Below are 243793 nucleotides of genomic sequence, written 5' to 3'. Positions count from 1 at the left end.
AAGGCGGTGGTTGCGGGGGTAGGTTCAGAGAAAGAGGAAGAAGCAGACACCCTGCCGAGCGGGGAGCCCCACACCGGGCTCCATCCTAGGACCCCTAGGATCTTGGCCTGAGCCGAAGGCAGATGCTTAACCCACTGAGCCACCCAGGCGCCCCGAGATTTTGAAACTTTAAGAAAAACTTTAAGTGAATTATGTTAAAAACAATACAACTACAAAGACAAAAAGCTAAATACCACAGACCAGAGAAAGCAGTGATTATTGTGGGACTTTCAGATATGGCGGAGACCAGCATCCTGACAGACAGGACATGTGGGTCCTGAGGGTGCCTCTGCTCCCAGCTCTCCTTACCCGCCCCCACTCCAGTGCCCACAGAGAAAGCCCATATCTGCTTGAAGTCAGATGGCACACATAGTAAGACTTTATCAGCCTGGTCCCCACTGCATTTCTTCCCTGTCAGGGTTATGTATGGTAGAGAAGTCCCAGGTCCCTGGGAGCAGAGCCTGGGCCCCCAAGTCCCTGTCTGAGCAGCACCTCAGGTCATGAGTTCCAGCGGCTGGCAAGGGAGGTGGCAGGAAAGATGGAGGGTGAGGGTAGGGGTGTCTGCTGCTCTGATCAGGGCTGGATTATTAGAAATCTGATAACTGCTTGTTTTTCTCAAGTGCCTGGAGATAGAGGTGCCCCCCAAAGTACCTGACCTACTGGGGCCTTTCCTCACTTTGCCTGGTAGGTGGTTATTGGGCAGCTCAGGGACATAATTTAGGAGAGATACAAAAAGTATGTGTTTTGGACTCAGACAAATTAGCCTCAGTTTCTTCCTCTGTAAAATGGGGATGGTGGATGCACTGGTGTGGCTGTGGGGAGGATAGTGAAATCATGTAGATAAGATAGTTTTTAGCATTATGTAATTATCAAGGAACCTCTCCACCCAAAGTGGGACTCCAACTCATAACCCCGAGATCAAGAGTCACATGCTCCACGGACTGAGCCAGCCAGGCACCGGGGAAAGGTGTAGTGATTTTTCAAAATTTTTTATTTATTTTTAAAATATTTTATTTATTTATGTGCCAGAGAGAGAGAGAGAGCACAAGCAGGAGGAGCAGCAGGCAGAGGGAGAAGCAGGCTTCCCGCCGAGCAAGGAGCCCCATGCGGGGCTCGATCCTAGGACTCTGACATCATGACTTGAGCTGAAGGCAGACACTTAACTGACTGAGCCATCCAGACATCCTGGTAGTGATTTTTTTTTTTTTAAAGACTTTTTCCCCACATTCCTAATCTTAAAAGAAAAGTAAGTTCTTCCTCACACCCAACTCTCAGGAAGAAAAAAAAAAAAAGAAAGAAACTTCTGCATGATAATTAAGACTTCAGTGGTCCAAACCTGTTTACTGGTGACCAAGTTTCACTTCCTGTGGTTTAGCAGCTCGAGGCTTCGGCTTCGAAAGGCCGCCCTCCTCCCGTGGCCAGCCCTGGGCCTGGGGCATTGGCATGTGTTAACTAGAATCAAATTCGTGCCTCACACTTCTGTCTCCTACAATACTCAGCATGATGAGAAAGGAAGAAAAAGGAGAATGGTTTACCTTGAGGTACGATGCTCTTAAAATCCATTGAAATGGTCCATAAACCCAGCTATGTGTGACCTCCTCACACCTCCCACCCCAAAGCTCTTGTCCCAACCCCTCTGTGACTGGTCCGGGCATTTTCCATCTGTTTGTTCATAAATTCATGCACTAAAGTGTTCTAAGTGCTTTGATAGCTGGGGGAGGAGGGTGTAGGCAGAGAGAGGGGGCCTGGCGATTGGAGTCAGTTCTGTAAAGTGGCTGAAAGGCAGCAGGCAGGATCCAGGCAGGATCCTGAAGCGAACTTTAGCTGGGTGTTCCTGATGGGCAAATGCCCCCTAGGTTGAAATCAGGGAGGAGAAGCCGCTCAGTTTGCCCAAGAACCTTCAAATATGTGTTGGATGCTGGCAAGTGGGCGATGTCTACTTTCTGTCCTTGCCCAGTGCTAAGAGCTGGGATTCCAGCAGGTGCAGCTAAGAAATTGAAAAATAATCTCTAAACACCCAAATGCTAATGGTATTTACTTCTGGGGCGGGGGCTGACCTAGGGACTGGGGGACGAAGAGGAATTGAGCTTTGTTTATCATTTCCGCGTGGACTTGTTGCTGTGAAAGTGTATTCTTTATTCATATGCAATTCCTACAATTTAAAATGAATAGTTAACATTAATAGTTTAAAACTTTTTTTTTTTTAAAGATTTTATTTATTTATTTGTCAGAGAGAGAGGGAGAGAGAGCAAGCACAGGCAGACAGAATGGCAGGCAGAGGCAGAGGGAGAAGCAGGCTCCCTGATGAGCAAGGAGCCCGATGTGGGACTCGATCCCAGGACGCTGGGATCATGACCTGAGCTGAAGGCAGCTGCTTAACCAACTGAGCCACCCAGGTGTCCCAATAGTTTAAAACTTTTTATTATGAATACTCTCCAACATAAATGAGAGAGTCTAGTATAATGAACCCTCATTTATCTGTCACCTAGACTTAGTGATTATCAACATTTCCCTCTTTCCTTAGTTTATTTTTTAGCAAAATATTTTTTTGGATTATTTAGCAAATAATTTTTTAGCAAAATATTTTAAAGAAAGTCCCAGACATGGCGACGTATCACTTCGAAATGTTTCAGAGGTAATCTCTGAAAAAAAAAAAAAACAAAAAACTGGACGCTTTTCTTATAAAATCATTTGATCATTATCACAATAGCCCTTTAATATTACCTAATACCAAGTCCCGTTCAAAGTTCCCCAGTTGTCCTACCATTGTCTTTTTTTTTTTTTTTACAATTTTATTTATTTATTTGACAGAGATCACAAGTAGGCACAGAGGCAGGCAGAGAGAGGGGAAGGGAAGCAGGCTCCCTGCTGAGCAGAGAGCCCAATGCAGGGCTGTTCCCAGGACCCTGGGATCATGACCTGAGCCTAAGGCAGAGGCTCCAACCCACTGAGCTACCCAGGCGCGTCCCCCCCACCATTGTCTTTTAAAGGTGGTCTGTGTCTATCGGATCCAAGGAAGGTCTACACATTGAAATTGGCTCTTTTTTCTTGTGTGATGGGTCCCCTTTCCTCACCTGATTTTTTTTTTTTAATCAAGTCTTATTGAAATCAGGTCAGCCATCTCATGAAACGACCTACATTCTGTGTTTTATCTGCTTGCCTCCTCGCATTGTCCCTGAACTTGCTCCTGACCCTTGTATTTGTCACATTGTGTTTTCTCCCTTCTCACTGGGAACTCGTCCCTGAGGCAATAGGGGAGCATCTTGTAATGGTCCAGCTCCCGCCCCGTGGCTTTAGCATCCACTAGTGACCTTTGCCTGAATCAATTATTTTCTTTGAGGTTGTAAAAGGTGATTTTTTTGTTTCTATTTAAAATAATTTTTTCTTGGGGACACGTGGGTGGCTCAGTGGGTTAAAGCCTCTGCTTTCGGCTCAGGTCATGGTCTCAGGGTCCTGGGGTTGAGCCCTGCATCGGGCTCTCTGCTCAGCGGGGAGCCTGCTTCCTCCTCTCTCTCTGCCTGCCTCTCTTCCTACTTGTGATCTCTGTCTGTCAAATAAATAATAAAATCTTTAAAAAAAAAAGAAAATAATTTTTTCTTAAAAAGCAGTAAACTTCATAGGATGTGGGCAATCGCTTTCTTACTAACCTACCTTCCAGATTCAGGTTATGATATAAGAAAACACCCTAAAAGATGTCCCTGTTGATTTATTATATTTTAAAAATAACTTCCCTGTTTACAGAGCCTGCTGGGGTTCCCCGACAGGCTCTGCTCAGGTGTCTTTCGAGACTTGAACCGCCGAGAGTACCCAGACCCTGTATGCGTGGGTCTCTCTTGATACTGGGCCACAGACAGATTCTGAAATGTCAAAAAGCATTTATTAAGTAGGCTGAGAAATGAATTTTGCTTTCCGACTTCTTATTTGTTTGTCTTGCCTTGTTTGTGGTAATGGGTAGCGTGGTTAAGTTGTTGCCTTTGCGTGTGTGCGGATTGTTTTGCCTTGATTGCTTGATTTTTAATTGATGGCTATATGCTTCCAGCCTTTTGGTGGAAATATTTAAAGTATTTTTTAAAGCAAGATGTGAGATAAGTCTCTGAAGAAGAGGTTGGGCCTATAATCGTGGGACTGTGGACCAGAGGAGTCCCCTCATCCCGCCCCCACCCAGGGCTGGGCCCTTATGGGCAGCAGCCCGGCCACCCACTGCTGGGCACGGCCCCTCAGCCGAGCGGCTGTGTGTGGACGGCTGCCTGCCCCACTCGTGTCAGGGAGTGCTCTGGGCTCGGCAAGGCAGTGTCCCCCCGAGAGACAGAACAGCCAGGGTCTACTCCCAGACTTTCACTCAAGGGGCACCGTGATCAACCAGTTCTCTGGAAATCAATGATTCCAAAAGTGATTTATTCACACAGTACAGAGTTCTTTGTATAATTCTGAGTTTCAAAAAAGAGGAAAAGAAAAATAGCATTTTACCCCAAATCTGTGTGGCTTTTATTTCTTTTATGCCCGTGAGCCCACACTTTCCGTCTTTTGTGTGTGTGTGGGACGGAGACTCAAGCTGTCAGTGGTTGTTCCTCAGGCAAACGGGGAGTCTTTTTAATTTCTGTAGCCCCACGGCCCTGCTGACTAAGTGACACATAGCAAATGCAAAATAAAAATGTGGTGAATCAGGGAATCAGAGAAGAGAAATCACAAGCCGTGGTATAATTCAATTCCGCTTAACAAAGAGTTTGTATTGTTTATTGTACTCGCGAGGATTATAGCAAACATAGCAAACATCGAATGCTTGATACGTGTCAGGTAGTTGTAAGCACCTGATATGGTGTCACATTTAACTTTTTCATGTACCCACTGAGGTAAAAAGCATTATTCCCATTTTACGGATGAGGATTTTGAAGTGGAAAAAGAAAGTGAGAAGCAGAGCTGGGACTTGAACCAGGCACAGCCCCAGCTTATGCACTAAGGTCCTTCCTGTGTTACAGTGGTTTTCACAGTCCATCCATTAGGGTCTAAAATAATAATAATTACGGACATTCACAGGTGCTGTGCTACTTTTCAAACGGCTTCCAAAATGCATTGTTTATGAGTCCACAGCTCCTGCTTTTGAGGTGGGGGGGGTTCCGTGTTTCGAAGGAGACAGCATCAGAGGTGATAGAATGACGCAGGGCCACGAAGGAGAAGAGCCCACAGGAGGGGAAGCAGGTGGCAGGGGTTCTCTTCGGTTTGGAACGGGCATCCCAAATCAGTCCTGCGGGGAAGAACGCTTACTGCTGTGTGTTTATCACAGCAAAATCTCCGGAGCAAGCTGAGTGTCTAACAGGGAGATGGCTTAGCTACATTCTGGTTTATCCACAGGGAGAGGGAAGCCTTCAGAAGTGACCGTTAGGAAATCTATATAGTGGCATAGAAAAATGTTTCTGGTATATTCCAGAAAACAGAACAAGACAAAACAGAACATCTCCTGATGACAGCGGTGTAAGATGTGACCATGATAAAGAAGGGTTGGAAAGAGAATGTGCCAACGTGACAATCAGTGCTATTAGGGTGCGGGGTCTGGAGTTATTTTACTCTTAATGTGACATTTTTCTCTCTTTATGGTAATCAGAATTTTAAAAAATGAAACCTGTGAAGATTTGGAACAATTTGTTAGAAAGAAAGAAAGAAAGGAAGGAAGGGAGGAAGGAAGGAAGGGGAAAAGAAAAGAAAAGAGAAAAAAGAAAAAAGGAAAGGAAAGGAAAGGACCCAAGATTTTGCTTAAAAAGATAGAAAGAATTCAGCAAGCCTTGTGTCCTCTACTATACTGTGGCTTCTTGTGCATAGGATCCAGTATGGGGACAGCACAAACCTTGTTTTTGGCTGGCTGGGGGCTGAGGCAAAGAGACATACTGGATTAGAGACGCGATGCGAGTGTGCGCATCATGAAGACAGTCATTTTCAGAGCGGGGTGCGCGATATTAATCACCCTGTGTCTAGCACATCTCCCTGGGGCAAACCACAGCCTCCTCCCAGACATGAGCAGCCGTTGTCTCAGATCTGTACTTCAGGCTTTGCTGCACACCAAAGCCAAGCTCCTCTGCTTTCACTGCCTAAGTTGCCAGTTAGGACTACCCAGGCAGTGTGGGGGAGGGGAAGTGGTTTGCACCGTTTCTCCCCATTTTGATCCCTTAGCTTAACACACCTGCAGTGTCCCATTCATCGTCTCATTCTGATGCCCAAGCTCTCCTCAGTAAGGGGACCCTGATTGTATTAGTCTGGGTTCTCCAATGAAACAGAACCAATAGAAGAGAGATAAATATATCTATTTTATAAATATAAATATATATTATATAGATTATTATATATTTATATACCCATCTAAATCCAACCATCTCTCTATCTAAAGACATATATTATAAGAAATTGGCCCACACCATTATGGAGGCTGAAAAATCCCCAAATCCCCAGTTGGTAAGCTGGAGACTCAGGGGAGAGTTGAAGTTGGAAATTCCAGTCCCAGTCCGAGTCCAAAGGAAGAAGACTGATGTCACAGCTCAGACAGGTTGAGAGCGGATTCCCTCTTACATGGCCTTTGATTGTGTTTAGGCCACTGATGGGTTAGATGAGCCCCCTGCCTCCCACCTCTCCTGCCCCCTATCCGCCACGTGAGTTCTTTCCTCAGTCTACTGATTCACATGTGAATCTCGTGCGCGCCTATGCACACACTCAGAATAACGTCTGACCAAATATTTAGGCACCCTGTGCCCCCACCCCCGTCAAGTGGACACAAAAAATTAATCATTTAACTATTGATCTTTTGAGAACAGAAGTACAGTAATTCTATGCAGGGCCAGTAATGGTCTTGATCTCAGTGTGCGACTGGGTTTAGTACTAATGAGTGATACCCAGGGTAAGGCAGGTGCTAGGAACCGGTGGGAGATGGAAGCTGGCTTGAGCTATGGGCCAGGGTGCGCAGGTTTTAAATTCTGCCACGTGTGTGTGTGACCCCTGGCAAGTCAGTAGAGCTTTTGGCAGGTATGTCAGCTCCTTCATCTGTAAAATGGGGATAATAATACAAGTTCTTTAGGGAATATCCTTGCACGAGTTACAAGTCTTTGGAATAATATAATAAGACGGTAATCTTGTGTTCTTTTTAAGTTGGGCAGATACCAAATTGACAAATACTTTTAAAAATAATAATGGCCTGGTGGTGTTTGTTAAGGGTGTGGTGAGTGGGCACTCACATACACCTCTAGAGAGAATACAGATTTCCCAACAATTTGGCACAATGTTCCAAAAGTCTTCAACCGTTTATAATCTTTGATGAATACTTTTGCTACTAGAAATTTGCCCTGAAAATGAATTAGAAATGGTTACAAAAATCTTTGTACAAGGATGTTCATCATAGAATTGTTTACAAGGGTGAAAAATTGAAAAAGGTTAGAGACTCTGGCTATGTTGGAAGAGCGCACAATTCTTGATCTCGGGGTCAAGTTCACATCCCAAGTTGCGTATAAAGACTACTTTTAAAAAATAAATAAGCTTTGGGACGCCTGGGTGGCTCAGTTGGTTAAGCAGCTGCCTTCGGCTCAGGTCATGATCCCAGCATCCTGGGATCGAGTCCCACATCGGGCTCCTTGCTCGGCGGGGAGCCTGCTTCTCCCTCTGCCTCTGCTGCCACTCTGTCTGCCTGTGCTCGCTCTCTCTCCCTCTCTTTCTGATAAATAAATAAAAAATCTTTAAAAAAATAATAAATAAGCTTTAAAAAAAAGATTAGGGGGGGCGCCTGGGTGGCTCAGTGGGTTAAGCCTCTGCCTTCAGCTCAGGTCATGATCTCAGGATCCTGGGATTGAGCCCTTCATAGGGCTCTCTGCTCAGCAGGGAGCCTGCTTCCCCCTCTCTCTCTGCCTGCCTCTCTGCCTACTTGTGATCTCTCTCTCTCTGTCAAATAAATAAAGTCTTTTAAAAAAAGAAGATTAGGGGCTTTGTTACATAAATGAGATTGTATTTCATATAATGATGTATTGTAACCTTAAAAACATGTTTTAGAAAAGTATCTAATGATATGATAAAACATGGCATATTGCTTAATGAAGAAAGCAGGCTACAAAATGATGTATATGGGGCACCTGGCTGGCTCAGTTGGTAGAGCATGGGACACTTGATCTTGGGTCACGGGTTCAAGCCTCATGTTGGGTGCAGAGCCTACTTAATTAAAGAAAAAAGTGAGTGCCAAAATAATGTATATAATGTATATAATATTCAACATATAGCTATTGAGTACCAATTTTGTGCCGGGCACTGGGTATACAATTGGGAACACAACAGACTCAGTCTGTGGTCTCAGGTAGGTTATTCCCAATTTAGTGGGGGAAAAAATGTACACGTTTATTGTTCTATACACAGAAAAATATTTTAAAGTATCTTTTCATGGTGGAATGGTGGGTGTTTTCCATATTTTTCTTTTGTATTTTCCTCTAATTTCACTTTTTATTAATAAAGAACCAGTGTTGTTTTAATAATCAGAAGAAAACTCTTATTAAAATTTTTTTTTAAATTTGAGTATAGTTGACACACAGTGTGACATTAGTTTCAGGTGTACAACATAGTGATTCAACAACTCTATGTTATGCTGTGCCCAGCACAGGTGTAGCTGCCATCTGTCACCAGACAGATTCCCTGTACTGTACGTTTTATTCACATGACTTATTCGCATATTCATTCCATAACTGGAGGCCTGGATCTCCCCCATTTTGCCCATCCCCCGCCTTTCCCTCAGGCACCCACCAGTTCTCTGTACTTCTTGGTCTGAGTCCGCTTTTCGTCTGTTTATTCATTTGTCTTGTTTTTTTTTAGATTCCACATATAAGCGAGATTATATAGTTTGTGCCTTAGAAATTCTTAACATTTTTAAGAGAGAGCCTGAGTCAGGGAGTTGCTGAGTGTGAGCTGAGTGAGAGCGAGCACCTCTTCGGGTATCACATGGGAAGGGGTAACAGGAGAAGAGAGGGCAGGAGGGTTCCACCAAGGTTTGATCAGCATTGTCTGCTTCTCCGTGACCTTGACCAAGCCTCTTGTCAGTTTCAATGTCCCTAAAATGAAGCTAATCGTTCCTGCCTACTGTAGGGTCATGAGAATTGATGAAATTCTGTGTGTGTGCTCTTTAAATATTTGTGGTGTGTTACACTGACATAAGTGGTGTTATTATTGCCTTAAACAAGTGACTTCCCATCTCTGATGCTCGGGGTCCTCTTAGAACCCTCAGAATGGGTTTCTAGCTCTCACAAGTACTGTGAGGTAGTGAATCTCGGGTGGTGTCTGCTTTTACGCAAGATACCATCACACACCCAGGACACACTTTTGACTTTGGTGATCATGAAGAGGAAGAGCGATGGCATATCTTTGCTTCGTCTTTTCCTCTCCCTTTCCAAGCATCCCCTGGTCTGTTGGCTGTGGGTCTTTCTGTCATTTGTCCTCTTCTCCAGGGGCTGGGGTCTCGAACCAGGCAGGGGCTGGTCAGGAGCTTCCTTCGGGTCTCTCCGCCCCAGTAAGGGAGGGATTTAGACTTGATAAGGTCTGCCACATCAGAAGCCCTCACGAGTGTCCACAGTCCTCACTTTACCCCCAGAGCGGCACGGGGACTGAGTCATATCATCAAGGGCAACTTTGCCAGCTCTGCCATTCTTCTGAACTCCTCAGATCACTCATCACCCTGGAGGGGGGCCTGGGTTCCCACACTGTGCCCTGAGAAAGAACCCTGGAGGTCAAGGGAGGTGAGAAAAAAGGCCCAGAATTAGTCACAAGAATGAAGTCAGAGTCACACATGGCAAATGTGCCCAGCCTTTGACCAGGCGCTGACCTCTTTTTCTTTTCTTTTTTTTAATCTATTTTTTTAATTTGAGTAGAGTGGATGCTGACCTTTTCAAACCCCAGAGCAGCTCCACCCTTCTCACCGCCACAGCCCACAGCGAGGGCAGGACGGTGAGGGCACATGGAAGGCCAGGGCAGGGAGGGGAGGAGGTGGGGATGGGGATGATGGGGCGGGGGCAGCCAGGCCTGGAACCAGATAATCCCAAGGCGGGGCTCCTGTGGTTTGTTTGTCTAAAACACCACAGCTCACAAAGTACTTTCAAGAACATGATTTGCTTTGATCTACCAGGCAGCCCAAGCAGACATAATCATCTCCATCCTTCAAGATGAAGAAAGTGAGGCCCACAGGCAGGGAGACACCCCAGGACAGGCAGCTCATTGTGGCAGTGGGAGGCAGGACCCAGGACGATGTTAGCCGCCCTCCACCCCGAGTTTGGCAGTTTCACAGCCCTTGGAGAACTCCCCTTAAAAGAAAAGTTATACAAATTTCAGGAATAAAGAGATGGAGGGAGGGATCTGTAATCCCCCTACTCTAACACAATCACTGCTAACATTTATTGAGTTTCCTCTAGACTTTCTTCTGTGCCCTTTTATCAAACATACATAAAATGACTTACATTCCTCCTACTCCTCACAATATATACTATTATTTCATATTGTGGTGTGGTTCGGATGATCATTCCTTCGACAGGTGGTTCATGAGTGCCCCAGCCATGCCAGGCAGTGTTCCCGGCAATGGGGACACGTGGGGACACGGCACTGAATAAAGCAAACTCCCTTCACTTAGGGAGCCCTTATTCTGATGGGAGAGACAAACAAGGAACAAAGAAGTAAGACAGATGGCATTTCCTTCCTTAGCACCACGAGAAAAGCAACATACCTGGGATGCTTCAAACTTGTGGGAAAGAAAGCAAAGAGCAAAAGATAGTTTTTGTCCACGTGACTTTGATTTCGTGGCATGTAATGTTTTGCTTTACCCAAACCCCTTGAACAGTTATCGAGCTTGAAGTGAGTGGGTGTTCAACACACGAAACCTTGTTGCCTTCTTTTCTTTTATGGTCCACATTTTCCGATCTCTCCTTTAAGCAACATCTTAAGAATCTGCATAACAGTTATGTTAAGGAGGGCCTCCCTTTCAGGCTCAGTCTTTAAGAATGTTTTAGAACTTAGTGCATCAAATTTTCTTATTTAGTATTATTGTCTTAGTAGAGAATGGTGAACATGAAATCACAGGGTCACAGAGAATGAAGAATTTGGAGGGATGGGATATGAATATTTTTTAAAGCTCTGCATATTGATTGACAAATTGCTTTCTTTTTTTTTAAAAAATATTTTATTTTTTATTTGACAGAGAGATCACAAGTAGGCAGAGAGGCAGGCAGAGAGAGAGGAGGAAGCAGTCTCCCTGATAAGCAGAGAGCCTGATGTGGGGCTCAATCCCAGGACCCTGGGATCATAACCTGAGCTGAAGGCAGAGTCTTTAACCCACTGAGCCACCCAGGTGCCACAACAAATTGCTTTCTAAAAGAATCTGCCCTTTGGGTGCCCGACTGGCTCAGTCCATTAAGTGTCTGCCTGGGGCTCAGGTCTTGGGATCGAGCCCCGCATCAGGCTCCCTGCTCAGCGGGGAGCCTGCTTCTTCCTCTCCCTTTGCCTGCAGCTCTGCCTGCTTGTGCACACACACTCTCTCTCTCTGTCAAATAAATAAATAAAATCTTAAAAAAAATAAAGAAAATAAAAGAATCCGCCCTTTGGCAATACATAGGGGAGTGCTCATTGAACCAGCTCTTTCCTGAACCTGCATCTTGTCTTCTTCTGTGAAAACTGGAAGTTTGCTGGTCCTCTTTCACTCTCGTGTGAGTATAAAAGAAAATTTCCAAGGACCCCCAAGGCAGGCTAATTAGGTGACTTTCGCAAACAAAGGGAGGGAACTTTCTCTCCATGTCGTGTCTGTATCGTGTGTGTCTGTGTACGCGTGTGTCTGTGTACGCGTGCTCACACTTCCCCAGCCCCCCAACCCTCACCCCCATCAGCTGGAATTCTGCATTGGGAGGGAAATGTTGAGGGAGCTCAATGAGTCCTGGAAGTCAGGAGAAGTAAATTGGTAGGGGTAGAAGTGGAACCTTAGCCAGAACAGCCAAGAGAAGCAAGCGCTTCGCTTGTGAGCTGAGGTTTCGTTCGCCACATCCCAACCCACATGAGAGCTACCTTCCCTATCTTGCAAGCCTACCATATGGCATAGAATAATTTCTTTCTTTCTTTTGAAGATTTATATATTTACTTAAGTAATCTCTACACCCAGCGCGGGGCTCTAGCCCATGACCCTGAGAACAGGAGTCCCATGCTTCTTGGACTGAGCCAGCCAGACACCCTGACGAACAATAATTTCTTGCCTCCGAGAGCAATGGTGAGCATAGAATAGCCATCCATGGGAGACTTGAGCTCTTAAACTGTAAGAGTGTCTGAATTTGTCCTACTGGCACCAGGGACGCCACAGACTCCAAGTCTTTCCTCGATCTGGGTGTGTGGGAGGAATGTGCTTAATCTTTCTTAACAGCCTCACCTACTGAGAAGCAGCTGACAGGTGGGGTCACAGTGGGCTGTGACATTCAATTCATTTTAACCCAACACCCCCAAATGCTAAAGACAAATGCTGTGGTATTAGGTAGGGGGTTAAGCAGCTTGAGAATGAATGCCCTAGATTCAGATGCAACCTAGCACGGACCTCACGCCCAAGCCTGCAGCTTTATGATCGGCCTGATGGAGAGCTGGCTGGGAGGCGGTTCTCAAGGAGAATTACCTTCCTTTCCTTGCACTGACATTCCTTTAGGCCAAATCCTCTTAAATCAAAAGTATAAACACCGAATTCCCAAACCCTCCAGAAACCTCAAAGGGTAAGTCAGAGTCAGAAAATGGATAGACGGTCTCAAAAAGGATAGGGAAAAATGCCCAGTACACATTCAAAAAAATCACAGTGACTCATTTCCTCTTTGAAGTGACACCTGGCTAGCAGATGCCCTTACGTCTTTTTTTTTTTTTTTTGTAACCTTCAAAATGTGAAACGTCCTTTAAAATAATAAAAGCAAAGGATTTGCTGCCTTTCTGTAGGATTACTGCACCCGCAATGGTGCCGCTAACTGTCTAGGTTTCTGACATTGCACTAAATCCTGATCATCTGAGGTTAAACTCAACTACTGGATTGATTTTGTCTGACCCAGGATTGGATTTTCCTCCCAACATTCATTTCACTCCCACTGCTCAAGTAAAGAAAGACATGATTGTCAAGCTCAGGCTAGCAAGGTTTTATTGAGAACGGTAACTGACACGGACGATTCTGGTGTCCCCGGCGAGTGATAGAGAATTTGAATGTCTGGCGAAAGATTTCAGAATCTTCTGTCCAGAGGGAAGGGCCAAGATAATTTCCAGGGTAGGTCCATCTGCTTCATGGGGATGGGGAGAGGATACAAAAACTAGGGTAGTCCTAGCACTTTCGGGGAAATTGTCAGGAGGAATTAAGTGGACAGTGCACCCTGAGGCTAGTCCCCACAGCTTTGGTGAGCTTTGAAAATGCAAACCTGAACTGATAGTGACTAATGATACAGCATAGACAGCTACAAAGATGACCAAAGGCAAAAGGGCTGTCAATTCCCATATTCTATAGAATTTTTTGGAGAGTGAGAGGGCCAGAGGGTCTGACTTCGATAAGGTATTTCTCAGAAGGCAGTGGCTATTGTAGGGATTCAGAGAAAGCACAGCCGGGGATAGCATAGCTTTTGGGGCGTGGTGGGCTGTGTTTGATATTCTGACCAGCGCCATTCCCAATGGGGCAGAGAAGGAAACCATTTCCCTTCCTTCTACTTGGTGAACCTGTGGGTGTCCAGACTGCTGTCTGCTTCATCTCCTTAGACCTTTATTGGACTGAAGAAATCAGCCCTATTGCCCACTGGGCTGAGAGAACGGCTGCTCTCAGCAGGCTGGTTTGGGGGCGGGAGTTCCAAAAGCGCTGAGGTTCCTGAGAAAGTGATGGAGGCGGCCCTGGGAGTCCAGGCAGTGCCGGCCCGAGCGCGCTGCCGGCAGCAGAGAAGGCACGTCTGGGGAGTCTCTCCCCCTCGGTCCCCCGGGCCTCCCTCCCCTGCGGGCTCCGGGGCCGCCACCTCCGCCAGGCGGGGGACAAGCTAGAGCAGGGCCGGGCCAGCGCTAGCCGTCCGCGCTCGCTCCCAGCTGCCGGCGGGGCTCCGGAACACGGAGCTGTCGTCCCTGGAGAGCGAGGACGCCGAGCTGCCCCCGCGCGCCGGGCGGTCGGGGCGTCCGCAGACCCCGCGCCAGGCTCGGGCGCGGAACGAGCGGTCCAGCAGCAGGTAGATGAGCGGGTTGGCGCAGCTGTTGACGAAGGCCAGGCAGGTGGCGATGCTGAGGCCCCAGCGCAGCGCCAGCAGCAGGCCGCAGGGCAGCGGCAGCGCCCCCAGCCGCGCCAGGTGGAAGACGGCCCGCAGGGCGCCGAAGGGCAGCCAGGAGCCCACGAACGCGCCCTCGACGGCGAAGATGATGCGCAGCGAGTTCCTCCGGGCCCGGCCCAGGTGCGGCGGCCGGCGTAGGCGGCGCGAGATGAGGCAGTAGCAGACCAGGCTGACGCCCAGGGGCAGCGCGCAGGTGAGCAGCAGCAGCAGCAGGCTCAGCGCCTGGAAGGCGTCGGAGGGCTCCTCCCCGCACTGGCTGCCCCGGCCGCCGGGGAGGGGCTGCAGCTCCCGGTAGGCTAGGGAGGGCAGGCCGGCCAGGAGCGCCGTGGCCCAGACGCCGCAGCAGGCGGCCAGCGCGCATCGCGGGGTGCGCAGCGGCCGCGCGTCGAGCAGCTTCACCACCGCCAGGTAGCGGTCCACGCTGAGCCCAGCCAGCAGCAGCGCGCCTGCGCAGCGCGTGCCGGCCAGCGCGAAGCCGCTGAGCTTGCACAGGCCCTCGCCGAAGGGCCAGCGGCCGCCGCGCGCCGTCGCCACGGCCCACAGCGGCAGCGTGAGCACGAGGCCCAGGTCGGCGGCGGCCAGGTGCAGCACGAAGGTGTCCACGAGCCGCCGCGGGCCGCGCCGCCCGGCCAGTAGCCACACCACGAAGGAGTTGCCCAGCAGGCCCACCACGAAGGCCGCCAGGTAGAGCACGGGCACGTAGGCGTAGCTGTAGGGCAGGTCCCGGACCAGGCACGGCTCCAGGTCCTCCAGGTCGCCGGACCCTGAGTAGTCCCAGGACGGCGTCCACGGGCTGGGGATCCAGGGATCAGTGAGAGGCATGGCGGGGGAGGACCGCGAGGCCCGTGGGTGACACAGCCTGGGTGTGGGCAGCGGCAGCTCTGAGCGCGAGGTTGTGTGTGTGTGTGGGGGGGGGGTTGCTCTTCACGGCCGGTGCCCAGCACCTCCCTTCCTGCCACCCAGACCGAGGCAGGTGGGTGGGCAGGAAGGTGAGGGAGGAGGGGGGTGGCGTGGGAGGGGCAGGCTCCTGGGTAGAGGCCTACGATTTGGGGCTGGCCCCAGGGGAAGTGCGGGGAACCCGGCAGAAGAGACTTCGAGAGGGTTCTTGGAGGGAAGGTCCCTCCCAGTGGGAGCCGTCTGGTCGGACGTCAGGTTGCAAGAGTTGGCGGGTGCCCGACAGCCCCCATCTGTTTTCATCTCCCACTTGGTTCCCGTCGGTGCTCGGCTCTGTGGTTTCCTCTAGTTTTTATTAGAGGTGAGGGGCTAGAACCCCCGCTGACGGTTTTGTAAGGGGGCGGTGTTGCGGCAGCCTGCTGCGTGCGGGTTCTGCTGTCTGGTGCACAATGGGGCCGGGGTGAAGGGGGTCTCCACTTGGGAGCCCACTTCCTAATCAGGAATTGGCCACCAGAGCTCTCCAGGTGTTTTTAGCCAACAGGCTAAATGTCCTAACTCAAAGAGTGGCTTTTTCTGACCAAATCAGCTCCTTATGGAGCCACATGGGAAGGTTTTAAGCTAGAAAGAAAGAGGTATATCCAGACAGAAAAGGTGAGGGGCCTGGGATTTAATCCCAGCCCTTGTTTATCTGCCCTCATCTGGTCAAACACAGATATAAATTTAGGAGGAAAGATGACTCAAGATGGTACCTAATTGAGAGCAGATTAGGAGTCAGAAGTTTAGAGGAGGGTGAGAGCCCTTATGGTCGGAGTCAGGGGAGGACTGATGAAATGGTGAGAATGATGCCTGACCTTGACTAGGGTGGTGGCCCCCGTGAGGAGAAGATGGGAGGTGAAGGAAAGCTTGCCCTTTCTCCAGGAGGTACCCTTTCTTCTCGCATTCAGTAGGTTGCCTTTTCATTGTGTGGATGGTTTCCATTGCTGTGCAAAAGCCTTTTAGTTTGGCGTGCTGTTTCTACAGCAAGGATTCTGGGCAACTCTAGTTAGGTCCAGATCTTTTTTTAAGAAAAATTTTAAAAATGTTATATATTGAAGTACCGACATACAATATTATATTAGTTTCAGGTGTATTAAATAGGGATTTGACAATTCTATACGTTACGCGGTGCTTACCACCGTACGTGTATTTACCGTCTGCATGATACTGTACAATGTTGCTACAGTATTAGTGACTATATTCCGTACGCTGTACTTTCCATTCCTGGGAATTACTTATTTTATAGCGGGAAGTCGGTACCTCTTAATCCCCTACACCTATTTTGCCCACCCTCCAACTCTCCTCATCTCTGGCAACTACCAGGTCTCTGTATTTATGAGTCTATTTTTGTTGCTTATTTGTTCATTTTTTTTAGGTTTTTTTTTTTTTAAAGATTTTATTTATGTATTTGACAGACAGAGATCACAAGTAGTCAGAGCAGCAGGTGGCGGGGGTGGAGGGGAGGGGGCTTGTGTGTGGAAGCAGGCTCCGGGCTGAGCAGAGAGCCCTAGGAGGGGCTCAATCCTTTGACCTTGAGATCATGACCTGAGCCGAAGGCAGAGGCTCAACCCACTGAACCACCCAGGTGCCCCATTTTTAGGTTTTATGTATATGAGTGAAATCAAATGGCATTTGCCATTCTCTGAAAATTTCATTTGGCAGGATCTCGGTCCTTTTTTATGACTGATTAATATTTCATTTCATATATATATATATATAATTAGAGCATATATAGAATATGTAGAGAACACATAGACACACCACATTTCCTTTATGTTTGTCTATCAGTGAACACAGGTTTCGTCCATATCTTGGCTATTGTAAATAATGATGTAATGGGGGCACCTGGGTGGCACAGTCAGTTAAGCACCTGCCTTCAGCTAAGGTCATGACCCCAGGATCCTGGAATCGGGCTCCCTGTTCGGTGGGGAGCCTGCTTCTCTCTCTCCTCCCAACTCCTGCTCTCTCTTGCTATTTTTGTCTTTCTCTCAAATAAATAAAATCTTTTAAAAAAATGATTCTGTAATGAACATGGGGTGTAGGTGTATTTTCGAATTAGTGTTTTTCTTTGGGTAGATACCCAAATGTATGATATTTCTGTTTTTTTTTTTTTTTAAATTTTATTTATTTATTTATTTATTTGGTAGACAGAGATCACAATTAGAGAGACAGGCAGAGAGAGAGGGAAGCAGGCTCCCTGCTGAGCAGGGAGCCCGATGCGGGGCTCCATCCCAGGACCCTGAGATCATGACCTGAGCTGAAGGCAGAGGCTTAACCCACTGAGCCACCCAGGCGCCCCAATATTTCTGTTTTTATTGAGAAACCTCCATACTGCTTTCCAAAATGGTTGTGTCTATTTCTGTTCCCACCAGCAGAACCCAGAGGTTGCCTCTCTACCACATCCTCACCAACGCTTGTTATTTCTTGTGTTGTTGATACTAGCTGTTCTGACTGGTGTGAGGGATCGCCCATTGTGGTTTTGATTTGCAATTCCTTGATGACGAGCGATGTCGAGCACCTTTTTAGGGTCTGTTGGCCATCTGGGTGTCTTCTTGGGAAAAATGTCTACTCAGGTCCTCTCCCCATTTTCTAAATTGGGTTATTTGTGGTTTTTTTTGATGTTGAGCTGTTCTTTGTATATTTTGAATATTAACTCCTTATGGAATAGGTCATTTGCCAGTATCTTCTCCCATCCCGTAGGTTGCCTTTTCATTTTGTTGATGGTTTCCTTTGCTGTGCAAAACTCTTTGTTTTGGTGTGGTCCTGATTGTTAATTTTTGCTTTTGTTCTGGGTCTGAATTCTTAGCAGACATCACTCCCAGGAGACACTGTGTTGGGACCAATGGTTCTGTGTCTGTGCCCACTCAGAGCCCACCACACTGTCACCAGGAATGAGTGACTGACTGACCTGTTGGGCACTCTGGTGTTGAAAATTTGAGGCGGATTAGCGATTTTGGTTCGATTCACTTAACAGTGAGCGCTGTCGTGGGGCAGGCAGCATTTCAGGCATTGAGAGAGCTGCTGTTCTTGACCTCAGAGGCTTGCTGTTGGGGCAGGTGACAGATACAGATGCCCGGGCAGTGGCCGGCATACCAGACGTCAAACTGAGAAAGGCGGAAGTCCTCTTGGAGGTTAGAGGAAAGAGCAATTACTTCTTCTTCTTTTTTTTTTTTAGATTTTATTTATTTATTTGATGGACAGAGATCACAAATAGGCAGAGAGAGAGGAGGAAGCAGGCTCCCCGCTGAGCAGAGAGCCCGATGTGGGGCTCGATCCCAGAACCCTGGGATCATGACCTGAGCCAAAGACAGAGGCTTTAACCCTTTGAGCCACCCAGGTACCGCAAGAGCAGTTACTTCTGATGGAAGAGACGTCAGAAAAGGCCTTCCAGGAGATGACCCTGAAGTGCAGGTCTGGGAAGGAGCTGGAAGGTGAAATAGAGCAGCAGGACATGGGCCCAGTGTGACCAGAGCCCAGGGTGGGAAGCGGGTGGCAGGAGAGGAAACAGGAAAGGTAGCAGCGAGCAGGTCACAGGACGATCTTGATTTCATTGTGTAGGTAGTGGACAGTCACTGGACATTTGTGAGTAGGGTATGACCTCTTTCTGTTTTGAAAAGATCACTGGCAGAACTGTGGGTTGGACATCGGAGAGGGGAGGCTCAGGCCAGGGAGAACCCAGAGTGGGCTGTTGTCATTCTTTGGGTGGCGGGGGAGATAGCACCTGAAATAGATTACCGGTGGTGGGGACAGAAGGGCGAGCATCAAGAGATCATTATAGCGTTGTGGGTCTCAGCAGAGAGGAGTCAACTATGGGCCTGGGGTGGCTGTGTTTTGGAACTATATGGATGCCGTCCCATATGCTGGGCTCAGGGAACACTGAGGGGCCCGTGCGTGTAGGTGTCCTGTTTCCTATTGGTTCGAGGTTGGGTCATGAAATAATGTATGATCCAAACCGGGGCATTTCTGAGAGCGAGAGGCTCTATGGTAATTAACCCGGGCCATAAACCAGGACTGTTCTGGGCAAACTGAGACATAAAGTCATTCTAGCCTGATGTCCCTGTGGTCCATGGGGATCCTCAGGGAGTGGGACAGCTTAAGGAGCCTTGGCCGTGCCCATATCCAGGCCATTCTTGTCAAGATTGTCTCTCCCTGGCCAATTACAAGAGATGGAGAGACACTCGAGAGGAGAGGCCGGGGAATGAATGGTTTTGGTTCTGCCCTCCATGGGCATCCCAGTCCTCAAGCTTGAGTTTCCTCTGAAGACCCGCCCAGAGGGTGGGAACCTGTGGGGGCTGCTGGAGATTCAGAACAGTTTTGCTCATCCCTAGAAGGATTTTCTTTTCTTTTTTTTTTTTTTTTTTTTTTCCACATTCCATTTTGGAAGTCCTCCACATACTTTTTTTTAACACAACAGTTTAAGAATCGTTAGTCATTAGAATGCACGCAGTTTCATCGTCTGCTTGTCTCATGTCTGATTGTGTGTCTGATGCCCACAATCCTGGGGGGCCTCGGGGGCTGCAGCCTCCTTCCCTAGAAGGCTAGCAGGGGCAGTGCTTACTTGCCAGAGCCCGTAGGTGATCGGGGACAGGCCCGGTGCCACTGGGCCTCACTTCCCGTGGGGCACACGGCAGTGTGGAGCAGGGAGCCCATGAGTGATTGTGAAAGCTAGAGGTGACAGCCAGGAAACCGCCAGGTGATAAAGAAGAATGGGGCAAGGGACCGAGAGGGAAGCCTGGGGAGGGGAGTGAGGGAAGGAGAAGTAGGTTGTTTATTAAAAACACAGATTCTGCTTCCTGGAGCTGTGGTCTCATACCCAAGGGAAGTGTGTGGCCCAGAGCACATGGCAGATTCTCTGTGCTACTGCTGAGCCCTGCGGGTCTTTGTGAACCTGTCTGGATGGGAGGAAGCAGCAAAGGCCAGAGCTGGAGAGAAGAGATTTCTATCCAACTTTCAGTGACCAGGGCCAACTCCACGATTCTGCTCTCTCTCCTCCTGGGGTGGGGGCTGTTGGTGGTGGATGTTCCCCCGCAGGATTAGAAGAAGTCAGCTACTAACACTCATCCTGCGCAGTGGAGGATCTTGGCCCTCTCTGGCAGGTGTCAACAGAGCAAAGCAGAGGTGGTCTTCCCTCTCCTACTCCCTCCATCTCACCCCCAGGAGTCTTCTCTGACCTCCATCCCTTAAAGACCTTCCTCTCTCTGGACCAGCTTTGTTATGTGGGTCAGCCCTGCCTTGCCCGTAGAGCTCCTCTCTGTCCCTCACCGTGACCGACAGCAGAAGAGACAATAAATATCTAATGTTTTGAACTAGGTCGCCTTCAGGAATAGGTTTATTTTTGTTCCTTTATGAGCTATATATGTAAGCTTTCACAACTTCTTCCCCCAGTTTGAATTTTTCTGTACACATAATCTTAACCCTGCAGGAAAAATTTTGAACATTATATTTGCCTTTTTCATCATAAAGGCCAAACAGGCAGATGGTAGACTTGAGAGTGAGGCATGTCCACCCAGACCCAGCGCTGAGTGACCGGCCATATGTAGCATTTTGGTGAATTTGTTCCTGACCAGAGGAGAGAATCTATTTGTAATCCCATCATTCTTGGATTTTCTATTTTTTTCACATTCCATTTCACATGTTCTCCACATACTTTTTTAACACAACAGTTTAAGAATCATTAGTCATTAGGATGCGCCGTTTCATCGACTGCTCATTTCAATGTCATATAAACCTACATTTTTCTTTTTTTTTTTTAAGATTTTATTTATTTATTTGACAGACAGAGATCACAAGCAGGCAGAGAGGCAGGCAGAGAGAGAGAGAGAGAGAGGGGAGAAGCAGGCTCCCTGCTGAGCAGAGAGCCCGATGCGGGGCTCGATCCCAGGACCCTGAGATCACGACCTGAGCCGAAGGCAGCGGCTTAACCCACTGAGCCACCCAGGCGCCCCTAAACCTACATTTTTCTATGTTGTTTAATATTTACGTTTAATACAGTGTTTCTAATAATTTGACTTGGGATATTTTGGATTTCTCCAGTATTTTTTGCTGTTACAGAAATTCGTAACAAATAACTGCACTTGCGAACTTTCTTTTTCACATTTTTCTCATAGTGTAAGTGCCTTTGTGAAGGTCACAGGCTGTGAAAATGGCTCAGTGCAGATGCTTATAAAGACCAGGAATCGTACGTATGGCATCATATGCGGGTTTTGGGTTCAACACAATCTTGTCAAAAATATTCATCAATACGATTTTTTTCCACTTTAATAAATAGGGAGGTAAAAATGGTTCCTGGTTCCTTCATTTTAATGTACATTTCTTTGAATGTAAGATTAAAAGTCTTTCTGTACTTAATTCTTCTTATGTGAACTGTCTAATCATGTCCTTCATATATTTATCTACTATTTTTTTATATGAACTATTTAGGATTAAACATTGTCCCATTTAATTCAAATATTCTTTCAGATTTTTTTTCTTGGCTATTTTCCTTTATTTTTAATTTTACATTTTCATTAGTAAAATTTATTGCTCTTAGCAGTTCCAGAGTTTAGAATGTTACTTTTTCTTTGGTCTAAAAACAGTCAACAGTATTATTATTATTAAATAACTTTCTAGCATCTTTTTTTAATCTACCTACAGTGTAAATTTTTTTTTTTTTTTTTTTTTAGATTTCTATCCAACTTTCCCAACACTATTACATTAAAAATATATTTTTAGGGACGTCTGGGTGGCTCAGTTGGTTGAGCAGCTGCCTTCAGCTCGGGTCATGATCCTGGCGTCCTGGGATTGAGTCCCACATCGGGCTCCTTGCTTGGCGGGGAGCCTGCTTCTCCCTCTGCCTCTGCCTGCCATTCTGTCTGCCTGTGCTCTCTCTCTCTCTCTCTCTCCGACAAATAAAATCTTAAAAAAAAAAAAAAAATATATATATATATATATATATATATATATATATATATATTTAAAAACCCTGTTCTCCCGGTTGTGATGTCGAATTTATTGAATACGTATTTTATGTCATTTTGTCTGCCTGTGGTCAGTGAACAAACAGAACGGGGCCGATTAGATCAGTGGCAGGAGTCTGGCTTCTGTACCAGCTTTATGACTTGGCAGTGGCGCGATCTTGGGCTCCAGACTCCACGTCTTAAAATGGGTGTGATTGCATCCACCTGATTGGGGCTTGTGAAGATGTGAGCCAGTGCAGCTCTCACCCGCGTGGGGTGTGAGCAGGCATCCAGTAGACGCCCTCCCCTCTCTCTGGGCTCTGCGCCCGCACCCCCAGTGCCCCGCACTCCCGGCCTGGGCTGCGTGGTGGAGGACCTCTGGTTTCCCCTGCTTGGCCGCCCCTCCTCCCCTCCAGGACACGAGGCTCTGCACATAGTGGGTGATCAGTAAATGCTTTTGGAATTGCATTGGGAATCCAGAGATATCATCTCCATCTAGGAGGGTGGTCTTAAGCCTTGGACAACCAGAGTTCACTGGACCTGGTGTCACTGATGGTGAGTTTCCCAGGGTGACAGAAGGCTGCCAACTGCTGACAAGGCCGAAGCACAGCTAGATGGCAGGATGCCAGTGCAGTTGCGATTCACAGGGAGGTTAGCAGTGACGGGGACTGAGTGGGAGGAAAACCCCACAAAGCCATGTGTCCTTGTGTGTCCATACCCTCTCTGGATAAGTACTGAGTGGGGAGTCCTCTGTTTTATTCACTATTACTGACTGGTTGCCAAGATGAGGTTTCCCATAGACCCCAACCCCTGCGCCCCAGAGAGGATCCTCCGGGTGCGTGGGAGGGTAGGCGGGCAGGGAGCCGCAGGTTAACGAAGACCACGTTCCTGCCTCTGCCCTGCAGCCTCACCCCCAAGGGGAGGCACACACTGGGGAAGGGGCCCCACCCGGGATGCCAGAGGCCACACAGAATGTTTCAGATGGTTGATCATTTCCGAAACTTCCAGGTGCTAAATATGGGGTGGCTGGGAAAGGGCAGCATCTGAGTTGGCCACGGGCCTTTGGGCTTCAGCCCACACTGCTGAGGGGTGACTCAGTGTGAAAGCCCACGGCCCGCAGCTGTGCGTCTGTCTTGGGATGTACCCCAGACTTCGTTGTTGGCCTTTAGGAGCCCTGGGGGAGGAATTAGGATGGACGTGGAGGGTGAGGGCAGGAGTATGGCTTTCAAGGAAAGTAAGGCTCCACTCTGTCCTCCCCTGCAGGTTTCCGCACCTCAGAGGTTCAAGGCCGAAACAAAACCATCAGAAATTTAAAAGACAGGCAGTAGGGAAGTCCCTTAATATAAAAATGGCCCCAGAATTTGTTTGGAAAGGAAGTAACATTTTTCTCTTTGTTCTGCCCACAGAAGCTTCTAAACTAGGACTTGCAATGACTTTTCAGTGATTTTACAGAAAGTTGGTTATGGGAAAGTTAGTGTGAATTTTCAGTTACTTGCAGCAGGAATTAGGCAATGTTCCCTGTGGGTTGACAGGGACTCCCCCACATGGTGCCGTGGTTCTGCCACAGATCAGTGAAACCCGTTTCTAAGGTCACCTTCAATTCAGACTGACACTGGAAACGGCCCCTTCCTACCACGGGGCGAGCACTCAATGAGGCAACATTATGGACACAGTGTTGCCTCTCCGGCAGCCAACACAGTATTAGAGAAAATGAACTGCAACGTACAAATATCTTTGGTGTGAGGCTGACTGTGATAGCTCACATTATATCAAGATCAAGGCAGGTCAGCCTCTCTGAAGAAGAGGTCTATGTTATAGGAAGGAGCGACATGAAAGACAGGAGTGAGACCTTTTGTGGTCCCAAGCAGCAAAAGGTTACAAATCACCTCAACACCCCAGCCCCATCCTCTCTGCAACCGAAAACCCAAACAGTAAACTGTAAAATAAATATAAGAAAGTCCTTACAGTTTGATTTTTTTCACGATAACTTTGATGAGTTATTTTGAAATGTCGAATTTTTCTGAGTTTTGGTGCCTGTTGGATATTTGAGTATCAGATATTCTGATGCTGAAAAGCCAACTTGCGGCAAGCCTGGGAGGGCTAAAATGCTGAGCTCAGGAGCTTGAGTTTTATACGGTGAGGATAAGGCCCCTTGGGAGTTTTTGACTAGTGGGGAGGACACGGTGAAAGCCCTGCTTTAGGAAAACCCAGGACTGATTGGAGCACTGTTTGTGGGGGAGAAATGGAATCAGGGAAGGATGAGTCGGAGGGTCTTACAGAGTTTAAGCAGGAACTGTTGGCACCTAACATGAGGCTAGTCCAGAAAGATGAGGAACAGACTGACAGTGTGAACACGGACAGGATCTGGTGGTTGTTCAGGTACGAGGAGGTGCCCTCCGTGGACAGAGGAAGCAGACAGACAAGACTGTGAAGGTTTCAGCCATGGTGGCTGGACATATACCAGGAAGGCGTTGGTTTTACTAGGAGGTTGACAGTGTTTTTAAACCGGTTGAGTTGGGAAAAATCTTAAAGGAAAGAGGGGCGCCTGGCTGGCTCAGTCCATTAAGCATCTGCCTTCGGTTCAGGTCACGATCCGGGGTTCTGGGATCGAGTCTTGCTGTGCAGGGAGCCTGCTTCTCCTCTCCCTTTGCCTGCTGCTCCCCCTGCTTGTGCTGTCAAATAAATAAAAATCTGTAAAAATAACAGAAAAAAGAAACTGGTTGAGTTGGGGACAGTGGAACTTCCAGGCGAGAGGCGGAGCTGGCAGTCAGGTGCCTGAGTGGGGCCGCAGGGAGCTTTCGGGCTGGAGATGGAGAAGCTGTGCAGAAGGGCCAGTCGGAGCCGGTACTGAAGGCCTTCTTAGAAGGGAAGTAGAGGTTGAGCAGGGCATGAGGAGAACTGAGCCTTGGGATTGCCTGTAATTTGCGGGGGTGGGGGGGAGGGTGCATATGAGGGGCTAAGAGAGGAGGTAGGGGAACCGAACACCACTATGTCACGGTCACTGACGGTTTGAATTTCCAAGCTGCACCCGGGTCCCCTGGAATGGTCTATATAAAGCAGAGGGAGTCAGACCAGGTTAGTCAACGTGGGGCTGATATTTTTAGGCAAAAATATCTATAGTAGGAAATCAGTTGTAGCCTGGCAGAAACCCGACTAAGTTTTGGGTGTGATTTTGAATCTGGACTAGATAGTCCTCCTTACATTTATTCATTAGACAAATCTTTTTTTTTTTAAGATTTTATTTTTATTTTATTTGACAGATCACAAGTAGGCAGAGAGGCAGGCAGAGAGGCAGGCAGAGAGAGAGGGAGGAGGAAGCAGGCTCCCTGCTGAGCAGAGAGCCCGATGTGGGGCTCGATTCCAGGACCCTGGGATCATGACCTGAGCAAAAGGCAGAGGCTTTAACCCACTGAGCCACCCAGGCGCCCCTTGACAAATCATTTTTGAATACCTATTGTATTTAGGCACCGAATGTAAAGGTAAAGAACCCAAGCATGACCCACCTGATATGTACAGAGGTATCCATGGTCCTCCCGAGTGTTCCAGAGCAGCCCCCTGATGAGACTGCGAACTTGGGTTTTTTCCGTCTGGTAGGAGGGGACAACAGAGCAGCAAAAAGCAGTGCAATACAGCGGTCTCTGGCTACGAACGTGAAGAGGAAGCAGTGTACGGTCAGCTAGCTTTGTCAGATGCTGACGATCTCAGAAAGTAGGCCTTTAAGGTCTGTCACCAGAACGATGCCTCTGCAACTCAGAACTCAAGTCTGAAGAAGACTGGGCTAGGACAGGCCCCTTATTGGCTGGTGATGCAACTTAAGTCTTACATTCTTTATATAAAGTCAGTTTTGGTAAGAGTGAACTTGCTTATGAACAAGAACCTTTTAACTCTTCATAAGAAGGGGGCTTATCTGTCCCACGCTTCGGGTCCACACCTCTCTTAGAGCATAGAGTTTATCAGATGCTTGTAAAGGTCTAACCGCATCTGCCTCAAGACGGGGGCTCCTTGATGGAAGAGCCCCCGTGTCTTTGTGACCCAGTCTCTCGCACCTCATTACTGTTTCCTGGATAAATTTGATCAACCTGTCAGCAGAATCCTTTTCTTTCCACTCCATCCATACTTTCTCCATTCCTCTCTTCTTAGGAATCTAGATGTTTAAGAGTGTGGGGACCCACCAGTCTGATTTCAGCCATTGTTGTGTTGATGCTGGCTACAGTTATCAGGCAAGAGAACAAAATCCACTGTAACAAGTTCTTAGCGTTCCCTCAGTGGTGAATATATTACTAACTAGTACAGTTATCAGACCTCACGTAGTTTTTCTTCCACCACATCCACAGCAGTGGAAGTCGTGCACCGTGAGGCACAGTGAAGGGGAGGGGAAATCAGGTTTAGACTAGAGCTGTGAGGCGGCCACTTACTAGCTTTGTGTCCCTGGCCGTTACTGACCTCTGAAGCTTGATCATCCCCATCTGTGAAATGGAGATCTTGGTATCTCTTCACAGAAAGAAAAGAAGTACTTTCACATCATAAAGCAGTATTATAGTGAAGAGTTTCTGCTTGCTTGAGGGTTGAGAGCCACATTGCCTTTCTCATATAAACCATGAATATGGGTAACTGGGTGGGGTCAGGAATCAGGGCCGCCGAACAGAGCTGGAAACCAGTGGCGCCACCAACGACACAGGCCGTGCTGCACGTCGTCCAGCCCTGGGGTGCTTCTGACACCAGCAGGTGCTCCTGACACCAGCGGGTGCTCCTGAAGGAAGAGCAGATCAGCCACCTAAAACAACAGACTGCGGTGAAGCAGAATGAAGGACAGCTGTATTTTAAGTACCATAGCAGCTTCCTTACCACGGTAAAAAAAAAAAAAAACAAACACAAAAGCCTGAGTGGGCCTTCAAACATTTTTTTTTAAACTTGTTTGCTTTTATCTTCTTCAATGGAAAGTGTAAGAACTCTTTTTTCTTTTTCTGACACAACTATAAGCCACTGTGGATAGAGGTAACGAGTTACCACAGTGACATTAAACACATACGCAAGCTAACTCTCGCTGTCTGCGCATCTTGGACATGGAATGCCGAGCCGCCAGAAGGCCTGTGCCCCAGATGCCAACAGCAGACGACCAGAAGATTCTAGATAGCCTTATGTGAGGAGCAGCTGGGAAGTACCAACCCAGGCGCACACCACCCTCCCTGAAATGATAGAGCATTGTTCATTTGTTTCTTTTAAAGGCAAAACTGCCATTAGAAGAAGATACAGATCTTTATATATTTCTTGAAGATTTTATTTATTTGAGACCATGAGCTCGTGAGCAGAGAGAGGGGCAGAGGGACAAGCAGACTCTGCACTGAGGACAGAGCTTCACACCAGGCTGGGTCTCAGGACCCTGAGATCAGGACCTGACCTGAAAGCAGGAGTGGGATGCTAACCAACTGAGCCACCCAGCTGCCCCAGGTTAAGATGTCTTTTTCCAATGCCTGATTCCTAGGTCAGAGTATTATAACTCCGTTTCTTTCGCTGGTTATTATTATTTTGCTGTGTGCACAGGTTACAAAATAAAAATGTTCCTGTTCACTATAGAACATTTCCCTTTACCTAGGTTTTGTTTGTTTTAAGATTTTTATTTAGTAGAGGGAGAAGAAGGCTCCCTGCTAAGCAAGGAGCCAATGCGGGACTCAGTCCCAGAATCCTGGGATCATGATCTAAGGCAAAGGCCGATACTTAACAGACTAAGCCACGCAGACATCCTTCCCTCTGCCTTGTTAAGAACTGTCAAGCAGCCAAATCAGGGAACACGCTCTAGGGTGCCATGGTCTGTGTAGACTTCTCTAATGTTGCATGAGTCTTCAGGTTAAATATTTTTATTTCTGAAAATCAAGGCACTGCAAAATACTATGTAAGTTACAGCTGGGTTCTGAAGCTATCAGAGGATCTAAAGGTAGAGAACCGCACTTACGGTTAGCAACAGCAGATATTTCTTCAGGTATATAGTTGTGTATGAAGACTTTGTTGTTGTTTAGTTATTAGATCTTTTTTTCTTAATTGCTCTGGACTGAATGAATATAATCCGCAAAATCAAAGTGAAACTTAGAGAATAAATCAAGAACTGTTCATTAGCCGTTCAATTTCAGGCGTATAAAGTGTTAATTCTGGCACATTTTAATCATTCACCAAAAGAAAGGGATTTAACATGGACAGAAAGATGTATCATGAGCACAAGCATTTAAACACCACTATGTAGATGGTCTGAGCTAAGCACAGAAAGTTACAGACTTTTTAACATTGCCTTAAGTCAGTATTCAGACAGTGTCTAATACTACCAAAAGTTGCCTCTTGTGAATATTCAAACTGTTACATTTAAACATAGGCTAAGAGGTAGGAAAGCTATACGAGGAGTTTACCCAAGTTCAAATATTAGGGAAAAAACACACTTTATTCAAGAAACAGAAAAGGAGTCATTTGGTGCCATGCTTTTATTCAAATGAAAGGGGAAAAACTACACTGTACCAGGAAATAGCAAATATGACAGTATTTTACAGCACAGCATCTTAAAAAAACCTGTAAGCAGTGCTCTAGAGTGGATAGGTAAGCACACCATACACTGTACATTGCCCCACAGTGTCCATGAAACCATAATTAAAAAGTTGAATTTGGCTTTAAACAGCCAAATAAAAACTGTAACAGTCATCCTAAAACAAAATCGAAAAGTCAAGAGGAATTAAAAGCTTTCCAAAGCTGCGTCAAATAGAATTTGACAGGTTGCGCTGGAAACCATGACAGGTGTTTGGCAAACTTAACTGAATCATCATCATCATCATCATCATCATTATCATCATCATCATTTGACCTCTAATGATGAAAGCACCAGTGTGTTTCAATAAGGTTGATGGAAATCTCCAGACTTTATGCAATGCCATAATTTTCATTTGTATAATTTTTAAAACATAATTTTTTTAAAAAGCTGCACCATAATAAAAAAAATCTGCAGACTTAAATACATCCATATTCCTTCTGTATTAATAAAATAAAATATACTGAGAGCAATGAACTTTTGTGGCAATGTTCACATTCTACCTTTAGACATTATGGACATTCATTGTTGGACACACATAAATTTAAGAAGGGTGGTCCTACTTAGCTTTAAATAATTCCTCTACTGTCTCGCATCCAATTTTTAAAAATTTAATGGCCAAGTAGTATCACAAAGATGACTGATTTGATAAGGGAAATTTGATTGAAAAGAACAAATTTAGTAATGTAAAGTGCTTATTCTCCTTTTGACTATTACCATATTTTGATTAGATTTGCTTTTCTTTTTTTTAAACTAGGCTTAATCTAAACATGTATCTGACAGTCATTTCCTTCTGTGATAGAAACTGTTGTCTGAAAGGTTAAATGTGCAAGTCCCCATTCTTAATATTCATATATTATATACACAATATGTATACACTTAAAATATAAGAGTTACATATCCTGGTCTCTTACATGCAAACAGTAGATCACAAATAGTTTTGAGCTACACATATATCTTGCACAGGTATTGGAAAAAAATCTGTGAAAATTTTTTTTACAGTTTTAACAAATATACATAAATATAAGAACATAAATTACAGTAAAATATTGACAGCATTTGAGAAAATGTTGATAACCCAGATGCACTGATGCCTAAAGGCCTTATAATAATAGAAAAGTACAGTTCAGGGACATCTCATTCCTATTCTCTTTTAAAATAAGTAAATACATCATATGAAATATTAGTTATTTCTCTAAACAACTCAATTAGAGAAATGTATATATGTATATATTTTAGTCTCCACTTCCCACACAAAAGAAAACCAACCCCACATCTCATTTATGATACAATACTGTCTCTCCCCTCTACGTTTACACAGTTGTCACAACACTGAAACATAACAGGGTCACATAATCATTCAAGTCTTTTCCTGAGAATGAAGTTTTTCCCCAACGAACCCTCTGATATACATTGTTAAAGGAACAAAGATCATGTAGAGAAGATTTCAAGTGTGTACTTTAACCTAAGCTGTTCCACTTGAAAATAATAAAAAAAGAAACTCAATAGAAGTAAAATAATGTGAAGCTATTTTAAAATTAAAATGTAGCCCTTTGTACATGTTTAAAAATTCTAAATATAATTTTTATATCAGTTATAAATATAATGTAAAGACCTCTTGAGAACTTGTGGCAGGAAGTCTTACATCTTCAGATTGAAAGACTACTTACTCTCAAAGTGTCCTTCACTTCTGCCAGCTTATAAAGTGACTTACTTTAAAAGAGATAGAAAGCCTTTTTTGTTAAAAGAACAATCTAAATTATTCTGAGTTGGCCAGAAGTGGTGTAAAAACAGCACTGATTTAATCAGCAACTTCTTGTAACATATTCTTGGTTAAGCTCATGTGGTTTAAAGCGAACCTACTAGCAGCTCTTTACAATACCTCCTCTTATTTAATAGAGAAATGTTAATACTTGAGTGAATAATAAATACAGAATTGTAAATACTTAGAATAATTCTTGCAAATGCTCTAACACCATTAAAACATGAGGGTTATTGTAAAACTAAACACTAGTGTTTCTCTTAGCTTCGTAAGAATGGTGCGAGTTACCTCTGAAGGGGCATTTCCTATGCTTGCGGTCCCCATCAAACGAAATACAAAGGTATCTTAGATTAAACCCCCAAGAGAGAAAAACAGCAAAATAAACCATCTGAAGACAAGCATGTACATCAAAAAGGAAAAAAAACAAAAACACATAATTTGTCATCTTAGCCTTATTTCAGTCATAAGTCCAACTAGTGTCCATGAGAATTCAGTGCTTCAGTGTGTCTCACATCAAGCAGGTGAACCCGATGACACAAATCTCCATTTGTGAATCCGAACGTTTCCTTCATCACTTGGACTCACCACCTACGTGCGACTCTTCCGCAGTCCAAAATGCTGTGGCTCACGTTCCAGTTGTTCGGGACAACAGAGCTTAATGTTCAGGTGCAATTAATAAAAGTCTTGGTTGGCAATTAGAAAGATTTTCTATAGGCAGGAAAGATGAAGTGCAAATTTACCACGAATGTTCTGAAGCAAGTATTTCCCAACTCCTATGCTTTAGTGGGTAGAAGTTTTTTGGGTGTTACTGGTCTCTTGGTCTGCCATAAATGACTATGAATGGTAATCGCATCAACACTGGCAGATAAAGTTTTAGCAGGTATGTGGCTAAACTGTTTCCTGTCAGAATTATATTTGTAAAGTCCCTCAATCATTTTTTTAGTGATAGATTTAGGGCCTATCCCAGTCAGTTTATTAATTTCTTCAGTTTCTGGGCAGTAAGTATACAAAGACCTGAATTGGCAGCCTGAATCCCGGAACAAGATTAAAAAGTTGTTGGCATCTGACTTCTCCATTTCCTTCAAAATAAAAACAAAACAAAACAATAAAAACTCTTAAACATTTCACTGTATAAAATTTACATAATTGTTTTACACCTATTTTGGTCAAATATTATGACAAGATTCAAAATATAAAATCTGAAGAACAAAAATAAAATGTGCATTATAAAAGCAAAGTACACTTTCATTTACAATGTATGCAAAACTTCACTTCTGAGGTGCTGTTGGCTCTGTGTGGATATTATTATCCTGCAGGAAGATATGAAATGCCTGCTAAATCTTGACCTTAGTCAAATGACCACTAACAAACCAGGCACTGATTAGCAATTTTGCAATACAGCCTCATTTTTAAAAATGAAAACTACCTTACTTACATTTATGAAACATTTATGAAAGTAGCTCTGGGCAAGAAAAGAACTTACAATTTTATATTATTATCTGAGTCTATCCTAGGCTTAATTAAGTCTGCAGTCTTCTAAAATCCCATTTGAGAGTGAACTAACTCAATCTAAAGTTAAAACATAGCTACAGATCTTCTATATGCTGTTGAAATCCTAGGAGAGGATGGTACTTTCAAGAGTACCAAGAAAGGGTACTCTCTTTTGAACTGGTAGCAGAGAAGACTCCTACAATTTTAGAATGTTGCCAAATTTAGTTTTCATGCAAACATGCTTACCTCCAGTATCTTTTTCTTCTGACCTTCATTTACTTTTCCAGCCAAACAGCAATGAGCTAAAGCATTCTGTATTATGTGCTTATTGGATTTTGCACTGGGTTCTTTGTAGAGCTTTGGTCCTGTGATAAGAATTTAGCAGCAAAATAAAAATACCATTCCTAAGTCAGAAATACTACTATGTTTAAATGATATAATTGTTCCTATGTTGAGGAAACAATAACAAAAAAATCAAAATCTGTGCCTGAAGGCTGCTGAGTGCTGTATTCCAATCAGAACATTGTTTTATCCACACAGGGAAGCATCTTAAGGATGTTGCCAAGAAATCTCTGAGACAGTAGTGCTGTTAATCAGATGGGGCTATAATTGCCACACTGTCTGCTTCACCCTCTTTCTCAAGTCTGCTAAGGTTACTGGTGAACTTAAAGCAGAACAGATCGATGAGTAATTACAGCTTTTAAAACGACTGGAAAAGGCTTCATCTTTTTCTTCATCCACATATCTGAGATTTTTAAGCATTTTTCTTTAAACCAATTCTACTCCTTGGTCTGCCAAGCAACAGAAGCACTTTGTGCCATTTTCCTGGAACATTCCTAATAGGAAGTACAGTACAACCTCCCTACTTCATACTAACTAAACTCTGTCCTGGAAGGCAAGGATTGTCCTTATCCTCCATAGTGAGCCAAGAAACCAGTTTTCTGGGCGGGTGGTAGAAATTAGCCCTGATGGGCAGGCAGCATTTACCTCTTTTTGTGATACCAATCACTCCTACCCTGGCTAATATCAAACTACCAATGATTCTGCAGTTTGCGTAATTCCTGAAAATTTACAAGTTCCAAGAGCCCTATGGTATGAGCTAGCACAGCACACCACAACTGTGTAGCTCTAGGTTTGAAACAGTGCGTGACAAATATGCTTGTTAAGTGAGTTTACATAGAGAAGCAGAGGGAAAAACAAGGAATTACCATCTAATCCCTGGCATTAAAGGCTGTCCAACTGGCTAAAGGAGGAGTGAAGTACATGGGCAAAGTCAGCAAGTTCTAACCTCCTTACGCCTTCATGGGGCTTCCATTTCCAGTGGGTCACTCGTGGATGGAGGCAGTCGCCACTGCCCTGCACGTTCTCCTATGCCTTTCCACTTTAGATCCCAATGGCTGCTCACATTTCTTTCATTTTCTCTCCGGCCTCATTTCTTTACAAGCGTCTTACATTCTGTTCTTAAATTTGCTTTTGTTTCAGTAATGCCTACCCAAACAAAGGCTGGAAAAGGATCTGATGTGGGGCTGGTACCTTCCTGCATCCAATGCATTCCCCTCAGCTTTTAGAGTCCCTTCATACTTTGTTGTTGTTGTTTAGTAGGCTATACATGGGGCTCAAACCATAGGCCCTAGATCAGGAGTTACTTGCTCCACTGATGGAGCCTGCCAGGTGCCCCCCACCACTCACATTAATGCGTTTTAGAGATGCACAACTCTAGATACCCGAAATCCCAATGTTAGAGAGGCCTTTGTGGATTTCTAGCCTTTTCTCAGTGCTCAGGACCAGTGTATAGCTGACAGAACCTCTCTAAAACTTCTTCAGACCCAAACCACAGCACAGACATGGTCAGCGTCTTCAAGTAGATGGATGCAGTGTAAGTGATACTGCTAATTTTGTTTAGAAACTGATCTCAATTCACCTGGGACAAGTCACTACCTCCCTAAGTGCAACCGTATCACTGAAACTGACCTCCCTGAAGGGACCATCTGCACTCAATGTTCTTGTTCAGATTCCCCAGTGTCTAGACCGAGAGAAGAGCCCATGAAACTTTCATTAGATTAGCCTGTATTTGTTCTCATGACTGTGTTAAATTAAAACACCTCCCTAAAAATACGGACCCTGACCTGTGTATTCTGTTCCAGAAGCCACTGAAGAAGTTGTTGATGCATTTTCCCAGTCCTTCTCCCCATTTCGACTGCCGCAACGACTTGGAGACAAGAAGCCTTCTACAGACTCGGATCTAAATGGTAAATAAAGTATTTTTTAAGTTTCGAACAGAAGAATACTTGGGGGTCAGAAGGGATATTTGTTAAAGTACCAACCAAAATCAACGTAGAAGCTTAAAAAAATCAAAAGACGGTTTAACTGCCTTGTTCAAGCTGGACACCCATGTGCCTGGACACCACAGGCACTCCTTACCCACTTGCTCACGGAAAGGACGGATGTTTTGCTATAGGAAAACTGGCCATTACCGCAACAGGATGTTGATGCAAAAATCAGAACTCAAAACGCAAGCCTGTCACTGTACGCGTTCCCTTTCCACGTGGGCATTACCCGCGACGGGACCAAATAGGGCTTTCAGTTTCTAATCTCCATCTGAGAGAGACCGTACAGAAGGGATCTTTCCCAAGTTAGGCAGCCTACTTGGGAATCATTCTAGGAGAAAAAAGTAGAGAGGCTGGCACTTATAGAGATGATGTGCTGCATCTGCACACTATGATTTTACCAAAACCCTATCAGCAATTACTGTTAATGTTTTATATTTTATAAAAAGTACCTTATCAATGTCAGTAACCCTAAAATCCTAAAAGATAAAAAAGTCAAATATGAATAGCCTCTTTATATTTAAATTTATTTAAACAGAAACACAAACAGTTCCAGTCAGCAAAACTATAAAAATGTGTGTTATGATTCATTCATTATAAAATACAAGATAATTGTTGGAAACATTCTTTTCTGTGGAAAATATTCACGTTATGGATTTACCTTGGAGTCCTCTTGCCTGAATGCACACTCTCGTTATCACCTGTGTTCAGTGATGCCAAAGAAAGGCTAGAGACTGAAAAAACACGATAAATTCGTGATCCTGAATGAAAACAAAATTAGAAATTTAAAAGGAGCAACTAGAAAAGAGTCTGTTCATTACATAACACCAGCATATGAACACTGAGCTTTTGTAGTTTGTTTTTTTTTTTACTTTTAATCTAAACACATAATATGCTTGCATGCATATATGCACAATTTATTTAAAATTAGCAGTGGTACCTACTTTTAAGAAATAATGATAAAACTAATTGCTGTTAGGATTTATCCCAAAAGGAAAGTGGTAATATGAGACATTGATATTATAACTGTAAGAAAAAAGTTAACAAAAGAAGTTAAGAATAAAATATAGTTAGAGATATCCAGTTCCTACATGGGAAATTAATTTATTAATTTTAGCCAGTACTGGGTATCAAAAAGTTTTGTTGGCTAGAAAAGGCAGAGTTCTCTTTAAACGGTCAATGTTATATTATTTTTTCTCAGTTTTAGAGTTAACTATGGGAATTCTCTAAAACTTCCCGCAGGGTTTAGTTTTAATAAAATATATATATTTTTAAAAGTGAGTATGTGTGCTAAATTTTAGAATACATTCTCTCAACTCCAAAAATTACAGATTTGGACGTTTGACCATTTCTGTCTTAAAAAAGGGATTCATGAACTCTTGTTTCTATATTACTTATTATACCAATGTGTTTCTTATGTATTTCTGTGCACACAGTGTTTATCCTTAAATGGACAAGTATGGAAAGGGTACTAGCAATTCCAAGAGATTATACCCGAGGGCAGAGTCCCTGATAGGTTAGGATGCATCCTGGACACTTCGGCACTCACACTGGCTATACTGAATATATGCATGCACACATAACACAGAAGTCATAAACAAAACTACATTTGCTCATTTTGGTTTTCCAAATTAGGAGCATGCGCCATCTCAAATTGTGGATCCAATTTAGCATACCAAAGCACAGTCGAGTTAGTATGACAAACCAGGCTGGTGTTTTTTTATGAACAGACTCTTCATAATAAGCTGTGTTACCTGGAGGACCTTTTATTGGTGTTTTGGGAGACTCGATATGATCTCTGTGAATGGATTTTGGGCGCTGTTTTTTTTGTTTTGCTATTTGAGGACGGGGTTTAATTACTGTATCCATGTCTTCCATTAGTTTCAGTTGTTTTCGCCTCATATACTCCTGTCTGATAAATTCTCTGCGCGCTCTCTCATCTTCCTTCTTCTGACGCTCTTCCTCAGTTTTACGCCTGGGAAACCAAATGGTTGAATTTCTTACTCTGCACACTAAAGAAACCAGATACTGGGAGTATGGCTTTGATGCGAGAAGGGAAAATTATTACGTTTCAGCACCTTGGGAAAAAATGGTTTAAAATTCGCTTGAGATAATTTAGATCATTAAAATATACATAAACATACCATTAGTAAATAATTGCTTTTTAAAAATATGTTTATGTGTAAAAACCCGTGAAGCTATCTTAATGTTTCTGGAGAACGTTACTTTGAAATGCCTCAAACTCAGGATAAAAATGTACAAGCAACCAATACTTTGGGAAAATAAAGCAACTTGCATAAGCACCAGAAATCAGCATTATGTCAGTTGTCTCCAGACGCTGCAAACATCTGAACAAGCTGGTGGGGGCCCTGAGGAAGCAGAGCCTCCAGTACTGCCGCCCGTTGGCTCTCGGATCCAGGGCCCGCATGGCCAGAGCCTTTACCTTGTTTCCTCTTTCTTATGTTCCATCTCTGCTTCCAGCTGCTGTTTCCGAAGCTGAGTCTCCTTCTCCCTCCGCAGTCGTTTCTCCAGCAAAGCTGCTCGTTTCATTGCCATGTCATTCTCTGCTTTTTGATCATCCTAAGTATGGATTTCACAGAAAAACGTGAAATGTTGTGCTCACACTGTCTAGTCATTCTTATTCCAGCCCCACCCTATGCGGACACGTTCCAGAAATGAAGAAGGAAGAAGTGAATCAGGGGCGCCTCGGTGGGCCAGTTGGTTAAGCAGCTGCCTTGGGCTCAGGTCACTAAGCAGGGAGTCTGCCTGTCCTTCTGACCCATCCCCTCATGCTCGCTTGCCCTCATAAAGCAGTAACAGTTCTATCAACTACCAAACGACACTTACTTAATTGCATGTTTCAAAATCTAGGAAGTTTGCAAAGAACAACCATAAAAAGGAAAAAAAAAAAGGGCAGCGGTTTTTCTGGACCCTAATAAATTAGAAGTAGGGAGTTTTCTCTTAGTTTTAAAAATTGCGTTCAAACTAGGGCACCGAGCTGGCTCCGTCAGAAAAGCAGGCAACTCTTGGTCTTAGTGTCGTGAACTTGAACCCCACGTTGGGTGTAGAGATTACTTAAAAATAAAATCTTTTTAAAAATTGCATTAAAATTATATTTAACATACATGCTCAATAAAGGAAATTCAAGTGAAAGTACCCAGAAATTAGCTCTATGGTTATATAGCACATAAACCACTGCCACGTGACAGAACGGACACCAACGTACAGATGTGCGCCCTGTTTCACCCTGAAGGATTCTCTCCCTTCCGTTTGCCCTTCTCTGCAAGGAACAGGGGTACCTGGGGTCTCTAAAATTAGTAAACTGTATCTATTCTTGTTTACAGTAGCATTCTATTAAAAATTAGTCAGTTTATACGGTTAAGAGACAAAATATGACTTATATTCAAATTCTCAACTTTAAAAGGGGCTAACAGGCAATCACCCTCAGATCAACTTTAAGTTACAAATTTCCAACATTAAATGACCAAAAGTAAAACTAGTGATGGTAATCACTTCAATGTTCTTGGGTTCTTATTCCTGTAAGACTGTTCTTTCAACTTAAAATCTTAAATTATAAACATAAAATCTTATAAATTATATTTATAAATTACAAATAAATTGTAAATTATAAATTATAAGTGATAAATGCTATTGAGTACTGTCTTTTTTTTCCTCTGTATTCAAAATTGTGGAGCTAGACAGGATCAGAGATTATCTTACTTTAGTTCCTTAATTAAAAAAGAAACATGAGTAACAGATCCACATGTTTCTGATTATTAAAAAAAAATTCTTTCCTATAGGTAATCTGGAAAATACAGGAAAACATAAAGATGAAGAAAATGGATAATTAGAAAAATTTAAAAATATTAAGCTTTTTTTGTTTTTCTAGTACCTATGATAAAATTTAAGAGCTTGACCACCAAGAGGTGATATTGTTCAGTATTTGTTGGCTGGCTACAGTTTCCAATATCAATATTGAGATTAGGAGTCCTATGCTAGACCTTTATCCAGTGCTTTCAAAGGAGCTATTACTGTTCAAACTATATATGTTATTTTTAAATGTTTCACCTTACTAGATTATCTGGTCAATTTTTTTAAAAGTTCTTTTAAAGATTTTTATTTTTATCTGTCAGAACAAGCAGGGGGAGCAGCAGGCAGAGGGAGAAGGCGGCTCCCCACTGAGCAGCGAGCCAGATGCAGGACTCGATTCCAGGACCCAGGAATCACGGCCTGAGCTGAAGGCAGAAGCTTAACCAACTGAGCCACCCAGGCATCCCTTAAAAACTTTTTTCAAGAAACAAAACATATAAGGAAAGAAAATTTAAAAAAAACTAAAGTATACTTACAATGCCAAATTATTTGCTTTTTACAAACTGACAGCTCTTTGAAGAGATCCAAATAGCTTCACATTTTTTTTTAAAGGCTTTTATAAAAGGAAGCAAGAGAGGCAGAGGAGTAAGAACAGCATATCTAAACGTGTACCACGACCTTGGTGAAGGGAAGATCGTTCAGTGTGCTTGGATGTTAGTACAGTCCACCAAGGGGAGCTCCTGATGTACGTGAGGGTTAGTGGCAGGCTCGTAACAAAAGGGACTACTACTAAAAGAGGCAAGCACATCGGCTAAAACCAAACCCATTGAATGATGATGCCCCCAAACAATGAAGATTATTAATATTACCTTAAAGAAGAATCCACAGCATACTTTCTGGTCATCATCAAATTGTTCTTTATCACTTTCTCCATCGTATTTTTCAACAGCTGCATCAGCCTTTTCAGGAGGTTTCAGATCTGAGAGGGAAACTTCAATCAGATTTACATTTTTAGGAGCAGCCGGAGGGAAAACAGGTTTAGGAGGAGGCTCTGCAGGCTGGTTCAGCTGGTCCTCATTTGGCGTCAGTCGGACCGTCTCTGTGATAGGCTGGGACAGGACTTCGGAAACCGTTGACTCAAGAGGCTTAAGCTCCTTTTCTTCCAGGTTATGCACATGCTGCCCTGCGGGCCCTTTGGATTCCAGTTCCTCCTTTTTAATTTCTTCCTTAGGTTTGGATTCCTTTAACTGAGGCTCTCCATCATCCCCAAAACATACAAATGACCGAGTCTGAATAGGAACTTGACTTGGTGAAAACCTCCGTAACCGAGGAAGACTATCCACAGACCGAGGGGGAGTCAGGGTTCGATTCAAAGGCGTTATTTTTAATTCATTTGGCCTAGGAGTCCTCTGATTTTTAACAGAAAAAGATGTGCTCTTCCTGTTGGAAGACTGTGGGGATGGATGGATAGGACGGGGGGCGTCTGACGAGAAGGGCGCAACAGCTGACGACAGGCCTGCCTGCCGGGAAGGTTTAAAATCTCGGATCTGTTTTTGTGGAGAGGGCTGAGGAGGTGAAATCACCCAGGACTGCTGCTCCCTCATCTGCATCAACATCTCCTGCTGAAGTGACAAGCGCTGCATTTCTTGTTGTAGAAAATGGAGAGATGAATTTAACTTCTCAATGGACTTTGTATATTCTAAGATCTCTCCCTCGTTTAAAGTGTCCTCCGAGGGGCTTGCCAGGTTCCACTGCTTCTCTGGGTCAATGGGTGTGGTTGGAGACTTCAGCCATTTGGCCTGAGGGTTCTCCAGGCTTTCCTTCAGATCTGCCAGAGACTTACTCCTCTGTCCATTCGCCTTCTGGGAATCCTTTTCTTTGGCTCGATCGGTGTACACTTTCTCATCTTCTGCCCCGGCTGCTTCCTCGCGAAGAGGGGAAATGCCGTCCCCTCTCTTTTTCACCACGGTAAGAAATGCCGTCCTTCCCATCTTCTGCCTCTGCTTAGTGAAAGCGGCCTCCACCTTCTTCTTCTGGGCTTCTATCGCACGCCTCTTTTCTTCCAACTTCATCCTTAAATGCACCATTTCAGAGGCCAACAGCTGGGTGGTGTCCCGGCCTTGTGGAAGGCCTGCTTCTTCTGGAATTTGTCCCCAAGCAACCACGTGTGGAATATTAAGTTCAGAACCTTCTGGTGTAGTTTTCTGAGAACTGCTCCCGCTACTTTTCCCATCAGTATGATTCAGTTTCCTGAATTTCTGTTCGGCAAAGCTGGTCATTTTAACTCCAGAACTAGAAGAAGCACTGCTACCTGGCTGAGACTTAGTACTTACAGTACTTGGACAAGGACTCAAAGCGTCTCTGGGGTTGCTGGTTCGAATATCATAATCCTGAAGAAATTTGGAAGCATCATCCATGTCAGAGTCTAAGCTTACAGTATAATCTCTCAAAGAAGAATCTTCATCCATAGTTTCAGGGATGTCTTCTGAAGGAACGTGAATTCCAGTGTCTACTTCAGTATTGTCAGTTATGGGACTCAAGGCACCTTTTGTATCAGTTATGTTATCAGGACTAGACTGATTTAGCTTGATGTTTGAATTTAGGATACTCATTTCCTGGTTATGAAGAAAGAAGCCATTAGCAATGTGGTCTGGCTGAGATGTATGGGGAGATTTTTCAGTATCATGAATTATTTGTAATGCTTCTTCAATGCTTGGTGTCTCAATCTGATTGCCAAACTCATCTAGAAGTACTCTATTTTGTAAAGCTCCATTTGGAAGCTTATAATGAATATTCTCGTTGGAATTCAGTTCATTTGTATTAAGGGGCGTGTACGACTTGAGGCCACTGTGAGAGTCTATATTAAGTTCTTCTTCAATGCTTTCTGCTTCTTCTTCTCCATTTACTGGCTTAAAGGACAAATTTTTCCTAATATTTTTAGATACACGATTAGTGTTCAATGTAAGTCCTTCATTACTAATAGAACGAGTGATTCCTCGGTTTGGAGTGGATTTGTGTACAGTATTTTCTTTATCAAAAGAAATATCAAATGAAACTCCATGCACTGATGATCTAAAAAACATTTGAAGAGAAAATCCTTAAACACGCCCAGAAAAAGAAATGATTTGATACCTTTTAACAATTATTTAAATTTGTATTTCCTTTCTTTTCCCATTTTGCATAATCCTGTTGTACTCAAGGTAAGCACAGGGCTACTGGGCTACCTTTAACATTTAGCCCCTCTGAACGCTCAGTCATCTGCCTACATTGCCCTTTTCAAAGTGAGGTACTAATTGCAACTTGGCTGTCAACAAAATAGAATTAGCATTTCTTTCTCTTTTTTTAATTACTGAAGTATAGTTGACAATGTTATATTAGTTACAGGTGTACAATACAGCGATTCAATAAATAGCATTTATTGATAATGTGAATATACTAAAAATAATTCCCTTTGTTTACCTTTTCTCTTTGGGCCATGTCCCTATGAAACCATCAACATAGGACATAGATGAAGACCTTCTAATTCCTCCTTCAAATGTGAAAAAGAAATAGTCATTGAAAGTATATAAAAAATTTTAACTTACAGCTTAACAGATTTCAAATATTTCAGGAGTCATTAAGAGCATTAAAAAGTAGGTATATATGGAGAAACAGATAATTCTATTAAGAAAAACAAGCACAGAGAAACCAATCAAACTTTTAGTGTATATACAATACTTTAAAAAAAAAAAAAACAACAAAAAACCCCTGCATATTTTTATTTACATTTATTCTCAATCATTTCCCAGTTAACCTAGGTTTTTTCAAAAATATTACCTGAAGCTGAAGAATGAGCTTGGGGGCGTGAATGTCTAGAAGGCAAATGATGAGAGTGCATAAAGGCAGCTCCTTCCCCACTGCAAGGTAAAATAAAAACATTTTAACACGTTTTTCTTTAATATAAACTTTACACAGAATGGCTGAAATTAGAAACATTATCACCTCTGACTCTATCAGTATATGTATCTCTATGTATTTTATGTCTCTTAGTCAAAAGGCCTGAAATATTTTCATACACATCTCAGCATCCTTGTGAGATAAGATATAGCAATTATTTTCATTTTACAAATAGAAAAACTGAGAAATGAGTAAGTTAAATGAAAGTCATCAGCTGGAAATACTTAAATCTCCAGAAACTACAGGTAAAATAAACCCTTGTAAAAGATCCTGACAGCTTCCCTGCTCACGGACTTGTGTCTGTACATCTCTAATAGTTACATCAAAGTTAATGTTAATATGTTGAGCTGCACCTTAAAGACCTCAATGCCTATAACAATGTGAAGCTTTCCTATTTCTTAATTCCACCCCATTCGAATTAATGCAAGGGATTAGGTAGTCTCTTTCTCAAATTATCATAACATTTGGCCCAAATTTAATTTTTCTCCAACTTTCAAGTCTGTTGTAGCCTAACTCATAGTCAAGTGCAGAAGTTACACATCCCCACCCCCAATCAGTTGAGCATAAACTGGGGAACAGGAGTATGTAGTGACTTTTGTAGTCCCCCTACAGACCACATTATCTTTTGGCTACTGTAAACTGAGAACATGAACAAGTCAACCAAAAGATTCAAATGAAACAACAATCTATTTAATGAAAGCTTAACCAGTGAGCTTTTCTAAAGGAAACAATACCTGAAGAACTTGCATAACCTTGTTGTCTCCAAAGCAAATGCTTATCTGCTTCCATGTGCCTTTCCCCCCTAATCTGCTCATATTTTCAGAGAACTATCAGGGAGTACTCACCTGCCCCCGTCATGTCTGTTTACGTTAACCCTCCCTCTAAAATCACTGCCCCTGTTCTACTCTCCCGTTACAGCTATGAGAGGAGGCTAATCCTGAAGATACACAAGTTAATAATAAAGATATACTCACTCTTCTCCAGATAATGGCTAAAGTGTTTTAAAATCCTATTAATTGCCACACTTTTACATTTGCATAGAAAATTTTGATCTGGTGTAACTGCTGAGCAGGTTAGTAGTCAAGTATGTGGATTAGCTGCTACAAATGTTTCTTGCTTTGCCTGTCTTCTTCATTTGTTTTCCCCTCATAACTTCATTAGTTAGGGACACTCACATTTGTACATGTGACTGCAGTTTTCTCAGTAAGAGTGGAAGCTTTTGACTCCTTCCTGGAAAGTTCTACAGTGGGAGAACTCCAGTGGACCACATGGAGACTTACAGAAATGGGAGGATTAGTAGGATCCTAGAATGACAGCTACACAGTGTCTCTTCAAGGAAAAGAATTTAGACTTCCATCTGCTAGGAAAAATGAGTAAGAGCAGCCACTGAGATATCTGAGAAACAGAAAAGAGAGGAGGCTTCCAGAGGGCCTGAAGACATTTTCCAGTGTCAGAAATGTGAAGAGTGTCCAACTAAGGTTCCTAGAAATAGTAACTGTGGGATGATCTAGCCTTGAAGCAAAAAGTTTCAGAGATTTTAAAGATTTAATAGTACAGTAGTCATAACCTAAATTTTCAAGGAAGGAAATGTCACTATGTAACCAACCCAGGAAAACACCAAGAAAATTAATATAGAAAAAAGTTTCCCATAGGAAAAAATACAGAGAAGCTCCTAGATCAGCAATATCCTAACTTAACCTCTTTTTGTAAAATCTGAGGCATAGATACAGAATAGAAAAGTTAATGGAAGTAGTAAGAAAAGCCACAGTAATAAATCAAAGGGTAAGTGAAGGAAAATGCTTTCTTAATCAGTAGGAAGTACTTTACAGACATCAGCCAGTCCAGAGTTGAGAAGCCCTACAAAGGCAGTGAGAGTACCGTAAGGGTTCCATCAGTGTTCCAGTTTCACACCCATTAGCACCCACTTGAGAGAGAAAATTCTTAAATGTGTGAGGTGGGTGACAGCTCAGAACAAGTTCCTATTTTTATGTTAAGCCAAGAATTTATAAAGAAAGTACTTTGAGTTGCCTGTTCAACAATTTAAAAATGTATTTTTAATGGATCTGCTTGGATTTCTAAAACGCCACAAAATACAACAATTTTAAACTTTAAAAAAAAATTAGCGAGTCCAAAGTCAATATAAATTTTAGGTTCTAATAAATATACCTAAAATGCTACTTACAGGATCTGCTGAAAAACATTTTTAAACAAACTAATGGGTCTATCATATGTTTGGGTCAGAAGTCAGGATTATCCTGATATTAAATTTTTATTTTCAGTTCAGTTCCTGATATTAAGAACTAAAGCATCACATATAAAGATTCAGTATTACAATAAACATTCTATTGTGATCTTTGGTTAGCTACAGTAACCAGCAAATAAAATAGCAGGGGAAACTACCTCATGGATTAAAAAAATTTAAAAAAAAATTAAAAACCCAGATAGAAATTTAAAATTCCCCCCACCCTATCATTTAAGCAGTTCTCAATGATAAACAAGTTCTACAGCAAAAGTTTGGTTTTAAGCTGATTATCTGAACCTCAGAACATATTCTCCCACTTTTGAGTATGATTCATAAAAGCCTACGTATGAAACATCTTTTCTGTGTAAATTCAATTACATTTATATTAAAACAAGCTGTAATACTGTAAGATAGTTAAAAACTAATGAGATTTTATTTTGATTTCATTAGCAAATGGGATGGAAAAGTGAAAATGAAGTCATTCTGGACTCTACCTTGAAGTGAAGTCAGAACTACACGAACTATCCAAGATGTTTGTTTTGGCCGCATTCAAGACTGGAATTGAAGGCATATCATTCACAGGTTCAGCTACAATAAAAGATGCAAGCCTCAAAATGATGTATTTAGCATGTTTCCACCATTTCAAGAATTTCCATTTTCCTTTATTATAGCATATGCAAAATTTTCTTCTTAAATTTTCAAAGGCAAAATTTAAAACTCTTCTTGAAGTTCTGGTTGAAAAATTTCACTTGATTAAGGCTAATTAGGGAGAAGGTAAGGGGGAAGCCTAACATAAATATAAATATTTAAAAATAAATCCGAGTGTCTGATTTTGCTAAAGCTTTCACAGAACTTCAGTTACGTATGGTAATTTTTGTTTCTTTATGAAATAGTTGATATTTTGGTAATCAATTAAGAAAGAATTTCACTGGTCAGTAATTAACCCCCCCTCCCCCCCGTAGAGTTCTTATTTTTGTAAATGACTCTGGGGAAGACTCCATTTACATTTTGCTTTTGAGACCTAATGTAATAGCTGTTGAATATTTTGAATAGTGGGTTTCACAGATAAAAATCACAGAACACAATGTAAGTGAAAATTCTATATTAATTGTAAAAAGTACAAATATGGTTTATGATAATTACTGAAGACACCTGACTTTATGACATGGCCTTAGGGAATGATCTTAACTTCTTTGCAGGTATACTTTGAAACACAATGGTTCAATAATCAGAATCTGCCCTAAGCAGTTTAGAGATGGAACAGATGAAATACTCTTTATTACAGAGTTCACAGAATTTTGCCTGAGATACAGTGGGCACACTGGAAGCAAGCTCATTCTACTCACTACAGTGACATGCCTTTCCCTTGACTATATATTTTTTCCTCCTTCCTGATCTTTTTCTTTAATTTTTTGTTTTGTTTTGTTTTGTGAGGGTGAGGAGATAGAGGAGAAATAAGGGCAACGGTGAGGAACAATACAAAAATCTGGAGCCAAGGAGAGCGGCTAAGTGGTTGGGATGCACAATAGCTGTTTTTGTTCATAGGACGGCCACGGGCAGCAGAAGCAGGGGTCCTGTAGTTACGCTGGGAGAAAAGTTCTTTAGTGGAGCTAAACTTGTATTTAGAAGCCTTTTCCCCCAATAGAAATAAATCTCTCGTTTCATAATGGAAGCCAAAGGAAAATCTGTTTTAGGGAAAAAACAGGAAGATTTTTTGTTCTTTATTTCTAGGGATCTTTACGGTAACCCCTTTGTTTTGTAATTTAGTTTTCTTATTATGTGCAATCAATAAATCATGCTGTGTAATGATCATAAAACATACCAGGCTTAAAAATATGTATATAAACCTTTTTATGGTTTAAAGGTAAATTCAAATTGTAGATTAAAGCCAAGCCATCATTTAAATGGAATCTGGGTAACAATATTAAAATCTAACAGGGAATAAAAGCTAGAGATGGGGGTAAGAGAGGCAAAAAGAAGAAAGCAGGCAAGGAATTGAAGCTAAAAATTCCACAACATAAAGCTTCAAATTCAAAGCTGTTTTCTCCTATATCATCCGTCTCACAGACAACTTAGTAGCTTTAAATATTAAAATATTCAGAATTTATAAGGGAATAAAAGCTAGAGCATCTAACAGGGAATCTAACAGGGAATAAAAGCTAGAGATGGGGGTAAGAGAGGCAAAAAGAAGAAAGCAGGCAAGGAGTTGAAGCTAAAAATTCCACAACATAAAGCTTCAAATTCAAAGCTGTTTTCTCCTATATCATCCATCTCACAGACAACTTAGTAGCTTTAAATATTAAAATATTCAGAATTTATAAGGCTAACAGCTGTTTTATAACAATAATAAGATTCCCTCAAACAGAATAACCAGGGGAGATTAGATAAACTCTCCATTTTGTTTGTTTCGAGGAACACCTACTACCTCCTTGTGGACGAACGACACGAGGCTGCACAAACGAGGGCTTCACAACTTCGAACCACCAGAACAGCTCGGCCATGAACACCAAATAATTACTCTGCGTAAGAGAGTTAAGAAAAAGAAAAATCAGGTAAGACTTGACCAGAAAGTAATGATAAATACAATTTTATTCTGTTTTACCTATTAAAACATAGGTTTAAATCTCATTCCTTCATCACTGGAGTGTATCTACTCTAGGCTATTAAATCTGGGATACAATATTCACACTTATAGGTAAAATTTATAACAGCCATTCAAAACTTCTTTCCTGCTTTTCTCTATATATCCAGAACAGTAGTCCAATTTACGTGGCAGGCATGGGTACTTCTAACCAGAGAACCTGAGATTATGTATAAGGCACTCTTCATCCAAAGTCAATACAAACAATTTAAACAGCCTTTGACACTCTGAAGAGTGGCTATCATTTAAAAAAAAAAAAAAAGCTCTTTCCAGATCCCTAGAAATTTCTCCAAAACTTTATCAGGTATCTACATGCTTGATGATGCTAGCCTCAACCAGGCATGAAATAACTGAAAGACTAGATCGTTATGGCTAATTATTCATAATTTTGAAATGTATATACAGAAACATTATACAATATGTCAACCTAACTTTGAAAAGTTATTAGTAAGTTAACAATGTCATTTGCCTTTTATGATTTATATTTGAAAATGTGAGTAATTTTTAAAATAGCTTAAAATTGTAAGAAAAGACTGAGGGTCCTCAAAAGCACATTTCCAAAACAAGATTATATTTTAGGATGCATACATCATAAAAGCTATAAGCATGAAGAATTACTTTAATTGTAGGCATCTAGCAAGTTTAAAAATTAGCACTATACAAAATCTGTTTTATAGTTACTTAAAATAATATGCCTTTAAATTTGGCATCAATAAAATTATCAAATTAGTATTTAATAAGTGAGGTTTTATTTCATATTAAACTTTAGTTTTCTTTTTTTTTTTTTTTTAAGATTTTGTTTATTTATTTGACAGAGAGAGATCACAAGTAGGCAGAGAGGCAGGCAGAGAGAGAGAGAGAGATAGAGAGAGAGAGGAAGCAGGCTCCCTCCTGAGCAGAGAGCCCGATGCAGGGCTCGATCCCAAGACCCTGGAATCACGACCTGAGCTGAAGGCAGAGGCTTTAACCCACTGAGCCACCCAGGCGCCCCTTAAATTTTAGTTTTCACCAAAACTATCATTGGAAAGATGGGTGTTTTCCAATGCCATGCCTTCCTCCTACCTGTTTTTTTTGTTTTTTGTTTTTTAAGATTTATCTATCTATTTTAGAGAAAGTGAGACAGGAGTGGGGGGAGGGCAGAGGGAAAGAATCTCAAAGCTGACTCCCTGCTGAACGAGGAGCCCGCCCAGCGGCTTGATTTCACAATCCTGAGATCATGCATGATCTGAGCCAAAATCAAGAGCTGAGCCACCCAGGTACCCCAGTCCTACCTGTTAATTATGAATAATCCTCAAAGCTCTATACACTCTCATTTAGAGTTCATGTACTCTCTGTTTTCTCATATTTAAGCTGGTGACTTTCAAATATTTATCTTTTACCCGATAGTTCCAGAAGGCTATTGTGTATGTAGAAAGTGAAGCAAAGAGAAGCATCAAGGGTAAGTCAGGTTTTTGTCTTCAGCAACGGGTAGTACCATCGAATGAAAAAGGAAAGACTGGGATAAATAGGTAGTGGAAGGAATGCTGAGTTAATAGCTTTGAGATAGTCATTAGACATTTAAATGGACTTGTCAGATAGGTGTTTGAATGTAGGGAGTCTGGAATGTTACAGAAGACAAGGCATAATGGTGAACAGAATTTGGTAGGTTTCCTAATTTCAGCATTTGCTTTTAACTATAAATTCCCAGAATACGCAAACATTTATAGACAATACATACTATTTTAAGCAGTTGTTGTAATTTGTGACTTTTTAGAAAGGAAATGAGAATGCTTACTATCCCAAAGGCTGTGTTGGATTCCATCCCTGCTAACCTTCAGAAACTTTACATTCTTTTTTTTTTTTAAGATTTTATTTATTTATCTGACAGACAGAGATCATAAGCAGACAGAGAGGCAGGCAGAGAGAGAGAGGAAAGCAGGCTCCCTGCTGAGCAGAGAGCCCGATGTGGGACTCGATCCCAGGACCCTGAGATCATGACCTGAGCCGAAGGCAGCGGCTTAACCCACTGAGCCACCCAGGCGCCCCTACATTCTTAATTATATGCTTTTCTCCTATATATTCTTCCCTTCAATTGAATCCTTCCTACTTAGCTTTTTAAAATGCTCAAATCTCTCGTATGAAAAACAAAATGAAACCTTCACTCAGTAAGTTTCTTCTCACTTCCACCTTCTTACCTCTTCTTAAACTCTCTAAGGTAGACCTATGCTAACAATCTCCTTTCAGCCTTCTGGCTCCCTGATCCACTCCAGTCTGGCATCCAGGCGCATCATTCCTCCAAAACAGCACTGGCTCAAATCACCAGTGACTTACATTTGTTGCTAAATCAAACAGATTTTTCAGTCTTCATCTTACTTGACCTCCCAGCAGCATTTGCTACTCCTGATGTCTCCCCTCATTGGAAACTGCCATTCATGCCCACCAGCTACCAAATGACTCCCAAATGTATTAACTGTACTTACATATGAAGTGGCCTAGATAGCATTTTCTCTTGGATATCTCAAAGGCACCTCAAATGTCTGGAATTGAACTAGGGATCTTCCCCACAAATCTGACCTTATTCCAGTTTTACCTGAACGAATGGCATCACTATCCCAGTGTGCACACCAGAAGCCTAGGAGTCACCCTGATGTCTCCTACTTTCTCCCTCCCCCTATCCAGTTCATCACCAAAGCCTGCAAATTTTGCATCCTAAATATTTCTGGAATCCACCCACTTCTCTCCATCTTCATCATAATCACTCTGATTCAAACTGTTTTCAGCTCTTATTTAGAACACAATAGCTTTTTATTTGACTATTAGGCCAAACAAACTTTTGAAAATGCAACACCCCTCCCCCCACTTCCACAGCTTTTGGGAAACTGACTATAGGCTACAGAAGGGTAGAGGGTACATGATTCGGTCTCTTTAATTTCTCCAGCTTCATTTAATACCACATTCTCCAGAGTTCCTCATTTTACCCATCAGACTATTAAGTCTGGAAGGACAAAGATCATGCTCATCATTGTATCTTCAGGTTTTTAAAAATTATTTAAGATTTATTTATCAGAGAGAGAGGGTAAAGAGTGCATAAGCAGGGGAAGCAGCAGGCAGAGGGGAAGCAGGCTGCCCACTGAGCAGGAGGCCTGTTTGCTGGACCCAATCCCAGGACCCTGGGACCGTGACCTGAGCTGAAGGCAGACACTTAACTGACTGAACCACCTAGGCATCCCATATATCTTCAGTTTTTAAAACAGTACATAATAAATGGCCAATACATACTTATTGAATGAATGTATAAATGAATGAATAAATACATAACAAAAAAGATCAGTTGGCAAAATACCAAACTGTTGACAGGACAGGGAATATCTCTGGTAGTAAGATCATCATGATTTATAATTTTTCTTTATATTTATCTCCATCGGATAATTTCTAAACTCAAAGTATACCATTATATTTAAAGTATTGGCCCTAGGTTCCATTCTATTTGTATAGTTAACTGAAAACTGTCTATATCTTTTGGAAAAATATTAACACTCAACTAAACTGTCAACTGATACATTAATATTTTAAGGACCTTGGTGTTTGATATCCCTAAACATGAAAGAAATGGCAATCAAAACCTCAATGAGATATCACCTCACACCTGTTAGAATGGCTATCATCAAAAAGATAAGAGTAACCCTTGTACGTTTTTGGTGGGAATATTAACTAGTACAGCCACTATGGAAAAGAGTATGGCAATTCTTCAAAAAATTAAAAATAGGACTACTATATAAGGGGTACTTGGGGGTTGGGGCCTCTGCCTTCAACTCAGGTCATGATCCCAGTGTCCTGGGATTGAGCCCCGTATCCGGCTCTCTGCTTAGCGGGGAGCCTGCTTCCTCCTCTCTCTCTGCCTGCCCGTCTGCCTACTTGTGATCTCTGTCAAATAAATAAATAAATCTTTAAAAAAATATAATAAAAATAAAAATAGGACTACTATATGGATCCAGCAATTCCACTTTTGAGTATTTATATGAAGAACTGAAAACAGGATTGAAGAGAAATCTGCATTTGTGTTCACTGCAGCATTATTCCCAACAGCCAAGATACATATGGAGACAGCCCAAATGTCTGTCAATAGATGAATGGATAGAGATGATGTGGTCCATAAATACAGTGGAATATTATTCAGCCATGAGAAAGAAGGAAATCCTGCTATTTGCAACAACACTGATGGACCCTGAGGGCATTATGCTAAGTAAAGTAAGTCAGAGAAGACAAATTCTGTATGATTTCACTTATACATGGAATCTAAAAAAGCTGACTTAAAGAAACAGAGTATAGAGTGGTATTCACCAGGGACTGGGAGGCTGAGGAAATGGGGAGATTTTGGTTAAGGGGTAAAAACCTCCACTTATAAGTGGAACTATAATCTAATGATTATAGTTAACGAGATATGTATTGTATACTTAAAAGTTGCTGAAGGCGTAGATCACTACAAAAAAGAAATGGTAAATATGTGATATGATACAGGTGTCAGCTAATCCCTGGTGGTAATCATTTTGCATACTTTAAACTTATACAGTGTTGTATGTCAATTATGTCCAATAAAGCTGGGAAAAAAAATACTTCAGTAAGATACTGTGTTTGGCCACAAGATGTCAGCATAGTGAGAGAGTTTTCCCAAGTAACCAAATGATCATTTCTTTCTGAATTTATGATGATGAAACAGCAATAAATCTGTTACCATATTCCAGGTATAATACCAAATAAATTTCATTTAAAAGCTTTCTTTCCTTTTGGTTAAAACAGTCATCCAACTATATATTAACATTCTTAAACAATTAATGCAGAAGAATATAGATATACAGAACATGGAAAACAGATAATCAAGTCAAAAGACGGGTAGAAGACATGTACAGACATTTCTCCAAAGAAGACTTACAAATGGCTAACAGACACATGAAAAAATGTTCATCATCACTAGCCATCAGGGAAATTCAAATCAAAACCACATTGAGATACTACCTTACACCAGTTAGAATGGCAAAAAGTAACAAGGCAAGAAACAAATGTTGGAGAGGATGTGGAGAAAGGGGAACCCTCTTATACTGTTGGTAGGAATACAAGTTGATGTAGCCACTTTGGAAAACAGTGTGGAGATTCCTCAAAAAATTAAAAATAGAGCTACTCTATGACCTGGCAATTGCACTACTGGGTATTTATCCCAACGACACAGATGTAGTGAAAAGAAGGGCGATATGCACCCCAATGTTCATAACAGCAATGTCCATAATCGCCCAACTGTGGAAAGAGCCGAGATGACCTCCAACAGACAAATGGATAAAGAAGATGAGGTCCATATACACAATGGAGTATTACTCAGCCATCAGAAAGGATGAACACCCAATTTTTGTATCAACATGGATGGGACTGGAGGAGATTATGCTGAGTGAAATAAGTCAAGCACAGAAAGTCAATTATCATATGGTTTCACTTACTTGTGGGGCATAAGGAATAACATGAAAGATATTAGGAGAGGGAAAGGAAAGGTGAAGGGGGGGATCGAAGGGGGAGACAAACCATGAGAGACTATGGACTCCAAGAAACAAACTGAGGGTTTAGAGGGGAAGGGTGAGCCTAGTAGTGGGTATTAAGGAGGGCATGTATTGCATGGAGCACTGGGTGTTATATGTAAACAATGAATCTTGGAACGCTGCATCAAACTAATGAGGTACTGTATGGTGACTAACTAACATAATAAAAATAAAGTATGCTTTAACTACTCTCCCCCAAATCCTAATATCTCACTCAGAATAAACCACTGTTAACAATTTTGTGTTTATCCTTCTAATCAACCTTCTTCTATGCATAGATCTGCATACAAATAGAAAAAAACTTTTTTTTTTTTTTAAAGATTTTATTTATTTATTTGACAGAGAGACAGAGATCACAAGTAGGCAGGGAGGCAGGCAGAGAAAGGAGGAAGCAGGCTCTCCACAGAGCAGAGAGCCCGATGCGGGGCTCGATCCCAGGACCCTGGGATCATGACCTGAGCTGAAGGCAGAGGCTTTAACCCACTGAGCCACCGAGGCGCCCCAGAAAAAACCTTTTTACTATATAAATTACATCATGCTATAATGTTGCTACCCACTTTATTCACTTAATAACATCTTGGAGAGCTTTCTGGATCAACTCAACTTTTTTTTTTTAATTAATTTTTTATTTTTTCAGCATAACAGTATTCATTATTTTTGCACCACACCCAGTGCTCCATGCAATCTGTGCCCTCTACAATACCCACCACCTGGTGCCCCCAACCTCCCACCCCCCACCCCTTCAAAATTCTCAGATCGTTTTTCAGAGTCCATAGTCTCTCATGGTTCACCTCCCCTTCCAATTTCCCTCAACTCCCTTCTCCTCTCCCTCTCCCCTTGTCCTCCATGCTATTTGTTATGCTCCACAAATAAGTGAAACCATATGATAATTGACTCTCTCTGCTTGACTTATTTCACTCAGCATAATCTCTTCCAGTCCCGTCCATGTTGCTACAAAACTTGGGTATTCATCCTTTCTTTTTTCTTTTTCTTTTTTTTTTTTTTTTTACAGCTTTATAAACATATATTTTTATCCCCAGGGGTACAGGTCTGTGAATCGCCAGGTTTACACACTTCACAGCACTCACCATAGCACATACCCTCCCCAATATCCATAACCCCACCCCCCTCTCCCAACCCCCTCCCCCCATCAACCCTGTTTGTTTTGTGAGATTAAGAGTCACTTATGGTTTGTCTCCCTCCCAATCCCATCTTGTTTCATTTACTCTTCTCCTACCCCCTCGACCCCCCATGTTGCATCTCCTCTCCCTCATATCAGGGAGATCATATGATAGTTGTCTTTCTCCGATTGACTTATTTCGCTAAGCATGATACCCTCTAGTTCCATCCATGTCGTCGCAAATGGCAAGATTTCATTTCTTTTGATGGCTGCATAGTATTCCATTGTGTATATATACCACATCTTCTTTATCCATTCGTCTGTAGATGGACATCTAGGTTCTTTCCATAGTTTGGCTATTGTAGACATTGCTGCTATAAACATTCGGGTGCATGTGCCCCTTCGGATCACTACGTTTGTATCTTTAGGGTAAATACCCAGCAGTGCAATTGCAGGGTCATAGAGTAGTTCTATTTTCAACATTTTGAGGAACCTCCATGCTGTTTTCCAGAGTGGTTGCACCAGCTTGCATTCCCACCAACAGTGTAGGAGGGTTCCCCTTTCTCCGCACCCTCGCCAGCATCTGTCATTTCCTGACTTGTTAATTTTAGCCATTCTGACTGGTGTGAGGTGATATCTCATGGTGGTTTTGATTTGTATTTCCCTGATGCTGAGTGATATGGAGCACTTTTTCATGTGTCTGTTGGCCATCTGGATGTCTTCTTTGCAGAAATGTCTGTTCATGTCCTCTGCCCATTTCTTGATTGGATTATTTGTTCTTTGGGTGTTGAGTTTCCTAAGTTCTTTTTTTTTTTTTTTTAGATTTTTATTTATTTATTTGACAGAGAGAAATCACAAGTAAGCAGAGAGGCAGGCAGAGAGAGAGGAGGAAGCAGGCTCCCCGCTGAGCAGAAAGCCCAATGTGGGGCTCGAACCCAGGACCTGGGATCATGACCTGAGCCGAAGGCAGCGGCTTAACCCACTGAGCCACCCAGGCGCCCCTTTCCTAAGTTCTTTATAGATTTTGGACACTAGCCCTTTATCTGATAATGTCATTTGCAAATATCTTCTCCCATTCTGTCAGTTGTCTTTTGGTTTTGTTCACTGTTTCCTTTGCTGTGCAAAAGCTTTTGATCTTGATAAAATCCCAAAAGTTCATTTTTGCCCTTGCTTCCCTTGCCTTTGGTGATGTTCCTAGGAAGATGTTGCTGCGGCTGACGTCGAAGAGGTTGCTGCCTGTGTTCTCCTCGAGGATTTTGATGGATTCCTTTCTCACATTGAGATCCTTCATCCATTTTGAGCCTATTTTCGTGTGTGGTGTAAGGAGATGATCCAATTTCATTTTTCTGCATGTGGCTGTCCAATTTTCCCAACACCATTTATTGAAGAGGCTATCTTTTTTCCATTGGACATTCTTTCCTGCTTTGTCGAAGATGAGTTGACCATAGAGTTGAGGGTCCATTTCTGGGCTCTCTATTCTGTTCCATTGATCTATGTGTCTGTTTTTGTGCCAGTACCATGCTGTCTTGATGATGACAGCTTTGTAATAGAGCTTGAAGTCCGGAATTGTGATGCCACCAACTTTGGCTTTCTTTTTCAATATTCCTTTGGCTATTCGAGGTCTTTTCTGGTTCCATATAAATTTTAGGATTATTTGTTCCATTTCTTTGAAAAAAATGGATGGTACTTTGATAGGAATTGCATTAAATGTGTAGATTGCTTTAGGTAGCATAGACATCTTCACAATATTTATTCTTCCAATCCAGGAGCATGGAACATTTTTCCATTTCTTTGTGTCTTCCTCAATTTCTTTCATGAGTACTTTATAGTTTTCTGAGTATAGATTCTTAGTCTCTTTGGCTAGGTTTATTCCTAGGTATCTTATAGTTTTGGGTGCAATTGTAAATGGGATGGACTCCTTAATTTCTCTTTCTTCTGTCTTGTTGTTGGTGTAGAGAAATGCAACTGATTTCTGTGCATTGATTTTATATCCTGACACTTTACTGAATTCCTGTACAAGTTCTAGCAGTTTTGGAGTGGAGTCTTTTGGGTTTTCCACATATGATATCATATCATCTGCAAAGAGTGATAGTTTGACTTCTTCTTTGCCGATTTGGATGCCTTTAATTTCCTTTTGTTGTCTGATTGCTGAGGCTAGGACTTCTAGTACTATGTTGAATAGCAGTGGTGATAACGGACATCCCTGCCGTGTTCCTGACCTTAGCGGAAAAGCTTTCAGTTTTTCTCCATTGAGAATGATATTTGCGGTGGGTTTTTCATAGATGGCTTTGATAATATTGAGGTATGTACCGTCTATCCCTACACTTTGAAGAGTTTTGATCAGGAAGGGATGCTGTACTTTGTCAAATGCTTTTTCAGCATCTATGGAGAGTATCATATGGTTCTTGTTCTTTCTTTTATATTAATGTGTTGTATCACATTGATTGATTTGTGGATGTTGAACCAACCTTGCAGCTCTGGAATAAATCCCACTTGGTCGTGGTGAATAATCCTTTTAATGTACTGTTGAATCCTATTGGCTAGTATTTTGGCGAGAATTTTTGCATCTGTGTTCATCAAGGATATGGGTCTGTAGTTCTCTTTTTTGATGGGATCCTTGTCTGGTTTTGGGATCAAGGTGATGCTGGCCTCATAAAATGAGTTTGGAAGTTTTCCTTCTATTTCTATTTTTTGGAACAGTTTCAGGAGAATAGGAATTAGTTCTTCTTTAAATGTTTGGTAGAATTCCCCCGGGAAGCCGTCTGGCCCCGGGCTTTTGTTTGTTTGGAGATTTTTGATGACTGTTTCAATCTCCTTACTGGTTATGGGTCTGTTCAGGCTTTCTATTTCTTCCTGGTTCAGTTGTGGTAGTTTATATGTCTCTAAGAATGCATCCATTTCTTCCAGATTGTCAAATTTGTTGGCGTAGAGTTGCTCATAGTATGTTCTTATAATTGTCTGTATTTCTTTGGTGTTCGTTGTGATCTCTCCTCTTTCATTCATGATTTTATTTATTTGGGTCCTTTCTCTTTTCTTTTTGATAAGTCTGGCCAGGGGTTTATCAATCTTATTAATTCTTTCAAAGAACCAGCTCCTGGTTTCGTTGATTTGTTCTATTGTTTTTTTGGTTTCTATTTCATTGATTTCTGCTCTGATCTTTATGATTTCTCTTCTCCTGCTGGGTTTAGGGTTTCTTTCTTGTTCTTTCTCCAGCTCCTTTAGGTGTAGGGTTAGGTTGTGTACCTGAGACCTTTCTTGTTTCTTGAGAAAGGCTTGTACCGCTATATATTTTCCTCTCAGGACTGCCTTTGTTGTGTCCCACAGATTCTGAACCGTCATGTTTTCATTATCATTTGTTTCCATAAATTTTTTCAATTCTTCTTTAATTTCCTGGTTGACCCATTCATTCTTTAGAAGGATGCTGTTTAGTCTCCATGTATTTGGGTTCTTTCCAAATTTCCTCTTGTTATTGAGTTCTAGCTTCAGAGCATTGTGGTCTGAAAATATGCAGGGAATGATCCCAATCTTTTGATACCGGTTGAGACTTGATTTAGGACCAAGAATGTGATCTATTCTGGAGAATGTTCCATGTGCACTAGAGAAGAATGTGTATTCTGTTGCTTTGGGATGAAATGTTCTGAATATATCTGTGATGTCCATCTGGTCCAGTGTGTCATTTAAGGCCTTGATTTCCTTGTTGATCTTTTGCTTGGATGATCTGTCCATTTCAGTGAGGGGAGTGTTAAAATCCCCTACTATTATTGTATTCTTGTCGATGTGTTTCTTTGATTTTGTTATTAATTGGTTTATATAGTTGGCTGCTCCCACGTTAGGGGCATAGATATTTAAAATTGTTAGATCTTCTTGTTGGACAGATCCTTTGAGTATGATATAGTGTCCTTCCTCATCTCTTATTATAGTCTTTGGCTTAAAATCTAATTGATCTGATATAAGGATTGCCACTCCTGCTTTCTTTTGATGTCCATTAGCATGGTAAATTCTTTTCCACCCCCGCACTTTAAACCTGGAGGTGTCTTCGGGTTTAAGATGAGTTTCTTGTAGGCAACAAATAGATGGGTTTTGTTTTTTTATCCATTCTGATACCCTGTGTCTTTTGATTGGGGCATTTAGCCCATTAACATTCAGGGTAAGTATTGAGAGATATGAATTTAGTGCCATTGTATTGCCTGTAAGGTGACTGTTATTGTATATTGTCTCTGTTTCTTTCTGATCTACTACTTTTAGGGTCTCTCTTTGCTTAGAGGACCCTTTCAATATTTCCTGTAGAGCTGGTTTGGTATTTGCAAATTCTTTCAGTTTTTGTTTGTCCTGGAAGCTTTTAATCTCTCCGTCTATTTTCAATGATAGCCTAGCTGGATATAGTATTCTTGGCTGCATGTTTTTCTCATTTAGTACTCTGAATATATGATGCCAGCTCTTTCTGGCCTGCCAGGTCTCTGTGGATAAGTCTGCTGCCAATCTAATATTTTTACCATTGTACGTTACAGACTTCTTTTCCCGGGCTGCTTTCAGGATCTTTTCTTTGTCACTAAGACTTGTCAATTTTACTATTAGGTGACGGGGTGTGGACCTAGATCAACTCAACTTTAAACAGTAAACAGTACAAGTTTAAAAGTTTAAACAGCTCAACTATATTAAACATTTTGTATCCCTCCTAAGATGAATTATTTCCAACTATTAGTCTTAAAATATTCAATGGAGGGGCGCCTGGGTGGCTCAGTGGTTAAAGCCTCTGCCTTCAACTCAGGTCATGATCCCAGGGTCCTGGGATCGAGCCCCACATTGGGCTCTCTGGGCAGCGGGGAGCCTGCTTCCACTTCTCTCTCTCTCTGCCTGCCTCTCTGCCTACTTGTGATCTCTGTCTGTCAAATAAATAAATAAAATCTTTAAAAAAAAATATTCAATGGAAGTCTAACTCATGGTTCTAATAATTTAGTATATAATACAGAAAGTGACCAAAGCCTTTTCTGTAGACAGTTACCTATTTTTTTTCCTTCTTAATCCCCTTTACTTCAACAATCCTTCTACCCACCTCCCGTCTGGCAATGTACTAGTTTGTTCTCTGTATTTAAGAGTCTTTTTTTTTTTTTTTAAATTTGTCTTTTTGTTCATTCATCTGTTTTGTTTGAATAAAGTTATATAGTATTTGTCTTTCTCTGGCTGATTTCACTTAGCACTATACCCTCTAGGTCTATCCATGTTGTTACAAATGTCAAGATCTCATTCCTTTTTTATGGCTGAGTAATATTTGTGTGTGTATATACACAACAACATCTTTATCCATTCATCTGTGGATGGAAACTTGGGTTGCTTCCATATCTTGGCTATTATAAATAATGCTGCAATAAACATAGGGGTGCATATATCTTTTCAAACTGCTGTTCTCATTTTCTTTGGGTAAATACCCAGTAGTAGAATTACTAAATTCTATTTTTAATTTTTTTGAGGACTCTCTATACTATTTTCCATAGTGGCTGTACCAGTTTGCACTTCCACCAACAGTGCACAAGGCTTCCTTTTTCTCCACAGCCTCACCAACACTTCTTTTCTTTTTGATTCTAGCTATTTTGACAGATATATCTGTCAGTTAAATATGCCTGATTTAAGAAAATGTCTTTATATCTAGACCATGCCCAGACTAAGTCAATTTAAACATCAGGGCTATATATTATTTAATGGAATTCAAAGGTAAGCAACTTAAATTTACTCAATCTTATGTCTCAATGTAATTAATGAAATGAGTTCTTTGAGTCTACAGAAATAGTATTTAATTTTCTTAACAGGTGAGTGCCAGAAAAGGCATTAACAAGATATATATGGAAAGAGTTATTTCCTATCTTCCATTTTGATAAAAATGGCAAGGTAGAAGCCTTCAAAATAAATCAGTGTTTTTCTTCTGATGTGTCAGACAGTGGGGAGTGGGCCCATTCGGGATCAATAAGAATAGTGGCTTATTTTAGAAAGGCCTTTACCTTTGGCTTTGTCTTCTACCTGTGGTGATCCATGGGTGAAGGAAAGAGAGATCAAAGAGTAAGAATGACAAGAACCATGAGGTATTAGTATCATGGTAAGAGGGGTGCATTAGCAGTTTCAATTAAAGTTGACATTGAAACTATGAGGAGAACGATACAAAGTTGTTCGTCTCAGCCAGACTTAAAAAAAAAAAAATCTATTGTAAGATTATCCTTGAAACTCTAAAGCGGAACTGGTAAACTTTAGGCAGGTCCGTAAGATATGAAGGAACTTCATAGCTATGAGCTGCTGAGAATACCGAGGTACTAGGTCACATCACAAAATTTTGAACAAGTGACTGCCTTTTAACTTGCAGCTCAGAAGCAGTTATGCGTGACACATCTCTCTTCACCGCTACAAAGTAAGTTCCATCAGAACAGGGAGGATCTTGGTTTTGTTCACTTAGCTATCCCAACCACCCCAAACACTAGGTGCTCAATAACTGTTTCCTATCAGAACGCAGTAAGCAGTGGCCTACAGCTAACAGTGTGTGATATTCTGAAGCAAGGGGACAAATTCATAAAACTGAATTCCTTTTTAAGAAGGTTCATTTCCAGACTATTTTAATATTTTCCTTTCCCTCTTTCTTTCTCTAGGTTTTATCTCAATTCCTGGGACCTTAAGGATTCCTTCTTCCCATATTCCACAGTCCTGCTGAATGCTAAAAGTGACTGGAACTTCCTTCATGCTCCCAGCATACCATAATAGCATCTGTCTAAGATTCATGTAGTGACTTATCCTCTATTTTACTAACTTTAGGACAACAGGTCAGTTTTGTACCACAACTTTTCAGTTTAGCTTTGTATTATAAAAGAAACCCATAGTGAACAGTGTATTAAAACCTAAAATAAGCAGAAAAATAAAACTTTTTTCAAAAGCTTATTTGACTGATATTATAGTTAATTTGTAAACTTATAGTGACTATGCCATTTATAGATCTAGTTACATATATATTTTTTCAAAATCTGAAAGCAAAACAAAACAAAAACACCAAGAATTATTTAATTTACCTTGATGGATGAAGCAGCATACAGCATATCTTCCAGGGTGAAATGGCAACACTGGTTCAAATATTCTTGGCAAAATTCTTGAATCAGCTGCAGATTATACAGGCTATCAGCCAAAGACATGGTTTCTTTCAAACAAATATCTTTAAATAGGAAAAGAGTGAGGTGATGACTGTGGGTTAATTTGATAACATACATTTCATATCATTTTATAATTAGTGGCTTAGTACAAACACATATTTATGTGGAATCTGTTTTACACACACTTACAAATAAAGGGGCCTCTACACAAAGACTTAGCACTGTTTTATTCAACTACCTTCCTCAGGATTATATGTAAACTTTTTTTTTTTTTAAGCCTTCATTACTTATTAAATACTGTTTTCTCAATATTTGTCACCATCTATCTACAGCCCACAAATATTTCACTGGGACACTTACCCTCTATTCTGACGACACCAGGACAGTAAAAGTGAATAAGAGCAGCTAGCGCACAGCCATCTGTACCATCTTTCAACAAATTTTCTACCAATGGAATGCAAGGCAGTTGCTTGAGCAGTGTTTGCTCCTTTCTGTAACGAGCCTATAATATAAAAAAAAAAGAGAGATAAATAAATACTAAACATAAGGAAAAAACTAGCACTGTAGATTCTAATGTACCAGTAATATACATCAAGAGAAATGAGAACTATTCAAGCAACATCCTTCTTTTCTAAATAATACTAGACATTACCAAAGTCAAATACAGAGCAACAGCTTTATAGTTTCAAAGTACTTAGTACAACATTATATTGCCAATTTACATGAAATGACCTTTAGGCTAAATATTTAAATATAAAAGCATCATAAAATGGGTTCTGAACATTTTATATCCAAATCATCATTCTGTTCTTTTGTAGATAATAAAATTCATTTATTTTAATGTTGGCCTTAACTTAGACCACAAGTTCTTATATGCAAAGAGCAAGAGTACTATGTGAGCATAAAGAATTATAAGAATTCTCAAAATTGGGAAGCAGGTATAAGAATACAATACTATTCTTACAGAAAATAATAAGAATAATAAGAAACATCACTTTGAGTAACTAGAATATCACCAAAATATTCTGGTTTGGCATAAAGATAATGTAAATAAAATGTAACAACTTTGAAACCAAAAAAACAACCCAACGAGGGTTAGGTTTAGGGTTAACAGAGCAAATACAAGGATTTCTGCTCCCCCTCAGAAAAACAGAAGATTCCTTGGTGTGACTGGATACAAATTTGTAAGACCGTTCTCTAGAAATGAGACATGCTCTTAAATCAGACTACCTAGGTTCAAATCCTGGTTCTGACACTTACTAGCTCTGTAATCTTGGACAAATTACTTAAACTCTCACTTCTCAGTTTCCCCATCTGTAAAATGGGGATAATAATAGTACCTACTTGATAGAACCACTGAAGGATGAAGTAAGGAGATGCCCATAAAATGCTAATAAGCACACTGCTGGGAACACAGCAAGGGATAGCTAAAGGCTGGTCAGTTACTAGCTGTCAGCTCTCCTAAAGCCAAGAAAATAATGCTAAAGACTTAATGAAAATGCATATTGAAGTATTTTATTAGAAAAATTTATGATTATATGGTTTACTGATATTTCAAGGTTTTTAATCAAAACTAATTTTTCTTCTAACTCCATCTGGTTATATATATTTTAATAACTATAATTATGAAATAAAATACTTTTGTGAGAATAAAAATAAAAATAATTTACTGAAAGAGAACATTTACTATCTGGTGGTGAAGTTAAACTTCCTTTAAATGCTATCCCTCAGAAAAGTACATGCATTAATGAAGAAATAAATATTTATTCCTACTTCTCTCTGGCTACCCAAGAACAAGACGCATGGAACATTTTTTCCTCTTGAAGATATCAGAGAGCTTGTTCTTCTTCATCAGTGCACACTAGACATCTCTATTTAATGGTATGTTCCAAACTCAAGAGTACCTACATTCAGAAAAAAATTATGTATATGCACTATATAAATTCCTTGATTACTGATTTTAGTATCTTTAGAAACCTGTCTCACTTTGCTGCTAATAGAGTTTAAAATTCAACCATGAAAAAAGAGCAGAGAAGAAGTAAAGGGGAGGGTGAGAAAGAAGAAATCAACCACTAGCATCTTCTAGCTTTAAGTTACCCTTCTCACATTTGGTAAGCCACAGTTCTAGATCCTTACATTCCTTTCCCTGGCCAGCTAGAAACAAAACAGTCTCCGTCTTAGAAATCCTCTAAATTGGCTGGGTGGGCTCATTCCCAAACTTCCCAGCTCCCTAGGAGCAGCCTGTTTTCAACCAATAATCTGAACTGGACTGAGTTGAGTGCTCAGGGTCATGGAATAAAGAACCGAATTGTGATTTGTCCTGCTGCTCTCTGCCAAGCAGCACTTCTATTCAAGGCACACATGCACACAGACTAATGAGGCTTTAGCAATAAACGTAGATGATTTAGAACAGACTATCAGGGATTTCTGAGTGGGATACTAAAAACTTTTCCTGAAGATTATATCCTAAAAGATGTACCAGGTAAATAAACTTTTGAAGTCATGTACAACTCCTATTTGCAGTTCATAAAAGTTGTCATCTTTTATACTTGATCTTCTATGGTTTTATAAACCTGCTATATGGAAACATTCCCTGTTCCTTCTTTAAACTGAGAAATCTGGTATTTAAAAGGGGCATCGTATTTTCTATCTTCCAAAACGACAGTGTATTTCTAAGTTATATACTTATTTCTGAGGGTATAAAATACTTAAGTGGTCTAACCACCCAGATTTAATTTTTAAGGAACAGACCTTCAGGTCAAATCAGAACTGAATACAGTTTAGGTCTAATACTGGTATGGCCGCTAAGAAAATGTCACTTTTAATCACACAAAAAGTATACCCTTAAAAAAGGGTACAGATAGTTTACATATGTAATTCAGATCTACTTTTCCTAAAGTTATTAAAACTAGTAAGAATCTCTATCCATACATGTTTTTAACCTAGTTACTAACAGTCTGTAAATATCAATAGGACTAATGACAGAATGCTTATGCTTTAAACTATTTTTAAAGCTTCTAATCCAAACTTTGGCTAGATTTTTTTTTATTTTTTTACTTTATATTATGATCAAATACCTTAAAATCCAATCTCAATGCAGCAACTAACAGAATTATATGAAATGACTATACCAGGGAGACACAAACAATACCATTCTACAATTACAATTCTGGAGGGCAAACTGAAGTAGCCGGGCAAACTTACTGGAACCAGTTTCCAAAACCATTTGGAAGGAGACTTCAGAGGAAGCAGCAGGGGGAAAAAAGGGAAAGCAAAAGGTAAAGGGAAAATTCATCAGAATGATTTTCAATTAAAAAGTGACAATAAAGCTTCTCTCATAGTGGAGTTCCAAGTTTATAGTTCTCATAATACTTTTTGATGTTAATTAAGGTTTAAAAATATATAGGTTCCTAATGATAAAGACTTCCACCTTCTCCTCCCCTCATCTCCTCTCCCAACACAATTCATTTTTCAGATACTCAGGATAGTCTGTATACTTTGGCAGCAAAGAATTTTATTTCCAGTTCTAGAATCACACATCATATTAAAAAGTAAATCTATATCACAAAAGGGAAGTAGAAAGATCAGGGCTGGATATGCAGTCACTATAATGCCTAGACTTTAGTAAACCAAGTCTGATATGGCTGTGTTTCTTTCCAAAGAGAAAAGAAGAAAGATTCTATCAATAAGTGTACGAATAAAGCAAACAGCATTGTAGACCTGAACAAAATAATCATTTCTTTCCACTATATGAAGAATTTCTTTTAATTAATGGGGTAATTGACAATTCTTACTAAGATTTTTACAGTCTCTAAAGCAAGTAGCTACTTACATAAAGAGAATATAAGTGTTATTAATTTTACTATCTAGAGGTATACCAAAAAATATAATTTTACTTCTTTAAAATAATGAATAAACTCATAATTTCAGTTAATATGAACTAATAATTTGATTATCTTTGTACTTTCTAGCACAATTTCTAAGGCCCTGAATAAACATTTATTGAATGAACCAAACTAAATGGGGTCTGAGTTAAAATTCATATTCAACTTTTAGATAGAAAGTTTATTCTGCAGGGGTGCCTGGCTGGCTCAGTAGGTAGAGCATGTAACTCCTGATCTTGGGGTTTTGAGTTCAAGCTCCACATTAGGTGTAGGAATTACTTAAAAATAAAATCTTTAAAGACAAGTTTTTCCTATATAAAATTAACTGTAAAAATAAGATTTTTTGGAAAATAACATAAATATTTTCAAGAACTTTAAGAATCAGAAAAAAGTCACCTCAAGAATCAGAAAAATACCAACTTTCCATAGAGATAACATGTCCAGTAAGTTTTCCTTATTGCATCAGGAAAAAATAACCTTAATAATTTTGTTGTATGTATTTTAGTCTCTCATTTAACCAGAAGTTTTGGGCAGTTGCAGTTATGATAACCATAAAAAGTACAAAAGAACAGGAGCAAAGGAAGCCACTGAGAATGTGTCAGGATCCCGATGTATAACCGAAATTTCAAAAATAGGGGTTTTGTTTTTGAGACTAAAAAATTTCATTATACACAAACTGATAACAAGAAATTTATTGTGAACTATTAAAACAGGAAATATGCAAAGCAGTCTCTGATGGTTCTATATATATCTCCCTATATATATATATATCTTGTAAAATATTCAATAGGACTTTTTACTAATTCAGATGCTCTGGCCTTCCTCCCACCTCTCCACTGACCTAACTTAGTGATAGCAATCCTACTAAGGAAAAAGGAAAACCATTTGGATTGCCTAGCTGAAGGAAATGGGACTAAAAAAAGTAGATATACTAAAAGAACAAATACATATCTGTGCTATTCATTCTTAGAAACGCATGCTTTCGTAAGCTCAAATATACGCAGAACCTCCTTGTTGAAGAAGGATAACTGTATTTCTGAAGTGAACAGCAATTGCCCCCTCCTTTTAATTTTCAGAGAACAACTAGGCAAACTGCAACCTCAAATCTTGTTTTAAGATAAAATTATGAGACTGAAATGTTTTTAAAAGGCCACAGACAACTGGTGAATTTTTTTTTATTAAGTTCTTACTGATGACAAAGACCAAACTGGGCAGTTCAGATTTTCTGGAATAATTCTAATTTCCAGCAATCCTATCTACTGTCTTCATCACACATTTGGCTCATCCTAAATTTTGGTTAGTTGTTTTAGGTCTTGCCATTAATACTCCCCAAACAGTTCTAGGTCTTCCCCTGGGTATCCACAATCACTCTGGGATTTGGGATAATTCCTGAACTACTTCTGGGTGCTCTCGAGACACTTTGGGAGGATGCTGGTTTGACCTGGCTATTACTGGAAACCTCATGAAGCTGGAATTTATTAAGGAATTAATCATAGTGTGACCTGTCACCTCATAAGCCATTAGACTTAAGAATCTCTTTACTGCTGTAGGTCCAAAAGTTGTGCTGAATTGCTGATAGGAATGTAAAATGGTACAAACTCCTTTGGAGAAGATTCTGGCACTAGCTACCAAAATGATACAGGTATTTATTTACCCTCCAATCTAGCAATCCAATTTCTATGGAATTTACCCTGAAAATCCAAGAATACAAAAGGATATTATTCTTCGTAGCGTTATTTGTGTTTGCAAGATACTGGAAATTACTTAAATTCCCAAAGGAAAGTGGTTAAAGAAACTATGGTACATACACATAACAGAGTACTGTGCTGCTTCAAAAATATGAGGAAGATATCTAGGGACTACATGCAGTAATATGCAGGATATACCATCACTGAAAAACACAAATTGTGAAAGATTAAATATGTTTTGTTAGAGGAGAAAAAAACATATATATATACACATACGTATATGTATATATATATATATGTGTGTGTGTATATATATGCTTACTTCTATAAAAACAAAAACAAGGATAAACCAACTTGTTACCTATAAGTGTTGGCGGGGAGTGAGGGATAAGAAAGAGGCAGAAGAGATAAGGGGAGAGGCTGATACCTCTTTGAGTATAACTTTTGCATAGTTTTGACTTTGGGAATTATATTAATGTTTTACATATTCAAAAAATGAAATTAAATTAACAAGGATGGAGCAAAAAAGCCCACAAAAACTAAATGAAAGCAGAAACCAATAAAACCAAATACATTTCAAAGGAATAACAGAACTAAAATGAAGTGGTGGTGATGGGGGAACCCAAGTAATTTCAGAACACAGCATTTTGACCATATATTATCAATCTAAAGAAAAAGAATTACATTCTATCTATATGAGATGATGGTTAACTAAACTTATTGTGGTAATCATTTCACAGTATGTATAAATCAAATAATTATGCTGTATACCTTAAACTTATACAGTGTTGTATGTCAATTGTATCTCAATAAAACTGGAAAACATATAAAAGCATTAAAAGGATAAAATAAACCCAAAAAACTCAAAAAGAAAAAGGAATTGCAAACAAATCTTAAGCTCTTTAGTGGGTTTCTTTTTCATATTGGTTTACACATAGCAACTCTGAAGCTATTTTATTTGTATTCTAAGATTGGGCAAGTAAGTACAGTTAACACCATTAAACAATACAGGCTTGAACTGCACAGGTCATTTACATATAGGTTTTTGTTTTCTTTTGTTTTGTTTGATAAATATAGTACAGTCTTGGAAACATATTATCTCTTCCTTATGATTTTAATGCCATTTTCTCTAGCTTTACTGTAAGAAAACAGTATAAAATACATATAACACACAAAATGTGTGTTAATTAACCATTTATGTTATTGGTGAGGCTTCCAGTCAACAACAAGTTATTAGGAGTTAAGTTTCTGCGGAGTCAAAAGTTATGACCAGATTTCCAACTGCACGGCACCCTTAATCCTAGGTCAACTGTAACTATCAATATCCTCTCAAATTACTTATTATAGAAGTAAAAATAATAACCATGAAGTTAAGAAGCCAGACAATATCTTAACCAAGTGATCAAATTTAACATCACCTAGTAGGGAGGCAAATGGATAACATGTGCCTCTGGATAGAATACGGTCAGAAGGACACAATGCCAGTCTAAAAACCACAACCTTAATTTAATTGTAAGGAAATACCAGAAAAAAACAAATTGAGGGATGAAAATGACCTGTATTCTTTAAAAATGTCAAGGTCATGAACAAAAAAGAAAAGCTAAGGAACTATTCCAGTTTAAAGAAGACTAGAGATATGAAACTAAAGATATCACATGACCTTGGACTGGATCTTGTACTGAAAAAAATATTATAATGTATAACTGAGTACAACTCAAAACTGAAACACAGACTATAAGACTGATCAACATATTATACTGACATTAAATCACAGGTACTTTGGTTATACAAACAGCTTTGTTTTTTGGAAATACACACTGAAGTATTAAGGGATAAAGGGATTTGATGTATGCAGCCCTCTTTCAAATGTTTCAGAAACATTTACATATATATGTATTTGTGTGTGATGTATATACATGCATACACACACACACACACACACACACACAGAAAGTTAATGTGGCAAATGTTAAATTGATGAATCTGGGTAAGGAGTATATAGAGCTCTTTTTCTATCTTGAAACTTTTTGTAAGTCTACAATATTTCAAAATAAATATTCTTAAAGCAGTATATTAAGTCTATACCAATCCAAATCTTTGTAGAATCTGTATCCAATTGCATAAGATCTATAGAGCTATTAAAGAAATCTGATTTTTACAGCCCTCTCAAGCAAAGATGAAAATCATAGTACTGGGACATTTAACTAATATATAAGTCTCTCCAGGGCAAGTAATTTTTTTTTTTTTAGGGCAAGTCCTCTTTATAAAATATTGCTTGGAGAAAAAAAATCATGGTACCATCTCTGAATTCTAAAAACGCTTAAAATGGGGGCGCCTGGGTGGCTCAGTGGGTTAAGGCCTCTGCCTTCGGCTCAGGTCATTATCTCAGGGTCCTGGGATAGAGCCCCGTGTCGGGCTCTCTGCTCAGCGGGGAGTCTGCTTCCTCCTCTCTCTGCCTGCTTGCGATCTCTGTCAAATAAATAAAATCTTTTAAAAAAAATTAAAAAAATAAAAGAAATACCACTTTGTTAAAAAAAAAAATGCTTAAAATGTCAAGTTCCTCTAAATGAGTTGATAATACAACAGGGGTATATTCTATTTTTTTTTTTTTTTTACAACAGGGGTATATTCTAGACTGGGAAGTTACTTCACCAGTAAGTGAGTAAACAACTATGGAAGGCAGCTATGCTCACCACTATACCACCAACGCAAGTGAGTAAACAACTATGAAAAGAAAAGGCATACTGGCAATAGGTATAAAGAAATAAATGAATCAGCACTGACCACAAAAGTCCACATAAGAATAAACTGTAATTACAGAATAGGATCTTAGGGGTAGAATTCCTTAGAAATGATCTAATTTCAGCAGGTCAAGTCTTCACAACTATTTGAGTGAAACAATGGTATGAAAAAGAAACCAGATAAATCTAAAAGTCAATGCAAATGATGTATCTGAAAATGATGTCCTATATTAGGATATATGTGTGTGTGTGTGTGTGTATATATATATATATATATATGAATGAATGAAACAGACTATTACAAAATTGTAAGCTATAAGTCAATGTTTCCCAAAGCATGCTCCAAATAACATTAATTTTACAGGATGTTAGTAGACATCATTCACAAAAGAAGTCCAAGATTAAACATGTTTGAGAAAGAGCTAGACAGGCTTCTTAACTGGGCCTTCAATGTACTAAAATGGGCTGTATCATTTTTAAAGGGTCATAGACAAGGCAGCATTTCCCAAATGTATTTGACTTCAGAATCTTTCTTTTGGGGCACCTGGCTGGCTAAGTTGGTAGAGCATGCAACTCTTGATCTTGGGGTCAGGAGTTCAAGCCCTACATTGGGCACAGACCTTACTAAAAAATAAACAAAACTAGATTCAATAAAAACTTTTCAAAAACTGATGTTTCTTCATTGGGGAGGGTATGTGCTATGGTGAGTGCTGTGAAGTGTGTAAACCTGGGGATTCACAGACCTGTACCCCTGGGGATAAAAATATATGTTTATAAAAAATAAAATTTTTAAAAAATGATGTTTCTTTAAAAAAAGAATCTTTTAATTATTATCTCAGGTACTGTTTGAAGAAACAGAAATTTATTTATCTATTTTTTTTAAAGATTTTATTTATTTATTTGACAGAGAGAGATCACAAGTAGGCAGAGAGGCAGGCAGAGAGAGAGAGAGGAGGAAGCAGGCTCCCTGCCGAGCAGAGAGCCTGATTCGGGACTCGATCCCAGGACCATGAGATCATGACCTGAGCTGAAGGAAGAGGCTTAACCCACTAAGCCACCCAGGCACCCAAGAAAAAGCATTTAAAACAAAAAAAGTTGGTCATAGTTTTTAATTGCTAAGGAACTTTGGTAAAAATAGAAATTCGCAGGGGCTGAGGTAATCAAGCAAAGATGTGTAAGTGTTCACCTACTGTCTCACTGGGAAAAGTGTAGTCTACTTTGAGACTGTACCTTTAAATGAAAAGCAATTAGAGCTCAGTTAATATCCTTTCTCCACAGGTTATTCCCTCAATCAATTCCCAACCCTCTGTAAAATACCTCACCAGTATTTCCATTTTAAAAGTGGCAAGTGTTACGCTGAAAAGACAGGTATCTTTAATATTGTGAGAAACAAACTTTACTCTCTATATAGTGAGTACTGTAAATTTAAGAATAGAAACCCATGAATTGCAGCTATTTCAAAAATTATCTAAATGGTCTATTTACTAATGCCCAAATATGTCTTTTACTTGTAACTTCATGTCTCCACTCATGTTAGTCCCTATGACCTAGTGCCCTACTTTGCAAATACCATAAAACCATAAAACCTACTAAGGCCCTATTCAAGTCCCATATTTTCTAGAAAACCTTCTTAGATATTTTACTCCCACAGTTACCATAACTCTACAATTTACATATATATACTTACACATATAAAAATTTATAATAACTACTTACTATTTTCACTAACCATTTGCTTTGAATCCCTTACTTTTACTAATATATTAAGAAAGGAAAATTTGAGAGTCATTTTAGTCATAGAATTTAGAAGCCATTTAATTCAACTTTTAAATTTTTACAGATAAAAGAAAATGAGGCCCAAGAGGTTAAGTGCCTTGGTAAAAGTCATGAAGTTAGCGAGTGGCAGAACTATTCTGACTTTAAGTTCATACTCATTTTTCCGTAGCACTTTGTACAAACTCCTTAAAAGAATGAATGTTGGACTCAATGTCATTAGCTATAAACTTTAGAGATCTTTTAAGTAGGGCTGCCAGATTCAACAAATAAAAATACGAGATCCTCGTGTATCTCACTGTGAATTTCTCTGAAATTCACATTTAACTGGGCATCCTACTTTAGAATAAAAAGGAGTATTAGAGGAAAAAGAGCAACTTGAAGGAAAAACAGAAAATAACACTAGTAAACTGCTTAAACAAAACATTTCTCTAGGACATGGTACTATTTAAAATGCCTTCCTTTTAGGACACCAACCAACTCAACAATCAGAAATACATCATCAACAGAGCTAATAACATCTAAAGAAATACATGTGGAATTCTAATTTTGGTCCAGCACTAATAATATACAGTCCAAGTAAAAAGGGCCAGTCTCCAAAATCTATAAAGAACTTATCAAACTCAAAACCCAAAAAACAAATAATCCAATCAAGAAATGGGCAGAAGACACGAAGACATTCCTCCAAAGAAGACATCCAAATGACCAACACACACACCAAAAAGTGCTCAAAATCACTTGGCATCAGGGAAATAGAAATCAAAACCACGTCAAGAAAATCAAAACCAAGTCAGGAAATGACAGGTGTTGGTGAGGATGTGGAGAAAGGGGAACATTCCTACACTGTTGGTGGGAATGCAAGCCGGTGCAGCCACCCTAGAAAACAGTATGGCAGTTCCTCAAAAAGTTTAAAATGGAGCCACCCTATAACCCAGCAACTGCACTACTGGGTATTTACCCCAAAGATAGAAATGTAGTATCTGAAGGAACACCTGCACCCCAATATTTATAGCAGCAATGCCCACAATAGCCAAACTATGGAAAGAGCCCAGACGTCTATCAACAGATAAATGGATACAGATGTATATTGTACACACACACACATACACACATACACACAGGAATATTATGCAGCCATCAAAAATTGAAATCTTGCCATTTGCAACGAAGTGGATGAAACCAGAGGGTATTACACTAAGCGAAATAAGTCAGTCAGAGGAAGACAATTATCATATGATCTCACTGATATGAGGATTTGAGAAACAAGACACAGGATCATAGAGGAAGGGAGGGAAAAATGAAACAAGATGAAACCAGAGACAGAGACAAACCATAAGACACTCTTAATCTTAGGAAACAAACTGAGGGTTGCTGGAGAGGAGGAGGGTAAGGGAATAGGGTGGCTGGGTGATGGACCCTGAGGAGGGTATGTGCTATGGTGAGTACTGTGAATTGAGTAAGACTGATGAATCACAGACCTGTTCCTCTGAAGCAAATAATACATTATATGTTAATTTAAAAAATGAATAGGAATAAACCTGTAGGGGCGCCTGGGTGGCTCAGTGGGTTAAAGCCTCTGCCTTCAGCTCGGGTCATGATCCCAAGATCCTGGGATCGAACCCTGCATCGGGCTCTCTGCTCAGCGGGGAGCCTGCTTCCTCCTCTCTCCCTCCTGCCTCTCTGCCTACTTGTGATCTCTGTCTGTCAAATAAATAAATAAAATCTTTAAAAAAAAAAAAAAGGAATAAACCTGTAGTTCAAAAAGAAAGAAAGAAAGAAAGAAATTATATGTACAATAATGCAGCATTTTTGGTAATGAGGAAATGTTAACTCAATAAATTAAAGTTTGAAGAAGTTAAAAAAAATACAGTGCAAGTATCCCTCAAAATATGAATATATTTTACCAAGAAGATGGTTTAAAAAGAAGTTTCATAAAATAGATTTTATTGGACATCTAAGTTGAGAATAGGTAGATAAGGACAAAAGGTAAGAAATGTTATCATCCAAACAATGGGCTCTGGCTATAGCTGGATAAATCACAGACAACAAGGCTAATCTGGGTTAGGAGGCCAGCAAGCTTGAGTAGGTGGGTGGCGTGGCAACTTCTTTCCAATTATATAGCAATAAGAAAGAACAAGTCATTCTACCTCTCATCCCTAAAAGGAGAAAAGAATCAAGAATTTTGCTTTTATGGGAATAAAAATCAAGAATGAAGTGACTGAATTTCCAGCCAAACCAACCAGTTTAAATGCCAAAAATCTCATCATTAGGTAATAGAGATTTCTTTCCCTAGTTTACGCTGTCACAAAGTGGTTCTTCATAATGATGAGACACCGCACTTTGCAGTAAGACTCTGTAAAATTAACACAGTCTATGTGAAATTTGCACAAAGATTCTAACAATTGGAAAAAAAATCATTTGAAAATAAAAATATGTATTGTGCTAAAATATGTATTAATCCAAATATTTAAAAATGAGTCATATTTACTTCTTCATTTACTCAATGACTCACTAAACAAATATTGGTTGTGAGGTTAATATGTGCAATTGCATAAGACTAAGCACTATTAAAACATCAAAATGTTATGAGTAGTGCCCAGATTCCACTTCCATTAAGCTTTTCTTAAAAGCCACTTGCTCTGTTTGGAATATAAATGGCATTTTTTTATTCCATAAAATTATGTTTATTGGGTCCTATGTCAGCAAACAATCCCCACGTGCTTCATGATGTGTATGCAATACTACAGAATTTAATCATTATATTTAACAAACAAGATTTCTATGGAAAAAGGTCATCAGTGTTATAACTTAGGATGATACCATCTTAGCTTATTCCTGATTAGGGCCAGGAGCAAAACTGGGGGCAAGGTTTTAACCCCTACAGGATGAGAAAGAGAAAAGAAGGTAAATTAACAGGAAAGGACTCGGGTAAGAAAGAGGAAATAGACAGGGACAGAAGCTGCTGGAAGTCAGGAAAATGGAACATGTGATCAGGGGTGACAGAAAACAAAGATTTCCATTCTGATGTACCTAATTTAGGAGAAAGGATGTCAACAAGGTTAGGATGAAGAATCAAGTATGCACAGTATTTTCAGCAGCTAGTCAGTAAACTAAATGAGGGAAATCATTGTGATCCCAAAATAACAAATTTAGACACAATTTCAGGTGGTCTCCTACAAAAGTTTTCTACTGAAGTTGGTAATACACAAAACACCTTTCCTTTTCTTTCCTTTTTTCTTTCTCTTCTTATAGAGGTATCAATGACCAGGAGCATTAGACCAAAATGAATAGAAAAACTGTATAATAATAAAGAAACTTTAAATAATTCAACTGGAAAATAAGATCTCTGAATACTTATAATTTCTTTCACCCCAATTCAAATGCTACAGAACATGTTTAAAGAGCTCTCACTGTTTTAAAAAATGTGATATACTATAGTGCAGGAAATATACTTCTGGTCTTAGTATATGATAAAAATACAAATTTTCAAAGAAGGAAACTCTAAAAGCCACAAGAATTTTGAAAGCATGAAAAAAATGAATCCATATTCATGTTTCTTCTTTCTTCATAGAATAACCATATATACAACTTAACAATTCCTGGAATATATTTTAAAGGCCAGTCTTACTACAAGTCATTGTAAGGCTGATACACTGAAAATGTTTTGTTGTTTCATACATTTTACCAAAGGCAAAACCATTATTTTTGCCAAAGTATTCAAGAAATTGAGTTCTAATCATTAAAAGTTTTTCCTAAACACCTTCATCCAATTAACCCTCATTTTGTACTTCTACTTAATTGGCATTTATGACATGCTTTCTTAGGGCACAGTTAACACCACCAAAAAAATAATTTAATGAATATATCTATTTATTAATATCTGTATTTCCCAAATAATACATGTATGTGAACATAGTCTATTTATAAAGGCACCTTATTTTCTTTCAAACATATACCTTTTGACCTCCCGGAGCTTCAACTGTGTGATGTTCTTTCAATTTCTGTTCTTGTTCCATAATGTCTTTCAAATGTTCATTTACCTTAAAATATAAAAACACTAATTTGAATTTATATTCAAATATGACAGTAAAATAACATGCACCATAAAATGTCTGTGGTCAGATCTCCGATGTCAAATACTGGTATCACTTAAATGAGAAAATTTCATTTTCCCAACCAGAAAAAAGTGGTATTTTACAGGTGTTTTATTTGATATTCTTAAATTAATTTATTTAAAAATTTGCTGAATATCTACTATATGTCAGGAGCTGGTTAGAGTTCTAGAGAAAAAAGGTACTCAATTTCCAATTTTAATGCTTACAAAACAAACTTTCAAAATTTTTATTTTCTTTAAAGATTTATTAATTTGAGAGAGAGAGAGAATGAGCAGTGGGGAGGGGCAAAGGGAGAGAGAAGCAGACTCCCTGTGGAGCAGGAAGCCCGACTCAGGGCTTGATCCCAAGACCCGGAGATGATGACCTGATCCAAAGGCAGACACTTAACTGACTGAGCCACCCAGGACCCCAACAAACTTTTTATTTAAAGATCTTATTTATTTATTTATTTACTTGAGAGAGAGGGAGACTGCAAGAGGGCACAAGCAGGGTGAGCAGCAGCAGCAGAGGGAGAGGGAGAAGCCAGATCCCTGATGAGCAGGGAGCCCACTGTGGGGCTTGATTCCAGGACCCTGAAATCATGATCTGAGCTTGAAGGTAGACGCTTAACCAACTAAGCCATCCAGGCGCCCCAACAAACTTTTTCATAAAAAATTTTATTATCTCTTTAAGGACTAGTAAATGGAAATTATTTTCCTTAAAATTAATGTTTTCATTTTCAATAAAAACACTGTAGGTTTTTTTTTTAATGGCATGAAGCATTTATTATTTTTTCAATTTCAGTATAGTTAACATTACGATACTAAATTAGTTTCAGGTGTACAATGTGGTGATTCAACAATTCTGTGTATGATTCTTGCGCTCATCAAGGTAAGTGTCCTCTTCATCCCCTTCACCTATTTCAACTATCCCCACAACCCTTCTCCCCTCTGATAATCATCTGTTCTCTATAGTTAAGAGTCTGTTTTCTGGGGGCACCTGGGTGGCTCAGTGGGTTAAAGCCTCTGCCTTCAGCTCCGGTCATGATCCTGGGGTCCTGGGATCGAGCCCCGCATCGGGCTCTCTGCTAAGCAGGGAGCCTGCTTCCTCCTCTCTCTCTCTCTCTCTGCCTGCCTCTCTGCCTACTTGTGATCTCTCTCTGTCAAATAAATAAATAAAATCTTTAAAAAAAAAAAGTCTGTTTTCTGGTTTGTGTCCTTTTTTTCCTTTATTCTGTTTCTTAAATTCCACAAGTGAGTGAAATCATATGGTATTTGTCTTTCTCTGACTTATTTCACTTAACATTATACTCTCTAGATCTATCCATGTTGTTGCAAAGGACAAGATTTCCTTCTTTTCTAATGGCTAAATAACATTCCTGTGTGTGTGTGTGTGTGTGTGTGTGTGTGTGTGTGTGTGTGACAATAGAAAACACTTGGAATCAAGTACTTAATCTGTGATTTCATAGACCTGTCCCTGAATCATGAGTGGGTTTTATTGCCATCATAAGGCCACAGCTAAAATAGATGTAAAAATCTTGGGAGATTTTTAAAAAGTTCTTGGGAGAAGGTCTAATTTATCTCTTACTACATTACTCAAACATCCATAATCTAGAAAGGTTAAGAAACAGTCTATATAGTACATAAAATATTTCTTAAGAATACTTTAAACAATTCTGGATTTTGAGCTAATGATTTTAAGGTCACTCTAGTAATGAAAAATAAATGTTCCATTGTTTAATTATGGCACTCTGGAAAACATTAATGTCATTATCAACCACCATAACTCTAAACCCATAATTTTCTGAACTCTTCTACTGCCCAGAATTCAGTTCAGTGGCTAAAAACAAATGGAGAGAGAGGGGGCCTGGGTGGCTCAGATGGTTAAGCATCTGCCCTTGGCTCAGGTCATGATCCCGGGGTCCTGGGATAGAGTCCCATATCGGGCTCCCTGCTCTTTGGGGAGACTGCTTCTCCCTTTGCCTCTGCCTCTCTCTCTCATGAATAAATAAAATCTCTTAAAAAAATAAAAATAAAAACAAATGGGGAATTTTAATTTATGATAAATTTTTTATAAGATTTTATTTATTTATTCATGGGAGATGGAAAGAGAGGCAAAAGGAGAAGCAAGCTCAAGGGAGGGAGATGTGGGACTGGATCCCAGATGATGGGATCATGACCTGAGCCGAAGGCGAGCCACCCAGGCACCTAATTTATGATAAATTTAATTAACAATAATCACTAAGAGTTTTTTCTATTCATGATATTTCTAAGGGGTTATAAGGGATTTAATCAACAGATTTATTTTAGTATATGAATATACCATGCTGTAAGATTTTCTAGTTAATCTGTTAGATCATCAATTTGGTTGTATAAAATACTCTAAGAGACAACAGAATTAGGAAAGACTTGGGTCTGAATCAAAACCTGTCTTACAAGCTATGACCTTAATAATTCCTTGATGCCTCTTAGACTCAGATGCTAGTTTGAATAAAAGCTACCTCATAAAGGGGTTTGGGGTAGTATGGCTCTAAAATGGTCTCCACTAATCCCCTTGAATGCGGGAAGGACCTAATTTGCTTCTAACCAACGGAATACAACTAAGGTATCACATTAGTGATCATGTTACATAACATTCTAATTTCAATCTTGCTAGTCAACTCTCTTGCTGGCTTTGACGATGCAAGCTACCATGCTGGGAGCTATCCTATGGAGAGGCTCACATGGCAGGGAATTGCTAGCCTTGCCTCCATCCCAGAGACAAAAAGAAACTGAGGCCTTCAGTCCAACTGCCTGCACTGAACCCTGCCAACAACTGTATGAACTTGGAAGTAGATCCTACCCATTAATTTTAAAATATACTAGCTTTTATTTATTTATTTATTTATTTTTCATTTAAAAATATAAAATAGTAGGGCTTCCAGCAGGCTCAGTCAGTAGAGTACATGACTCAATCTCAGGGTTTTGAGTTTCTTCCTTTGAAAGAAAGGAACACGCTGAGTGAAATCTATGTTTCTACGGCTTTCTCCTCAATCCACACAATGCACAGTGGCTAGAACTCAAGCAGAAAACCAGTCTTGTTGGAAGGAGGAACTGAGGGAGAAATCTGAGACTGTCAGAATGGCTAGACTTTGAGGAAGAGTATCCTGGGAAAGAAGGAATCACTATGAGGGAGACCCCAGCTCCATGTATAAACTGACATCAAATCCTCGGCTGAGCCCTGAACTATGCACGTGTAGGAAAGACTCCAAGGAGCACAGAGGGAAACAAGTGCTGGCAGGCTGAAGAAGCCACCTGCTACAGAGGAGACCCGTGCGGCACTTGAGTCCTACCAACACCTTGGGTTCTCCATTCAAACTTTAGAAGGGTCACACATGATTTAGAAGTAAAGACTGAATTTAAGGTAAGTACAGAGAAGTATTACCGGATTTGTCAAAATGGACGCCATCTTCCAAACCAACTCAGGAGCAATCTCAGGATAGTAATGGAGATGGGAGAGAGAGCAGAGAAGACTAGGGAATGAGTAAACAACTCTTTGGAGAGGTTCTGTGTATGGAAGAATGGGGTTTTATCTGGATGGGGAAGTTTTATTTTCCTCCTTGTGGTTTATCTGATAAAACCCTAGATGAGCTTGGTTACCCACCTTCTCTCTAGGGTGCATCTATGGAGATAAGCATTACTGGAGAAATTTACACAAGGAAATCAGTTTCACTTTAAATTTAGAAGTACACACTTCAAATGGACACTCAGGGCTTACTGCCAGGCCAAGAAGTGTGTCCCTAAGAAGTTCACTTTTCCACATTTCAAGATGATTTCATCCTTTCTTCTCTAGTCCTCAAACTTTCCATAACCCATCCCTTCTTACTGTTAGTTGAGGACCTTGCCTCTCCTTTTTTGAGACTAGAGATGGGGAGACATCAGGTGGGAATTTTTTCTTCTTGCCACCAAATCTGTAAACCTTTCTGCATCAGTACTCCTCTTTCTTTCTTCCCTGCTGTTAAAGTGGAGAAAGTCTGCCCTCCAACATCCTATCAGAGGGCAGTTTTTCTTCACTTATTGCTCTAGAACTCTTTCTTTCTTTGTCATGGTCACTGATCCTCTGCTTCGGTTCTTGTCAAGCTTTCATGTGCTTGTCAAGTTTCCATGTGTGTATGAGTCGTGGGAACTTGTTAAAATGCAGGATCTGATTTGATGGGTCTGGGGTTTGGAGAGTGGACATTTCTAAGAAGCTTCAGGTGCTGCTAATGCTACTGGTGTATGGACCACACTGTTACTCCCTCGTTCTCCTGCATCATTCAGTTCTCCCTCCCTATTGGATCATTCTCACAGGAATATAGACATTCTGTAGTGTTTCCCATCCTGATGAATAAAACTTCATTCTTGGATTCAAAAAATATTTACTCAACACTCACAGTGTATAATACCCTACTCTGAGTGCTGGGAATTTTATATTTCTCTGATATGAAATAATTATTGTTAAATGTAATTATAGAAATTGCAGAATATACAGAAATCTATTTTAATCATTTTAACAGAAATTTTTTCTTAGTCAAAAGGTAATGGGAAATTTTAAGTAACTTAAACAACTTTAGCTTTCATTTTGATTTAAAACAAAAACAGTAATGGAGTGTGCCTTAGTCTGTTCAGGCTGCTGTAACAGAAATAACACAGAATACGTAGCTTATAAACAACAGAAATTTCTTTTTTTTATTTTTTTGAAAAAATTTTTAAAAGATTTTATTTATTTATTTGACAGAGATTACAAGTAGGCAGAGAGGCAGGCAGAGAGAGGGGGGGAAGCAGGCTCCCTGCTGAGCAGAGAGCTCCATGTGGGGCTCGAGCCCAGGACCCTGAGATCATGACCTGAGCCGAAGGCAGACACTTAACCCACTAAGCCACCCAGGTCCCCCTTTTTAAAAATTTTTTGTTTAAATTCAATTTAGCTAACATATAGTGTAATATTAGTTTCAGGACTAGAACTTAGTGATTCATCCATTGCATATAACACCAAGTGCCCTCCTTAATGTCCTTCACCCAATGTCCCCCTCCCTCTCCTCCAGCAACCCTCAGGCGGTTTCCCATAGTCAAGAGTCTCTTACAGTTTGCCTCCTTCTGTTTTTATCTTATTTTTCCTTCCCTTCCCCATGCTCATCTATTTTGTTTCTTAAATTCCACATTATGAGTGAAATCATATATTTGTCTTTCTATGACTGACTTATTTCGCATAGCATAATACCCTCTAGTTCCATCCAGAAATTTATTTCTCATAGATCTGGATGCAGGACATTCCAAGATCAAGGGACCAGCAGATTCGGTGTCTGGTGAGGGCCTGCTTCCTGTCCATCTCTTTGCTGTGACATCACAGGGCAGAAGGAGCAAGGGAGCTCCCAAGGGCCTCTTTTATATGAGCCATAATCCCATTATAACTTAATCACTTCCCAAAGGCCTCACTTCCCAACATCATCACCTTGGGGGTTAGGATTTCAACATAAGAATTTTGGGCAGAGAAAACCAGTAATGTGTGGCAGAGTCGCAGTGCATAATTGAGGATTTTAATTGAGGATTTTCTGGTTATGAAACTCATTTTTACTACAGTGAGCATATTCCTACCTTATTAATCCAGTACATGACGGCATCCTCAATATCATATGGCAGATCCGTGGCTTGAAAAAAAGCTGAATACTGTTGAGCACACGCAATTACTTTCTCTATACTGACCATTTCTACGGTATAAGCCATCATTAGCGTATCTATCATGGCCAAATGAGCACTCTGCAAATACAAAAGAACACAGAGTTTTAAAATTACACTTAGAAACTGTTGTTTATATATTTTAAAATGTTAATAATAATTTTTAACAAACAGTAACAGAACTAAAGACTGCAGAAGACAAGCCTTAATAAGAAAGCACAAAATGAGAGATGAGCTAACTGAACCAAACTAATTTATCATTGAAATAATTATTGAGGATCTTTAAGACATTCATTATCTTCTACTCAGAGAATGTTCCTTTTCCCATTTTTCCTATTTTTAATAATGTTGTAATCATTTATTCAGCAATACAACTTAACAAACTTCAAGATACTATGTCTGGTGTGCCGATTATTAATGGTACTAGTCAATTTCCAATCTTTGACTATGCTTTTGCCCCAGGCTTCACATCCACATAGTAGAAGTTCCTAGATTCTACTTCCAAAATGTCTGCCAATCTACTGATTGCCACAGTTCCAGTGCAGACCATCAACATTTCCCACCCTTGAAGGAGACAAAGACCTCTGATTCTCCTGGCTCCATCTTCTTCCTCATCCTATTCACCCAGCAGCCCAGGACTTCCAATATTTCCTTTGCCTTTTTTATTTGTTGGTGTTGTACATGTTTTCTTATTTTTAAACGCAAAAGTATTATTACATGGTGATTCTTAAAAGTTCCAAACATTACAAAGTATATAAAGTAGAAATTACCTCTCTCCTAGTCCTCCTCCCCTAGCAACAGGTATAGTCTGGTATATATTCTTACGAAGACATTTAATGCACATCAAATAGGTAAATATTCACGTTGTGTCCTCTTCTCTGGCATTACAAACAATGGTACAACATTATATTTCTCCAGAGGCAATTTTTAATTGTGGGGCTATTGGGTCCAAGAGCAACCACATTTTAAATTTCCATAAATAACCACTAATCTGCTTCCTAGAAAGCTTGTGGCAACAGTTTATCTCCTGCCAAGCATGTTATCACTCCGCCTGTTTCCCCACATTTTTGGTCAACATATGACATCATTCACTTTTTATCATATGTATCAGTCTGAAAGGTTACAAAAACCCCACTCTTGACTTTGCAGTTCTCTGAAAGAGGATGAGCATCTTTTTACATGCTAAACAAAAAATTTGTATTTTTTCCTTGGAAAACTGCCTGCTTATATCTTTCGCCTATTTTTCTTTTGGGGATGTCCATCTATCTTTATTTCTTGATTTGTGAGAGTTCTTTATATATTAGGAAGATTAGATCTGTGTCATTCTGATAGCAAATACATTTTCCTAGTTTGCCTTTGGATTTTCAACTTTATTTATAGTAAGCTATAGGGAAGATCTAAACATATTCTTGGTAAAATCTATTGATCTCAATATTATGGCTTCAGAATTTACCCCATGTTTACAAAAGGCTTTCTCAACCCAAGAATATGGAAATATTGTCCTCTATTTTTTCTATTAACTTTAAATCTATCTAGAATTTGTTTCTGAAGACGTTCTAAACTAGGGCTAGTCATTTTTCCAAGTCAGAGATTTCATCATATCATTCTCTCATGAAGTCTATCTCATTTACTTTATAGAAGTCTAAACTCCTTAACAGAGGTAAAGTTCTTTAATCATTGCCCTATCAGTCTAGCCTTATATTTTACCATTTCTTTCCCCTAATCCACACTCCTTTCAAAAGAGCCACAGAAGACTGCTGTTTCCCAAATTTGTCACCAACTTTCAGGTTTCTATGCCCTCGCTGTTGTCATCTTCTTTACAAATATATACCAAGTCCTGACATTGGCCTGACTGCCATCTTAATTCTAAAGGTTTTTTTCCAATTCATTTTCCAATCAAAATGACTCATTCTTCCTACAGAATGAGTAGAGGTTCCTACAAAATAGTGTTTGTACTTGCAGTAAATTTTGACTTATGTGAAGAAGGGCATGGGCACTGGTATTTTTAAAAAGCTCCCCAGAAGCCAGGGTTGAGAATCACTGACTATCTCACCGTGGTACAGTCACCTATACACAACACTATTCTCCTAGTGAACAAGTAAGAGTTTTGAGGGCCACGAGATATTTGTCCTCATATTTCCTAACCCTAACATGGTACCTGGCAACCAGTAAGAGCTGGAAAGAAGGAAAGAAGCAGGGCGTCTGGGTGGTTTAGTTGGTTAAGCGACCAACTCTTGATTTTGGCTCGGATCATGATCTCCGTTCATGATCTCAGGGTCATGAGATTGGAGTGTGCTTAAGATTCTCTCTTCTCCCCTTCTAGCCTTCCCCGTTCGCATGCTCTCTCCAAAAATCTAAATAAAATTTAAAAAGAAAGAAAGAAAGAAGCTAGTCTGTGTGTCACTGTAAGGAAGGAAGAACTAACTTTACACTGGAGCTTAAAAAAGAGGGTTTTGACTAGGAGGTGATAGACTAGCCTACCAAAAAGTTAGCACTATTTATAGAAAGTCAGCTACTTTATCTTAATAATGGCAATCATAAAACCAATGGTGATTCCTACTTAATAAGTCTAATTCATGTGCCAGATGCCATTCTAAGACTTCATTAATATATTAGTTCTTCCATTTCAAATCTTTTCTGAAATAAGGCTGGAAATAATATACATTTTCTATAACACAACTCTCTAAAGGAAGTATCATATACATTTTGCATGTGAGGAAGCTGAAGTTCAGACAATTAAATATTTTGTCCAAACTTTATGTGCTCTTTCTACTTTTGTGCAGTTGGTAGAAATTAAATCATTTAGTTAGGCAAGAAATATTTTTAGAAATGATAAATAAACACCATCTGCAAGAAAGAAAAATAAACATCAATAATTGTTTCAAATTCAGATATTTTCATATTCTACCTTATCCGAGAAGTCTTTTCCGGAATGCTATGCCCAGACAGACCAGTTATTCCTTCAGACCCTAAGTGGCACACTGAATCAATTTCCTTTCACTCAAGTCATTTATCTGTATGTGTCCTTTCTATTAAACTCTGGCCCTAGAGAGTAGAGATCCTGTCTTTTTAATCTTTTTTCCTGGCACAAAATTTTAAGGAGGAAAGCTCTTAAAAATTAGTATTTAATTGGTATTAAATTAATAATTAGTATTTAAGGGAATTAAAAGTTTTAGCATAACTCTTTTGAACAAAAATGTGGGAAAACATTTCAAGAGCCATAAAACTATTTGCATACTCTTTATCAAGATTCTTTCTCTTGGCAATTTATTCTACAGATATAATTTGAGAGGAAAAAATAACTATGTGAATGAAAGTGACCATTATATTATACACAACAAAAAGTAAGGAAACAATGTTACAACCATAATAAGTAATTTATAGTACCTTAAAATATTTAACAACAGGTGAAAATATGCACAATATTGAGTAGAAAAAAAACAACACTGTTTATAATAATGTTCAGGATATATATACACACACCCATATACACATGCATACATATATGTATATACATACATGTATGGATATACACATATAACATATATAAAACAGGAAGGGATAAGCTGTTAAAAAAAAACTTACTTAGAAACTACCTTGTCACAGTATGCAAAAAAATGCATATAAAATCTATCATTTAATTCAAAAAATTAGGAAACAGTAGAACTAATTAGTAATATTTTTTAAAAGATTTATTTATTTATTTATTTGACACACAGAGAGAGATCACAAGTAGGCAGAAAGGCAGGCAGAGAGAGAGAGGGAAGCAGGCTCCCTGCTAAGCAGAGAGCCCAATGCGGCACTGGATCCCAGGACCCTGAGATCATGACCTGAGCTGAAGGCAGCTGGTTAACCCACTGAGCCATCCAGGCACCCAGTAATACATTTTCAAAACAAAAACATTTTCTCATTTCACTAATTACTTAACTTCTACAAATTGAAAAATAAATTTTTATAAATACCACTCTTGTCCTTATGGTTATTTCTATATGATATTCAGCCACTTTTAAACTAAAAACTTCCAAAATAAATATTAAATAAATTCTAGTATTTTTTTACCCTTTAACGTCACTATATGAGATAGAGCTAAATTAAAAATTATGTAAAACAGAAAGAGGAAAGTTGCAAATAAAAAACTTAATACATAATATAAATAAAGCTGCAAACAGAAAAGTATATACATAACGTATCTAGAAAAGATCAATAAAAACAAAATAAACTCTAGGCTACAACCAGTATAGAGTAATTTATATCTCTAAATAAAACATACATCTATAATGTCTTACCTAAAACATTAAGATCAGAATAACAATGATATATCTAACACAGAGTACCAGGTGCCATGTAATGTTTTCAGAATTTGTATTAAACTCATTTAATACAACCACCCTGTGAGAGGGACTATTATTACGCTTATTTTACAGATGAGGAAACTGTGTAACCTGTTCAAGGTGACTCAGCAAGGAGGTAGTGATGCAGGGACTCAAACCTAGAAGTCTGGCTCCAGGGCCCATACCACCTGACACCCACAGGCGGACTCATCCCAATGCTACCCTCTCTGAGTCTGCATATCAGGAGGCGAGGCAGCAGTGGCAGAAGCACTAACTGCCACCACCAGGTGGCAGAGCAGAACGTCTATGGGCCGTCTAAGAGCAGCAGTATAAAGACTGCTTACAGAATAAAAAGTTGCGATGAAAAAGGAAAGGTACAGAATCCCAATGAATTTAACTTGACAGAGCTTAAAGTATCACACAAGGGCCAATAGTAGGTTCTATATCTGTGTTACACAAGTTATATTTTTTTTCTGTCCAATCAGTGGAGACTAGATAAAATAAGTTGCATTTACATATTAGAAATTAAAGTTAAAGCTATGACATAAGGAAGAGTGCTTAATTGTCATATATTAGTAAGACAGAAGTTCTAGTATTGCATTCCTCTTATTATTCTTGTATCAGATTTAGACACAGAACTTAAAAAAAAAAAATTCCTAAAAAGAAGCCAGGCTTTGGGACGCCTGGGTGGCTCAGTTGGTTGGACAACTGCCTTCGGCTCAGGTCATGATCCTGGAGTCCTGGGATCGAGTCCCGCATCGGACTCCCGGCTCCACGGGGAGTCTGCTTCTCTCTCTGACCTTCTCCTCGCTCATGCTATCTTTCAAATAAATAAATAAAATCTTAAAAAAAAAAAAAAAAAGAAGCCAGGCTTTGCTTGGCCTACTGTGATATAGTGGCTCTAATACCTACCATGCCCAAGCAGTCCTAGAGGGAGATGGGAGGGAGCAAAGACGTGACAAATCAATCACGAACATTAAGTATTTGAATTATTCTGCTAAAATGATATGCACAGCATCTACATATCTGACCACAGTTTCTCAAAATTAATTCCAATTCAGAAAATTATACCTTGCATATTATTTATTTTTAAAACAGGTTTACTGTGTGTTTCATTTATCTTTAGTTTACATGAAGATAAAAGTAAAATAGCACTAAACCTACTGAAATATCACTACACATCCATTAGGAAGGCTATAATTAAAAAGTCACATAGTAACAACTGTTGGCAAAAATGTAGGGAAATCAGAACCCTTATACCCTGCTAGTGAAAACATAAAATGATACAGCTGTTGTGCAAAACACTTTGGCAGTTCCTCAAAAAATTAAAGAATTACCATTTGGTCAATTCTACCATTAGGTGTATATATATTCAAGAGAAATAAAACCACAAAATCTCGGGGCGCCTGGGTGGCTCAGTGGGTTAAGCCGCTGCCTTCGGCTCAGGTCATGATCCCAGGTCCTGGGTTCGAGCCCCACATCGGGCTTTCTGCTCAGCAGGGAGCCTGCTTCCCTGCTTCCTCCTCTCTCTCTGCCTGCCTCTCTGCTTACTTGTGATTTCTCTCTGTCAAATAAATAAATAAAATCTTAAAAAAAAAAAAAAACCACAAAATCTGTTCACAAACATTCATAATAGCCAAAAAGGTAGAAACAACCCAAATGTCCATCAACTGATGAATGGATAAACAAAATATAGATATTCCATACAATGGAATACAACTCAGCAATAAAATAGTGATATATACAACACAGATGAACCTTGAAAACAATATGCTAAGTAAAAGATGCCAATCTCGGGCGCCTGGGTGGCTCAGTGGGTTAAGCCACTGCCTTTGGCTTAGGTCATGATCTCAGGGTCCTGGAATTGAGTCCCACATCGGGCTCTCTGCTCGGCGGGGAGCCTGCTTCCCGCACCTCCCCCCACCTGCCTCTCTGCCTACTTGCGATCTCTCTCTCTGTCAAATAAATAAATCTTAAAAAAAAAAAAAAGATGCCAATCTCTCTCTCACACACACACACAAATATGTATTATTCCATTTATAGGAAATGTCCAAAATGGGCAATATATATATAGATAGAAAATAGAAAAGCAGTTGCTCAGGGTTGGGGGTGGGAGATGGGGAGATAGGATGATGATAGTAAAGGGTGCAGGGTCTCTTTTCAGTGTGATAAAAATTTTCTAAAATTGTGGAGATGCCTGTATAATTCCGAATATACTAAAAACCATTACACTGTATAGTTCAAATGGGTGAATTATATGCTACATCAACTTTATCTCAAGCTCGTACTCAGAAAAACCAGGTTAATTTGTGATGTTCTTCTCCCACTTTTCCAGTATAAATATCTCATATATCACCATTTCTGGCTCTAAGTGAGCCATTATTCATAGGTTTGCCAAGTATCTTTATAAATACTTCAAGGTAAAGGGTGATTTATTTTTCTAGATAGTAGGCTATTTTAGTATTTTAAGTAATATCTAAGAAAGATCATAAATGATGATCTTTAAAAATATCTTTTATCCAGATTAGTTGAAGCCATAAGAGATTAGAAATAAAAATCTGTGGAAGGAAAACAGAATTTTGCATATTTATTTTTTTATCATCAATATATAGATATCTCCTGCTTAAAGGTATGCAGAATGCAAACTTATAGAAATAAGCAAATGTTATTTTTAATAATATCTAAAATACCCACTATCTAGAAAAATAAATCACCCTTCACCTTAAAGTATCTAGAATCTTAGATATTTCTTTTTTTTTTTTTTAAAGACTTTTATTTATTTATTTGACAGAGATCACAAGTAGGCAGAGAGGTAGGCAGGAGGGGATGGGGACCAGGCTCCCTGCTCAACAGAGAGCCCGATTCGGGCCTCAATCTCAGGACCCTGAGATCATGATCTGAGCCGAAGGCAGAGGTTTAACCCACTAAGCCACCCAGGCGCCCTTAAAGATTTCTATAGTTGGCATGAAAACAGAAATTTTCCAGAAGAAAAAGAAACTTTTAATCATAATGTCTGTCCTCTGGTATAAGGAATTCATAGCACATCAAAAATCCAGCCTATCAAAAGTGGGTTGACCCAAGGAACAAAAAGCACTGGCCTTAGAAACAAAGTCAGGAGTATACACTGACCAACAAAGATTTTAGTTGTAACCTACAGGAGAATTATGGCACTGCTATTTATGACCTACTGATGTTGTACCCAACCTTTATTAAACAGAGGACCAAAGAGAGCCACTGTTGCTCTGCTCTCACCAGACAGAATGGTGAAAATGGCAACACTGACCAGGGAGGTGATGGCCACAGGATTCAAAATACCCTTCTCCTGAGATTCAATATTAATTTTGCCTAAATTTAACAAATATAACACACAACAAAACAGCTGAGAGTTCTCTTTAATCTGTTTCTATAAGGGTTGCAGGGACATCTGGTTTATATTCTGTCATTTGCATTTGGTGAATCTGACAATCATACTACCCAATGGAGAACCATTTTCAAGATAATGTTGAATCAAATGGATACTAAGCCTTATTCCAAAATGAGTCTATACAAAATATAGTATAGCTCAAATGTCTATTAAAAGATCCTGACCAATGAAAGATACTAGGTCTCCTGGGCAGTTCCATCAACTTCATCTGGAATATGTCTAACCTTTAACAGCAAGTGTACTTAAATGAGGATCTACTAGATAGACACATACAGGAACAGCATAACAGTAACCAAACACATATGGTAAACAAAGAAAACAGTCTACCACAGGTGTTCTCAATCCAACTGAGCATCAAATCACAAATTCCCTAGCCCTAAACCTTAAGAGATGGTGATTCTTTATTTCCCCAGAGAGAGGCCCAAGAATAGCATCCTAACAGGAATCTTGCCTCCAATAGTCCCCAGAGCCACAAGAAATTAACCTTCTACAGCACATCTCTAATCACAACATTCTACAAGCAAAAGCCTTCTGTGACTTCCCAGGGCCTACCAAATAAGTCCAAAGTTATTTGATTAATGAAGTTCTTCATTATCTTAAAATAATCACTCTTGTCAGGCCACATCTTCCCCTACTTTTTCTTTAAACCCTATGGACTAGTAGTGTAGATTAAGACCAAGGACTATTTAAGTAGAGAGCCTAGGTTCAACCTTGACTGTGTCACCTACTATGTAGTTTTGAGCAAAGTCTCAATTTCTCTGTGCTTCAATATCCTCATCTGTAAAATGACGACAGTAATAGTACAAGGCATTTTGTGCTCTAAAAATAACATTGTTTATGTCCAGAATAGGGTAGGGGTAAACCACTCAAAAGCTATGCCACTTTGTAACCAGGAGGTAACCTGGACTATTCAAGCAGACAGCTCAACCTGACTGGAAGCTGCCTCAGCAGACATTGGAAAATACACAAAAACCACTGTGAAAGTGCTGCCAGTGCTCTAACTAGAGCAATGCTGAGATATGGCTGACAGAGGTGGAGCTCAGCCAGTAGAGCCATATTAAGATGGGCACAGGAGGCAAAGCAACTGTCCCTAGCCAAGAGCTGCATCAGGATGGGGACGCCCATCTCTGGGAAGGAGTCCTGGGGGCAATGTTTACCTTATGATTCAAATATGGAAAAACTCTATGGTTCCAGTTTTGAATTACATGTAATCAATAAGAACTTGTGATTATATACATGTATTTTTCCTACCCCTAAGGTGAAGAAAGGGCCTAGAAGCAGTAACTAAAGTAGCGATAAATACACCCGTGCCCAGATCTTGGTATCTAAATACTATTTCCCGCATTTATATAAAACCAAGGCTCTTTAGAAAATGACTGAATCCAAGTCAGAAACAGAAAAAGTACAAATTGAGCCTGGAATATACAGTTGTGTCAGAAAGAAAAAAAATATTCAAAGACTGATGGGGAGATGTCAAAAAGTTACAGAAGCCAGCTTACATGGGGGCTCCTTCTGACAAATATGGACCCATTTTTTGAATATAAAAAAGATTAATGACAACAATGAGTTATAGTAAAAGGAATTAAAAAAAAAATCCATGAGTCCATGGTGATAATCATTACGAGGGAACGAAAGAGAATGCTTTTCTTTACATTACAATGCCAAATTAGAAATGTAAAATTAGAGAGGAGGAGTCAAGATGGCGGAGGAGTAGCACACTGAGATGACATCAGGACACAGGAGTTCAGCTAGATAGTTATCAAACTATTCTGAACACCTATAAACCCAATAGGAGATTGAAGAGAAGAAGAGCAGCAATTCTAGAAACAGAAAATCGACCACTTTCTGAAAGGTAGGACATGTGGAGAAATGAATCGGAAGCAATGGGAAGATAGACTGCTGGAGGAGGGGCCGGCTCCTGGCAAGCAGTGGAGCAGTGGAGCACAAAATCAGAACTTTTAGAAATCTGCTCCACTGGGGGACATCACTCCAGAGGCTAAGCGGGGGTGGAGCCCTCGCAGGGACAGTGTGGTCTCAGGTCCCATGGGGTCACAGAAGGATCGGGGGTGTCTGAGTGTAGCAGAGCTCACAGGTATCAGAGCAGGGAAGCTGGCTACAGAGACAAAGCCAAGGAATGAGCTCTCAGCTCTGGGTTACCTCAAACTGTGATCTGCGGCATAGTCAGACCATTACTCTTAGAGCAGGGACCCCACAAGTGGCAGATCCTGGGAGACCCACCTTCATCCGCCAGAAGAGCAGAGCAGGAGGGATCTGCTAGGTCTGGAGACTCCAAACGGGGCTGTGTGCCAGAGAGAGAAACGCTAAGTCACAGGCTGGGTGAGCCTGGGGCACAGCCGGAAACCAGGGAGACAGGAGTAATTGACTGTTTTTCTCCGAGGGCACACTGAGGAGTGGGGCCACGAGCTCTCAACTCCTCTGGGCCGGAGATTGGGAAGCCGCCATTTTCATTCCCATCCTCCAGAGCTCTACGGAAAGCATTCAGGGAACAAAAGCTCCCAAGAGTGAACCGAGCAGATTACTTAGCCTGGCCCCTGGCAAGGGTGGCCCAATTTCACCTCTTGGGCAAAGAAATTTGAGAATCACTATAACAGGCCCCTTCCCCAGAAGATCATCAAGAACATCCAGCCAAGACCAAGCTCACTGAACAAGGAGAATAGTGGAATTTCAGAGGAGGGGAAAGCAAAGCATGAAATTCATGGCTTTCTCCCCATGATTCTTTAGTCTTGCAAAGTTAATTAAATGTTCTTAATTTTATTTTTTTCTTATTCTAATTTTTTTAAACTTTTCCTCTTTTAACATCTTTTAAGTAGTTTATCTCAACAATACCTTTCTTTAAAAAAAAATCTTTTTAAACCTTCATTATTATAGTCATTTTATCCTTCATTGTCTCTAATTTTATTTTTTGTATACATACAGGGTTTTCTCTTCTAAAAAATTTTTGGGATACAATTTCTTCTAATAGATCAAAATATACCCTAAATCTAGCACACGGCTTTGTTCTAATCTCCAGCCTGAGCAAATTCTCTCCACTTTTTTTCTTTCTTTTCCCAACCAATTACCAATTCATTTTTTAGAACTTTTTTCAATTTTCATCTTTACAGTTATATTCTATCCCTTCATCATGTTTACCCCTATTTTTGTATATATATGTTTTTCTTTCTTTAAAATTTTGGGAGGTAGTTTCTTCTAACAGATCAAAATACACCCAAAATTAAGTGGGTGCTTCTGTTCTATTCACCATCTAATATACATATATTTTCTTAATTTTTAATTTTGTTTAAACTTCTTTTTACCCCCTTTCTTCTCTTCTGATTTGGTTAGCGTACATTTTTCTGGGGTCTCTGCCACCCTTCTAGTATTTTATTCTCTCGTTCGTATATTCTTATCTGGATAAAATGACAAGGCGGAAAAACTCACCACAAAAAAAAGAATAAGAGGTGGTACCAAAGGCTAGTGATCTAATCAATACGGACATTGGTAATATGTCAGATCTAGAGTTCAGAATGACAATTCTCAAGGTGCTAGTGCACTTGAAAAAGGCATGGAAGGTATTAGAAAAATCTGTCTAGAGAAATAAAAGCCCTTTCTGGAGAAATGAAAGAAATAAAATCTAACCAAGCTGAAATAAAAAAAGCTATTAATGAGGTGCAAAAAATGGAGGTTCTTACTGCTAGGGTAAATGAGGCAGAAGAGAGAATTAGTGATAGAGAAGACCAAATGACAGGAAATAAAGAAGCTGAGCAAAAGAGAGACAAACAACTACTGGACCACGAGGGGAGTATTCAAGAGATAAGTGATATCATAAGACGAAACAATATTAGAATAATTGGGATTCCAGAAGAAGAAAGAGAGAGGGAGCAGAAGGTATATTGGAGCAAATTATAATAGAGAATTTCGCTAATATGGTAAAGGGAACAGGCATCAAAATCCAGGAGGCACAGAGAATCCACCTCAAAATCAATAAAAATAGGTCCACACCCATCATCTAATAGTAAACCTTATAAGTCTTAGTGACAAAGAGAAAATCCCAAAAGCAGCTCGGGACAAGAAATCTGTAACATACAATGGTATAAATATTAGATTGGCAGCAGACTTATCCACAGAGACCTAGCAGGCCAGAAAGAACTGGCATGGTATAGTCAGAGCACTAAATGAGAAAAATATGCAGCCAAGAATACTATATCCAGTTGGGCTATCATTGAAGAGAGGAGGAGAGATAAAAAGCTTCCAGGACAAACAAAAACTAAAAGAATCTGTAAAAACCAAACGAAAAAAGCCCTACAAGAAAAATTGAAAGGGGAACTCAAAGCAAAGAGAAAGCCTAAAAGTAGTAGACCAGAAAGGAACAGAGTCAATATACAGTAATAGTCACCTTACAGGCAATACAGTGGCACTAAATTCATATCTTTCAATAGTTACCCTGAATGTAAATGGGCCAAATGCCCCAATCAAAAGACACAGGGTATAAGAATGGATAAAAAAACAAAACCCATCAATATGTTATCTACAAGAAACTCATTTCAGACCCAAAGATACTTCCAGATTTAAAGTGAGGGGGTGGGAAACAATTTATCATGCTAATGGACATCAAAAGAAAGCTGGGTTGGCAATCCTTGTATCAGATAAATTAGATTTTAAGCCAAAGACTATAATAAGAGATTAGGAAGGAGACTATGTCATACTCAAAAGATCTGTCCAACAAGAAGATCTAACAATTTTAATATCTATGCCCTAACATGGGAGCAGCCAACTATATAAACCAACTAATAACAAAATCAAAGAAACACATCGACAATAATACAATAATAGTAGGGCACTTTAACACCCTCCCTCACTGAAATGCTCAGATCATCCAGGCAAAACATCAACAAGGAAATAAAGGCCTTAAATGATACACTGGACCAGATGGACATCACAGATATATTCAAAACATTCCATCCCAAAGCAACAGAATACACATTCTTCTCTAGTGCACATGGAACATTCTCCAGAATAGATCACATCCTGGGTCACAAATCAGGTCTCAACTGGTACCAAAAGATTGGGATCATTCCCTGGATATTTTCAGACCACAATGCTGTGAAGCTAGAACTCAACTGCAAGAGGAAAGTTGGACAGAACTCAAATACATGGAGGCTAAAGAGCATCCTACTAAAGAATGAATGGGTCAACCAGGAAATTAAAGAAGAATTGAAAAATTCATGGAAACAAATGATAATGAAGACACAACTGTTCAAAATCTGTGGGACACAGCAAAGGCAGTCCTGAGAGGAAAGTATATAGCCATAGAAGCCTTTCTCAAGAAACAAGAAAGGTCTCAAATACACAACCTAACCCTACACCTAAAGGAGCTAGAGAAAGAACAACAAAGAAAGCCTAAACTCAGCAGGAGAAGGGAAATTATAATAAAGATCAGAGCAGAAATCAATGAAATAGAAACCAAAAGAACAGTAGAACAAATCAACAAAACTAGGAGCTGGTTCTTTGAAAGAATAAATAAGACTGATAACCCCTGGCCAGACTTAACAAAAAGAAAAGAGAAAGGACCCCAATCAATAAAATAATGAATGAAAGAGGAGAGATTACAACCAACACCAAAGAAATACAAACAATTCTAAGAACATATTACGAGCAAATATACACCAGCAAATTTGACAATCTGGAAGAAATGGATGCATTCCTAGAGACGTATAAACTACCAAAACTGAACCAGGAAGAAACAGAAAACCTGAACAGCCCCATAACCAATAAGGTGATTGAAGCAGTCATCAAAAATCTCCCAACAAACAAGAGCCCAGGGCCAGACGGCTTCTGGGGAAGTTAGAAGGGGAATTCTACCAAGCATTTAAGAAGAATTAATACCTATTCTCCTGAAACTGTTCCAAAAAATAGAAATGGAAGGAAACCTGCCAAACTCATTTTATGAGGCCAGCATTACTTTGATGCCAAAACCAGACAAAGACCCCATCAAAAAAGATAATTATAGACCAATATCCTTGATGAACACAGATGCGAAAATTCTCACCAAAATACTAGCCAATAGGATCCAACAGTACATTAAAAGGATTATTCACCACGACCAAGTGGGATTTATTCCAGGGCTGCAAGGTTGGTTCAACATCCGCAAACCAATCAATGTGATATAATACATTAATAAAAGAAAGAACAAGAACCATATGATACTCTCAACAGTTGCTGAAAAAGCATTTGACAGAATATAGCATCCTCTCTTTATCAAAAAAAGTATAGGGATAGATGGTACATACCTCAATATCATCAAAGCCATCTATGAAAAACCCACAGTGAATATCATTCTCAATGCAGAAAAACTGAGAGCTTTTCCACTAAGGTCAGGAACATGGCAGAGATGTCCATTATCACCACTGCTATTCAACATAGTACTAGAAGTCTTAGCTTCAGCAATCAGACAACAAAAAGAAATTAAAGGCATGCAAATTGGCAAAGAAGAAGTCAAACTGTCACTCTTTGCAGATGATATTAATACTTTATGTGGAAAACCCAAAAGACTCCACTCCAAAAGGCTAGAACTTGTACAGGAATTCAGTAAAGTGTCAGGATATAAAATCAATGCACAGAAATCAGTTGCATTTCTCTACACCAACAAGACAGAAGAAAGAGAAATTAAGGAGTCCATCCCATTTACAATTGCACCCAAAACTATAAGATACCTAGGAATAAACCTAACCAAAGAGGCAAAGAATCTGTACTCAGAAAACTATAAAGTACTCATGAAAGAAATTGAGGAAGACACAAAGAAATGGAAAAATGTCCATGCTCATGGATTAGAAGAACAAATATTGTGAAAATGTCTCTGCTACCTAAAGCAATGTACACGTTTAATGCAATCCCTATCAAAATATCCATTTTTTTTCAAAGAAATGGAACAAATAATCCTAAAATTTATACGGAACTAGAGAAGACCTCAAATAGCCAGAGGAATGTTGAAAAAGAAAGCCAAAGTTGGTGGCATCACAATTCCAGACTTAAGCTATATTATAAAGCTGCCATCATCAAGACAGTATGGTACAGTGATGGCACATAAACAGACACATAGATCAATGGAACAGAATAGAAAGCCCAGAAATAGACCCTCAACTCTATGGTCAACTGATCTTCGACAAAGCAGGAAAGAATGTCCAATGGAAAAAAGACAGTTTTTTCAACAAATGGTGTTGAGAAAATTGGACAGCCACATGCAGAAAAATGAAACCGGACCATTTCCTTATACCACACACAAAAATAGACTCAAAATGGATGAAAGACCTCAATGTGAGAAAGGAATCCATCAAAATCCTTGAGGAGAACACAAGCAGCAACCTCTTTGATCTCAGCTGCAGCAACTTCTTCCTAGAAACATCGACAAAGGCAAGGGAAGCAAGGGCAAAAATGAACTATTGGGACTTCATCAAGATCAAAAGCCTTTGCACAGTCAAGGAAAACAGTCAACAAAACCGAAAGACAACTGACAGAATGGGAGAAGATATCTGCAAACAACATATCAGATAAAGGGCTAGTATCCAAAAGCTATAAAGAACTTATCATACTCAACACCCAAAAAACAAATAATCTAATCAAGAAATGGGCAGAGGACATGAACAGACGTTTCTGCAAAGAAGACATCCAGATGGCCAACAGACACATGAAAAAGTGCTCAACATCACTCGGCATCAGGGAAATACAAATCAAAACCACAATGAGATACCACTCCACACCAGTCAGAATGGCTAAAACCAACAAGTCAGGAAACAACAGATGCTGGCGAGGATGCAGAGAAAGGGGAACCCTCCTACACTGCTGGTAGGAATGCAAGCTGGTGCAGCCATTCTGGAAAACAGCATGGAGGTTTCTCAGAAAGTTGAAAATAGAACTACCCTACGACCCAGCAATCGCACTACTGGGTATTTACCCTAAAGATACAAATTAGTGATCCGAAGGAGCACGTGCACCCGGATGTTTATAGCAGCAATGTCCACAATAGCCAACTATAGAAAGAACCTAGATGTCCATCAACAGATGAATGGATAAAGAAGATGTGGTATATATATATATATATATATATATATATATATATATATACACACACACAATGGAAAACTATGCAGCTATTAAAAGAAATGAAATCTTGCCATTTGCAACAATGTGGATGGAACTAGAGGGTATTATGCTGAGTGAAATAAGTCAATCAGAGAAAGACAATTATCACATGATCTCCCTGATATGAGGAATTTGAGAGGCAGAGTGGGGGGTTTGGAAGTAGGGAAGGAAAAAATGAAACAAGATGGGATCGGAAGGGAGACAAACCATAAGAGACTCTTAATCTCACAAAACAAACTGAGGGTTGCCGGGGGAAGGGGGATAGGGAGAAGGTAGTTGGGTTATGGACACTGAGGAGGATAAGTGCTATGGTGAGTGCTGTGAGGTGTGTAAGCCTGACGATTCACAAACCTGTAGCTCTGGGGCTAATAATACATTATATGTTAATTTAAAAAAAGAAATATAAAATTAATCAAAGCATTTTAAAAATCACCATATTCCAACTCCAAATCTGTAATTAGTTCACAGATCATCAACAGATGCTGAAACCACTAGGTGGAGCATTACTGGGAAATAACATGTAATCAATGTCAAGGCTATCATTCCACACAATGCTTCCTAATTACAAAAGAAAATATGGTCAAACTTAGTATCACCAACAATGGGATGAACTAACATGGTATGCCTCCTGATGAGATTCAATGGAAAGTATATAACATCACCTATGTAGGAGTCATGTCAAATTTTAATTTGAATCTAATTAGGAAGAAACAATCAGACAAGAGGGGGCTAGGGTATAGTCTACAAGCTAAGTTGTTTGCATTCTTCAGAAATGTCTATGTTATGAAATAATAAAATAAGGTAGGGGGAGACAACTGTTCTAGACTTAATGAGAACAAAAACACATGGCTAGCAAAAAGTAGTAAATGATCTCTGATTGGTTCCTCGTTTGAGAAAAGAAAAAACTATAAAGAACATTTTAGGCACAATAATTGCAGAAATATAAATATGGACTGAGTGTTAGATAGTATTATTATAACCATATTTAATTTCTTGGTGTGACCATGGTACTGTAGTTATTCAGAGAAATGTTCTTGTCTTCATAAGATTCTGAAATGATTTTATGTGTGCACATGCACATCTGCGCACATGTGCCAGCAAAGAGACTGGGGAGGGGGTAAAAAGAGAAGATAAAAGCAAACGTGGCAGAACGTTAGTATCAAATATTTTTTAACTTTTTAGCAGAACAAAAAGTTTAGAAGATTAATTTAGAAACAATGCTCATATTCATTTTCCACAGAAATAGGTAAGTACATTTTATACACACACCCTTATATATGCCATACCTAAGTCAGCTTAAGTCTAAAGATGAATTTACAGATCTTGTATTGATATTCTTATCCCCCAAAATTATGTTATCAAGCAAACTCTGAGTGATGGCTGGTTAAAACTGCTGCTAATACATACATAGAATAAGACGTTTCTGTTTACCTTTTTGATTCCTATGTTACTGGTGGCTTTCTTCCCAAGCCATACCTTGTAAGGAACGTACTTCAAATGTTTATTTGTTCAGTAAAGAAGTCATTAGATGGGTAGAGAAAAATACACAGCTTTAATGTAGTTCTAATTAAGCAATACTTGTCAGTCCTGTTACTACAATCAGATACAGCACCTGAGAAAGTTTCAATAAACCACAAAGAAAAAAAAAGAAAGAAAGAAAATCAAGAAAAAAAGCTTTAAGAATGAAGTGCCTTCAACTGGGGTTTCAAAGTAAATATAAGCCACTTTACTGATACCATAAATATAGAAAGCAAGACACAAGTGTTTTTAGGTCAGAATACTGTCCTAAAGTATCATCAGTAACATCAGTAACACCCAAATGAAGCAAGTTTCTTTGCTGCAACCCTTCCAAGTTTTTTTTTTTTAAGATTTTATTTATTTATTTGACAGACAGAGATCACAAGTAGGCAGAGAGGTAGGCAGAGAGGGTGAGGGGAAGCAGGCTCCCTGCTGAGCAGAGAGCCCGATGCGGGGCTCGATCCCAGAACCCTGGGATCATGACCTGAGCTGAAAGCAGAGGCTTTAACGCACTGAGCCACCCAGGCACCCCCCAAATATTTAAGAAATTTTTAGGATCGGGATGCTTGGGTGTCTGCCTCCAGCTCAGGTGATGATCCCAGGGTTCTAGGATGGAGTCCCGCATCAGTCTCCTTGCTCAGCAGGGAGCCTTCTACTGCTTCTGCCTTCCGCTTCCCCTGCTTGTGTTCTCTCCCTCTCTCCCTCTGACAGACAGACAGACAGGAAGAAAGAAAGAAATTTTAGAATCAAGTGAAAATATATTATATCCCTTTTATTTATCATTTTGTATTATACTAGTAACCACTTTTCGGTAAGAACTTCTAAGATTTACTCTCTCAGCAAAATCCAAATGTATAATACAATTTTTTAAGTAAAGTATAGCTGACATACAGTATTAAATTAGTGTAATGTTAGCTACAAGTCTATCATACATGGTCTTTATTATGTTAAGGTATGTTCCTTCTATGCCCACTTTGTTTAGAGTTTTTATCATGAATGGATGTTTAATTCTGTCAAATGCTTTTTCTGCATCTACTAAAATAATCATGCTATTTATCCTTCATTTTGTTAATGTGATGTATCACATTAGTTGATTTGCATTTATTGAGCCATCCTTGCTTCCCTGGAATAAATCCCACTTGGTCATGGTGAATGAACCTTTTAATATATTTTTTAATTCATTGTGCCAATATTTTGTTGAGAATTTTAGCATCTACATTCAAATCAAGGATATTCATTTGTAATTCTCATTTTAGTGGGGTGTTTGTCTGGTTTGGGTGTTAGAATAATGCTGGCCGGCTGGAGTGGCTCAGCGGGATTAAGCCTCTGCTTTCTGCTTTCTGCTTTCGGCTCAGGTCATGATCACAGCAGGGAGCCTGCTTCCCCCCTCTCTTTCTGCCTGCTTCTCTGCCTACTTGTGATCTGTCAAATAAATAAATAAAATCTTAAAAAAAAAAAAAAGAATAATGCTGGCCTCACAAAATGAATCTGGAAGCATTACTTTCACTTTCATTTTTTGGGAACAATTTGAGAAGAATAGATAATGACTCCTCTTTAAATGTTTGATAGAACTCACCTGTAAACCCGCCTCATCCTGAACTTTTAAGTAACCATTTTTTATGTAACAATACATAGTTAAGTAAATTATTTTGAATTTATATACTAATATTTAACTTTTAAAAACCCTAGGAATAAAAGTTGGGCAATAAAAACCAATCATATTTATTAAGGTTTACTGATCTCTTACTATACGTCAAGTACTACATTAGATGCTTCATAGGCACTATTCTATTTAATTCTCATAATCATAGAAGGTGGAGAGTATTTTCATTCCTTACTACCAATAAGAAACTGTAGCTTAGAGTTTCAGAAGGAGTCCAATGTCAAACACCTAATTGTTGCAAACCCCATCTGCCCTAATCTAGAGACAAAGTACTCAATCACTACAATTCTGCCTCATCGACAAGCATTCACCAAAAGACAATGAAACAATTTCTGCTCCAAATTGTAGCATTCCCTTTTAATCTCAAACATCAATTCTTCATAAACATTTTTGTAATTAAACCTTTTGAGAAAGGGTAGGTTCACATGCAATTGTAAGAAACAACAGAGATTCCATGTAACCTTTACCCAGTTTTCCCCAAAGGGTAATATCTTGCAAACCTACTGCACAGTATCACCAGTCAGGATACTGACACTGATAACAATGAAACTATAGAATTTTCCATCACTAGGATCTCACCCCACCGCCCTTTGCTAGCCATATATATTTCCCTCCTGCCCTTCCTTCTCCTTAAACCCTAGCAACCACTAATTTGTTCTCCATTTTTATAATTTTGTCATTTAAAGAATGTTATACAAATAGAATCATACAGTATGAAACCTTTTGGGTAGCTTTTTAAGTTCAGCTTTTAAATCTATGGCTTTTCCAAAGACTATAATAAGAGATGAGGAAGGACACTATGTCATACTCAAAGGAACTGTCCAACAAGAAGATCTAACAATTTTAAATATCTATGCCCCTAACGTGGGAGCAGCCAACTATATAAACCAATTAATAACAAAATCAAAGAAACACATCGACAAGAATACAATAATAGTAGGGGATTTTAACACTCCCCTCACTGAAATGGACAGATCATCCAAGCAAAAGATCAACAAGGAAATAAAGGCCTTAAATGATACACTGGACCAGAAGGACATCACAGATATATTCAGAACATTTCATCCCAAAGCAACAGAATACACATTCTTCTCTAGTGCACATGGAACATTCTCCAGAATAGATCAGAATTCTTGGTCCTAAATCAAATCTCAACCGGTATCAAAAGATTGGGATCATTCCCTGCATATTTTCAGACCACAATGCTCTGAAGCTAGAACTCAATCACAAGAGGAAATTTGGAAAGAACCCAAATACATGGAGACTAAACAGCATCCTTCTAAAGAATGAATGGGTCAACCAGGAAATTAAAGAAGAATTGAAAAAATTTATGGAAACAAATGATAATGAAAACACAACGGTTCAGAATCTGTGGGACACAACAAAGGCAGTCCTGAAAGGAAAATATATAGCGGTACAAGCCTTTCTCAAGAAACAAGAAAGGTCTCAGGTACACAACCTAACCCTACACCTAAAGGAGCTGGAGAAAGAACAAGAAAGAAACCCTAAACCCAGCAGGAGAAGAGAAATCATAAAGATCAGAGCAGAAATCAATGAAATAGAAACCAAAAAAACAATAGAACAAATCAACGAAACCAGGAGCTGGTTCTTTGAAAGAATTAATAAGATTGATAAACCCCTGGCCAGACTTATCAAAAAGAAAAGAGAAAGGACCCAAATAAATAAAATCATGAATGAAAGAGGAGAGATCACAACGAACACCAAAGAAATACAGACAATTATAAGAACATACTATGAGCAACTCTACGCCAACAAATTTGACAATCTGGAAGAAATGGATGCATTCTTAGAGACATATAAACTACCACAACTGAACCAGGAAGAAATAGAAAGCCTGAACAGACCCATAACCAGTAAGGAGATTGAAACAGTCATCAAAAATCTCCAAACAAACAAAAGCCCGGGGCCAGACGGCTTCCCGGGGGAATTCTACCAAACATTTAAAGAAGAACTAATTCCTATTCTCCTGAAACTGTTCCAAAAAATAGAAATAGAAGGAAAACTTCCAAACTCATTTTATGAGGCCAGCATCACCTTGATCCCAAAACCAGACAAGGATCCCATCAAAAAAGAGAACTACAGACCCATATCCTTGATGAACACAGATGCAAAAATTCTCGCCAAAATACTAGCCAATAGGATTCAACAGTACATTAAAAGGATTATTCACCACGACCAAGTGGGATTTATTCCAGAGCTGCAAGGTTGGTTCAACATCCACAAATCAATCAATGTGATACAACACATTAATAAAAGAAAGAACAAGAACCATATGATATTCTCCATAGATGCTGAAAAAGCATTTGACAAAGTACAGCATCCCTTCCTGATCAAAACTCTTCAAAGTGTAGGGATAGACGGCACATACCTCAATATTATCAAAGCCATCTATGAAAAACCCACCGCAAATATCATTCTCAATGGAGAAAAACTGAAAGCTTTTCCGCTAAGGTCAGGAACACGGCAGGGATGTCCGTTATCACCACTGCTATTCAACATAGTACTAGAAGTCCTAGCCTCAGCAATCAGACAACAAAAGGAAATTAAAGGCATCCAAATCGGCAAAGAAGAAGTCAAACTATCACTCTTTGCAGATGATATGATATCATATGTGGAAAACCCAAAAGACTCCACTCCAAAACTGCTAGAACTTGTACAGGAATTCAGTAAAGTGTCAGGATATAAAATCAATGCACAGAAATCAGTTGCATTTCTCTACACCAACAACAAGACAGAAGAAAGAGAAATTAAGGAGTCCATCCCATTTACAATTGCACCCAAAACTATAAGATACCTAGGAATAAACCTAGCCAAAGAGACTAAGAATCTATACTCAGAAAACTATAAAGTACTCATGAAAGAAATTGAGGAAGACACAAAGAAATGGAAAAATGTTCCATGCTCCTGGATTGGAAGAATAAATATTGTGAAGATGTCTATGCTACCTAAAGCAATCTACACATTTAATGCAGTTCCTATCAAAGTACCATCCATTTTTTTCAAAGAAATGGAACAAAGAATCCTAAAATTTATATGGAACCAGAAAAGACCTCGAATAGCCAAAGGAATATTGAAAAAGAAAGCCAAAGTTGGTGGCATCACAATTCCGGACTTCAAGCTCTATTACAAAGCTGTCATCATCAAGACAGCATGGTACTGGCACAAAAACAGACACATAGATCAATGGAACAGAATAGAGAGCCCAGAAATAGACCCTCAACTCTATGGTAAACTCATCTTCAACAAAGCAGGAAAGAATGTCCAATGGAAAAAAGACAGCCTCTTCAATAAATGGTGTTGGGAAAATTGGACAGCCACATGCAGAAAAATGAAACTGGATCATCTCCTTACACCACACACGAAAATAGACTCAAAATGGATGAAGGATCTCAATGTGAGAAAGGAATCCATCAAAATCCTTGAGGAGAACACAGGCAGCAACCTCTTCGACCTCAGCTGCAGCAACATCTTCCTAGGAACATCACCAAAGGCAAGGGAAGCAAGGGCAAAAATGAACTTTTGGGATTTTATCAAGATCAAAAGCTTTTGCACAGCAAAGGAAACAGTGAACAAAACCAAAAGACAACTGACAGAATGGGAGAAGATATTTGCAAACGACATATCAGATAAAGGGCTAGTGTCCAAAATCTATAAAGAACTTAGCAAACTCAACACCCAAAGAATAATCCAATCAAGAAATGGGCAGAGGACATGAACAGACATTTCTGCAAAGAAGACATCCAGATGGCCAACAGACACATGAAAAAGTGCTCCATATCACTCGGCATCAGGGAAATACAAATCAAAACCACAATGAGATATCACCTCACACCAGTCAGAACGGCTAAAATTAACAAGTCAGGAAATGACAGATGCTGGCGAGGATGCGGAGAAAGGGGAACCCTCCTACACTGTTGGTGGGAATGCAAGCTGGTGCAACCACTCTGGAAAACAGCATGGAGGTTCCTCAAAATGTTGAAAATAGAACTACCCTATGACCCAGCAATTGCACTGCTGGGTATTTACCCTAAAGATACAAACGTAGTGATCCGAAGGGGCACGTGCACCCGAATGTTTTTAGCAGCAATGTCTACAATAGCCAAACTATGGAAAGAACCTAGATGTCCATCAACAGACGAATGGATAAAGAAGATGTAGTATATATACACAATGGAATACTATGCAGCCATCAAAAGAAATGAAATCTTGCCATTTGCGACGACATGGATGGAACTAGAGGGTATCATGCTTAGCGAAATAAGTCAATCGGAGAAAGACAACTATCATATGATCTCCCTGATATGAGGGAGAGGAGATGCAACATGGGGGGTTAAGGAAGTAGGAGAAGAATAAATGTAACAAGATGGGATTGGGAGGGAGACAAACCATAAGTGACTCTTAATCTCACAAAACAAACTGAGGGTTGATGGGGGGAGGGGGGTTGGGAGAGGGGGGGTGGGGTTATGGATATTGGGGAGGGTATGTGCTATGGTGAGTGCTGTGAAGTGTGTAAGCCTGGCAATTCGCAGACCTGTACCCCTGGGGATAAAAATATATGTTTATAAAAAAATAAAATTAAAAAAAAGTCAAAAAAAAAATCTATGGCTTTTAAATCTATGGAGATTCAGGTAAACTGTTTTAGGTAGCAATAGTTTTGTTCTTTTTTTACTGCTGAGTCTTATTTCAATAAACCTCTTAAGACACTGATTATGGCAATCAACACTTTTATAAATGTAAATACATCCGTTTGACCTACACATTAAAAATGGAACACCAACTATCTCACTTATACTTGCAGAAGACTGCTAAATATATTAAACTGAGGTACTAAATTATTTAATATAATGGGTGGCTGAATTTTCCAATTTACCTTTCTTATGAATGTTTAAAGTTCTAACTAAATTAAAGTTTTCACTTTTAAAGAGAAGAACCCAGATTATATGGCACCGTTAGAGTAAAAAATTAGTGGGGTGCCTGGCTGGCTCAGTTGCTAGAATGTTTAACTCCTGATCTCAGGTTCATGAGTTCAAGCCCCATATTGGGCATGGAGCCTACTTAAAAATTAAAATAGATAAGTAATAAAATAAAATTAAAAATAGCTTATTTTTGGTCAGTTTTAATTCATTTTTTTACCTAACTAGCTCATATAAAAACTGAATGCCTGTGTGGGTCTTGCAGGAAAGGAAATAATCACAGAAGGCACCTGCCCTAAATACATCTTTGAAGGAAAACATAGGAATAAGACCAAAAATTTAGGACTTCCCCGTTTTCAACTTGTAATTATATTTCAAATTACCAAAGAAGTGGTAATATGAGGCAGCCTATTCAGAGATACTTACACATAGTTTTTACTCATCTCCTTCACAAGTGGTCAGTATTCTAGTGCTTATTTACTATGCACACATACACAGGCATGCATGCATGTACACACAAACACACAGAAACAAACCAAACCATAAAAGTTGAAAAACGTTATTTAAAAATTTCACAAGTACTTGTCTGGCAATGAATGAAATTCACATCTTCTTTTCTGTGCTTTTACATGTAATCATCAGCTAACTATTTCTTTTATTCATGAAAAAAGTTTAAGCTAATTTCCATGCATTTCTTTAGGTTTTAGATGAAGTATCACAGCATCCAGAAAGTTCTCCTTGACCATGAATCCCTATCTCTGACTAGATTAGGATTAGGTGCCCTTCTGATAGGTTCCATGACACTTAAGAGTAGCAGTTAACATGAAGTAACTGCACAGTTTCTTGCCTGCCTCTCCTTCCAGACTATAACTATTTTAAGAGAGGAATGTGTCCCCATGATGTAATTCCATATTTAACACACATTAATGATCAACAGACAAATTTGCTGAATGAATATGCATGAAATACATATTAGCAATGACCAGAAGACCTAGAAACTGGTCCTTCCATGATATTGTATTCAATGTCAAAAGAATTATCCTACTATGCTTTTCCATGGTACCATTCTGATGGAGGCTATTATTAGTTATTTTTAAATCAGGCACTTCAAGATATAATGCCATGCTTTTAAAAATAATTACTATTATTAAAAAAGAGTAAAGCATCACTCTACCTAAATCTTCTAGAACCAAGTTATTTTTCAGTCTAAAATTCACTTACCATGTAGAATGCCACTTTAAGAATTTCAGAGGGTTTAGATAATTCTTTAGATAAATACTTTAGAGTCATCTTGCTAAAAGTATTCTTTTTTAACTATATCCATAGGTAGCTAAAAGTAGCTCAGTTTAATATTTATTTGTAATAATATGTGATATGGTGAATTCCACCCATTTCGTCTTCATTGCTACTATGCTAGCACCATCCCTTGCTAAGACTTCTGTAATAGTTTACTAGTCTTTCCACTCTTTCTTATTACATTCTCTTCAGAGCGGCGTGGGTGATCTTTTTAAAACACAAATCAGATCACATCACTCTGTATTTTAAAGAACCTTCTGGGGAACCTGGGTGGCTCAGTTGGTTAAGCATCTGCCTTTGGCTTGGGTCATGGTCCTGGGGTCCTGAGATCGAGCCCTCCATATTGGGCTCCCTGCTGAGCAGGGAGTCTGCTTCTCTCTTTCCCTCTGCCCTCCACCCATTTACATGCTCTCTCTGTCTCTCTCAAATAAATAAATAAAATCTTTGGGAAAAAAAATAAACTTCCAATGATTTCCCACTGTACTTGGAATAAAAATCTGATCACAATTCATTAGATGCAACACAATTGGTCCATGAGTACCTCTCAGATATCATTTATTAGAGCCATGCTGATTTTTTTTGAGAAGCCTATTCTGGCCTAGGGATTCTGTACTTGCTCACTCTTCTGACTACATGGCTCTGCCCTCCAATCTTTTCATGTCTAATTCGTCTGTTTCTTTTTTCTTCAGATGACAGCCAAAATATCATCTCTTCATAGAGGTCTTCCCTAAAGATTCTGCCTGCATCCCAATTAAATTATTCTTTATCAAATCATGCTGCTTTATTTTCATGGCAGTTGGCACTAGCTGATGTTATCTAAGTCAATCATATTTGCTTTCTATTTGTCTACCATATTGTCCCCCTCTTCAACTACCTCTGCTGTCTTCTGCTGCTTCTACTCTCCTTCCTACCCTCTACTTCTCCTACCTTTACCACTCCAGAATTAATACTTGATGTATACAGGGGCCTTGTCTAGTTTACAAAGGGCCTAACATACAGCAGGATTGAATGAAGGAATACATTTTAACCCCAAAGAAACCCACATCTTGTTCTGAACTATTCTGTCTCATCCTGCTTTGTACCGGGCATTGATCCTTGATCTTGCTTTGTCTCCCACTAATAGTCTTATCCTTATCTTCTCAAGCCTTATATCTGATATTACTCTAATATTTGGTTCCCTTTCTCAATGACAACTCATATTCACCTCTTAGATCATGTCTCTTCTGACTAGTTTCTTTTAAATAACCCACTTGATTTAGTTAGCTCCCAGAACTCTACTCAGAGATGGATCCTCCAGGTCTAGAGCTCCAAAGCAGGGAGGGAACACAAAGCACTGATTAAGTATGTAGACTCTGGAGTCAAGCTCCCTGGGGAAAATCTTCACTCCACCAATTCTGTGACTCAGAATAGTGTACTTAACACCTCTGTACCCCATTTTCTTCATTTACAAAATAGGGGATAATAACACTATCAACCTCAAAAGAACTGTTAGAGATTAAATGGATCAATAAATATAAAGGGCACAGAGCAATATCCATATCCATACCTAATACTGTATAAATATTACCTATTGCTATCTAAATACAATCACTTCTGACTATGAAGGTGTAAATGGTACCAGATTTGCCCTCCTGCCACAAACAACTCAAAAACTGGACAAAATATATATAAAACAACTATTCTCAGACATTGGACTACAGACAACATAGAGCTGTGAACCTTGAGTGAAAGGAAACAATGAGAGCTCTACAGTCATCTCACCTTTATGCCTAAAAGCACTTTCTGGAACACTGAGAAGAAAAATGAAACCCACCCGTCCCATGGTGTTCTCACTTAGTTGAAGACACAAGACTGCAGTTTGGGAGAGAGGGGGGTTAGGTTGCTAAAACTTGTGGGGAAGAGTACCAGAGAGAAAGAAGCTACACAGGGAAATATGTATGAGGTCCCATTTGGTTGAATACTGCACAAGAACAAGGTAAGACAAAAATCATTTATCACAGAAAAAACTACAAAAGAGCTATAAGTAAAATAATCCCCGCAGTTCACATATACTTGAAATAATCCAAATTGCAACCAGCAAGAACAGAGAGACCACACCAAATATCCAGGGTTTCATAAGACACCCTGGAGGGTCACATTTGAGTAGCAGGTGTAAAACAGCCCTAGAATAAGGCTGCTGTAGACCCACCCTAACAAAGCTCCAAAACAAGTCCCAAAAGAATCCATGTTGATTTGCAAGTAACTTAACTGTCTACAAAAACAAAGTTTAAAACTTTTATTTTTTAAAAAGATTTTATTTATTTATTTGACAGAGAGAGAGAGAGGTCACAAGTAGGCAGAGGCAGGCAGAGAGAGAGGAGGAAACAGGCTCCCTGCTGAGCAGAGAGCCTGATCCCAGGACCCTGAGACCATGACCTGAGCCGAAGGCAGAGGCTTAACCTACTGAGCCACCCAGGTGCCCCGAAAACTTTTTTTTAATCTTAAAATAATTATAGGTCCACAAGAAACTTACCAAAATTCAAAACTATAAAGGGGGGGGGGGGGGTCAGACACTCAAAAATGTGATAGTTGCAATTTATTTACCATATTTACCAATTTATTTACCATTAAATAAAAAAAAAAACTACTAGACATATCAGCAAGAATCATCTCATAATTAGGAGGAATCAGACAGAAATGACAAAGATAACAGAAGTACCAAAGACTTTAGAAAAAATATCATAAAACACAAAGACAGGAAAGAAATGTAAGTTATAAAAAAAGAAACAAATGGAATCTTTATAGCTTAAAAATGTAGTATGAGAAATGAAAGATTGACTGGATGAACTTAACAACAAAAGAAGCACTGAAGTAAACTTAAAGGCATAGTAAGAGAACAATCCAAACTAACGCACCAAAAGAAAGAAGCATAAAATAACAACAAAAAAGAATAGAGCCTTAGTGACCTATGGGACAACAGCAAGCAGTTATATAATGTAATCCAAAAAAGGTGGTAGGGAACAGATATATTCAAGGAAATAACAGCTGAAATTCTTCCAATTTTGGTAAAAGCTACAAAACTCAGATTCAAGCAGTTCAAAAAAATCCCAAACAGAAAAGCTCACTAAGGTACATCATAACCAAACTGCATAATAATAAAAAAAGAACTCTCAAAACTAATGAAAATGACACAGTACATACAGAGGAACACTGATAAGAATAACATCTGACTTCTCCAGAAACAAGGCAAGCCAGGAGTTGGAATGTCATCTTTATTGCTCTGAAAGAAAAAGTTGTCAATCTAAAATTCTGTAACTAGCAAAAATACCCTTCAAAAATGGAGGCAGAATAAGACATCTTTAGATATGTAAGGGAACATTGAGAAAAGTTGACATAAGCAGATAGGCATTACAAAAAATGTTAAAGGAAGTTCTTCAAGCTAAAGGAAGATAATACCAAATGGAAACTAAAATTTCATCAAAGAACTGAAGAGCACCAAAAAGTTTGTATGTGTACAAAATGAAACAATTTGAGTCTCTCGTTTTTTAAAACATCCCCCCAAAAAAGATTCTAGGGTTTATAAAACACGTTCTAGTACAAAGGATAAACGGGAGAAATAATGGTGATGATGTTTACAATATCCATGAATTGGTAAGCATAAAATACACACTCGGTTTTAAAGACTTATTACAAAAATAAGAATTAAAATACTCATTAATAATTTTTAAATGGAATAACTGTTGAAATAACACTTTCATATGTTGGGTTAAACTAAATATAGTCTTAAAATCAATTTCACCTGTTTTTATTTTTTTTACTGTGGCTACCAAACTACTAGATAGTTTAAAATTACATGTGTGGCTCACATTATATTTCTACTGTACACTACTGGTTTAAGTCTAAACTACACGCAACACAAGTACCAGAAAGAGAAGAGACAGAAAGCACAGTAAATACTTTAAGAGACAGTAGCCAAAACAAAGACTTTGCTAAAATTAATGAAAGCTATCAGCCCACAAACCAAACATTTCAGAACGCTTAGCAAAATATATATATATAAAGAAAACCACACATAGGTGTCTCAAACCCTAACTTCTTTAAAGAGAGAGAGAGAGAGAGATCACAAGTAGGCAGAGATGCAAGCAGGGTGAGAGGGGTAGAAAGCAGGCTCCCTGCTGAGCAGAGAGCCGGATGCGGGGCTTGATCCCAGGACCCTGGAATCATGACCTGAGGTGAAGGCAGAGGTTTGACCCACAGAGCTACCCAGGCACCCCAAGAGAGAGAATCTTAAAAGATGCCAAAACACAAGAAGAAAAATTGACTGAATTAAAAAGAGAAACAAAGAAATCCACAAGTATTTGGAGCTTTCAATACTCTTTTTTCAAGAATTATTAGAGTAAGGGGACAAAAAGTCAGAAGGGGATAGAGAAGACCTGAAAAACATTATTATTAATCAAAATGACCTGATATTTATTTATAGGACACTACAGCCAAGAACTGCACAATACACATTCCTTTCAAGTGCACATGAACGCTCATTAAGATAGATCAAATGGCTGCGCCAAAAACAGTCTCAGGATATGTGAAAGGGCTGAAATCTCCAAAGTTCTAACTCTAACCACAACAAACGTAAATTTGAAATCAGTAACAAAAAGAGATATCTACCTAGAAAATATCCAGGTATTTGGAAATTAAAGAAGACGCTTCCAAATAATCAATGAGTAAGGAAGAAACCACAAGAAAATCTAGAGAATATTTTGAACTGAACAGTAATGAAACACCATTCACTGGTGTTTGGCACCATGTCAAAATCTATAGAACTGAGAGGGCAATTCATGACTTTAACTGTTTATATTAGAAAAGAAGAACAGCTTAAAATCAATTACATAAGATTCCATTCCTAAGAATTTAGAGAAAGAGGAGCAAACTAAATCAAAATAAGAACATAAGAAAAAAAAAACCAAGAAGGAAGGAAATAAAGAGCAATAATCAGCAATATAGAAAACAAGCAAACAACAATAAAAAATAATAAAATGAGAAGCCAGTACTTGAAAAAGAGTAATAGAACTGATAAACTTCCACACAAATTAATGTCAGGAAAGAATGAGGGGACGTTACTACAGGTTCTATAGATATTAAAAGGATAATTAGGGAACAGTATTAACAACCTAGTGCCAATAAATTTGACAAATTTATTTATTTATTTTTAAAGATTTTATTTATTTATTTGTCAGAGAGAGGGAGGGGGAGCCTGCTTCTCCCCCTGCATCTCTCCCCAGCAGGGAGAGAAGGAGGCTCCCCAGTGAGCAGGAAGCCCCATATGTGTCTCCATCCCAGGACCTTGGGATCAGGACCTGAGCTGAAGGCAGATGCTTTAATTAACTGAGCCACCCAGGTGCCCCAAATCTGACAAATTTGAATGAAACAAACAAATTCCTTGAAAGACTACAAAACATCCTAAATTGACACAAGAAACAAAAAATCTTTATAGCTGTAAATCTATTGTTAAAAATAAATGTGTAATTTAAAAACAAAGAAAGCATGTAACCCTGATGGCTTCACTGGCGAATTCTATATCTAACATTTAAGGAAGAAATGATACCAAACCTAAAGTTTTCAGAAAATAGAAGAGGAAGGAACACTTCGTAACTCATATAAAGAGTCAGTATTACCTTGATACTGAAATCAAAGAAATTAGAAGGAAAGGAAAGACATCTTTCATGAATATGGCTGTAAATATCCTTGAGAAAATATTAGCAAAGTAAATCCACCAATATATAAAATAATACATCATGGCCAAATGAGTTTAATTCCAGTTATTTAAGATGAGTTTAATATTTGAAAATCAATCAATGTAATTCACATATTAACAAGATAAATAAGGAAAGCCATATGATCATCTCAAGAGAGGCAAAAAAAAAAAAAGCATGTGGCAACATACAGCACTTATTCATGATTTAAAACACATACATTCATACAATTCTTAGCAAATTAGGAATAAAATGGAACTTCTAAACTTGATAAAGGGAATCTTCAAAATCCTATAGCTAACACCATACTCAATGAGAACCAAATACGTCCCCCATAAAATCAGAAAACAGGTGAGGATGTCTGGTCGTACCATGTTTAGTTAACATTGTTTGGAAGTCTTAGGCAGTACAATAAGGGAAGGGGAGAAAAGACATACTAGAAAGGAAAAAGTAAAACTTGTTTTTTCACAAGTAACATGACTGTGTATGTAAAGATTTGGACACATCCACAAAAACCTAGTAGGGAATGTGCACGTAGCAAGGTTATAAGATATAAAAATCAATGTTCAAAATTCAATTGTATTTCTCCATACGAGCAATGAACAACTGGAAATTAAATTTAAAACCAATTCCATTTACAGTCAAAATAAAAATATGAAATAGAGTAAAATTTAATAAAATATGTATGAGACTCATATACTAAAAACTAAAACACTATTGAAAAAATTTAAAGAAAAATAATGGGAACAGATACCATGTTTACACTGGAAAACTCAATATTGCTAAAATATCAATTCTTTCCAAAATGACCCAGATTCAACACAATTCCAATCTCAATCACAGCAAGCTTTTTTGTAGAAAATGAGATTCTAAAATTTATATGTAAACACAAAGAACCTAAAATGACTAAACCAATTTTTGATAAAGAATAACAAATTTGGATGACTTACACTAACAGATTTTAAGACTTATTATGAAACTACAACAATGAAGTAGTACTGTGTGGTACTGGCCTAATAAACATATAAATGAGTGGCACAGACACACATATCAAAGTCAGTGAAGAACAGCCTTCAACCACTAGATATCCTTGTTTTTTTAAAAAAAAAAAAAAAAGGATAAAATAAGTCTTGACTCTTCCCTCCCATTATACAAAATAAAAACAAAAATAAATAAAATACAAAATGAATCACACCTAAATGTAAAAGCTAAAACTTTAAACATTTAGAAGAAAAAAAAAGAGAACAAATTCTTCGCAACCACAATGGAACAAAGATTTTTTTAGGACATAAAAAGTACTAACTATCAAAGAAAAAAAATTAATTGACCTCCATCAAAATGTAAAATTCTTTGAAAGACACCATTAAGAAAATGAAAGGTAAACCACAGACTAGAAGAAAATATTTGCAATATATGTATTTGACAAAGGACTTGTAATCAGAATATACAAAGAATTCTTAAAGTAATAAGAAAATAAAAAACCCAATAAGAAAATGAGAAAAAGATTTAGAGACACTTTACAAAAGATGTATGAATGACCCAATAAGCATATGAGAAAAAAACTAAGTTACATGAGTTATCAGGGAAATACCAATTAAAACCACAAGGTGTTATTAATTCACACCAGAATGGCTAAAACTAAAAAGATTTATGATACCAAAACTGTTGGCAAGGATACGGAGCAATTAGAACTTTCATACATTGCTCATGGCAAAATAAAAAGTACAACCACCACTTTGTGAAACTGCTTCACATCTACTTAAAAGTTAAACATGCACATATAAATATGGCCCTCCAATTCAACTCCTAGGTATTAACCCAAGGAAAATGAAAATATATGAACTCACAAAAATGTACACAAATGTTCGATCATAGTGCTTTATTTATAATAGGCCAAAACCTGGAAACATCGATGTCCAACAATAGGTTAATGAATAAACAAACTGTGGTATTCATATAATCAAATAATATGAAGCAATAAAAAGGAACAAACTACACATAACAATAGGCATGAATCTCAAAATAAGAGCAAAGGAATCCAATCCAAAAAGAGTTCATGTGGGCACCTGGGTGGCTTAGTTGGTTAAGCATCCAACTCTTGGTTTCAGCTCAGGTCATGATCTAAAGGTCCTGGGATCAAGCCCCATATCAGGCTCCGTGCTGGGCGTAAAGCCTGCTTAAGATTCTCTCTCTCCCTCTGCCTCTGCCCCTCCTCCCCTCTCACCAGCCCCCCCCCCCAAATAATAATAATAATAAATAAAAAGAGTTCATGCATTATGCTTTCATCTATATGAAACTCTAGAACAGGAAAAACTAGTCTACAGTGAAAGAAAGAAGATTAATGGATGCCTGCAGTGGGGTGAGGGGCTGACAGCAAAGAGGCACAAAGGAATTTTGGGGGATGATAAAAACATTTTATGTCTTACCTGGAGTAGTACTTACATGAATACATATTATTTGTCAAAACTGAAAAATATTTATTTCAAATAGGTGTATATTATTTTATTTAAATTATGCCTCAACAAAGTTGATTTTTAAAAAGAAAGATTTGGCCTTAGGAAGTCACTCAGACTTCACTGAGTTTCATCTTCCTCTATTAAACATGGATAATACCTGATTTCTCACCTCACAAGGCATCATATAAGGTGTACACCAAAGTACTCTTAAAAATTCTAAGTGATAGAAAGTTTTACAGTGTTTTTAATTACTGAAGGTGTTATATAGTCAGTGTATGACTATGGGATTAACTTACAGAACTATTTTTTAAAGATAATCTTCAAACTTCATTATTATCATTTATTTTTATGCTTTCCCAAACAAATGTTATATCAATCAATTCTTTAAGGAACTAAATTAGGAGATTTCTGTATCATCACCTTCATGTGTCCAGTCCATTAAGAAAGGAGGTGCTAATGAGCCATCAAAGACACATAAGCAGGAAAAAGACAATAACCACCAAGACAATAAAGCCAGGTTTTTATGAAAAAAAAAAAAAAATTAAAATAGAGCATTTCCATCCAACAAATCAAGATTTAAGTAAAGAACATACATATCTTCCAAATGTCCTAACCATAGTGACCTGGGTAAGATTTATTTTTATGATAGTTTATATATGGCAGCTCAGGCTTGTCCACCACCACTCAACCTAATTGCTGCTACTTTATGCCAACAATGTAAAAAGACAGCTATGTTCTTTCATTTGCTAACCAATATGACAGTCCTAGTATATTTTAACCAGTCACATATGGGGTACTTCAAAGTATGTTTGTGCTTTACAGCTTTCCAGATTTGCAATTTTCCCAAGCATATGTGATGCTGAGTCAAAAACTGCTTCAAATCTCAAAATCTAAAACAAGCTACATAAAATAAACTGAAATATGCTTTATCGTATAAAAATAAGCATCAGTAAAGGCTCCACTGAACAATGAAAAAATTGCCTGAAAGGAAGTTTGTCAGCAGATTTCTTTCAGCTGGGTGTGTATGAAAAATGCTCCTGACAGTACTCACTTTACCAGAAAAAAAAGAAACATACGGTTGTGACAAAATCATAGCTTTTCTCTAATTTGGCTCTACCACCCAGTCAGGCTTCATTTCCCAAGAGAAAAAGGAAGGTCATGATGTCTCCCTTGGTAGCTACCCATCCTAGGTTTGTAGAAAATACAAAGACAATTTAAGATTGAGAAACAACAGGAAAAGTTTCAAAACAGCTGAACACAGCTATGGCAGAAACTCAAACAGCATAGTAAGAAGTATGAATACCTTTTCTCCAACCTACCAAGTATCTGGAGGCCACCCACCACCTTCTAGATGAATGCTTATAGGCAAGCAGTGCCCAAATTAACATGCCACTGTGGTGTAACTAAAAGATCGCTACCACACTTTCCCTAAGCTGGTCTCATGGCCTCTAAACACAGACACTGACACAAAGCTGCAGTTATCAGAAGAAGTTATCTCTAGGTAGCACAGCCTCATTATTTCTATATTTTTAAAATGTAACTCTGATCATGTCATTGTTTTGCTTAAAACCCCTTTGGTGCAAAGAGGTCCAAAATATCCATCAACTAAGGATAGGCAAATAGACTGTGGTATTTTCATGCCACAGAGTATTATGAAGCCTTCCAAAATGACTATATGTACCTATACTCATTAATATGGAAAGATGGTTATGAAGCCTTATGAAAAGCTAGGCACTCTCCCCATCCCTAACAACATGGTTTGCCATGGCTCCCCCAGCCCTAGATCTACCTCAGGATTCTGCTTAATTTCCTAATTTGCTAACAAGTAAATTCTTCCCATGATTTGTTCAGATTTTGGAGACAAAGAATCTGATTGGCATCATTTGTCACTTTGTGTAGGGCAACTGAGCAGAAGCCGTAGGTCACTTGCTACTCTTTAAATTTTATCTACTCTTCCAAAAAATGGCTCTGACCAAATGCATAAAACTCTGAAGCAACGTTTATAACTGAAATACTTCTAGGTCAATTCAGTGCAATTACATAGTGACAGAATATGAGCAAAAATGTAAAATCTATTGCAACTGGATTTAGTTTCTAAACTACAACTTTAGTATTAATAGGCTTATCCCATGCATGCCTCACTTCAAGAAAACAAACTGGTAAAAATCAGGTATAAATATGAAACAGAATTGTTAAACTTTTTTTTTTAATTTCAGCTTTACTGAAGTATAATTGACATATAAAAGTGTAAGAAACTTAAAGTGTACCTTGCGGTGATTAGATATACATATATTAATTGTTATATTTTAATACCACAGCTGAACATAAAATGCAAAGGTAGAGAGGGGAGTCAGCAAGTGAGCTAACAAACCAAAAATCTATACTCTTTTCCCCATGATTATCTGAAAGCAGAGACACTTATTATGTTAAAATGATAAAGTAGAAAGCTAACAATTTAATCACTTAATCAGATTCTACTATAAATTCCATGAGTTCATGAGCCTCCTCCAGAATACTTAATACTGGCAGCTTAATAAATATGTACTATATGAATAATGAAAGCTCTATTCAAATCTGTAGGAAAACAAAAATCAAAACCTGCTTCCTCCTCTCTCTCTGCCTGCCTCTCTGCCTGCTTGTGATCTCTCTCTGTCAAATAAATAAATAAAAAATCTTTAAAAAAAAAAAAAAAAACAAATATTCACTACTCTCTTAGTAGTAATTCTAAATGACTTCTCTTTCAATACAAATTTTTTTTAAGATTTTATTTATTTAATTGACAGAGAGAGATCACAAGTAGACAGAGAGGCAGGCAGAGAGAGAGAGAGAGAGAGAGAAGCAGGCTCCCTGCTGAGCAGAGAGCCCGATGCGGGACTCGATCTTAGGACCCTGAGATCATGACCTGAGCCGAAGGCAGCGGCTTAACCCACTGAGCCACCCAGGCACCCATGACTTCTCTTTCAAAAGATACTTAATTCTTAATTTAAATATTCACTAACATCTCTTAATCCTTCACTGATTCAGAATCTTCTCTGGGTCAGATGCTGGAAATATAACAAAAATGATCAACATGGCCCTGTATTTGTTAAGCGGATTCTGTAATAAAAAGCACACTTTCAGGGCACCTGGGTGGCTCAGTTGGTTAAGCAACTACCTTCAGCTCAGGTCATGATCCCAGAGTCCCATCATCGATCCCTTGATCAAGTCCCATCATCGGGCTCCCGGCTCTGCAGGGAGTCTGCTTCTCCCTCTAATCTTCTTCCCTCTCATGCTCTCTCTCGCTCGCTCGCTCTCTCTCTCAAATAAATAAATAAACAAAATCTTAAAAAAAAAAAAAAGGCACACTTTCCGCTAGCCTTGCTTGGGTGGAACAACTGTAAAGTAGTAGGCATTTTCTTCCCTATTAAGAATTTGATTTGAGAACTTCTACCTTGACTCTAACATATATAAATAAACTAAAATCTATAAGCTACCTTTTCTAAAAAATGACTTCTAAAATTTCCAAAAATAGGCTTAACAGGTAAAGCTATTTGGTACTTGTAGTGTATCAGTACCATTTTTCTTCACTTTTCAGAGAAACAGAAGTCTCAATAATGGAGATGTAATTAAATGTGGTAATCAGTTCACAATATATACATATATCACATCATTATGATGTACAACACCTAAAATGTGTGAGTGTGTGTGTGTGTGTGTGTGTGTGTGTTATCAATTATATGTCAATAAAAATTAAACACTAAAAGAAAAAGCAGAGACTGGGCACCTGGGTGGTTTAGTCGGTGAAGAGTCTGCCTTGGGCTCAGGTCATGATCTCATGGTTCTGGGATCAAGCCCCACGTTGGGCTCCCTGTTCAGTGAGGAGTCTGCTTCTCCCACCACTCATGTTCTCCACCCCCTACCGTCTCTCTCTCAAAATAAAAAAATAAAATCTTTTTAAAAAAGGAAAAAAGTAGAGGGGCACCTGGGTGGCTCAGTCAGTTAAGCATTTGCCTTCGGCTCAGGTCATGATCCCAGGGTCCTAGGAATCAAGCTTCACGTTGGGCTCCCTGCTTTCCCTCTCCCTTTGCTATTCTAATAAATAAATAAAATCTTTTTTAAAAAGTGGAGATAAATGCAATATTCTATTTCCTTTCAAATTATTTCACCATGTCTATTCCAACTAATTTTTAGTAATTTTTTTGAAGTAGCTTCATCACATAGACAAAAAACTGAAAATCTGAATCCTTTTGACCATAAAGTTTTGGCTTAAGGAAAAGGAAATACTCTTCCTCTTTGAGCAACTCCATCCTTCCCTTTACTCCATACCCGAGAAAGAAATAGTGGTTAGAAATAGACTCTGAAACACTGACTGGGCCCCCACATTTTGTAGGGATGGTGTCTTTAAATATCAAGGTCAGTACCAAGTCACACGTGGCCTCTGTCATCTGTCCATGTGGCTGCAGCATTCATGAGCCCAGGACCTGCTCCCTCAAGAGGAAAGGCCAGTCATCCTTCTCTTGTTCGCTCTTCCCTATGACCAGAAAGATTTCATGATGTCTATAAGAAATCCAAGCTCTTTCTCCTCTTCTTGAAAGGTATTCCAAGTTAACAGGGCTACAGAGGCAACACCTACCTGGACCTGGTCTTCTCCTCACTCCAGCTCCTGCTTTCCCCACCTTTAGTTCTCACTGCCTCCTCCTGTTTCTCACCCAACTTCTCCCATTCTTCCAGTCACTGACCAGTTCTCCATTTTCTCCTGCCCTCCCTACATGCTCACCCAGGCTTCTCTCTCCTACTCTCAGGTTCTTTTTCTTCTGAAACAGGCAGGATAGCCATGGACCCTACTGGAATAGTAAGTTCCACATTTGGCTATTATAGGAACATAAAGAACATCTTATTACTACTTGGTTCTAGGCCAGTGTAAAGGAGGACAGAAAGAACCTTTTACCTGGTTCCGTGTGGCTCACCAAAATTCTGCACTGGGGTCTGGAACCAAACCTGAGCTAACACTAAAATGTTTTGTCTTGCTTTGCTTTTTCTGCATTTTCTTTCAAGTATTTCTCTACAAAGCAACCTGAAGTCTTAGTCAAAGAACAAGACAAATGTTCCTGAGCTCTATGACCAAATACTATGATAAGAGCACCCAACTTCTTGATTTTCAACACCAAAAAGAATAAGTTTAGTAGAACTTTTTGATATAAGGAAGAAGCTTTTGAATGTCCTTACCTATTAATTTACTGCTTCACCATGCAAGAAATACTGGTTTTATATTAATATATAGCACTCTGTACTTACTAAAGTTATCTCATACATGTTATCCAGTCTTTTTTCAAATTATTTTGTCTTACTATGACGTTACTAAACAAAAACACTGACAATCCTAAGGGAAGCTCCTTTGCAACACTATAATTACTATAATGGCTTTTAATGATTATCTACCCAACTTCTTTTCCTACGTGCTTTTGTTCAGGCCCATGGACTTCAAATGCTGATGACTCTCAAATTTAAATCTCTACACAGGATTTCTGAACTTCAGACTCATATATTCAATGACTGGACAGCTAGAAGGCATTAAAAACTTAGCAGGTCTAAAATACAATTCCTGATTCTCCAGCTGTCTCCCCACATTCCCCACCTACGTTCTACAACCACTATCTATAAAGCAACCTGAGAGCACTTTTTTTTTTTTTTTTTTTTTTTTTTTTTTTCCGAGACTCACGGCAGGCCGAAACCCTAGTTTTATTTCAGCATCAGCAACGTCTTAGCCATCACAAAAATAAACTCTACCAAGGGCGACAGAAGTCTCTACAGCGAGGCTAAGGGCTCAGCCGCCAAGTGGCGAACATCAGGGGTGCACGGCGGGCACTGCCCGGGTAATAAGTTAGGAAGCGGCAGGGCTGGTGGTGGTGGCGGTGGGGGCTGGGCCTCACTTCTGGGCCGGCACGAGGTCGTCGATGGCCTGGCCTTGCTCCAGCCGCTGCTCCATCTCGATGAGCAGCTTCACGCCGTCCACCACCATCTGCACCAGCTCCACCTCCGAGAAGCCCAGGCGGTCCGCGTTGGAGACGTCGAAGACGCCCCCCACAGCAGCTGTGTCCACGCCACCGGTGCCTCGTTTCTGAAGCCGCAGCCGCTTGAGCACCTCCGGGAACTTCTCATGCTTGCCCAGGTGGGGCAGCTTGATGTGCACACCTGCTCGCAGGCCTGTGCCCAGATTGGATGGGCAGGTGAGGATGTACCCCAGGTGAGGGTTCCACATGAATTCGTAATTCTTAGACTTGAAGAGTGTTTCAATCTGGGTGAGGCCATTGCAGAAGCGAGTGAACACCTCCTTCATGTTGCCCCCTTTCTGCATGGAGATGACCCGCAGGTGGTCTTCCTCGTTGATCCACACCAGGAAGGTCTTATTGTCATTGTGCCAAATACCGCGGGCGTCTGGCCAGTCACGGGCCATGCCCGAGGCCAGCAGCAGGGGCGACACGGGCTTATCGAAGAGGAAGTGGTCGTCGATGAGCTGCTGCTGCTCCGCCTCGGTCATGCTCTTGAGAGCGTAGTAGCGGCCGGCCAGGTCCCCGTCCAGGCTGGACAAAGCTTCCACGGCGAGCTTCTCGATGGCGCGGCGCTCCCCGCGGCTGCAGTGCGGGGGAAGGCAGAAGCCGCGGATGCTGCGACCCGTGCGCACCCGCGAGCTCAGCACGTAGTTGGGGTCCAGGTCGTCGCCGCCCTGCAGGTTGTCGGGGTTGAGGTCGGTCTTGTGCTCGTCGCTGGGCTTGTAGCCGCCGTGCCGATCCTCAATGATGGGGTCAAAGAGCTCCTTGAACACGTCATAGGACTCCTCGTCGCCTGCCACGCAGCCCACGGTCATGATGTAGGGGTGGCCCGGGTTGTCCACGCCAGTCTGGATGACGTCGTCCAGCGTGAAGCCGCTTGGCGTGCTCTTGGCGCGCAGGTCCGCGTACAGCTCGGGGGTCAGCACCTTGGCCATGTGGTTGTTGTGGCCGCTGAGGTCGGGGAACTCGTCCTCGGCCGGGAAGCGCAGCTTCAACGTGTTGTGGCTGTTGGAGAAGGGCATGGCGGCGGCGACGAGCGGGTGGCCGGGCGGGGCAGGGGCTCTCCGTCCGTCGGCAGCTCCGTGCGCGGCGCAGGCGAACCGAGAGCACTTTTTAAAAAGTAAACCAGGGTGCCTGGGTGGCTCAGTTGGTTGGGCGACTGCCTTCGGCTCAGGTCATGATCCCGGACTTCCAGGATCGAGTCCCGCATCAGGCTCCCAGCTCTTTGGGGAGTCTGCTTCTCCCTTTGACCTTCTCCTCTCTCATGCTCTCTCTCACTCATTCTCTCTCAAATAAATAAATAAAATCTTTAAAAAAAAATAAAATAAAAAGTAAACCAGATCAAACTCCTTGCCCTACTTAAAATCCTCCAATAATTTCCATGCACACTCAGAATAAAATTCAAACTTCTTATCATGGTCTACAGGGTTCTACCTGCTTTGGCTACAATCTTTATCTCTATCTACTCTCCCTATCCAACTTGTTCATGGCTAACCTCAGTGGCCTTCAGTTCCTGAAACATACCAAACTCACTCCTACATCAAGGCCATTAACCTTACTGTTCTTTTTGCCTGGAATATTCTTTTCCCAGATTTCACATTCTTGTCCTTCTGGTGTTTGGGTCTCATTTCAAATGTCGACTCTCTAGACGGGACTTCCCTAACCATCTCCTATGAAAATAGCACATTCTACTTCCTCTAGCTCCTTCTTCTTGATTTATTTTCTTAACAGCATTTGCCACTGTTTGAAATTGTTATGATTTGTTTAGCTTTTTACTGCTTGTCTTTGCTACTAAAATATTACCTCTATGAAAGCAAGGGATTACTGCATCCCACTTCTCAGGCCCAGAAAAATTTCCAAAAAATATTTACTGAAAGAAAATTATACAATTTTCATATTGTATAAATTATATAATTTTATGGTAAATAAATGTAACCCTAAAACTTCAATTCCTGAAAATGTTCCCTCCAGGAAATTCTTAGTTAGGAATCGTATCATCCAGACATGAAGTTTATTTATTTTGTAGATGACCTACCAATTCAGGGCCTTTGAATTTGTTCCTTCTGTCAGCTATTTTCTTTCCCTTTATTTTTGCCTAACTGGCTCCTCATCATGTAGATCTCTGCTCAAATACATTCCATGTAAGGATGCCCCTAGCCATTCTAACTAAAGAGAAGAGCACACAATTGCCTCAGATCACTCAATCACATTATCTTGCTTTTACTTTCTTCATAGTCCTTACCATTCTCTAAAATTACCTTTTTAAAATTCTTTTGTTTATTTGTCTGACTGCGTACCAACAAAGTAAAATGTATAAATTCAGGGACACAATAATCAACATTCTTACATTCCTGCGAGTTTATTAAAAGAATTTCCTACAAAGAAAGATGGACCCCTGGGACAGCTTTGTAACGCATCTCAACTTTGTAACGTATCTCAACTTTGTAACATGGCTCATCATAACCCTCTTTTCAACCACAGAACAATACAGGTTCAGAAGGAATCTGAATAACATAAAGATTTTTTTTTCTTCCTTTTTTTTTTTAAGATTTTATTTATTTATTTGACAGACAGAGATCACAAGTAGGCAGAGAAGCAGATAGAGAGAGAGGAAGAAGCAGGCTCCCCGCTAAGCAGAGAGCCCGATGTGGGGCTCAATCCCAGGACACTGAGATCATGACCTGAGCCAAAGGCAGAGGCTTTAACCCACTGAGCCACCCAGGCGCCCCAAAGATTTTTTTCTTCTTATTACAGAAGCTCATTTATCCAGGTGTATGAACACAAGCAAGCATCCAAATGGAACACTTTTTAAAGTTTTTAATGATCATCTATTATCTTTCTTTAAATCACATCACTGACATGAGTTAAAAACAATTTCTTAAACTGCTATAACCTACAAGCTGCAAAAGTGGGTTGGTATCACGGGACTGAGGTGGGAGCTCAATCTGTTCAAACACACTGGGGAATAGATGGCTGCGGACAACTGCGATGACCACCCGCTGCTCTAGAGCAATGGATTGGAAGTCTGCAAATTAGAAAAATCTACATTTTGGTATCCAACCTGCTGCAATATCTCATTCTTTCTGCTCTAATTATGTATGTGTGCATATATAATTATATACCAATAATTATGTATCATATATAAATATAAAACACCTTCTACTGTACCACCTACTGAAGAAGTTTAGTAACCTATAATGAATAGTTATCTTTCTCATTGTTTTAAAAGATGAAAAGCCTTAGTTAATATATGTTTAATTCATCACCAGTAAACAACAAAAATTATTGCTGGCAGGTCTGTAGTATCAGACAACTTCTTAAGTATCTTAGCTTTTGTTACTTTGAATGAGTTATGAAGATAAGATCACAAACTTTCATTATTCCAAAGTGAACTATCAAAACACTAACTGGAAAAGATATATGCATGCCCACATTCACTACAGCACTAATACTGTAAATATTATAATAACCAAGATATGGAGACGACCTAAGTGTCCATCAATGGATAAGGAAAGTGTGAAAACACACACACATACACACACACAGAATATTATTCAACCATAAAAAAGGAATGAAATCTTGCCAACTGTGACAACATGGATGGACTTTGAGGGCATACACTAAGTGAAATCAGTCAGTCAGAGAAGGACAAATATCATACAATCTTATTCATATGTGACACCTAAAACACAACAATAACAAAAAAACAAGCTCACAGATATAGATAACAGATTGGTTGTTGCCAGAGGTGGAGGGTAGGGATTAGGCCAAAATGGGTGAAGGGGGTCAAAAAGTATAAACTTACATGACTTAAGTCATGGGGATATAATGTGCAGCATGATGACTAGAGTTGATAGTACTATACATATTTACAAGTTTTAAGAGAGTACATCTTAAAAGCCCTCATCACAAGAAAAACAAAACTTTGTAAATATATACAGTGACATGTGTTAATTATACTTACTGTGATTATTTCACAATATATACAAATCATTATGCTGTTCAACTGAAACTAATCTGATGTTATATATCAATTATACCTCATAAAAAATCTGGAAAAATAAATTATCTATTTTACATATAAAGTTTGAAGCAAATTTAGATGCTTCATCATCATCATTACATGCTAACTCTGAAAAGCCAAAAGAAAAAAAAAAAAAAGAATTGCATGTGCAACTGTAAACTACATTACATTTCAAGTCAAATAAAATGGTTAAAATTTTCTGAATTGGAAACTAAGACAGATATCAGTTTCATTTCAGGAAAATTAACCTAACAGCAATATACCATAGAAATTAGATAAAATAAATCTTAAGGAGGCAAATCCACATACATCTCTATTTCCATAGTTCTTTTTATTAAAACAGATAGAAGCTATTGGTAATTGAATATTAAAATACATTTTTAAGAAAAACATGGTGGTATACTTAGTTTTTAATACCAACACTGTCATTTACTGCTCTTCTCTAGAAAATAAAGTAGTTTAATTAAATTGGTTTTTAATGTGGGCTTCTAAGCCATTCACAGGTCATACATGAAGTCAATTCAGTTATAACTAATTTTTTCTAACTAGAATAGAACAAAAATCAAGTTAAAAGCATAAATACTGGGGCGCCTGGGTGGCTCAGTGGGTTAAGCCGCTGCCTTCGGCTCAGGTCATGATCCCAGGTCCTGGGTTCGAGCCCCACATCGGGCTTTCTGCTCAGCAGGGAGCCTGCTTCCTCCTCTCTCTCTGCCTGCCTCTCTGCTTACTTGTGATTTCTCTCTGTCAAATAAATAAATAAAATCTTTAAAAAAAAATATTAAAAAAAAAAGCATAAATACTTTTGTTTCTATAATATATGCGTAACTAAGTAAACCAGGTGTGGCAAATAACATCTGCAGTAAAATGTACTTCTGTGAGTCACAGTGAAAAGAATGTCAGTACTCCAGACCAAATGACTGCCAGGGTCTTTCAGCTCTGAAGCTTCATAGCTAAAATGTGTCCTCGATTGGGGAAAAAGAAAATAAACAGCGGATGGCTTTTTCTTTATTTAGTATTTAGCTACAGTTCTTTTAATAGCAAGCAACAGAATATAAACGTTGAATTAACTGTGCTAATTTGAACAAAAACTGGGGCTTCTTGGGAGGGCACTGGATTGGTTGGCAGCATCTGTGGAGGAGTTTACCCGCTAAACTCAGAAGGACAGAAGCTGAGCCGCGCCAGCGATCTCAGCAGCGGGAGTTCACAGACTTCCATCTGTAGGGCAAAGCCTTGGTAAGATGGGGCTCCAACTGCCTACTATCACTGTGCTGGGATTCTCTCTCCATTTGGGTTTGCGGATTCTCGATAAAGAATCCAATCAGCCCACCATATATCAGGTATCTCAACCCTTAGATAAATCAGCAATAGCCAGGATCAGGGTAAGATGCATACACATGGTCTCTAGGGAAATAAGAAACTGTCCACCATCTCAATTTGTCCAAAATATCTGATTTTTGTGGCCTGAAATTAACACTTCATTTATTGAGCCCTTACTGTTCAAGACCTAATACTTGGGCCAATATGATAAATATATACAGTGAATATGTACACTAAAACATTGGTGTACCTTAAATACATGCAATTTTTGTCAATAAAGCTAGAAAAAAGAAATATAAAATATGCTTAACAAATAAAGAACCTAAATTTTATGTAAGAACAAAACTTTTAATACAACAAACATACACAACATTATAATAAACATTTTTCATTTCACATGTGTTCTTTTTTTTTTTAAGATTGTATGTATTTATTTATTTGACAGAGATAGATAGAGAGAGGGGAACACAAGCAGGAGGAATGGAAGAGGGAGAAGCAGGCTTCCCAGTGAGCAGGGAGCCCAATGCAGGGCTCGATCTTATGACCCCAGGATCATGACCTGAGCCGAAGGCAGAAGCCTAACAACTGAGCCACCGAGGCGCCCCTTCACATGTGTTTTTAAAAACTCAGTTATTTTAAGTCCTGTTTTTCTAAACCACGATTGTTTTTAAACCAGGGAAATTGTGAAAATGAAACTTAAAATATTTTTTAAATTACAATACTATTTTGCAAAGTGAGTCACTCTATTTCTTAAAATCTGTAACTTTAGGGGCGCCTGAGTGGCTCAGTCCTTAAGCGTCTGCCTTCGGCTCAGGTCATGATCCCAGTGTCCTGGGATCAAGCCCCACATGGGGCTCCCTGCTCAGCGGAAAGCCTGCTTTCCCTCTACCACTCCCCCTGCTTGTATTCCTTCTCTCTGTGTCAAGTAAATATTTTTTTTAAAAATCTGTAACTTTATATATCAGCGGTCACTAAATGAGATGCATCCCTTACCTAAGAAAAGAATACCTGCTATGGTCCGGATGTTCATGTTTCCCCAGAATTCATATGTTAGAATTCTAATGCCCAAGGTGGTGGGATCAGGAGACAGGGCCTCTGGCAGACAATTAGGTCATGAGGCCCATGCCCTCGTGAATGGGATGAATGCCCTTACAAATGAGGTTCCAGAGAAATCCTGCCCTTTCCAGCATGTGAGGACACAATGAGAAATTTGTAGTTTACAATCCAGAAGGAGGCCTTCACCAGAACCCAACCATGCCAATCCTTGATCTTGGACTTTCTAGCTTCCAAAACTACAAAAAATAAGTTTATTTATAAATTACTCAGTCTGTGGTATTTTGTTACTGCAGCCTGAACAGACTAAGACAGTGACCAAAACAATTCCCTTTCCTTCCTACAATTCTTGGGATTCCCTGTCATTGCTGAACACTCTGTGTGTGACATTCCACTTCATGCTAACATTCTCTGTGGGTCTTCCCAGAATCAATGCAGATTATAATCCACAAGGACGGGAAAAAGGATGGTAGTGCAATGTATTTGTAGAATAAGCATTGGGTTAGGAGTCAGAAAGATCTGGGAACTACCTCTGCTTTGTCACTAACGAGCTATTTGATCATGATCTACTCACTGCCTCTTTCTACACCTGTCAGAAGAAACCAAATAAGTATCTTAGTAAATAAATCCATCCACAAGGTTTCCTCACTTGTCAAAAGGAGATGATAATAACTACCCTATTTATCTTTTCTGAGTGTTACAAAAAAAAAAAGTGAAAATGCATCATCAACTTAAATTAAGCACCATAGAAATGGTAGTTTTTTTAACTGAGGTATAATTGACATATTAGTTTCAGGTGTATAACATAATGACTCAATATTTATATATATTGTGAAATGATCACATTTAGTTTAGTCAACATCTGTCACAATACATAGTAACAGAATTTTTTTCTTGTGAGAACTTTTAAGATTTATTATCTTAGCAAGTTTCAAATATGCACTACAATATTATTAACTTAGTCACCACATTGTACATTACATCCCCATGACTTACTTAAAACTCTAAGTTTCTACCTTTTGACCCTCTTAACCCTTTTGCCCACACCCTACCTGCTGCCCGTGGCAACCACAAATCTGCCCTCTGCATCTCTGAGCTTGTTTGTTGGTTTTAGATTCCACATACAACCTCACTTTTTTTTCTATTAGTTTGCTTGGCTGGATTTTTTGAAAGGCCATCTGGTGTAAATGGATAAACATGGCTTTGGAGGCAGCAGATACAAGTTTAAATCCTCGCATCATGTTTTATCACCTGCTTGGCCTTGGGCAAATTAATGCACCTTTTGTGGGTGTCAGTTTCCTCACCTATATAACAAGAATACTACAACCTCTCTCATATATTGCATTAGAAACTAACATTTGTCAAGTATGCTCAATTCTGTTTATTCCTCGTTTCATCCCCACAAGCCTGCACAAGTCTAGACAAGTCTCCACACTGCAGCTCTTTGAAAATCCCACATAACCCCTAATGTCTTCCAAGAGCATCTTTAAGGCAGAGATCATCTACTTCATCACGAACCTCACTTAGTGTACAAAGTAGAACTGAGTAAGTTTTTTACATCCAGGAATTCCCATCCATCTTTGTGGTAAATATATAAGAATAACATAAACTAAAAACCAGGATACACTAACAAAATAAATATCAATCTTACTTCATTTCTCTGTACACAGAAAAATCCACTTTCACTTATATACAGCTCCTTTTTTCCAACAGGTACTAAGAAGAAAAAAGAAAGTAAGACAAGCCAGAGTCACCTTTATCGTTCTCATCAAAAATAAGAGATTTAAGAATATCAGTTCAACTGATATTTATATTAAATGTTTACTTATTTAATATATTAAATATATATTCAAACTATAAAACTGACCCTTTACTTATTTTTTTGTGGGTTTTTTGTTTTTTTTGTTTTGGTTTTTTATCATTATTGAATAAAAATATCAGGGTTCTAAAGCACCAGGAGCAACAGAGGATGGGGAAGCTAACATCTAGACCTTGAGCCTCCCAGAAGAACAGAGTGAAACCAAGAAGCTATTTTCCCCAACTTCTAGTAGTTAACCACCTATTAATCAGAGTTGGCATAAGGGATAAAATCTTTTTGCCAGTCCTATTCTAGCTTCGCTTCATCCATCCAGCTGTGAGGATTCAAAAATCACCTTAATTCTACTTCAAAAATGCTTCCTCCAATCAAACTCTCTTCTGCATCTCAACATCCTCTACTTCAGGTCCCAGCTGTTTTAACAGCTTCCTAAGTGCTATCACTTTCACAATACCACTAAAGTGACTTTCTGTAACACAATTCTGAAGGTATCCCCTCTGGTTTAAAACCCTATACTAGGTGGATCCCTATCATTTCAGGATGAAGTACACACTTGGCATGGCATAAAAGGTTATTTATGTCCTGTCCCCATCTAACTCTGGTCTCATTTCTCATGGTTCCTTAACATGTACCTAATTCTAAAGCTACAACCAAACTCCTTTGTTTTTCCCTAAGCATGTAACGATGCTCTTCACACTCCCTTTTAACATCCTGTTATACTTTCATATACACTACTTCATTACATGCCCATCTTTACCTCCCTGGTAAATTCCTTCAAAACTCAGCATAAGAGTAGGACTAAGTTTGGTGCCTCTGTACACCTAAAAGATATATAATTTGGTCATTTTTCTATAATCCTCAGTAGCAAGCAAGACTCTGAAGGATAGAAACTCTTTTTAATCACAGTAGAAAATACACAGTACATAGCAGAAGCTCCATAAATAAACTAAATAAGTTAATAAAGGGTCTAACTGATTTCAGTTTTAGTATAAATACAAAGGTTTTTTGTGAGATCCTCTGGCAAAATAAACACCAGTCATCAGGTTATTCCTATAGACAGTAAACCTGGAGTTCTAAATAAATTATTACAAATTAACACTAACTCAAACATAATAAACATGGTTGTAAAATATCAAAAGATAATGTGAATTGTTAACTAAGGTGTACATAATATGTTACCTAGAAATAATGGAATAAATGAGGTACATGATTACTGGGAAAGAGAAAACTGAGATCCAGCACTATGGATGAATTTTAAAAACCCTCTTCACAGACAAGTTCCGCTCGTAACTTTGCAAGTCATTATTATACAAGAGTGACCAGAAATTAATCTCTCAACTACTACTGCAATGTTTACATTTATATAATTCTCTTCCTCTAACATGTAATTTTTAATCTTCTTAAGTAGGGGAAAAAATTTTTAAGCTTCTAAAAACATGAGTAAATTACATGGAGTTCCAACAGATGATGGCACCATGGAAATCCATAAGAAGAGCTGCCGAACAAGACCAACATGTTGAAAAAGGGCAGGAAGGAAGATAAAGAAAAAAGGAACAGCACATGTTCCTGAGATCAGCTTCTCTGTCCTCAACACCTTTCATACATCCAGCAAAGATAATGGTAACAAGGGAATTACCTTGTACGTTCTTAAAATCAAGAAACTCATATCCACCCAGAAAGGCTCTGTCATAACTCTGCCTCATCATCTATTAACAGTCAAACAAGTCAAAGCTTACAGTTATTTGCTAGTACATGAAATTAACATAACCTTCAAGACAGGAACTAATGGTAAATTACTTTGAAAAGCAGCATGGACAAATTACCCAAGATTTCAAACCACCAGGCAGATTTCCTGGTAGCCTACCATTTTACTTCCTCCTACCTCTCCACTTCCCACTTTCCTATTACTTAGTCCTGTTATCCTATTCCAACTACCTTCCTCTTACTCAGGCACAGACAAAAACAAAAAACAAAAACAAACACAACAACATAGTGGTTAAGAACATAGGGTTTTTTTTTTTAAAGATTTTATTTTTAAGTAATCTCTACACCCAACATGGGGCTCAAACTTACAACCCCAAGATCAAGAGTGACATGTGTGCGGCTCCTGGGTGGCTCAGTCAGTTAAGCATCCGAATCATGGTTTCAGCTCAGGTCACGATCTCAAGATTATGGGATCGAGCCCTGTGTCAGGTACTATGTTCAGCAAAGAGTCTGCTTTGGATTCTCTCTCTCTCCTTCTCACTCCTGCTCTCTCTCAAATAAAAAAATTAAAATCTTAAAAAAAGGGGCGCCTGGGTCGCTCAGTGGGTTAAACCTCTGCCTTCGGCTCAGGTCATGATCTCAGGGTCCGGGGATCAAGCCCCACATCGGGTTCTCTGCTCAGCGGGGAGCCTGCTTCCTCCCCCACCCCTCCGCCTGCCTCTCTGCCTACTTGTGATCTCTCTCTGTCAAATAAATAAAATATTTTTAAAAAAATCTTAAAAAAAAAAAGTCAAATTCTCTACCAGCTGAGCCAGCAAGACACCCCAAGAGCATGGGACTTATAGCTAAAATAGAGATGGTATGAATCCTGCCTTCACTAGTTGCCCTGCAACCTAACTTAGGTTCTCAAAGCCTCAGCTCCTCATCTGTAGAACAGAGACAATATATTTTCCTGTTAGGGTTGTCCTAAGAATTAAGTTATGTGAGATACAATATATAAAGTGCAATCCCATGCCTGGCACAGTAAACTAAATAAAAAGAGCCACTAGAGAATCTGAGAAATGAACAAGTATAAAGATAGATGTAAGCAAATCAGAAAAATCTGAGAATAAACTATTGTATTTTACACTAAGCTGACAGTATAAGAGCTCACCAAGTATTTCACAGTGTTTTACAATGTTTTGTTTACTATAGGTAGGGAAAGAATAAATCAACAAAGCACCACCACCATCACCAAAAGCCAAAGAATATAATATGAAAACTTATTCCATGATCTTATATCCCACAAAAAAAGTTTTAAAATCCTTATTCAGTTTACAGCCTCTTCATGATCTAACCCCAACCTATTTTTTAGCCTCATCTCACTTCTATGCTTCCATGCAGTCAACACTGTCACTTGTAATACATAACCTACTTTTACCGTTCAAACTTGACTCAACTCCTTCAACCTGGTTGCCATTCTCGTCACATTCCTTTTCCTCTCCACTGAAACCTCAGTCATTCTGTCCCATTCTGTCCCTCCCTAGAAGAAATCATTACATCCACCTCTCTATTCCCTGTGCTTAAACTTACATTTAAAGCACCTATTTCATATTACCTAATTAGTGTTTTTCTGCAGGCCTCTTCCTCACTAGATCCTAAGCTCAATGTCATTCAAGGGGAGGCATTAATGGTCAGCTTAATGCAGACCATGAAATGTGATAAAATGAAGTAACTCTTCTTCACATAGAGTATCCTTCTTGAGAGTAAAAAAATATCTCCATCATCTTTCTATGTTTTAACCACAGCTTCACTGGCTTTCTATTATAACAAAGCAGTTTACTGGCCAGTAACACATATGTACAACAACTTTTTAGCTTTTATTTTCTGAATACCCAGAAACATCCATAAAGTAATACTGACCCTTCATGAGAGAACATTTTATGCCTTACTTATCAAATGACCTAACAGCCCACTTTAATTTCCATTAAACAAACAAGATATTCAATCTTTTATGGGTAGTCATTAAAAGAAAGTGCATCAAAATAAATTTTTTGTTTTTATAATAATGATTGTCCCAAAACAAGATTTGATTTTAAAGTGTTATTTTGCAATCATATGAAAATCAATCTTATTATTTCATACCACACATACTACATACATACCTACACACATACATATATACACATTTACTTAAATAATTGACTTTTACAAACATCAACTCTTATTTCCCATATATGCAAACATGGTTGGAAAGCTGATTCACAACCAAAGAGTTTAATTTGTAACCAGACTACAGTTTAGACAGCTAAGTAAACATAACTTGACACATTTAAGTGCATAAATTTGATACAGATAATAGCACTATCAATTAGAAAGTAACAATTCTAGCTTATTCAAATTCTAATTTTAGTTTTGCTAGTGCATAACACTTCTACCTTGGGCAAATCACTTAGCCTCTCTAAATAAGTATCACATATATAAAATGACCCTGGATCAGACAAAATTTCTCATACATTCTTGATCATAAAATTCATCCAAAACGCCTGTTTAATAATACATATCCAAACCCCTCTTCTAAGGTACTAATGTCACAGTTCTGACAAGAGAACTGGGAATCTATTCAAAGTTCCCTGGTACTCATGTTCCTCATCATTGGAAAGTTTTATACATACTGGTTTCTGATTTCTAAAGTTCTTCCTGGCTATAAAATTCTATGAATTTAAGATTTTATGACCCTAATCAAATTCCCCAGCCTAACCTAGTGATACTGAATGTAATACACATGCAAATTCATTTTGCTATGGAAGGAAGTTTGAAATCTGCTCTGTATGCTTAAGCTATCTTTTTCAGCATCTGAGTCCATTTGCTACAAGTCCCTAAATTTTCACATTATCCTAGATATCAGTATTATTTTCACAAATAATTTAATAGATAATGTGATTCGGGCTACAGCATACTTTCAGTTGAAAGATGCTCCTGAATGCTTGTCACAGCTTAGAGCTCTTCATTCACAAGAATAAACTAATAGTTATTAAATAAACTAAAACATATGATATGCAGAAATTTAACAAGAGGTCATTCTAGCATGTAAATGAACACAAAAGTCTCATCTTTTTCCTAATGAGGATAAAATCAAGGATACACTTCCTATCTCTTCTAGATAGTGTCTATGATAGAAAAAATTAAGTTTTTAAATTAAGTAAAAATCACTTTAAAGGAGCTAGAAAGAATGTAATTGTTTCTCCTGGGTATTAGAACGGCACCAAGCATTCCAAAATAGTTTATTAAAATCTTCCTTCATGTGGAAACGAGGTTTATAAGAAAATGACAGTCTTTAAACTCTAGGCAGAGATGACAATCCAATTTCAAAACATATTTCCCTCCGTTTTATAATACAATTCACACTCAAAAGTATGCACTTCAAACAAAGTACTGTTGAATAAATAAAGACTCACCATCTGTATGGGTTTCTTGTGGAGATCTCGTTCAGTTACCAGTTTTTCTTGGTCAGTGACATAAAGACCTTTCTGTGCTAAAGCCTGAATTACAGCATCATGGCCCAAAAGGGGTTTTGCAGCATCACTCTTGAGAATGAGACTCCCAGCACGACAGTATAGTTCAGCTGATAGAAGCAAATTAACAACAGGAGGTTTGATGTGTTCCTGATCATACTGATCAGTGTAAAATGGTTCTCGAAGTTCCTCTGGCACATTTTCTATAAAGATTAAGATGAAAAAAATTCTTAGGATATGTTTATAAAAGAAACACAATTTATTTAATAATTATTATGTCACAGAAGATTCCTTTTAAAAATAACAATAACCCTTTAGCTAAAAAGATAATTTATTAGAGCTTGGCAGATAATCTAGAATAAAGGAGATAGAAATCTCCTTTACAGAAGATACTGTTCCAAGTATAATCTAAAAAGGGACTACAAAGGAAATAAAGAGAAAAGTTTTCTAAGTCCAGTGCCTCTGAGGAAAGTTTTCTCACATGCATACTCAAATCCATAGAATGTGCTAAAAGATTCCTAAAAACTAATTTCAGTGAATGCTCTCACATTCAAGTAGTCGACCAGAAAATGCACTATAACAGATACTACAGGGGAAACGCATGCCCTTGCCAAATGGCAGCATAAGATCATTTGCCCAAAGTTGTACAGCTAAGCACTTGCAAAACAAAAAGTGCCTAACTTAGTCTGTCCCTCTGTCTCAGGGTCTCTGGTCTCTTGCCCTTCTTGCTTAGCCTGCTGAAGGTATTGACAGACCGTTACAGCTATAGTTTAGGGAAGAACTACTCTTAAAAATCCCTTCACCTAGTAAATCACTACTACCTTCACCTTACCACTCACCATCCTACCCCAACAAGCCCTCCAGAACATCCAACTGACACAGAAATGGAGATACAGAAAGGAGAGTTTATAAATGGGACATGTGAAAGAAAATAAATTCTTTTGAGTTTCTTTTCTGCCAGCGATTTCCCTTGAAGAATGTCAAGCCCCACTCTCTCAAGGTCTACTTCTAGAACACCCTTAGGAGCTGCTTTTATATCTGATGGCAGCCAGATTACCAAAAAAGCAACAAACAAAACACTTCTCACTGTTTTACAAGTTTTCTTCTTTTCTACCTTGAATCTCTTCCTCTTCCTCCCACTCCTTAGCTGGGCTCTGTGCTCTTAACCAAAGCCAACGTAAGAATGAGGTTTGTCTTCCAAAAGGAAAGGCAGGCATCTAAGTTACAAGCTACCGTGGAGCTACAACCAGAGGACCTGATAGCTCTGGCGTGACACCTAGCCAGTCCCTTGCCTGCCTTCTCTTTGAAAAGTGAGGTTTCAAAGCCAGACAACCCCAATCACTGGTATTAGGAGGCTTCTGAATAGATAGCTTTAATACAAGCTCAAAATAAGTCATAGTACTAATCCAAGGGAGCATTTTAAAAATATATTCACAAAATAGGGACGCCTGGGTGGCTCAGTTGGTTAAGCAGCTGCCTTCGGCTCAGGTCATGATCCCAGCGTCTTGGGATCGAGTCCCACATCGGGCTCCTTGCTTGGCAGCCAGCCTGCTTCTCCCTCTGCCTCTGCCTGCCACTCTGTCTGCCTGTGCTCACTCTCGCTTCTCTCTCTATGACAAATAAATAAATAAAATCTTTAAAAATATATATATATTCACAAAATATTAATATACTCCTCAGCAATTCTCACCCTGAAGTTTTTAAAGAGCTCTTATTATTTAGAAAAATATTTTCACCGGGGTGCCTGGTTGGCTCAGCGGGTTAACTGTCTGACTTTTGGTTTTGGCTCAGGTCATGACCTCATGGGTCATGAGACTGAGCCCCACCTCAGTGGGGAGTCTGCGTAAAGATTTTCTCCCTCTGCCCCTACTCCCACACACATGCATACATGCACCCTCTCTCTAAAATAAATAAATAAATCTTTAAAAAATATTTTTTCATCAAACATTATTACAGTAATGATCGCATTGTTCATTTTATATACCATCATGGTTCTGGAGAAATTCAAGGAGTTAGAAATAATTCCCACCTTCAAGAAGTCAATAATCTACAAGAAGACTAGACAGACAAATGAAGTTAAGCAATTCAGAAACAATGAATGAGTAGGCATCAAATGAAAGAAATTAATTGCTAAATGAACAATCGTTCTAATAATCGACTTTTAAGTGCTTAAAAGTCAAAGCAAGCAGCATCATAGTGGGCTGAGATTACTTCTATGTTGAGAAAAAGGATAGGAAGAATAGGCAGAATTTATTTAGCCAAAAAAATAAAAAATAAAGAGTATCTAAACAGAAGGGGAAAGCCAGGGAGAGAAAGAAAAGATGTGAAGAGACACCAAATTCAACAATTTGGGTGGAGGAAAGGGTTCATGTAAGATAAGAGTAAGCAGTAAAGCTGGAATGGGAGGCAGGGGATAAGACAAAAGTAGTATCTCTTTTAAAGATGAAGGCTTTATGTGGTGACAAGGAATTGCTTACTGTTTAAAAGGAGAAGAGTGACACATTAAGAATGATGTTGGGGAGGGGGGTCGCCTGGGTGGCTCAGTTGGTTGAGCACCTGACTTTGGCTCAGGTCATGACTTCAAGGTCCTGGGATGGAGCCCCATGTCAGGCTCATCATTCAGAGGGGAGTCTGCCTCTCCCTCCGTTCCTCTCCCTGATCAAATACTCACTCTCACTCTCTCTCTTTCTCAAACAAATAAATAAAATTTAAAAAAAAATAGAATGATTTTTGGGGATAATTAATCTGGTCTTCAATACTGATAGTGGTGAAAATCAGACATAGACTATAAAGGTAAGGAAATGAAGTGTGAAAACCAAGAAGTAAAAGACATGAAGAATTACTTAATACAAACACAAAAAGACCCAGGAATAAAGCAAAGGGAGGGGGTGAAGATGGCAAAGACCATTAGGCCTGGGTTACCTGGGAAACAGTGATAACATTAATAGAAAAAAGAAAATCAGAGGAAGCACTAATTCTGGAAGCAAGATCATAAACTCAGTTTTAGAAATGCTGATTTAAAATGACAGCAAAAATATCCAAAAAGCAGCTGGGGATATAGGACTCTGGAAAGAGGTCAAGAGTAGATATATCAATTTGGAATTCTGGTGAAATCTAAAAATATCATCCTCATTTAATAATTAAAAACACTTTTCCTCCTTCATAGCTACTTTAACCAATAGTGAGCCAGCCTTAAACTTAAAAAGCTACCTCACCCCAGGTATAAACTACAGAATAGAGTGTTGCTGAATTAAATTCAGTATCATAGGAACTATATAGAAGTTATTTAGTAGAACAACTCTAAAAGAGAAATTATTTGATTTTAAGATTATTATAAGATATAGGCCTAATGGAGTTTAATTTCCTGTAACAATAAAAAAATGACTAATACAGGTGACTTGGTATCTGAACATAAGCCATGCAAAGAAAAGTGACTGCTAATTTCCAGGATTACAGACTTCTCTACCATACCTGTACATCCACCTAACATTCATTTATTGCTTTTATATCCATTCTCACACTGATCTTTTTAACAGCTTGGTAAAAGTGTTGGACAATCAGACAAAATGCAAATATATATTGGGAATTAGGAATATACTAACACTTACTAAGGACATTTATGTGTCAAGACACTGTCCTAAACGTGCCTTCTATCATTCAATATTAACAATTCTCTTGTCCCCATTTTAAAGATAAGGAACCTAAGAAAGGTTATCTTGCCAAGGGCACATATTTGATAAATGCAGAGTCCTAGCTCAAAATCATCTAGCTAAATATCTTAAAAAGTAACAATGGTTTGCCAAGATCACTAGGTTAGAAGGTGGAAGACATACAGCTGAGGGGCTATTTCCATTTTATTATGGCATACCTACAAACCTAAGATATGAAAGTGCACGTTTTAAAAAGATCCTAAAGAAAAAAAAAAAAAAGGGAAGGATCCATAACAAGCCAAAGAATGTTTACAAATATGACCAAAAAAAAGGGCCTAAAACAGTTTTTTCCACCCCCTAAAGAATGCAAAACTGCAGAGTAAGTATTACAAATTAGGTCACTTTCAAAAACAAGTCTTCAAGCACTAAACATGGCTTAAAACAAGACTTCATTTTGCCAACTATCCAAAACTCTTTTAAGTTTGAAATTGTATCATGTTGTGAAACAAATAAGCTGAAAGAGCATTTTAGAAAACAGACAAAAATCAAAGATAAGAGGTTTCACCCTCTCCTTCACCTCCAGAACACAAAAGTTAAGAAATTAATGCGTAAGGAATGGATGAGTGAAACTCCACTCCTAAAATTGCAAAGGATAAGAGACAAGTTTTTCTTGTGTACCAGGACTTAAGCAGAACCTACCTTAATCATGTTATTATAAATCCTGACTAGATCTAAGTTTTGAAATTAACAATCACCTGAAATGCTTGAAGTACAAGTAAAGGGAGTAGACAGTGAATCGCTCAAGGCAATTTTCTATAAAGATGGGTTAGTTAGTAGTTGCATATGTATAGCAGCAAATGATATACATTTCTTAAAAACAATGAAGGGTAGAGAGGTAAGAGGGGAATGCATTTCAGAAATATCACCATGCTTGGTCATGGGAACATTGCCTTATTTTCTAAATCTAAAAAAAAAATTATCTCTAAAACAATTACTGAGAGAGAACTAGTGAGTCTGAAAAACTCCAACTGAAAATAAGACATAAATCTTGAACTTGAAATTAACCAAGACATGAAATGGTCAATAACATGGAAAAAAACAATAGTACCAGTATCAGAGAAAGTTAGGAGTCATTTTTTACCTCTGAAAATGGAAATATTTTTTAAAACCCACTGTTGACAAAGTGTATCCTTATACATGACCAAAAGGCAAGGACCATGTCTGTCTTATTCACCAGGATATAAATTCCCAATTCCTAACTTAATGCCTAGTACATGGTAAACACTCAATACATACCTAATAAATGAATGAAAATGTTTTTTATTTTTTTAATTAACATATAATGCATTATTTATTTCAGGGATACAGGTCTGTGATTCATCAGTCTTACACAATTCACAGCGCTCACCATAGCATATATGCTCCCCAATGTCCATCACCCAGCCACCCCATCGTCCCATCCCCCTCCCCTCCAACAAACTTTAGTTTTTTTAAAAAATATTTTTCTTTAGCACTGTCCTAAAAGGACTCTAATATTTCAAACCTCCCCTGAACTCCCAGATTCTGTGCTAGTCATCAAAATTTATTCCTTGCACCTGTCTTTAAAAACTTTAGGGGCACCTGGGTGGCTCAGTGGGTTAAGCCTCTGGCTTCGGCTCAGGTCATGATCTCAGGGTCCTGAGATCAAGCCCTGCAAAAGGCTCTCTGCTCAGCAGGGAGCCTGCTTCCCCCTTCTAACTGCCTGCTGCTCTACCTACTTGTGATCTTTCTCTCTCTCTCTGTCAAATAAATAAATAAAATCTTAAAATAAATACATACATACATACTTTAGAGTTATCTCCCTAGGCCACACTTCTGCAAAGAAGTAAAACCTTCAAAACCAAACCTCTTTTCAGTTAACCTACATTCACTACCTTTAGGAGGCAGCACGATATAGTGGGGAAAACTGGGGCTTTTTGAAAGTACGGGCTTTGGATTTAAAAAGAGGAGTCTGAATTTTACCAGTTACTTGCTACAGGATTTTGAGTATAGTAATTAATTTCTCTGAGTTCAAGTTTCTCCATATTCTGCAGATGTGACTCAGCCTCCTCCTTCTTCTACCCTGTCTCCCCTCCCCCAATGGCCCACTATGCTCCAGACATCCAAGTCTTTCTGTTGCTACAGCATGTCTAGTTTGTGCCTTTTGGCCTGTACACCAGCTCTTCCTTCTGCTTCTAATGTTCCTCCCTCTAACCTTCACATAGCTCATTCCATTCTGATCTCAGCTAAACATTACCTCCTCAGATATACCTTCCCTGACCACCCAATCAGTCATCTTATTTTAATCCTCTAACAGTTAATACTATTCTGTAATATGTATGTTTATTTCTACCTCTTTCCACTATAATGTAACCTCAAGCAGAGCAGGGTATTTCTCCATCCTGTGTCACTGGCACCTAAAACAGTGCCTGGAACATAGCAGGCACTCAAATGTTTACTAAAACAACATGAAGTACCTAACCATAGGGCTTTGCCTTCAAATGAGATGCCAATTAAAAGTGAACTCCCTCTACCCTTCTGCTTACAAAATGATGTATTAAGTGCTGTTCAGCATTCCTGAGCTTAAATTATCTCCTCCACTCCTCCCACTACCCTGTGAGACTAAAGCACCTCTTCTGAGTCCCAGATCCTTGTAAGCCAGCTAGCCTACTCAACTCTTCACTTGGATGTCACAAAGAAACCCCAAATTCAAAATGCGTGCCAAGCTTTTCACTGACAAGGGGAGTTACAAATATAGGAAGGGACTAGAAATGAACTAGAAAGACTAGAATGAACTCTGGTGTTGGACTAAAATGCAAAGCATCATTATGAACACATGGTATTTTATATCTGTCTATATACAGAGAAAGAAATAGATGTACTTTATGTTATGTGTGTCTTCCCTAGCTCTGTCTGCGAACCCCCAGAAGGAATAAACCTAGCATCTATATCTTGGTTTCTCACTAAAAGGAAAGAAACAGCGATTTCCAGAGCTGGAGAAGACAAAGTACAAGATGAGCTAAGAGTAAGAGTGTCTTTGTATGTATGGGGCAGGGGGGTGGTGGGGGGGTAGGTTTGTGCATGTGTGCCAAAAAGAAAAAAAATGCCACCAAATGATGGGGCCATGTCAGAAGGACACAGGATCCAGATGAAAGGCGATTCCACTGGCCAAATCTGGGACAATATGAACATCAAAATACATAATGATAATAAAGGATTATAACCCACTGAATAAAACAAGAATCAATGAGTCCATCCTGATATAAATGAAAAAGTAGCAAAAGAAAAACCTATTTCTTGTTGTAGAACATCAATTAATAAATGGGAAAAAATAATAGTAATAATCAATAGTAAAAACTGACAAGCAAGAATCATTACTGTATGCTAAAATGGCAGATAAAAGTTTGATGAACAGGATATTTCAATTCATCTCCCCATAAATTATCAACTCAAAATGGAATAATAATTTTATGGTGCAGAATCATGGCAGATACTTTAACCAACTGATCAAAGTTAACATCACCAACACCAAAACAAACATTATCTGTCTCCTGATACAATTTACTGAGGTTATAGCATCTCTTCTGAGGTAATTCTGCCAGATTTGCCTAACTTTAATCTGGAAGACTCTTTAGACAAATCCAAATTGACATTCTATAAAATAACTGGTCTACTGTATTTATAAAACAAAAACTTTAATTTTTTTTTTTTTAATTCATTTGAGAGAGATACAGAGACAGAGAGCACAGGCAGGGGCAGAGACAGAGGGAGAAGCAGACCCTGGCTGAGCTGGGAACCTGACTTGGAGCTCGATCCCAGGATCTGAAGATCATGACCTGAGCCGAAAGCAGACCCTTAGCCATCTGAGCCACCCAGGTGCTCCTGAAAGCAGACCCTTAGCCATCTGAGCCACCCAGGTGCTCCTGTAAGACAAAAATTTTAATGAAAGAAAAAATCAAATTGTGGGCTCATACCTTATGGAGTAATAAGAGGAGAAATTTCCTACTTCTTTCCTCTCCCTCTGCCCCACCAACCTCCCTAGCATCAGTATATATTAGGGAGGATGTCAAGCTGTTCCATCTTAGGAAGAATGGAGGGTAAGGAAATCCCCTCTGGCTAAACATCTCTCCTCTGTGGCTGCCTAGATGCCAACTGTTTTGTCTCTAGGTGCCTCCCAGGCACTCTTGCCCAAGTCCCTGAGCAATGCAGGTATGGAGCTCTATAAGGGGGTGACAAGGGTATGTCTGTTGGTGGAAACAGGTGGTGATTACAGCAGAGATGAGAGAGGGTGCAAGGGTGGGTCAGATGCCAAGGAAGGGAAGAAAGGGAAAGGAAAAGGACAAGAAAAAAGAAAGCCAAAGAAGATGGCAGGAGGAGGAGTGGGCTAGGAAATGGTCTCCAGTGTCTGGATTGCCATCAATCCTTGTCTGGGAGCAGGTAGGTCTCTGCGCACTTTGTTTTTCTTCATAGTGTCTGGGTATTCTTTTTTTTTTTTTTTTAAGATTTTATTTATTTATTTGACAGACAGAGATCACAAGTAGGCAGAGAGGCAGGCAGAGAGAGGAGGAAGCAGGCTCCCCATTGAGCAGAGAGCCCGATGTGGGCCTCGATCCCAAGGACCCCAGGACCATGACCTGAGCTGAAGGCAGAGGCTTTAACCCACTGAGCCACCCGGGCGCCCCATGTCTGGGTATTCTTGTTGGGACACTTTCAGCGCGAGCACCCATCCCAGGATCTCATCATCATCCCAGTCATTTGGGCCAAAGATAGAGGGGACAGCTGCTATATAAGAGCCCACACTCCAGAGCAGGGTATAAGAACACAAGAGGGGAGGCAGCCCAGTCAGCCCCTGCAGAGAACTGGCTGGTTGTACCACAGAGTGAAGGAAATTTGGCAAGAGCTAAGACAATGCCTAGGGAAGAATCCAGAGGGCCAGCTCAGCATGCAGCTCGGGGTGCTCAATCTTTAAAAGTAGCAATATCATGAACAACAAAGACAGACCAAAGAACTATTCCAGTTTAAGGAGACTAAAGAGACAAGTCAACTAACTGCAACGCGTTGATCCTGGACTGGATCTTGGAATGGGAAAAAAAAAAAAAGGCAATAATGTCATTAAGACAATTGGCAAAGTGGAATTTGGACTGTGGATTAGATAATATCATAGCAAAGTTAAGTTTCCTGATTTTTATAATTTTATTGATATTATATAGAAGAAATGGATCCTTCATTTTAGGACACAGACTGGAGTATTTAGGGGTAGGGAACACAATGTCTCTCATACATTCTCAAACAGTTCAGAAAATATTATGTACACATGCATGTACATATACATATATACACACGTGTTTATGTGGGAGGGTGGGAAAGAGAAAATGACAAATGGGGCAAAATGTTAACAATTGGTAAATCTGGCTAAAGGGTACTCAGGAGTTCTTTGTACTACTGTTACATATTTGAAATTACACTGAAAGTTATGAACCCTAAAAATGCCCCAAATCAGTCTTTTCCCCTAAACCGGACCATCTTCCAGCATTCCCCACATCGATGAACGACACCACCATCCATCTAGTTGCACAAGCCAGAAACCTAGCAGTCATCATTAATGCCACCTTCCTCCTCAGCCCAGATAAAATCCATCCCCTTCCCACAGTGTCAACTCATATCTCCCGGGTCCAGGCTATCGGTGCTTCTCATGTGAATTACCTTATTTACTCCTCCTCATCGTCTTCACACATCCACTCCTGTCCCTATTTCAAACCATACTTTCCTACAGCCAGAATTTGCTTATTTGCCATAGCAAATTTGATGTTACACACCACCATGGAACATTTGGGTTTTCAATGACCTTCAGCACCTTCAAGGATTAAAATCCTCAGGGCACCTGGGTGGCTCAGCTGGTTAAGTGCCTGCCTTCAGCTCAGATCATGATCCCAGGGTCCTGGGATCCAGCCCCATATCAGGCTGCAAGGAGCCTGCTTCTCCCTCTCTCACTGCCCCTCCCCTGCTTCTGCACTCTCTCTCTAATAAATCCTTTTTAAAAAATGGATTAAAATCCTCCCTCGGACCTTAGAAGGAAGAAGTAATCCTGTCCCTACCCACTACTTTGTATTAGGCATCCCTGCTAGCCGCATTCAGTTCCTAACTATCACACACCCTTTCAATACAGAACCTTTGCCTTTGTACATTCTGGTCACTACTGAGAATGTTTTTCTCCCCATTCTTTACCCTTTCAGTTTCTGGGGGGGGCAGTGATCAACTCAGTTTCATGCAATTCCCATCCCCAGTGAAAGGAAGAACATACTATTTGTCCTTCCTTCCCTGTATCTCAGTGTAATGTACTGTTACTTTCTATTCTATTCAACTATAAAAGAGTAAGTTTGGGGGCGCCTGGGCGGCTCAGTGGGTTAAGCCGCTGCCTTCGGCTCAGGTCATGATCCCAGGTCCTGGGTTCGGGCCCCGAATCGGGCTTTCTGCTCAGCGGGGAGCCTGCTTCCTCCTCTCTCTCTGCCTGCCTCTCTGCCTACTTGTGATTTCTCTCTGTCAAATAAATAAATAAAAACTTAAAAAAAAAAAAGAGTAAGTTTGTGGTTTTTAAAATATAGGTGAAAGTATAGATAAGCACTAGTAAGCAAGAAGTCTGTTAAACACAGAATCCAAAGAATGTGTTAAATAAAAGGAAGTGGTTAATGTGTATGTTAAACATAAAGGGATGAAAAACCCCCCAAAAGATACCTAATATTCATGAGGTACCTAGGCACTTAATATTCATGACATATTGAATATGCATGAGACTAAACAAACAAGAGGCAATGAACACTAAATATACATGAATACTTAGTATCTGTTGAGTCCTTAATTTGGCCACCCACTGGTGACACCCATTCTGGCCTATGTGTCCCCTGACCAAGCAACACAAAACCCATGGCTATTCATCAGGCTTATGCGTAAGCTACAGCTGGGGCAGACATGCTTGTTCCTGGTGTCTCTCTGATACAAGTGTGTATCACTGGCCTATGTGTCACTATGGGCCTCCTTGTTCAAACTTCAACTCCGGTCCTTGTGACCATACCATCATCATTAGGGAAGGCTAATGTAGCAGAAAGAGATGGACATAAAAACAATGTACACTGCAGGATTCAGGGAGCACAGTTCTTTCTCCCTGCTTGCGTTCTATCTTAAATATGTTAACTTACCTCATCTCTTTCTCCTTGCTTCTCACTGTAAATTGATTTAACAAACCATATGATTTAAGCACTTTAAATCATATGAGCCCTTTTATATGTGAGCCCTTCTTTTCTGTGACCTCTGGAGTAGTTTGCCTGGTAGTATACTTGAAGGCTACCATTCATTAAGGTAATTTCCCACATAGGATAACCATACACTTGACAAAGAAAAGTTTCTTTTTAAAGGAGCTTTCCAGCTAATAAATGAAATCATGACAGTCAGAGAGTTAACTAGACATTAAGGGCCTCCTGGTAGAAATATGCACCACGTGTGAAGTATGCCAAAAAATAAATAAATAAACTTCAATCTGTATAATCTTATAGACTTAACTGCCAATTTATAAGAAACCTGCTAAATAATACCACAGAGATCCAGACTACAAGAAATTTTAAAGGACAAACACTCTGTAAATACTCTCTCCAGTAAATAAAGGCAAGCAAGACAAAATGAGATGTAGGAGAAGCCTATATATTTAAAAAAAAAAACAAAAACAAAAAACAACCACACTTAAACATATCAACCAATTATAAAACATGACCCTTATTTGGATACTGACTGGAACAAATGAACTATAAAACAAAATAAATAAATAAAAACAAAGATTCATGCGACAATCCGAGAAATCCTAACACTGATGATAGAGTGCTGTGACAGACAGTGCTGTGATGATGGCAGTACCGTGGTTATGTTTAAAAAAAAAAAGAGTTCCTGACTTTGAAGATATATACTAATATATTTATAGATGAAATGATACAATGTCTGGATACAACGTTTGCTTCAAATAATCAGTGTGGCTAGAAAAAAATCAGTGTAACTAATAAATCAAGATTGGCTATGAGTTGATAGTCATGGAGGTTGGATGAAGAGTACATAAAAGTTTGTCACTGCACATATTTGGTATCTTCCAAAATCAAATGGCTCTGTTTAAAGAGAAAGAAAAAAGAGAATACAGAACGTCCATTCAATGATTAGGAAAGAGCTCTGAATACTGTGATATGTGGATGTGAGGCCTACACCTACCACAGCCATTTGCTTCCACAGAGAGAGGACTGTGGGAGAATGAAACTCACACAAGAAGGGCAGTGCTAAGGGAATCACTAAGAAATAGAACTGGATCCTTGATCAAATCAGATCAAAAGCTCATCCTGCCTCAGAACTTTTTCAGTTATGTAAGCCAATAAATCCTCTGTACTATAAGCCAATTTGAGAGGGATTTTCTGCTACTACAAGTGAAGATACTTTGACACGGTCTCCCATTAACTCTCAACCTACTCTGGTCATGGTTCTGCCTCTACATTCCCCTCAATATATTCTCAGCCACGTCATCAATAATTTCATCATTGCTAAATCCGATAATTTTATGAGACTTCCTGCTCAGCTGTACCTTATTCTCCTCCATCTCAATGTTCTCTTCCTTGTGCTTGAGATTCTACACTTGCCTGGCTTGCTTTTGTCCTCTCTGGCTTCTCTCAGTCTGGCTCCTTTGATGGTTCTCCTGTCTTGGGTCCCCTTCTCTCTCCTCCATACTTTCCCTCAAAGTGACTGGCAGTTACTCGCTTTTTTTTTTTTATAACCGCTTATGTGTATCATCCCAGAGGTCTTCTAAATTCAACCTATGAATTTTCAAGGGCCTAATGCACACACCACCATTTTAGATATTCCTCAATTCAATGCTGTCCTCTCACACATACATACACACAACTCTCTTCCATACACACAACTCTCTTCTACATGGCTCTCTTCTACTGTGCCCTTTCTCAGTAAACAGAAGCAATCTCAACACTCCCCCACTCTCATCTTTGCTTCCACATGTCCAATCAGTCACCAAGTCTTAACTTTTACATTCATCCCCTTTTTCCATATCCACTGCCACCATCCAAATTCAAGGTGTTACCATCTCCCACCTGGACTATAGCTTCCTAATTATTTCCTTCTTTGTAACTCTTGGTCTCCCTCCAGTACATTTTCTACTTCCAAGAAATACTTTTTTTTTTTAATGTGGTAAAATATACATAACATAAAATTTACCTTTTTAATTTTTTTTAAGAGTGACAGAGAGAAGGCTGCCTGCCTGGCTCAGTCGGTTAAGCATCTGCCTTCAGCTCAGGTTATGATCCCAGTCCCACACCGCCTCGGGCTCCTTGCTGGGCAGGAAGCCTGCATCTCCCTCTGCCTGCCACTCCCCCTGCTTGTGCTTTCTCTCTCTCTCTCCCGCTATGACAAATGAATAAAATCTTTTTGTTTGTTTGTTTTTAAGATTTTATTTATTTGACGGACAGAGATTACAAGTAGGCAGAGAGGCAGGCAGAGAGAGAGGAAGGGAAGGAGGCTCCCGGCCGAGCAGAGAGCCCAATGTGGGGTTCAATCCCAAGACCCCGGGATCATGACCTGAGCCGAAGGCAGAGGCTTTAACCCACTGAGCCACCCAGGCGCCCCCAAATGAATAAAATCTTTTAAAAAAAGGTTGAAAGAGACAGTGTTGGGGGTAGGGGGAGCAGAGGAAGAGGGACAGAGAGAATCTTATGCTTGATCTCATCTCACAACCCTGAGCCAAAACCAAGAGTTAGACGCTTCACCAACTGAGTCACCCAGATCCCCCCCGCCACCAAATTTAATCATTTTTAATGTACTCCAAGAGTTCTTTTAAAAAACAGGTTTCAGATGATGTCACCTAACTTAAAACAATCTGAGTAGCTCTGGGTCCAGATGGGAAGATTTTTCCTAGATCAATCCTCATATACCTTTTGAGTTTTCAATCTGTGCCTGTCTCACCTATTCAAAAAATATTTTTGTATCAAAAAGTAAATTTTCAAGATCTTATAATCAAAATTTCTAGTATCTATATTAAAAAAAAGGAGGTCGCTAGAAAAAGAATTATTTCTGCTGTTTCAAAATTTGTTACATTACAAAGTTCTACAAAACTATGAATTAGAGAAAAATTAACAAGGTCACCAATTCCTTTATTAGAATATCATCAAAAAAGAGAAGGGAAAACAAGAAGACAGCTGAAAAAGAGAATCTTGAGAGTAGTAGAAAATGCCAGCAGAAAAAAATAAAGCTATCTACAGTTGACTGTCAAACAAACCAGGGGGTTAGGAGTGCCAACTCCATGCCCCAAGCAGTCAAAAACCCGCATATAACTTCTGCCTCCCCAAAAACCTGACTCTTAATAGCCTGGTGTCAACCAGACGCCTTACTGATAACACAGACAGTTGATAACACATTTTGCATGTTATATTTATTATATACTGTATTCTCACAATAATACCTAACTTTCCTTAATTTTTTTCACCACTTCCAGGCTACACGGTTCATCTACAAGCTTTTTCAAATGATCACATACTTCAAAAAAACAATTCAATATATTTCTTGGGAAAAAAAAAGTGTATACATGGATCCATGCAGTTCAAATTCATGTTGTTCACGGGTCAACTGTACTTTGAAACTTACATTTGTTAAGGACAAATGTCTTTTAAAATATTTCAAAAGTTTTATCAAATGTCTTTTATTCCAAGGCCTAAAGTACTTAGAATCTGCATGCAATTCCTAATTTAGAGACAGAAAATGGTGTGAAGGAAAGAGCACATTCAAAATAACTTTTTAAGATCAAACACATACATTCCCAGGAGCCTATGTTTGTGAAATATGGAGCAGGGAGATTAAAGGATATTTCTATTAACTGAAATTCCATCTCTTTATCTAAAGAAAATAGGACAGAGATACTTCATAAACCTTACTAGGCATAACACAGCAAAGTACAGCTGTAAGGATTACAGAAAGAGCTCAGTGGCCTCTCTATTACTATATGCCTAGTCTCTTATGTTGTCTAGTTTGTAGTGAAAAATATTTTTAATAAAAAGAAGTCTTTAAAATTTTGTAAGAAATATAATCCCATTCTACAAAGGTAAACAGAATATCTAAAGGTAGCCAAAGTGTGAGACTGATAAATTCTAACGCTCTGCAATTTATTTTTCTTCTACAGAACTCAAAGCAGTGTGTATAAATGTTTATTATCATGACGCTTCAGCAAGTAGGGGAACGAAGAGTACTTCAGGAAAATACCCCAGAAAATAAAAAGAAGCAAATAGTAATAGGAGAACTGGAAAGATACTATTGTATAGGACTTAAATCTAAAATATTATATTGACGAAGAGTCAACATTTAAGAAGGGAAAACTGTGCAAAGCTTAGGATGGAAAGTGCTAAGTGTCATAAATGAAAACAACTGTTATCTGAGCTAAAGCACCAAGCCTGTCACTATTAATAAATGTGTAATTATTTAAGTATTAGTATTTGTAATTTACCTATCAAAAAGGTCCAATAGCTAGTCTACATGGAAAACTAGATTCGCTGGGAATGGGGGGAGACTCTGAAATCACACACCAATGTTAAATATATTTTCTATCCCTGTACTAATTTATCAAATAAAAGAAAGATTAAATATACTTTCAAATTCTGCAAAACAAATTTAAGACTTATATTTGAAAGGTTTCCATGTGTTCTTTATGCCTTCACTTTCAGTACTATACTACAACTGTAATGAACTACAGAAAGCATATAATATAAAGGTTAAAATACAAATTTTAGTATCATAAAGGATTAGACTCCAATTGTGGTTCCACCACTTAGAATCACTTACAAGCTGGATGATAAAGGCAAGTTATTTAAACCCTCTGTTTCCTCATTAACAAAAAGAGCAAACTACCCAATTTCCTGAATTCTTATCTTCCATTTGAATAGGTCTGAAATCAGAATGTGTTCTTACAATTAACTTGGACTTTAATGTACAAAAACCTTTTTTAAATCGCAGGTGAATCTTACAATCTTCAGAGCAATGGTTCTCAAGCTGGGGTCATTTTGCCCCCCAGGAGACATAGGCAAGGTCCAGAGACATTCTTGGTTGTCACAGCTGGAGTGGAAGTGAGGGTGGAGAATACTGTCAACCAGTGAGTAGAGGCCAGGGATGCTGACAAAATCCGACAATGTAGAGCATGGCCCTCCACAACAAATTGGCCAGCCAATTGTTCTGTGGTTGGAAATCTTGCTTTAGAGTTATAATGGAAGAAATAAAATGGTATCCACTTTAATAGGATGTTCTTGGAATTAAAAAAAACCTAACAATTAAAAAATGTTCAAAACTGTACTTAGCACAAAGTATGTGTTCAACAAATTCCACATAGCAGGTACTTTTTTTAATCCAATGTGCTTAGAATAATTTATCTACAAAATAACTGCCAAATTCCTTAAACTGGCTCTTCAAATAACAGTGTTCCAATTTAGCTTTCAAGCTGGATCCCCCAATATTTCATTACATAAGCCTTCTTTAAACCTACTAGTCTATTGCTCCAGTAACACTACCTTGGTTTCAAAACTCCATGCCTGCACACATACTATCTCCTCTGCCTACAATGTCTACTTCCCATTCAGCTGGATTCCCTTCAGGGTCATCTAACTACCACCTCCACTTCAGAGGTCTTCCTTCACAGTTCACTTAGGCTGAGAGTGTCCTCTCTCCATCTGCTACTTCTCCCTCCCTCTGCATGTCACTGTCCCAGTTACATGGCTTTTATACATTTCCTGAACTCTACTATAGTTACACATGTATCACATCTCCCTTACTAGAGCATAAATTTTTAAAAGAATGGCATGGTTTAAACACCTGTAGGGGTGCCTGGCTGGCTCAATCAGAAGAGCCTGCAACTCTTGATCTTAGGGTTGAGAGTGTGAACCCGTGTTGGGTGTAGAGATTACTTAAAAAATAAATAAATAAATAAATAAAATCTTTTAAAAAATAAAAATAAAATAAAACCCTGTAGTGTTTGACACTGTTAATAAGACCACCCCCTTGAAATTTTTCCTTCCAGGGCCTCAGTATTATTAAACTTTCTTAATTCCCTTCCTAAGTCTCTGACCACTTTTAATTCTGCCTCCTTTCTCCCCAGGGCTCCCCCCAAAACATTGTTAAGTATTCACTACCCTAAATTCTGGCACCCTCACATCTACTACAATTTCAGTTGCATTTGATGCACAGAAGACTCTCTGCATATTATTTCTAGCCTCAACTTCCCAACTATACTATATACCTACATTTTTTAGCTATCAACATCATTAAGTTTCTCAGATTAGATATTTGGTCAATACATCATATTCAAGGCTTCAAAAACAAAGCTGACTTCCCATTACAAAGTGCTGCTTTCTCTATCTCTGCCAATGGCATAATGATTCATCCTCCCAGTCACTAAGTCTCAAAACATCAGGTAACCTCATCCTACTTAAAACCTCAGGTGACCTCATCCTTTTATATATTACCTTTTTATTTCAACTATTTCCCATGTACCCCAAATTCAGTCATTTAGAAACGCGAGGGATTATAACTCTGCAACATTTTTTCTACCTTTAGCCTGTTTTCCATTAATTTCACTTCTCCTCATATAGTACAATGGTTAACAGAATAGACTGAAGTCAGATTTCCCAAGTTCAGATCCCAGCTCCATAAACTGAGTGGCTTTGGATGCGTTCCTAAACCTCTGAGCTTCATTCTCCTCATCAGTAAAATAGGAATGATTAATAGTTTCTACCTCTTAAGCCTGTCACAAGAATTAAAATCATATGACAGGCAAAGTGCTTGATACACAGCAAGTACTTAATAAATATTAGCAGCTTTATTCTCATTTCCACTCTACAATAAGCTTTCTTGATATCTTGCTTGAACTCCTGCAATAACTTCCCAAACTTGCCTCTCTGCTATTGGTCTTTCTTACCCACAATGCTACCCATTGTCATCACAACTTTCCCACATGCCTAAGTCAGAGCTAACACAGGATTTTGACAGCAAAATGTGTTCAGACCTACAAAGAAATGTTACAAGGTATATTTATAATAGAAAATGGTATGAAGAGGAGAATGATGTAAAGAAAAAAAAAGGAGAATAATAGTTGATAAAGTTGAAATGATATACTAACACTGGGAAGTTGGCCTTAAATTCCATGTTAAGAACTCTAAATTCAAGAAATTCATAGAGGTTTTGTACCCACCATTTTCCCTACAAGATTTAAAGGAACAGAACACTGAAAGCAAACTCAGCAATATCATTGCTTAAATGGGTTAAGCTGTTCAAATACAGTAGAGACAGCATAGCTTAACTTCCTCTTTTGCAATGTGCTTCAAGTAATGAGCATCTGTTTATTAAAATTCATCTAAACAAACTTATTCTTCATTTGATCAAAACTGTATCTGCATTCTTCTACAAAATAAGCTATTAAGATTTGGGCTATTTGGAATATTTTTAGTGTAATGAGAAGAACATGGCTCAAAGCTTCCGACGCAAGACTGAATAAAGTAAACATTTTATCTGCTTTCTAGGTATTGCAATATTAGTGTTTTATTTCTTTTGTATGGTTCAATAACTTCATTCTACACCCATCATTAATTTCTAGCTATCTTTTTTTTTTTTTTAAAGGATTATTATTTAGGAGAAAGATAAAGAGCAACTGCACCACAAGCAGGGGGAGGAACAGAGGAAGAGGGAGACAAGCAGACTGCCTGCTGAGTGGGGAGCCCTAGATGCAGGACTTTGTCCCAGGATCCTGAGATCATGATCCAAGCTGAAATCAGGATTCAGAAGCCCAACTGAATGAGCCACTCAGGCGCCCCACTAAAATCACTTCTTTAATGATGATATATAGGGCCTTCGGGTATTGATTTAGTCCTTTTTCTATGAGAATCTTCCTAATTTTTGATATTTTGGAAAGTAGTAAACTTTAGAAGTGTATGTGTTGGAAAAGTTATTTAAAGTGATAGGTAGAGAGGCGCAGTCAACTGGGCTTCTGACTTGTGATTTTGGTTCAGGACATGATCTCAGAGTCCTGGGATCGAGCCTTTCATGGAACCCTGCACCCAGCAAGGAGTCTGCTTGGGTTCTCTCTCTCACTCTGCCCCTCCCCCTGCTTCATGAGCTCTCCAACTCTCTCAAATACATAAATAAATCTTTTAAGTGATTTTAGTAAATCAAAACTTAAAGTTGGGCTATTTTTTTTTAATTATTAACTGAATACCATTAGGTAATACCTTTGAAATATGCTGTTATTTACACTATTAACACTTGCTGCTTAAGTGTCTACAGCAAATGAAGAATATTTACATCAAAAGAAACGAAACCTTACTTTTTCTCTATTCACTCCATATAAATGTAGAGTGAACAGAACAACCTTTGAAAGGTTGTTGATTAAAAAATAAAACGCACAAACATAACATTCTCAATAATGTATTGAGTTTTGTTACTAAGTTACCCTCTTAAGATCTTCTAAGTTTGGTTCTCATAGCATTTTTTTTTTTTAAAGATTTTATTTATTTATTTGGCAGACAGAGATCACAAGTAGGCAGAGAGGCAGGCAGAGAGAGAGAGGAAGGGAAGCAGGCTCCCGGCTGAGCAGAGAGCCCGATGCGGGGCTCGATCCCAGGACCCTGGGATCACGACCTGAGCCGAAGGCAGAGGCTTTAACCCACTGAGCCACCCAGGCGCCCCTCTCATAGCATTTTGAATATGATCTTTTTATCCATTCCAACTGTTGCCAAAGCAAACGTAACCAAGTGCCAACAATACTCATCTAAACCATCTGAGAGCGTGTTAAGATCTGCCCACTCGGGGCGCCTGGGTGGCTCAGCGGGTTAAAGCCTCTGCCTTCGGCTCAGGTCATGACCCCAGGGTCCTGGGATCGAGCCCCACATGGGCCTCTCTGCTCAGCAAGAAACCTGCTTCCCCCTCTCTCTCTGCCTGCCTCTCTGCCTACTTGTGATCTCTGCCTGTCAAATAAATAACTAAAAAAAAAAAAAAAAAAAAAAAAAGATCTGCCCACTTTTTAAAGAAAATAAATAAATAAATAAGACTTCTAACAGTACTATGTGCACATTTTTCACACTCTGCAGAGTGGTGTAAAGAGCAAAGGCCTCAGAGTCATAAAGACCTGATCTGGCATGCAGAATTCACCCCCTGCCAGATGTTTCACCTTAAACAAATTAAAAGCTCTGAACCTGTTCACTCATCTGCAAAATGAGAACAGTATCTTCCTCGAGGGTTGTTGTAGGAATAAATGAAGCAATGTATTTAAAGAACTGAGTATATAGCAGGTGTGCCCTGCCTCCACCAACACCATACCTCTGGGAGTCAGTCAATGAAAACAGATCTCTGCCCTTACTAAAAGTGTGATAGTAGGAAAGTTGTTTAACCTCTCTGTGCCTGGGGGAAATGGGGAACAAACTACGAATATCACAAAGTTGCTGTGAATCTCTAACGTACAATATAATGCCAAGCATCTAGCACAGCGCCCAGCACACGACAGATTCCACTGACACTAGATTCCTTTCACTTCCTTTCTTCTTCAGTGGCGTTCAATATGTGTTCCTCACCAAGTGGTCCGGAATCTAGCGAACTTGCCTAACACAAATCCAGAAAGTAGGCCATTTTCTGGTTAGTAGCCTTTGTGAATCAAGGGCAACATTTTGACATCTTGTACTATAAGCATCCTCTCAGTTTCAGAAGGAAAGAAAATATTTCTGTTGTTCCCTCTTCCTTCCATTTTGTACACATTGCTTTTCCATGTAGGTCATTACATAAATTTCCCTCTATCTTTTCTAAATACTTAAACAGCTTCATTTCTCCTCCAAATGGATATTAGCTTCAGTATGCTGCTTATGTTAAAACCAAAATACATCTCTTACTCTCACTGCTGATATCAGTGCTACCAGAAAATAAAAACACACTGACACTTCATGCTTCCTCCTATGTGTTACTCCACACATTTAGTTCCAAATAAATCTTTAAAATGTAAAGTATCTCAAAATGAGTTTTTAATTATACTTACTCCTAATGCCGGTTTTAAGACCTTAACATCTACTTCAATATCAAAGTACAAGAATTTAAATAAAACAAAAGTTGTCATAAACATAAAATCATGTTAAAGTTTCCCTCAAACTAATGCAAATAGTCTTCCAAACACTGAGATTCATTTGCTAGTTAACGTGTGCAGCTCTGAAAACATTGTTATGGTGTTTAAGAATCAATTAAACCATAACTCCCATATTTTCAGTCTTCAAGGTGGAAAGAAGCCATTCTCCTCCCACAAACAACAATATAAAAAAAACAAAAACAAAAAAACCTTACATTTAACATCTGGAGAAAAGTCTGCAAATACTAAGAAACTTTTTTACAAATAGTTTACATATCTAAAATTTATTATCCAGGGCACAGAAATCTTACAAAATGATTCTTAAAGTTACCAGACAAAATTTCCTTACACCAGCATCTTCCTACGAAAAGCTAATTTTTTCAGAGCTCTACAACATGGGCTCCGAAAGCAAACGCTAAGGAATTACAACAGGAGGCCCTTTTCCTGTTATTTTGCAAAGACTGGGTAACGGAGAGAATGTTTAATTGCCACTGCACTGTACAATCTGTGTCAACAGCACATGCCCTCAAAAAAACTCTATTAAAAAAAAAAATCCCATAGTAGGCACTGTTTGTTTCTCTTAATTTCTGAGGCTAAAATACGTCTGGCAAAAGGAAAATGTCTCACTGATAATAGGAAATGAAAATGGCACCCCACAATCAGCAAGCTAAATATTAGTTTTAAATAAATGGTTTATTAGAGCCTGGAACGTGTATGGAAGGATAAGAATGACAACCAAAATTAACACTGTACTTCGACATAGGCCACCTTACATTCTACGGAGTCTGAACAGCAGCCATCATTACAAATGTCAAAATCAATACAGTACTATGAGCCATCCACCGTCTCCCAATAATAAAGAAACCAACTCAAATTTCTTGGTGGTGTAATCACAATTATGACTGAAGGGGAAATGTATGAGGAAAATACCACAAAATGAAACCACCCTATGTAAAAACATGGTAAAACAGCTCACTGAAAAAAAGAAAACACGTTTGCTATCCAATGAAAGAAATCTGGGTAAATCCCACCTAACCAAGGGCACTTGAATTAAGACCAAAGCTGCTTTATTTCTCTCTTCTTCCTTATCCCCCCAGCCCCCCCATTATCTTCCTGAACCTGTTCGAGAAGACACGGAGGGGGATCCGATGATCGGAAACAAAAAACCGGCATGTGTACATCCTGAGGAAGAAGAGGGAAGGGAAGACACCACTTACCTGTTCCAAAGGCTTTGGCCACCAGCCAGGCCAGATTGCAGGCGATTTTGGCCCTGGAGAAATCATAGTGGTCAAAGGGCTTGATGGCTGGAACAATGAAAGTCTTTCTCGTCTCCCGGGGGTCTGCAGCATCCCCCATCTTTCACGGCGGCTCCTCGGGATGTCCGGGCTCTAACCTTCACATGGTGTGGCCTCGCCGCCGCGGGGGTCGGGAGGGGAGGAGGGAAGAGCTCAAACCATCGGGGTCGGGGCGAGGCCCGCCCGGGCGGCGACCGGGGAGGAGAAGCTCAGCTGTCCGCGCCGCGAGCCTGCCGCCTCCCGCGGGAGCCGCCGCCGCTCTTCCCGGGCATAGGAATGTGACGGCGCAGCGTCCGTCCGTCCGTCCGTCCGCCCCGCGCCGGCGCCCCGCGGAGCCACCCGCCCCGCGAGCGCGCGTGTGAGCAAGGCCGCCTCCCCTTTGTCTCCGTTTAGTCACACGGGCTTGGGGGGAGGGGGAGGCTGGAAGGGCCCGGAATTTTAAGGGGGGGGAGGCTTTAACAATCACGTTGTGGAAAATGTCCCCGCCATCGCGGTGCCCGCACGCCCCCGCCTCCCGCTTCCCTTCCCTCGGAGCGGGGAGACCCCCTCAGGCCCCGGCGAGTCAAGGGACAAGACAGGCGCGCGGGACGGGGGCGCCCTCGGTCCCCGGCGCAGCCTGGTCTGGGGCCGCCGGAGACCGAGCGCAGGAAAACGTCAAAATCACTGCGGCTTCCAGGCCGCCGGCGGCCCGGCCCCTCCTCCGCACTCCCCTCCCGTCGCCGTCGCCTCCTTCTCCGGCCGCCGTCGCTGCCACCGCCTCCCGGACCTTCCTCCCAGCGGACGTTGAAGGCAGCGGCCCGCCAAAGGCCGTAAATCCCACGCTCTCGGTCCTGCCCTTATCAGTCCTGCCCTTGTATTTTTCCCCCTTTGCACCACCCGGCTCGGTCGCTCCCCGTCAGCCGCCGCCGCCGCCGCTGCGGTTTTCCGGCTGCCGCACTGGAGGGAGTGAGCAGATGCGGGCACTGAGCATGCGCGCCGGCGCCGCTCGGGCCTGCGCCGCCGCCCGGCTTCCCTCCGGCCGCCGAGATCGCGGCCGCCCGCCAGGCCCTCTGAGCATGCCCAGCCTCGCTCCCCGCCCGCGCCCGGGCTTCATGCGGCTGTTTTTTAATCATCACTTAGGCATACTCGCCTGAGTGGACATCCTCCTCGTCCCTGGCGTTTGGCGGCTGTTGCTCACACTGCTGAAAGGGGAAAGGGAAGGAAGGGAGCGGAGGGAAGGGCCTAGCAATAGCTCGCGTATTTCAGCGACCCAGTGGTTAAGCAGAGAGAACGGATATTTATTAAAATGCTTTGCTATGGGACACACACTTTGCTGCGAGGCTGGTGTGCATAAAGCCTACTTAGAACTCCGAAGTAGCTGTAAGGGTTAGGTGTTATCGCTGATTGACCACAAAATTAGAGGAATTGAGTTGATTGAGTCATAGCGAGAGCCTCAACCCGGACTGAGAACCTGCGAAGCCCCAAACCTGTATTAATTTCATTACATCAAGATACTTTTTTTTGACTCAATGCTCTCCATTTAAGCGTTCTCACTAAGTGAGGGAGCGTATCCACCAATGCCTCTCCGTTTCCTCCAAATAAAGCATGAATTCTTTCACACAGCAAACCACCCCTCACCATGATCCTGTATCTACAGACCTACATGGCTTCATTTTATCAGAGCAGCTCTCCATTTGTCCAAAAAGATCTATTTGTCCTTGCTTAGTATGGTACCTCCGCCTGGCTTACTCCTACTTCATAGAAATCACTTCCTCCAAGAAGCCTTCGCAGGCAGCTCCTGACGCACCCCAGTCAGTGCTGTCATATAGATTCCCCTGCTGTTCCCGGAGCACCCTGTTCTTATTTTGCCACACTGTATCATCAAGTAATCGTCTTTCCTACTGGTGACATTGTTTATCTCCCACACCTGTTTACTTCTCGGCCCCATAGTAGTTGCTCACTTAACTTTTAAGGGCTAAAAATGGATGTCATTGTAGTCAACACCTAAGGTGATGTATGTAACTCATTAATTCCTCACAATTTCTCATTTAAAACATGACCTAATTTTAATTATTGAAAAATCATGTGTTATATTCATTTTTCAGATGAGAAAACAAAAGCTCAGCAAAATTTTAAAATTACACTATATCACACCACTGATAAACTGGCAGATCCAAGATTTGAACCTAGGATGATCTTACTCCAAAGCCCGTCTTTTAACTAAGAGGGCCGCCCTGATATTATCTGCCCTTAGGTAGAAGCAAGACAAATGAAGTGTGAGGGGAAGGGTGTTGGACTCTAGCTCCACCAGCAAGCAAGCCCTTTTTTTTTTTTAAAGATTTTATTTATTTATTTGACAGAGAGATCAAAAGTAGGCAGAGAGGCAGGCAGAGAAAGAAGGGGAAGCAGGCTTCCTGCTGGGCAGAGAGCCCAATGCGGGGCTTGATCCCAGGACCCTGAGATCATGACCTGAGCTGAAGGCAGAGGCTTTAACTCACTGAGCCACCCAGGTCCCCCAAGCAGGCCCTTTTGATCCTATTTAATCCCTACAATTACTCCAACTTACTAGGGCACTGCAGATATAAGCCTTGCTAACAATGTGGGCTAGGAAAAGAATGTGAGTGAGAAGAATACACAAGGTGGTTGATGTCATTTTTCAGTAATTTAATGAATATTTAAAAAGTATTCCTCAGAGGCAAGGCCTTTCGCTAGGTCACATAGGGGATAATAAAATTAACATATGGATAATAGTTTACAAAGCACATTCACATGACTATCTAATTTTCATATCCATTCTATGAAATAGACATTATTATCTTGCAAATCTAGATTTAGGACTGAGGGTAATAGAGATTAAGTTGCATGGCCAAGATTTCATGGTTGATTACTATCCTGGGTCTGCCTACATAAACAAGGACAAGTCTTCTGGCTCCAATCCTCAGGCACCTTTCCCTGTGCCTGTTCCCTCTCTTGATTATGGAGGCTGTCATGTTCATAAATAAATACAATCCAGTGTAAAAGAGGTAAGTGCTGTAAGAGTTACAAAGTGCAGAAAGAACATCTAGGTGGAGGGATCAGAAGGTGTTTTCAGGACTTCTGTTAAATCCAACATATTCAAATTCACCTTCAACTGAATTCTAGAGCAACAAGTTAAATTAAGAGAAACCCATAGCCTGGACAGGTTGAAGAGAGATCCTGAAACATTTCACCAGTCATTACGATAACCTGCAAGCGAGTACAAGATTCTTGAGGCCAGAAATCATGCCTAATTGACTCCATGTTCCATGTGTGACCTAGCAGAGTGCTTTTTTCACAATGGGTGCCAGGTAAATGCTTGTTGAATTTTATTGATAACCATTTCACCCTGAATAAACATGATGTGGAAGAAAAGGAAACAAAGACAGTTGCTCTGACTTGTCCTTTGATTCCGTAGTGATGCATTTCGTGCAATGGCATTACTATGACACCAGTTGGGGAGGAGTGTATTTAGGAATGGGAAAAAAAAAAATGCCTACACAAAGAGCAGCTTTTACTTTCAGGGATGCTGTGAAACTGAGGGTCATAGTAGGAGGCTATTATTAACAGAGAAACACCCTGAGTACAAAGAAGGATTCATTTTCAGAGAGACAGATACTCTAATAGGGTGTTCTTTGTGACACCTTGAGAATGATCTCTTTTAAAAATGATTCTCTGTAGAATACCACTGTCAAAAAGAAATGCTCTCCACTACCTTCTTAAGATATCTGACTTCACTAAAAACAAAAACAAAACCCAGTGATTCTCTGGGCCAGCTTGTCCAACCATATGGCTATTTCTCTATTTTTTTTATCTTCAGGCATAGACTCACTAACCATCATCCAACAGTTACACGATTCTTACATACGTAGTTCTCCTTCTATTTTCTTTCTCCTGGAAAGCCTACAATGTAACCCAGACTTTCTTGTTTGTGGGTGTCCTCCATTTCTCTGTCTTTGGATTGATTCATAAATATAGTCATTCATTAGCTAATATTGATTGAGCACCTGGGTGCTGAGGATACAACATTGAACAGGACAGCCGAGGAAGCAAATTTTTAACGAGAAAACTTGGGGATCCGAGGGCCTGGGCGACCCAGTTCTTCATTGTTGTCTCTATCTCCATAGCCTAGAAGTCTCTTGTTACTTCACCTATAGAAATCTTCAGTGTGTCCCTTAAAACAGAGAAACAAAGAAACCATTGAGCATTGAGCGTTGCTGTTATTTTTTTAATTGAACACATGCTTACATATGCTATCATCCACTTTTTTTTTTTAAGATTTTATTTAACAGAGAGAGAGATCACAAGTAGGCAGAGAGGCAGACAGAGGAGGTGGGGGGGAAGCAGGCTCCCAGCTGAGCAGAAAGCCCGATGAGATCAGGACCTGAGATCAAAGACCCTGAGATCATGATCTGAACCAAAGGCAGAGGCTTAACCCACCGAGCCACCCAGGCACCCCTCATCCACTTTCAAAAGGTTACATTAATAGTACTGAACCGTTACTGAGCACTGTATGTATCAGGCCCTATTTTACATGTATATAATCCTCACCACAACAGCCCCCCACATCTTCATTTGGCAAATGGAGAAACTGAGGCACAGAGAATTTAAGTAAATGGTGAAGACCTTGTGTTATTTTGAAACTCAAGGAACTAGAATAAGTAAACTTTGAATCAACCAGGTTAAGAATGACCAAGGAGAGGGCAGGGGGAAAAGGCTTAGCTGGTGATGATAAGATGTTTGGTTGGCTAAAATTTCACAGCATCTGATAAACCAATAAGGGATAGAAGAGTGTGTACTGCATATCCAACATTCCATCAGTTCTAGACACAGTTGTGGCTTTCATAGCTAAGAGAAGTTTTTAAGGATTACCTCATCAACATTCACAATAATTTCTGCAAGGCCTGTGTGGAAGGAGGTCAAATGCGTAGCTGGAACAACTAAAACCCAGGGAGAACACATGACTTTCCACAGTCATACTGTGAATCAGTCTAAACTGAAAAGTGAAACCTGGTTCTCATGTTCCCAGGTACAGCATTATATTTTTCCCAGATCCCCAATACATTTTTCCTTTATTTATTCCCTACTCAATCCAAGGTCTTATTTGAAGTCAAACACTGGTTTGGGAGTAAAGACCCTGGATTCCATGACTGTTTTGTCACATCATTTGAGGGAGCATATATCATTGCTCTCTGGTTTCCACTGCTACTAAACAAAGGGGTGGAATTGGACAACTTTTAAGATACTTCCAACACTAACAGTCCTCAATGGGAGGCTCATATCTATATACTTTATGAGATCATAACTAAAGGCTAAATCAGTCAGATGCCTAGTGTTGAGGATTTAAATCTTTTGAGTAGGAGTTACTTTTTTATTTCCAGAAAGCTTTCTGATGGGATTATGTGGAAAGGCTATGGAAGGTTACATAGCAGGAAATGGAACCCTCCCACGAAGGCAGGCACCAAATCAAAACTGGGATGAGAGAAGGGGATAGATGTAGTTGTTTACTGGTAAATATAGGAGTCCTACCTCTTAAGTCAACCAGGTCTAGAGTTTGGGAGTGTCACGTAGTCAACCAGGAAGATTTTGTCCTTTTTTATCAACTCTTCATTGGAAAAAAAAAAAAAGCCTACATGTCCATCAGTAGAGGAAAAGACCAATAAGTTATGCTTCTTCACATAGAGATCACATAGGAATTGAATGGAGAGATCTCTGAGACATCATGTGGCCAAGGGAAAAAGAGGAAGCTGCAAAGCAGTATGTTTTAGTGTGGTGTTTAAAAATCATATATATTCATGGCATATCCCTGGATATTCCCAGAAGGATGCACAAGAAACTGGAGGTGTAGTCAAGAGACCTCATTTTCTCCTTTTAAGCTTTGGTGGCTCTTGATTCAGAAGCATCTTTACTTATTCAAAATATAAATTAATATATATACTTTAATGAACTTCTTCACTCCTTTCCACCAATGAGATTTCTGCACCTACCACACTACTGAAACTGTTCTCATAACAGCCCTTAATGAGCTCCTTGTTTTGACTCTTCTGCTCTTGTGTGTTTGGCCTCTGGGGCATGTGGCACTTATGAGTGCCCCTTTGTTCTTGAAACTACCTTGACCCTCCTGGAAACACCTGGTTTTTCTCACTTTTGAATCCCCTCTCTGCTGCCCTTCCAACCTCCTTTGTTTGCTCCCCCACCTAGTAGAGGAGCTACTCAAAACTCAGCCTTTGGCCCCCTCCTGCTTCGATACTCCTGCTCTTGGACTGACAACAGTCTTATGGCTTCAGTTCTCATCCCTATACAGGTCGTTCCCTAATGTTTATCTCAGCTTCTGACTCCTCTCCTAATTTCTGAAAACTGCTGGCCATTTCCACTCAGATGTAGCCCTAGGATCTCAAATTCAATAATCAAAAGCAAACTCCTCACACTGACCTCTCACTGGGCTTCTAATCACAGTATCCAGGATTCTACAAATGACACCATTCCGTGCTTAAATGTGTCATCATCCTTGAGCACACCGCTAATCCCATCCTTGCAAGCAGTCCACATATCTCTCACTTCCGTTTACTCATTTCTATTCCCATGAATTTCTCATTTCCTCATTTCCTCTCTTTCTCTTCCACTCAGTTTCTGGCTCTCTTTATTCTTTTTTTTTTTTTTTAATTGAAGCATTGTTGACACACCATGTTACATTAGTTTCAGGTATATACCAGCTAGTGATTCAGTAAGTCTGTAAGTTATGCTGTGCTTATTATAGTATAGCTACCATCTGTCACCATAGGTCGCTATTATAATAGCATTGACTATATTCCCTCTGCTGTACCTTTCAACCCTGTGACTTACTCACTTCCATAACTGGAAGCTCGTACCTCCCACTCCATTTCTCCTATTTTGCCCATCCCCCACCTACCTCCCCACTGGCAACCATCAGTTTGTTCTCTAGTTTCTCTCGCGCTCTCTCTCTCTCTCTCTCTTTTTTAAGATTTTATTTATTTACTGGGCAGAGAGAGACCACAAGTAGGCAGAGCAGCAGGCAGAGAGAGGAGGGGGAAGCAGGCTCCCCGCTGAGTGGAGAGCCCGATGCCGGGCTCGATCCCAGGACCCCAAGATCATGACCTGAGCCATAGGCAGAGGTTTAACCCACTGAGCCACCCAGGCGCCCCTCTAGTTTCTCTTTTTGAACCCACAGGTTAACACAATAATCTTCCTAAACCTGAATTTTGATAATTTAATAATATTCACAGTCAACAAACTTTAATGATTTCAGACTGTATGTCCAAGACCGTACTAGACTTTTCACATACTGCACCTTACTTAATTATAAAATAGCATGTAACATAGAAATGAATCTCATTTTACAGATGGAAAAAGGAGGCTCAGAGAGATTAAGATAATTTCTCAAGCTTTCATGGGAAGAATAGAGTTGATACTCAAACTCATGGCTCCTCATTTCAAGTTCAGGAGTTTTTCCATCTCTATTCACCTGGTTGGTGGTGATGCCTTGCTTCCTAGATGTGGTCTAAACATTTGCCTTGACTTTGAAGATCCTCTGCACAATGGCCTATTCATATTTCCCCAGTACTCTCCTATTCATATCAAGCCAAATTACTCTCAAGATTGCCAACATAGCTAATGCTTCACGAGGTTTATTGGTTTCGGTAATTTTATTTTATTAAAAAATTTTTTAAAATATTTTATTTATTTATTTGACAGAGGGAGAGGTCACAAGTAGGCAGAGAGGCAGGCGGAGAGACAGGGGAAGCAGGCTCCCCGCAGAGCAGAGAGCCCAATGTGGGGCTTGATCCCAGGACCCTGAAATCATGACCTGAGATCATGACCTGAGCCAAAGGCAGAGGCTTAACCCACTGAGCCATCCAGGTGCCCTGGTTTCAGTAATTTTATTAACCATCCTTCATAATGCCCTCCACCAGACCAGCATAAACCATTGAAATGTCATCTTATAATAAACCTCAAATGCCACTTGTACCTGCCCACTGCCCCCTTCCTCTAGGTTTCCCTGATCCATTTGAACCCTCTTATGGTATGTTTTGTCTTGAATTATAATTTCTGTGTACCATAAGAAAAGAGACAATCTTATTTTGCTTATTTTGTTTTATAATCTCTGTCAGTGTCTAATATATATGATATAATATGATATAATCTGCTATGATATATCATATATACTGTTATATATATAATATTAATAGACCACATGAAGTATTTGTTCAATAGTTGAAAGAATCAGTGAATTAACAGGCAACAAAAAATGTACATTAACATACATTCTAGCGCCTTGCAACAGATCAATAACTTAACTAGCTTATATGGGAATTAAAAGTGAAAATTTGATCTCCTTAATACTATAGTGGTTCCCAGTGGTTCCTAAATACTAGTCTATTTTAGTTTATTGGAAATTATACATAGAAAATATAGTGATTTTTTCATAAAACCAATTTTTTCCTCTTAAGGGTTATTTTTTTATTATAAGATTATTCCCTTCTTGCTTTCTTTTTCTGTTAAAATGTCTTTTCTCTTGTGAAGTAATGGTGATCATTGATGACAACTGAGTTTTTATATATACTCATTGGTAAAATAAGAAGTTAATAACCCTATGTTCTTTACTCCCCAGTTTATTTATTTATTCATTCATTTGAGAAACTTGGCTGCTTTGTGAAATCCAAGAGTCTGGAGACCACTGTTCTCACCAACTGAACTAAGTAAGTTAGTCTGGATTAACTTCTCAAACAAAACTGGCTCCAAATAGCATTCAGAAAAAGCCAAAATCTGTTGTTTTTGTGTATCACATTTGCTATGGAAACAGTTATTATTGTAATTTCAAATATGTTGGTATTTGAAAAGTCATGGCATATGGGCTAAGTTGTTGGTGTTTGTTTGGTTGTTTTTTTTTTTGGGGGGGGGGTCACTAAGTATATAAATCAAATCTTCTTTAAAGCATTAGTTAGGAGCTCTGCTTAAACTTTTGTGGACCTCTTTCTAAATAGATTTGGAACTATCAGTAGACATAGGAAATGATCATTCCTTTGATTATGACCTGTAGACAGCTGGAAAAAATCTAGTGTACTTCTTTCTGATGTTTAATCTTTTCAGTCAGGATACTAGGAGAATTTTGAATATATAATTTTGATTAATGGAACCAAAATGTGGTGGCTTCCTTCTCCCAATTAGTTTTTTCATCTGTTCCTCATCTTCCTCCTAACTTTATAGATCAGAGAAATGTAACTTCCTGTTTAGTTTCTTACATTGTTAATTTAAAGGTTCTGGATAAAGCTAGAAGAGGAAAAATTACAGCTTGATGTTGGGAATTAGAGAAAGGCAAAAGCTTGTGGCATCCAAAATGATTTTCTTTATGGAACTTAGATAACTCAGAACATTATTTTTGCCATACGAAACACTACTTTTAGGTGACTCAAAATGAAAGCTGAAATTAGAAAGGAAAGAAAAGCAACAAATAACCTAGTGAGTGAAAAATGTGCTGAGATAGTCCTCCACAATTCCAAAATAAAAGAGGTTTCTTTAAAAATGGAAGCAATACTCTGGTGCTTTTACTAATCCTAACTTAAAATTTGCTTAAACCAATTTCTTATTATATTTTAAAACATCTTTTTGTTACATTACATTAGTGGACATAATTCAGAATAATAACCATTTGTAAATAAAAAAGGATATTTTATTTGTTTGTAAACAAAGCTGGAAATGCTAGGAGCCACCTGGATGTGTGCAGAGAGAAACGATTATCTCTCCATCAAGTCTTGTATGTTTATGTTAGTAATCACATGGAGGGTTCAAGCAAGTATATCATTTAAGTTTTTATTTCCCTGGAAATAAATTTTATTGTTTATCTTCCATGGGCCACTTAGCTAGTTTGGTTAACTTTATAGAGTGGGAGTGGAAAATGGGAACAAAGATGTGGGGGGCGGGGATCAGAAGAAGGGGGTTGTAACTACAGCCTGTTCCCAAATCCTGGCCTGTACTTTTTTTTTTAAGTATGTGATTTTTTTCATTAAAAAGCAGGAATATATTAAGATATTTTAATGATTATTTTAATATATTTAATAATTATATTTTATATAAATATATTATATATTTATATTATATATTTATTTTTAAATTTATATTTATAATATAAATATAAATATTATTTTATATTATATTTTATATTTATATAAATATATGTTTATATAATATATTTTATATTATTATTAATATTAATAATTATTAATATTAACAATTATATAATTATGTATTGATAGTATATATTTAATATACTTAATAATTTATATTTATAAATAAGTATTTTAATAATTTTAATATTAAGATAAGTTAAGGAAACCTGCATCAATACAAAAAAAACGGGGCGCCTGGATGGCTCAGTAGGTTAAGTATCTTCCTTCTGCTCAGGTCATGATCCCGGAGTCCTACCATGATGGTGCTCCCTGTTCAGCGGGGAGTCTACTTCTCCCTCTCCATTTGCCCATTCCCCCTGCTTGTGCTTCCTCTCTCTCTCTCTCAATTAAATAAAATCTTTTAAAAAATTAGGAAACATTCTTCTAATTGCAATTGAGTGCATCTTTATACTTAAAACTCACAATTTTTCTCTTGTGATAAAAACAATCCGTATTCATTTCTTTAATTTAAAAAATAAATACAAAAAAGCAAATGAAAAAATAAACACCGGGACACCTGGGTGGCACTGTTGGTTAAAGGGTCTGCCTTTGGCTCAGGTCATGCTCCCATGGTCCTGCTCAACCAGGAGTCTGCTTCTCCCTCCCCCTGCAGCCTCCCCACCTCCCAACCCCTGCTCAAGCTCTCTCTTTCTCACTCTGCTCTCTCCCTCTCTCAAACAAATAAAATCATAAAAAAAAAACACCTATAATTTCACCACCCAGAGCTATGCTTTGTATAGCCTTTCGTTCATTTTGTACCAAAATGAGCTTATATTATACATCCCATTTATAACTTCTTTTATATAATACTATTATTAATATCCCTTGATATTAATAAATGTTCCTCTAAAACATTAGATTAATGCACAATAGAATTTCATCGTATGGATGTATTTTTTAAATTTTAACCAAGCCCCCTATTATAGGACATTTTTGCTATTTCTATATTTTTTGTTTTTATGAATACTGCTGTCAGGAATACTCTAGAACATGTATCTTTGCCTACTTCGCTAATTATTCTTAGATATGGATAAGTGGTTTTTTTTAAGTGAGAGAGAGAGAGAGAGCGCTCACGTAAGTGGAAGAAGGGGCAGAGGGAGAGACAGAGAGAGAGAGAATCTGAAGAGGCTCCTTGCTGGGCACAGAGCCCAGTGCAGGGCTCCATCTCAGGACCCTGAGGTCATGAGCTGAGCTGGTATCAAAAGTTCGATGCTTGGGGCGCCTGGGTGGCTCAGTGGGTTAAGTCTCTGCCTTCGGCTCAGGTCATGATCCCAGGGTCCTGGGATTGAGCCCCATATCGGGCTCTCTGCTCGGCAGGGAGCCTGCTTCCCTTCCTATCTCTCTGCCTGCCGCTCTGCCTACTTATGATCTCTGTCAAATAAATAAATAAAATCTTTAAAAAAAAAAAAAAAGTTCGATGTTTAACCTGACTGAGCCACCCAGGAGCCCCAGATATTTATAAATTCTTAACTGTGAATTGCCAAGTCATTTTTGTCAGTCTTTTTATACGTATGGGACACTGCCCTTGAGAAAGGTTGTACCCATTTTTATTCATACTAGCAATGTATGAGAGTATACATTGTTTTTTACTTTTTATTTCTCTAATTACTCTTTTAATTAAACTTTCTGTCTAATTTCATTTGCTTTTTTTTCTCTTATGAGACTAATTTCCCATTTATTATGAGGGTATCTTCTCCTTGATTTGCGAGAGGTATATATTAAATATATAAACTGTTTCTCTCTCAAACACAATCATTTTCCCAAGTTATCATATCCCTTTTAATGTTAATTATAGCATTTTTTGGATGTACTTGTTTTTCTCTAGTGAATTCTGTCAGTCTTTTCATTTTTCGTTTCTGCCTTAGGTGTTAAACTTTAAAGGAGCGCCTGGGTGGCTCCGTCCTTAAGTGTCTGCCTTTTACTCAGGTCATGATCCCAGGGTCTTGGGATGGGGTCCCTGCTCAGTAGGAAGCCTGCTTCTCCCTCTCCCACTCCCCCTACCTGTGTTCCCTCTCTCACTGTCTCTCTCTATATATCAAATAAATAAAATCTTTAAAAAAAAAAAAAGCTATTACTCCAAGGCCACTCTACCCAAAAGTTATTTACTATATACATGAAGTAACAGATAAATTGTCACAGGCATGTTGTTGTTGTTGTTTTTTTTAAATAAGATCTACACCCAACATAGAGCTCAAACCCATGACCCTGAGATCGAAAGTCACAGAACTGAGCCAACCAGGTGCCCCTGTCACAGGCATTTTGTCTGCAAAGTTACTGAGCTCCCACTATTTTGACTTCAAGAACATTTTTATTCTATGTACTAACACAAGCATCTTAATCAGAATTACAACAATGCTGATTGTGAAGACGCTGTTCTCAGAGAGAGTGTCATTAGGCTAATTTCATTCTTTGATCAACTTTCTCTACTGTGTAGTTAAACTATTGCTGGTTTTGTTTTGTTTTGTTTTTTCGTTTTCTTTTGCTGTTCTACTAAGATTATTTTCACTGGAATTGGTTCTTTTCCATGTAAATTTACAACCAAGATTTAATTTTTTTTATGACTCTTTTGTTCATATCAAGTTCTAACAGCAGCCTGCTACTACAAATTTTCTTTTGTGGCCACTATTTTTAACAAGTTCAATTTCCCCGAGTCATATTTTTTTACCTCCAGTTTTGTTAAAAAGACGTGACTCTCCAAGCAGCTTTTTATTTATTATAACTTTGTATGCCGTCCAGCCCATTGTCTCTGTGTATGTGTGTGCATTTGTGTGTGCATGTTATTTCTACTAGTGATTTTCATTATGAATCAAATAAAACAATGATGGAGCCACCAGTGCTGTAAATGCAGTGGCTACCATACCGCACAAGAGAGCAGAGCGTAGGACCCCTTTGCCCGCCCAGGGAGAGTAAGAGGTATGGTTGTTTAAACTATGTTCACAAATTCTTTGAGTTTCCATTCAAAAGACAGAGCCTGAGTCCCCTTCCCTTGAGTGTGGGCTAGAAAAAAGGACTCAATTGTAAGGAATAAGGATAAAACCACAAAGGACATTGCCTATAACCTAGTCATTGGAGACAAAGCCATAAAAGGCATTGTGACTTTCTGCTTATTCTCTCTTGGATCTCTCCTTCTGGGGAAATCCTGCTGCCATGTCAGAAGGACACTCAAGCAGCTTACAAAGAGGTCCACTTGGTGAACAACAGAGGCTGCCCGCTTGCAGTCATGTGGGTGAGCCATTTTGGAAGCTGATCCTCTAGTCCCTGGCGGGCCATCAGAAGAAGCCGATAGCCTCCTGGCAGGCTGAGCCATAGTGACTTCTAGACAGGCCCTAGACTCCTCACTCTTAGAAACTATGTGAGATAGTTTTGCATTAATTCATTATGCATCAAAGTAAAGAGGATATGACAGTGCATTGGGGGAAGGGGTCACAAAAGACTTCCTGGAGATAGTAACTTGGCCATGATTTGCTCTCCTTAATGACATTATAGCAAATGTTCCTCTCTGTATTGCTTCTTCAACCCCTTGGACACACTCTTTCTTTTCAATGTCACCTCTCTACTCTCCTGTCCTTATCCTTCTTCCCCTCCTCATTCTCTCTCCCTCCTTCTCTCTTCCCAATCAGATAGCAATGGGAAGGGTTGTATAAACCACTCTGGATCGGGACGCCTGGGTGGCTCAGTGGGTTAAACCTCTGCCTTCAGCTCGGGTCATGATCTCAGGGTCCTGGGATTGAGCCCTGCATCGGGCTGTCTTCTCAGCGGGGAGCCTGCTTCTCTCTCTCTCTCTTTGCCTGCCTCTCTGCCTACTTGTGATCTCTCTCTGTCAAATAAATAAATAAAAATCTTAAAAAAAAAAAAGCCACTCTGGATCTTCAGTAAGAAGAAAACAGCTTTGATGATTACATATTACCCCCTCTAAGAAATATTCATTTCCATGGTGCAGATTTGTACGTGATAGACCCTCCCTCCTCCCAATCCTCCTAAAATGTATACTCATTTTGTGCCCATTGTGGATAGGCACCACAAGATTTCAGGTGGACTGTTTAGGAAACAGCTATTTTATTTATAGCTTAGGGAATATTTAAAATGAACTACATTATAAAAACAGTGATTCTAAATAATCTAAATAGATACTTGGTTTTTATTAGTAAACAGAACTAGGACAATGGATTCACAGCTCTAAATGTCTTTTGCCAAGAAACAAATTTGCTGGCAGAGACGGGTTGAACAGCTGAAAACACAGAAGTAAAATCTATTTGTTCCATTTTTCAGAAAGTTTGCATTCTGAGATCTTGGTAAAATTGCTTACAGAATTATCCATTCTACTTAGAATTCCTCTGGCCTCAGTTGTTCACCAAGTGGGCCTCTCCACAGGCTGATTGGGTGTCCTCACAACATGGTGGCAGGGTTCACAGGGAGGATTCTCTCTCCAAGAAAGAACAGTAATCATAAAAGACAAGATGTAGTTTAGAGTTTAAGTAATAATCAGATTTTCAATTTGTTTATTTGCTCCTATCACTCACACAAATAAAGCATTTTAATTGCCTCTTACTTTTTTTTTGTATATGGGGGCGTGTGGGTTGGATGTTTGTTTCTTTTAGTAACTAGAATCATGCTATATGCATTATTCTTTGTTATGCTTGTTGGAGATGTTCCCAGCCCAACACACTCTTTTTATCCACTACAGAACATTCTACAGAATTAGTGTCACCTTCTTGATGAACATTTGGGTTGCTTTATTAGCGATTAAAATTATTCCTACAAATTTGAGTACAGGGGCTGGAATCTGAGGGGGGTAGGGAGTCTCAGTTTGAGTCCCTGCTGATCTGAGGTCCAGGCACCGCTTTTTTTATGTTTTTTAAATTTTATTTTATTATTACTATTTTTTTCCCACCCAGGCACTACTTTTTTTAAAAAGCTCTCTTGGCAAAAACTCTCTGGGATCCATCAGCCATAATACATTTTTGTCTTGATTTCCTTCCTTTAATAAACTGTTTTCCACCAGATGCTTCGAACTGAACATCTAAATGGATAGTATATTATTCTATGGAATAATTATATGTCATAAAGAAATAAAAACTCAAAATATGATAACCTCATGATAGCATGACTCTACCCAGAACTCTCTCTTCTGAAACATAGTAACTAATCACAGTAAATGTCTCAACTAATGCTTAGTCTATGAGTTGCATACCAGGCTAACACCCATCCCACCCAGGGGAACAGAATTCCAATATTATAGAAGAGTGCCACAGCCTTCAATTTAAATCTAAAGATTAGAAACAGCATTTAGTTTAGAAAAAGTCATTACTCAGTGTTGCTCCCCTTGGTGAAATGCTAAAATAACAATTGTAATTGAAAGGACTGTGCTGTTACTTTAGACATTCCAGAGGGACTAGAGAAAGTGCTGAATAAAAGAATAAAAGGGATGGTCCTGCCTAGAAGTAAGATGGGCCAAGTGAACTCTGAGGCTTTGTTCAATCTTTAGTTCTGTGACACTTCGTGGCTATGCACGGTTTCATGGGGCTTATAAAAAATTATTTTGCTGTCACCTTTTAAAAATATATATTAATTGTAGTTTAGAACAACATTATGTGGTTTTCACTACGAGGTGTTTTTTTAACTGATTGAGTAGGATTCCAGGTCCTTTCTCTTAGAGAACATTCTCTAAAAGAAAACACATTACTACACTTTTTCCAAGTGAATGCCTTAGCTCTTTCTAGATTCCAAATTCTAGAACTGAAACTACGCCATATAACAAATATTTGCCAGAGTATGACTGGTTTTTGATCCAAGCCCTTACTGAAATACCCATTCTTCTCATTGCAGGCTTTCCCCAAACATCTTAAAATAAAAGGTGAGAACATAATTCATGAAGGAAGAAAATCGGTTTCTACATAACATGGGTGGTTTGTTTTAGTTGGTGTGTGGTGTTTTCAGAAATTGTAAAAAAGGGGCACCTGGGTGGCTCAGTTGGTTAAGCAACTGCCTTCGACTCATGATCTTGGAGTCCTGGATGGAGTCCCACATTGGCCTCCCTGCTCAGCGGGGAGTCTGCTTCTCCCTCTGACCCTCTCCCCTCCCCTACTCTCTCTCTCTCTCAAATAAATAAATAAAATCTAAAAAAAAAAAAAACACCCAAAAAACAAAAAACAAATCAAGACAAAAAACAAAACTTAATCCCTTGACACAAAGTTGTACAATGAATAAAGTGCTCCAGTCAAGTTATAAGTCTCAGCAAAGGGAAGTTTAAATGGCAAGTGCGGGGCAGGACAGTGTTCTCACTACAGCACAACTCTATGAACAAAGAAGCATTTATCAGTCTCGTCAGTCACTTAATGCTCCGGTCTGCCACCAGCTAAACATGAGGTTCCTCAAGCTGTTAGTGAAGTCTCTCCGGAAAGCTCAAATATTACTTTGGCCCATTTATCTCATTAGGTAATAATGTGCATTGACAGCTCAGCAAAACTGAGAAACTTCAAGCTCAATGTATCACACAACCAATTTGACTTTTGTTTGTTGCTTTTCTTTAACTACCTCCGTACTAGAAAAGTCAAACAACCATTAAAAATCACAGTTTATTATTTTTTTTTAATTTTTATTTATTTATTTGACAGAGAGAGAGATCACAAGTAGGCAAAGGAGGCAGGCAGAGAGAGAGGAGGAAGCAGGCTCCATGCTGAGCAGAGACCCCAATTCGGGGCTTGATCCCAGGACCCTGAGATCATGACCCGAGTCAAAGGCAGAGGCTTTAACCCACTAAGCCACCCAGGTGCTCCAAAAACCACATTTTATGGGGCGCCTGGCTGGCTCAGTCAATTAACTGTCTGCCTTCAGCTCATGTCATGATCTCCGGGTCCTGGGATCGAGTCCCACTTCCTGGAGATAGGGACCAGCATGGGGCTTCCTGCTCAACAGGGAGTCTGCTTCTCTCTCTCTCTCTCCCAACACTGCCTACCCTCCCCACCGCCTACCCTACCCCTGGCATCTGCCCCTCCTCACCACTCGTTCTCTCTCTCAAATAAATAAATAAATAAAATCTAAAAAAAAAACACAGCACCCCCACAGATTACTATTTAAATTTGATATGGTTCACTTTAAATTTTAAAAAGAAAAAAAAAAAAGGAAATCACAGTAATTGCCGTGGAGCTGTGTGTAGGCCAGTTCTTCCTTTGTGGGTTGCAGTCTTATTTTAGGGCCTAATTAGAGAAGATCCTTCTTCGATACTTTCTCTACTTGATTTTAAGGAATGTGTTACAGAGAATGTTCTGCTGGGAAAGCAGAAATAAAAATAGTATAAGAATGGATTCATACAACAGTTCTCAACTCCCCGTTTTTATATTCCCCATATCACCTATTAAAATACCTAAAGCAGAAGTTGTATGCCCCATTTAAACAGGCTTGGAACAGGGCGCCTGAGTGGCTCAGTCTTCGGCTCAGGTCATGACCTCAGGATCCTGGGATCGAGCCCCACATCAGGCTCCCCACTCAGCAGAGAGTCTGCTTCTCCCTCTGACCCTGCTTCCTGCGTCTTCTCTCTCTCTCTCTCTCCTCTCTGTCTCTCTCTCAAATAAATAAATAAATAATCTTTTTAAAAGTTAAAAAAAAAAAAAGGGCCACCTGGGTGGCTCAGTGGGTTAAAGCCTCTGCCTTCAGCTCAGGTCATGATCTCAGGGTCCTGGGATGGAGCCCCACGCCGGCCTTTCTGTTCAGCGGGGAGCCTGCTTCCTCTTCCCTCTCTCTCTGCCTGACTCTGCCTACTTGTGATCTCTGTCAAATAAATAAACAAAATCTTAAAAAAAAAAAGTTAAAAAAAAATAAAAGTCTTAAAACACAAGAGGAGGATCATAGAGGCATAAAAAGCTAACTAACTGAATATGTCACTTGCTTGCCATCATTGTTTTTCCTTCCCTGGGTGACATCCCTGTGGGGCTCTCTCATAGCCCCGTTCCCACCCATCCCTGACCTCCAGCTCAAGCCATGGGGGGCCCCAGGTGAGAGGAGGCAATGCAGTGAAATGGGAGAATCTCCACGTCGAGGTGTCCTCAGGGCATGGGTCCTACTTCCGGCTCTGCAGTGAACCACAGGCCAATTTACTTAACTGGGACTCAGTTTCTCCATTTTGAAATAAGGGTGTAGAAGAAGACTTTAGTAACTATAAAATTCCAAAACCTAAGTGAAATTAAATCACACCTGGCATCTACATTTGTCTTTTAAAGTAGTTTCTCTAATCACATGAAGAATTATCCCCTCTATTACTTTTAATTTTACTTCCTCTATTGTTGGTCTTGGGCATGCTTTCTTTTACATTCTTTTCCTTTTTCCTCTGATTCCTGTCTCCTCCTGTTCCCTCAGCAGATCCCTTTTTCTCTTTTCCCATTCTCCCCACCAGGCTGTTTGAATTTCCTTCATCTTTCTTTCATTTTCATTAGATACTACTCTGTCTTCCTTTTTACCCTAGTGAAGCAATTTCAGAAAGCACTGCTTTATTTTATTTATTTTATTTCCTTAAAGATTTGATTTATTTGTTTGAGAGAGAGAGCACACACATAAGCACACATCAGTGGGAGGGGCAGAAGGAGAGAGAATCTCAAGCAGATTCTGTGTTGCTTGGGGAGTCCCCCACGGGCTCCTTCTCATGACCCTGGGATCATGACCTGAGCCAAAGGCAGCGGCTTAACCAACTGAGCCATCCAGGTGTCCCTTAATGTGACATTTAAGGCTATAAACTTTCTCCTAAGAACACCTTAGTGTTTGGCCCACAAATTCTTATGTGTAATACATTCATTAATTTTTAGTTACAAGAATTGTCTATCAAGGGACACTGGAATTATTTAAGAGTGTGTTTTTATTAAGAAACATTTTAAACACCCAATGAACAATGACATCCAAAAATCTATCACAATAGATGTGTGTTTTTACATTTCCAAACGTATGAGGTTTCTACTGCCCTTTTTTGTTAGTTTTGTTGATGATATGTACTTAACTGCATTATGTTCAGAGAGTACATCCTATGTCTGATGTTGATTATTTGATATTTGTTCAGATTTTTATTGTGGGCTCCTACGCGATGTATTTCATATATGTTCCATGTATGCTCGGAAAGAATGAAATTTATCTAGTTATGGTAGAGACCACCTTTAGGAAACAGGCTCAAGCAATGGAAACTTGACCAAGGCACAAGGACCCAGAGAGACCACCAACCTGAATGCAAATAGGCTCCGTAAGCAACTTACCTCAAAATAACCATAGGCCCTAACTGGCCAATTACAACCAGACACAGTCCCTAAGATTACCGAGAAAGAAAATTTTATACGTCCTTGTACTTCCTCACTTCACCCTGTAGCTGTCACCCCCATAACAGTCTCTCCTTTGCTGCCCTGCCCACAGTGGTGTATTCAGGAAACTTCTCTCTCTTTTGTTCAGCCTTGGGTCAATTTTTTCACCTTCCATACCAACAGTCTCCACCTGCACAGGGTGCCTCACAAGTATTGCTGCAAGGTTATTTTTATGTCCATTTGATTAATAGTAAAGTTTGTTACATGTGTTTTTCAAATAGCTGTATTTTTCTAATTTTTCTCAGTTTAAGTATCAATTAGGGAGAGAGGAATTTTAAAATTTCCCCATTTGTGATTTCTCAGTTTCTCTTGTAGTTTGGACAATTTTGCTTTGTATAATCTGAGATTATGATACTAGGTGTGCACACGCTTAGAGTTATTATATCTTTCTGGAAAATTGTTTCTTTTAATCATTGGGTAATTATTTTCCTTGCCCCTAATAATGCTTTTGGCTTGATTATAGAGCTTTCTCTTTGTTACCATTTACCTTTTAGCATATCTTTTCCCATCTCACCTTTTCAAACTTCTGGTGTCCTTATATTTTAAGTTTCTTGTTTATTGTTAAAGAGACAAATAGGTTATCCTTGAGGTTCATTCCCTCCCCACATTTGGCAGCTTAATGTGAAGACAGTTCAGTGAAACAACTCAATGGAAGGACAGGCTGATACCAGCATCTCAGGAATGCCGGCTTCTCTTCCTAATACATCCATTTCTTCAATCGAGAAGCCCCCAGCGGGGCACTTGTGTGGCTCAATCAGTTAGGTGTCTGCCTTTGGCTCAGATCGTGATCTCAGAGTCCTGGGATTGACCCCCGAGTCTAGTTCCTTGCTCATCAGACACTCTGCTTCTTCCTCCCTCCTCTCCCTCTACCCCTCCCCCCCAGTCAGGCGCATGCACTCTCTCTCTCAAATGAGTAAAACCTTTAAAAAAAAGAAGACTCCCAGGACACCAGGCTGGCTGTCAGTAAAGCATGCAACTCTTTTCTTTCTTTCTTTCTTTTTTTAAGATCTTATTTATTTATTTGCCAGAGGGGGAAAGAGAGGGAGAGAGAGAGAGAACACAAGCAGGGGAAGTGGAGGGCAGAGGGAGAAGCAGACTCCCTGCTGAGCAAGGAGCTCAATGTGGGACTTGATCCCAGGACCCTGGGATCATGACCTGAGCTGAAGGCAGCCTCTTAACCAACTGAGCCACCCAGGTGTCCGGAGCATGCAACTGTTGATCTAGGGATTGAGTTTGAGCCTCACATTGGGTGTAAAGATTTCTTTTAAAAAATTTTTTTTAAATAAGGAAAAAAACTCCCACTGTTATATGGTCAACTAGCTGTTCCTTGTCTCTCCTTCTAGCTTCCCTGGAAACATGTAGAATGATAAAGAGGTAGTTCCTCTCTTTGCATTTTTTAAGTGACACCTACAATACCCCTACTTACGCACATCTCCCTGTGGGATAATGAAAGACAGGAAGGTCATGCACCATCCACTGTTCTCTGCCTCTAAGTTTCCCTAAAGAACAGTACTTTAATTTTTCATCACATGCAGCTGCCAGCAGTATAATTAGTCTGTTCGGGCTGCCATACTAAAACACTATTGACCAGCCTAAACAACAAAAATTTATTTTTTTCACAGTTTTGGAGGCTACAAGTCCATGATCAAGGCTCCCACTGATTCAGTGTCTGGTGAGAGCCCCCTTCCTTGCTTGTGGACAGCAGCTTTCTTGCTGTCCCTTCACATGGCGTTTCCCTGGTGTGTACACACAAGCACACGAATGCATAGAGAGAGAATAAGCTCTCTGGTATCTCTTCTTAAAAGGATACTAATCCTATCACGTTAGAGCCCCACCTTTATGACCACATCTAACTTTATTCTTTCTACCGGAGGTTGGACTTCAACATGTGAATTCTGGGTGGGGGGACACACCATTTGGTTTACAACATGATGTATGTCTCCATGTCACCTTGCCCAACACTTACAAGCTATATCAAGTTGTTCTCTGAAGTCTCATTTGACAATCCGTGTCTTCTAAATTGAAGTTCATTTCCATTTCCATTTAGATTTATTTCTACCATCTTATTTCGTGACTCCTCTTTACTCAGCTTAATCTATGTGTTTTCCTCCTCCTTTTATGTTTTATTTTGAATTGGCTGGATTATACTGTTTCCTTTCCACCTCTCTCCTGTTCTGAGACCTCCATCTTTTTCTTCCATTTTAGTGGTTAAAGTTAAAATTTCAACATACATACTTTACATCACAAAGTCTAAGGGTCACCATGTTTTTACGACCCTCTTGAGTATGGGCACCCTAGAATGTATTAACCATGATCGCTCTTTTCCATCTGATAAGCTAGTGTCGTCCAAGACTTCATTTGCACCTTGTTTTATCCTCCCATTACTATTATTACTATTGCTGTTGATTATAAAACACCATTTATTTAGATTTAACCACTGTTTACCCAATGTCTTTGCTCACCATTCCTTTTTTTCTGCATGGTAGATCTTCTTTCTGGGATTATTTTCCTTTAGCCCGAAGGACATCCCTTAATAATAGATTTTTCAATGAGTTTCTCAGATTGATAAATTCCATCTGTTTTTGTTTGGAAAAAAAATCTTGATTTCATCCTCACACTCCAACAGTAGTTACCTGGATAGAGGATTTTAGGTAACTGTTCTTTGCAGCAGCTTGAATATACTGTTCTACTGCATGGTGATTTCTACTGTTGGTGAGATGTTTGCTGTTAGTCTACTTGTCATCCTTGCGTGTAATTTCCTTTGGCTACTTTTCTACGATATGGTATGCTGTCATTACACTCCTGTGTGTCTCTATGGATTTTTATTTAACCTTCTTAGCACTCCTTTGGGATGCCCAAATCTGAGGATTCATGTCTTTCATTATTTGGTAGTGACTGTTCTCATCCATTATCTCTGAATGTTAGAGACAATTTGAACAGCGTCATTGTGTACTTCTTCTAGGTTGTCGTGCATATCTTGCAGGAGACTCTTGGTAAATGCATATATGTGTATAAAACAGAACACTCATTCGTTTTCCTCTGGTGTAAAAGCTTTAATACTTGGCACCTGAGCACCAGGTTTATAATTTCTGATGTCCGTGATAGGCAGGCTACCATGGTCTGCCTGCTTTAGCCTCCTTGTAAGCAACGATATCCATGAAATCATGGTTTTGATGTGCTAGTTTTATTTCCCTAGCAAACGTTATTAATCCTAGCACATGGTTATTGAAATGAAATAATTCATCCATGTGACAAATAATTAAAATAACCTAATGTCTTCTGCATGCACTTGGGAAATCTTGGCTTTAGCTGAAACACATCACCATTTGGAAGAGCGGCCACTGAAGTGGGCCCGTGGGTAACGGGAGCCACTGAACATATTTAAGCAAAAGAGTAGGAAAACCAGATGTTGCTTCCAGAAAGATCATGTTAGACACAGATATTAGAAGATGGAGTACCAAGTATTGATTCTAAAAATAAGGAGATACATGTTGTGGCACTGGAAAACTGATGAGCTCTTGAATCAGCTCTGACTATTGCTGGCCCAAGCAGGGTCCATAGATTTCAGAGCAAATTTAAGGCTTTTGCTAAATCTAAGTACACATTCCAATTCCTCATCCAATTCAGAGGCTCCTTTCTTGTTCTCAGCTCGGGCCAGACCCATGGTTTGGTAACCACCAATGGGTGAAGGTCTGGTCTGTTCTTATTCTACGTCCTCCCCCGCCACTGCTCTTGGCTTCTTTAGAGTTGGAGACAGTGGTGCAGAGGGATTAGAGGAAAAGAAGAAATGGCTATTTCTCACATCTGATGTTTATAATTCTCTTTGGGCTACTTTATTCGTGGCAGGCCTCCAATGGCTGGCTCTTCCACAGAGCATATTAGTGAGGTCTTTGGAACTCCCAATGGATATCCTGACACAGCACTGCTGCCCAGCCTGTATCAGCTCCATCCTCTGGTATATCCCCTATAGCCTTTCTCTGGTGGGATCTTCTGACCCAACCAAACAGTTCTCTTAGATGAGGTTCTTTCAAGGAAATCCTTCCCCAGCTACTTGCCATGGTATCCACTTGGTCCATAGGAAACATTGCAAATCCTTACTCTAGAAGGAATGCCTGTCCCCCAGAATAGCAGAACGTTCTCACTGCTGCCTCTTCTCTTTGTCCCGGCTCCATGGGCAGCTCTAGCTAGGCTCTCCACCCTATGAGTTTTCCAGGGGGGAGTTAGACACTAGTCAGTACTTTCACCCTGTATGACCCAATTTCCTAGGGATATTTTCTCCCCAAAATGTCGTGTTCCATTATGGTAGCAAAACTTGCAACTGGAAAATCAGATACCAATCTTCCCTCTTGTAGATAATATTAAGCTTTATAAGGGGTCCACTGGGATCCCTTCTTCTGGTTTGGAGGTAGGAGGGCAAGCATGTTATAACACTTTCTACTCACATGGATCCTCTCACTACCAAGAGTTTCATTAATGAATCTCCTATCAACGTTGGAAACAGGAGGGTGGTATTGATTATTACAGATCAGATTGGTTGCCTATTAGTCCTGTATGGATCTGTCTAGTATGTCTCTTAAATATAGGTACAATTGTCACCCATTGTCCACAGCTTTGAGACTCTGGTTGAAATTTTGAGCAGAATCTCACTCCATATCCTGTGAGATGGGCAATAGGCACCCAAGGAAGAGGAGACATGGGAAAAGAGAACACAGTTACATTTTTCAGCATTACAGTTTTTCTAAGACTAATGGCTTGCCTATGAGCCTCAGCAAACCACCTTAAATAGTAACTTTGGCTTGTTGACTCTTTTGAGCTGTGGCTGCCCGAACTTTACTCTAGCTAGTGCTCATATCAGTTTAATGATTGCAGTTTTATCTCTTTGCTACATTGGTAGCATATTTGTAGCCACATGGAGTCAGTCTACATATTTCCCGCTTTGCATTAGGGATCACCGGGATGTTCAATTTCCTGTCAGTTACTATCTAATGTTCTTTCAAAATGAGCTTAGATAAATAGTCATGCACCTACATTTGGGTGTTGTTTTCTCTTCTATGTTGTGTTCCTTACAGCAAATCCATTTTAAGCCAATAATGCCTGTCTACTCTCTCCAAATTGAATGTTGAGTGTTTTTCTCTTTGCTATGTGCTCTCCATGCAAATTGTAGCATACAATTGAGATGCAATGTGGGAAAACTTGGGTTTTACATTCTTTAAAAAAAAAATCCTTATTTGATTTTTTTTGGACATTACAACAGTAGCCCATGGTTCTAATAACAAATGAAATAACATGAAACAAACACATATAAAAGATAAAGCTGTGGAGCCTGGCTGGCTCATTCGATAGAGCATGGAACTCTTGATCTCAGGGTTATAAATTTGAGCACCATGTTGGATGTACAGATTAGTTAAAAAAATAAAATCCTAACAAAACTGGGAAAGCTAATTATCCCATCTGTTTCCATCTCTGCACCCACTACCATTTATTCACTGATGCTCCCCTGGGATAATCAACTTTAATATTTTGTTAACAAATACACAAATATATGTTCAATACACTGGGATTTCTTTATCTGTTATCATAGAAATATAACCAAACTCCAAACAGTTCAAGCTTTTAGATGATTTAATATTGTGTCCCGATTTTTTTTAAGGACCCTCAGTCTGTGTATTCCAATTTGCTTTTTTCATTTGACAGTGTAACATAGATTTCTCTGCAAATTAGTAGATATACATCTACAACGCTCTCTCTCTCTCTCTCTCTCTCTCTATATATATATATATATATATATATATATATATTCATATTCTATCTTGTGAGTATTCCAGGAATACTTGAAAACATAATGAATTCTGTTATTACTGGGTGAAATTTTCTATACATTTCAATTAGCTCCATTGATTGACTATGTCATTCAGATCTCCAATATCCTTGCTGCTTTTTTGTCTAGTAATCCTTTCAGTTACTGAGAGCGAGCACGCCTTTCTTTTAAGTTCATTACTGGTTATTTTATGTAGATGCTATTGTGAAAGAAATTTTTTCCTTTTTCCATTTTCTGGCACTTACTGGCAATATTGAGCAAAGTTACTGATTCTTGGGGCGCCTGGGTGGCTCAGTGGGTTAAGCCGCTGCCTTCGGCTCAGGTCATGATCTCAGGGTCCTGGGATCGAGTCCCGCATCGGGCTCTCTGCTCAGCAGGGAGCCTGCTTCCCTTCCTCTCTCTCTGCCTGCCTCTCTACCTACTTGTGATCTCTGTCTGTCAAATAAATAAATAAAATCTTAAAAAAAAAAAGTTACTGCTTCTTTTTTTTAAGATTTTGTTTGCGAGAGTACATGCATGCAAATCAAGCCAATAGCAAAAACTTTACCTTGTCTTTTCCAATTTTTTTTAAGATTTTTTTATTTATTTGACAGAGAGAGATCACAAGCAGGCAGAGAAAGAGGGGGAAGCAGGCTCCCTGCCTGAGCAGAGAGCCGGATGCGAGGCTCCATTCCAGGACACTGGGATCATGACCTGAGCCGAAGGCAGAGGCTTAACCCACTGAGCCACCCAGGCGCCCCTTTTCCAATGTTTATATCATTTTTTTCGTCGAATAGAACCTTAAAGAAAACATTGAGTGATAATTGAGATTGTGAAAATCCCTGCTGGGTTCTAATTGTAATCGACATGATTTTAGTATTTAACAGTTTACAATAAATGCTAGTTTGGGGGCACCTGGGTGGTTCAGTGGGTTAAAGCCTCTGCCTTCAGCTTGGGTCATAGTCTCAGGGTCCTGGGATCAAGCCCCACATCTGGCTCTCTGCTCAGCGGGGAGCCTGCTTCCCCCTTTCTCTCTGCCTGCCTCTCTGCCTACTTGTGATCTCTGTCTGTCAAATAAATAAAATTTAAAAATATTTGCTAGTTTGGGGTAGTCTTTTGTTATGTAGTCAATTCTTTTTTTTTTTAAAGATTTTATTTATTTATTTGACAGACAGAGATCACAAGTAGGCAGAGCAGCAGGCAGAGAGAGAGGGGGAAGCAGGCTCCCTGCCGAGCAGAGAGCCCGATATGGGGCTCGATCCCATGACCCTGGGATCATGACTGAGCCGAAGGCAGAGGCTTAACCCACTGAGCCACCCAGGCGCCCCTATGTAGTCAATTCTTTTGCAATTCTACCTTCCTTAAAGTTTTATTACCCCTCAAAAAATACCTTTGCTCTGAGTCACTCTCTTAAAAACATGGATAAAAGGATTTATGTCTTTTTTTTTTTTGAGGAATGTAAGGGTCTATGTATGTTTGTTAAATCTAGAGCATTGATTTATTTCCTCTAATTTCCTTACCTATTTTTGTTTGTTTTGTCTAATTCTAAAAAGGGGATGTTAAAATTTTTCAATATAATTTAATTTTTATGAGGTTTTCCTCGTGTTTCCCTTAGTTTTTATTTTATCTACGTGGTGGTTTTAAAATACATTCACAGATATTTTTTGACACTTCTAATTCCCGTACCTTTGAATGTAGACTGGATTTAGTTACCAGTTTCTAGTAAACAGAAAGATACTACGTGACCTGTGAGGTTCCACCTGGCTCTCTCGAGGCTGTTTAGCTCTGGGGGAAGCCAGCAACAGTATTTGACTCCAGCAGTCCTAGGAGAGCTGACGTGCAAAGGAACTGAGGCTTCCGGCCAATAGCCAACCAACTTGCTGGCCAGGTGAGTGACCCAGTTTGGATGCAGATTCTCAGTCCCAGTTCAACCTTCAGAAAACTGCAGCCCTGGCCCACATCATGAGTTCATCTTTAAGAGACTCCAGGCCAGAGCCTCTTAGCTAAGTCACTCTTGACCCACACACACTATGAGAGATAATAAATGCTTAGTGTTGTTTCAAGCCACTAAACTTTGGGACAATTTGTTACACAGTCACAGATAACTAATGCATAGATAACAGATGCGCTAGAAGACCTAATGCTGTGTATATTAAGTTCTATTCAGATTAATTTGCTATTTGATGCTCTTTCTTAAGTCTTTTCCTCAAGTGGTGGTATGTCTATGATATCTTTTCTGAATCCGTGTGTAGTTATAAATGTCTTTCCACACTAGCAGGCTTGTTTGGGTCTAGAATTCTTGGATTTCTGTACTTTCTCTTCAGTACTTTGTAGTTTGCTCTACAGTCTTTTAGCCTCTGAAGTTGAAAATAAATCACCTGCCTGTCTGATTCTTTTTCTTTATAATTTGCCCTTTCCCCTTCCCCCTCCAGAACCTTTTAAGATTTTCCCTTTCTCTTGAAGTTCAAGAATGTTACCAGTATATGCCTGGATATATTTCTTATTGATTATGCCTGGAACTTAGAAAGCCTCTTGAATTTGCAGACACTGGTCTTTCTTTAACACAAAAAAATTTCAAAACATTTTCACTTTCTTCTACATTCTTCTATTACCTCTCCTCCACCTGCTCCTTTTCCTCCTTCTAGAACCAGTCCTTTAGGGTCTATATTCCAAATCTCTTGTCTTTTTTGTTTGTTTGCCTGTTTATTATGATTTCTATCTCTTTGCATTTTTGCCCTATTATCTGAGATCTTTCTTCCACTGAATTTCCAATTAACTTGAGTCTCAAAAATGACCTTCATTTTATTAAATTTTTAGTCTGAACATCATGGTTTGGTTTGATTTATCTTCAGAGTATCTCTTTTGTGCTGCACAGAGATCTGCTTAGGGTTCTTATTTAATTTTTTCTTGGTGTGCAATTGCTATCTGTCTCTTCCAGCAGCTCTAGTTCATAAGGGAACTCAGTCTGATTGTGGGATTTGTGCTCTCTCTTTCTGGTTGTAGCTATAGTATCAGTGGCCCTCGGAAGGTGGAAAGGAAGTGGTCTCTGAGGGTGTGATGGTATAGTGGCAGACATGTCCTCATGGAGGAAGGAAGCCTTTCTGTTCCCTGATCTCTTCAACTTCTCCTGGTTTCAGTTTGGTTCCTCCCCAGTTCCTTGGGGTCAAGGAGAATATGCATACTTACACAGGGCAGAAAACAACCTGCTGGTAGGCCAAACATAACAGGATACCATCAAGAGGTCCAAGTACCAGGAACCACCATTCTCAGGACTTTATATCAGGACTACCCTATTCTGACCTCCAGCTTCTGTCCTGCCCACAGTTGAGAAAGCATCACCGTAGACCTCTGACTCCCCACTGCCCAGGTCCCTCCTGCCTCCTGAGTGGGTTGGCCAATGGAATCAAAATGTGCTTAAAGTTGGAAGCAGAGGGAATGTGAGAGACATTAAGTGCCATCTTCTCCATGCATAAATTTGAAATTAATTACTTTTTCATATTCTTCCAGGTCATTTTTCATGCTCAATGGATAATGTGCAAATAAAGTCTTTGTGAGTCCTATAACATAAAAACATACTTTGAACTAAAATTTTAAGGAATATTTTATGTGTTCTTTACAGAACTCAAACCAACCAAATGATTTTTATTTAGACTCTCCAATATGAATATGTGTATGTAGACATCAAACATGAGAAATGTCAAACCTGGCACGAAATCTCAACAAATGGCAGAATCTATGGTTTCAGAATGGAATGGTTATTTGATCTCTCTGCAAACCTCAGCATATTTCTTCTTGTTGTTTTTGTACCCTCTGGAAAGCTATAATTTGAATTTAAGAGCAGTAGTTAGGAGAAAATGCTAATCAAAATCAGAAAACCATGTATTACGTGAGTGAAGCTCTATGTAAAACAGAACTCAGCGTCCATCTTTGAAGGCTCGAAGCACTTTTTCCAACCCCAGCATTAGCCTTTCATACATCCCAAATTTCTTCTTGCAGACCTCAGGACTTCCCCACATTGCTTCTTGTCTTAGCCATGAGCAGTCTAATTTTTCTTCCAGAAATCTTTTTTTCCCAAGGCTGGCCTCAGAGGGGGTTACTCCAGTTAAAGCAAGCACTCAAACCTTTTGATTTTAAGGGTTTTCACGGCTCCACAATGACAAACAGGAGATTACAAATAAACGAACAGTGGGAAAGTTACAGAAGTTTAAGAATTTACCGAAAGTTATCTTAAGTACATGTCCTTAGGCCACAGTAAAATGTATCTGTGGCTAGGAGGCCTTACTCAGCCTCTCTCTCTGGTTGCCTACATTGGGAGTTGCAAGAGCAAGCCCCAGGGACCTCCTTCTTCCATCTCACATCACTCTGTTACTGCTCTGGCCATAGCTCAGGAAGACCTTCCTTCCCCTGCCCACACTCTCAGCCCATCTCCGTTTCCACCGGGCTGAGATGTTCCCATAATCTTATTAGAGTAGAACTTTGTGTGGCCCTTGTAGTTCATATAAATGCCTACAGATATTTGAGGTGGGTTGTTTACATGCCCAGTGAAGGTGCGTGTTTATAATCTTCGCTCAGGACTCACCACTTCAGGTTATCAAATATCACAGACTGAAGGAACCATGAAGCAATCTGTCCTTACTTCTCAGGAATAGGCCTGCATGTAATTCACAGCTCCAAACCTAAGTGGAATCATGTAAGTTTGAGTAGAGGTTGAAAGAAAATTGAAACGATTATTCTAAAGGTCTGGAAAATAAGACAATGTTAAGGTAGGTAAAGGGTTACCTGGGTAGCTCAGTCGGTTAAGCTTCTGCCTTCTGCTCAGATCATGATCTCAGGGTTCTGGGATGTAGCCCGGCTCTGGCTTCAGGCTCCCAGCTCAGCAGGGAGTCTGCTTCTCCCTCTCCCCCTGTTTCTCCCCCTGCTTGTGCTCGCTCTCTCTCACTCTCTCAAATAAATAAATAATCTTAAAAAAAAAAAAAAAAACTTCTCCCTCTCCCTCCTCTCCTCGTCCCTAAAATAAATAAATAAATCTTAAAAAAAAAAAAAAAGAAAAGTAAAGTTTATCATTCTTGATACTATTAACATTTTACGATAATTCTTTAGGGTGTAGTGTGTGTGTGTGCATGTGTGTGTGTGTTTGTGTAGAGCCATCCCGTCCCTTGCAAGGTGTTTAGCAGTGTGCCATGCCTCTACCCATTAGATGCCAGTAGGTAGCACTTCCCCTCCAGTGACAACCAAGAAAGTCTTCGGACATTGCCAAACATCCCTTAGGGGTAAAATCACCTCCTCACCCTGTTGAAAATGACTGGATTAAAGGAGTAAAATAATCCGCATAAAGAAGAACTTTAATTACAGTGTCCAAATATATGAAGGGCTCTCACACTGATGACAGTCATCAGCAGCTTTTTGTTTCTAGAACCGAAGAATTTCAGCCTAAAGGATTTGGATAAAACAGTTGATTAATTTCTTGTGAAGCTTGTTATGTACTGACGTGGGTTACTAAAAAGGAATGGAGTTCCCTCTTCTGCCAGTTTTAAGATGAGATAAAATCCCTTATTTCTAGGCTAATTCTGATGCAATCGATCCTTAGAGGAGATGTGCTAGAAGACCTTTCAGCCTGTCTTCTTTGATCTGGCTCCCGGCAGGAGCCGCCAGGTAACACGGAACGTGACCCAACACCAGCACTACCCTGTTGATCAGATGGGACTTTTCCAAACAGACAACATGACGTGTGAGTGACAGTTATTATTTTACATTATTAGAAATGATACAGGGATCCATAAAATTGTCCTTCAATATTTTCCTTTGAAGAGATTTCTTAAGGGATTTGGAAGGAATGTGATTAGTTCTAGGTTACATTTGGTATTATTCTGAATTATTTATTCACTCTAAGTGGTAAGAAGAAATATTGCCGGTACTTTTTAAGAGCCGTAAGATGAGAATGTGGAGTCTGTGTAAAAGGAGAGTTGACTGCCTAGAAAAGAAGCTAGAAAGAGAAAGAAATTGCTTGATACCTTTTACAACTTATTTATACTCCTACCTCACTCCGGAAAGATTTAAGGCTGATTTCTAGATAATTAGCAAGTTTTTAAGCTTTTGAGTCCAGAAAGATATAAGGTTGATTTCTTTTTTTTTTTTTTAAGATTCTATTTATTTATTTGTCAGAAAGAGAGAGAGAGAAAGCACACAAGCAGGCAGAGAGGCAGGCAGAGGCGGAGAGAGAGGCAGGCTCCCTGCTGAGCAAGGAGCCCGATGTGGAACTCGATCCCAGGACCCTGGGATCATGACCTGAGCCGAAGGCAGCGGCTTAACCCACTGAGCCACCCAGGCGTCCCATAAGGTTGATTTCTAAATAATCACCAAATTTTTAAGCTCACGAATCCACAGTAATATCAGTATTTAATACTGTATGAGAAAGAATTCTTGAAGCCTGTAATCAAGCTAGTGCTTCCAAATTCTGGAACTACAGTGTAGAACAATGATGTTTTGTGTCTATCTTTGCCATATGATAATAGCTCATTCATTTAAATATATGAACTAGCCAGATATCTTACTTGTTTTTTTCAGAATTCTTTTAATTCCTTATTGTATAATTTTGGAGTATCAGTTAGGATTCTTTTTATTCTTTTTATCTCAAGTTACAGAAAACCCACTATAAACTAGTATTAGGATAAAAAGAATGCAAAACAAAAATGGAGAAGAGGATTTACTGGATCTTTTGCTTGGAAGCCCCAGGGTAGAGTAGACTTCAAACATGGCTGGGACCTGGGCTTAAATTAAAAAAAAAAAAAGAATGGTTTTACTATCAGATTCTATGTAGCAAGATGGCTGCAGAATTAAAGGACAGTCTACCTTTCTAGTGGCTGAAATGAAATCATGCGCCCATCCCTGAAACAGTCATCATTGTCTAAGGAATGTGATAACCTAACTAGCTAGGCTAGTTAGGTCACAAGTCACCTCTGGATTCAAGAATGGATCCACACCCACAGAACCACATGGACTGAGAGGAAGAATGGATGTCCACATAAAAACCAGAACTGTTATTGCAAGGACAGAGAATGGATGTTAGGCTTCAGGAACAAATGTCAATCACATGTATATTACTTGTATTTGGGTTTTTTACTAAAACTCTTAGTTTAGGACACCTGTCATTGTGATATATGGTGATAGCTTTTATTCAGAGTTATTGGAGCATAGACTGTCCATAGTCTCCTTCTATACATCCTCCGCTTTTTCTGGAGTAAAGGCGTTTTTATCTGGGCACATGGCTACCCAGAATAAAAACTGCATTTCCCAGCTCCCTTGCTCTGTGTGTAGCCATGTGACAAAGCTCTAACCAATGAGACGTGAGTAGAAGTGTTATGTACAATTTTCATGTCAAATCCTAAAAGGGAAAGTGGGCTGGGCTACTCTTTTATATCAATATATATTTATTACACACATAGATATTTATATTAATAATATGTATATTCTAATTACTATATTTTTAAATAATATACTTCAGTATATATTATATTAAATATATATATGTGTGTGTGTATATATATATATATATATAAATACATATAACCAACATTTCAAAGAGCAAGAAATATTTAGCCAGGGAAAGACTTAAGATAATGGCTCTACAGTAAGTTTTAAAGGGTTTTGGCATGTATTCTCTTTTTAACCACTGAAATTACTTTTTAACCGCAGTGGGGCATCACATTACTTAACAAAAACTACTCGTCCTTCCTGCTTTAAGGTGCCGATATTGCCCAAGAGGAGGGCATTCTCATTCTGCTTTCACATTCGCTACACGAGTCACTAACTTAGCAGGGATAAGAAAGCTGGTCTTCAAGAATTAAAGTGTTGTCACAGGAGATGGGCAGGCTTGTTCTTATGCAACAATAATAAAACTTCACAACAAACCTCACCAAATACGAAATATGGCTGAGAGTTCCTGTTTTGGGAGGTGTTTAAAGAGAAAGTGGATGATTATTTATTAGAGATGCTATGGAAGGGACTGATGTCTTTCCACCTCTAATTTGGATTTCCAGATTCACATTCATTTGAAAAGTGATTCGGGGGTATATGAAGCTGGGAGGCCAGGAGGCTCTCTTGTTACTTTGAAGTCAAAACAGTACAAAATGATTTCATTGTTTGGTTTGAAATATTTGGTTTTGAAACTCTCAGTCATTCATATTAAAATATACTGGAAAAAAAAAACCCAAGGACAAACCAAAAACACAAATGTCAGTCACCATCTCGGTCCAAGCTGTGCTACAGTCCACCTCCACTAGCCTATGATCTGGAATTGACCTTATAAAAACCTAAATGTCTTGGGGTGCCTGCATGGCTCATTGGGTTGAGCCTCTGCCTTTGGCTCAGATCATGATCTCAGGGTCCTGGGATCAAGGGGTCTCTGCTCAGCAGAGAGCCTGCTTCCCCCTCTCTGTCTGTCTGCCTCTCTGCCTACTTGTGATCTCTGTTTGTCCAATAAATAAATAAATAAATCTTAAAAAACAACAACAACAAAAACTAAATGTCTAAAGCCCAGGGATGTCAGTAAATTTGTAAGGTAGGTGATATTTGATTTCGGAGTTTTCCCTTTCTTCATATTATTTCCCCTTTTCCGGGCACTTTAAAAAAACCATTGTTTCTAAGATTTAGGTCCTTTGCTGATGCCTGTCCTTGGGACAGGCTGTAAATTGAAACACTTGGAGGCTCAATCAGATTTAATTCAACTTGTTGGCATGAGTACTTTGTGACCATTTGTATACTTGCATCAGGAGGCACAAAATATTTGATTGCCTCTTTCTGTAATGTTAAGATTAATCAGTGGATTCAGGCAAAGCATGAACACTATCAAGTTCTCTGTCAATTTTTCACCTAATGCTTTTAAGAGCCATTGATGATCTTTGCTTACGTCCATTATTTCAATTAGAGGTCCCCAACTGGCAATACTCTAATTCTATTATGCCGGCTTCATTTATCGGCTAGAATATCTCTATAAAGGGAAACTTCAACGACTAATGGTTGCCTTCATGTATGGTTTGTACAGGAAAGACAGACAATTGTTTGATGCTTTCTTATTTATAAGGCTTTTAGAATTACAAGTTGGTTCCTAAAAGAAAAATACTAGAATTTCTCTTTACTCTCAACAAGGCCAAATGTGTGGGGGAAAATTCTGTCACAAACTACCCAGAGTTAGCCCAGAAAGGTTGGGGGCTCAGCCCCACAAGACTGCCCCCAACCTCAGATGTTCATTGCAAATTTCAGGTACGTCACCAGCTAAATCCTAAGACTCAACCTTTATTGCTCACTTTCATGTACCTACCAACCTTTGTCCCTCATTCTTCCTTAAGCTCTTCTTTCCCCCTTATCTCTTAACTCAGAGAAAGGACCCTATGGGCATAACATCCTATGACGGAAAGTGAAACTATCCCTCATGCAGTAATGACAGCCAGGAGGAAGGACTCTAGTGGCCCGGACTTCCCAGACGAGTTTGAACTAACCCCCAACTCGTGCCTGTGTGGATGGACCAGGAGTGACCCCTGGAATGATCTACAATTTCTTTTTACTTATTATAGTACAAAAATCTCTGCCCAAAGAGGAGAACAAACCTCATTTACATAACATACAATGCATGTAACAGGCATGTTTCCTTAAGGCTCAGGTGTAACCTTATGCCTGCTTCTACATACAATGACAAGGCTCCCCTATCTAAAGGTTCATCCTAACCCCAAATAAAAGGAACCCCTCTATCTCTGGAGAGTCACAGCTTTGCAAGTTATTCTCGGTGATCTCATTTGCTGCCAACTGTTTCCTTTGTGCAATAAGTCACCAGGTATAGCTGCCATCTGTGACTCCCCAAGGAGAGAATTCACATTCCTTTGGTTAGAGTACCTGCGCTTCTAACCAACTGGTTACAAATCAGGGGTTCCCACAATCTCCTCTAAGGTCTGATAGTTTGCCAGAATGACTCACAGACCTCGGGGGAGCATTTACCGGTACAGTTTCATTATAAAGGATGTGACCGAGGAAGAGATAATTGGAAGAGCTGCAAAGCCAAGGTGTGGGCAGGGAGCCTGCACCTTCCATGGACCCATCACGTTCCCAGCATTCTGCTGGGTTCACCAGCCCAGGAGCGCTCTGAACCCTGTTGTTTAGGTTTTGAATGGCGGCTGCATTCTGTGAGCAGACTTGATTAAGTGGCCACTGATGAGTAAGTCCATCTCCAGCCTCTCTCTCATCCCCAGAGGCTGGAGGTGGTGCTGAATGCTCCGACCCTCTAATCAAGTGGTTGGTTCCCCTGACAACCAGTCCTCCTAAATCCCATAGGTAGGGGGTTTGTCAAAGCCACGTCATTAACATCCATTTAGGTGTGGCTGAAAAGGACTTGTTATAAATAGCAAAAGATACTTCTTTTGCTCCTATCGCTTAGGAAATTTCTAGGGTTTTAGGAGCTCTGTGCCAGGAACCTGGCGTAGAGACCAAATACATTTTTCTTTCTTTCTTTCTTTCTTTCTTCCTTTCTTTCTTTCTTTCTTTTTTTTAAAAGATTGTATTTATTTATGGGAGAGAGAATGTGTGCGTGCACAAGTGAGAGCAAGGCAGAAGGAGAGAGACAAGCAGACTCCCAGCTAAGCAGGGAGCCCCATGTGGGGTTCGTTCCCAGGACCCGAGATATGACCCTAGCCAAAGTCAGACGCTTAACTAACTGAGCCACCCAGCTGCCCCCAAATACATATTTCTTATTATATCACAGTTTCCTAACATCTACCAAAGGTGACTTATGGGGGTTTCTTTTCTTTTCTTTTCTTTTTTTTTTGGTCTCTTCTTTTTTTTTTTTCTATCATCATGAAATCTATCTACCAGTAAGATGAACATAAGTAAGGCTAGGTAAAGTTATTATTAATATACCTTTTATTTTCAATTTTGACATTGTAAAAGGAAATCAATTTTACATTCTCTTGTCTAACACATTTAAGATACTATGGCGTCCATAATCTGAAGATCCTGAGTCAGTCTCGTAAGACACTATGGTGTGTTAGTAGTCCAAACTGGCTGCTATAACAAAATACCACAATCCGGTAGACTATGAACAACAGAAATTTATTTCTTACAGTTCTGGGGATGAGAAGTCCAAGGTTATTATCATGCCAGCAGATTCAGTGCCTGGTGAGGGTCTCCTTCTTGGTTCATAGGTTGTGCCCTCTCGCTGTATCCTTATTTCCTGAAAAGGGTAAGGGATCTCTGTAGAGTCTCTCTTTTTTTTTTTTTTTTAAAGATTTTATTTATTTGACAGACAAAGATCACAAGTAGGCAGAGAGGCAGGCAGAGAGAGAGGAGGAAGCAGGCTCCCCGCTGAGCAGAGAGCCCGACGTGGGGCTCAATCCCAGGACTCCGAGATCATGACCTGAGCTGAAGGCAGAGGCTTTAACCCACTGAGCCACCCAGGCGCCCCTAGAGTCTCTTTTTTAAGAATATTAATCCCACTCGTAGGGGCACCTGGGTGGCTCAGTAGGTTAAGCCTCTGTCTTCGGCTCGGGTCATGACCCTGGGGTCCTGGGATCGAGCCCCACATCGGGCTCTCTGCTCAGCAGGGAGCCTGCTTCCCTTCCTCTCTCTGTGCCTGCCTCTCTGCCTACTTGTGATCTCTGTCAAATAAATAAATAAAAATCTTTAAAAAAAAAAGAATATTAATCCCACTCATGAGGACTCAGGAAATGTAGCATCTTCTCATTTCTCAAAATCTAATCTTAATCCAGAAATATTTGTAAAGTTGCAATTGATCAAGTAATATTGAAAAGATTAAACACTTGTGTATGTGGTCACTAGAAATTCACTTGGTTTCCAGTGTCTTTTTTTTTTCCATTTAAAAATATTTATTCCACCTGAAACACCTGCTTCTTCTATTTAGGTCTATTTGGTATAGAACAATTTTGCCTTTTATTGCCTTCCATGTATATCTCTTTTTTCCCATCCTCTCCTGATTCTTTTTTTTAACATCTTAATCTTATTTTTTTCAGTGTTCCAAGATTCGTTGTTTATGCACCACACCCAGAGCTCCATGCAATACATGCCCTCCTTAATACCCACCACTAGGCTGATCTATCCCCCTACCCCCCTTCCAAAAACCTCAGTTTGTTTCTCAGAGTCCACAGCCTCTCATGGTTTGTCTCCCACTTGATTTCCTCCAATTCACTTTTCCTTTCCTTCTCCTAATATCCTCCTTGTTGTTCCTTATGCTCCACAAGTAAGTGAAACCATATGATAATTGACTTTTCTCTGCTTGACTTATTTCACTCAGCATAATCTCCTCCAATCCCATCTATGCTGATACAAAAGTTGGGTATTCGTCCTTTTTGATGGCTGCATAATATTCCGTTGTACATATAGACCACATATTCTTTATCCATTCATCTGCTGAAGGGCATCTCAGCTCTTTCCACAGTTTGGTGATTGTGGAATTGCTGCTATGAACATTGGGGTACATATGGCCCTTCTTTTCACTCCAGTTTCTTTTTTTAAAATTTTACTTTCTTTAGCTCCAGACCCTGTGTTTAAATGAAATCAACCCTTGGCATAAAAATGCTATTCCCAATTTACAGGCAACTCTGTAGAACTCCGGTGGGTTTTTTTTTTCTTTTTTTTTTTAAGCATTGACTACAACATAACTAAAACATAAGCAAAAATCTTAAACCTGAAGTTTTTTGCAAGGGCTTATGTTCATGCTCCTCAAGAATATACATCATCAAGATGGCGGAGGAGTAGTGGACTGAAATGACATCAGGTCACAGGAGTTCAGCTAGATAGTTATCAAACCATTCCAAACATCTACAAATCAACAGGAGATCAAAGAGAAGAGCACCAATTCTAGGAACAGAAAATTGACCACTTTCTGAAAGGTAGGACGTGCGAAGTGAATCTGAAGCACCGGGAAGATAGACCGTGGGGGAAGGGTCTGGCTCCCAGCAAGTGGTGGAACAATAGAGCACAAAATCAGAACTTTTTAGAAGTCTGCTCCACTGAGGGACATCGCTCTAGAGGCTAAGTGGGGGTGGAACCCTTGCAGAGACAGTGTAGACTCAGGTCCCATGGGGTCACAGAAAGACTGGGGGTGTCTGAGTGTGGCAGAGCTTCCAGGTATCAGGGCAGAGAAGCAAACTATAGAGACAGAGCCAAGGAGTGACCTCTCAGCTTGGGTTACCTTAAACCACAATCCACAACACAGTCGGACCACTGCTCTTTGAGGAGGGACCCCACAAGTGGCGGATCCAGGGAAACTCACCTTCCTCCTCTGGAGGCAGAAATGTGCTGGGTTTGGAGACTCCAAACAGGGCTGTGTGCCAGAGAAAGAAACACTCAGTCACATGCCGGTTGAGCCCAGAGTGCAGATGGAGACCAGGGAGATAGGAGTGATTGACCCCTTTTCTCTGAGGGTGCACTGAGGAGTCAGGCACCGAGCTCTTGGCTTCTCCGGGCTGGAGATTGGGAGGCGCCATCTTCATTCCCCTGCTCCAGAGCTCTACGGAAAGCATTCAGGGAACAAAAACTCCCAAGAGCAAACTAGAGCAGATTTCTTAGCCTGGCCCCTGGCAAGGGCAGCGCAATTCTGCCTCGGGCAAAGACATTTGAGAATCACTACAACAGGCCCCTCCCCCAGAAGATCAGCAAGAATATCCAGCCAAGACCACGCTCACTGATCAAGGAGAACAGCAGAACTCCAGACATAGGGGGAAGCAATGCATGGAATGCATGGCTTTCTCCCCATGATCCTTTGGTCTTGCAAAGTTAAATTACATTTTCAAAATTTTATTTATTTTCTTATTCTAATTTTTAACTTTTCCTCTTTCTTCTTTTAACGTTTTTTAACCAGTTTATCTTAACAATACCTTTCTAAAAAAATCTTTTTAAACCTTTATTATTATAGTCATATTTTATCCTTCATTGTATTTAACCTTATTTTTTGTATACATATAGGTTGTTTTTTTTTTTTTTCTAAAAAATTTTGGGATGCAACTTCTTCTAATTGATCAAAATATACCCTAAATCTAGCACAGGGCTTTGTTCTAATCTTCAGCCTGAGCACATTCTCTCTCCCCCTTTTATTTTTCTTCTTTCTTTTTCCAAACAACTTATCTTATCAATTGCTTTTTTAGATTTATTAAAAATTTTCATCTTTACAGTCATATTCCATCCCTTCATCGTATTTACCCTTATTTTTGTACATAAATAAGTTTTTCTTTCTTTAAAATTTTGGGGGGTAGTTTATTCTAAGAGACCAAAATACACCAAAAATCAAGTGGGTGGCTCTGTTCTATTCACCAGTTTTATATATATATATAATATATATTATATATATACACACACACACATATATATATATATATTTTTTTAATTTCTTTTTATGCCCTTTCTTCTCCCCCCAGTTTGGGGTCTCCTCTGATTTGGTTACTGTGCATTTTTCTACCGTCTTTGCCACTCTTTTAGTATTTTATTCTCTCATTCTTATATTCTTAACTGGATAAAATGACAAAGTGGAAAAACTCACCCCAAAAAGAGAACAAGACGCAGTACTGATAGCTAGGGACCTAATCAATACAGACATTGGTATATGTCAGATCTAGAGTTCAGAATGATGATTCACAAGGTGCTAGCTGGGCTCAAAAAAGGCATGGAACATACTAGAGTAACCCTGTTTGGAGAAATAAAAACCCTTTCTGGAGAAATGAAAGAAATAAAATCTAACCAAACTAAAATAAAAAAAACAAATTAATGAGGTCCAATCAAGAATGGAGGCTCTTACTGCTAGGATAAATGAGGCAGAAGAGAGAATTAGCAATATAGAAGCCCAAATGATGGGAAATAAAGAAGCCGAGCAAAAGAGAGACAAACAACTACTGGACCACGAGGGGAGTATTTGAGAGATAAGTGATATCATAAGACAAAACAATATTAGAATAATTGGGATTCCAGAAGAAGAAGAAAGAGAGAGAGGGGCAGAAGGTATATTGGAGAAAATTATAATAGAGAATTTCCCTAATATGGTAAAGGGAACAGGCATCAAAATCCAGGAGGCACAGAGAATCCACCTCAAAATCAATAAAAATAGGTCCACACCCATCATTTAATAGTAAAACTTATAAGTATTAGTGACAAAGAAAAAATCCCAAAAGCAGCTTGGGACAAGAATTCTATAACATACAATGGTAAAAGTATTAGATTGACAGACTTATCCACAGAGACCTGGCAGGCCAAAAGAACTGGCATGATATATGCAGAACAATAAATGAGAAAAATATGCAGCCAAGAATACTATATCCAGCTAGGCTATCACTGAAAATAGAAGGAGAGATAAAAAGCTTCCAGGACAAACAAAAACTAAAAGAATTTGCAAACACCAAACCAGTCCTAGAGGAAATATTGAAAGGGGTCCTCTAAGCAAAGAGAGAGCCTAAAAGTGGTAGAACAGAAAGGAACAGAGACAATATACAGTAACAGTCACCTTACAGGCAATACAGTGGCACTAAATTCACATCTTTCAATAGTTACCCTGAATGTAAATGGGCTAAATGCCCCCAATCAAAAGACACAGGGTATCAGAATGGATAAAAACAAACAAACAAACAAACAAAGAAAAAAACCCCATCAATATGCTGTCTACAAGAAACTCATTTTAGACCCAAAGATTTTAAAGTGAGGGGGTGGAAAACAATTTACCATGCTAATGGACATCAAAAGAAAGTTGGGGTGGCAATCCTTATATCAAATAAATTAGATTTAAGCCAAAGACTATAATAAGAGATTAGGAAGGACACAATATCATACTCATAGGGTCTGTCCAACAAGAAGATCAAACAATTTTAAATATCTATGCCCCTAACATGGGAGCAGCCCAGTATATAAACCAACTAATAACAAAATCAAAGAAACACATCCACAATAATACGATAACAGTAGGACACTTTAACACCCCCCTCACTGAAATGGACAGATAATCCAGGCAAAACATCAACAAGGAAATAAAGGCCTTAAATGACACACTGGACCACATGGACATCACAGATATATTCAGAACATTCTATCCCAAAGCAACAGAATACACATTCTTCTCTAGTGCACATGGAACATTCTCCAGAATAGATCACATCCTGGGTCACAAATCAGGTCTCAACCAGTACCAAAGGCTGGGATCATTCCCTGGATATTTTCAGACCCCAGTGCTGTGAAGCTAGAACTCAATCACAAGAGGAAACTTGGAAAGAACTCAAATACATGTAGGCTGAAGAGCATCCTACTAAAGAATAAATGGGTCAACCAGGAAATTAAAAATTTCATGGAAACAAATGATAACGAAAACACAACTGTTTAAAATCTGTGGGACACAACGAAGGCAGTCCTGAGAGGAAAGTATATAGCCATGGAAGCCTCTCTCAAGAAACAAGAAATGTCTCAAATACACAACCTAACCCTACACCTGAAGGAGCTAGAGAAAGAAGAGCAAAGAAAGCCTAAACTCAGCAGAAGAAGGGAAATAATAAAGATCAGAGCAGAAATCAATGAACTAGAAACCAAAAGAACAGTAGAACAAATCAACAAAACTAGGAGCTGGTTCTTTGAAAGAATTAATAAGATTGATAACCCCTGGCCAGACTTATCAAAAAGAAAAGAGAAAGGACCCAAATCAATAAAATCATAAATGAAAGAGGAGAGATTACAACCAACACCAAAGAAATAAACAAACAATTCTAAGAACATATTATGAGCAACTATACACCTGCAAATTTAACAATCTGGAAGAAATGGATGCATTCCTAGAGACATATAAATTACCAAAACTGAACCAGGAAGAAACAGAAATCCTGAACAGCCTCATAACCAGTAAGGAGATTGAAGCAGTCATCAAAAATCTCCCAACAAACAAGAGCCCAGGGCCAGAAAGCTTTCCAGGGGAATTCTACCAAACATTTAAAAGAATTAATACCTATTCTCCTGAAACTGTTCCAAAAAATAGAAATGGAAGGAAAGCTATCAAACTCATTTTATGAAGCCAACATTACTTTGATGCCAAAACCAAACACAGACCCCATCAAAAAAGAGAATTACAGACCAACATCCTTGATGAACACAGATGAGAGAAAATTCTCACCAAAATACTAGCCAATAGGATCCAACAGTACATTAAAAGGATTATTCACCACGACCAAGTGGGACTTATTCCTGGGCTGCAAGCTTGGTTCAACATCTGCAAACCTATCAATGTGATACAATACATCAATAAAAGAAAAAACAAGAACCATATGATACTCTCAATAAATGCTGAAAAAATATTTGACAAAGTACAGCATCCTTTCTTGATCACAAGTCTTCAAGTGTAGGGATAGAAGGTACATACCTCAATAACATCAAAGGCATCTGTGAAAAACCCACAGCAATTACCATTCTCAATGGGGAAAAACTGAGAGCTTTTCCACTAAGGTTAGGAACACAGCAGAGATGTCCACTATCACCACTTCTATTCAACATAGTACTAAAAGGCCTAGCATCAGCAATCAGACAACAAAAAGAAACTAAAGACATCCAAATCGGCAAAGATGACATCAAACTCTCACTCTTTGCAGATGATGATACTTTATGTGGAAAACCCAAAAGACTCCACTCCAAATCTGCTAGAACTTGTACAGGAATTCAGTCAAGTGTCAGGATATAAAATCAATGCACAGAAATCAGTTGCATTTCTATATACCAACAACAATACAGAGGAAAAAGAAATTAAGGTGTCAATCCCACTTACAACTGCACCCAAAAACCATAAGATAACTAGGAATAAACCTAACCAAAGAGGCAAAGAATCTGTACTCAGAAAACTATAAAGTACTCATGAAAGAAATTATGGAAGACACAAAGAAATGGAAAAATGTCCATGCTCATGGATTAGAAAAACAAATATTGTGAAAATGTCTCTGCTACTTAAAGCAATGTACACGTTTAATGCAATCCCTATCAAAATATCCATTTTTTTCAAAGAAGTGGAACAAATAATCCTAAAATTTATACGGAACTAGAGAAGACCTCAAATAGCCAGAGGAATGTTGAAAAAGAAAGCCAAAGTTGGTGGCATCACAATTCCAGACTTAAGCTGGCACATAAACAGACACATAGATCAATGGAACAGAATAGAAAGCCCAGAAATAGACCCTCACTCTATGGTCAACTGATCTTTGACAAAGCAGGAAAGAATGTCCAATGGAAAAAAGACAGTTTTTTCAACAAATGGTGTTGGGGAAATTGGACAGCCACATGCAGAAAAATGAAACCGGACCATTTCCTTATACCACACACAAAAATAGACTCAAAATGGATGAAAGACCTCAATGTGAGAAAGGAATCCATCAAAATCCTTGAGGAGAACACAAGCAGCAACCTCTTTGATCTCAGCTGCAGCAACTTCCTCCTAGAAACATCGCCAAAGGCAAGGGAAGCAAGGGCAAAAATGAACTATTGGGACTTCATCAAGATCAAAAGCCTTTGCACAGTCAAGGAAAACAGTCAACAAAACCGAAAGACAACTGACAGAATGGGAGAAGATATTTGCAAACAACATATCAGATAAAGGGCTAGTATCCAAAATCTATAAAGAACTTATCATACTCAACACCCAAAGAACAAATAATCTAATCAAGAAATGGGCAGAGGACGTGAACAGACATTTCTGCAAAGAAGACATCCAGATGGCCAACAGACACATGAAAAAATGCTGCACATCACTTGCCATCAGGGAAATACAAATCAAAACCACAAAGAGATACCACCTGCTACCAGTCAGAATAGCTAAAATCAACAAGTCAGGAAACAACAGATGCTGGCGAGGATGCAGAGAAAGGAGAACCCTCCTACACTGCTGGTGGGAATGCAAGCTGGTGCAGCCACTCTGGAAAACAGTGTGGAGGTTCCTCAGACAGTTGAAAATAGAGCTACCCTGCGACCCAGCGATAGCACTACTGGGTATTTACCCTAAGGACACAAATTAGTGATCCGAAGGGGCACGTGCACCCAAATGTTTATAGCAGCAATGTCCACAATAGCCAAACTATGGAAAGAACCTAGATGTCCATCCACAGATGAATGGATAAAGAATATGTGGTATATACACACAATGGAATACTATGCAGCTATCAAAAGAAATGAACTCTTGCCATTTATAATGCTGTGGATGGAACTAGAGGGTATTATGCTGAGTGAAATAAGTCAATCAAAGAAAGACTATTATCATATGATCTCCCTTATATGAGGAATTTGAGAGGCAGAGTGGGGGGCTTGGGAGTAGGGAAGGGAAAAAATGAAACAAGATGGGATCGGGAGGGAGACAAACCATAAGAGACTCTTAATCTCACAAAACAAACTGAGGGTTGCCAGGGGGAGGTGGGTAGGGAGAGGGTGTTTGGGTTATGGACATTGGGGAGGGTATGTGCTATGGTGAGTGCTGTGAAGTGTAAACCCGGTGATTCACAGACCTGTACCCTTGAGGCAAATAATACATTATATGTTAATAAAAATAATTAATAAAAAAGAATATACATTGTCTTGGTTCATGTAGTAATAACAATAATAGTAATAATAATAATATCTTGTATTTTATAATGCTTTCGATTTTGGGAAGGGCTTTTCAATGAATTACCTCAGATTTTGTGGTCCGTGCCCTCTCCAGTTTTAATGTAGTCATTTCTAATTTCATGGTCTATTTCTGAGAGCTATTTGGTATCATAATATATTTGTGGATTTTTCTGCTTAAGCGATATTGCCCTTCAACTGAGTAGATCTCTTCTCAGCAAGTATGAATTGACAGTTATTTTCTTTAAGCCCAATAATCATCAAATACTGATTAATCCACACACTTGCAACATAGTAATTAATCAACCTATTAATATACACTATAATAAAGAGAAAATCTCTAATTCTTCCAAAATACTTTTATACAATCTTTCAGACTGTTTATAATCTATGCAAACACATCTATTTATTCTCACAGTACATTTTTATATTATCAAACTATAATTTAAAAAAAATATTTAACATTCATTCATTGCTGTTTATATTTTTCACTGTTAAGGGATTATAACCAAATGATAACTGGTCATGGGGTAAAGGAAGGAACAAGAATGCAATCTGCTAAAGTGGCTTAAAGTATTAAACTCAATTTGCAAAAATCACATTGAATGTATTACCATCCAAATTAAGACTTTAAAGTGCAGAAGGTTCTTGCAACGCAGCAAACAATGAAAAGTCAAAAATGGAAAGGTATCCAGCCTGAAATGAATCACCACAGAAAGTGAGAAAAATAGAAACACCCACAGATTCCATTATTTGAAGGGGGAAAAAAAACTTTACTTCCTCTATTTTACAGTAGAGAACAGTAAAAAGATGGGGACAATGGCATGGGAGGATGGAGCAGTTTTCTTCCAGGGACAATTATTTAGTTTAAGAATGAGTGGCCTTAACCCCGTGAATCTCTATACTTAATTCTAAGAAGTTTCCATGTTGAGATTTCCACCAATAATTTTGTTTTCCTACAACCAGAAACACTTGTTCACTGCAGAAGAAATAGATGAACAAAACAATAAACTCACCATCTGGAAATAGATACTGTTTAAACTTTTAAAAGCTTTATTGCCACTCACATATCAAGCAACTGACCCATTTCCAGTGCACAATTCAATGTCTTTTAGTGTATTTACTGGGTTGTCCAACCATCACTAAATATAATTTTGGCGGGGGGTGGGAGGACCGGACCTGGCTAAAGCTCAGTCAGAACAGCTGGGACTCTAAATCTCTGGGTCATGAGTTCAAGTCCCATGTTGGGTGGAAACCCTACTTAAAAAAAAAAAAAAAAGAACAATCACAATATAATTTTAGAGCATTTCATCACTCCAAAGAATCCCATTAGCAATCACTTCTCATTTTCTTTACCACATGTTTCCCCCCAACCCCCCAACTCAGCCCTAAGCAACCATTAATCCGTTTTTCTGTTTCTCTACATTTGCCTATTCTGAACTTTTCATATAAATGGAATTGCATTTTGTGATTGACCTCTTTGTCTTAGCTTAATGTTTTCAAGATCCAAGTTGTAGTACGTATCAATACTTAATTTCTTATTGCCAAATAATATTCCGTGGCCTGGATGTACCATACTTTGTTTATCCATTTGTAAGGGACATTGGGTTGTTTCCACTTTCTAACGGTAATGAATAATGCCACTATGAATATGATATCAAACAAGTTTTTGTTTGAACACCTGTTTTCAGTTCTCTTGGAATCTAGGAGTGGAATTCTGAATCATACAGTAACTCCATGTTTAACATTTTGAGGAACTGCTGACTGTTTTCCAAAATGACTGTGTTCCACATACAATCCCATCAGCAATGTATGAAGTTTCCAATTTCTCCACATCCTTGCTAACACTTGTTATTGTCTGTTTTTTTCCTTAACAGCCATCCTAATTAGTGTGAAGTGAACATTGAAGTTTTGATTTACATTTTCCTAATAATTAATGACATTGGGCTTCTTTTCCTGTGTTTATTGGCTATTGGTATACCTTCTGCGGATAAATGTCTATTCAAACACCTTGCCCTTTTAAAGAATTAAGTTGTTTTTCTTTTTATGGTTTAGTCTTAAGACTTCTTTATATATTCTGGATCTAAGTGTCTTTTATTAGGTATATGGATTGCAAATCATTTCTTCCATTCTTTTTTTTTTTAAGATTTTAATTTTGATTTATTTGACAGAGAGAGAGACACAGAAAGAAAGGGAACACAAGCTGGGGCAGTGGAAGAGTGAGAAGCAGGCTCCCCGCTGAGCAAGGAGCCCCATGTGGGGCTTGATGTGGGGCTCGATCTGAAGACCCTGAGATCATGACCCAAGTAGAAGGCAGCCACCAACGCGTCCCCATTTCTTCCATTCTGTGGGCTGTCTTTTCACTTTCTTGATGGCACCATTTCTAGGACAAAGTTTTAAATTTATCTATTTTTTTCTTTTGTCTCCTGTGGTTTTGATGTCATATCTAAGAAGGGTTTGCCTGACTCAATGTCACAAAGATTTCTCTCATGTTTCCTTCTAAGAGTTTTAAATTTTTAGCTCTTACATTTGTGTCTGTCCATTTGAGTCAATTTTTGTGTACGGTGTGAAGTAGGGATCCCATTTCATTCTTTTGCATGGAGCTATCTGGTTGTCTCAGCACTCTTTGTTAGAATGTTTATTCTTTCCCCTGTTGAACTGTCTTGGCATCTTCTTGAAAAGCAAATGATCATAAATGTAAGGATCTCTTTCTGGACTTTCAGTTCTTTTTCACTGATCCGTATGTCCATCCTTATGCAACTGCTAACAATATTTGCCATGAATCCTTCCTCGTCTTTTTTTCTTCTCCATGTCTTTATTCACATGTTGTTTTTTCAAAAACAATCAGATCATACCAAGTAAATAGTTTTGACCTGTTCTTTTTCCTTAAGAGATCATTACTATCCTCCCATATCATTAAATATCTGACATGATTTTCAACGGTTGCATTATTTTCCATTGTATACGTGTACCACAGTTAGTTGAATTTTTTTTTGTTACATATTTGGGTTGAAGCCAGAAGAATATTATTTTCAAATAATGTAATAAACACACCCTAAATACATTTATATTTGTATCAGGAATTACTTTATAACAAAAAAACCTAGAATGGGAGTTGGTAGGTATGAGCATACGGCTGTTCTTAAGCACTTGACACATACTGTCCTTGTACTAACTGACCAGAAAATGTACAAGTGCATCAGCTTTCTCACTCCCTTACTAAAGATGGATATTATCATTTTGAAATCTTGACCAATTTTGCATTCACATATTATTGTGGACTTATAGGAGGGAATCTTAAAACTAACAAATTTTGGATACATTGACTAAAAGTCAAATAACAAGTTTTGCTCCATGTCTTAAAAATCTTAAAGTTTAATGTTATCTTATTTCCCATTTGAAGTACTGATTTGTTTTGCTTTACAGAGTAAACTGCCATTGAAAGAAAACATTTCAAATGAAGTCAGCGACCCATCCCAGTAGGGCCTCACTCACTTACTTTATATAGATGTGGCCATCAAAGTTGAGGTTGGTCATATACATCCAGAAAGTAAATTTGACCTCAATATATAGAGCTGTTTGGGCTCTGGTGAAAGGATTTGTGATAACCGTCTCAACAAAGGCTTGATGTTTAAAATAGAATTCCCACCTATGAATTTCTTGTGAGTCATCTCACTGACACAGACCAGATTGCTCACAATGTTTGCTCAGGGCATTTTCCCTTGCATGAGGCCTGGCACATAGAAAGTGCTCAATAAGTGTCAGCCACTATTACTACTGCTATTATTATTATTTTATCTTTATTGTTACAGTACAATAGAATCTTATTTGCTATTGTCTCTCCTTTATAGGTAACATATTCTTTTGTTGATGTTATTAAAGATTTTATTTATTTATTTATTTATTTATTCACTTATTTAGAGAGAGTGAGTGGGGGAAGGGTCAGAGGGGGAGGGAGAGAGAGGATCTCAAACAGACTCCATCTGTGCTGAGCACAGAACCCAGCTTGGGGCTCGATCTTACAACCCTAAGATGATGACCCTAGCTGAAATCAAGAGTCAGGCACTTGATTGAGCCACCCAGGTGCCCTTATTGGTAACACTTTCTGATCTTTATGGTGGCTCTTGATGTTTTGGGGTCATGTTCACTTTGAGAATCTCATGAAATCTTTGGAAACTTTTAGCAGGGAATGGAAAGATCATTTGTAGACATGAAGAATTTTATGGGCCAAAATCTATCTCTTTTCTTGTATGTTCCTCCTCTCTTTTTTGCCCTTCTATGGAAATGACGCTCAGATTTAGTTAAGAGTAAAATGTATCTGAAGTTCACGATCAGGCTACCATACTAGAAGACTGGGTTGGGACAAAACTCTCTTGGCTTTTTCCTTTCATACTCTGTTTTGTCCCTTCTCTTTTTGAGAAATACCTTCCCCTGAGGAAGCCAGAGTGTAAGGACCAGGCCCGTCTCTAATTAAGGCATAAAGAGTCCACATCCCACCTGCTCACTGCTCTCCTTTTCTCTTCTCTCTTTTTAAAGTAATTTCCATTTTCACATGGATGGTCCATTTGACACTTTGACCTCTCAGTTCTTCAGCGTTCTGACCTTTAAAAATCTAATCCTCTTCCAGACCTCACTCATCCACAGTCACATTCCTGGCTTTGTCATGACATCACTGTACCGACTCTGGGATTCTGACTTCAAGAATCCCACTCTCTGACCACCATCACCCATCCTTCTGTCTCCCCTTTTCTAGAACTCTTGGTCCAGCACTCACTTGATCTCATCAAGAACTCCCATCCATATATTCTATCATTTTCTCAACTATAATCTTCTACCCATATCTTCACATCCCCTGCTTCACCCTGCCTAAAGTCTATAGTTAACATTTATAATTACTTCCTGAAGATATCCTTAAAATCTTTGCCACTCTCTGAGTTACCCGGTCATACTCATTAGGAAAGTCCCCAACTCTGGTTAAACCCAACAAGCTGCCCTCTTTGGGTGTGCAGAAGAGCAGCTGACTACAACTCAGTTGGTCTTACTCGCCATATCCGCTAAACTTCCTTAAATTCATGGCCCCAAAATCTCAGTTGGGTTCTTAGTCTTGCTTGACAATCCTATCGTGTTTCTTGGGATGTTTTCTTTCCCACTCTTCAAAAGGACTATTTCACACCTTCTCTCTTTTGAAATCTCCTAAATTATGGTCATAAAAAAATTAAAAAATAAAGTAGACAACTCAAACTCCAACTCTAAGCACTACCTTCATATATAACCACATGAGTTACCTCCTAACTCAATGGATCCAAGGTCTTTGTTCATTTCAAAGGCCAGTCTTTCTTCTTGTGTTCTGGATCACCTGTAGTTTTTCCATCCTCAAGGACTTTGCTCTGGCAATCATTCTCTCTCTCACATATATCAGCAATTGCCTCCTTTCTAATGGTTTATTTCCACACACAACAATATGCCATAATACCTTGTATAAGAGAAAGAAAAATTATCTTGACCCCATCTGTCTCTTCATTCTTAGTCCAGTTTCTCTGCTCCTCTTCTGAACAAAACTTCATGAGTTAACTAACTATAGTCACTGACTTACCTTGTTCCCTCACATTTTCTCTACAGTCCTTTCCCCCTCAACACTCTTCTTGTCCAGGTCATTAACAGCTTTCCTCTTGCCAGACATAACGGTCACATCTCTGTTCTTGTCTTGAATCACTGAGCATTATGGACACGCTCTGTTTTTCTTGAAATTCTTTCTTCTTTTGGCTTCTAGGTCAAAACGATCTCTGGATTTTCTTTTTTTCAATGAAGTTTATTCTTACACCCTTTGCAGGTTATTTTTCTGCTCAGTTTTTAATGCTAGAGTGCCAGAGGTCTCTGTCCTAGGGTCCTTCTCTCTATATACACATGTTCCCTAGTGACCATTTCCAGTCCTATGGCTTTAAATTCCATTTATAATCTTGCAAAAGGAGGAGCTAGAAAGCTAGGGAAGGGTCGGGGAATATTGCCTATCTACTGTACACCAATTTGTGCCTTTAACTTTTACATGACGATTACATATTCAGACAAATAAAAATTTAAATAAATACATGACAGAGAAACTAATTTCTTTCTGATTAAGTCACAATTAATTAGGGTCTTCTTTGTATCCAGCCAAGCTTGATTTTGACTCTACAGAAGGACAGGTTGAATTTGTAGGGCAGAATAAGGGTAACTACTAGTTTAGGGTTCTGGGAAGGCAAGAAGGATGGGATCCAAAGTCCCAGGGGAGGAATCAACCTTTGGTAGGAGAAGGACCACATACTCTGTTGGCACAGAGTAAAGGAGTTAAGAATCAATAGATACAGGAAGGTTATGTATTTGATAAGAATCTGAAGCTGTTCCTGGGGCTCCTGGGTAGCTCAGTCAGTTGGGCAACTGACTTGATTTTGGCTCAGGTTGTGATCTTGGGGTTGTGGGATCCAGCCCTGTGTTGGGCTTCCCACTGGGTGGGGAGTTTGCTTGAAATTCTCAGATTCTCTCTCCCTCTCCCTCCACCCCTACCATTGCATTTTCTCTCTTTCTCAAATAAATAAATAAATAAATAAACAAATCTTAAAAAAAAAAAAAAGGAATGAGAAGCAGTTTTTAATGTGGTGGCTTCATATTATATATGAAATAGGAGAAAACACTCTCTATTCAGAGAGTGAGACCACGGAAGTTGGGAGACCCTTGAGGCCTGGAGGGAGGGACGGTTTAAAATAATTGTTGGGACACCTGGCTGACGTAGTCAGTGGAGTGACTCTTGATCTCGGGTTTGTAGGTTCTAACCTCCCGCTGGGTGTAGAGATTACTTAAAAATAAAATCTTGAAAAAAATAAATAAAAGTAATCTTTGCTATGAGTGGAAGAGGGAGAATCAATAGAATTGATGATGGCCCAGTTGTAGCTGGTGATCATAAATTTATAGGATGGAGTGCTGCCGGCATGAATCCTGACTTTCTTTGGTCACATCTAGGTTCTGCCAGTAAATGGTTGTTTGATCTCAGGCAAGTTAGATGAACTTTGTACCTCAACATTTCCTTATTCATGAAGTGGTAATTCATTAATTATTCATTCATTCATTCATTCAACAACTATATATGGTCGACTACGTGCCAGGCATAGTTTTTGGGGTTATGAATAGAGTAGGGGCACCTGGGTGGCTCAGTGGGTTAAAGCTTCTGCCTTCCACTCAGGTCATGATCTCAGGGTCCTGGGATCAAGCCTCACATTGGGCTCTCTGCTCGGAAGGGAGCCTGCTTCCTCCTCTCTCTCTGCCTGCCTCTCTGCCTACTTGTAATCTCTGTCTGTCAAATAAATAAATAAAATCTTAAAAAAAAAAGGAACAGAGTAAAAGGCAAGAAAAAGCATCTTCAATCATGGAGCTCATGATAGTTGTACCTCCCTTGAAGGTTGCTGTAAGGGAGGAGCACCTGGGTGGCTCAGTTGTTAAGCGTCTGCCTTCAGCTCAGGTCATGATCCCAGGGTCCTGAGATGAAACCCCTGCCTTGGGTTCCCTGCTTAGCAGGAAGCCTGCTTCTCCTTCTCCCTCTGCTGCTCCCCTTCTTGTGTTCCCTCTCTCGCTGTGTCTCTCTCTGTCAAATAAATAAATAAAATATTTAAAAAAAAACAAAAAAGGTTGCTGTAAGGGTTACACAAGATTCTAATTTTATCAATATTAAGATGTACACTCTCTCCCCATTTTACATCTCTGAAACTTAGCTTATGATTAATCAACAGGATGTTTTTCTTTCTTGGTGTTACTAAAGTAATGGTGCCTCTTACAATCAACAGAGTTCCAGATTCAGCGAAATATGATCAGACTTGTAAATGCTTCATCAAGTGTCTGGAAGGCTATTGCATCCAGTTCTCTGCTATTAAAATTGCTAAAATAACGGAGAACTGGAAACAACCCAAATATTTATCAACAGGAAACTAGGGCTATAGAGCAAGCACCTAACTGAGTAAGAGAAAAGAATAAAGAATATTTCTATATACTGCTATGAAGTGATCTCCAGGACATGTTGCTGAGCAAAAAAAAAAAGTAGAGAAAAGTGTCCATTATAGCTTCTCTTTATCTAAAGGGCAGATGTATATATTTGTGCACATATATAAAATATTTGCTTATACTTTCAAAACTGTAAAAATAGACAATTTTTATTTTGAAAGTAACCTGTGGGGGTGTCTGGGTGGCTCAGTCGTTAAGCATCTGCCTTCGGCTCAGGTCATAATCCCAGGGTCCTAGGTTGGAGCCCCACATCTGGCTCCCTGCTCAGCGGGAAGCCTGCTTCTCCCACTCCCCTGCTTCTGTTCCCTCTCTCGCTGTGTCTCTCTCTGTCAAATAAATGAATAAAATCTTAAAAAAAAAAAAAGAAAACTGTAATATATAAATAAATAAATAAATTTTAAACAATAACCTGTGAGGAAGGCAGGAATAAGGCAGAAGAACTCAAGGTAAAGGCTAACCTTTTCAGAATATCCACTATTTTTTAGATTTGATTTCAAACCATGTAAATGTTTATATAAGTACAAAACAGTCTTAAATCAAAATGGAAGAGAAAAGCACTTCCAAAAACCAAAAGCAAAATGAAACAAATGAGCCTACCTGTCCATTGATTTCATATCTTAACCACACAGAAAGGAATTATTTCACATGTCTTTAAAATACAATAATTTGACTATACATACCTAGTGGAATAGATGTGAATTTTTTTTAAACTTGAAAGACATTTTAAATTGTTTTCAGTAGTCATATGGTCAGTAATAATTTTGATTGTTATTCTGAAACTATTCTATATGTAATAAATAAATAGTTACCTTAATATTCTTAGAAACCAAGATTTTCAGTATAAAAATGATACCAGCATAAAATCAAAGAGGTAAATAAAAATCTTGTAATTCTAAATTTGAATTGAATGAACTCATGATTTTATTCTCCTAAAATGAAAGAAAGAAAGAAAGAAACAAAGTAAGTCTTAGCTCTGTCCACTAAAATGGTTTAGAAGACAATAGCCAAATTAGTAGCAATTAACATTCCTAATGCCTAGACTGTGGCCTTTACTTATTTTTATTTTTTAAAGATTTTATTTATTTATTTTAAAAATAGAAAGAGGCAGAAACAGAGGGAGAAGGACAAGCAGACTCCATGCTGAGCACAGAGCCCAATGTGGGGCTTCATCCTGAGATCATGATCTGAGCCAGAATCAAGAGTCTAGCACTTTCTTTTTTCAAAGATTTTATTTATTTATTTGACAGACAGAGATCACAAGTAGGCAGAGAGGCAGGCAGAGAGAAAGAGAGGAGGAAGCAGACTCCCTGCAGAGCAGAGAGCCCAATGCGGGACTCGATCCCAGGACCCTGAGATCATGACCTGAGCCGAAGGCAGAGGCTTAACCCACTGAGCCACCCAGGAGCCCCAAGAGTCCAGCACTTTAATAACTGAGCCACCCAGGTGACCCTAGACCATGGCCATTAAATACCATTTTCCATTAAAGGGAACCCAGAGAACCAGGATCCTGGCAGAAATACCTTCTTGGTCTGGGGAAAAATATTCAAGATGACCCTGAACTAGGCTCTGTCAAACCAGAAAGCAGAGAAACTGGGACTGATTCTGTCTGAAGGACCCAGAAGCCAGCTTGAAGAGGTTCCCATGTCAAAGATGACATTTTAGCTTCAGAAAGTAAAATTAGTGACATGAACTGAAATGTGTCAAATATATTAAAATGTTTGAGTTCCTAGAGATTTAAAAACAAAACAAAAACAAACAAACAAAAAAATCCCTTAAGGTCATCTTTGGAGGATGCCAGGGAGTCAACTTCTCAGCCTCTTGGTTATAAAGCAACAGTATTAATCAGCACATTCATGCCTTGACAGGAGTGTGTGTAATTCTGGTACATTTCTGATCTCAGTGAAATAGCTCAGGCTTATCGTAGGCATGCTGAAATTAACCCTTATGATACAGAATCTAAATTGCATAAGATGGAAAAGGAAGACAGAGATGGCACAAATGTTGGGAGAAAATAGAGAAATTAACAGACTCTCGGTGACTGTGTGGTTGAGAAATAATCAGGGTGGGAGAAGCTGGACAAGAAAAGCCAGAAGGAAAGGAGGCTGTTGCCAGACTTAAAAATATATGTATCTGAATTGGTGTTCTCAATTTGTCCACTGCTGAGAAATTTAGAGTTGTCTTGGAAAATGTAAGATGCTCTTCTTCTTCTCTTTGGAGAATTTAATGACCTAGCAACATGCCTAATCTCGAAAAGGAGAATCCAGTACAACATTTTTTTTTTTCTGCTGGAAAATTAATGCATATTGGCAGTAGATTTCTAAGCATTTTGCTGGTCATACCTTTCATATAGTGTCTTCAGAGTGCGATGGACTTACAATGTTGTATCTAGTAAAACCTGTATGTATTTCCTTTTGCTAAGGTTTTGCAAAAGTAGACTTTATAGCTCGGCACACATGTTTTTCTTAACCACCCAATGAAATCTTTGTGAGTTTAGGTTTTAGGATGAATGTAGAGTAAGATAGACCTACTCTTAGCAAGGCAAATCCCAATTTGGCATCCCACAAGCTTCACTGTCAAGAATTCTGTAGTTCTGTGAATGTATCTGTACCAGGAGCTTGGCAAAAAGAATAGTATTAACCACTGAGGTCAAAAACGCCATGATGTGTTTGAGATTAGTAGGAAGACATTTCTAAAAGTATCGATAATAAAATATCATGCTATTGTATTAAGTTCATCTATAAAAGCTTTGATCTTCAGGGTATATTTTGTGGATAGTATAAAGCTACATAGTATATATTGAACTTGAGTGTCAACTATGACTTCTTCTCTCTCACCCTTTATGTTCAATCAGGAAGAGCTAGTAACTCTACTTTGTCCAAATCTGTGGATTCTATCCACTTCCCTATATCTCCACTATCACTACCTTAGTTCAACCTACCATCTTTTCTAGCTTGAATTACTGCCTTAGCCTTCTTATCTCAGCTTTACCTCCCTACATTTTTTTCTCCGTATTACATCATCCCCTACAATCTTTTCTCTACATTGCAGCACAAATGAGAAAGAAACCTTAGTTGTTATATGGTCCTGAGATGGGGCCATTTGTTGCTGCAGCATAATCTGACCTAAGTAGAGTAACACCTGACTCCTTTCCATTCTTTGGATGGGCCACACTCTCACTTTGGATCTTTCCCTTCTTTTCCGTTTCCTGTTTTAATTGTTCCAATTCCTCTTCAGTCTTCAGATCTCACTTTAGAGGATATTTCTTCTGGGAAGTATTCCCTGATCCTCCAGATCTGGATTACGTGTCCACGCTATACCTTCCTAGGACATCCTGTACTTCCCCTGTCAGAGCCCTTACTACCCTTGTAACTGTCTCCCCACCTCCACTGTAAGCTTGAGTGAGAACAGATTATGACTTTCTTGTTCATCATGATATCACCAGGCCTGCCCCATGGTAGATGCCACAAATATGTTGGATGATTAAATAATCCAATTTTTAGAATTTGAAGGTGTTGTCACATGACTTATCAGGAACAGATACCAAAGGCGGAAGGTGGTAGGGTCAGAGCTGTGGTCTGATCCATGATGATGCTAGTGAAAAAAAGATCAATGGCAGCCAGATGTGTGGACCTGTGCTTGACTCTCCTCACCTTGACCTATACTCAGGTTTTCCAAGCCTCACATATAAAAAGGGTAAGGAGTAGTTATAAACTAATAGGTGTGAGACTAAAGATTCCTGGGATGAAAGAATGGTAGGCATTATTATTTCTATACATGTCTCAACAGCACTGGAGAATAACATACAGGTCAGCTCACATTTTTGCAGCATTTCCTGTTCTAAGACACAGCTTCAGGCAAACTCTCAGAATGGTTGTGCAGGATGTATGCATTCCATGACTCTTGTCTGGTTGAGTCACCCTGGATATTTTCCTGTCCCTCCCTGCCGTAAAGCATAATGCAAAACAGGAATGTGTTAGTAATGCCATCTGTGACTTCCATGTGAGCTACTATAAGGAAGGTTTTCTGCGGTGCCACAATGAAAAGGCCTTCATACAACCATGTCAGTGAAGACTTTTTGTGAAGAAAAGAGAACCAGCAGCTTAAGCTAATTAGACCATGTACTGGGAGACGTAAGAGGAAATCTGAATCAGAGCTCTTTATTAAAGGATAGACATGTGAGACCTGTGTGGTTCTGAGGTTTGACTTATAAACCCTGAAAGATAAAGGACTCGATATTAAATACTGGGCTTCATCCAGCAGGCCTAACTCACATGCAGAAATGAGTTGTAACTCACTAGGCTGTGCGTGAAGAATGAAGCATTCCACATATAAAGATGGACTGGTTTCTGAAAGTAGCAATAAAAAAACACAAAGGCCTATGGCCAAGGGCCAAAGGTTCTATGAGAAAACTGAAGAAAGATGGGCAGGGTTATGGAACACGTATTAGCTGGAGTTATTTCTGAGGTTTCCAAGGAATTGGAAAGTGCTGGGAACATTCAAAATGACGTGATTTTAGACCTAATATTAAAAACTTGGGAGTGTAGGGGCACCTGGGTGGCTCAGTCAGTTAAGTGCTTGACTCTTGTCAGGTCATGATCTCAGACCAGTGCAGGGCTCTACGGTCGGTTGGGAGTCTGCTTGAGAATCTCCTCCTTCCGCCCTGCCCCCTAAAAAAACAAAACAAACAAACAAACTTAGGAGTGTGGGGCCACCTGACTGGCTCGTCCAGTAAATCGTGCAACTCTTGATCTCAGGGTCTTGACTTCGAGCCCCATGTAGCGGGTAGAGATTACTTAAAAAAAAAGAAGATTGGAAGTGTAGTCTAGGGATTTAGTTGACAGACCTAGAGTTAAATTCCTGAGGCTCAACCACTGTTGGTGTGACCTTGAGCAAGTTGCTTAATTCCTCTATTTCCTCATGAGTACAATCTGAATAAAGTACCTACTTTTTAAGATTGTACTGAGAATTAAACATGATAATGTTTGTAAGGTACTTTACATAATACCTGGTTCTTGAAGTCTAATTAAATGGTAACTATGATCAAGCACAGATCTCCAATGAAGAACAGGGCTGCCCATTGGTAGGAAGCCTACTGCTTCTAAAAGTGTTCAGTAAGGGGTTATGTGACCGACTTTGGGTTTGGGCTCAGGTTGCAATCTCGGGGTTATGAGATGGACCGCTCTGTTGGACTCCGCACTGAGCACGGGGTCTGCCTAAGACAGTCTCCCTCTCCCTCTGCCCCTCTCTGCCATGTGCTCTCTCCCTCTCTCTTTCTCAAATAAATCAATAAATCTTTAAAAAATAAATAAAGGTCTTCAATAAGTCAGCTGGTTGTGTAGCAGGGTGCTATAAAGCCATTCTTCCTGTCTGGGCAAGGAGAGTGTAAGGGGTCATGACTGCACTCTGGTGAACATGTTCGAATCTAAGATTCTGTGACATGTTAGTGGTTAAATGGTTTTACAAATATTGATTCTAAAATAAAACAGCCCCAAAATACACACAGCTAAAATTACAGAAACTACAGGGGAAAGTAGACAAATCCACCAGTGTAATGAGAGACTAACTGATCTCTTTTATCTGTTCATGGATGAGAGGCCCCCGATGGACCAACATGAACATTAGTAAAGATGTAGAAAATCTGAACTACTAATTTTGATTTATTTGATATACATAAGTGTACCTATCTATTTAGAAGAAATAAACCTTCTTCTCTGGCTTAGGACATTTGTAAACATTGACCAGTGACATATAGCACATAGCAAGTCTCAAGATAATTCGAAGAACTGATGTCATATTTATTCTCTGGCCATAATGCAATAAATGTATATGTAAAAAATATACATATAAATATATGTTGAATTAAAAATACTTTAACTTACATTTTAAAGAAGAAACAATAATGTAAAATTTAGAATACCAGAACTAAATAAAAATACTATAGATCAAAACTGTGGGATGTAGAAAAATTGTAATTTGAGGAAAACTTATAGCCTTAATTTCTATATTACAAAAATAGGAAGGTTAAAAATATACTCATTAATTGAGAGAGATTATAAAAAGAACAACAGAATAATCTGAAGAGGGTAGAAAAGAGAGGGAGGTGGGAGGGAGAGAGAGAAAAGAACAGAAATCAGTGAAACAAAAAACAAACATACAATAGAGAGGATGACCAACAAAGTCAAAAGTTGATTCTTTGGGGTGCCTGGGTGGCTCAGTGGTTTAAAGCCTCTGCCTTTGGCTCAAGTCTTGATCCCAGGATCCTGGGATAGAGCCCCACATTGGGCTGTTCAGTGGAGGGCCTGCTTCTCCCTCTCTCTCTGCCTGCCTCTCTGCCTACTTGAGATCTGTTTGTCAAACAAATAATAAAATCTTTAAAAGAAATCAAAACACTATACAATAAGATGATCTTTCCAGTGAAATTGATTTAAAAAAATAAATAAATAAAAACGAGAGAGGGGCGCCTGTGTGGCTCAGTTGGTTAAGGTCTTTCTTTGGCTCAGGTCATGATCCTGGGGTGCTGGGATAGAGTCTGACGTGACGTTCCTTGCTCAACGGGGAGTCTGCTTCTCCCTCTCTCTCTGTGTTCTCTCTTTTTCTCTCTCTCAAATAAACAAATAAAATCTTTAAAAAGAAAATAATGAAAGGTCAAAGGAATGAAAGAGAGGCATAATTATATATTAAACATATTTTTAAAAGATAAAATGAGGGGCACCTGGGTGGCTCAGTGGGTTAAATCCTCTGCCTTCAGCTCAGGTCATGATCCCAGGGTCCTGGGACCGAGCCCCACATCGGGCTCTCTGCTCAGCAGGGAGCCTGCTTCCCCCTCTCTCTGCCTGCCTCTCTGCCTACTTGTGATCTCTGTCAAATAAATAAATAAAATCTTAAAAAAAAAAAGATAAAATGAGTAACTTTGTGAAAGTAAATATAAAAACAGTTAAAAAGGACATTAAAAAGTATAACTTAACAAAACAATTCAAGAATTCCCTGAGAAAGGCTGTCTGGTCCTATGATACTAAAGACAATAAATCTAAAGGGAACAATCTTTCCATATACACAAAATAAACTCCAGACCCAGATAATTTATAGGGAGTTGTGTCAAACTTTCAGCAGATGATCTCAATCTTAAAAAAAAAAACCAAAAAAACAAAAAACAACTTTTTTAAAGTAACCTCCATACCAAACATGAGGCTCCAACTCATGACCCAGAGACCAAGAGTCAGCTGTTCTACTGACTAAGCCAGCCAGACACCCCTGAATTATTTCGGTCTTATATAAATGATTGCAGGAAATATTCTGCAACTGAGTGTTTGATGATTGTATATCCATGGAAAGTGTGACAAAGGAAAAATATAGGTCAATCTCACTGATAATCATCAATTTATTCTAAACAAAATGTTAAACATAAAATGTCAGGTATATAAAAGATACTGAATCATGGCCAAATAAGGTTTATCTCAGGAGTGCAAAGATGTTAAAATTTGAAAAACCTATAATTTTTAATACTGATAGATCAGGGAAGAAAAAAATCTCTTAAAGTGTTTTTGAGGGGTGTCTCAAAACACCTGGGTGTCTCAGTTGTTGAATGTCTGCCTTCAGCTGGGGTCATGGTCCTAGGATCCTGGGATGGAGCCCCTTGTTGGGCTCCCTGCTGGGCAGAAGGCCAGCTTCTCTCTTTCCCACTTCCCCTACTTATGCTGTCTCTCTCGCTGTGTCTATCAAATAAATAAATAAAATCTTTTAAAAAAAGTGTTTTTGAGAAACCTTCAACACACATCATTCTTAATAAGGAATCGTGAGTTAAAGGCATTTATTTATTTATTTTATTTATTTTTAACTTATTGGCTTTTGATATCAGGAACTAGACACAAATGTCCACTAACATTACACTTATTCAACACCATAACAAGTTCCAGCCAGCATAGTAAGGCAAGAGAAAGTAAAGCAAAAGAAAAACAAAACTATCATTACTTAAGATTAGTTATTTTTAGAAAACGAAAACTAAAAATTATTAGAATGTGAAGAGCATTTAGCAAGGTGACTTATAAAATTTGTAAAAATGAAATTATATAAATTTATAAAAATATATAAATTTCATTTTATAAACCAATGAACTATTCAAAAACATGTTTCTTTTTAAGATTTTATTTATTCATTTTAGATAGAGAGAGAACACGGGAGTAGGGGCAGGGGCAAAGAGAGAGGGAGGGAGATAATCCTTAGGCAACACACTCCTGAAAAAAACTTGCTCAAATGGATAGCAAAACTATCCAAAACTAATTACTTAAAGTAATTAAGACAGAATGGTATGAGCACAGGGATAGACAGGTTGGGAGAGAATAGTGAGTCTGGAAACAGACTTGTATGTCATGGAACCTCGATGTATGACCAAACATGACATTGCAGATCACTGGAGAAAGCATTCTTCAATAAATAGTATTTGGAACATTGGCTGGCCATTTGGAAAACAAAGAAATGGATTCCTATTTCATACCAAACAAAAACGAACTCTGTATGGACTAATGGTTTAAATGTGAAAGCCAAAAGTTTCCCCCCAAATTCAAGGAAGTGACTTTCTGACTTTAGGGTAGGCAAAGATTTTTTTCTAAGCCTTTTTCCCCCCGCTAAGGGCAATTTGAGGTTCATGGCAAAATTGAGAGGCCACTACAGAGATTTTCCATAAACCGACTTGCCCATTCATGTACGGCCTTTCCTGTTATCCACATCCTCCACCAGAGTGGTATGCTTGCTACTACTGATGGATCTCCACTGGTACATCATTTTCACCCTAAGTCCATGGTTATTTAGGATTCACTCCTGGTGTTGTACATTCTGTGGGGTTGGACAAATGTTTAGCGACACGTATCCACCATTATAGTATCATACAAAATGCTTTCACTGACTGAAAACTCACCTGTGTTTCACATAGTCATCCCTACCCCAATCCCCTCAACGCCTGTCAGGGCAAGGATTTTTTAGATGCCAAAGTTGCAAAATACAGAAGAAAGAATTGACACATTCAACTATATAAAACTTAACTTTTATTCATGAAAGTCTCCATAAAAACAGTGAAAAGATCTGGGACTGGATCCCAGCTTGGGGGAAAAATTGCTCTAAAGAATGTTATTGGAGGGATGCCTGGGTGGCTCAGTGGGTTAAGCCTCTCCCTTCGGCTCAGGTCATGATCCCAGTGTCCTGGGATCGAGTCCCTCATGGGCTCCTTGCTCGGCAGGGAGCCTGCTTCTCTCTCAGCCTCTGCCTGCCTCTCTGCCTGCTTGTGTGCTCTCTCTCTCTCTCTGACAAATAAATAAACAAAATCTTAAAAAAAAAAAGTATGTTATTGGAACAACTGGCCAAATTTCAATAGGGACTACGTGTAAGATACTAGTCTTATATCAATGTTAAACTACCTAAATTTGAAAATGGGTACCTAAAAGAATATTTTTTTTTCAGGGATACATGCTGCAACTTATTGTCAAATAGATGAACAAAATAATGTACAGATTATCTATTTTTTTTAAGATTTTATTTATTTATTTGATAACAGAGAGCACAAGTAGGCAGAGAGGCAGGCAGAGAGAGAGAGGAAGGGAAGCAGGCTCCCCGCCGAGCAGAGAGCCTGATGCAGGGCTTGATCCCAGGACCCTGGGATCATGACCTGAGCCGAAGGCAGAGGCTTTAATCCACTGAGCCACCCAGGCGCCCCTAGATTTTCTATTTTATACACAAATAGAGCAAACTGTGAATTGAAGGGTATGTATGCAGGAGTTTGTTGTATTAGTCCTGAAGCTCTTCTGTCAGTTTGATTTTTTTTTTCCAAAACAGAATAAAAAAATATTTTTAATACTTGAAAAAACACATGCTATAAACAGGGAAAAAATATTTGCAACACGTACAATTGACAAAATATTAGTATCAATAATATATTTCTAAGAAAAACTCTTAGAAGTAGAAGAGAAACATGAATGGACAACCAGCATATGCAAAAAGGCTCAAACTGAGGGTACTGTGATTTATTATCAGTAGACGAGGAAAATTAAGAAGTCTGACAAGAACAAGTTTTGGCAAGAATGTGGAGTAACAGGAAAGGGCTTATGGGTGCTGCTGGCAGTATAGACTGGTACCACCACTTTGAAAACATTACAGCATTATCTTTTTTTTTTTTCAAGGTTTTTTAAAGATTTATTTATTTGAAAGAGAGAAAGAGCACCCGTGAGCATGGCAGGGAGGGGCAGAGGGAGAGAGAGTGAGGGAGAGAATCTCAAACAGACTGCACTGAGCACAGAGTCTGATGTGGGGCTTGATACCATGATCCCCCCAGATCACAACTTGAGCCAAATCCAGAGTCAGATGCTTAACAGACTGAGCCACCCAGCTGGCCCCAGCAATTATCTTTTAAAGCTGAACACCCCATACTCTCCCACCTCACAGTGTTCTCCTGAGTTCAGATGAGACTCGGATACATCCACAGGAAGTATGCCCAGAATGCTCCTACCAGCCTTGTTAGTAATTGCCAGGGGCAGATTTGGGTTTTGTAGAGCATGACATTATATAGTTGGAGAAAAATCAGAACAAGTTGGAAAAGTGACAAAACCCAGGAAAGTACCATGCCATGTTTTATATTGTTTTATGCACTTCTATACTTTTTTCTTTTTTTGCTGCATATTCTTTGATCCCCTCTTCGTATGACAATATATTGTTTACATAGCGAGAATAAAAAGGCAAAGTCTTTCTTTTAGCATGGTTTATTCAGTTTCTTAAAACTATTAACCTTTGGGATATTAAAAAAAAAGTCTAGACAGAATCACTGTAGATCTGTTCTAGGTTTGTGACCTACAAACTCAGGGATTCTGATAAATTTTACTTTGGATGAGTCCCATCAATAAAGAAAAAATGTAAAATACATTTATAATCATATAATCATGGATACATTCCTATTAGGAGAACTTCCATTTGACTATGTATTGGTCCGAACTCGATCCTCTACTTAGTTTTACAGATCTAACACATTTTTACAGACCAGGTTCTAGCTCCCGACATTTCAAACTATATTTCTTCCTCAACATGTGTATAATTCCGGCATTGGATGCTGTAGGACACATTCAGATCCTGATGTGATATTTGTCCCTACAACTTCCTACAATGGGATGGAAAGCAATAGTCTAATTAACAGGCTGCAAGCCCATAAAATACATCCCACTGAACTCAAGAAAATGTATCTGCAACTCAACCCACTTTGGCTCAATCCCCAAATGCCTGCTGCTATCTATCACCATCCAACTTGAGAAGTGTTGAAGGAGTGGAAGCTAGAGTGTAAAGAGAAAGTGGTCCTAATCCATTGTGGCTTAAATATCCTTCTTTTGAAGATTTTACGAAAACATATAACAACGTGAACACATTGCAAGAGTCCTCTTTTACGCATATGGATGGGACGCATGGGACTGTAGGGCTCTGAAGCTCAAATTTCATTAGCTTCATGGCAAATTTGCCTCTAACAAGCACAAAATATTGGAGACAACTCAAGTGTCCACATGAAAATGGATAAATAACTACACAAAAATAGCTTTATGGACATACAATATTACAGCAGTAAAAATAAATGTTCTACTGCTTGTTTACACTTAACTTTGATGAATCAAAGAAACATGCTGTATGGTGGTGAAAGAGGATCCCAGAAGGCTAGATATATATTATTTTTATAATATAATTTTTATTAGGATCCCATAGTTGATACGATGGGATCATAGTATTATGAGCTATTTATGGACTATTTTATGGGATCCCGGAGTTGACACTATGACTACTAAAAATGGCAGGGAGGGGCATCTGGGTGGCTCAGTGGGTTAAGCCTCTGCCTTCAGCTCAGGTCATGATCTCAAGATCTGCGGGATGGAGCCCCGCATTGGGCTCTCTGCTCAGCAGGGAGCCTGCTTTCCCCTCTCTCTCTGCCTGCATCTCTGCCTACTTGTGATCTCTGTGTTAAATAAATAACATCTTTTTAAAAAATTAAAAAAAAAATGTCAGGGAGAGGGAAAAATTCAGGATTGTGGTCGCTGAAGGGAAGAATCCAAGAAATGAAGGATATATGCTTATATTAATAATGTGGTGGAGTCACAGACTTTCACATTATCAGTATGCTTTAAAATTTAACGTATTTGTTCAAAATATTATTTTGCATGCATCAAATATTAGACTGAAAATATTTTTTAGGCAGTTAAAACCTAAAATATTTAAGTCATCAACCTCTGCTTTCCTCTTCCCTCTCTCCCTGCTTTCTCCCCATCCCCAGCTCTTCTCAATCACCAGCTGCTTGGGGCACGTGGCTCCAGAGTCTTGCAAAACAGAAAAGGCAATTCACAGGCACCAAGAGCTGTGACTTATGTTATTTTCTTTTTGGTGTTGGGTGGGGTGTGGTAGTATGGAAATATGATCCAGTATGTCATATGCACCGCATCAAACTTACTCCGTTTAATTTCAGAGTTACTCTGCCAGTTAAAAGCAGATAGGGTTTACAGGCCTTTGGAGCTTCTGCCCCTCCCTTTTACACTCAGACTTCCCAGTTTCTAAGGGTACCAGGCTCCCGCGCGACCAGCTTCAGTCTTTCCGGGCGGTTTTTCAGCAGTCCCGGCCCACTCGATTACGTAAATTCTTCCAAGAGGCTCCCCAAACCCGCCCCGCCCTACAGAACCTGGCCAGCTCCAGCCAGGATCTGAAATTTACCAGCGGCCTGGAGCCGGGAAGAGGGAGCCGAAAAACTCGGATCTTCCCAGGCCCCGCCCCTCCCTCGCGCTCCCCGCCCCAGCCAGCTCCCAGCCAAGCTCCGCCTCCCGCGGTAGCCCCGCCTTCCCCGCGCGCTAAGGCGCGCCGCGGCCTTTTCCCAAAACCCGGAGAAGTGGATTATGCGCTCCGGACGTTCCCTCGGAACCGTAGTGTGGCCGAGCGAGTCCAGGCTTGCCGGAGGGAAGGTCGGCCCAGCGCCGGGAGAAGGAAACCGGCCCCGAGCGGGAGAGGACGCGGCCCCAAGTCTGCGCCAGTGAGCGGGCCGCGGGCCCCGGCAGCTCCAGCCTCCTTCCCGTCGGGTTCCCTTTCTTCTGGGACGCGGGGCGCTAGGCCGCGGCGGTAGGATACACCCCCTCCCCCCGCCCCGTGAGCAGTTCCCCTCCCACCCTTGCAGTCGCCTAGTCCGGGGCCTCCCGCCGTAACGCGGTGCCCCGCCCGCCCCGTCTCCTAGCAGCGCCGTGACGTGCACGCGCCTCTGGGTGGGGGGCCGCGGGGCCGCGGTGAGGGGCAACGCCCGAGGGGAGGGTCCGGGAGCGCGCAACGGGAGGAGTCGGGGGCCGCGGGGGACTCGAAGGCCTCGCCGCCCGCCCAGCCGGAGCTTGTTCCGTTTCGCCATTGGCGGACGTCAGTCCCAAGCTTTTCCTGCTGATACAGAGCCGTCCCTCCCCCAACCTCCTTGACGTTCCCGGAGAGTTAGGGTAGTAATTCTAGATCTTCAGTTGCCTTTTTTGTTGGAATTTTTCTGGAAGAACTGAATCTGGTAATTTAGCCTAAGAACTTTTTTTTTTTTTGCGAGAAATGTTTATTAGTATGTTTAGTAGTCCCCAAATTAGGTTAAAGGCCTTTCACAATCTACGTCATTTTGCAAAAACATTCTTGGTGGAAATAGGCATAGCAATGTTTGAGAGCTTGCGTTCTGGAGCCCACCGTGCCCGGGTTCTGACATTTAGTAAGGGTGTGAGAGCTTGGACAAGCCGCTTAATCTCTAAATGGCCAACGTTCCTCATGTGAAAAATTACAGTACATAATACAGCATAGTGTGCGGGCGCGTATCTGTGCGGGGATGGTGCGAAGCTCCTTTCCGGGCTTGTGAAGGTTCCCTTGTGAAAGCACTAAGCACTGTGCTTGGAACGTAGCAATACATACGTGTTACTAAAATAGCATTTTTCTCTATGCTTTCTGGTTTTGATTTTAAAGATCCCAGTTGTGAAGTATCCCTCCTGTTTTGTGAAAAATGTAATAGAAGGATTTACTCCAGAATTTCTATACTATTTGGTATTTCTAAGTGCAAGTAGTCAGCAGAAGCAGGCTGTATGCACAAGGCTGTATTAAGCAGAGTGCAAAGGTTCACCATTCCCATGTATAAGGAAAAAGGATTCTTTTTTTTTTTCCCACTAGAGGAAATTTGTGAATGGAAGGAAAGCTTGCTATTAAGTAGTGTCATGATGTCTTCTTTGATTCCTTGTAGGCAAAGCCCTAGGACCGTAGGCTGACTGCAGGATAGCCATATGGTACTTCACATGTGGACTTTTTTGAGGGTAAAATACATCTCATTATGTGATTTCCTCAACAGAATACTGGAGGATGTTTGTTCCAAGATCTCTCAAAATCAAGAGGAGTGCTAATGATGATGGCAAAAGTTGTACAGCTAAGAAAATTAAACCAGATGCAGAAGACCTGCGGCTGGCTGAAGGCAGAGGTGATAGAGCTGATGCGTTAGTTACAAAAGAATCCGAAGGGCGCAGTGTGGAGCCATGCCCTTTCCCCAGTACAACCGGTCAGTTGGCCGAGGTTGGTTTGGTTGGACCCCAGCAGGATGCGAAGGATAGTGATCTTTCTGAAGAGCCTGTTAAGTCATTTTCCAAAACGCAGCGCTGGGCGGAACCTGGGGAACCTGTCTGTGTTGTTTGTGGTCGTTATGGAGAGTACATCTGTGATAAGACAGATGAGGATGTGTGTAGTTTGGAGTGTAAAGCAAAACATCTTCTGCAAGTAAAGGAAAAGGAAGAAAGGTTAAAACTCAGCGATCCTCACAAAGTGGATTCTGGGCCAGAGTCTCCACTGAATGCTTTTTATGTCTATAGAGAGCACGCCTTTATTTCGAACCTTCAGGAAGACCAAATTGAAAATCTTAAACGGCAGCTAGGAATTGTAGTTCAAGGGCAAGATGTCACCAGACCCATTATTGACTTTGAGCACTGCGGTTTCCCTGAGGCCTTGAATCACAACTTGAAGAAATCAGGCTATGAAGTTCCAACCCCCATCCAAATGCAGATGATTCCTGTGGGACTTCTGGGAAGGGACATTCTGGCCAGTGCTGATACTGGCTCAGGAAAAACAGCTGCTTTTCTTCTTCCTGTTATCACCCGAGCTTTATGTGAGGTAAGAATTTACAGGTGTTATTCTCAGAAGCAAGTCGGGTATAGACAAAGTTTCATCCTTAACTATGTTAAAGCTGCAAGCTGGAACTATAACTTCAGTCATTATTGCTCCTGGTGATTTTACTTCTGATTGTAGTTTGTATGAAAAACACTATTTTAGGGAATTTTTCTTTTATCGGATTGAACCAAAGATCTTTTCATTGAAGGTCTTAAAAATAACCTTCCTTACAAAATATTTTCTTTCAACAAATTTTCTTTTCAAGAAATATACTTTTGCTTTGGGGGAAAAAAAAAATCCTTCTGACTGAATGACCTGCAATTTTTATGTCCATTTAGCCTCCTTGGATTTTGTGTTTTGAAAAAAATGATTTATACCAAAGTTGGAAAGTTATTGTAAAGTTCAAAATACACACTTCAATGTGATTCGTGGTTCATATTAAAATAATGCTACCTTACTTTACTTGTTAGTTTATAGTGTGCAAAGCACTCCCACACATAATTAATTTCACTGACATATTTGCCAAGGACTAGTGAGTTTATGAGTTCTGAAGTAGGACAGGAAGGAAAACCACTGTAAAACGCAGGCAAAGAGAGGAGAGGTAAAGGAGGAAAATTTGGAAAACTAAAGAATTATAGAAGATCATGTGAGGGAAAAAAAATAAAAGAAAACATCAGATGTTCCAAATATAAGTGAAACTCACTGGTGGAAAACCAGATCTTCCTGGTTTTCTCTTCTGAAGAGTGTGGCTCGAGATCGCAGGGTCCAACTGGCCTTCAGTTTTCCCACCCTGGTTATTGTGGGTGTTTCTCCCTGGCCCCAGTTTTGACCTTTTCACTGTATATCTGTTATATAAGGAAGGGTTCCATTTACGGTGGTTTTTGGAGAGAAAATCTGCAGGGAGCAAAAGGCAAGAGGATTTATAACCAGTTGGGCTGATGGGAACACCCCCAGGATCACTTTGAAGATTTAGTCCACATCAGCAGGAACTAATTGCCAGCGTTTTTAGACTTGTTTTTCACATCTTTGCAGAGCAAAACTCCATCTGCTCTCATTCTTACACCAACAAGAGAGCTAGCCATTCAGATAGAGAGCCAAGCTAAAGAATTGATGAGTGGTCTGCCACGCATGAAAACCGTGCTTCTGGTAGGGGGCTTACCCTTACCCCCGCAGCTTTATCGTTTGCGACAACATGTGAAGGTAAGCACCAATTTGATAAAATACCTTTGAAAAGTATTATATGCAATATGGGAGCTAGGGTTTTTTGGTGTCGTTTTGTTTTTGCCCTTGAGGAACTTGTAAGTGTGATTTTTAGGTTACCCTTTATTTATTTTTGTTTTTGTTTTTGTAGGTTAACCTTTACATTCTTGCCACGTAAGCCTTAATTTTATTATTAAGTTTGTTTTCTATAGGAAAGGAACACAATTTATTGAGTAGCTGTCATACGCCAAATGCTATTGGATGTTCTCCTGTGCATTACCTCGTTTAATCACATTTGCTCTTGAAGGTGTGTGGGCGTGTCCCATGTCTTATGGTTCAGAAGTTAAATCTCAGAAAGATGGCATTTATCTAAGGATCCATAGCTGATACACTTTTAGAGTGTGATTCCTACAAACGAGGACATTATCCCACGTAACCACAATACAGTTACAGAATCCGGAAATTAACGTGGATACACTGGAATGCTTCAGGAGTGAACATTGCTGTCATTTACTCCTCAAAGCCCATTCATGTTTTACTAATCATCCTGTCAACTTTTCTTTTCAGTAGCACAAGAACGCAGTTTAGAATCACATTTTGCCTTCCGTTGCCATGTCTCTTTCATCTCCTTCAGTTTAGAACAGTTCTTTATTCTTTCCTTTTTTTCCGTGATCTTGACACTTTTAAGGATTATAAACTGCTTGCTTTGAAGAACGTCCCTCAATTGATTAGATTCAAGTTATGCATCTTTGAAAGGAATATCATGGAAGAAGAGATGCTTTGTTCTTTTCATTACATCCTTGTAGGTGATACACAATTTCAGTGTGTCTTTCTACTGGTGATATTATCTGGAAAGTAAACATAAAGTTTATTTTTTGCCTTTGTATTTAGTTAAGTATTTTGAGTACTTTAATATTATATTTTTCTTGTGCTTTACCAAATTTCCAGGATGACTCATGATTACCTACTATATTTAAAGGATTATAATGCGTTATTACCATGATTTGCTTTGGTTCTCCAGTTGTCCCCAATTTGAGCGGTGGAAGCACTGTGAAGTTGGTTTCTGTGGCCTTTTATTATATCCCCATCATTCTTTAAGCGCTTTCTTTCTTTCTATCTGAAGAAGATGTTCATGCTTACATTGTTCTTTCCTTGGCTCAGCCCTGGAATCCTGCCTTTCTCCAAGCTGCCCTGATTCCTTTTGGTAGAGGATAGTAGCTAGAAATCAAGAGCTGGGCTCTTGGTTGGGCTCATTGCTATTGCTCTTTGCTGTTAAGGTACCATTGCTTCTAGGACCTGTCCATGAATGGAAGGAGAGAATGTTCCATAAGTGTGTGTTTCTGATCTACATTTATTATAGACCATGAATTCATGTCGATACTTCCAACTCTAATTCAACACAGCAAGACTCATTTTGGTGCTTCCTGTTTCTATATTCATCATTCTGGCAGTGAGAAACCTGCTATCTTTTAAATGTTTATTTACTTGACCAACCATCTTATATGTAACCATTCACCCATCCTCATTTCTGTCCTCTGCCCCCCAATGATGCCCTCCTTCCTAGACTCCACCCTGCATCCTCTTCACCCCCTTAGACCGCAACACTCCACGCAGGGTCCCCTTTCTCTGGAGGCCCCTCATCACCCTGTGCCTCGCCCACTCCCCATACCAGACCATGTCCTTCACAGATACCCCCTGAGAAAAAATAATGGAAAAGTCTGTCCGTTCAACAAAGTGATCTTTCAAAAGCCAGGGCAAAATAGAGACCTTTTCAGATAAAGAAAACTGAGAGAGAGTTTATTACCAGTAGACTTATCTAAAAAACACAAACTAAGATATTCTGCATTAAAGAAGATGATTCTGGAAAGGAAGGTGTGGGATCAAAGAAAGAATGGCAAGCAAAGAAAAGCCTAAGAATGTGGGTAAATGTAAACAAACATTGACTAAATAAAAAGTAATAATGAACAATCTGTGGGTTTAAAAAAAAAATAGAAGTAAAATTCTGGCCGAGTGTAGCATGTAAGTGCAGGAAAGTTGTGATTGGTGTTAAATCGTTTGCCCTTGATTGCTTAAGAAAAAGCTAAATGTGTCGATTTACTTTAGACTTTATTAAGTTTATTATAAATTTATTAAAATTCCCACACTAAAAGAATGGTGGGGAAGTTCATTAAAAAAAGGTTTATAAAAAAAAGCAGAGGGGGAAAAGTAAAATAGAAATAGAAGGGATGAACTCAGTTCAAAATAACTACAACAGATTTAAATGTTTATGGTATTTCCGAAGAAACTAAGTGGAACTCTGTAGTTCTATAGATACAGATCCTTACAACCCTGAAATTTTATCATTCTCCATGATCTGTCTCACCATTGTGTCGGTGTGTCCTTCAAAAGTGGAATACAGTTGAATTTATGAGATCATTTGTAACTCTACTGTACTTTACACCAGGCACGTCTCATTTAATCCTCACAATAATTATTATCATTTCCATTTTATGAATGTGAGAACAGAGACTCACACCATTACCAATTGCTAGAGCTAAGATCCCTACTGAAGTTTGACTAAACAGGCCCCACTTTTAACCACTGCTTCAACTAATATGTTCTAAGTGTTAAGAGCCTTAAGCAACTTTAGAAATCCTTTTGTCCAACCTTTTAATTTAATGTTTTTAAATTTATTTTGTTTAAATAGCAGGCCCAGAAAGATTCAGGGATTTGCTTTTGTTTAAAGACCAGATAGCAGTCAGCCTGCCTGCTAGGCCTTTTCTGGTCTGGCCTCTGTCTCCTTTCAAGCCTCATCCAGGTCTTCTCCCCCTTTTTTACCCAGTGGAAGCCTCAGTGGTCTTCCAGCTTCAGAAGGTTCTTGAATGTTTTCCCTCTGCCCTCTCCTCACTGGCTCCCACTATTCCTTTAGGTTTTAACTTACATGTTAGCTAGGGCTGGATAGATGCCTCCATTTATTACTATACTGACCTCATGGGCATTTGTTTATTTTTTCTGTTCCTTTATGTTGCGAGGGTCATGAGAGCAGAGACTATGTGTGACTTAATCATCGTTGAATTCTGAGTACTTAGCCCAGCGGCTGGCACATATTAGCCACTCAGTAAGGACAGATAGAAGGAAGGAAGAAAGAAAGGAAGGACTATTATCTAATTTTTTTTCTTTTTCTCTGTTCTTCAGGTTATCATAGCAACTCCTGGGCGACTTCTGGATATAATAAAACAGAGCTCTGTAGAACTCCGTGGTATAAAAATTGTAGTAGTAGATGAAGTAAGTAATTGTTGTTTAGAACATAGTCATATAGTTTAATTTATGAAAAGTATATTATACTTCTATAAACTCACCGTGTGTTCAGGCATTTTCAGTCGCAGTAGTCAGTTTTAAGCTGGCTCCTGTGTGGCCCTGCCCCTAACCTGTAGTGCACCCAAATTAAACCACGTTAACAAATGCAACCAGCTGTTCTTTTCCTAATTCACAGAAAACACAAATCCAACATCTACTATACTCTCAGTGATAAGTTATTTATTTATTTATTTTTAAACACTTTATCCATTTATTTGACAGAGACATATCAAGAGAGGGAACACAGCAGGGGGAGAGGGAGAAGCTGGCCTCTGGCTGAGCAGGGAGCCCGATGTAGGGCTCGATCTCAGGATCATGACTTGAGCCAGAGGTAGACGCTTAACAACTGAGCCCCCCAGGCACCCCTCAGTGATAAGTTTTTTAAACATTTGACACTGGCTGTCATTTGTCTATAAAAATAAATATTTCTGTGGCCAATAACTATCAAGAGGGAGTTTGGAAGTAACTCATCATGCTTAGTTGGGTGACCTTTTGCATTTTTTTCTGTGTGGACATAGGTTTCTGTTGTTGTGATTTTCAGTGTGACATAGAGCATATAGGCATTTTTATTGTTGTGGTTTGCTTAGTAAGGTGAAATAAATATGTTTTTATCTGATGATATTCCAGCATGTGAACCAGCATGAGGATAGAAAGCCATGTGTCCGCCCAGCCTGGGCAAGGGCTGGTTCGGCCTGCAGTGTATCACATGCCCACTTTCACACATGTCCCACCAGCAGTCACAGAGCAGGGGCCCAGCAGTGATCAGAAATGTGGGGTCCAGGAGCTGACCAGTGATGGTAACGTGGTCCGCCTTCTGTGGGTCCCAGGAGGTAGCAGTAGGTACCAGAGAATATGGAGAGAACACATAAGTAAGATCTGTGAGATGAGGATTTGCGCCTTTTCTCCACCCACTATGGGATGCTGGGCAAGTCATTTAATCTCCCAGAGTTGTGGCAAGGATGAAGTAATGATTGTGAATATGTCTCATAGACTGAAAAGTTCTGTATAAATGTAATGTTATTCAGTCCTTTATTGTTTTTTTTTTTTGTTTTTTTCTTACATATTTACTTTTGTGTATGTGAGAGAGAGCATTTAAGTTCTACTCCCTTAGCAAATTTCAATTATACAATACAGTGATATCAACTATGGTAACTGTTACGATTTCAGACCTTATCTGTTTTATAACTGAAAGTTTTTACCCTTTAGCCCCAGATCTCTTCCTGTTTCACCCACCTTCCAGCCCCTGGCAATCATTTTTCTCCTAATTTCTATGATTTTGACTTTTATTTTCTTATTTTTAACTTTTTTACATCCCATATGTAAGTGTTACCATATAATATTTGTCTTTTTCTGTCTAGCTTACTTCACTGAGTATAGTGTCCTTCAGGTCCATCCACGTTACAAAAAAAGGAAAGAATTTTAAGTTTGAATAATACTCCATTGCATATATATACACCTCATTTTCTTTATCTGTTCATCTGCTGATGGACACTTGGGTTGTTTCCCTACCTTGGCTATTGTGAACTGTTATTCAGTCCTTTAAAAAGTACTGCTAAGTCCGCACTTGCCTGGTGTGCCTTTAGAGTCAGCTGACTTACTGCATCCGGTTATCATGGACTGACCTCCGCCCTGCAAGTACGGGTGGGCTTCCTGCGGATGCTCAGTCCATGTGTTCTGACGTTTTCACCATGCTATGCACCAGAGAAATGATCCTCAGATTTTAAAGTGAGGTTCCATTCCCGCTTGCTCCTCCACACGACATTTTCACTTTTGCCAATGAATGAGCCTTCACAGGGCACCTCAGTGCTGTGCTCAGAATACAAAAGGAGTGTTCATTCAGCAAACCTGTGCCAAGTGCTTGTCCTGTGCAGCCTCTGTCCCAGCATTGCAGGAAATGAACTGGTAAGCTACATAACTGATCATGTACTGAAACTGACTTTGGCCCAGCAGTGCTATTTAGGTACAGACTGACCAACTCTGGGTCAGTTCGGATGGCATCACAAGGAAATTTTAAATATTATTACAGCCTCCAAAGTGCTGAAGTCCTACTAGAGAAAAATACACAAACACTTGAAGTAAAGGCAAGAGCATTATCACCTATACTGACACCCAGAAGTGCTGCTGAAAGGTGTAGTGCAGGCCAGGGAATGGCAGACTCTTTCTGTAAAGGACCAGACAGGAAATATTATAGGCATTGGGGGCCACGTGGTCTCTGCTGCAACAGCTCAGTACAACCAGAGACAGTACGTAAATAATCGGGTGTGACTGCTTTCTCCTGAAGCTCTATTTACAAAAACACATAAAGGCCTGTGTTTGTCTCGAGAACCTTAGTTTGCTGATTCCTGATATAAACTGTTAATAAAATAATGGGACTGAGTATGATATGCTAATTGTTCAAGACAATTAAGGTGAAAAGGAGAAATGAGAGAATGTGTGGATTGGCTCCGTAAAAAATGGCTTCTCTGATGTCATGGGATGTGACCTGGTCATCCACAGATGGAACAGGATTTAGAAAACTAGAGAACATACTGAGTATTCCAGGTGAAGAGGCTAACACGAGCAGAGCCAGAAAGGCCAAGCACAAAGCACGGAGGGACCAGCCAGCTTGATGCGTTCGTCTTGAGAAATAATAGGAAGTAAAGTTGGGTAGTTAGGGTGGGGTCAAATTATAGAGGGCCTTGAAAGAGAGGCAGAGGATTTTGGATTTGATGTGGGAAACAATGAGGCTTTCTAAATTATTGAGTTGGGGTGTCACATGTGGAAAGTGGTGGTTTAGCAAGGTTATTCTGCTGCTCCATGAATGAGTAATTAAAGAAGAAAGAATCTGTGGGACAGAATGTGGGACAGACAAGAGGTGAGCAGGGTCAGGGACAGGGCGGAGGCAGTGGGAAGCATGAGTACATTTGAGAATCACTGCAAATCAATCATTCATGAATCTCCTGATGACTGAATATGAGAGAAGATGGAGAAGGTTGTTGAGGAGACTCTATAAATTCTGGTTGTGCCTTTAATTTTAAGTAAAGGACAAGTGGGTATGGGTTGGGCTTAACAATATTGGAGTTGGTTTTAGAGATGTTGAATTTCTTGTGAACAGTGCGTGAAGGGGAAATACCGTGTGGATATGAGAAATGGGCATCAGCACCGGTGAGCCACACTGGTTTCTCCAAGGGAGAAAGATTAGAGGGAGGGACAAGGGCTGGGGCTAAGTGTCTACTTGTGAAGTTTGAAGATGAGTCCGTAGTAAACAGAGAAGTAGTCTGAGAGACCAGGCAGGAACTGGGAATGAGTAATATCCCTGAAGAGAGAGGCCACTGTTTCGAGAGGAGGGTGAAGATACAGAAATGGTCAGGCATGGAGACTAAGATAATTCCTTTAGAATTAGAAAAATCTGCTTTATCACTCTTCTGTGTCTTCCACATATCTGTCCTTTAGCCTAGAATTCTCTCCTTTGCCCTCTTCCTGCTCTTCCTTCTTTATGTGTCCATGGCTCTGAAACCTTCTATCAGTTCTCCTGAAAGACTTCTGGCCTTCTTTCCTCTTGGCTCTGTTGACCTGGATGTAGACTGTATCATTTCTCTTGTATTATGTTCCTTGCTATATCCCTACAATCAAGCACCGTGTTGGTCCAAGTTTCTCTGATGGTTAAGAATCATCCATTGTGTTCAGTGAATGTAATAGAAGCCCAGACCTCTTCCTTGGGTATACTGATTCAGTAGGCCTGAGTTGGAGTCCAGGAATATGTAAAAACTCTTTCTGGGTGATTCTTGTCTTCAGGGAGATTTGGGACACACTGACTAGCGCGCTGCCTGAGAGATGTGCTTTGTCCGTGCTCAGATTTAATGAGTGCTTATTTGTTCATCAGATGCATTTTTAGGGCTTTTTACATGATAGACACTGTCCTTGGTTTTGAGGATATAGTGGAAGGTGAGATAAGCCATGACAAATGTTGGTACACAGGTTGTGTGAGAGAGACACCGGGGGAGTTGGGTTAGTATCAGAGGAGGGTTCCCCGAACGCCATTTCTGCTGAAACCTGAATGAGGAGGAGCCAGCCACGCAGTGATCCATCTGGAGGAAAGACTGCTTCAAACAAAACAGCCAGTGCGCAGGAGCTAACGTGGGAGTGAGCATTAGGTAGCTGAGCACAGAAAGAAGGCTGGTGTGATAGGGCCATGGGGCGTGACATGGAGGAATGGTAGGGGATGAAGTCAAAGTGGATGAAGATGAAAACTGTAGGACTTTTGGCTGTGGTTAGCAGTTGGGTTTTAGTCTATGTGCGATGGGAAATTACTGGAGGGTTTCAGCAGAGGAGTAGCGGATATGATTTATGTACTAGAAGATATGGTTTATGTTCAAGCTGGGTGCTTGAGGTGGATGGCTTCCGTTGTGGGGGGTGACAGGATGAAGAGGAGTCTTACAACTGTGAGCTGGAGAGAAACAGCTGGATTTGGGGCACGTTAGTGTGAACAGATTAGATGCGGGGAAGCTTGGATGAAAGAAATGGGGCGAACTTATTTCTGATGGCTTCTCTGTTTTCTGAACTAGGAGAAGTGAGGCCATCTCCTAAGAGAGAGGGGCTTAGTGGGATTATTGAGGAAAAGCAGGGGATGTTTGCAAGACATACTACCATGTGCATATGCACATGCTCCGTGTCTCATGGTAAATTGAAACATGGAGACCATGCTGTGAGTGTGGTCTCAAGTGTCTTAAATATTTTATCTCATTAATCCTCGTAACAGCCCCATGGGGTGGTTACCATTATCACTCCCATTTGTAAAAGGAAAAACTAAGGCATATAGCCATTCATTAACATGCTTAATTTAAGGTCCTAGGTAGAGCCAGGATCAAACCTAGACCATCATGTTTATTTTAGATTTTTTAAATATCATAGAATGAATAATATTAAAATGAGTGTTTAAACTTCCACATTAATGGACACTTAAAAATACAGTACTTTAGGGATGCCTGGCTGGCTCAGTCAGTAGAGCATCAGACTCCGGATCTGAGAGTCATGAGTTTGAGCCCCACATTGGGCATGGAGCCTACTTAAAAAATAAAAAACAAAACAAAGAAATAACAACAAAAATACAATGCTTTAGTCTAAATACACTGAAATAGTTTAATATCTTATTTTTCAAAATTATAGACACCTGGATTGTATTTAAAAATCAAGATAGCCTTTATCTTTCATTATTTTAAAGCAGCACTAACAAAACTTTTTCTTGTTTGCTTAGTAATACATAAATCGTTTTTGAAAACTAGCAATGCAGAAATATATACAGAAGCAAAAGCCCTCAACATTAAATTTTTAAAATTTATTTAATATTTTATTATAAATATATGTCCATGGTAAAAAACAAACAAACAAAAAAAACAAAAACAAAACAAAAAAAAACCCCAAACTTTGCAAAAAGCTATAAAATGAAAAATATAATTGCATTCCCTTCCACAGCCTGCAGGCCCTTTCCCCAGAGTTAGCAATTAAGTTTCTTGGGTGTATATGCAAATGGTACCACGTTATACATAGTGTTCTGTACTTTGCTTTTTTCCTCCTAGCAGTGAATATCATTTAATAAAGTTCTTTCTTCTCATAATTAATGATAGCACAGGGTTGTAGTATATGGCTCTACCATATTTTATTTCCCAGATCCCCTATTGATGGATATTTAGGGTATATACATTGTTGCCAGTATTAATAATGCCATAAAAATCTTTGTATATCACTAAAAACATGTAATTATACAAATATAAGTTTATATAAATATATATTTTCCCAATTCTTTATATTTTGACATTGTAGTATATTCTGTGCAGAAGTTTTTAATTTTTCATGTTCTTAATCATATCTTTTTTTTCCTTGGGTGGCTCAGGGTTTTAATGTCAAGTAGGACTAACTTTAAAATGATTTCATTTTAGGCCGATACCATGTTAAAGATGGGCTTTCAACAGCAAGTGCTTGACATTTTGGAAAACGTTCCTAATGATTGTCAGACCATTTTGGTTTCAGCTACAATTCCAGCTAGCATAGAACAACTAGCAAGCCAGCTTCTGCAGAATCCTGTGAGAATTATCACTGGGGAAAAGAACCTGCCCTGTTCCAGTGTGCGTCAGATTATTTTGTGGGTGGAAGAACCAGCCAAAAAGAAGAAATTATTTGAAATCTTAAATGTGAGTAGTGAACCACGCAACCCTGTTTTGTAGACAGTGTTTGCATCTTTTACAATTCTTAAGATAACGATTTTTAGATACGGCTTTTGGGTAGTCTAGATATTTAATAATAAATTGCTTTACTTTGGAATTCTGTGGGGATCAAATAAATGCTGTATGGATGCAGGGTTGCTTTTCATTTTCTGTATTATAGAAAGACATATAAATATAAAGATTATTCCTAAATATTTTTTTATTTCAAAAATTTTTAGTAGTTTTATATATCAGATAAAGACAAGTTCTTTCTTGGCCATTCTGTCCTTGAGAAATATAATTTTTTTAGCAGTAACTTGCTCATTTTTAAAAAATCTTTTTTTTATTTGTCAGAAAGAGAGATCACAAGGAGGAGGAACAGTAGGCAGAGGGAGAAGCAGGCTCCCCTGCTGAGCAGGGAGCCTCAATGCGGGAGTTGATCCCAGGACCCTGGAATCATGACCTGAGCTGAAGGCAGATGCTTAACTGACTGAGCCACCCAGGTTGTCCCAGCAGTAACTTGTTTAAACAGAAATTTATTAAGTGGGTGGTAATGTGTAAGCACAGTTACCTAAAGTAGAAAGGGGTGCCTGGGTGGTTTAGTCAGTTAAGCATTTGGTTCAGTTTCAGATCAGGTCATGATCTCAGGGTTTTGAGGTTGAACCCCATGTTGGACTCCTTGCTCATCGTAGAACCTGCTTAAAATTCCCTCTCACCCTCTCTCTCTTCCCCAGCTTGCTTGGGCTCTCTCTCTCTCTCTCAAAAAAAAATTAATTAAAAAAATAAAGTATTGGGGCGCCTGGGTGGCTCAGTGGGTTAAGCCTCTGCCTTCGGCTCAGGTCATGATCTCAGGGTCCTGGGATCGAGCCCCGCATTGGGCTCTCTGCTCAGCAGTGAGCCTGCTTCCTCCTCTCTCTGCCTGCCTCTCTGCCTACTTGTGATCTCTCTCTCTCTCTGTCAAATAAATAAAATAAAATCTTTAAAAAATAAATAAATAAAGTATTAAGTTAAATACTTTGTATTTACTTACAAACAGTATTTAACATTTTAAATTGCACTCAAAATTTTAAAATTGTTTTTGCAATATTAATGAAATGATGGAGAAACATGAAGGGCAGTAGAGTTTTGCGCTTTTGTTTGTGCATGTTTTAAAGAAAACACTCATTTTAACACTCATTTTTCCTCTATAAACCTTTTGATAACTAGCTTATACTAATGCTTTCAGAAAAACTTCCCGTTTTGATTTATGTTCTATGAATAATTTTAAATACATGTTTTTCATTTTTCAGGATAAGAAGCTCTTCAAGCCTCCAGTGTTAGTATTTGTGGACTGCAAGCTGGGAGCAGATCTCTTAAGCGAGGCAGTGCAGAAAATCACAGGTTTAAAAAGCGTATCTATACATTCGGAGAAATCACAAACAGAAAGGAAAAACATATTGAAGGTTTGACACTCAGCATTCTCTTTTTAAGGGACCCCATATTACCAGCTGGTTTTTAAAGCAGACTTTTTTAATGACTGCAAGAATTTCGGGCAAGCAGAGACTGTGAGCTAATTGTTCCTCTTGCTCAGGCTTCTGTGTTTTGGGAGCAATAAGCCTGTTCCCTACGGGATTAATCTACTACATAGAGTACTAATTCAGAATCCACCATTTCTGGAATCAAGTCAGTTTAGACTGGGGGAGAGCAATAAATTCACCCTTGGAAAAGTTTGCCAGAATACATTAGTAGAAAAAAAAGTGATACCAGGGATGGGGAGAGTTTGGGAAGAATTAAGCTACAAATATTCCTCAGTTATATTAAGATCTTAACTTATTGAACTTTATTGAAAAGATTTGGCAACAACAATATTGATGAAGAAAGCTTTGAAAAAAGAAAAGAGGTCTGAATTATATAAAACCAGATAAGATAAATTCTGAATAATGAATTGTGTTGCTTTGTCGGGAAGGGATTACTTGAAGGAGACTACGAAGTTGTGGTGAGCACAGGAGTCCTGGGACGAGGCCTAGACTTGATCAGTGTCAAGCTGGTTGTCAATTTCGATATGCCTTCAAGTATGGATGAGTACGTGCATCAGGTAAAGAGATTTTATATGTTTCCACCGTGAGTTTTCTTGGGTGAGGCATTGTCAGTAGAATGGTAACTAAAAAGATAAAAAAGTTTTATCATAGACATAAAAAAAACCTCTCACATCATTTTGTTTTAAAACATATATGTAGGGGTGCCTGGGTGGCTCAGTGGGTTAAGCCTCTGCCTTCGGCTCAGGTCATGATCCCAGGGTCCTGGGATCAAACCCCGCATCAGGCTCTCTGCTTAGCAGGGAGCCTGCTTTCCCTTCTCTCTCTGCCTGCCACTGCCTACTTGTGATCTTTGTCAAATAAATAAATAAAATCTTATAAAAAATAAAAAATAAAAAAATAAAACATATATGTATAGGGGTGCCTGTCTGGCTCAGTTGGTGGAGCATGTGACTCTTGATTTCAGGGTTATGAGTTCGACCCCCCTCTTGGGAGTAGAGATTCCTTTAAAATAAAATATTTAAAAATATGTATATATGGATATAAACTAAATTTTGTTTTAAAAAACTATATGTATACCTAAAATGGGTTAAAAATTATTAGAAATAATAACCTAAAATGTTAGTGAAAAAAATTTTAAGTAGTTAGTTTTTGGGTTATTTTTACTTCCTTTGTATTTCTTATTCAGTAAGCATATTAAGTGGCTTTTATAACCAAGGGGAAAAAAGGCTTTGTTTTAAGTTAATATATCTGGCCAAAATAAAACTGATCCATTAAAAGTATTTGTTTTTTCTTTAGAAATCTTGTCTTCATCTCTTCTTCATATCCTTATTTGTTCTAGACTTTCACCTGTTAAAGTTTTGTTTCTTTATTTTGCTGCCAGAGATAACAGCAGCTCTTCTTTCGAGCAGAAATAGAGCTTTCTGTTAGCATCGCCTTATCTCCCTGACGCTACCTGTCTTCCTTCCCTGGCATCACTTACAGACTCTTCTGTCATGTTCGCAGAATTACCTCTGAATGCTGCATTTGCTGGGGTCACCCACTGAAATGCTTTCAGTGCCTTGAAGGCATTGTTGCTTGTGTCTTTACTTAGTAATAATATAGCAGAGCCTCTGTCTGTCTGCGCTGCCTCAGCTACCTGTGCATCACGGAACTGACTCGCACACAGGAATCGATTGCTCAGATCACTGAAGCTTATTTTCTTCCAAACTTTTAATGATTTTGGGTGGTAATCTTTCTAAAATATTAACATGTTTAAGAAACTCCTTTGCTTCTTAAGTAGAATATGCTGATTATAATTATTTAACTCTTTCTTGCCATCCCATGGTCAGTCCTGGGGCTCTCAGTTACTCACAGTGTACCCTGAGCTATGGCCTCAGGGGGTCTTGATGTTTGTAGAGTTTCTAACGTCTGCTCAGAATGGCCCCATATCCTCCCGCTTTTCTGGTTCTGTATCAGTGTATTGTTTGTTCGCTTGCTTCAGTAAGTGAAGTATGAAGATACACAATAAGAAATAATGCAAGTAACAAAAGATAAAATGAAAAATAAGTCTCTTTCTTTTTTATTTTATTTTATTTATTTGACAGACAGAGATCACAAGCAGGCAGAGAGAGAGGGGGAAGCAGGCTCCCCGTGGAGCAGAGAGCCCGATGCGGGGCTCTATCCCAGGACCCTGGGATCATGACCTGAGCCGAAGGCAGAGGCTTTAAGCCACTGAGCCACCCAGGCGCCCCTTTTTTTTTTTTTTTTTTTAAGGTTTGTGTATTCTAGGGAGAGAACGTGCACATGTCCTTGCAGAGAGAGTGGCGGAGGGAGAGAGAGACTCTACAACAGATTCCCTCCCCAGCATGGAGCCCTATGTGGGGATCAATCTCACGACCCCGAGATCGTGACCCGTGCCAAAATCTAGTCAGATGTCCAACTGACTGAGCCACCCAAGGACCCCAAGATAAAAAATAGGTCTTTGGGGACGCCTGGGTGGCTCAGTTGGTTAAGCAGCTGCCTTCGGCTCAGGTCATGATCCCAGCGTCCTGGGATCGAGTCCCACATCGGGCTCCTTGCTTGGCGGGGAGCCTGCTTCTCCCTCTGCCTCTGCCTGCCATTCTGTCTGCCTGTGCTCGCTCGCTCTCCTCTCTCTGACAAATAAATAAAATCTTAAAAAAAAAAAAAATAGGTCTTTGTAAGGTAGCCCTCCTACCTTTTAGTAGATATTACAGTTAACAGTGCAGAAAATATAAATGCCTATTTATACACAAATATACGTGTATATGCGTACCTAGTTACACTTACTACATAAATGGGACCATATTACACCAACTGTCTATGCCTTGCTTTCTTTGTTAAATATATATTAGGCATATTTCCTTATTAGCATACATAATAGGTATCATTTTAAAAATGTTAATGTGTATGAAATGCTTCCCATATGACGAGGAGGCCCTGTTCTAAACTCTTTAAATGGTTTTACTTGTTTAATAGGGCTTGATCTGTTTTCATGGCTGCATGGTAATCTATTGTATGGGTTATCTTAATTTACTTGATGAATCCTTTTGAATTTCATGGAAATCACATGTTTCCAATATTCTGTTATTAAATAATGCTGCACGGGGCACCTGGGTGGCTCAGTCGGTTAAGCATCTAACTCTTGATCTCAGGTCAAGTCTTGATCTCAGGGTCACGAGTTCAAGCCCTGTGTTGGGCTCTGCACTGAGCATGGAGCCTCTTTAGAAAAATAATAATAATAACGCTGCACTGAACATCCATCTGCATAGTTATGCCTCTCGTGCAGTGTATTTGTAAGGTAAATGCGTAGGAGACCTGCCTGGTCAAAGGATATGTGTATTTTATTTAATTCCATTTTATTTATATTTGTTTTTTTTAGGATACATGGACTTTTTTAAGATTGATTGATTGGTTTTAGATTTTGTTTATTTGAGAGAAAAAGAGCATGAGTAGGGGAAGGAGCAGAGGGAGAGGGACAAGCAGACTCCCCGCTGAGGGCAGAGCCCTACTTGGGGCTCACTCTCAGGACCCATAATCATGATCTGAGCCAAAACCAAGAGTCAGATGCTCAACTGACTGGGCCACCCAGGCACCCCGAGGATATATGTATTTTAAATTATAGTAGGTATTCCTGTGTGCCTGCTTTTAAAGATTTATTTATTTGAGAGAGACAGTGCATGCATGAGCTGGGGGGAGAAGCAAAAGGAGAAGGACAGAATCAGAGCATGGAGCTCGATGATGCGGGGCTCAGTCTCAACCCTGAGATCGTGACCTGAGTTGTGAAATCAGGAGTCGGACTCTTAACCAATTGAGCTACCCAGGTGCCCCTGCGTGTCTGCTTCTAATTTAGGGGCAGAGAGCTTCTGGAGAAATAATTTTAAATTTGTTAAGTTTTTTAGAGTTTGTAGACTATTGCAGTTATTTTTTTAAAAAAGCTTATGTCTCAGTATAAAATATCTTAGAATAAATTATGTCTCAATTGATATAATTCACCATTTGAAAATGTACAATTCAGTGGTTTTAGTATATTCATATAGTTGTGCAACCATTACTACAATTTTAGAACATTTTTATCTTCCCAAAAGAAAACCGCATACCCAACCCATCAGCAATCACTCCCCATTCTTCATCTCTCACACATGCGCACATGCGTGTACACAGACACACACACACACACACACACACACACATCCCTTAAGCAACCACTACTCTACTTTCTGTCTTTATAGATCTATCTCTTCTAGAAATTTCATATAAATGGAATCATATGGTATGTGGTCTTCTCTGGCTTTTTTCACTGAACATGATGTTTTCAAGTTTTACCCATATACATATATCGGTACATTTTTTATTGCTACATAATATTGCATTGTAAGGATATACCACCTTTGTTCAATAGTTGCTGGACATTTAGCATGTTTCTACTTTTTTCTTTTTTACTATGAATAATGCTGCTGTAAGCATTCATGTACAAGTTTTTATGTGGATGTAGGTTTTCATTTCTTTTGTTTTAATTCCAGTATAGTTAAAATACAGTATTTTATTTCAGGTGTGCAATATAGTGATTCAGCAATTCAATGCATTACTCAGTGCTCATCAGGACAAATGCACTCTTAATTCTTTTCACTTACTTCACCCATCTCCCCACCCCCATAACTGTCAGTTTGTTCTCTATAGTTAAGTCTCTCTTTTTTAGTTTTTGTCTTTTTTAATTTGTTCATTTGTTTTGTTTCGTTAATTCCACGTATGAGTGGAATCATACGGTATTTCTCTCTGACTGACTTACTTCATTTAGCATTATACTGTCTAGATTCATCCATGTTGTTACAAATGGCAAGATTCCATTCTTTCTAAGGCTGAGTAATACTCCCTGGCATATATATATCATGTCTTCTTTATTCATTCACCCGTGGATGGACACCTCCATAGAGGTGGCACGGCTGCTTCCGTAATTCAGCTATTGTAAATAATGCTGCAGTATACATAGGAGTGCATTTATCTTTCAAATTAGTGTTTTCCTGTTCTTTTGAGTAAATACCCAGTAGTGGAATTACTAGATCATGTGGTAATTCTATTTTTAATTTTTTGAGGAAATTCCCTACTGTTTTCCACAGAGGCTATACCAGATTACATTCCAATTAACAGAGCACAGGTTTCCTTTTTCTGCATATCCTCGCCAGCATTTCTTCATTTTCATGTCTTTTGGGCATACACCTGGGAATGGAATTGCTGGATCATACAGTAATCCTGTGTGTATCGTTTTGAGGAACTGATAGACCCTTTTCCAACATGGCTTCATGATTTTTCATCCTCACCGGTGATGTATGAGGGTTCCAATTTCTCAAAATCTTTATCAACAGTTATTATCTTTTTAATTATAGCCATGCTAATGGGCGTGAAGTGATATCTCCTTGTCTTGTGTTTTTCTTTTAAGATTTTATTTTTATTTATTTTTATTTATTTTAAAGAGAGAGTGAGTGCAGCACTCTGTGCTGGGTGCTGAGCCTGACAAAGGGCTTCAGTGCTTGACCAACTGAGCCGCCCAGGCCCCTCTCTCTTATGTTTTGGTCTGAATTTCCCCAATGACAAATGGACATGATTTCATGTACATACTGTCCATTTGTATATCTTTTTTGGAGAAATGTCTGTTTAAATTATTTGCCCCTTTTTCAGTCGGGTTGTCCTTTTGTTACTGAGTTGTAAAAGTTACTTATATATTAGAAAACCTTTACCAGATACATGATTTGCAAATATTTTCTTCCAGTATGTGAGTGCAGCTATATTTTATATTAATTTTTAGCCTTATTGGAAAAATTCAGTAACATAATTAAATAAAATAGCATTCCTTTCCTTACTTGTTCCCAGTCTCATTCCCTAGAGGGCCACGTTTTGTTTTGTTTTGTTTTGTTTTTTTACAGCCTTAAAAATGTCCTGTATATTGGCAGCAACTATTTATCTAAATAACTCTGAAAATAGATTTTAAGTTCTACATTTAAATTAAGGAGCCGTAATTGCCCATGACTATGTATTTACCCCCTTCTTCTGAAGAATTTCTCAATATATTTGGAAACGAGTAAATTTTGTTTCTTGTGTGTTTCCATCACCAATTTGTATCCATTGAATTTTATCAAAATCAGAAATAACGATGCAAAAATGAATTTGCTTAAATCTCACATTTCAGAGGCACTGAAGTACTCTAAAGCAAATAGTCTTCTTGTTCTAAAAGCAGTAGCTTTCAAAAAACTTTTACCCTAACCTGCCCATGATAAGAACCATCTTCGTGTCATTACCACCCTACACACATACACACACGCACATGTACACACAGGATACGTAACTGAAACAAACGTTTAACAAGCAGTACTTACTTGTATTATATGTGGGCGCTTTGTTATTTTGTGTTCAAGCTATTTCATTAAAAATATGCAGGTGGCAGTCCGCTAAATTGGTTTCACAAACTACATTGAGAGGTACAATTCAAAAACATGCTACGTGAATGAATGTTAATCTTAGTAAAGCCTCTTTAATTTCTAATCTTCATTTTCTTTCAAGCGACATTCAGGTTTTATGTGAACATTTTGGAAATGTTCTTTGCATTTCATTTCAGGTTGGAAGAGTGGGAAGATTAGGCCAACATGGAACAGCGATTACTTTCATCAATAACAATTCAAAAAGACTCTTCTGGGATATTGCAAAAAGAGTGAAACCCACAGGATCCATTCTTCCCCCACAGTTGTTAAATTCCCCCTACCTTCATGACCAGAAAAGAAAGGAACAGCAGAAAGATAAACAGACACAGAATGATCTGGTTACAGGAGCTAATCTTATGGACATCATTAGAAAACATGATAAAAGTAATTCTCAAAAATGACTTGTGATACCACTGAATAATTTTTTATTGTGTATTACCAGTGAAATTTCTGTATAATTGTATGGTTTGGGTAAATGGGACATGTACATGAAACAAAAACATTTAACATAATTTAAAATTTTTAAATTGAATCTCAAATTTATACTGTAGTATTGTATTTATTTCCCTTTTAATTCTCATAAATTAAAAAATCAGAAAATGAATTGCTAAATAAAATAAATTTTTTTCTGTCTAGACAAAGCCTTAGTTTTTCCTCAATAAATATTTTTGGAGCTGCTGTCAGAACCAGGAACCTGAACAATGAGGAGTCGGACTCAGAATGGTGATGCTTTTGTTTAGTGTCCCCGGTGCGCTGCAAGCCTATTAGCGCTTGGATCATTGTTCAATAAACGAATGTTAGGAAGAAAGTAAATGATGGAAACTGGAAGAAATGGTCAGTGCTGCTTTTAAAAGATAAATATGAAATATCTATCTTATTCGTAGTTTTCCCTTCAGTTTGGTAAATAAAAGTTTATGTTCTATTTAATATGAGCTTATCAAAATAATGTCATGTTCATGTTGCTACTTACAATTTTAGGCTAATTTTGGTTTGCTAATTAAACTAATATTAAATGCTAGAAGAAAGGATAAGTACTTGATGCATCAGTACTTTCATTTCTTTGTAAACTGGTGTCAGTTCACTTGCAGGATTTAAATAGTATGTTACATAAATGTTGACACTTAACATTTAGGACACTTAACATTAGGATATCCTAAACATCCTCCCCAAAGGGGTGTGGCAGATTTGGTTTTTACCTATTTGACAGAGATCGCAAGTAGGCAGAGAGGCAGGCAGAGAGGGGGAAGCAGGCTCCCTGCTGAGCAGAGAGCCTGATGCAGGGGCTTGATCCCAGGACCCCAAG

General features: G+C 39.4%; 4 protein-coding genes and 1 long non-coding RNA gene across 9 annotated transcripts; 2 read left to right on the top strand and 3 right to left on the bottom strand.

Moving 5' to 3' along the window:
- Nucleotides 1–13172: 13172 nt before the first annotated feature.
- On the bottom strand, nucleotides 13173–15285 carry GPR25 (G protein-coupled receptor 25). Its single transcript, XM_047705680.1, has one exon. It carries the CDS (start codon nucleotides 15156–15158, stop codon nucleotides 14055–14057), a length of 1104 nt encoding a protein of 367 aa, XP_047561636.1. The 5' UTR covers nucleotides 15159–15285; the 3' UTR covers nucleotides 13173–14054.
- Nucleotides 15286–28650: 13365 nt separating this feature from the next.
- On the bottom strand, nucleotides 28651–156657 carry CAMSAP2 (calmodulin regulated spectrin associated protein family member 2). 4 transcript variants are annotated; one of them, XM_047703972.1, is made up of 18 exons: nucleotides 155624–156657; nucleotides 133515–133774; nucleotides 80567–80728; nucleotides 74820–74903; nucleotides 63982–64014; nucleotides 61138–61279; nucleotides 60700–60839; nucleotides 46760–46853; nucleotides 44829–44922; nucleotides 41973–42052; nucleotides 41616–41685; nucleotides 39026–41228; nucleotides 36790–36926; nucleotides 36101–36321; nucleotides 35008–35107; nucleotides 34146–34261; nucleotides 32266–32384; nucleotides 28651–31607 (listed from the first exon to the last, which is right to left on the bottom strand). In XM_047703972.1, the coding sequence occupies exons 1-18, from the start codon at nucleotides 155760–155762 to the stop codon at nucleotides 31302–31304; spliced, it is 4500 nt and encodes a 1499-aa protein (XP_047559928.1). In that variant the 5' UTR covers nucleotides 155763–156657; the 3' UTR covers nucleotides 28651–31301. The 4 variants fall into 4 exon arrangements, with proteins under 4 accessions (XP_047559928.1, XP_047559929.1, XP_047559930.1 ...); XM_047703973.1 differs by having other exon boundaries at nucleotides 35008–35080; XM_047703974.1 differs by lacking the exon at nucleotides 63982–64014.
- On the top strand, nucleotides 46752–61144 carry LOC125085528 (uncharacterized). Its single transcript, XR_007122971.1, has 3 exons — nucleotides 46752–46886; nucleotides 48362–48413; nucleotides 60286–61144. It is a non-coding gene; the product is annotated as an uncharacterized LOC125085528 (long non-coding RNA).
- Nucleotides 119829–121268, bottom strand: LOC125085527 (creatine kinase B-type). Its single transcript, XM_047703976.1, has one exon. It carries the CDS (start codon nucleotides 121183–121185, stop codon nucleotides 120040–120042), a length of 1146 nt encoding a protein of 381 aa, XP_047559932.1. The 5' UTR covers nucleotides 121186–121268; the 3' UTR covers nucleotides 119829–120039.
- A 64809-nt stretch (nucleotides 156658–221466) lies between the features above and the next one.
- Nucleotides 221467–243431, top strand: DDX59 (DEAD-box helicase 59). Of its 2 annotated transcripts, none has more exons than XM_047705142.1 (8): nucleotides 221467–222169; nucleotides 222983–223791; nucleotides 224821–224988; nucleotides 228163–228252; nucleotides 234240–234491; nucleotides 235793–235945; nucleotides 236449–236577; nucleotides 242628–243431. In XM_047705142.1, the coding sequence occupies exons 2-8, from the start codon at nucleotides 222994–222996 to the stop codon at nucleotides 242889–242891; spliced, it is 1854 nt and encodes a 617-aa protein (XP_047561098.1). In that variant the 5' UTR covers nucleotides 221467–222169; nucleotides 222983–222993; the 3' UTR covers nucleotides 242892–243431. The 2 variants fall into 2 exon arrangements, with proteins under 2 accessions (XP_047561098.1, XP_047561097.1); XM_047705141.1 differs by having other exon boundaries at nucleotides 221467–221748; nucleotides 242628–243430.
- Nucleotides 243432–243793: the final 362 nt, after the last annotated feature.

This window comes from Lutra lutra, chromosome 15 (assembly GCF_902655055.1).
Source record: "Lutra lutra chromosome 15, mLutLut1.2, whole genome shotgun sequence".
Taxonomy (NCBI): Eukaryota; Metazoa; Chordata; class Mammalia; order Carnivora; family Mustelidae; genus Lutra; species Lutra lutra.
Note: the sequence above shows the minus strand (reverse complement) of the source record. Positions and strands in the feature narration are given on the sequence as shown.

What these genes read in the sequence shown, in the direction of transcription:
- GPR25 (XM_047705680.1), bottom strand. Translation starts at nt 15,158, where the DNA reads ATGCCTCTCACTGATCCCTGGATCCCCAGCCCGTGGACGCCGTCCTGG.
- LOC125085527 (XM_047703976.1), bottom strand. Translation starts at nt 121,185, where the DNA reads ATGCCCTTCTCCAACAGCCACAACACGTTGAAGCTGCGCTTCCCGGCC.
- CAMSAP2 (XM_047703972.1), bottom strand. Translation starts at nt 155,762, where the DNA reads ATGGGGGATGCTGCAGACCCCCGGGAGACGAGAAAGACTTTCATTGTT. An exon ending in TGGTGTCGTCAGAATAGAGG is followed by an intron (nt 60,840 to 61,137) that starts GTAAGTGTCCCA and finishes TCCTATTTAAAG; the next exon opens with ATATTTGTTTGAAAGAAACC. An exon ending in AGCTCATTCTTCAGCTTCAG is followed by an intron (nt 41,686 to 41,972) that starts GTAATATTTTTG and finishes TCACATTTGAAG; the next exon opens with GAGGAATTAGAAGGTCTTCA.
- DDX59 (XM_047705142.1), top strand. Translation starts at nt 222,994, where the DNA reads ATGTTTGTTCCAAGATCTCTCAAAATCAAGAGGAGTGCTAATGATGAT. An exon ending in AATTATTTGAAATCTTAAAT is followed by an intron (nt 234,492 to 235,792) that starts GTGAGTAGTGAA and finishes TTCATTTTTCAG; the next exon opens with GATAAGAAGCTCTTCAAGCC. An exon ending in AAAGGAAAAACATATTGAAG is followed by an intron (nt 235,946 to 236,448) that starts GTTTGACACTCA and finishes TTTGTCGGGAAG; the next exon opens with GGATTACTTGAAGGAGACTA.